Source organism: Nerophis ophidion, linkage group LG09, assembly GCF_033978795.1.
Source record: "Nerophis ophidion isolate RoL-2023_Sa linkage group LG09, RoL_Noph_v1.0, whole genome shotgun sequence".
Taxonomy (NCBI): Eukaryota; Metazoa; Chordata; class Actinopteri; order Syngnathiformes; family Syngnathidae; genus Nerophis; species Nerophis ophidion.
In genome coordinates, this window is record NC_084619.1 from 5,130,642 (window position 1) to 5,418,999 (window position 288,358).

A 288,358-nucleotide genomic window follows, 5' to 3' on the forward strand; every position below is an offset into this window, starting at 1 on the left:
CCCAAGAACACCATACCTACTGTGAAGCATGGGGGTGGAAACATCATGCTTGGGGGCTGTTTTTCTGCTAAGGGGACAGGACGATTGATCCGTGTTAAGGAAAGAATGAATGGGGCCATGTATCCTGAGATTTGGAGCCAAAACCTCCTTCCATCAGTGAGAGCTTTGAATGCTTGACCAAATACTTATTTTCCAAATAAATTCTTTAAAATTCCTACAATGTGAATTCCTGGATTTTTTTTTCCACATTCTGTCTCTCACAGTTGAAGTGTACCTATGATGAAAATGACAGACCTCTGTCATCATTTTAAGTGGGAGAACTTGCACAATCGCTGCCTGACTAAATACTTTTTTGCCCCACTGTAAATGTACAGACATGAATACCTTAAGAGAAAGCGATTGCAGCTATTTAGGATACAACACTTCTCAGACGGGAACATAGACAGTTTTGGATAAGGCAGCCTGGTGGGATACAATATGTTTGTCAACGAGTGTGTTGTGCTTGGAGAAACGACAAGAGAACTTTGGAATGTAGAGATCAGCTGGGGAGTCTACTCAGCGAAATACTTTGTCCATTTGTCGAATGGGGAGACAACGAGAATGCGGGCTCCCGTGGATGAGGGAAGTCTACGGAAAACAGTGAATGCATTTGGACTAGGGATGTCCGATAATGGCTTTTTTGCCAATATCCGATTTTCCGATATTGTCCAACCCTTAATTACCGATATCAACCGATACCGATATATACAGTCGTGGAATTAACACATTATTATGCCAAATTTTGCTGTGATGCCGTGCTGGATGCATTAAACAATGTAACAAGGTTTTCCAAAATAAATCAACTCAAGTTATGGGGATAAAAATGCCAACATGGCACTGCCATATTTATTATTGAAGTCACAAAGTGCATTGTTTTTTTTAACATGCCTTAAAACAGCAGCTTGGAATTTGGGACATGCTCTCCCTAAGAGAGCATGAGGAGGTTGAGGTGGGGTTGGGGGGGGGGTGTATATTGTAGCGTCCCGGAATAGTTAGTGCTGCAAGGGGTTCTGGGTATTTGTTCTGTTGTGTTTATGTTGTGTTATGGTGCGGATGTTCTCCCGGAATGTGTTTGTCATTCTTGTTTGTTGTGGGTTAACAGTGTGGCGCATATTTGTAACAGTGTTAAAGTTGTTTATACGGCCACCTTCAGTGTGACCTGTATGGCTGTTGACCAAGTATGCATTGCATTCACTTGTGTTTGTGAAAAGCTGTAGATATTATGCGATTGCATGTTTCGATGTTATATTTGTGTTGTAAAATATTGGTTGGAAAAATGACCAAAATTCAACGATCAAATCAACGCCAGAACCCAACATTGATGAAATGTCAAAATGCATGTTGTTTCAACGTTGTGTTGTAAAATATTGTTTGGATTAATGACCAAAATTCAATGGTTAAATCAACAGCAGAACCTAATATTGATTAAATATCATCAAAATGCATGTTGATTCAACATTGTATTTGTATTGTAAAATACTGTTTGGAAAAATGACCAAAATTCAACGGTGAAAACAACGCCAGAACCCAACATTGATTAAATGTCAAAAAGCATGTTGTTCCAATGTTGTGTTGTAAAATATTAGTTGGAAAAATTACCAAAATTCAACGGTGAAAACAACGCCAGAACCCAACATTGATTAAATGTCAAAAAGCATGTTGTTTCAACGTTGTATTGTAAAATATAGGTTGGAAAAATGACCAAATGACCAAAAATCAACGCCAGAACCCAACATTGATTAAATGTCAAAAAGCATGTTGTTCCAATGTTGTGTTGTAAAATATTGGTTGGAAAAATGACCAAAATTCAACGGTGAAAACAACGCCAGAACCCAACATTGATTAAATGTCAAAAAGCATGTTGTTTCAACGTTGTATTGTAAAATATAGGTTGGAAAAATGACCAAATGACCAAAAATCAACGCCAGAACCCAACATTGATTAAATGTCAAAAAGCATGTTGTTTCAATGTTGTGTTGTAAAATATTGGTTGGAAAAATGACCAAAATTCAACGGTCGAATCAATGCCAGAGCCCAACATTGATAAAATGTCAAAAAGCATGTTTCAACATTGTATTTGTGTTGTAAAATATTGGTTGAAAAAATTACCAAAATTCAATGGTCAAATCAATGTCAGAAGCAAACATTGATAAAATGTTAAAAAGCATGTTGTTTCAACCTTGTATTTGTGTTGTAAAATGTTGGTTGGAAAAATTACCAAAATTCAATGGACAAATCTATGCCAACATTGATAAAATGTCAAAAATCATGTTGTTTCAACGTTGTATTTGTGCTGTAAAATGTTGGTTGGAAAAATGACCAAAATTCAATTGTCGAATCAACACCAGAAACCAACATTGATTAAATGTCAAAAAGTATGGTTCAACATTGTATTTGTGTTGGAAAATATTAGTTGGAAAAATTACCAACATTTGAAAAGCATGTTGTTTCAGCGTTGTGTTTGTGTTGTAAAATGTTGGTTGGAAAAATGACCAAACTTCAATGGTCAAATCAACGTCAGAACCCAAAATGTATTAAATGTCAAAAAGCATGTTTCAACGTTGTATTTGTGTTGTTAAATATTGGTAGGAAAAATGACCAAAATTCAATGGTCAAATCAACACTAGAACCCAACATTGATTAAATGTCAAAAAGCATGTTGTTTCAACGTTGTGTTGTAAAATGTTGGTTGGAAAAATGACCAGAATTCAACGGTCAAACCAATGTCAGAACCCAAACATTGATTGAATGTCAAAAAGTATGCTGTTTTAACGTATTTGTGTTTTAAAATATTGGTTGCGAAAATGACCAAAATTCAACAGTCAAATCAACACTAGAACCCAACATTGATACAATGACAAAAAGCATGTTTCGATGTTATATTTGTGTTGTAAAATATTGGTTGGAAAAATGACCAAAATTCAACGGTCAAATCAACGCCAGAGCCCAACATTGAATAAACGTCGTCTAAAAGGATGTTGTTTCAACGTTGTGTTGTAAAATATTGTTTGGATTAATGACCAAAATTCAATGGTTAAATCAACATCAGAACCTAACATTGATTAAATATCATCAAAATGCATGTTGTTTCAACATTGTATTTGTGTTGTAAAATACTGTTTGGAAAAATGACCAAAATTCAACGGTGAAATCAACGCCAGAACCCAACATTGATTAAATGTCAAAAAGCATGTTGTTTCAACGTTGTGTTGTAAAATATAGGTTGGAAAAATGACCAAAATTCAATGGTCAAATCAATGCCAGAACCCAACGTTGATTGAATGTCAAAAAATATGCTGTTTTAACGTATTGGTGTTTTAAAATATTGGTTGGAAAAATGATCAAACTTCAATGGTCAAATCAGCGCCACAACCCAAAATGTATTAAATGTCAAAAAGCATGGTTCAACGTTGTATTTGTGTTGTTAAATATTGGTACGAAAAATGACCAAAATTCAATGTTCAAATCAACACTACAACCCAACATTGATTAAATGTCAAAATGTATGCTGTTTTAACGTATTTGTGTTCTAAAATATTGGTTGGAAAAATGACCAAACTTCAATAGTCATATCAATGCCAAAACCCAACATTGATTAAATGTCAAAAAGTATGTTGTTTCAATGTTGTATTTGTGTTCTAAAATATTGGTTGGAAAATGACAAAAATTCAACAGTCAAATCAACGCCAGAATCCAACATTGATACAATGACTAAAAGCATGTTTCGATGTTATATTTGTGTTGTAAAATATAGGTTGGAAAAATGACCAAAATTCAACGGTCAAATCAACGCCAGAGCCCAACATTGATTAAATGTCAAAACGCATGTTGTTTCAACGTTGCTCAACATTAGGACCTAATTCAGGGGTAGGGAACCTATGGCTCTAGAGCCAGATGTGGCTCTTTTGATGACTGCATCTGGCTCTCAGATAAATCTTAGCTGACATTGCTTAACACGATAAGTCATGAATAATTCCGCTAGTCATCACAGTGTTAAAACTTACCATGTTCATTATTTAAGCCACAGTTACCAGGTAGTCAGTCTGGCAACATCACCTCCTTCACAGCCTCGATTATCTGCTTCATGCCTTGCTATGCTGTTCATTTTGTCGTAAGTTTTGTTATTTATGCCACAGTGCAAGTTTTCGTTATTCATGCCACAGTGCAAGTGTTTTTGTTTCATGTTTTTAGTTTGTAGCCTTTATCCTAGTCTTTTGTTTCATAGCCCAGTTTTTGTACTTCCGCCCTCGTGCGTGCTTTTTGTTTACTCCTTTTTAGTGTTAAAATAAAGATGTCTTGAGTTGTATTCAGTGTTGAAAAATATATACATGGCTCTCACGGAAATGCATTTTAAAATATTTGGCTTAAATGGCTCTCTCAGCCAAAAAGGTTCCCGACCTCTGACCTAATTCAGCAAGTTCTCAACATTGTTTTAATGTCTTGTGCTTGCTGCTTTTTCACTCTAATACCAAAGGCACAACAAACAATCCTGCAAAGTGTCCCCCCCCCAGTTATTTGCCAATACAGCACCTTTAATACATGTGATGTATGTTACAGGCGGATTACCTCGTCAAAAAAACCCACTTTCTTAGGTAGAAAATTGCTGAATGTCATTTGTGAATCCAATGCCGGGTAAGAAGTGAGACGAGACTGCAGTGGGAGTGAATACTTTACGCTCCAGTGAGAGCACACAACTTATCTGGACCCCAGATAACAGAGCACATAGTGTTTGTGCAGGCGTCATTAGAAGTCATATTTCAAATCATGCACGTTCTAGTGGACAGTCCATGACTCAGAGAACATACCGCTTTGACTCCTCACAGCTTCCGAGACAAAAGAACTGAACAAAGTGGATCTTATCCAGTCCATCTAGTTTGCTTTAAGAAAACTGCAGACACACTCATGAAGTCACTCTTCCCCCAGACTGCTGACATGCTTAAATAATGATTGTTGCATCTTTTAATGTTGTTAAAACTCTCCTCGTGACTCCTGTACGACTTTGCCGTCACGAGCTGGGAAGGACTATTTATAATGTTTGCAGAAACACTTATGACCGCGTTTAATGTTTTTAATGTAGAGAGATGACATACATCAGGGGTCACCAACCTTTTTGAAACCAAGAGCTACTTCTTGGGTACTGATTAATGCAAAGGGCTACCAGTTCGATACACACTTAAAAAAATGGCCAGAAATAGCCAATTTTCCTCAATTTACCTTTAATAAATAAATCTCCATCCATCCATCATCTACCGCTTATCCGAGGTCGGGTCGCGGGGGAAGCAGCCTAAGCAGGGAAACCCAGACTTCCCTCTCCCCAGCCACTTCGTCTAGCTCTTCCCGGGGGATCCCGAGGCATTTCCAGGCCAGCCGGGAGACATAGTCTTCCCAACGTGTCCTGGGTCTTCCCCGTGGCCTCCTACCGGTTGGACGTGCCCTAAACACCTCCCTAGGGAGGCGTTCGGGTGGCATCCTGACCAGATGCCCGAACCACCTCATCTGGCTCCTCTCCATGTGGAGGAGCAGCGGCTTTACTTTGAGTTCCTCCCGGATGGCAGAGCTTCTCACCCTAAGGGAGAGACCCAAACTCATTTGGGCCGCTTGTACCCGTGATCTTATCCTTTCGGTCATGACCCAAAGCTCATGACCGTAGGTGAGGATGGGAACGTAGATCGACCGGTAAATTGAGAGCTTTGCCTTCCGGCTCAGCTCCTTCTTCACCACAACGGATCGATACAACGTCCGCATTACTGAAGACGCCGCACCGATCCGCCTGTCGATCTCACCATCCACTCTTCCCCCACTCGTGAACAAGACTCCGAGGTACTTGAACTCCTCCACTTGGGTCAGGGTCTCCTCCCCAACCCGGAGATGGCATTCCACCCTTTTCCGGGCAAGAACCACGGACTCGGACTTGGAGGTGCTGATTCTCATTTCGGCCGCTTGTACCCGTGATCTTATCCTTTCAGTCATGACCCAAAGCTCATGACCATAGGTGAGGATGGGAACGTAGATCGACCGGTAAATTGAGAGCTTTGCCTTCCGGCTCAGCTCCTTCTTCACCACAACAGATCGGTACAACGTCCGCATTACTGAAGACGCCGCACCGATCCGCCTGTCGATCTCACGATCCACTCTTCCCTCACTCGTGAACAAGACTCCTAGGTACTTGAACTCCTCCACTTGGGGCAGGGTCTCCTCCCCAAACCGGAGATGGCACTCCACCCTTTTCTGGGTGGAGAACCATGGACTCGGACTTGGAGGTGCTGATTCTCATTCCGGTCGCTTCACAGTCGGCTGCGAACCGATCCAGTGAGAGCTGAAGATCCCGGCCAGATGAAGCCATCAGGACCACATCGTCTGCAAAAAGCAGAGACCTAAACCGGAACCCCTCAATGCCTTGACTGCGCCTAGAAATTCTGTCCACAAAAGTTATGAACAGAATCGGTAATTGTAAGTCTGTGTGGTATAAAACAAGTAAATCAACAAAATATTTGTTGAAATCCTGTTTTTTTTATTTTAAGGTTACAAGGTATATTGAAAATATTGAAGTTGATTCACGGTTATTGAAAAAACATTGCAATTTTCTGAAAAGGCTGCCTTGAATTTAGCCATTTTAGGTGGCAACAATCACAAAAAGTCAACAAAATCCTGGAGGGACTGTGCAATGCCACTGTTGGCAATACAATGTGTGCCTCCCGTACACCAGGAGGCGCTAATGGTCATTTGTTTAACTCCGGGGTCAGCAACCCACGGCTCTTGAGGGCATGTTCACCAATGTGTTACATCACCTTTTCTTTTAACAACACTCAAACGTTTGGGAACTGAGGAAACTAATTGTTGAAGCTTTGAAAGTGCAATTCTTTCCCATTCTTGTTTTATGTAGAGCTTCAGTCCTTCAACAGTCCGGGGTCTCCGCTGTCGTATTTTACGCTTCATAATGCACCACACATTTTCCATGGGAGACAGGTCTGGACTGCAGGCGGGCCAGGAAAGTACCCACACTCTTTTTTTTAACGAAGCCACGCTGTTTCAACACTTATCTTGCTGAAATAAGCAGGGGCGTCCATGATAACGTTGCTTGGATGACAACATATGTTGCTCCAAACCCTGTATGGACCATTCAGCATTAATGGTGCCTTCACAGATGTGTAAGTTACCCATGCCTTGGGCACTAATGCACCCCCATACCATCACAGATGCTGACTTTTGAACTTTGCGCCTATAACAGTCCGGATGGTTATTTTCCTCTTTGTTCCCTTAGGACACCACGTCCTCTGTTTCCAAATATAATTTGAAATGTGGACTCGTCAGACCATAGAACACTTTTCCACTTTGCATCAGTCCATCTTAGGTGATCTCAGGCCCAGCCAAGCCAGCAGCATTTCAGGATATTGTTGATAAATGGGTTTGGCTTTGCATAGCAGAGTTTTAACTTGCACTTACAGATGTAGTGACCAACTGTAGTTACTGACAGTGGTTTTATGAAGTTTTCCTGAGCCTGTGTGGTGATATCCTTTACACACTGATGTCGGGTTTTGATGCAGTACCGCCTGAGGGATCAAAAGTCCATAATATCATCGCTTACGTGCAGTGATTTCTCCAGATTCTCTGAACTTTTTGATGATTTTACAGACCGTAGATGGTAAAATCCCTAAATTCCTTGCAATAGCTCGTTGAGAAATGTTGTTCTAAAACTGTTCAACAATTTGCTTACAAATTGGTGACCCTAAGCCCATCCTTTTTTGTGGATTACTTAGCATTTCATGGAAGCTGCTTTTATACCCAATCATGGCACCCACCTGTTCCCAATTAGCCTGCACAACTGTGTGATGTTCCATATAAGTGTTTGATGAGCACTCAATTTTATCAGTATTTATAGCCACCTTGCCCAACTTGTTTTTCACGTGTTGCTGGCATCAAATTCTAAAGTTAATGATTATTTGCAAAAAAAAAAATGTTTATCAGTTTGAACATCAAATATGTTGTCTTTGTAGCATATTCAACTGAATATGGGTTGAAAATGATTTGCAAATCATTGTATTCTGTTTATATTTACATCTAACACAATTTCCCAACTCATACGGAAACGGGGGTGTATTTTAAGTGTCTTCTTAGAGAAAATTCTGACAATTACACATGTCGGTTTGCATTTTAACATACATTTTTAAAAAATAGACGTTTTTCAGCTTGTATTCTGTTGGAGAACTGGTTTTCATTACATAATAACCGACGTCCCACTGGGTGTGAGTTTTCCTTGCCCTTATGTGGGCCTACCGAGGATGTCGTAGTGGTTTGTGCAGCCCTTTGAGACACTAGTGATTTAGGGCTATATAAGTAAACATTGATTGATTGATTGATAATGCAGTTATCCTAATTTTAGTTTTAAAAGGAAAAACAGTCAGATTAAGGGGTTTAAATATCTTGTAGAAATCTAAATTTGAGCCAAATTATTTGAAAAATACTCATTTGTGGCATGAAAGACCGTTTCCATTCACAGCAATTATTTAATCAAGAATTTGATGTAAAAAAACAAACAAACTCCAAATGAGTGAATCACCTAATCGTTACACGGAAGTAGTAAGTTTCTCAACTACTTCCTGAATGTCAAGTTGCATACAGGGAAAATCCGCAGTCTTCTCTTGGCAGAAACAGTCTGATTCTGCAGCCTGCTCCTCTGACTACGCCGACTCGGTTTTAATCATAAAAAGTGAATGTGGGGATTTGTTTCTACTTTCACATCGAGAACAAAAAGAACAGGGCTCCTGGATTTAATGCAAAGCACTTAAACTTTACTTGAAAGGTAATATACATCTTGGGATAACAGATAAAGATACACTATGCGCAATTGTATTTTTTCTCCACAGTAAGTATTATCTGTAACTTGCATCAATAGGAGTGTGTTATTATCTACAGGTTGTTAGGAAGAGAACAGTGAAAAGAATACATCGTTCTGTCAGTATCTTTACTGTACGGTACACTGTAAAAAAGAAAAAAAAATGTCATCAATATGTAGTAGTCCACATTTTTAACCTTAACAAAAGAGGGGAGGGAAAAGACCCATTTCTTTTTACCATTGTCTTTTTTACCAAGTATTTCAACTGCAAAGCATACACTATAAATAAATGTAAGGGGGACAAACGTCAAAAAGTACAAGCAATAATCCACAATTCCAGCATGGCTGAAAGAATAAGTGGCCTTAAATTTAATACCCTGACTGACTTGGATGTGGCCACAGCTTTTAGAAGTTCCTAAAAATACTGTAGATTCTTTAAGCTGGCATGTCTGAAAGATGGGCACTTTTTTTATTTGAACACTACTTCAGAGGATTAATCAAGTTAAAACTGCCCTTCAATTTTTTTGCATACAATTTTGACAGTGTGAGAAAACACCCTCCAGGGTAGCAAGATTGTTGTTTTTTCCACCAGCTGCAAACCAAACAGAACAAGTAGTCAGCTATTCTAGGGTAGGACTCTGCTGTTAATCTCTTCAACGTTAAAAGGCAATTGTGTTCTCTCGCTCATTCATATGGGACGGCCAAAAATACTTGATTTGGAGCCATCGCGGTTTAAACCGACCTTGTTTGCGGCTAAAAAAAAAAGTGTACATTACTACAGTAATTGACAACTGAAAATGTTATATGTGATGATGTGGGCTTGCAACTGTTTTAAAATCTACAGCCAGTTGAAATAATTTGAGTGTTTCAAACTGAGTACATGTTCTTGGTAGTGGAGCCGCTCTTGCTGGACGTGTCGTCGTGTGACTGGTAACCCAGCATGGCTTTGATGGGGATCTTCAGAAGGTCCTTATATTGTTGCCTGTGGGAGAAACAAAAGCAGTGTAAAAGAAAGTTGGTGGCGCCATCTAGCGGTCACTTTATTTCTATAATTGTTCCGTGTAAAAGGGTTCAAGAAAGGACAACGGCGCACCCTATCGTCATGATGGCGTCCCTGTTTTGACAGTTACTCGTCCAGATGGATATTTTGTCCCCTTTGGGTCTAACGTTGACCACGGCGCCACACACATCCTCGCTTGCCTCATCAAACGACTCGCCGACTAAACACAGGAGCTGCAAAACCCAGAAGACACTTACAAACCCCGTTTCCAAATGAGTTGGAATATTGTGTTAGATGTAAATATAAACAGAATACAATGATTTGCAAATCATTTTCAACCCATATTCAGTTGAATATGCTACAAAGACAACATATTTCATGTTCAAACTGATAGTTTTTTTGTTGTTGCAAATAATCATTTCCTTTAGAATTTGATGCCAGCAACACATGAAAAAGAAGTTGTGAAATGGGGCAATAAATACTGATAAAGTTGAGAAATACTCATCAAACACTTATTTTAAACATCCCACAGGTGTGCAGGCTAATTGGGAACAGGTGGGTGCCATGATTGGGTATAAAAGCAGCTTCCATTGAAATGCTAAGTAATTCACAAACAAGGATGGGGCGAGGGTCACCAATTTGTAAGCAAATTGTCGAACAGTTTTAGAACAACATTTCTCAACGAGCTATTGCAAGGAATTTAGGGATTTTACCATCCACGGTCCATAAAATCATCAAAAAGTTCAGAGAATCTGGAGAAATCACTGCACGTAAGCGATGATATTATGGACCTTTGATCCCTCAGGCGGTACTGCATCAAAAACCGACATCAGTGTGTAAGGATATCACCACATGGGCTCAGGAACACTTTATAAAACCACTGTCAGTAACTACAGTTGGTTGCTACATCTGTAAGTGCAAGTTAAAACTCTGCTATGCAAAGCAAAACCCATTTATCAACAACACCAAGGCTTGTCTGGGCCCGCGATCATCTAAGATGGACTGATGCAAAGTGGAAAAGTTAAAGTACCAATGCGTGTCACACGCACGCACGCACGCACGCACACACGCACACACGCACACACGCACACACACACTAGGTGTGGCAAAATTATTGTCTGCATTTGACCTATCACCCTTGATCACCCCCTGGGACGTGAGGGGAGCAGTGGGCAGCAGCGGTGCCGCGCTCGGGAATCATTTTTGGTGATTTAACCCCCAATTCCGACCCTTAATGCTGAGTGCCAAGCAGGGATGTAATGGGTCCCATTTTATAGTCTTTGGTATGACTCAGCCGGGATTTGAACTCACGACCCACCGATCTCAGGGCGGACACTCTAACCCACTAGGCCACTGAGTAGGTTGAAAAAAGTGGTCTGACGAGTCCACATTTCAAATTATATTTGGAAACTGTGGACGTGGTGTCCTCAGGAACAAAGAGGAAAATAACCACCCGTATTGTTATAGGCGCAAAGTTCAAAAGCCAGCATTTGTGATGGTATGGGGGTGTATTAGTGCCCAAGGCATGGGTAACTTACACATCTGTGAAGGCACCATTAATGCTGAAAGGTCCATACAGGGTTTGGAGCAACATATGTTGTCATCCAAGCAACGTTATCATGGACGCCCCTGCTTATTTCAGCAAGACAATGCCAAGCCACGTGTTACAACAGCGTGGTTTCGTAGTAAAAGAGTGTGGGTACTTTCCTGGCCCGCCTGCAGTCCAGACCTGTCTCCCATCGAAAATGTGTGGTGCATTATGAAGCGTAAAATACGACATTGGAGACCCCGGACTGTTGAACCATTAAAGCTGTACATAAAACAAGAATTAAAAAGAATTTCACTTTCAAAGCTTCAACAATTAGTTTAATCAGTTCCCAAAACGTTTATTGGGTGTATTTTTAAAGAAAAGGTGATTTAACACAGTAGTGATAATGCCCTTTCCCAAATACTTTGGCACGAGTTGCAGCCAAGTTAATTATTATTTGCAAAAAAAAAATAAAGTTTATGAGTTTGAACATCAAATATCTTGTCTTTGTAGTGCATTCAACTGAATATGGGTTGAAAAGGATTTGCAAATCATTGTATTCCGTTTATATTTACATCTAACACAGTTTCCCAACTCATGGAAACGGGGTTTGTACTTACACAATACTAGACAAACATCAGATAAAGCTTCGCTATCCCCGAACTCACCGTTTCCATCCAATAGCGGTCAAGGTCATTGTGCCTCTGCTGTTTGTTGAGGGTCATCAGCCACCGACCCCCCAATTTATTCCTGTCGTCCTCCCACATGGGTTTGATTCCATCCTGGAGCATGATACATTATGAACTGGTTCAGTAAGTTTGACAGGACGACAGTGCATAATAGAAGCTGATGTGAGAGAATAAACAAGAAAAAATTACCTTAAATAAGCAATAATCACAGCCATAACCAAGTTTGCTGGGCTGTTGTATGTGGTTGTATAATCTGGAAGACAAAAACAGAACATTTGCCTTGGATGACAGTCTGGACCTTCCAACACTGGTGAAGTTTATTTATTTTTTACTTGTATATGCAAAGACAACTTGCATTTTCTGTTATCCAAATACAAGTTACATTTGCTGTGCATTTAATACAAATGGCATTTCCCCCCTCAAACTAAGAGTTCATAACAAAGACTGATGCCTTAAATGATAAATGGGTTGTACTTGTATAGCGCTTTTCTACCTTCAAGGTACTCAAAGCGCTTTGACATTACTTCCACATTTACCCATTCACACACACATTCACACACTGATGGAGGGAGCTGCCATGCAAGGCGCCAACCAGCACCCATCAGGAGCAAGGGTGAAGTGTCTTGCTCAGGACACAACGGACGTGACGAGGTTGGTACTAGGTGGGAATTGAACCAGGGACGCTCGGGTTGCGCACGGCCACTCTCCCCACTGCGCCACGCCGTCCCCTTTAAAAGGGGCGGCTTAAAATTAAGCATGCAATGCAAGGGGAAATGCGCTTACTCAGGGGAATTTTGCCTATCATTCACAATCTCTATGTAAAAAAAAACACTGGTTTTTCTTTACTTTTTGCATTCTAACTTAATATTACACCAAGTATGAGGTGGCTAACAATGAAGATAATGGGAGTCATGTAGCCCTTTAAGAAAATACATCTAAAAACCGGCAAAAACACTCCATTTACAGGTCTATTGACATACTTGGCCGGTGAGCTGCAGATTTGCCTCGGAGTTGGTCAAAATTAGTTCTTTTAATAATTTCTACATATAATAAATCATGCCTTTGACTTGTATAGAATGTTGTGGCCATAATTGAGAAGTTGGTCAAATTTGACATGCAACTTAGACATGTAGATGATGAGAAAGACAAGAAAACACTTGTTTGCATCATTTTTTTCCATTTATAAGCGTGAGTATTATGATTAATTCTTCATATAGAACGGGAAAATATGAACGTCCCATCAGTCAGCACCCCAGCGAGAGCAGACACTGTACAGTAAGTAATTGTTTTATTACATTTTTAGTTTGTATATTAGCATTTACCAATAGTGCTACTTGCTGGATCTGCTCATCACTCAGCTTCTAAAACTTGTAGATCATCCACCGGTTATTGTTTATGTTATGAATGTGCCTGTTACTGCATTACGTATAACGTATTACATTGACGTTTATTGGAAGATTTTAACCCACTTTATAGGTGGAATAGACAAAATTCTATTAGCTCCATTTTTGTCTGAGTTTTGCTAGCGTTTGTTTACGAGTTAGACGACAAAAACAAAATTTTGTGTGCTTGTCTCTCATAAGGATTGTGAATGATAGGCAACCCCCCATCCCCCCCAAAATACAGTTTCCCTTTAAGGTTGTCCATCCATCTATCCTTTTTCTACCACTCGTCCCTTTCGGAGTCACAGGGGAGCTGGAGCCTATCTTAGCTGCGTTTGGACGGAAGGCGGTGTACACCCTGGACAAGTCGCCAACATTCACACTCAAATCCACACCCTAGGGCCAAATTAGTGTTGTCAATCATCCAAAATAGTGTTGCCAATCATCCTAACCATAAGGACAAAATACAAAATGGACATTAGGTGAAGTAAGTGGACTCACATTGAAAGCAGTAAGACCCTAATGGTTTCAACTGGAGTGTCCCAGTGTGACTAAGTATTTTGCTGTCATGCCAACTGGAGATGAAGCGACATTTAGCATTGGGAGTAAGTAGGGCTGCACGAACGTAAAGGAGTTGTATAGCACCTTTTTTTTTAAGGAACTCAAAGCGCTTTGACACTATTTCCACATTCACAAACACACACTCACACTGATGGCGGGAGCTGCCATACACGGCGCTAACCAGGACCCATCAGGAGCAAGAGTGAAGTGTCTTGCTCAAACACAATGGACGTGACTAGGATGGTAGAAGTTGGGGATTGAACTAGTAACTCTCAGATTGCCATCCCTCACGATAAATTGACATCAGGGTTTTAATTAGTACGATCAAATATCCGCAAGAAACGGAGGGTTTTTTTCTATCCCCGTCACCACATTTGAGTGACAAACATGTTTGCCACTCAGAATAAAGCCTTGCGTCCTCTGCCTCCAAGTGTTTAAAGAAATATCAAGTTTGAGTGCTCTGTAGTGGAGTCAGTCAGTACACTAATAACACCACTTGCTCCAAAAGAAAAAAATTTTAATAATACCCGGGCCAATATTTAACAAGTCAAACAATAAATGAAAATGAAGTGAAAGTACTTTGCCTGCAACAATAAATTGTTATGTTCATGTGTGTTTTTCGTCCAAGTCTCCCGCATCAAATAGGGTAAAAAAGGTCTCACTCTCTGCATCGCACTCAGCACCTGAGCGCATTTAACAGTAGAATTAACAGTGAGATTTATTTTCAGTCATTCACAATCTTTGCCTCAGTTGGAGAAGGGCAAGACTTCTCGCTTGCATACACGGGAAGAGCATACAGAGAGTAGAGCTGCACGATTAATTGAATTAATCGTGCAGCTCTAACATTGAATTAATGCAATAGATAACCGCGAGGGGTGGAGTTTTTTCCCCTCCACAGTCACCGTCATATAAGTGACAAACATGTTCGCCAACCATAATTGTTGAGCCTCGCGTGAGCCCTCTTTTCATTCATTCACAACCTTTGGCTTCGTAGAAGGACCGCTAGCTTACACACACAGGATTTACAGGTATCGCCTCACAATCGCGACCTATTAGTAAGATGTTCAGTAAAGTAACAAAAATTACGACAAATAAAATATAATTACAAAGCCAAATGTCCCGTTGTAGTAATACTTCAGCTTCAACTTGCATGGGCAATATGAGCCTATCAACATGAATAAACAAGCGAAAATTCCGTAATCACGTGAGGGTAAAAAGACAACAGGATGTAAGTTTTTCAGTTCAATATTTAAGTAACAAGTTTGATGAGTCTGTTTTATTTTTTTGGTTTATTTATTTAGGATAACTAAAAGTTAGTTACCTTCCAATTACAGTACAATGATAAACCATTCTTCAGTAGTGAGGAATAGAAGTTTATAACCTTTTAAATAGTTATTTGTGTTACTATTATGATTACTGTAGTAAATGAATGGATGGACATTATAAAAATTGTATAGTTTTTATCGGTTATTTCGACAGTTTCGGGGCATGATGTAGATTAAAGCTGTGAGTCTGTCTGCATAAAGCCAAAATTAAAAGTTAATTTTTGCATGTAGTTCTAATGTAGTGTTACTTTGAGACAATATGTTGATTGACAGTTTAAAAGTATTCTTTTACTCCTTATTTTCACAGTTGTATGCATTTTTAAATATTTTTATGTATAAAATATAAACATTGGCAATTTTGGAGTGCAAAATCGCAATACATTTTTTTCTCAAAATTGTGCAGCCCTAACAGAAAGCCACTGTCACTTTTTGCCACTTTTATTCCCTTAAAGAAAAAAGTTCATTAAATCATAAACACAGTAATTCAGTGTTTTAAATTATAAACAGTGGTGAACCCTTTAACAATACTATGACAACTCTCGTTAAATCATTACTTAAAATGTTGCCAACACTTAATAGATACAAAATATAAACACCTATTTTTGATAAAATATTTCATTAACTGAACTCAAAAGTTAAATTTTTCTATGTACACAAAAGGCCTATTTCTCTCCAAATATTGACATAACTGTTTAAATCTTTATCACGAGGAGCCAAAATTAGTCCAATTACTCCAATAGTTTGTCTCTAAATAAGCATTCCAATACCCTTGGAAACACCTTAATCCGATTGTGTTGGGTTTTTGAAAAGTCTGACAAACACCTGGCTAATGTGATTGAAAATCAAATATCTCAAGGGGCTGTGTGCGCCGGAGGGACGCTTCTTGTTGCTCATGCACCAGTCTCAACACATGGGATACAACCCGAAAGCAAATACCATTCAATAAAAACAGCAACAATTGTAAGGAAGAAGAGACGGTTTATTTGCTTCACAAATTAAAAGAACAACATTTTGTTTGGATATGTTTCTTTTACTTTTTATTCATAGCTGTATGTAGAAGTGTCTGGTTGTATCTGCTGCTTTAACGTCTTTAATGTCCTCTGTGTTCTTTGATGTTTGATGTTTCCCTCTTACACACATGGAAGAGGGATGTGTACCATGGCTATGAGGTTTTTTTTTTCCCTTGGCCTCAGTCTGCACCTCCTCTCCAGGGCCCAGGCTAAGACCGATTTTTTAATTTTATTTTAATCTTCTTTTTTTTTTTTTTTTCTCCCATTCCCCTACCCCCCCTCTTTGTTTACCTTTATCTCATCTTTTTTGTAAGGGGCGCTGGAAGCCGGCAGACCCGTCAGCGATCCTGTTCTGTCTCCCTGTAATGTTTGTCTAAACTTGAATGGGATTGTGCTGAAAATTTTAATTTTCCTGAAACTCTCCTGACGGAATAAATAAAGTACTATCTAATCTATCTAAACTATCTAATCTAATTTTGAAGCGTATTTATATGAGGAAAAAAAAGAAGCATTTAAGAAATCCGCCTCACGAACGAAATACGAAAGAGAATGAAGTACATACTATATATTACAAGGCCAGTAAAATACACAAACCTCTTCACGCTGCATTTTTGGACTTCAAACTGATTAACAATAACTTTGTATTCGACACAACTGGCAAGACAGTCCAGAGCAATAGCGACCATCAGTGGGGGACGAACAGTCTTTTCCTTCGGACTTAAAACTCCTTCCATCAATCCACAGAGCCTTTACTGCCTTATGAACTACGTGACATTCAAAAGTTATGTTTCCAAGATTCTACGTCAAAAAATTCCTTCAAAAAAACTACAGCCAGTCTTTCTTTTCTGCATCCGCTTCGATACATTCTTGGTATTAGCGTCATGTTTATATTGCAGTCCGAGATCATTTCTTGATGCTGTCTGCTATTTAACATCAGCATAGCCATTAGAGACTTAATATTTCTAATTGGTGTCAATATTACAGCAGACATCACAACAGTGCAAGGCTGCTAACTATGTGACGTCATAGATCAACCGGAAAAGCAATATTTATCCGCGCTAAAAGGAAATAAGCGTACAGGAGGCACACAGAGAGAGCCCATAGACCCTTGGACTTCACATGTGCGTGTGAATATAAAAAAACTGAACTATTTGAGTGCAAGAAAAGGTAGTGACTAAGCCCTTTTCTTTTCACAAGTGCAGCATATTAAAGTGCTGATTAAGCAGCATGATAAGGGTGGGGTCACTATCATCATCACAATTTTTTGTCATGTACTGTGTTCACATATACAGATAATCCCAAACACGCTCAACAGGCTTGGGACATATCCAGAGTAAGCTTCCCATGCAAGAACTGAGATGTTTTCATCTTTCAGGAATTGTGTACAGATCCGTGCAACATGGGGCTATGCATTAGTCATGCTTCAACATGAGGTGATGGTCGATAAATAGCAAAACAATGGGCCTTACGATCGGATCACGGTATTTCTGTACATTTAAAATGCCATCAATAAAATCCCCTGTGTATGTTGTCCACAACATACACAGATGCATCTTTACAATAACCCCATCACATGAGTCATTCCATCCACAATGCTGACATTAGCGGACCACTCACGCACACAATGGTATACATGCTGTCAGCCATCTACACTATGGTCAAAACCAAGATTCATCACTAAAGAGAACGCCTCTCCAAAGTGTCAGGCGCCATCGACTGGAAGCAATTGGCCACTCAAGTCGGTTACAACGATGTACTGCAGACAGGTCAAGACCCTGATAAGACAAGCATGCAGATGAGCTTCCTTGAGATGCTTTCTTACAGTTTTTGCATAAATGATTAAGTTGTGCAAAGCAACTGTAGCAGCAGGTGACAGAGTCGCTGGTCTCAGACCATCCTGGAGGGGAATAAGCTGGATATGGAGGCTAGGGCGAGGCTGGTGTGGTTACACGTGGTGTGTGATTGTAAGGCCAGTTGGATATAGCGCCAAATTCTTTGATATTTCTTTTGAGACGGCTTGTATTTGAGAAATTGACATTAACCGGGAACAGCTCTGGTGTACATTCCTGCAGTCAGTATGCTAATCGCACAGTGGCATTGTGCTATGTAATAGAACATAAGATTTTGGCGTGGTCTTTAACAATCACCTATACAATAATCATGCGGTCTAATCAGCATTTTGATATGCTGCACATATCGAGGCCAATGAAATGTGCTCACTAACACATATTGAGACAGATGTGTCAATATTTGTGAGAGAAAATGCCTTCTGCGCACATAGAACAAGTCTTAAAGCTTTAAGTTCATCACATGAAAAATGGGAGCAAAAATAAGGGTTTCATTTATATTTTTGGGACACTGGAAAAGAGCAACTCAACTCATTTTTATGAAAACAATTGTTTCAGAACAAGAATAAATCAGGTCAACCATATTCCAAAAACAGACTGTGGTCAACCTTGATTGTTCCACGTTACTATAATTTATGCGCCCAGAAACACATTTAGAAATATTACAGTATTATAATTAATTATTTTCAAAAAGTGGTGGAAAATGTGATACTGTTTTTCCAGTTCATGTTGCTATTGTGTGACACAGTGGTTCTCAACCTTTTTTCAGTGATGTAGCCCATGTGAACATTTTTTTATTTCAAGTACCCTCTAATCAGAGCAAATAATTTTTGGTTGACAAAAAAAGAGATAAAGAAGTAAAATACAGCACTATGTCATCAGTTTCGGATTTATTAAATTGTATCACAGTGCAAAATATTTCTCATTAGTAGTGGTCTTTTTTTAACTATTTGGAAAAATATATATAAAAATAACTAAAAACTTGTTGAAAAATAAACAAGTGATTCAATTATAAATGAAGATTTCTACACATAGATGTAATCATCAACTTAAGTGCCCTCTTTGGGGATTGCAATATAGATCGATCTGGATTCATAAACTTAATTCTAAACATTTCTTCACAAAAAATAAATCTTTAACATCAATATTTATGGAACATGTCCACAAAAAATCTAGCTGTCAACAATGAATACTGCATTGTTGCATTTCTTTTCACAGTTTATGAACTTACATTCATATTTTGTTGAAGTATTATTCAATAAATATATTTATAAAGGATTTTTGAACTGTTGGTATTTTTAGAATATTTTTTTTTAATCTCACGTACCCCTTGGCATACCTTCAAGAACCCCCATTTGAGAACCACTGGTGTGACAAGCTGACAAAGAGTGAAAGACAACTCAATTGACACTTATGTGACTCATTCCAACTAATAGGGTGACAAACCCATACAGGGGCAGATGCACTTTCATACGCCAGTGAGGACTATTAATAAAATGACAAAGAATACTTACGCCCAGAAATCTTCCACTGTGTCAAATTTGAAAATGAGACGCAAGTTCTCTGTCCAGGTTTTGCTCTTGTCATTTTTGTAATACCACAGGGCCCATCTGAGAAAGAAAAACAAACCAGTCAGCTTTTGCAGGGTCGCAAGAAACAACTTTTAGATGAATGAAAATTCACATTTATTGACAAAACAATGTCTCGGAACAAAGGGTACAATAATTCACTATTTGGCAGGCTGCCGCTGCCCCCCTGGGCAAAATTGCTTAGTAGGGCTATAGCACAAGAAAACAATGCTCGCAACATGCATTGAATTCGAGGGAAGAGAGAAAAGTGCAGCACCAATGGCAGCCTTTGTTTACAACAGTTGACATTATTCTTCCATCTGTTTGTGGAGAGGCGGGGCCAGCAGGGGAGGGCTTGGGGCAATGTGAGGCCATCGGCTGAACTCCGTGCCCCCTAGCAATCCACCACCCACCCAGCCACCCACTGTCCCACACCTACAACCCATAAACACGGACCGGAATACGCAAAGTGTAATGGAACAGTACCCTCATTTAACTTGCTATTATATTTACATTTGTCAGTTCATCAACAGATGTTTTCCTATACGGATTCCAAAAGAATGAGTAGTGTCAAGAATGTGAACGGTAAATCACATTCAAGGCAGTTAAACTCTGTTATCAGATAGCTGCTATCTAAACTTCAAATATAAATACACTCCCATTATTTCTTATGGGTTGTTTGCTGTTGCTTCAAACTGCAAACAAATTGAAGGTTAACCAGTATCCATTGAGTTTGTTGAACCTTAATTGTCCCACTATATTTTGTGCTTGTATTGACATTTACTTAGTTCCTATACTACACACTTTGTTTACTGCTTAATTATCTCTCAATCCTTTTCAACCAGAGAAAAAAAGCTTCTCAGATCAAACCCACACAAAACATTTATCAATACAGAAAAGACTAATGGTGGGACCACCACTGCAATGTTTAAATAACATCTGTACCATTACGCACAAGTCATCTCATTGCACCGCCCTTTTACATTTTACCAAGACTTCAGTTGCTCCCTTGGCCTTAGTCTTAATTTTGAAACCATGGCATTGACTCTAAATCCGCAGACGGGGACAACCTGGCCAACTGGACAAGCAGAATGGTCCAGAAGTGACCTACCAAGAGAACTGCTTAGCAAAACAAACAATATTATTGAACAGCTCGCCAACACTGCAGAAATAACACGGCAGGACCATACAACAATATTTAGGGCACTATCATTGTCACTGTAATTTTAAAATGGATCCAGGGCATGTCATTAAGAGTCGATCCCATATGAATCATCACACACAAATTTGATGTCAAAATTATATTTTTCATTTTGGCTCCCCTAATGGAAATGTTTAGGATATGACCAGTGGTAGTGTTCACAAGTTTTGGCTTACTGTTGCATTTCAATAGTTAGGTTCCAATGCATGTAAAGTACCAATGCAACTTCTAACACACAGGACATTAGTTTTAAAGAGGTTTTTAACTGGTATCAGGAGAGCTGTAGACTAATTGATACTATGTAACTTTTATAGTATACATCTTTGTCACACTTATTTCAAAATATTCTCTTTAGCTCCCTCCCCGACGTGAACCAACTGTATCTGGTATGGCCAAACAAACACCTTAACAGTTACACAACCAAATCACAAAGCAGCTGTTTCATTCTCACTTGTTTTGCAAGGGGTGTTTGATATATTGTTCTGGGTTGTCGGGCAGTTGCGGTGGTGGTTGCGGCTCTTCAGTTTCGGGTGTTTTCTGTGCAGAGAAAAGATGAACACATTCGTTAACATAAATATGATCAAAAATGGACAGTGTATCATTCACTTTGTAAACTTACAATGAGACAATAGTAATACAATAAGCCATTAGTACCACAGTGGGGATACTTATATTTTACAGCAGCAGCAGCACACAAGGATAAAGTTAAAGTACCAATGATAGTCACACACACACTCGGTGTGGCGAAATTGTTCTCTGCATTTGACCCATCAACCTGGATCACCCCCTGGGAGGTGAGGGGAGCAGTGGGCAGCAGCGGTGACCGCGCCCGGGAATCATTCTTAGTGGTTTAACCCCTAATTCCAACCCTTGATGGTAAAAATAAAAATGGTAATTGGTTGTACTTATATAGTGCTTTTCTACCCCTTTTTAAGGAGCCCAAAGCGCTTTGACAGTATTTCCACATTCACACACTGATGGCGGGAGCTGCCATGCAAGGCGCTAACCAGGTCCCATTAGGAGCAAGGGTGAAGTGTCTTGCCCAAGGACACAACGGACGTGATTAGGATGGTAGAATGTGGGGATTGAACAATTAACCCTCAGATTGCTGGCACGGTGCAAAGTCTTTGGATTGACTAGGCCAGGGTTTGACCTCACAACCTAATGATGTCAGGGTGGACACTATAACCACTAAGCCACTGAGCAGGTTAGGCGGCACTGCCAATTTACACAAAGGACTCACACTTCACTGTTAGCATGACAACCAAACACGTTCTTCTTGATTTGCTTGACCCTTAGTGAGCATCAACGGTCAGGGCGTGTTGGCACAACAGAGGTGTGCTGGACATCAGCAGAAGCAATCACATTAATTTAATGACTTTTCTTTGGGCTCGTTATTACATGCATCACAGTCCTGTGGGGGGGAGCGAGCGTGCCATATGTTTGGATGTCTAGATTGGTATGATCTATTAGTTTTTTTTTAAATGAAGTGAATTATATTTATATAGCGCTTTTCTCTAGTGACTCAAAGCACTTTACATAGTGACACCCAATATCTAAGTTACATTTAAACCAGTGTGGGTGGCACTGGGAGCAGGTGGGTAAAGTGTCTTTCCCAAGGACACAACAGCAGTGACTAGGATGGCGGAAGCGGGAATCGAACCTCAACCGAGCTATACCGCCTCCATCCATCCTTGACCTCCCATAAACATCACATTTTTTTCTTCAGAACCCAACGACAAGTTTATGACAATTACGTTTGTCCAAAGAGGCCAATTAAAGGCCCAAGAGGTTTTTGCAGTTTCAGGGGACGGCGTGGCGCAGTTATAGGGTTCCTGGTTGGATCCCCACTTTCTACCAACCACGTCACGTCCGTTGTGTCCTTGAGCAAGACACTTCACCCTTGCTCCTGATGGTCAAGGTTAGGGCCTTGCATAGCAGCTCCCGCCATCGGTGTGTGAATGGGTGAATGTAGAAATAATGTCAAAGCACTTTGAGTACATTGCAGGTAGAAAAGCGCTATACAAGTATAACCCATATACAGTTTGCCCAGTAGCGCAAAAACCAGTAGTTAACAATATTGAACTTTGAACAATTACACAAAAAAATATAATTACTTAATTCAGGGTTTTAATTAATTTTAATCAATTATTTTCTGTTATATCGCCCAGGAAGAAAAAAACAGTATTTCACGCCCCCTATGACTAATGACTCTAGTTTTCCCAGCTTCTCACGAGCAGTCTGAGACTGTCTTTTTTAGACCACCAGTCCTGCCCACATTAGCAATACCAGGCAGGTAGTTGACCATCAAATGATAACATGGTGGGAGCAGTCTCATGGCCACCAGAGTACTATTCCAGTCATGTAACTAGGGCTGGGCGATATATCGCGGGTTTGTCTCTGTTCGATATTGAAAATGACTAGATCGTGATATTCGAGTATACGTTCTCACGCAGTTGCTTTTAGCTGCGGGCATTACACTACAGGCTCTCCTCGCTCTTTCCTGTCTCTCCTTCTCACAGACAGAAAGCGCACCTTCTACATACGCATACGCATTTGTGGAGAAGAATGGTAGCAGCACGGGTAACGTTTGCTGTGATGCTAGCAGAGCCGTGCGAGTGGTAATACGAGAGAAAGAAGGTGCGACTGAAGGAAGAAGTAATTCCGAAGAAAAACAGCAGGGGATCCATCGTCTGGCGGTGGTTTGGCTTCAAGTGGGAATATGTTGAACAGACATCCGTAACAAGTCAAGCATGCGGCACAAGCGTTGCTACCAAAAGTAGCATTACTGCTAATATGTAGCATCATTTGAAATGGCACCTGCTAGAGAATGGACAGTGTTTACTTCGCATGTCAACATCTCCGTTCTGGGCCACACGCCCACACCATCAAAATGCAGAGGCAAACATTTCCACATCAACACCGTGTGGAAAAAAATAGAATTTAATAACGTCCGCAGTAAACTACCACATAGTGAAGGACAAACACTATTTAATTTCCTATTATGCAGCTGATTTTTAATTGACACTTAAAATGTCTCTGACAATCTTGCACTTTCTGTTTTGGAAATGACAAGAACGTTTGTGCCACTGCTTAATAACGGCTTAATAAATACAGTTTTGGTTAATTCACTTAGTTGTGATTTCCTTCTCTGCATGAAAGTTTAAAAGTAGCATATATTAATGCAGTATGAAGAAGAATGTTTTAATGTAGACACATACAATCATCATACTGCTGTGATTATATGTATCAAGTGTTAATTCAAGTCAAAGGCAAAATATCGAGATATATATCGTGTATCACCATATGGCCTAAAAATATCGAGATAATAAAAAAAGGCCATATTGCCCAGCCCTACTTGTAACATCGCAAACTTGTTTACGTACGCAATACCAATGGGGTATATGGCTATTAAATGATACCCTTATGGGTATCATCTGATGGCTTCTGCCCTGAATGTGGACTTCGATAAAAATTGCTGCACTTTATGTACGTCTACACTTTAAATGAAGCTGCTTTTAATATTGTTGTGTATTTTCAATTTTTTTTTATTTTATTGTGGACATTAATCTAGTGCAGCCCTCTTTTTAATGTTACTGCACATTGTAATTCAAATAAACAAATACAAACAAAATATCCATCCATCCATTTTCTACCGCTTATTCCCTTTTGGGGTCGCGGGGGGCGCTGGCGCCTATCTCAGCTACAATCGGGCGGAAGGCAGGGTACATCCTGGACAAGTCGCCACCTCATCGCAGGGCCAACACAGATAGACAACATTCACACAACAAAATATAATTTGTCAAAAACATTGTGCGAACAGTGCATTGTATTGTTTCCTTAACATTAAAGACAAATGAAATATAGATTAACCTACAATAAATGTTAACTTTACTGACATTGTTTTTAGTCTACAACAGAAAACATTTACTGTGCATCAATTAAAATGTAATCCAAAAAGTTGAACCATTTGATACTCCATCCATCCATTTTCTACCGCTTATTCCCATTGGGGTTGCTGGTGCCTATCTCAGCTGCATACGGGCGGATGGCGGGTTCTGTACATTCGTGACTTAAAGGCCTACTGAAAGCCACTACTAGCGACCACGCAGTCTGGCAGTTTATATATCAATGATGAAATATTAACATTGCAACAATTTCCCGCGGGGTCCTGTTGCGGTATGATGACGCGTATGTTTGACGTCTCGGGTTCTAGCGGACATTTTTTTCCAGCCTGATCCAAGCTATAAGTAGTCTGCTTTAATCACATAATTCCACAGTATTCTGGACATCTGTGTTGCTGAATCTTTTGCAATTTGTTCAAGTAATAATGGAGACGTCAAAGTAGAAAGATGGAGGTGGGAAGCGGTGTATTGCGGCTGCCTTTAGCAACACAAACACAGCCGGTGTTTCCTTGTTTAAAATTCCCAAAGGTGAAGCTTTACTATGGAACAGAGCGGTCAAGCGAACATGGATCCCGACCACATGTATACCGGCAGGTTTCGGCGAAAAAATTGTGGTAATAAGTTACGAGCGGAGCTTGTGTCCTCCTGCAGCTGCTGCGGACTATTACCTCCTCCCACCGGAGACGCTGGCGGTCACCAAACCCCTCCGACTTTCAGGTACCATATAATCTCACTAAAACATTAGTAACACAATAAGCAGATAAGGGATTTTCCAGAATTATCCAAGTAAATGTGTCTAAAAACATCTGAATCGCTCCAACTGTCCTTGCCTTTTTTTCATTTTTTTAAAACTTTTTTCTAGTCCTTCACTCTCATTATCCTCATCCACGAATCTTTCATCCTCGGTCAAATTAATGGGGAAATTGTCGTTTTCTCAGTCCGAATAGCACTTTTTGTTGGAGGCTCCCATTAAAAACAATGTGAATATGTGAGGAGCCGTCACACGTGTGACGTCATCGTCTGCTACTTCCGGTACAGGCAAGGCTTTTTTATTAGCGACCAAAAGTTGCGAACTTTATCGTGGATGTTCTCTACTAAATCCTTTCAGCAAAAATATGGCAATATTGCGAAATGATCAAGTATGACACACAGAATGGACCTGCTATCCCCGTTTAAATAAGAAAATCTAATTTCATTAGGCCTTTAAAGGCCTACTGAAAGCCACTACTACCCACCACGCAGTCTGATAGTTTACATATCAATGATGAAATATTAACATTGCAACACATGCTAATACAGCCTTTTTAGTTTACTAAATAACAATTTTAAATTTCCCGGGAGTTTAGTCTTCAAAACGTCGTGTAATGATGACGTGTACGCAAGATGTCACAGGTTTTTAGGAAGTATGAGCGCTGCACACACACACACAGCTAAAAGTTGTCTGCTTTAACGGCATAATTATACAGTATTTTGGACATCTGTGTTGCTGAATCTTTTGCATTTTTTTCAATTAATATTGGAGAAGTCACAGTAGAAAGATGGAGTTGGGAAGCTTTAGCCTTTAGACACACAAACACACGGTGATTCCTTGTTTAAAATTCCTGGAGGTGAAACTTTCCTATGGATCAGAGCGTGGTCAAGCCAACATTGATCCCTACCAAATGTCAACCAGCAGGTTTCGGTTAGAAAATTGTGGTTAAAAAGTCAGTTCTTACCGGAGAAAAGCTGAGCTTGTGCCGTCCATAGCTGCCGTCAACACACCCGTGGAAGGTGGAGACACCCTTCCGACTATCAGGTACTATTTAACTCACTGAAACACTCGCAACACAATAGAAAGATAAGGGATTTCCCAGAATTATCCTAGTAAATGTGTCCAAAAACATCGGAATCCGTCCCAATGCAATCACGTTATTGTTTTTTTAACTTTTGTTTTTTCTAGTCCGTCGCTATCAATATCCTCAAACACAAATCTTTCATCCTCGCTCAAATTAATGGGGAAATTGTCGTTTTCTCGGTCCGTATAGCACTTTTTGTTGGAGGCTCCCATTAAAAACAATGTGAATATGTGAGGAGCCGTCACACGTGTGACGTCATCGTCTGCTACTTCCGGTACAGGCAAGGCTTTTTTATTAGCGACCAAAAGTTGCGAACTTTATCGTGGATGTTCTTTACTAAATCCTTTCAGCAAATATATGGCAATATCGCAAAATGATCAAGTATGACACATAGAATGGACCTGCTATCCCCGTTTAAATAAGAAAATCTCATTTCATTAGGCCTTTAAAGGCCTACTGAAAGCCACTACTACTCACCACACAGTCTGATAGTTTATATATCAATGATGAAATATTAACATTGCAACACATGCTAATACAGCCTTTTTAGTTTACTAAATTACAATTTTAAATTTCCCGGGAGTTTAGTCTTCAAAACGTTGTGTAATGATGACGTGTACGCAAGACGTCACAGGCTTTTAGGAAGTATGAGCGCTGCACACACACACACAGCTAAAAGTTGTCTGTTTTAACGGCATAATTATACAGTATTTTGGACATCTGTGTTGCTGAATCTTTTGCAATTTGTTCAATTAATATTGGAGAAGTCACAGTAGAAAGATGGAGTTGGGAAGCTTTAGCCACACAAACACACGGTGATTCCTTGTTTAAAATTCCTGGAGGTGAAACTTTCCTATGGATCAGAGCGTGGTCAAGCCAACATTGATCCCTACCAAAAGTCAACCAGCAGGTTTCGGTTAGAAAATTGTGGTTAAAAAGTCAGTTCTTACCGGAGAAAAGCTGAGCTTGTGCCGTCCATAGCTGCCGTCAACACACCCGTGGAAGGTGGAGACACCCTTCCGACTATCAGGTACTATTTAACTCACTGAAACACTCGCAACACAATAGAAAGATAAGGGATTTCCCAGAATTATCCTAGTAAATGTGTCTAAAAACATCGGAATCCGTCCCAATGCAATCACGTTATTGTTTTTTTAACTTTTGTTTTTTCTAGTCCGTCGCTATCAATATCCTCAAACACAAATCTTTCATCCTCACTCAAATTAATGGGGAAATTGTCGTTTTCTCGGTCTGAATAGCACTTTTTGTTGGAGGCTCCCATTAAAAACAATGCGAATATGTGAGGAGCCGTCACACGTGTGACGTCATCGTCTGCTAGTTCCGGTACAGGGAAGGCTTTTTTATTAGCGACCAAAAGTTGCGAACTTTATCGTGGATGTTCTCTACTAAATCCTTTCAGCAAATATATGGCAATATCGCAAAATGATCAAGTATGACACATAGAATGGACCTGCTATCCCCGTTTAAATAAGAAAATCTCATTTCATAAGGCCTTTAAAGGCCTACTGAAAGCCACTACTACCCACCATGCAGTTTGATAGTTTACATATCAATGATGAAATATTAACATTGCAACACATGCTAATACAGCCTTTTTAGTTTACTAAATTACAATTTTAAATTTCCCGGGAGTTTCGTCTTCAAAACGTTGTGTATAGATGACGTGTACGCAAGACGTCACAGGTTTTTAGGAAGTATGAGCGCTGCACACACACACAGCTAAAAGTTGTCTGCCTTAACGGCATAATTATACAGTATTTTGGACATCTGTGTTGCTGAATCTTTTGCAATTTGTTCAATTAATATTGGAGAAGTCACAGTAGAAAGATGGAGTTGGGAAGCTTTAGCCACACAAACACACGGTGATTCCTTGTTTAAAATTCCTGGAGGTGAAACTTTCCTATGGATCAGAGCGTGGTCAAGCCAACATTGATCCCTACCAAAAGTCAACCAGCAGGTTTCGGTTAGAAAATTGTGGTTAAAAAGTCAGTTCTTACCGGAGAAAAGCTGAGCTTGTGCCGTCCATAGCTGCCGTCAACACACCCGTGGAAGGTGGAGACACCCTTCCGACTATCAGGTACTATTTAACTCACTGAAACACTCGCAACACAATAGAAAGATAAGGGATTTCCCAGAATTATCCTAGTAAATGCGTCTAAAACCATCGGAATCCGTCCCAATGCAATCACTTTTTTTTCTTTCTAACCAGTCGCTATCAATATTCTCAAACTCAAATCTTTCATCCTCGCTCAAACTAATGGGGAAATTGTCGTTTTCACGGTTAAAAACAATGTGAATATGTGAGGAGCCATCACACGTGTGACGTCATCGTCTGCTACTTCCGGTACAGGCAAGGCTTTTTTATTGGCGACCAAAAGTTGCGAACTGTATCGTGGATGTTCTCTACTAAATCCTTTCAGCAAAAATATGTCGATATTGCGAAATGATCAAGTATGACACATAGAATGGACCTGCTATCCCCGTTTAAATAAGAAAATCTCATTTCATTAGGCCTTTAAAGGCCTACTGAAAGCCACTACTACCCACCACGCAGTCTGATAGTTTACATATCAATGATGAAATATTAACATTGCAACACATGCTAATACAGCCTTTTTAGTTTACTAAACTACAATTTTAAATTTCCCGGGAGTTTCGTCTTCAAAACGTTGTGTAATGATGACGTGTACGCAAGACGTCACAGGTTTTTAGGAAGTATGAGCGCTGCAAACACACACACAGCTATAAGTAGTCTGCTTTAACGGCATAATTATACAGTATTTTGGACATCTGTGTTGCTGAATCTTTTGCAATTTGTTCAATTAATATTGGAGAAGACACAGTAGAAAGATGGAGTTGGGAAGCTTTAGCAACATAAACACACGGTGATTCCTTGTTTAAAATTCCTGGAGGTGAAACTTTCCTATGGATCAGAGCGTGGTCAAGCCAACATTGATCCCTACCAAAGGTCAACCAGCAGGTTTCGGTTAGAAAATTGTGGTTAAAAAGTCAGTTCTTACCGGAGAGAAGCTGAGCTTGTGCCGTCCATAGCTGCCGTCAACACACCAGTGGAAGGTGGAGACACCCTTCCGACTATCAGGTACTATTTAACTCACTGAAACACTCGCAACACAATAGAAAGATAAGGGATTTCCCAGGATTATCCTAGTAAATGTGTCCAAAACCATCGGAATCCGTCCCAATGCAATCATGTTTTTGTTTTTTTAACTTTTGTTTTTTCTAGTCCTACGCTATCAATATCCTCAAACACAAATCTTTCATCCTTGCTCAAATTAATGGGGAAATTGTAGTTTTCTCAGTCCGAATAGCACTTTTTGTTGGAGGCTCCCATTAAAAACAATGTGAATATGTGAGGAGCCATCACACGTGTGACGTCATCGTCTGCTACTTCCGGTACAGGCAAGGCTTTTTTATTGGCGACCAAAAGTTGCGAACTGTATCGTGGATGTTCTCTACTAAATCCTTTCAGCAAAAATATGTCGATATTGCGAGATGATCAAGTATGACACATAGAATGGACCTGCTATCCCCGTTTAAATAAGAACATCTCATTACAGCAGGCCTTTAATTAGCATGAAGTGTTAGCCGCCTGTGCTAACTGTGGGCGCCTAACACACGTGTCACTCACTTAAATACCGACCAAGGACTAAGCTCACTTTAAACATTTACACACAGAAACGACCGAAGCCATTACGCACGAATTAACTCCATAATCACATTTATTTACTTTTTTGACGAGACGGTCATAAGAGGAGTTTGAATGAACGCCGTCCAGTCCAAAGCGAGCAGTGCGTGCTAAATGCTAACAGACGCTTTTGTGGAGCAAACTGCGACAATTCCCCGCGAATGCTCGATGGCGTTGTGATAACGTGTCACTTGGTGGCGAATGACTCGGATATAATGCGGCTGCGACGGCTTCTTTCAGCTGTAAATGGGGTGGATTTGGGCTTCTCTTACCGGTTCCGATGTCGCCATCTTGACAGCAGGACAGATCTGCCCGATGAGCGATCTGCGCATGCGTCACACCGGCCTCTTACCTACGGGAGCCGACACAGTTCAAGCATGCATGGCACGATTGTGTCACCAGCTTGTCATACTTTTTAAAATAAATATAATAAAAACTCCGTTTCCAGATTTAGTTTATGAAATAGTTCAGGCAATCTACAGAATAAATAAAGCAGGAGGTGTTGTTACATTTATTTTGGTTCCTGCTCATGTAGGAGTTGTGGGGAATGAATTAGCTCAGTGGTTCCCAACCACCGGGCCGCAGCTGGATTGGTACCAAGCCGCAGAATATTTTTTAAAGAATTTTATCATCATTATTATTGTAACCTATTTTTATGGTTTCCCTCTTTGTTATGTTTAGTTCCTGTTATACAGTATATGCCTTGAGCTCTTATTTTGAAGGGAGATAGAACGGAATTGATGTCATCTTGGAGTGGAGCGGAGGTTTTTGAAAGGAACGAAAATAAAGTGGTCCTCGTGTGAAACTGGAGCCTCCGTGTTTGTTATTTTGTAGTGTGATACAGTTTAGGCGACTTATATAAACCCTCGGTCACATTGGTGGCAGCGGTGGGATGTAAGTCCCGCGAAAGAAAGACATCATTTCCGTTCTATCTCCCTTCAAAATAAGAGCTCAAAGCATATACTGTATAACAGGAACTAAACATAACAAAGAGGCAAACCATAAAAATAGGTTACATTATTATTTTTAATTGTATATTTTATTTAATTATTAAATCAACATAAAAACACAAGATACACTTACAATTAGTGCAACAAACCCCCAAAAAACTCCCTTTTTCATGACAAAGAAAAAAAGAACACAAGGACACAGCGGTTGGTAGAAGTTGGGGATCGAACCAGGAACCCTCAAGTTGCTGGCATGGCCACTCTTCCAACCGCTCCACACGATAAGGGGAAAATCCTGCACATGTTTAAACACACACAAAACTTTTGTAGAGACTTAGACTCAAACAAACTTTATTGATCCACAAAGGACATTTTTCAAATACTGTAGTAAAAGTGCTTGTTGAAATGCAAGGTTTGGACTTACTTTTGTAGAAACTTTTCCAGGTTCTGATGCAAATGCTGCCATGGCAACATACCGAACATACTAATATGTTCATGGTTTGTTGCCGTTCCTCAAGGACACAACGGAGGTGACTCGGATGGTAGAAGGTTGGGATTGAACCAGGAACCCTCAGGTTGCTGGCACAGCCACTCTCTCAACCGCGCCACGCTGTCCCTTTTTTGAGGGGGGTCCCACTTTTTTGTCAGTTTTGAAAAAAAAAAGATAAATGTATGCATTATCCTATTATAGCTCACATTTAAATTGTGCTTTGGAAAAAGGTTGTCATAAACGTTACTTAATTCATTCAAAAATATAATAAAAAAAGAAAGAGCCGTATATTCTATGATAATTATGTCAAACTTGGACTTGGGTTGTTTTCCCGAGGTGTGAAGCGAATGGAGTGGAAACGGCGTGAAGGTAGGTACATATTTGTTTTACTCATAACAGGAATAAACAAAAAGCGCAAACAAGGGCGGTATAGCTCGATTGGTAGAGTGGCCGTGCCAGCAACTTGAGGGTTGCAGGTTCGATTCCCGCTTCCGCCATCCTAGTCAATGCCGTTGTGTCCTTGGGCAAGACACTTTACCCACCTGCTCCCAGTGCCACCCACACTGGTTTAAATGTAACTTAGATATTGGGTTTCACTATGTAAAGCGCTTTGAGTCACTAGAGAAAAGCGCTATATAAATATAATTCACTTCACTACAAAAACTGGGCTATGAAACAAAAGACTAGCACAGAGGCTTTAACTATAAACACGAAACAAAAAGACTTGCACAATGGCATGAATAATAAAAACTTACTTGGAAAAAGACAAGGGGCATGGATCAATGGCATGGAAGGCATAGCAGGTGATCCAGGGTGTGAAGGAGGTGATGTTGCCAGGCTGACTAACTGTGGCTTAAATAATGAACATGGTAAGTGCAAACAGGTGTGAGACAAGAAGACAGGGGCGTGACATGAAGACAAGGTGACAACTAATGAGTTGGAATGGTAAGGAAAACAAACCAGGAAGTGCAAAACAGGAACTGAGTTTCCAAAAATCTAAACCAAAAATGACCAAAACAAAACATGATCCATAGGCGTGACAACTTATTATATGTGGTAGGCGGGGTACACCCTGGACAAGTCGCCATCTCATCGCAGAGCAGATATATATATATATATATATATATATATATATATATATATATATATTATTATTATATTATTCTATAGGTAATAAAGCACAATGCATATTTGGAGAGACGAAGCCGACGGACCGACAGCGGGGTAGGACAAACCATGGTCCTACGCAAGATGGCGGCCAGGAGGCGGAGCATGCGGCGGAATGGAGAGGCGGGGCGCGCCTGGAGAGACGCTGCAGCAATCAGAACCAGGTGCGTAACACACACACCTGCTCTCAATCTGTGCATCTCCTCCTGCTGTATAAAAGGGGAGAAGGAGGAGCAATCGGGGCAGAAGGAGTAGGAGACAGTCAGACGATCGATCAGACGAGCGAGAACCACCAAGAGCTACGGAGCGACCAAGACCAGCACGGGAAGACGCGGACGACTAAAAAGGAGGTGGAGCTGAAAGAGCGACCGACCGACACTGCGAGCGACTTTATTGAAAAATAAAGAGTCAAACCTGTGCGAAGCGATGTCCTCCGTCAATGGTCCTGTTTTGTTTCCATGCCAACCCATTAGTTTTCACCTGTCCTCATGTCACGTACCCGATTCACTTGGATTCATGCACCTGTTGTCAATCACCACATGTCACGCGTCACGCCTATGGTTCATGTTTTGTTTTGGTCATGCTATGTTTAGTTTTTTTGGGACATTTAGTTCTGTTTTGCATTTCCTTGTTTGTCTTGTTACCATGCCAACTGATTTAGTTTTCATCTGTCATGTCTGATCAAACTACCCTGACCATCCCCAATCTCATCTGTTCTCAAAGCTAAGCAGTGTCTGGCCTGATTAGTACTTAGATGGGAGACTGCCTAGGAATTCCAGGTGCTTTTGACCTTTGGACTCTAAGTTCCTTTTTTTTTTTTCACTCCATGTTTTGTTACCATGACGACCAATCAGTTCACCTGTCCTGTCTCACACCTGTTTGCACTTATCATGTTCATTATTTAAGCCACAGTTACCAGTTAGTCAGTCTGGCAACATCACCTCATTCACGACCTCAATTATCTGCTTCATGCCTTGCTGTGCTGTTCATTTTGTCTTCGTCAGTTTTTATCATTCATGCCATAGCACAAGAGTTTTGTTTCATGTTTATAGTTTATAGCAGGGGTGCCCACACTTTTTCTGCAGGCGAGCTACTTTTCAATTGACCAACTCGAGGGGATCTACCTCATTTATATATATCATTTTTATTTATTTATTTATGAAAGAGACATTTTTGTAAACAAGTTAAATGTGTTTAATGATAATACAAGCATGTGTAACACATATAGATGTCTTTCTTTCACAAAGACAAGAATATAAGTTGGTGTATTACCTGATTCTGATGACTTGCATTGATTGGAATCAGACAGTAATGATGATAACGCCCACATTTTCAAATGGAGGAGAAAAAAGTTGTCCTTTCTGTACAATACCACATGAAAGTGGTTGGTTTTTGGCATCTAATTCATCCAGCTTCCATACACTTTACAAGAAAAACATTGGCGGCAAATTCCGTAGCTTGCTTGATTGACATTCACGGCACCCGAGGGTCTTGTGAGATGACGCTGGCTGCTGCCAGTTCATTATTATGAAAAAATGACAGAGAGGAAGGCGAGAAACACTTTTTATTTCAACAGACTTTCGCGCCGTCCCTTCCGTCAAAACTCTAAAGGCCGACTGCACATTTCCTATCTTCACAATAAAAGCCCTGCTTCATGCTGCCTGCGCTAACAAAATAAGAGTCTCGGAAAGCTGGCGTGCACAAGTGATGTGCACGCCAGCTTTCTGAGGGATCGCTTGTGCACGCCAGTTTTCCGAGACTCTGTATTTAGTTAGCGCAGGCAGCATGAAGCAGGGCTTTTATTGTGAAGATAAGAAATGTGCAGTCGGCCTTTAGAGTTTTGACGGAAGGTACGGCGCGAGAGTCTGTTGAAATAAAAAGTGTTTCTCGCCTTCCTCTCGGTCATATTTTCATAATAATGATCTTGCAGCAGCCAGCGTCATCTCACAAGACCCTCCGGTACCGTGAATGTCATTTAAGTGACGTCTTGATGAAGATTGATGATCACTCATTTTTAGGTCTTTTTTTTTTTTAAAAGCCTGGCTGGAGATCGACTGACACACCCCCCGCGGTCGACTGGTAGCTCGCGATCGACGTAATGGGCACCCCTGGGTTAGAGCCTTTGTGCTAGTGTTTTGTTTCATAGCCCAAGTTTTGTACCTCCATTGTGAGCGCTTTTTGTTTGTTCCTGTTTTTAGTTTATGAGTAAATAAATTAAACATGTACCTACCTTCACGCCGTTTCCACTCCATTCGCTTCGCGCCTCGGGAAAACAACCCAAGACCAAGTCCAAGCCTGACACCACATCACTCTTTAAAGGCCTACTGAAAGCCACTACTAGCGACCACGCAGTCTGATAGTTTATATATCAATGATGAAATATTAACATTGCAACACATGCCAATACGGCCTTTTTAGTTGACTAAATTACAATTTTAAATTTCCCGCGGAGTTTCTTGTTGAAAACATCGCAGAATGATGACGTGTATGTGTGATGTCTCGAGTTGGAGGTGACATATTAGCCCAGCACCACTTACGGCTAAAAGTCGTCTGTTTTAATCGCATAATTACACAATATTTTGGACTTCTGTGTTGCTGAATCTTTTGCAATTTGTTCAATTAATAATGGAGAAGTCAAAGTAGAAAGATGGAGGTGGGAAGCTTTTAGCCTTTAGCCACACAAACACACGGTGATTCCTTGTTTAAAATTCCCGGAGGTGAAGCTTTACTATGGATCAGAGCGGTCAAGCAAACATGGATCCCGTCCACTTGTCAACTGGCAGGTTTCGGTGAGAAAATTGTGGTAAAAAGTCGCCTCTTACCGGAGATCTGCGTAGCTTGCGCCATCCATGCTGCTGCCAAGACTTCCCTCAGACACTGCCGTCAACACACCCCTCCGACTATCAGGTACTATTTAACTCACTACAACACTAGCAACAGAATATAAAGATAAGGTATTTCCCAGAATTATCCTAGTAAATGTGTCTAAAAACATCTGAATCGCTCCCAATGCAATCGCCTTTTTTTATTTAAATTTTTTTCTAGTCCTTCGCTATCAATATCCTCAGCCACGAATCTTTCATCCTCGCTCAAAATAATGGGGAAATTGTCGTTTTCTCGGTCTGAATAGCTCTTGCTGCTGGAGGCTCACTTTATAAACAATGTGAGGATGTGAGGAGGCCTCACACTGGTGACATCATCGTCTGCTACTTCCGGTACAGGCAAGGCTTTTTTATTAGCGACCAAAAGTTGCAAACTTTATCGTGGATGTTCTCTACTAAATCCTGTCAGCAAAAATATGGCAATATTGCAAAATGATCAAGTATGACACATAGAATGGACCTGCTATCCCCGTTTAAATAAGAAAATCTCATTTCAGTAGGCCTTTAATAAGATGGAACTTTAACATTTGCATGCTACTTCACACGAAGTACAGCGTGTACCAGACACACCCCTGCGACTATCAGGTACTATTTAATTCACTAAAACACTAGCAACAGAATAGAAAGATAAGGTATTTCCCAGAATTATCCTAGTAAATGTGTCTAAAAACATCTGAATCGCTCCCAATGCAATTGCCTTTTTTTATTTAAATTTTTTTCTAGTCCTTCGCTATCAATATCCTCAGCCACGAATCTTTCATCCTCGCTCAAAATAATGGGGAAATTGTCGTTTTCTCGGTCTGAATATCTCTCGCTGCTGGTGGCCATGATTATAAACAATGTGAGGATGTGAGGAGCCCTCACACCGGTGACGTCATCGTCTGCTACTTCCGGTACAGGCAAGGCTTTTTTATTAGCGACCAAAAGTTGCGAACTTTATCGTGGATGTTCTCTACTAAATCCTTTCAGCAAAAATATGGCAATATTGCAAAATGATCAAGTATGACACATAGAATGGACCTGCTATCCCCGTTTAAATAAGAAAATCTCATTTCAGTAGGCCTTTAATAAGATGGAACTTTAACATTTGCATGCTACTTCACACGAAGTACAGCGTGTACCAGACACACCCCTCCGACTATCAGGTACTATTTAATTCACTAAAACACTAGCAACAGAATAGAAAGATAAGGGATTTCCCAGAATTATCCTAGTAAATGTGTCTAAAAACATCTGAATCGCTCCCAATGCAATTGCCTTTTTTTATTTAAATTTTTTTCTAGTCCTTCACTATCAATATCCTCGGCCACGAATCTTTCATCCTCGCTCAAATTAATGGGGAAATTGTCGTTTTCTCGGTCTGAATAGCTCTTGCTGCTGGAGGCTCACATTATAAACAATGTGAGGATGTGAGGAGCCCTCACACCAGTGATGTCATCGTCTGCTACTTCCGGTACAGGCAAGGCTTTTTTGTTAGCGACCAAAAGTCGCAAACTTTATCGTGGATGTTCTCTACTAAATCCTTTCAGCAAAAATATGGCAATATTGCGAAATGATCAAGTATGACACATAGAATGGACCTGCTATCTCCGTTTAAATAAGAAAATCTCATTTCAGTAGGCCTTTAATAAGATGGAACTTTAACATTTGCATGGTACTTCACACAAAGTACAGCGTGTACCAGACACACCCCTCCGACTATCAGGTACTATTACATTCACTAAAACACTAGCAACAGAATAGAAAGATAAGGGATTTCCCAGAATTATCCTAGTAAATGTGTCTAAAAACATCTGAATCGCTCCCAATGCAATTGCCTTTTTTTATTTAAATTTTTTTCTAGTCCTTCGCTATCATTATCCTCGGCCACGAATCTTTCATCCTCGCTCAAAATAATGGGGAAATTGTCGTTTTCTCGGTCTGAATAGCTCTTGCTGCTGGAGGCTCACATTATAAACAATGTGAGGATGTGAGGAGCCCTCACACCGGTGACATCATCGTCTGCGACTTCCGGTACAGGCAAGGCTTTTTTATTAGCGACCAAAAGTTGCAAACTTTATCGGGGATGTTCTCTACTAAATCCTTTCAGCAAAAATATGGCAATATCGCGAAATGATCAAGTATGACACATAGAATGGACCTGCTATTGTGGTGAATTGAATTTTCCTTGTTTTTTCTGTGTTGGTTTGCACGTCATGTTGACTCTGGCTCTCGCCCACAGTCTGGAGTTCAGCTGACGCTGGGCAATCTTGCACACCTGAACTCGATTAAAGGTGGCCTCTTTAGTCTGGGTGCTGATGGCCTGTCAGTGCCGGAACTTAGCGTCCACTGCAAGTTTCAACTCGCATGTGTCTTGGCCTCCTTCACACTAGCAGTCTTTCTAGTCCGTCTTGTGCGCCTCCCAGGTTTGCCTGTTATATCCTAGCCTTGTCTAGCGCCTTTAGTTAGCATTTTGTTTATTTGTTTTACTTCGTTTTTGAAGTAAATTATCCTAGCTTCGTCTAGCGTCCTTATTTTTGTACTTTGTACCCCCTGTATTGTTCCTAGCTTTGTCTAGCGTTTTCTGTTCTATTTTTGGTTGTTTGATATAGTTGTTCTTCATGGTGTGTTTTTGTATTTCCACCATTGCCTTTTGTTTTGGCTACGTCCCACTTCCACCAAAATAAAGGAAGAACTTTACTACAACCAAAATACGTCTCTGCATCCTTGGGATCCACTCTCATATTTCGTAACAGCCATCCCCGTTTAAATAAGAAAAATCTCATTTCAGTAGGCCTTTAAGCCCGTAGTTGCCAGGCAGTCAGTCTGGCGACATCACCCTCTACACACCCTTGTTATTCATGCTGCTCTTGTTCATGCTCTTTTCTCGTTCCGATCGCTTTCTGTTCTATTTTTGGTTGTTTGATATAGTTGTTCTTCATGGTGTGTTTTTGTATTTCCACCATTGCCTTTTGTTTTGGCTACGTCCCACTTCCACCAAAATAAAGGAAGAACTTTACTACAACCAAAATACGTCTCTGCATCCTTGGGATCCACTCTCATATTTCGTAACAGCTATCCCCGTTTCAATAAAATCTCATTTCAGTAGGCCTTTAAGCCCGTAGTTGCCAGGCAGTCAGTCTGGCGACATCACCCTCTACACACCCTTGTTATTCATGCTGCTCTTTTCTCGTTCCGATCGGTTTCTGTTCTATTTTTGGTTGTTTGATATAGTTGTTCTTCATGGTGTGTTTTTGTGTTTCCACCATTGCCTTTTGTTTTGGCTACGTCCCACTTCCACCAAAATAAAGGAAGAACTTTACTACAACCAAAATACGTCTCTGCATCCTTGGGATCCACTCTCATATTTCGTAACAGCCATCCCCGTTTTAAATAAGAAAATCTCATTTCAGTAGGCCTTTAAGCCCGTAGTTGCCAGGCAGTCAGTCTGGCGACATCACCCTCTACACACCCTTGTTATTCATGCTGCTCTTGTTCATGCTCTTTTCTCGTTCCGATCGTTTTCTGTTCTATTTTTGCTTGTTTGATATAGTTGTTCTTCATGGTGTGTTTTTCTATTTCCACCATTGCCTTTTGTTTTGGCTACGTCCCACTTCCACCAAAATAAAGGAAGAACTTTACTACAACCAAAATACGTCTCTGCATCCTTGGGATCCACTCTCATATTTCATAACTGCTATCCCCGTTTTAAATAAGAAAATCTCATTTCAGTAGGCCTTTAAGCCCGTAGTTGCCAGGCAGTCAGTCTGGCGACATCACCCTCCACACACCCTTGTTGTTCATGCTCTTTTCTCGTTCCGATCGCTTTCTGTTCTATTTTTGGTTGTTTTGATATAGTTGTTCTTCATGGTGTGTTTTTGTGTTTCCACCATTGCCTTTTGTTTTGGCTACGTCCCACTTCCACCAAAATAGAGGAAGAACTTTACTACAACCAAAATACGTCTCTGCATCCTTGGGATCCACTCTCATATTTCGTAACAGCTATCCCCGTTTAAATAAGAAAATCTCATTTCAGTAGGCCTTTAAGCCCGTAGTTGCCAGGCAGTCAGTCTGGCGACATCACCCTCTACACACCCTTGTTATTCATGCTGCTCTTTTCTCGTTCCGATCGGTTTCTGTTCTATTTTTGGTTGTTTGATATAGTTGTTCTTCATGGTGTGTTTTTGTGTTTCCACCATTGCCTTTTGTTTTGGCTACGTCCCACTTCCACCAAAATAAAGGAAGAACTTTACTACAACCAAAATACGTCTCTGCATCCTTGGGATCCACTCTCATATTTCGTAACAGCTATCCCCGTTTTAAATAAGAAAATCTCATTTCAGTAGGCCTTTAAGCCCGTAGTTGCCAGGCAGTCAATCTGGCGACATCACCCTCTACACACCCTTGTTATTCATGCTCTTTTCTCGTTCCGATCGCTTTCTGTTCTATTTTTGGTTGTTTTGATATAGTTGTTCTTCATGGTGTGTTTTTGTGTTTCCACCATTGCCTTTTGTTTTGGCTACGTCCCACTTCCACCAAAATAAAGGAAGAACTTTACTACAACCAAAATACGTCTCTGCATCCTTGGGATCCACTCTCATATTTCGTAACAGCTATCCCCGTTCCAATAAGAAAATCTCATTTCAGTAGGCCTTTAAGCCCGTAGTTGCCAGGCAGTCAGTCTGGCGACATCACCCTCTACACACCCTTGTTATTCATGCTGCTTTTTTCTCGTTCCGATCGCTTTCTGTTCTATTTTTGGTTGTTTGATATAGTTGTTCTTCATGGTGTGTTTTTGTGTTTCCACCATTGCCTTTTGTTTTGGCTACGTCCCACTTCCACCAAAATAAATGAAGAACTTTACTACAACCAAAATACGTCTCTGCATCCTTGGGATCCACTCTCATATTTCGTAACAGCTATCCCCGTTTAAATACGAAAATCTCATTTCAGTAGGCCTTTAAGCCCGTAGTTGCCAGGCAGTCAGTCTGGCGACATCACCCTCTACACACCCTTGTTATTCATGCTGCTCTTTTCTCGTTCCGATCGCTTTCTGTTCTATTTTTGGTTGTTTGATATAGTTGTTCTTCATGGTGTGTTTTTGTGTTTCCACCATTGCCTTTTGTTTTGGCTACGTCCCACTTCCACCAAAATAAATGAAGAACTTTACTACAACCAAAATACGTCTCTGCATCCTTGGGATCCACTCTCATATTTCGTAACAGCTATCCCCGTTTCAATAAGAAAATCTCATTTCAGTAGGCCTTTAAGCCCGTAGTTGCCAGGCAGTCAGTCTGGCGACATCACCCTCTACACACCCTTGTTATTCATGCTCTTTTCTCGTTCCGATCGCTTTCTGTTCTATTTTTGGTTGTTTGATATAATTGTTCTTCATGGTGTGTTTTTGTATTTCCACCATTGCCTTTTGTTTTGGCTACGTCCCACTTCCACCAAAATAAAGGAAGAACTTTACTACAAACAAAATACGTCTCTGCATCCTTGGGATCCACTCTCATATTTCGTAACAGCCATCCCCGTTTAAATAAGAAAATCTCATTTCAGTAGGCCTTTAAGCCCGTAGTTGCCAGGCAGTCAGTCTGGCGACATCACCCTCTACACACCCTTGTTATTCATGCTGCTCTTGTTCATGCTCTTTTCTCGTTCCGATCGTTTTCTGTTCTATTTTTGCTTGTTTGATATAGTTGTTCTTCATGGTGTGTTTTTCTATTTCCACCATTGCCTTTTGTTTTGGCTACGTCCCACTTCCACCAAAATAAAGGAAGAACTTTACTACAACCAAAATACGTCTCTGCATCCTTGGGATCCACTCTCATATTTCATAACTGCTATCCCCGTTTTAAATAAGAAAATCTCATTTCAGTAGGCCTTTAAGCCCGTAGTTGCCAGGCAGACAGTCTGGCGACATCACCCTCTACACACCCTTGTTGTTCATGCTCTTTTCTCGTTCCGATCGCTTTCTGTTCTATTTTTGGTTGTTTTGATATAGTTGTTCTTCATGGTGTGTTTTTGTGTTTCCACCATTGCCTTTTGTTTTGGCTACGTCCCACTTCCACCAAAATAAAGGAAGAACTTTACTACAACCAAAATACGTCTTTGCATCCTTGGGATCCACTCTCATATTTCGTAACAGCCATCCCCGTTTTAAATAAGAAAATCTCATTTCAGTAGGCCTTTAAGCCCGTAGTTGCCAGGCAGTCAGTCTGGCGACATCACCCTCTGCACACCCTTGTTATTCATGCTGTTCTTTTCTAGTTCCGATCGCTTTCTGTTCTATTTTTGGTTGTTTTGATATAGTTGTTCTTCATGGTGTGTTTTTCTATTTCCACCATTGCCTTTTGTTTTGGCTACGTCCCACTTTCACCAAAATAAAGGAAGAACTTTACTACAACCAAAATACGTCTCTGCATCCTTGGGATCCACTCTCATATTTCGTAACAGCTATCCCCGTTTTAAATAAGAAAATCTCATTTCAGTAGGCCTTTAAGCCCGTAGTTGCCAGGCAGTCAGTCTGGCGACATCACCCTCTACACACCCTTGTTATTCATGCTGAAGATCCATGCTGCTCTTGTTCATGCTCTTTTCTCGTTCCGATCGCTTTCTGTTCTATTTTTGGTTGTTTTGATATAGTTGTTCTTCATGGTGTGTTTTTGTATTTCAACCATTGCCTTTTGTTTTGGCTACGTCGCACTTCCACCAAAATAAAGGAAGAACTTTACTACAACCAAAATACGTCTCTGCATCCTTGGGATCCACTCTCATATTTCGTAACAGCTATCCCCGTTTCAATAAAATCTCATTTCAGTAGGCCTTTAAGCCCGTAGTTGCCAGGCAGTCAGTCTGGCGACATCACCCTCTACACACCCTTGTTATTCATGCTGCTCTTGTTCATGCTCTTTTCTCGTTCCGATCGCTTTCTGTTCTATTTCTGGTTGTTTGATATAGTTGTTCTTCATGGTGTGTTTTTGTATTTCCACCATTGCCTTTTGTTTTGGCTACGTCCCACTTCCACCAAAATAAAGGAAGAACTTTACTACAACCAAAATACGTCTCTGCATCCTTGGGATCCACTCTCATATTTCATAACAGCTATCCCCGATTAAATAAGAAAATCTAATTTCAGTAGGCCTTTAAGCCCGTAGTTGCCAGGCAGTCAGTCTGGCGACATCACCCTCTAAACACCCTTGTTATTCATGCTGCTCTTGTTCATGCTCTTTTCTCGTTCCGATCGCTTTCTGTTCTATTTTTGGTTGTTTGATATAGTTGTTCTTCATGGTGTGTTTTTGTATTTCCACCATTGCCTTTTGTTTTGGCTACGTCCCACTTCCACCAAAATAAAGGAAGAACTTTACTACAACCAAAATACGTCTCTGCATCCTTGGGATCCACTCTCATATTTCGTAATCCCCGTTCCAATAAGAAAATCTCATTTCAGTAGGCCTTTAAGCCCGTAGTTGCCAGGCAGTCAGTCTGGCGACATCACCCTCTACACACCCTTGTTATTCATGCTGCTCTTGTTCATGCTCTTTTCTCGTTCCGATCGCTTTCTGTTCTATTTTTGGTTGTTTTGATATAGTTGTTCTTCATGGTGTGTTTTTGTGTTTCCACCATTGCCTTTTGGCTACGTCCCACTTCCACCAAAATAAAGGAAGAACTTTACTACAACCAAAATACGTCTCTGCATCCTTGGGATCCACTCTCATATTTCGTAACAGCTATCCCCGTTTAAATAAGAAAATCTCATTTCAGTAGGCCTTTAAGCCCGTAGTTGCCAGGCAGTCAGTCTGGCGACATCACCCTCTACACACCCTTGTTATTCATGCTGCTCTTTTCTCGTTCCGATCGGTTTCTGTTCTATTTTTGGTTGTTTGATATAGTTGTTCTTCATGGTGTGTTTTTGTGTTTCCACCATTGCCTTTTGTTTTGGCTACGTCCCACTTCCACCAAAATAAAGGAAGAACTTTACTACAACCAAAATACGTCTCTGCATCCTTGGGATCCACTCTCATATTTCGTAACAGCTATCCCCGTTTCAATAAAATCTCATTTCAGTAGGCCTTTAAGCCCGTAGTTGCCAGGCAGTCAGTCTGGCGACATCACCCTCTACACACCCTTGTTATTCATGCTGCTCTTTTCTCGTTCCGATCGCTTTCTGTTCTATTTTTGGTTGTTTGATATAGTTGTTCTTCATGGTGTGTTTTTGTATTTCCACCATTGCCTTTTGTTTTGGCTACGTCCCACTTCCACCAAAATAAAGGAAGAACTTTACTACAACCAAAATACGTCTCTGCATCCTTGGGATCCACTCTCATATTTCGTAACAGCTATCCCCGTTTAAATACGAAAATCTCATTTCAGTATGCCTTTAAGCCCGTAGTTGCCAGGCAGTCAGTCTGGCGACATCACCCTCTACACGTTCTATTTTTGTTTTTTTTGATATAGTTGTTCTTCATGGTGTGTTTTTGTGTTTCCACCATTGCCTTTTTGTTTTGGCTACGTCCCACTTCCACCAAAATAAAGGAAGAACTTTACTACAACCAAAATACGTCTCTGCATCCTTGGGATCCACTCTCATATTTCGTAACAGCTATCCCCGTTTAAATACGAAAATCTCATTTCAGTATGCCTTTAAGCCCGTAGTTGCCAGGCAGTCAGTCTGGCGACATCACCCTCTACACGTTCTATTTTTGTTTTTTTTGATATAGTTGTTCTTCATGGTGTGTTTTTGTGTTTCCACCATTGCCTTTTTGTTTTGGCTACGTCCCACTTCCACCAAAATAAAGGAAGAACTTTACTACAACCAAAATACGTCTCTGCATCCTTGGGATCCACTCTCATATTTCGTAACAGCTATCCCCGTTTTAAATACGAAAATCTCATTTCAGTTGGCCTTTAAGCCCGTAGTTGCCAGGCAGTCAGTCTGGCGACATCACCCTCTACACGTTCTATTTTTTTTTTTTTTTATATAGTTGTTCTTCATGGTGTGTTTTTGTGTTTCCACCATTGCCTTTTTGTTTTGGCTACGTCCCACTTCCACCAAAATAAAGGAAGAACTTTACTACAACCAAAATACGTCTCTGCATCCTTGGGATCCACTCTCATATTTCGTAACAGCCATCCCCGTTTAAATAAGAAAATCTCATTTCAGTAGGCCTTTAAGCCCGTAGTTGCCAGGCAGTCAGTCTGGCGACATCACCCTCTACACACCCTTGTTGTTCATGCTCTTTTCTCGTTCCGATCGCTTTCTGTTCTATTTTTGGTTGTTTGATATAGTTGTTCTTCATGGTGTGTTTTTGTATTTCCACCATTGCCTTTTGTTTTGGCTACGTCCCACTTCCACCAAAATAAAGGAAGAACTTTACTACAACCAAAATACGTCTCTGCATCCTTGGGATCCACTCTCATATTTCGTAACAGCTATCCCCAATTAAATAAGAAAATCTCATTTCAGTAGGCCTTTAAGCCCGTAGTTGCCAGGCAGTCAGTCTGGCGACATCACCCTCTACACACCCTTGTCATTCATGCTGCTCTTGTTCATGCTCTTTTCTCGTTCCGATCGCTTTCTGTTCTATTTTTGGTTGTTTGATATAGTTGTTCTTCATGGTGTGTTTTTTTATTTCCACCATTGCCTTTTGTTTTGGCTACGTCCCACTTCCACCAAAATAAAGGAAGAACTTTACTACAACCAAAATACGTCTCTGCATCTTTGGGATCCACTCTCATATTTTGTAACAGCTATCCCCGATTAAATAAGAAAATCTAATTTCAGTAGGCCTTTAAGCCCGTAGTTGCCAGGCAGTCAGTCTGGCGACATCACCCTCTACACACCCTTGTTATTCATGCTGCTCTTGTTCATGCTCTTTTCTCGTTCCGATCGCTTTCTGTTCTATTTTTGGTTGTTTGATATAGTTGTTCTTCATGGTGTGTTTTTGTATTTCCACCATTGCCTTTTGTTTTGGCTACGTCCCACTTCCACCAAAATAAAGGAAGAACTTTACTACAACCAAAATACGTCTCTGCATACTTGGGATCCACTCTCATATTTCGTAACAGCTATCCCCGTTTCAATAAAATCTCATTTCAGTAGGCCTTTAAGCCCGTAGTTGCCAGGCAGTCAGTCTGGCGACATCACCCTCTACACACCCTTGTTATTCATGCTGCTCTTGTTCATGCTCTTTTCTCGTTCCGATCGCTTTCTGTTCTATTTTTGGTTGTTTGATATAGTTGTTCTTCATGGTGTGTTTTTGTGTTTCCACCATTGCCTTTTGGCTACGTCCCACTTCCACCAAAATAAAGGAAGAACTTTACTACAACCAAAATACGTCTCTGCTTCCTTGGGATCCACTCTCATATTTCGTAACTGCTATCCCCGTTTTAAATAAGAAAATCTCATTTCAGTAGGCCTTTAAGCCCGTAGTTGCCAGGCAGTCAGTCTGGCGACATCACCCTCTACACACCCTTGTTATTCATGCTGCTCTTTTCTCGTTCCGATCGGTTTCTGTTCTATTTTTGGTTGTTTGATATAGTTGTTCTTCATGGTGTGTTTTTGTATTTCCACCATTGCCTTTTGTTTTGGCTACGTCCCACTTCCACCAAAATAAAGGAAGAACTTTACTACAACCAAAATACGTCTCTGCATCCTTGGGATCCCCTCTCATATTTCGTAACAGCTATCCCCGTTTAAATAAGAAAATCTAATTTCAGTAGGCCTTTAAGCCCGTAGTTGCCAGGCAGTCAGTCTGGCAACATCACCCTCTACACACCCTTGTAATTCATGCTGAAGATCCATGCTGCTCTTGTTCATGCTCTTTTCTCGTTCCGATCGGTTTCTGTTCTATTTTTGGTTGTTTGATATAGTTGTTCTTCATGGTGTGTTTTTGTATTTCCACCATTGCCTTTTGTTTTGGCTACGTCCCACTTCCACCAAAATAAAGGAAGAACTTTACTACAACCAAAATACGTCTCTGCATCCTTGGGATCCACTCTCATATTTCGTAACAGCTATCCCCGTTTTAAATAAGAAAATCTCATTTCAGTCGGCCCTTAAGCCCGTAGTTGCCAGGCAGTCAGTCTGGCGACATCACCCTCTACACACCCTTGTTGTTCATGCTCTTTTCTCGTTCCGATCGCTTTCTGTTCTATTTTTGCTTGTTTGATATAGTTGTTCTTCATGGTGTGTTTTTGTGTTTCCACCATTGCCTTTTGTTTTGGCTACGTCCCACTTCCACCAAAATAAAGGAAGAACTTTACTACAACCAAAATACGTCTCTGCATCCTTGGGATCCACTCTCATATTTCGTAACTGCTATCCCCGTTTAAATACGAAAATCTCATTTCAGTAGGCCTTTAAGCCCGTAGTTGCCAGGCAGTCAGTCTGGCGACATCACCCTCTACACACCCTTGTTGTTCATGCTCTTTTCTCGTTCCGATCGCTTTCTGTTCTATTTTTGGTTGTTTTGATATAGTTGTTCTTCATGGTGTGTTTTTGTGTTTCCACCATTGCCTTTTGTTTTGGCTACGTCCCACTTCCACCAAAATAAAGGAAGAACTTTACTACAACCAAAATACGTCTCTGCATCCTTGGGATCCACTCTCATATTTCGTAACAGCTATCCCCGTTTTAAATAAGAAAATCTCATTTCAGTAGGCCTTTAAGCCCGTAGTTGCCAGGCAGTCAGTCTGGCGACATCACCCTCTACACACCCTTGTTATTCATGCTCTTTTCTCGTTCCGATCGCTTTGCACCACGGGAAAACAAATCACACCAAAGTCCAAGTCTTGACATTTTGTTTACCAAAAACAAAAGAGGCGTAACAAAATACCAGGAAACCGTATAAATGTGACAAACCCTAAACAGTAAAGTCCAAAATATAAATATGACTTTATTTCACAATCCCGAAAGAGATCAGACATCCGTAAAAGGAATGCAAAATTTAGTCTCTTCTCAAGTCTAAAATGGATAATATTTTTTTTTTTAGCCACGTACAGTAATTCAGTTGCAAAATAAGCAAGAGCATCCATTGTCTACAGACAGTACAGTAAAAACCATATAGTTCACATACATATTTATACAACATTTTAAGTAGTAAAAATGTTTTTTTTTCCCCAGGTTTTGCAATGCTGGTGATAGTTTCAGGTTGATTAAAAAACAAACACTTTATGTACAGTTTTGTCATGTGGGCTGAATACAATAAATCCAAATGTGTTGATAATTGTTGGTTTTCATTCAAAATCCACTGCTTTTAAACATGATTACATTCATTTAGTTGTGATTTTCCTGCTGAGATGACTGTGGAAGACGTTAGATGTGGACCGTGGTTTGCATTTCACCGCGACAATAAAAGGATATCGACAAAAATGATCGCATGTTGGTCACGGCGGCGTTCCAACGGACTGCCGGTGACGCAAATGTTCAATCGTTGTAGTGACTTGTTTTTAAAGAGCACCGTCACATTCGAGCATAGGTTGAGTGTTACTGTAGCACCGAGAGGAAGGTATATCACTGAAAGTGTGACACCTCACTTTCAAGAAAGGTATGTTTTGGATAGAAAGTAAAAAAAACAAAATCCCCTGATTGCTTTCAACAGAACATGTTGTTAATAACTAATGACTGATGGAGTGGTTTTGAGGCTAAACTATGGTCATGTTTGTGTGGGAGTTATAGTGGGGCAAAAAAAGTATTTAGTCAGCCACGGATTGTGCAAGTTCTCCCACTGAAAATGATGACAGAGGTCTGTAATTTTCATCATAGGTACACATATGTCCCGGCAAGAAATCTGCGTTCAAAAGACTCCGGCTTATTAGTGATTCCTAGAGCCCAAAAAAAGTCTGCGGGCTATAGAGCGTTTTCCGTTCGGGCTCCAGTACTCTGGAATGCCCTCCCGGTAACAGTTCGAGATGCTACCTCAGTAGAAGCATTTAAGTCTCACCTTAAAACTCATTTGTATACTCTAGCCTTTAAATAGACTCCCTTTTTAGACCAGTTGATCTGCCGCTTCTTTTCTTTCTCCTATGTCCCCCCCTCCATTGTGGAGGGGGTCCAGTCCGATAACCATGGATGAAGTACTGGCTGTCCAGAGTCGAGACCCATGATCAATCAATCAATGTTTACTTATATAGCCCTAAATCACTAGTGTCTCAAAGGGCTGGCCAAACCACTATGACATCCTCGGTAGGCCCACATAAGGGCAAGGAAAACTCACACCCAGTGGGACGTCGGTGACAATAATGACTATGAGAACCTTGGAGAGGAGGAAAGCAATGGATGTCGAGCGGGTCTAACATGATACTGTGGAAGTTCAATCCATAATGGATCCAACACATCAGCGAGAGTCCCGTTCACAGCGGAGCCAGCAGGAAACCATCCCAATGATGGACCGCTCGTCGGGACCCAGGATGGACCGCTCGCCTGTATCGGTTGGGGACATCTCTACGCTGCTGTCCCGCCTCCGCTTGAGATGGTTTCCTGTGGACGGGACTCTCGCTGCTGTCTTGGATCCGCTTTGAACTGAACTCTCGCGGCTGTGTTGGAGCCACTATGGATTGAACTTTCACAGTATCATGTTGGACCCGCTCGACATCCATTGCTTTCGGTCCCCTAGAGGGGGGGGGGGGTTGCCCACATCTGAGGTCCTCTCCAAGGTTTCTCATAGTCAGCATTGTCACTGGCGTCCCACTGGATGTGAATTCTCCCTGCCCACTGGGTGTGAGTTTTCCTTGCCCTTTTGTGGGTTCTTCCGAGGATGTTGTAGTCGTAATGATTTGTGCAGTCCTTTGAGACATTTGTGATTTGGGGCTATATAAATAAACGTTGATTGATTGACTTCAACTGTGAGAGACAGAATGTGGGGGAAAAAATCCAGGAGTTCACATTGTAGGAATTTTAACGAATTTATTTGTAAATGATGGTGGAAAATAAGTATTTGGTCAACCATTCAAAGCTCTCACTGATGGAAGGAGGTTTTGGCTCAAAATCTCACGATACATGGCCCCATTCATTCTTTCCTTAACACGGATCAATCGTCCTGTCCCCTTAGCAGAAAAACAGCCCCAAAGCATGATGTTTCCACCCCCATGCTTCACAGTAGGTATGGTGTTCTTGGGATGCAACTCAGTATTCTTCTTCCTCCAAACACGACCAGTTGAGTTTATACCAAAAAGTTCTATTTTGGTTTCATCTGACCACATGACATTCTCCCAATCCTCTGCTGTATCATCCATGTATCCATTTTGGTATCAACTCAACTCGTCGTGTTTGGAGGAAGAAGAATACTGAGTTGCATCCCAGGAACACCATACCTACTGTGAAGCATGGGGGTGGAAACATCATGCTTTGGGGCTGTTTTTCTGCTAAGGGGACAGGACGATTGATCCGTGTTAAGGAAAGAATGAATGGGGCCATGTATCGTGAGATTTTGTGCCAAAAGAGCTTTGAATGGTTGACCAAATACTTATTTTCTACCATCATTTACAAATAAATTCTTTAAAATTCCTGGATTTATTTTTTTTCCTCCACACTCTCACAGTTGAAGTGTACCTATGATGAAGATTACAGAACTCTGTCATCATTTTAAGTGGGAGAACTTGCACAATCGGTCACTGACTAAATACTTTTTTGCCCCACTGTATATAAAAACATTTTTGTTGGCATATACTGTATAACACTTTGTGCTTTCTGTAAAAAAAAAAGAAAAAAAAGAGGTCTTACAAGCACCGACAAAATGTACAGTGAGTCCTATGATCTCAACTGAATGACATGATAAAATCCATTTCCAGACATTAATTAAGTGCCCACTAATGAAAAGCACTTAATTGTTGTGATAAATCATAATAAGTAAAATTTCCTTAAACATGCATCATATCTTATACTGTAAAATAAAACTGTGATATATATTTTCTTAAGCAAAATTTTACAAAAAAAAAAAAAAAAAAGTGCTTTTTTTTTTTTAGCAACTTTCCAGAAAACAAAATAAATCATTTCATTACCATCCAATACATTCTGATGTGGAAAGCCATTATGCTACAAAAGTAATTTAGTAAATATATGTATGATAGAGTTTAAAAAAAAAGGGTACAGTGACAATGGCACCAGTGAGAAGAAAACTAAACAAAGAGAATAATTGTGATGTCTGTTATCATAGAACTCTTGCAGTAAACAGGCTTAACACCAGGAATTAAATAGAAATCACTTTGATCAGAAATAAATAATCACATGGTCACATTGGTTTTGTTTTCATCATGAATATATAATACAGGCCAAAGGTTTAAACACCTCATTCAATGCGTTGTCTATATTTTTAAGACTATTTACATTGTAGATTGTCCCTGAAGGCATCAAAACTATGAAGGAACATGTGGACTTATGTACTTCACAAAAAAAATAATAACTGAAAACGCGTTAAAACAGCTTCAAGCACGCCTGTGAAGTGAAAACCATTTCAGGTGACTACCTCTTGGAGATCATCCAGAGAATGCCAAGAGTGTGCAAAGCAATAATCAGAGCAAAGGGTGGCTATTTGGAAGGAACTGCTGCCCCCGAGGTTGGGTCGCGGGGGCCGCAGCCTAAGCAGGGGAGCACAGACTTCCCTCCCTCCCAACCCCAACTTCATCCAACTTTTCCCGGGGGATTCCGATGTGTTCCCAGGCCAGCCGGGAGACATAGTCTTCCCAACGTGTCCTGGGTCTTTCCTACCAGTCGGACGTGCCCTAAACACCTCCCTAAAGAGGCGTTCGGGTGGCATCCTGACCAGATGTCCGAACCACCTCATCTGGCTCCTCTCCATGTGGAGGAGCAGCGGCTTTACTTTGAGTTCCTCCCAGATGACAGAGCTTCTCACCCTATCCAGAAACTCATTTGGTCCGCTTGTACCCGTGATCTTATCCTTTCGGTCATGACCCAAAGCTCATGACCATAGGTGAGGATGGGAACGTAGATCGACCGATAAATTGAGAGCTTTGCCTTCCGGCTCAGCTCCTTCTTCACCACAACGGATGGATACAGCGTCCGCATAACATGTTTTCAGTTATTTCACCTTTTTTTTGTTAAGTACCGTATTTTCCCTAGGAAGCAAAAAAAAACAGACTGCTTGTAACTTCCGTTAGGAATGTCGTACAGACATGAAACAAAAACTGTCACGTAGGTCTAACTTAGACCTACATTTCATAATACTACCTTCTAGGGCAAAAATCAACAGGAAGTTGGAAAAAAAACATTCAAAACTAAATTTTCGCAAAAAATTCAATTTTTGCCTCTTTGAGCTGAAATTTGACCCCCTTAAAATGCTTCGAAACTCACCAAACTTGGCACACACATCAGGACTGGCAGAAATTGCAATCTAATGAAAAAAAAAAAAAAAAACTCAAAATTGCGCTCTTGCGCAATTTTTGATCAAAACATAGCAAAAACTGCTTCGAGGAAGAAAACACGGACAAAACTGCTTGTAACTTCCGGTGGGAATGCCGGAAAGACATGAAACAAAAACTTTTATGTAGGTCTCACTTAGACCTACATTTAGATGATTGACATCCTTCGGCAAAAATCAACAGGAAGTTAAAAATGACCCCTTCAAAATAAAAGTTTGGTAAAAACCCGTCACCTTTTTCAAACGTAAACTCCTCCGAGTGCGTTTGTCGTTTCGGCTTCAAACTCGCACAGGAGAGAGATTGAACCCTTTTGATTAAAACTATCCAACAATGTTTTGATTACTGCTCCGGTTTTGATTTTACGCGCCTTCAAAGAACCCCTGCGCAAAGTTTCCTAAAAAATGTCATTTTTGCCTCTTTGAGCTGTAATTTGACCCCCTTAAAATGCTTCAAAGTGCAAGTTAAAGCTGTACTATGCAAAGCGAAAGCCATTTATCAACAACATCCAGAAACGCCGATCTGTAATTTGACCCCCTTAACATGCTTCAAAACTCACCAAATTTTACACACACATCAAGACTGGTGAAAATTGCCATCTAATAAAAAACCAAACCCGAAAAGTCAAAATTGCGCTCTAGCGCCCCCTAGGGAAAAAAAACAGAGAAAACTGCTTGTAACTTCTGTTAGGAATGTCGTAGAGACATGAAACAAAGACTTCTATGTAGGTCTGACTTAGACCAGGGCGTGGCAGCGGCCAAAGGCGGACCCGACCAACACTGCCTGCAGCTTTAATTTTTATTAAAATCTGTAGATGTTGTAACGTGATTGGGCAGGCAAGCTGTTTATATAACAGGAAAGCGGACGTGAAAACAGGCTGTCCCCACTCATGTCTATTTAAAAGCCGGAGCTGGAGGCCACGCCCCCTCCAGCTCCAGCTGAATTTCGGGAGATTTTCGGGAGAAAATTTCTTACGGGAGGTTTTCGGGAGAGGCGCTGAATTTCGGGAGTCTCCCGGAAAATCCGGGAGGGTTGGCAAGTATGGCTTTAAGTCCCTAGAGAAAAGCGCTATATAAATGTAATTCACTTCACTTCAGTGTTAATTTTGACAGCAAAATTTGATTGAGTTTTAGTCATAGTCTTTTGACTAAAATGTAATTTAGTTTTAGTCATAATTTAGTTACTTAAATTGTTTTAGTTTTAGTCTAGTTTTAGTTGACGAAATATCATAAGATTATAGTCGACGAAAACTACAGTAGATTTAGTCGACTAAAGGGTAATATGTAAACTTTCCCTTCAATTTCTGAAAGTCAAAGCAAAACAGCGGAAAAATCACAGACACAAGTCGTATTTTGATGAAAATCATGTCTCAAATGTAGTATTTCACGAGTAAGCCGTGTAATAAACGGGATAACGTCGAGTGAGTTGTGGAAAATGCTGACCTGTGTGTGGATTTCGGGGTGATTGGACTGGAAAAGTCGCTTTAAGTTTGTTGTGTTTTTCCCCGTAATTCCCGCGCTGCATTTCTTACACTGCGTCTTCTTATCTTTGACGTCAAATAGAAAATTTCCCCATAAGTCCTCTCTCCTCTTCCTCCCCGGCGTTGACATTTTGTCTTCTTCAGTCTCAAACGCAAACTACGTTAACGTGACTTCCTTACCGCGTCGCTCTGATTGGTTCTCTTCCCGACTTCCTATCGAAATGAGTTCCGATTGGATCTCGTCTCCGGCAGACATTTTCGTCTCGTTTTTATTCGTTCACGAATATGTCGATACACCTCGTCATCGTCTTAGCCCACGTAAATAATTTTTTATTTAATTATCGTCTCGTTTTAGTCAGAAAAAAAAAGACGTTAACTATGAGGAAAATTTTTCGTCAACAAAATGAACAATTCATTGAAAGTGCGCCTTATAATCGGGTGCGCCTTATAGTGCGGAAAATACGGTACATAAGTCTACATATCTTCATTCATAGTTTTGATGCCTTTGATAGCTTGGTTGGTAGAGCGGCCGTGCCATCAACTTGAGGGTTGCAGGTTCGAGTCCCGCTTCCGCCATCCTAGTCACTGCCGTTGTGTCCTTGGGCAAGACACTTTACCCACCTGCTCCCAGTGCCACCCACACTGGTTTAAATGTAACTTAGATATTGGGTTTCACGATGTAAAGTCACTAGAGAAAAGCGCTATATAAATATGATTCACTTCACTTAGTTGGCCACATGCGTGGACAGCACCTTTTTAACTCTTAATTCCAAAATTGTGTACACTACTGCAGTGGTCTCCAACCTTTTTGTACTTTTTGTATCCACGGACCGGTCAACGCTCAAATGTAACTTAGATATTGGGTTTCTCTATGTAAAGGGCTTTGAGTCACTAGAGAAAAGCGCTATATAAATATGATTCACTTCACATCACTTAGTTGGCCACATGCGTGGACAGCACCTTTGAACTCTTAATTCCAAAATTGTGTACACGACTGCAGTGGTCCCCAACCTTTTTGTACTTTTTGTACCCGCGGACCGGTCAACGCTTAAATGTAACTTAGATATTGGGTTTCACTATGTAAAGCGCTTTGAGTCGCTAGAGAAAAGCGCTATATAAATATGATTCACTTCACTTCACTTAGTTGGCCACTTGCGTGGACAGCACCTTTTAACTCTTAATTCCAAAATTGTGTACACTACTGCAGTGGTCCCCAACCTTTTTGTACTTTTTGTATCCGCGGACCGGTCAACGCTTAAATGTAACTTAGATATTGGGTTTCTCGATGTAAAGCGCTTTGAGTCACTAGAGAAAAGCGCTATATAAATATGATTCACTTCACTTCACTTAGTTGGCCACATGCGTGGACAGCACCTTTTAACTCTTAATTCCAAAATTGTGTACACGACTGTAGTGGTCCCCAACCTTTTTGTACTTTTTGTACCCGCGGACCGGTCAACGCTCAAATGTAACTTAGATATTGGGTGTCACTATGTTAAGCGCTTTGAGTCACTAGAGAAAAGCGCTATATAAATATGATTCACTTCACATCACTTAGTTGGCCACATGCGTGGACAGCACATTTTATCTCTTAATTCCAAAATTGTGTACACTACTGCAGTGGTCCCCAACCTTTTTGTACTTTTTGTATCCGCGGACCGGTCAACGCTCAAATGTAACTTAGATATTGGGTTTCTCTATGTAAAGCGCTTTGAGTCACTAGAGAAAAGCGCTATATAAATATGATTCACTTCACTTAGTTGGCCACATGCGTGGACAGCCCCTTTTAACTCTTAATTCCAAAATTGTGTACACTACTGCAGTGGTCCCCAACCTTTTTGTACTTTTTGTATCCGCGGACTGGTCAACGCTTAAATGTAACTTAGATATTGGGTTTCTCTATGTCAAGCGCTTTGAGTCACTAGAGAAAAGCGCTATATAAATATGATTCACTTCACTTCACTTAGTTGGCCACATGCGTGGACAGCACCTTTTAACTCTTAATTCCAAAATTGTGTACACTACTGCAGTGGTCCCCAACCTTTTTGTACTTTTTGTGTCCGCGGACCGGTCAACGCTTAAATGTAACTTAGATATTGGGTTTCTCTATGTAAAGCGCTTTGAGTTACTAGAGAAAAGCGCTATATAAATATGATTCACTTCACATCACTTAGTTGGCCACATGCGTGGACAGCACCTTTTAACTCTTAATTCCAAAATTGTGTACACTACTGCAGTGGTCCCCAACCTTTTTGTACTTTTTGTATCCGCGGACCGGTCAACTCTTAAATGTAACTTAGATATTGGGTTTCTCTATGTAAAGCGCTTTGAGTCACTAGAGAAAAGCGCTATATAAATATGATTCACTTCACTTAGTTGGCCACATGCGTGGACAGCACCTTTTTAACTCTTAATCCCAAAATTGTGTACACTACTGCAGTGGTCCCCAACCTTTTTGTACTTTTTGTATCCGCGGACCGGTCAACGCTTAAATGTAACTTAGATATTGGGTTTCTCTATGTAAAGGGCTTTGAGTCACTAGAGAAAAGCGCTATATAAATATGATTCACTTCACATCACTTAGTTGGCCACATGCGTGGACAGCACCTTTGAACTCTTAATTCCAAAATTGTGTACACGACTGCAGTGGTCCCCAACCTTTTTGTACTTTTTGTACCCGCGGACCGGTCAACGCTTAAATGTAACTTAGATATTGGGTTTCTCTATGTAAAGCGCTTTGAGTCACTAGAGAAAAGCGCTATATAAATATGATTCACTTCACTTCACTTAGTTGGCCACAAGCGTGGACAGCACCTTTTAACTCTTAATTCCAAAATTGTGTACACTACTACAGTGGTCTCCAACCTTTTTGTACTTTTTGTATCCACGGACCGGTCAACGCTCAAATGTAACTTAGATATTGGGTTTCTCTATGTAAAGGGCTTTGAGTCACTAGAGAAAAGCGCTATATAAATATGATTCACTTCACATCACTTAGTTGGCCACATGCGTGGACAGCACCTTTTAACTCTTGATTCCAAAATTGTGTACACTACTACAGTGGTCGCCAACCTTTTTGTACTTTTTGTATCCGCGGACCGGTCAACGCTTAAATGTAACTTAGATATTGGGTTTCTCTATGTTAAGTGCTTTGAGTCACTAGAGAAAAGCGCTATATAAATATGATTCACTTCACTTCACTTAGTTGGCCACATGCGTGGACAGCGCCTTTTAACTCTTAATTCCAAAATTGTGTACACTACTGCAGTGGTCCCCAACCTTTTTGTATCCGCGGACCGGTCAACGCTTAAATGTAACTTAGATATTGGGTTTCACTATGTTAAGCGCTTTGAGTCACTAGAAAAAAGCGCTATATAAATATGATTCACTTCACATCACTTAGTTGGCCACATGCGTGGACAGCACCTTTTAACTCTTAATTCCAAAATTGTGTACACTACTGCAGTGGTCCCCAACCTTTTTGTACTTTTTGTATCCGCGGACCGGTCAACGCTTAAATGTAACTTAGATATTGGGTTTCACTATGTAAAGCGCTTTGAGTCGCTAGAGAAAAGCGCTATATAAATATGATTCACTTCACTTCACTTAGTTGGCCACATGCGTGGACAGCACCTTTTAACTCTTAATTCCAAAATTGTGTACACGACTGCAGTGGTCCCCAACCTTTTTGTACTTTTTGTATCCGCGGACCGGTCAACGCTTAAATGTAACTTAGATATTGGGTTTCTCTATGTAAAGCGCTTTGAGTCACTAGAGAAAAGCGCTATATAAATGATTCACTTCACTTCACTTAGTTGGCCACATGCGTGGACAGCACCTTTTAACTCTTAATTCCAAAATTGTGTACACTACTGCAGTGGTCTCCAACCTTTTTGTACTTTTTGTATCCGTGGACCGGTCAACGCTTAAATGTAACTTAGATATTGGGTTTCTCTATGTAAAGCGCTTTGAGTCACTAGAGAAAAGCGCTATATAAATATGATTCACTTCACATCACTTAGTTGGCCACATGCGTGGACAGCACCTTTTAACTCTTAATTCCAAAATTGTGTACACTACTGCAGTGGTCCGCAACCTTTTTGTACTTTTTGTATCCGCGGACCGGTCAACGCTTAAATGTAACTTAGATATTGGGTGTCACTATGTAAAGCGCTTTGAGTCACTAGAGAAAAGCGCTATATAAATATGATTCACTTCACATCACTTAGTTGGCCACATGCGTGGACAGCACCTTTTAACTCTGTGTACACTACTGTAGTGGTCCCCAACCCTTTTTGTACTTTTTTTATCCGCGGACCGGTCAACGCTTAAATGTAACTTAGATATTGGGTGTCACTATGTAAAGCGCTTTGAGTCACTAGAGAAAAGCGCTATATAAATATGATTCACTTCACATCACTTAGTTGGCCACATGCGTGGACAGCACCTTTTAACTCTGTGTACACTACTGCAGTGGTCCCCAACCTTTTTGTACTTTTTGTATCCGCGGACCGGTCAACGCTTAAATGTAACTTAGATATTGGGTTTCTCTATGTAAAGCGCTTTGAGTCACTAGAGAAAAGCGCTATATAAATATAATCCACATTCACAGTGACAATCTACAATGTAAATAGTCCTGAAAATAAAGAAAACGCATTGAATGAGAAGGTGTGTCCAAACATTTGGCCTGTACTGTATATATATATATATATATATATATATATATATATATATATATATATATATATATATATATATATATATATATATATATATATATATATATATATATATATATATATGTATGTATATATATATATATATATATATATATATATACACAAAACCAAATTCTAAAACCTTTAAAAACAGATTTAAAATGCTTCAAAGCACCATCTCTTTTTACAAACAAAACTCACAGTTTAAAAAAAAACAACAACCCTACAAACTCTGGTCTTCCTCGTCTTCTCGTGAGTGACGGACGAAGGAGCACAAAGCGAGCAAACGGAGATAAAAAAGAGCACGATGAGGACCAGGTGGAAAAAAAAAAACCCCAACAAAAACACAAAAGACAAGCGGTCTCAAGTTGATTGAGGTAAGGCATAAATAAGCACAGTGTGTGTGTGTGTGTGTGTGTGTGTGTGTGTGTGTGTGTGTGTGTGTGTGTGTGTGTTAAGTCCAGCTGTTGTAAGGACCCGTCACATGCGTGAGAGCATAAGGGGACACAGTGATGACGCCGTCCCTTGGTAGCGTCCACGTTTGCCGCGTGGGAACATTCATCCTCTTCCACGCTTCCTCTGCCTCCACCCCTGCTCCTTCCTCCAGCTCCCTGCCTCCCGCCTCCTCCATCCTCAACCTCTCCACTTCCTCCTCCCTCTCCCGCTCCCGCTTGGCCATTTTGGCGTCCCACATGGCCATCCCGTGGCCCGGCTCGTTGAGGGACTTGTGCTGGTAGAAGACCAGGGAGATGCGGGTGGGGTGGCTGCGGTCGGGCTTGAGGATGGGCGTGGTGGCGTGCAGCTCCCGCCGCGCGCACTCGATGAGGATGGAGCCGTGCGACGGCGCCACCGCCACGCCGCCGATGTCGTGGTCCAGGAAGTTGTGCTCGCTGTCCGACCACAGCTCTTCCTCCTTCACCTCCTCCGGATCCAGGGGGAGGGAGGCGAAGTCGCGACTCAAGAGCTCGGCGTCCCCCGCCGCCCGGTGGAGTCCGTTGAGCCTGCTGAAGAGGCCCTCAGAGGTAGGTCTAGGGGAGAAGGAGGTGTGGGGGGGAGCACTTCCGCTGGGGGAGGGTCTCCGCAAAGGAGATCGCACCTCGCCGGGCTCAGTTTTAAAAGTACAGGGGTAATTATGTGCAGCTACGCGTTCTGACGGGGATCCGAACGGGCTCCTCTGCTCGCCGGGTGTTGCAGGACACCCATTGATTGCCTCGTTCATTGCCAGAACCGAGCCATTGTGGCCGTACTGGACGCCCGGGTTGGGGGACACTGGCTCCCTCTGTTGGTGATAGTTGCTGGTGCTTTGACTGTAAGTGCTGGGCTGGCACCGTCCAACGCTGGCAGGTCGAGGCGATACTTTGTAAGTGTTGTAAAGGGCGTGTTGCACTGTTTTGAAAGCAGAAATATAGATTTAGTCCTCAAAGTCGAATGCTGCTAAAACAGTTCCATTTGGAATCTAATAGGGTTCTACGATATCCCGGTATTAGTATGGTACCGCGATACTAAATGATCCTATTCGGTACTATACCACCTCTGAAAAAATACCGGTCCACCGTGACATAGCTGGTTTTACCAGAAGATGAGCATGTTTGGTGGCGCACAATCACGGAGTACTTACAAGCAGACACAGATAGATAGTTATATATCCATCCATTTTCTACCGCTTATTCCCTTTCGGGGTCGCGGGGGGCGCTGGCGCCTATCTCAGCTACAATCGGGCGGAAGGCGGGGTACACCCTGGACAAGTCGCCACCTCATCGCAGGGCCAACACAGATAGACAGACAACATTCACACACTAGGGCCAATTTAGTGTTGCCAATCAACCTATCCCCAGGTGCATGTCTTTGGAAGTGGGAGGAAGCCGGAGTACCCGGAGGGAACCCACGCAGTCACGGGGAGAACATGCAAACTCCACACAGAAAGAGCCCAAGCACAGGATCGAACCCAGGATCTTAGTATTGTGAGGCAGATGCACTACCCCCTCTATCACCATGCTGCCCATGTTCCATCCATCAATTTTCTACCACTTATTCCCTTTAGGGTCGCTGGGGGTGTTGGCGCCTATCTCAGCTACAATCGGGCGGAAGGCGGGGTACACCCTGGACAAGTCGCCACCTCATCGCAGGGCCAACACAGATAGACAGACAACATTCACACACTAGGGACCATTTAGTGTTGCCAATCAACCTATCCCCAGGTGCATGTCTTTGGAAGTGGGAGGAAGCCGGAGTACCCGGAGGGAACCCACGCAGTCACGGGGAGAACATGCAAACTCCACACAGAAAGATCCCGAGCCTGGGATTGAACCCAGGACCTTTGTCTTGTGAGGCAGACGCACTACCCACTTTTTCCCACCGTGCTGGCCATGTTCCATCCATCCATTTTCTACCGCTTATTCCCTTTGGGGTTGCTGGTGCCTATCTCAGCTAAAATCGGGCGGAAGGCGCAGTACACCCTGGACAAGTCGCCACCTCATCGCAGGGCCAACACAGATAGACAGACAACATTCACACACTAGGGACCATTTAGTGTTGCCAATCAACCTATCCCCAGGTGCATGTCTTTGGAAGTGGGAGGAAGCCGGAGTACCCGGAGGGAACCCACGCAGTCACGGGGAGAACATGCAAACTCCACACAGAAAGAGCCCAAGCACAGGATCGAACCCAGGATCTTAGTATTGTGAGGCAGATGCACTACCCCCTCTATCACTATGCTGCCCATGTTCCATCCATCAATTTTCTACCACTTATTCCCTTTAGGGTCGCTGGGGGTGTTGGCGCCTATCTCAGCTACAATCGGGCGGGAGGCGGGGTTCACCCTGGACAAGTCGCCACCTCATCGCAGGGCCAACACAGATAGACAGACAACATTCACACACTAGGGACCATTTAGTGTTGCCAATCAACCTATCCCCAGGTGCATGTCTTTGGAAGTGGGAGGAAGCCAGAGTACCCGGAGGGAACCCACGCAGTCACGGGGAGAACATGCAAACTCCACACAGAAAGAGCCCAAGCACAGGATCGAACCCAGGATCTTAGTATTGTGAGGCAGATGCACTACCCCCTCTATCACCATGCTGCCCATGTTCCATCCATCAATTTTCTACCACTTATTCCCTTTAGGGTCGCTGGGGGTGTTGGCGCCTATCTCAGCTACAATCGGGCGGAAGGCGGGGTACACCCTGGACAAGTCGCCACCTCATCGCAGGGCCAACACAGATAGACAGACAACATTCACACACTAGGGACCATTTAGTGTTGCCAATCAACCTATCCCCAGGTGCATGTCTTTGGAAGTGGGAGGAAGCCGGAGTACCCGGAGGGAACCCACGCAGTCACGGGGAGAACATGCAAACTCCACACAGAAAGATCCCGAGCCTGGGATTGAACCCAGGACCTTTGTCTTGTGAGGCAGACGCACTACCCACTTTTTCCCACCGTGCTGGCCATGTTCCATCCATCCATTTTCTACCGCTTATTCCCTTTGGGGTTGCTGGTGCCTATCTCAGCTAAAATCGGGCGGAAGGCGCAGTACACCCTGGACAAGTCGCCACCTCATCGCAGGGCCAACACAGATAGACAGACAACATTCACACACTAGGGACCATTTAGTGTTGCCAATCAACCTATCCCCAGGTGCATGTCTTTGGAAGTGGGAGGAAGCCGGAGTACCCGGAGGGAACCCACGCAGTCACGGGGAGAACATGCAAACTCCACACAGAAAGAGCCCAAGCACAGGATCGAACCCAGGATCTTAGTATTGTGAGGCAGATGCACTACCCCCTCTATCACTATGCTGCCCATGTTCCATCCATCAATTTTCTACCACTTATTCCCTTTAGGGTCGCTGGGGGTGTTGGCGCCTATCTCAGCTACAATCGGGCGGGAGGCGGGGTTCACCCTGGACAAGTCGCCACCTCATCGCAGGGCCAACACAGATAGACAGACAACATTCACACACTAGGGACCATTTAGTGTTGCCAATCAACCTATCCCCAGGTGCATGTCTTTGGAAGTGGGAGGAAGCCAGAGTACCCGGAGGGAACCCACGCAGTCACGGGGAGAACATGCAAACTCCACACAGAAAGAGCCCAAGCACAGGATCGAACCCAGGATCTTAGTATTGTGAGGCAGATGCACTACCCCCTCTATCACCATGCTGCCCATGTTCCATCCATCAATTTTCTACCACTTATTCCCTTTAGGGTCGCTGGGGGTGTTGGCGCCTATCTCAGCTACAATCGGGCGGGAGGCGGGGTACACCCTGGACAAGTCGCCACCTCATCGCAGGGCCAACACAGATAGACAGACAACATTCACACACTAGGGCCAATTTAGTGTTGCCAATCAACCTATCCCCAGGTGCATGTCTTTGGAAGTGGGAGGAAGCCGGAGTACCCGGAGGGAACCCACGCAGTCACGGGGAGAACATGCAAACTCCACACAGAAAGAGCCCAAGCACAGGATCGAACCCAGGATCTTAGTATTGTGAGGCAGATGCACTACCCCCTCTATCACTATGCTGCCCATGTTCCATCCATCAATTTTCTACCACTTATTCCCTTTAGGGTCGCTGGGGGTGTTGGCGCCTATCTCAGCTACAATCGGGCGGGAGGCGGGGTTCACCCTGGACAAGTCGCCACCTCATCGCAGGGCCAACACAGATAGACAGACAACATTCACACACTAGGGACCATTTAGTGTTGCCAATCAACCTATCCCCAGGTGCATGTCTTTGGAAGTGGGAGGAAGCCAGAGTACCCGGAGGGAACCCACGCAGTCACGGGGAGAACATGCAAACTCCACACAGAAAGAGCCCAAGCACAGGATCGAACCCAGGATCTTAGTATTGTGAGGCAGATGCACTACCCCCTCTATCACCATGCTGCCCATGTTCCATCCATCAATTTTCTACCACTTATTCCCTTTAGGGTCGCTGGGGGTGTTGGCGCCTATCTCAGCTACAATCGGGCGGGAGGCGGGGTACACCCTGGACAAGTCGCCACCTCATCGCAGGGCCAACACAGATAGACAGACAACATTCACACACTAGGGCCAATTTAGTGTTGCCAATCAACCTATCCCCAGGTGCATGTCTTTGGAAGTGGGAGGAAGCCGGAGTACCCGGAGGGAACCCACGCAGTCACGGGGAGAACATGCAAACTCCACACAGAAAGATCCTCAGCCTGGATTTGAACCCAGGACTGCAGGACCTTTGTATTGTGAGGCAGACGCACTAACCCCTCTGCCACCGTGAAGCCCTACAGTTATATATATATATATATATATATATATAAATTAGGGGTGGGCAAATTAATGCGTTAATTACGCGTTAACTCATCAATCTATTAACGCCGACAATTATTTTATCGCACATTTGCGTATGTTGTTTACATGCTTTTATTTTGTTAACGCCTTTTCTTAACAAGATGGCGTCGCCCGGAGTGGAGGGGCTCTTGGTAAAGATGGAACATTTGTCAAAAATACCGGACAATTCTGCAAATTTCCTGGCTGGTTTACAGCGTGGTCACTCCGGGATCACTTACGACCGCCAGACAATTCTGAATGTGGATAGATCGGGCCGTTTTGGACTGAATGAGGCGTGCTTGCTAGAGCGGCTAGCTAGCATGGGAATACTTTGCCGGCTACATCCAGCGGCCTGTGAAGCAGCGGAGTATATGTGTTGTCTGTCTATTTATGAATAATGCAGACCAGGAGTGTTGGCTGAGTTCTTAACGTTTACTTTCAGAGCGTGCATATCACAACATACAAGATGCCGTCATGGCGACACAACCTATACCGGGCTACCGCGCATGCTCCTCACTCCTGTTGCATGCTGGGTAGGGTAGTTCTTTTTTTCCCTGGCTCATAACATCACAATATAGTACCATGTATATGATGCCTTCAGTTTATCAAAGCACCAAGCAAACAATCGGAAAATTCCCATCATATCAATTCCTAGATATGGTCATAATTATTTGAAGTGCACTACGCAGAATAAACACAACATTATTAATATTGCTACTACGGATAATTTGATCAAAAATTCCCTAAAACAGCCCACTACCTATAATATAGGTTTTTTAAACATAAGATCCCTGATAAAAAAAATGTTCCTGCTGTTACCTCAGAAATTGCCTGTTCAGATGTTATGATTGTGGCTCAGAGATTTGTATGTAGATTATATTTATTTTCCATAACAAACAGGATAACTTAAATACCCTGGCAGTGGCAATAAGCTTAAATGTTTGTATTGACATTTTTTGAGTTGATTTTCATAAAATATGCTATTTAACTGCTACTGTTTAACAAGGACTGATTTAAATTGTGTTTGCACAACAAATGTTTTGGCGCTTTTGTTCATGTGGGAGAATATTCCAATAAAGGTGCACTACACACTACTTTTGAATTCATTATTGGGCTTTGCGTATACAATGCAGTTAATCGCGATTAATCGGAGAAATAGTGCGATTAACTTCGATTAAAATTTTTAATCGTTGCCCAGCCTTATATATATATATATATATATATATATATATATATATATATATATATATATATATATATATATATATATATATATATATATATGTATGTGTGGGGAAAAATCACAAGACTACTTCATCTCTACAGAACTGTTTCATGAGGGATTCCCTCAATCATCAGGAGATTTTAATGGAAGCATTCACATACCACGGTTTATATAAGGCACATAACGGGTAGGTACAGGCGGGTGTAGGAGCGTACCTACCCGTTCTGTGCCTTATATAAAACAGATTAAAAAAAAAAAAGCTTTTATAATTGTAAAGGACAATTTTTCATCAACTGTTTGCAATAATGTAAATTTGTTTTAACGATTAAACGAACCAAAAATATGACTTATTTTATCTTTGTGAAAACATTGGACACAGTGTGTTGTCAAGCTTATGAGATGCCATGCAAGTGTAAGCCACTGTGACACTATTGTTCTTTTTTATTATTTTTTATAAATGTCTAATGATGTCAGTGAGGGATTTTTAATCACTGCTATGCTGAAATTATAACTAATATTAATACTGTTGTTGATAATATTCATTTTTGTTTCACTACTTTTGGTTTGTTCTGTGTGGTGTTTGTGTCTCCTCTCAATTGCTCTGTTTATTGCAGTTCTGAGTGTTGCTGGGTCAGGTTTGGTTTTGGAATTGGATTGCATTGTTATGGTATTGCTGTGTATTGTTTTGTTGGATTGATTTTTTTAAAATGAGAATCGATTCTGAATCGCACAACGGGAGAATCGCCATTCAAATTCGAATCGATTTTTCCCCACACCCTTAATATATATACATATAAAACTATATATATGTATATATATATATAACTATATATATATATATAACTATATATATAACTATATATATATATATATATATATACACACATATATATATATATATATATATATATATATATATATGTATATACACACATATATATATATATATATATATATATATATATATATATATATATATATATATATATATATATATATCTATCTATCTATCTATCTATCTATCTATCTATCTATCTATCTATCTATATATATATATATATATATATATATATATATATATATATATATATATATATATATATATTCATTTTCTACTGCTTATTCCCTTTGGGGTTGCAGGGGGCGCTGGTGCCTATTTCAGCTACAATCGGGCGGAAGGCGGGGTACACCCTGGACAAGTCGCCACCTCATCGCAGGGCCAACACAGATAGACAGACAACATTCACACTCACATTCACACACTAGGGCCAATTTAGTGTTGCCAATCAGGTGCATGTTTTTGGAAGTGGGAGGAAGCCGGAGTACTCGGAGGGAACCCACGCAGTCACGGGGAGAACATGCAAACTCCACACAGAAAGATCCCGAGCCCGGGATTTAACCCAGGATTACTCAGGACCTTTGTATTGTGAGGCAGACGCACTAACCCCTCCACCACCGTGCTGCCCATATATATATGTATATATATATATATACAATTTTCCCCAGACAGTACCTGCTGTCTGCAACTGCACATTTATAGGGAAACCTTCTTGTGCAGTCGCAGAGACAGCGTGCCAATTTGTATTTTTGTGTGCTTAAAATTTTCTTTAGCTACTTTCCCATTTAGAACTAATAAAGGTTGGCTCTGATTTTACAGAAAATTGTGTGCGTCTGTCCTGGTTGGTTGCTTTGCAATAAAAACACCAACTTCCCTTCTGTCCTGCATCATAATAGTAAACGGGTTATACTTGTATAGCGCTTTTCTGCTTTCAAGGTAATCAAAGCGCTTTGACATTATTTCCACATTCACACATCCATACAAGGCCTTAACCACGACCCATCAGGAGCAAGGGTGAAGTGTCTTGCTTGTTTTGAGGTGCGGCTTATATGGCTCTGTCCTCTGTCTGTTGACTTCAGAGTCTCTCTGCTGTCTGTCCCTACTCTGAACACCCTGAAATGGAAAGTCACAATGCCAACAAACTGCACTTACTACAAGTTAGCAACACCAAGTTCCACTTTTTGTCAACTCTTGTAAAATATCCACTGGTATATGTTACTCTTTTTACCTGTCGGTTTGCTCCCTGTCTCTCCTGCACTTTGACTCCCTGCCTCAAGCCTGTGATGTTCCTGCATGGCATTAACGTATTTACCAGAGACAACATTACAGAAGGTAATCCACAGCAACATTTAACAATAACAAATACAGATATATCAGTTCACATTCTTATCCTAGCAATACCATTTCCCACATTTTTGTGAACTCTTGTAAAATATCCACTGTCATGTTACTATTCTTTTTACCTGTCGGTTTGCTCCCTGTCTCTGCTTCACTTTGACTCCCTGCTTCAAGCCCTTGATGTTCCTGCATGGCATTAACGTATTTACCAAGGATAGTAATGTACACTACAGTATCAACATTTTATATTGAAAAATGTATATCTGTTGTAAAATATCCACTGTCATGTCGCTACTCTTTTTTTTCTTTTACCTGTCGGTTTGCTCCTGTCTCTGCTTCACTTAGACTCCCTGCCTCAAGCCCTTGATGTTCCTGCATAGTATTAACGTATTCACAACAGACAACATTAAATATAGTAAATGTACTGTATCAGATAGTATAAGGTATGTAGAAATAGTAGTATCCCTATAGAATAGTATAAGGGCTTATATATTTATAATATTAAATTAAATGTATCTATAAAAAAATATAATTGACATCCTTCAGCTGTTTGTATATCTTATTATACAAAACCCAAAACCAGTGGCAGCTGTGTAAATCGTAAATAAATAAGAAAATACATTGATTTGCAAATCCTTTTCCACCTACGTTCAATTTAATAGACTACAAAACGTTCAAACTGGAAAACATTGTTATTGTTTTTGCAAATATTAGCTCATTTGGAATTTGATGCCTGCAACATGTTTCAAAAAAGCTGGCACAAGTGGCAAAAAAGACTGAGAACTTTGAGGAATGCTCATCAAACGCTTATTTTGAACGATGATGATAGAGGTGGGTGCCATGATTGGGTATAAAAGCAGCTTCCATACACAAAGAAGGATTGGGGCGAGGGTCACCACTTTGTGAACAAATGCGTGAGCAAATCGTCAAACAGTTTAAGAACAACATTTCTCAACAAGCTATTGCAAGTAATTCAGGGATTTCACCATCTACGATCCGTAATATCATCTAACGGTTTAGAGAATCTGGAGAAATTACTGCACGAAAGCGGTACCGCATCGGTGTGTAAAGGATATCACCACATGGGCTCAGGAACACTTCAGAAAACCCCAGTCAGTAACTACAGTTGGTCGCTACATCTGGAAGTGTCTATTAAATCTCTACTATGCAATGTTTGCAGTAGGCAATCAAACATTTTTTTTAAAGACAGTGTTTGCGTTATTTTTACACCTGTTGAGATTGTTCAAAAGACTCAAAGTATGTAGCTGACTTGTCTTAAGTCACCCTGAATGTTAAAATTCTCTTAAAACAATACCCATGCAGTTAATAAAGGTTTATGATGGTGCAAGTTATTTTTGGGGGAGTCACAATCACTTTTTGGGACCTACTATAAACACAACCAATGACTTGACTTACCACCTTTGGTTGGGGTTTCGCTCTTCACTTTAGCAGGTGTAAGAGGGGTCAACCCAAGCTTTTTCTCCAGTTTCTCAGCTTGAGCTTTGAGACGAGCTTCCTGCCTCATCTTGCGGGCTGATTTGACTGGCTCGGCTAAGAGACGCACCTGAGAAAAGAAAATATGAAATAAGCCAAAGCGGAACATTTTGGACAATTTTACGCGACTGACTGTGTGGTAATATGTTGAGGAATGCCCTCGTCTGTTTCCAGGGCACAAAGCAACATCTATGAAGGCAGGCTGGCATGGGTTTCTGTGGACAAACTTTACTTCCATCAACACTTATGGAGCCGGCAGGTTTATATATCAATGATGAAATATTAACATTGCAACACATGACAATACGGCCGCTTTAGTTGACTAAATTGCAATTTTAAATATCCCGTGTTGAAAACATTCCCCTCCGAATCGCTTTCGCGGCTGGTGGCCATGATTTTAAACAATGTAAGGATGTGAGGAGCTCCACAACCCGCGACGTCACGCGCACATCGTTAAAATTCCCGAAGGTGAAGCTTTACCTCGGAACGGAGCGGTCGAGCGAACATGGATCCCGACCACATGTCAACCGGCAGTTTTCGGTGAGAAAATTGTGGTAGTAAGTCGGCTGTTACCGGAGACATCAGCGAAGCTTCCGTCCCGCTGCAGCTGCGTGACTTCCCTCAGAGACACTAGCGGTCAACACACCCCTCCGACTTTCAGGTACTATTTTATCTCACTAAAACACTAGCAACATAATAGGCAGATAAGGGATTTTACAGGATTATCCTAGTAAATGTGTTTTAAGTTTCCTCATCCACAAATCTTTCATCCTCGCTCAAATTAATGGGTAAAATGTCGCTTTCTCGGTCCGAATTACTCTAGCTGCTGGTGGCCATGATTGTAAACAATGTGAGGATGTGAGGAGCCCTACAACCCGTGACGTCACGCGCACATCGTCTGCTACTTCCGGTACAGGCAAGGCTTTTTTTATTAGCGACCAAAAGTTGCGAACTTTATCCTCGATGTTCTCTAATAAATCCTTTCAGCAACAATATGGCAATATCGCGAAATGATCAAGTATGACAGATAGAATGGACCTGCTATCCCCGTTTGAATAAGAAAATCTCATTTCAGTAGGCATTTAAATAAAGTGTGTTAAGTATGAAAAAATACAAAAAAAAACTCACCTCTCTTGGAAAGGATGACAGAACCTGGAGGGCCCCGGTCCGGATCTTGGCCCACTGTCCTTCAACACGGCCAAACTCATCCCTGTCAGAGACCTTGTAGAGTGGAAGAACGTGGAGCTGCTCATCTTCCGGTATATTCCGAACTGCACGGTTGTCCTCCTTTGTTAAAGTGCAAACCTGAAAGGGAACCACGTCAAGAAGTCCACCCATTCAAAATTCCAACTGACAGAACGAACCCGACCTAGAAGCCGAGGTAACGGGCCTCGCTTACCACAGTGCTGCCGTTGTTCATGTTGTGGTTGTCCTTGTGAGCGTGTGCACAGAAGTCCACGCAGGCCGTGACCCCTGAAAAAGGACGTCCCTCCCTCCAGCCCAGCCGGCAGCCGTCTCCTTCCTCCTCGTGCTCCACCTGACACAGGTGATCACGTTGAGAAACAGTTGGGTTGGGCTCGTAATTAGGAGGTTCATTTGCAAAAGAAAAACCCAATAAAGCAGCAAAATTAATCAGAGTACACAGAACTACAAAAAATGTAATCCAGTATTGGACAAAATCCGTATTTGTGCTTCTGTTGTTAGTTAGCAAGTACTTCCTCCATCAATCCAGCCATTTTTTACTGCTTGTCCCTTTCGGGGGTGCTAGGGGGTTCTGGAGCCTATCTCAGCTGCATTTGGGCCATTTTAGTGTTGCCAATCAAACTTTCCCCAGGTGCATGTCTCTGGAGGTGGGAGGAAGCCGGAGTACCCACGCAGTCACGGGGAGAACATGCAAACTCCACACAGAAAGATTCAAACCCAGAATCATTGTATTGTGAGGCACATGTACTAACCCCTGCTCCACCGTGCTGCCCGCAGGTACTTCCTGCTTAATGGAAATAGCTTGAACACATTATAAATGGACTGCAGGTACCATTTTGATTTGGGGTCGGTTCATTCATATTGATCCGTACTTTTATCCAGATCTGCACCAAAACGGAAGAAGTTTGTCCCACTTGGAGCTCACGAGGTACAACCCTGAAGCGTTCTAACAAGAAACATGACCGACGACCCACAGCAAGCTAATATCTGCAGTGCAGATAAAATATTTGTCTTTGGCATTGGTTCTCTATTCAAATCCATCCATCCATTTTTACTACCGCTTAGCCACCTCATCATTTTATTAGGGGTGGGCGATATCGCAAATTTGGGTATCGATACCGATCCGATCCGATACCGGCCAGTATTGCCCATACCGATACCGGAAGTGTCGTCATCCATTTTCTACCGCTTATTCCCTTTTGGGGTTGCGGGGGGCGCTGGCACCCAACTCAGCTACAATCAGGCGGAAGGCGGAGTACACCCTGGACAAGGGTATACCCTGGACAAGTCACCACCTCATCGCAGGGCCAACACAGATAGACAGACAACATTCACACACTAGGGACCATTTAGTGTTGCCAATCAACCTATCCCCAGGTGCATGTCTTTGGAGGTGGGAGGAAGCCGGAGTACCCGGAGGGAACCCACGCAGTCACGGGGAGAACATGCAAACTCCACACAGAAAGATTCAAACCCATGACCTTTGTATTGTGAGGCACATGTACTAACCCCTGTTCCACCGTGCTGCCCGCAGGTACTTCCTGCTTAATGGAAATAGCTTGAACACATTATAAATGGGGCTTCACGGTGGCAGAGGGGTTAGTGCGTCTGCCTCACAAGACGAAGGTCCTGCAGTCCTGGGTTCAAATCCAGCCTCGGGATCTTCCTGTGTGGAGTTTGCATGTTCTCCCCGTGACTGCGTGGGTTCCCTCCGGGTACTCCGGCTTCCTCCCACTTCCAAAGACATGCACCTGGGGATAGGTTGATTGGCAACACTAAATTGGCCCTAGTGTGTGAATGTTGTCTGTCTATATGTGTTGGCCCTGCGATGAGGTGGCGACTTGTCCAGGGTGTACCCCGCCTTCTGCCCAAATGCAGCTGAGATAGACTCCAGCACCCCCCGCGACCCCGAAAGGGAATAAGCGGTAGAAAATGGATGGATGGGACATTATAAATGGACTGGAGGTACCATTTTGATTTTGGGTCGGTCCATTCACATTGATCCGTACTTTTATCCAGATCTGCACCAAAACGGAACAAGTTAGTCCCACTTGGAGCTCACGAAGCGTTCTGCTCAAATGTTAACTAGAAACATGGCCGACGACCCACAGCAAGCGAATATCTGCAGTGCGGACAAAATATTTGTCTTTGCATTGGTTCTCTATTCAAATCCATCCATCCATCCGTTTTTCTACCGCTTAGCCACCTCATCATTTTATATTCAAAGCGACTTGTGTTACAAAGTGATACATAGTTTGAACAATAAATACATATCAATCAATCAATGTTTATTTATATAGCCCCAAATCACAAATGTCTCAAAGGACTGCACAAATCATTACGACTACAACATCCTCGGAAGAACCCACAAAAGGGCAAGGAAAACTCACACCCAGTGGGCAGGGAGAATTCACATCCAGTGGGACGCCAGTGACAATGCTGACTATGAGAAACCTTGGAGAGGACCTCAGATGTGGGCAACCCCCCCCCTCTAGGGGACCGAAAGCAATGGATGTCGAGCGGGTCTAACATGATACTGTGAAAGTTCAATCCATAGTGGCTCCAACACAGCCGCGAGAGTTCAGTTCAAAGCGGATCCAAGACAGCAGCGAGAGTCCCGTCCACAGGAAACCACCCCAAGCGGAGGCGGATCAGCAGCGTAGAGATGTCCCCAACCGATACATAGGCAAGCGGTCCATCCTGGGTCTCGACTCTGGACAGCCAGTACTTCATCCATGGTCATCGGACCGGACCCCCTCCACAAGGGAGGGGGGGGACAGAGGAGAAAAAGAAAAGAAGCGGCAGATCAACTGGTCTAAAAAGGGGGTCTATTTAAAGGCTAGAGTATACAGATGAGTTTTAAGGTGAGACTTAAATGCTTCTACTGAGGTAGCATCTCGAACTGTTACCGGGAGGGCATTCCAGAGTACTGGAGCTCGAACGGAAAACGCTCTATAGCCCGCAGACTTTTTTGGGGCTTTGGGAATCACTAATAAGCCGGAGTCTTGCCGGGACATATGGTACAATACAATCGGCAAGATAGGATGGAGCTAGACCGTGTAGTATTTTATACGTAAGTAGTAAAACCTTAAAGTCACATCTTAAGTGCACAGGAAGCCAGTGCAGGTGAGCCAGTACAGGTATATATGTATGTATATATGTATATAAAGGTATATACAGTACAGGTATATATGTATGTATATATGTATATAAAGGTATATACAGTACAGGTATATATGTATGTATATATGTATATAAAGGTATATACAGTACAGGTATATATGTATGTATATATGTATATAAAGGTATATACAGTACATGTATATATGTAGGTATATATGTATATAAAGGTATATACAGTACAGGTATATATGTATGTATATATGTATATAAAGGTATATACAGTATAGGTATATATGTATGTATATATGTATATAAAGGTATATACAGTACAGGTATATATGTATGTATATATGTATATAAAGGTATATACAGTACATGTATATATGTAGGTATATATGTATATAAAGGTATATACAGTACAGGTATATATGTATGTATATATGTATATAAAGGTATATACAGTATAGGTATATATGTATGTATATATGTATATAAAGGTATATACAGTACAGGTATATATGTATGTATATATGTATATAAAGGTATATACAGTATAGGTATATATGTATGTATATATGTATATAAAGGTATATACAGTACAGGCGTAATGTGATCAAACTTTCTTGTTCTTGTCAAAAGTCTAGCAGCCGCATTTTGTAATCTTTTATAATGCAGTTTATAGAGGTGTAACGATTCGTTTTGACAACGATTCTATTCGATTAAGAATTTGTGGTTGCCGATACACGATTCAGGGACGATATTATTTTTTTCAAACAATACGATCTGTTAGCTTAACTTATTGTTAATATAACAATCTACAAGGTTAATACAGTTTGCTTCCCTTTCTTCCCCTCCATTTATATATGCTTTCTTTTGTAATTGAACTTATCATCACATACATGAATTGTTGCATTTGAAACAATTGTATTGTTGATAACACGGGACAAGTGGTAGAAAATGGATGGATGGATAATAGAGGTAATTATTCATTACCGATAGTGCTATTTCTAATGGAATTTGTTTTGCTCCCTTTGTAATGTAATAATTGTCATTGTCATTTCTTTGTTAATAATATTTACTTCACTAACTGCTTCTTTGCCATCACTTTTCATATTTGTACATATTGTATTTGCTGATGTTGTTCTGTTTTTGTTATTTGTGGTGTTGTTGTCGTTGTCTCTGTCTTATCGCACTCTCTTGTCCCTGCAATTTCCCCCTGTCTTCTTTTTTCCCCCTCTTTCTATCCCCTCCTGCTGCGCCAAACATTAATCTGTGGAGGTTTCCTTCGTCTGCCCCGGGTTTCTTCAGTACCACACAGTCTCAGGATGCAGGTTTGGCACCGTTTTATTTTCTTTACAACAATCAATGTTTGTTTAGTCTCTTCTCCAGCTTTTCAGCGGTCTGCTCTCTCGTTCGTTTTTTTCCCGGGACTCTGGTGATTAGGGAATCTGCCAGCAGCCCTTGGTTAAAAACATTGTCGTGAAAAACCGAGCAGTGCCCGGCCGATCCAGGAGCTCGTCGACCCGAGGCGTTGGGTACACGTCGAAACGTGACACCTCATTCACCTTGCGGTGATCCACACAGAAGCGTACAGACCCATCTTTCTTCCCCACTAGAACACCACGCACTGTGGGATTCTTCTATTACCCCCAACTCCAGCATGGTTTTTAATTCGTCCCGAACTATTTAGCGTTTGTGCTCGGGGAGCCTGTATGGCCGAGACCGCACCGTAATCCCCGGGCTGGTCTCAATAGGATGTCGGATGAGATCCGTGCGCCCGGGCCACGAGGAGAACACATCCGGGTAGCGCCGCTGAAACCCAGCAACCTCCGCTCTCTGAGCCAAGGTGAGCTGGTCATCACAGGGAAGAGGAGAAGAAGAGGCGGAGCGCGGAATCTCTGGCCCCAACTCCTCCTCCTCGCTCACTACCGTCACCATGGAGACAGGCACCGCCTCTCTCCATGCTTTCAGTAGGTTTACATGGTAAATTTGAAAGCCTCCCCCTCGGTCCGAGCGCCGAACCTCGTAGTCCGCATCATTTACCTGCCGTGTGACCTCAAAAGGTCCTTGCCACTTCGCTAGTAATTTGGAGCTGGAAGTTGGTAGTAGTACAAGTACTTTTTTCTCCCGGTGAAAATTTTGCTGGGCGCGGAGCAAATTTTCGCGTGACAAGTTTTGCTCGCAGATCCATAAAGTATTGTATTTAATTTTTACTGCGGCTTAAACCCTCCTCCCAGCTTTTTTTAATTAGGTCCAATACGCCGCGCAGCTTCCTGCCGTATAATAACTCGAATAACCAAGGCACGTCCTTTATGTGCCTTGGTCTGTCAGAATCTCTTTCGGGATTCCGACTCGGGAGATGACCTGAAACAGTGCTTGTGCTACACTCTTGGCAGAGATGGAGCGCAGGGGCACTGCTTCGGGATAGCGTGTTGCGTAATCCACCAGGACTAACACAAAACGATATCCCCGTGTGCTCGGGTGAAATGGTCCGTTGAGGTCCATCCCAATTCTTTCGAACGGGACCTCCATAAGTGGTAATGGGCGCAAAGGGGCTTTTGGGATAGCCCGCCGGGTTAACCAGCTGACAGTCCGGGCAGGCCGCGTACCAGCGGCGCACGTCTGCCAGGATGCCTGGCCAATAGAAACGGACCATGACCCGATTGAGTGTTTTGTCGTACCCCAAGTGCCAGCGAGGGGATTGCAGTGCCCTGCCTGGAAAACCATTTCCCGGTGGGTTTTTGGCACCAACAACTGGGTGGACTCCTCACCTGTTTGAGTGTCACGGCTCACTCTGTATAATTTATCTCTAATAATCACAAAGTGGGGGAAGTTTCATCGCCGGACTGCTCATGGGGAAAATCCTTTTGTGGGTTGACAACGGAGGGCCGGTGGGGCTTACAGCGAAGCCCCCGCCGGTTCCCGCTATGCAGCGCCAGATGAATCCGCGACGCCAGCGAGTACTGCGCGGATATTCCCCTGTCCTACAGTCCGTGAACGCATCCCCACACATTGTGTCACTAACTGGTTAAACCCCGGCCAATTCGTTTCTAAAATGATCAGCTGCGTAAGGTGCGTGCTTGCGGCAACCTTGACACTATGCTTTTGACCCTCATACCAAATTTCCACTGGCACAATCGGGTACTCGTGCACATCCCCATGAATACACCTGATTCTTCCCCGTGTCGCCTGCCTCAACACCCCGGGTCGAACCAGGTTTTGGTGAATCATGGACCGTTTACGGCCCGAATCCACCATCGCCCGGTATGTACTCCCTTGTATTCTTACCGGGACACAGTATGTCACCCCCGAATCGGGGGCGGGTGCTGGGGCCCCGACAACCCGCATCACCTGCCCCACCTCCATCAAGGAGCACTCCCGGCGAACGTGACCGGGTTGACCGCAACCCCAGCACACCGGCCCGGGTGTCTGAGGCGCCATCTGCGAGGGAAGCCCTCTCTGGACAGCACTGGTACCCTGAAACAGACAAGGAGACAGACTATTATATCCTCGGTCCCCCCCCCCCTTGTTGGATGTGTATGTGTGTGTGCGTGTTGATTGTTCGAGGAGGGGACCTGCTCCGTGCTTCCACGTTCTCCGGCCAGGTGAGGGCGCCGCTCCAATGCCGTCCCGTCCGGTGGCGTGAGTCGTCGGCACGGTGCTGGGATGGGCCTTTCGGCTGTTTTTGTCGTTGCTTCCTCCTGGACCTCTAGGTGGTCTTCGGCCAGTGTCACTGCTGCTTTTACGTCAGCAGGGCGGTGGCACCTCACCCACGCGGCTGTCCTGAGCGGGGAGGCGTCGATGAACTGCGCCAGCAATATTTTTTCCACCACTCCGGGATCTTGCTTGTTCGGCTTGAGCCACCGGGTTGCCGCGTCTCGCATCTGCTGCGCCAGGACGAAGGAGCGGTCCTCTTGGCCCAACTTCAACGCCCGGAACTTCCTTCTGTGATCCTCCGGGCTGCTGCCGACCCGATCCAGGATGGCGTGGCGCAGGTTCGCGTACTGCATCCGGGCGGCTGCCGGGTGACTCCTCACCCACGCGGCTGTCCTGAGCGGGAGGGCGTCGATGAACTGCGCCAGCAATATTTTTTCCACCACTCCGGGATCTTGCTTGTTCGGCTTGAGCCACCGGGTTGCCGCGTCTCGCATCTGCTGCGCCAGGACGAAGGGGCGGTCCTCTTGGCCCAACTTCATCGCCCGGAACTTCCTTCTGTGATTCTCCGGGCTGCTCCCGACCCAATCCAGGATGGCGTGGCGCAGGTTCGCGTACTCCATTTGGGCGGCTGCCGGGTGACTCAACGCCGCCTGCTGCGCCTTCCCTATCAGAAGCGGCAGCAGCTTCACTCCCCACTCTGCCTCCGGCCATCTGCATGAGGTTGATGTGGCCTCGAAAATGTCCAAAAATGTGTGGGGGGGGTCTTCTGCCTCCCCCACTCGCTGCGTGATGGCTGTTGCTCCCGCTCCTACCGTGGCTCTGTCCATTAGCTGCTGGATCAGCTGGGTCTGCTGCCGGCTCGCTGCCGATACCTCGGCCAGCACTTGCCGGAGCGCCTCCAGGGGTGTTGTGGTGGACATTGTCGTGGTCCGTCCCAAGTTGGGCGCCAGTTGTGGAGGTTTCCTTCGTCTGCCCCGGGTTTCTTTGGCCAACAGTACCACACAGTCTCAGGATGCAGGCTTGACACCGTTTTATGTTCTTTACAACAATCAATGTTTGTTTAGTCTCTTCTCCAGCTTTTCAGCGGTCTGCTCTCTCGTTCGTCCCCCCCCCCCCCCCCCCGATGGTCTCCAGCGCTGCTAATAAAGGGAACAGATGATTAGATAACTCGTTCCAGCTGAGGTATCCACTCACCTGTTGGCTGCTTCATGGCCAGCCCCTGCACACACCCCGGCCGCAAGAGACGCGTGAAACACGCCCCTCTCCACAATGTCCATTTATTAAAGTCAAATACAAATAGGGCAACAAGAGACGTATCCCACAAATTTCCTTTGTAAGTTAAATCTCTACAGCAAATATGGGCATCAACGTCAACAATATGATTTGCCTGAGTAGCTGGATGGGACAAAAAAAAAAAAAAAAGACCGATACGATACAATCTGTAACGATGTAGTGAGTTGAAATCAATTCAGTAACTTTTTGGCAAACAAAATTCAACTAGTGTACTGGATACTGAACATCCATCCATCCATTTTCTACTGCTTGTAACATTGTATCCTCTTAATTGAATAAAGTGCAACCAACACTTCAGGTTGAATGAACAAGAGGAAAACCTTTTCTGCTCCTCTTTTCAACATCTTTTCAATAAAGGTACGTAACCAACATTTTAACAGTGGATTTACCCGCTCAATAAAGTTCTGACCCGGTCATAGGGTATACGGTTCTTCGCCCTGGCGTCGCCAACGAAGGAGAGCGTCCCAAGTGTGCGGAAGCATGTGTCACACATGTCTTGTTTTGGGGTTTTTCTGTCTTATGGTTTTAATTTGAAAAGTAACTCTCCTCTCGTTTCAAGTCACTTGCCCTTCCTTTTGTTTGTGTCATCAGTCTGACGTCATCCCTGTTCTCTGATTGTTTCCAGCTGTTCCCTATTACCTTCATGTGTTTTATAAGCTCACTCCTTCCTTTGTTCTGTGCCAGATTGTCTCCTTTATTCGTGCTCTCTAGCGTCCTTGTCCATGCCTTGCCTTGTCTCGTGCTTATGTCCCTTGATCCTGAACCCCTTTGTGAATATTTTGAGTTTTCCTTTCTTCCTCCTCAGCAGAGTGATTTTGATTATTTAGTTATTCAGCCGCAGTGGTAAGTTTCAGTTAAATTTTTTTCATTCATTCCTCAACTTTTTGAGTGCGCTTTGAGACACTAGTGATTTAGGGCTATATAAGTAAACATTGATTGATTGATTGATTGACTATTTTTGTTAAAAACTTTATTAGATTAGGTCAGGGGTGCCCACACTTTTTCTGCAGGCGAGCTACTTTTCAATTGACCAACTCGACGGGATCTACCTCATTTATATATATCATTTATATTTATTTATTTATGAAAGAGACATTTTTGTAAACAAGTTAAATGTGTTTAATGATAATACAAGCATGTGTAACACATATAGATGTCTTTCTTTCACAAAGACAAGAATATAAGTTGGTGTATTACCTGATTCTGATGACTTGCATTGATTGGAATCAGACAGTAATGATGATAACGCCCACATTTTCAAATGGAGGAGAAAAAAAGTTGTCCTTTCTGTACAATACCACATGAAAGTGGTTGCTTTTTGGCATCTAATTCATCCAGCTTCCATACACTTTACAAGAAAAACATTGGCGGCAAATTCCGTAGCTTGCTTGATTGACATTCACGGCACCCGAGGGTCTTGTGAGATGACGCTGGCTGCTGCCAGTTCATTATTATGAAAAAATGACAGAGAGGAAGGCGAAAAACACTTTTTATTTCAACAGACTCTCGCGACGTCCCTTCCGTCAAAACTCTAAAGGCCGACTGCACATTTCCTATCTTCACAATAAAAGCCCTGCTTCATGCTGCCTGCGCTAACTAAATAAGAGTCTCAGAAAGCTGGCGTGCACAAGTGATGTGCACGCCAGTTTTCTGAGGGATCGCTTGTGCACGCCAGTTTTCCGAGACTCTGTATTTAGTTAGCGCAGGCAGCATGAAGCAGGGCTTTTATTGTGAAGATAGGAAATGTGCAGTCGGCCTTTAGAGTTTTGACGGAAGGTACGGCGCGAGAGTCTGTTGAAATAAAAAGTGTTTCTCGCCTTCCTCTCGGTCATATTTTCATAATAATGATCTTGCAGCAGCCAGCGTCATCTCACAAGACCCTCCGGTACCGTGAATGTCATTTAAGTGACGTCTTGGTGAAGATTGATGATCACTCATTTTTAGGTCTATTTTTTTTAAAAGCCTGGCTGGAGATCGACTGTTAATAAATCAAATACTTTTCTTTTTCTAGAATAGATAAAATCAATTGATTTTCTTTTAAAACGATCCTGGATCGATACCTATCTTCCAGATGGTAAACTTGCCGAGCACAGATCGATATACTTGAAATCTAGGAATATAAATCGATCTATCGATCAATCGTTACAGCCCTCGTAGTTTATATCGTTGTGTATTATTTTAGTGTATTTTTTAGGCTGCCACGATCGTTGTGTGATTTCTGCATTTCAGGGAAGTCAGGGTAAACCTACCGTGAGAAACTGCCCACTTCTAGACATACCTGGTTCTGGAAGGCTTCAGGGGCAAGGCTCTTATAGAGCGGTGCAAGGTCAGTGGCGAGACCCTGGAGGTTTTTCTCGATCTTCTCCTCCTAAAAGTCATTTAAAATGATTGATTCGACAGAACTCATCCGTAGTCCAAAGTACAGCGAATCCCTCTCTCACCTCATCCCGGTAGTCGCCAAGCAGGCGGAATTTGCGCGGCACTTTGCTGCGGGCGAACTTACAGCCGTTAAAGTACATACTCCACGAGCAGCCAAAAGAAAATGACGCTCCGCAGGTATCCGGGTCCAACCCCTGGCATGCACATGTACGACTGTGGAGGACAAAAAAAAGAGTGAGATGTCAAAAAAAAAGATTGTGTAACTGGAAGGAAGGTGCGGAAACACTCACTCTTCATTGAGGGCGCAGCGGCGGCTGGTGGGGGAGCCGTATTTAAAGAGGGTCTCTGTGAGCTCCTGGTACAGGTGGTCCGCCACCGGCCGGGGGATTCCCTCCCAGGCCAGGATGAGGATAACCAACACTGCGGTGTCACAGCGGTGCCCTGGCCTTTGCCGGACTAAACACAGCAGCTTCTCTTCCTCGCTGCCTCGTCGGATCACCTGTCAAGTGATTGGAAATGGGCGTTCACTCTTCTACCTTCGAGGGCCTTAAAGGAGAACTGCATTTTCTTCTTTGACATTTTGCCAATAGTTCACAATCATTATGAAAGGCATGACCATTGATGTTTTTGGTTTATTTTTTCATTTTAAATATGAAATAAATGCGATCGAAAGTCTGCTTCCAATGGAGCCTATATGAGCCGCTCAATTCTGTCTTTAGAGCCCGTTAAAAAACATCCAAACACCTCCAATAGGGTTTTATATGCATGCTTTAAAGGGGAACATTATCAGCAGACCTATGTAAGCGTCAATATATACCTTGATGGTGCAGAAAAAAGACCATATGTTTTTTTAACCGATTTCCGAACTCCAAACGGGTGAATTTTGGCGAATTAAACGCCTTTCTGTTTATGGCTCTTTTGCCGATGACGTCAGAATGTGACGTCGCCGAGGTAACACACCCACCATTTTCATTTTCAACACATTACAAACACCGGGTCTCAGCTCTGTTATTTTCCGTTTTTTTTACTATTTTTTGTAACCTTGGAGACATCATGCCTCGTCGGTGTGTTGTCGGAGGTTGTAACAACACTAACAGGGAGGGATTCAAGTTGCACCACTGGCCCCAAGATGAGAAAGTGTCTGCCGCCAGACCCCCATTGAATGTGCCAGAGTGTCTCCACATTTTACCGGCGATGCTAAGACAGACATGGCACAGAGATGTATAGATAACCTGCAGATGCATTTGCAACCATAAAGTCAACGAAATCACAAAGGTGAGTTTTGTTGATGTTGTTGACTTATGTGCTAATCAGACATATTTGGTCGCGGCGTGACTGCCAGCTAATCGATGCTAACATGCTATTTACCGGCGGTGCTAAAGCAGACATGGCACAGAGATGTATGGATAACCTGCAGATGCATTTGCAACGATAAAGTCAACGAAATCACAAAGGTGAGTTTTGTTGATGTTGTTGACTTATGTGTTAATCAGACATATTTGGTCGCGGCGTGACTGCCAGCTAATCGATGTTAACATGCTACGCTAATCGATGCTAACATGCTATTTACCGGCAGTGCTAAGACAGACATGGCACAGAGATGTATGGATAACCTGCAGATGCATTTGCAACTATATTAAGTCCTGATCGTTTGGTCCGCACATTTTACCGGCGATGCTAACGCAGCTATTCGGCCATGCTATGGCTATGAATAGCGTCAATAGCTATTCGCTCAATAGCTTCAGTTTCTTCTTCAATACTTTCATACTCCAACCATCCGTTTCAATACATGCGTAATCTGTTGAATCGCTTAAATCGCTGAAATCCGAGTTTGAATCCGATCTAATGTCGCTATATCTTGCTGTGGTATTCCCATTGTTTGTTTACATTGGCAGCACTGTATGACGTCACAGGGAAATGGCCAGTGTCTTCGCAGAGAGCGAAAAAAAGGCACTATAAAGCTTTTTTTAGGGATATTCCAGAACCGGTAAAATTTTGAAAAAAAATTTGAAAAATATAACAAGCCACTGGGAACTGTTTATTATTGTTTTTAATCCTTTTGAAATTGTGATAATGTTCCCCTTTAAAGGCCTACTGAAAGCCACTACTAGCGACCACGCAGTCTGATAGTTTATATATCAATGATGAAATATTAACATTGCAACACATGCCAATACGGCCAAGTTAGTTTACTAAATTGCAATTTTAAATTTTGCGCCGAAATATCCTGCTGAAACGTCTCGGTATGATGACGCGTGCGCGTGACGTCACGGATTGTCGAGGACATCTTGTTCCAGCATCATTTCCCAGCTATTAAGTCGTCTGTTTTTATCGCCAAATTCCACAGTATTCTGGACATCTGTGTTGCTGAATCTTTTGCAATTTGTTCAATGAACAATGGAGACGTCAAAGAAGAAAGCCGTAGGTGGGAAGCGGTGTATTGCGGCCGGCTTTAGCAACACAAACACAGCCGGTGTTTCATTGTTTACATTCCTGAAAGATGACAGTCAAGCTTTCCTATGGAGCAGAGATGTCAAGCGAACATGGTTGGATTGGACCACACACACAAAGTAGTGAAGTGAAGTGATTTATATTTATATAGCGCTTTTCTCTAGTGACTCAAAGCGCTTTACATAGTGAAACCCAATATCTAAGTTACATTCAAACCAGTGTGGGTGGCACTGGGAGCAGGTGGGTAAAGTGTCTTGCCCAAGGACACAACGACAGTGGCTAGGATGGCGGAAGTGGGAATCGAACCTGCAAGCCTTTACCAACCGAGCTATGTACAGTGTATTGTGCAGCGATGATTTCGAAAGATCGTGTTTCGAAGAGGGTCCCTTGCGAAGGGCAGAGATGGGCATCGCCACCACCCGTCGACTGGTGCTGAAGAAAAGTGCGGGGCCGACCTTCGGGTTGTACAGGTACGACCATATAATCTCACTAAAACACTAGTAACACAATAAGCAGATAAGGGATTTTAGAGAATTATCCTAGTAAATGTATCTAATAACATCTGAATCACTCCCACTGCCCTCTAGTCTTTTTTTTTCTTCTAGTCGTTCACTCTAACTTTCCTCATCCACGAATCTTTCATCCTCGCTCAAATTAATAGGGAAATCGTTCCTTTCTCGGTCCGAATCGCTTTCGCTGCTGGTGGCCATGATTATAAACAATGTGAGGATGTGAGGAGCTCCACAACCCGTGACGTCACGCGCACATCGTCTGCTACTTCCGGTACAGGCAAGGCTTTTTTATTAGCGACCAAAAGTTGCGAACTTTATCGTGGATGTTCTCTACTAAATCCTTTCAGCAAAAATATGGCAATATCGCGAAATGATCAAGTATGACACATAGAATGGACCTGCTATCCCCGTTTAAATAAGAAAATCTCATTTCAGTAGGCCTTTAAGCAGGGGTAATGTTTTATGACTACTTATTAGTACTTGTGAAGTACAAATATCATTTTATCAGAGCAACTGTCGGTACCACTCTCAACGATAAGGACGTTTTGCTGTTGTTATTGTTGCCATCACAATTATCAGTTAAAAACTTCAAAGGTGTAAGTACACACACCAAAAACACTAATAAAAATGCAAATAACGCAAAAAAATACAGGGCAACAAAGGGGATTGTTTGGGGGATGTGGTTTGTTTACATACCCATTTGGCTATCGGACATCCCTGGGAGCTCTTTCCTTCTTTTCCAGTGTAAACAACAACTTCCAACCTCACCGCATTTCCTTTGGCGCCATATCTGTCACACACAAGGCAAGCCTTTAATAAAAAGAGACGCTGTGCACACACACACACACACACACACACACACACACACACATACACCTATATAATGTATATATATATCATACTTGCCAACCTTGAGACCTCCAATTTCGGTAGGTGGGGGGTGGGGCTGGGGGGGCATGTTTTTGGGGCGGGGGCGTGGTTAAGAGGGGAGGAGTATATTTACAGCTGTTGTGTGTGCAGTTGTGCACTGCACTTTCTAAACTATATGTTATTGTCACATATTCATTAATTGATTGATTGATTGATTGATACTTTTATTAGTAGATTGCACAGTACAGTACATATTCCGTACAATTGACCACTAAATGGTAACACCCCAATACGTTTTTCAACTTGTTTAAGTCGGGGTCTACGTAAATCAATTCATGGAACAAATATATACTATCAACATAATACAGTCATCACACAAGTTAATCATCATAGTATGTACATTGAATTATTTACAATCCGGGGGGTGGGATGAGGAGCTTTGGTTGATATCAGTACTTCAGTCATCAACAATTGAGAAATGTGGACATTGAAACAGTGTACGTGACTTAGTAGGATATGTACAGCCAGCAGAGAACATAGTGAGTTCACATAGCATAAGAACAAGTATATACATTAGAAATACATTCGATTATTTACAATCCTGGGAGATTGGATGTGAATGTAGGAGGATTAACAAAGGGTTGAAGTTGCCTGGAGGTGTTGCTGTGCATGTACAGTAGATGGCAGTATTGTCCTGTTTAAGAGTGTCACATGCTGTTTACAGCAGACGAACTGCCTTACGGTAGAGTGGTAGACGTAAAGGTGACTGCTGTTGTTGTGTGTTGTTACCGCGCTGGGAGGACGTTAATGAAACTGCCTAACAAATAAACCCACATAAGAAACCAAGAACTCGCCCTCGATCATTCTACAGCTATAACGTCATTGGGCAAATACGCTCTTTATACACGTCACTCAGGTCCTCGTGGAGCTGGAGGGGGCGTGGCCTCCAGCTCCGCCTGAATTTCGGGAGATTCTCGGGAGAAAATTTGTCCCGGGAGATTTTCAGGAGAGGCGCTGAATTTCGGGAGTCTTCCGGTAAATCCCGGAGTGTTGGCAAGTATGATTGGTATATATATGTATATATATAGTTATATACATGCGCACACACAAACACATTTCATTAGGTATACTTGCACTACTCACTAAATGCGATAAAAAGAGCTGCATAGAAAATGTTATTGATTGATTGATTGATTGATACTTTTATTAGTAGATTGCACAGTTCAGTACATATTCCGTACAATTGACCACTAAATGGTAACACCCCAATACGTTTTTCAACTTGTTTAAGTCGGGGTCCACGTTAATCAATTCATGGTACAAATATATACTATCAACATAATACAGTCATCACACAGGTTAATCATCATAGTATGTACATTGAATTATTTACAATCCGGGGGGTGGGATAGGAGCTTTGGTTGATATCAGTACTTCAGTCATCAACAATTGAGAAATGGACATTGAAACAGTGTAGGTCTTACTTAGTAGGATATGTACAGCCAGCAGAGAACATAGTGAGTTCACATAGCATAAGAACAAGTATATACATTAGAAATACATTCGATTATTTACAATCCGGGGAGATGGGATGTGAATGTAGGAGGATAAGTAAAGGGTTGAAGTTACCTGGAGGTGTTGCTGTGCATGTACAGTAGATGTCAGTATTGTCCTGTTTAAGAGTGTCACATGCTGTTTACAGCAGACGAACTGCCTTACGGTAGAGTGGTAGACGTAAAGGTGACTGCTGTTGTTGTGTGTTGTTACTGCGCTGGGAGGACGTTAATGAAACTGCCTAACAAATAAACCCACATAAGAAACCAAGACCTCGCCCTTGATCATTCTACAGTTATAACGTCATTGGGCAAATACGCTCTTTATACACGTCACTCAGGTCCTTGTGGAGCTGGAGGGGGCGTGGCCTCCAGCTCCGTCTGAATTTCGGGAGATTTTCGGGGGAAAATTTGTCCCGGGAGGTTTTCGGGAGAGGTGCTGAATTTCGGGAGTCTCCCGGAAAATCCCGGAGTGTTGGCAAGTATGATTGATATATATATATATATATATATATATATATATATATAGTTTTAGACATGCGCACACACAAACACATTTCATTAGGTATACTTGCACTACTCACTAAATGCGATAAAAAGAGCTGCATAGAAAATGTTATTGATTGATTGATTGATTGATTGATTGATACTTTTATTAGTAGATTGCACAGTACAGTACATATTCCGTACAATTGACCACTAAATGGTAACACCCCAATAAGTTTTTCAACTTGTTTAAGTCGGGGTCCACGTTAATCAATTCATGGTACAAATATATACTATCAACATAATACAGTCATCACACAAGTTAATCATCATAGTATGTACATTGAATTATTTACATTATTTACAATCCGGGGGGTGGGATGAGGAGCTTTGGTTGATATCAGAACTTCAGTCATCAACAATTGCATCAACAGAGAAATGTGGACATTGAAACAGTGTAGGTCTTATTTAGTAGGATATGTACAGCCAGCAGAGAACATAGTGAGTTCACATAGCATAAGAACAAGTATATACATTAGAAGTACTTTTGAGTTGTTTATAATCCGGGGAGATGGGATGTGAATGGAGGAGGGTATTAGTAAAGTGTTGAAGTTGCCTGGAGGTGTTGTTTTAGAGCGCTTTTGAAGGAATATAGAGATGCACTTACTTTTATACCTGTTGGGAGTGCATTCCACATTGATGTGGCATAGAAAGAGAATGAGTTAAGACCTTTGTTAGATCGGAATCTGGGTTTAACGTGGTTTGTGGAGCTCCCCCTGGTCTTGTGGTTATGGTGGTCATTTACGTTAAGGAAGTAGTTTGACATGTACTTCGGTATCAAGGAGGTGTAGCGGATTTTATAGACCAGGCTCAGTGCAAGTTGTTTTACTCTGTCCTCCACCCTGAGCCAGCCCACTTTGGAGAAGTGGGTTGGATTGAGGTGTGATCTGGGGTTATTTTTACAAAGATATTAATGCTCAGTATTGTGCAGAGAGCTGATGGGTATTGTTATGTTTGGAAATGCAACTTTTTTCTCTTACGGTAGATCCTACAGTATAGTGAATCGGGAAGCTAATGCTGTCATAGTTATATACGCATTACATCTGTTAGATCCTACAGTATAGTGAATCGGGAAGCTAATGCTGTCATAGTTATATACGCATTACATCTGTTAGATCCTACAGTATAGTGAATCGGGAAGCTAATGCTGTCATAGTTATATACGCATTACATCTGTTAGTCCTTTGACCTCTATGCTAAGGAACTGTAACGACTTGGTATCATCCAGAATTAATGTAAAGCATCCTAACAACAGAAGAATAAGCGATTATTACATTTTAACAGAAGTGTAGATAGAACATGTTAAAAGAAAAAGTAAGCAGATATTAACAGTAAATGAACAAGTGGATTAAAAATTAATTATCTACCGCTTGTCCTTAATAAGTTTGACAAAATGACACAATATATTACTGCATGTGTCAGCAGACTAGATTAGGAGTCTTTGTGTGACAATCTGTCACTTTATTTCTGTTAGTTTTTCGTGTTTTTGTATTTACTTCCTGTTCAGTGCTCTTATTTTGTTGTATTTCCTGTTTTATTAACGGAGCACTGTTGTTTTTCTCTTTTCGTTGATTGGCAGCGGTTCACACCTGCTGTCAATCGCACTAGTGTCTATTTATGTTGCACTCGAGCACTCCTCAGCGCTCGATGATCAAATCTATGTTGAGAACGTTTATCCGCACGACTGCTTTATGTTTGCGTTTGTTATTTTCTTATGAGTATTAAATATTCTTACCTTCACTCAACTCTCCAGGATTCTTGCATACTCGGGGACACACAACAGCAGACATGCGAGTTCCCAACAATTTGTCTGTTTACTTACTATTTAAAGGCAAACTTGCAATAAGAAACACATGTTTATGGACCGTAAGGATTTTTTTGTTAAAATAGAGCCAATAACGCAATTATTTTTGGTCCCCTTTATTTAGAAAGGTACCGAAATACATACGGTACCAAAATATTGGTATCAGGACAACACTATACTGTGTACAGTTACACTGATTACGTCACATGTTTACAGTTTCACATTCTAACAAAAAGGAGTAGGAAGAAGCAGAGTTTATTTTATCCTGCCCCTTTTCCGTCTAGAAGTCATTTCTAATACATTTGTTCACTTCCTTTTTCAATCTTTAACACAGCTGAAAATACATGAATACATAAATAAAAATCACTACAGTTCACAGGATCGGAGAGTTAAATTACTAAATAGTTGACATTATTTACTAAATATCTGATAGATTATGTGTCATTCATCAGTAAGGTTCAACCTGTTTATTAGTATTCCTTTTTTTGTACTTAGTTAACACTTTGAGTCTGAATCATTTTAGTACATTATTTGACATCTTTGCTCAACTATTCCATAATTTAATTCCACAAACTGATATACTGAAGGTCTTAAGTCAGGGGTCACCAACGTGGTGCCCGCGGGCAGCAGGTCGCCCGTAAGGACAAGATGAGTCGCCCGCTGGCCTGTTCTAAAAATAGCTCAAATAGCAGCACTTACCAGTGAGCTGCCTCTATTTTTAAAATTGTATTTATTTACTAACAAGCTGGTCTCGCTTTGCTGGACATTTTTAATTCTAAGAGAGACAAAACTTAAATAGAATTTGAAAATCCAAGAAAATATTTTAAAGACTTGGTCTTCACTTGTTTAAATAAATTCTTTTATTTTTTTACTTTGCTTCTTATAACTTTTAGAAAGACAATTTTAGAGAAAAAATACAACCTTAAAAATTATTTTAGGATTTTTAAACACATATACCTTTTTACCTTTTAAATTCCTTCCTCTTCTTTCCTGACAATTTAAATCAATGTTCAAGTATTTTCCGCGGCGTCTTCAGTAATGCGGACGTTGTACCGATCCGTTGTGGTGAAGAAGGAGCTGAGCCGGAAGGCAAAGCTCTCAATTTATTGGTCGATCTACGTTCCCATCCTCACCTATGGTCATGAACTTTGGGTCATGACCGAAAGGATAAGATCACGGGTACAAGCGGCCCAAATGAGTTTGGGTCTCTCCCTTAGAGATAGGGTGAGAAGCTCTGTCATCCGGGAGGAACTCAAAGTAAAGCCGCTGCTCCTCCGGATCGAGAGGAGCCAGATAAGGTAGTTTGGGCATCTGGTCAGGATGCCACCCGAACGCCTCCCTAGGGAGGTGTTTAGGGCACGTCCAACCAGTAGGAGGCCACGGGGAAGACCCAGGACACGTTGGGAAGACTATGTCTCCCGGCTGGCCTGGGAACGCCTCAGGATCCCCCGGGAAGAGCTAGACGAAGTGGCTGGGGAGAGGGAAGTCTGGGTTTCCCTGCTTAGGCTGCTGCCCCCGCGACCCGACCTCGGATAAGCGGAAGATGATGGATGGATGGATGGATGGGTTCAAGTATTTTATTTTTTTTATTGTAAAGAATAATAAACACATTTTAATTTAATTTTTCATTTTAGCTTCTGTTTTTTCGACGAAGAGTATTTGTGAAGTATTTCTTCAAACTTATTATGATTAAAATTAAAAAAAATATATTCTGGCAAATCTAGAAAATCTTTAGAATAAAATTTTAAATTATTTCAAATTCTTTTGAATTTATTTTAAAAGTTTTGTTCTGGAAAATCTAGAAGAAATAATGATTTGTCTTTGTTAGAAATATAGCTTGGTCCAATTTCTTATATATTCTAACAAAATGCAGATTGGATTTTAACCTATTTAAAACATGTCATAGAAATTCTAAAATTAATCTTAAATAGGAGAAATTACTAATGATGTTCCATAAATTATTTTTTATTTTTTTCAAAAAGATTCGAATTAGCTAGTTTGTGTATTAATTTTTTTCAGTTCAATTTTGAATTTTAAAGAGTCAAAATTGAAGATAAACTATGTTTCAAAATTTTATTTTCATTTTTTTCGTGTTTTCTCCTCTTTTAAACCGTTCAATTAAGTGTTTTTTTTCATCATTTATTCTCTACAAAAAACCTTCCGTAAAAGGAAAAAAAAATGTACGACGGAATGACAGACAGAAATACCCATTTTTTTATATATATATTTATATATAGATGTATTTATTAAAGGTAAATTGAGTAAATTGGCTATTTCTGGCAATTTATAACTTATAACTTTCAGAAAGACAATTTTAGAGAAAAAATACGATTTTTAAACACATATACCTTTTTACCTTTTAAATTCCTTCCTCTTCTTTCCTGACAATTTAAATCAATGTTCAAGTATTTTTTTTATTGTAAAGAATAATAAACACATTTTAATTTAATTTTTCATTTTAGCTTCTGTTTTTTCGACAAAGAGTATTTGTGAAATATTTCTTCAAACTTATGAGTAAAATTTAAAAAAAAAATATTCTGGCAAATCTAGAAAATCTGTAGAATAAAATTTAAAATTATTTCCAATTATTTTGAATTTATTTAAAAAATTTAGTTCTGGAAAATATAGAAGAAATAATGATTTGTCTTTGTTAGAAATATAGCTTGGTCCAATTTCTTATATATTCTAACAAAATGCAGATTGGATTTTAACCTATTTAAAACATGTCATCAAAATTCCAAAATGTATCTTAATCAGGAAAAAATACTAATAATGGTCCATGAATTATTTTTATTTTATTTTTTTAAATATTCGAATTAACTAGTTTTTCTCTTCAATTTTTTCAGTTGAATTTTGAATTTTAAAGAGTCGAAATTGAAGATAAACTATGTTTCAAAATGTTATTTTATTTTTTTTCGTGTTTTCTCCTCGGCGGTATAGCTCGGTTGGTAGAGCAGCCGTGCCAGCAACTTGAGGGTTGCAGGTTCGATTCCCGCTTCCGCCATCCTAGTCACTGCCGTTGTGTCCTTGGGCAAGACACTTTACCCACGTGCTCTCAGTGCCACCCACACTGGTTTAAAAAATGTAACTTAGATATTGGGTTTCACTATGTAAAGCGCTTTGAGTCACTAGAGAAAAGCGCTATATAAATATAATTCACATTTGTCTTTGTTATAAATATAGCTTGGTCCAAGTTGTTATGTATTATAACAAAATGCAGATTGGATTTTAACCTATTTAAAACATGTCATCAAAATTCTAAAATTAATCTAAATCAGGAAAAAATCCAAATAATGATCCATGAATTATTTTTATATATTTTTTAAAAAAATTCGAATTAGCTAGTTTTTCTCTTCAATTTTTTCAGTTGAATTTTGAATTTTAAAGAGTCGAAATTGAAGATAAACTATGTTTCAAAATTTTATTTTTATTTTTTTCGTGTTTTCTCCTCATTTAAACTGTTCAATTAAGTGTTTTTTCATCATTTATTCTCTACAAAAAGCCTTCCATGAAAGGAAATAAAATGTTCGACGGAATGACAGACAGAAATACCCATTTTTTTATATATATAGATTTATTTATTAAAGGTAAATTGAGCAAATTGGCTATTTCTGGCAATTTATTAAAGTGTGTATCAAACTGGTAGCCCTTCGCATTAATCAGTACCCAAGAAGTAGCTCTTGGTTTCAAAAAGGTTGGTGACCCCTTTCTTAAGTGTTGAACACATACAAATATTTTGACTAAAAAAAAAATAATCCTAAAATTATAAGTCTACTTTTTTTTGAGAAGGTTATAGTTTGTTTTCTGCATACTTTTAGCTGCTGCATATGCACCATATCAGTGAATTTCAATATGTTTTATTCAATAAATAAAGAATTTCAACAGTCTCGAGGGCGATATATTGTTGTTATTTCAAAAGAAAGCCTCCCACTTGACCTGTCCCGACATGTTGTGTGTTTGTGGTGTGTGTGCAGCGGAGGCAGCAGGTGCACATGTTGAGCCAGCTCAGCAGTGCTTCCTTTTAATGACACACTCCTTGGCTGCAACCCCGCCGCATTCCACCCAGCCTGTGCCTGACGAGCAGACGCTTGGCCTGTTTGGTGCAGAGCACGCCCACACCTATTCTTAGCCACCATACCAACAATAATGACAATAGTAGTAGTAGTAGTAGTAGTAGTAGATGGGAGTTACTCTACCTGTTTTCCATCAGTTCCCTCACAGCAGCAACACTGGGTCCTGCTCCAAGGTGCGTATAGTAAGGGCCTTCCTCTTTTTCAATGATTTGGTCTGTAGGAAACAAATATTCATTATTACAAGTGTCGACATTATGAGTCAGATTTACTCAAATAAGGGGAAAAAAAACAATAATGGTGGAAATGTATGAAAAGCCAATCTTCTACAAGAGACCCGGGCAACTTAAGGCCTGAGGGCCGTAAGCTTTTCAATCTGGCCCTCCGGACATGCCCCAAAATTTTTTGTAGATCTTTAAGATGGAAACTGTAGTGATGTTTTCAAATGACCGTAAGTCTTGAACGATACAACGTATTTCAGTGGTTGGAATCTGCGCTTTTGCATCATATACTAGTATGTCAGACTTAGCCCTGTCTTGGTTTAACTCTTATCTTACTGATAGGGTGCAGTGCGTCTCCCATAACAATGTGACCTCGGACTACGTTAAGGTAACGTGTGGAGTTCCCCAGGGTTCGGTCCTCGGCCCTGCACTCTTCAGCATCTACATGCTGCCGCTAGGTGACATCATACGCAAATACGGTGTTAGCTTTCACTGTTATGCTGATGACACCCAACTCTACATGCCCCTAAAGCTGACCAACACGCCGGATTGTAGTCAGTTGGAGGCGTGTCTTAATGAAATTAAACAATGGATGTCCGCTAACTTTTTGCAACTTAACGCCGAAAAAACGGAAATGCTGATTATCGGTCCTGCTAGACACCGACCTCTATTTAATAATACAACTTTAACATTTGACAACCAAATAATAAAACAAGGTGACTCGGTAAAGAATCTGGGTGTTATCTTCGACCCAACTCTCTCCTTTGGGGCACACATTAAAAGCGTTACTAAAACGGCCTTCTTTCATCTCCGTAATATCGCTAAAATTCGCTCCATTCTGTCCACTAAAGACGCTGAGATCATTATCCATGCGTTTGTTACGTCTCGTCTCGATTACTGTAACGTATTATTTTCGGGTCTCCCCATGTCTAGCATTAAAAGATTACAGTTGGTACAAAATGCGGCTGCTAGACTTTTGACAAGAACAAGAAAGTTTGATCACATTACACCTGTACTGTATATACCTTTATATACATATATACATACATATATACCTATACTGTATATACCTTTATATACATATATACATACATATATACCTATACTGTATATACCTTTATATACATATATACATACATATATACCTATACTGGCTCACCTGCACTGGCTTCCTGTGCACTTAAGATGTGACTTTAAGGTTTTACTACTTACGTATAAAATACTACACGGTCTAGCTCCATCCTATCTTGCCGATTGTATTGTACCATATGTCCCGGCAAGAAATCTGCGTTCAAAGGACTCCGGCTTATTAGTGATTCCCAAAGCCCAAAAAAAGTCTGCAGGCTATAGAGCGTTTTCCGTTCGGGCTCCAGTACTCTGGACTGCCCTCCCGGTAACAGTTCGAGATGCCACCTCAGTAGAAGCATTTAAGTCTCACCTTAAAACTCATTTGTATACTCTAGCCTTTAAATAGACCCCCTTTTTCGACCAGTTGATCTGCCGTTTCTTTTCTTTTTCTCCTATGTCCCACTCTCCCTTGTGGAGGGGGTCCGGTCCGATCCGGTGGCCATGTACTGCTTGCCTGTGTATCGGCTGGGGACATCTCTGCGCTGCTGATCCGCCTCCGCTTGGGATGGTTTCCTGCTGGCTCCGCTGTGAACGGGACTCTCGCTGCTGTGTTGGATCCATTATGGATTGAACTTTCACAGTATCATGTTAGACCCGCTCGACATCCATTGCTTTCCTCCTCTCCAAGGTTCTCATCGTCATCATTGTCACCGATGTCCCACTGGGTGTGAGTTTTCCTTGCCCTTATGTGGGCCTACCGAGGATGTCGTGGTGGTTTGTGCAGCCCTTTGAGACACTAGTGATTTAGGGCTATATAAGTAAACATTGATTGATGATTGATTGATATTTTGTCAATATTCCGTGTTTTATCTTCATAGTTAATATTGTAAATCCTTTATTTTTATTTATTTTTTTCTTTGTCATGAAAAAGGGAGGTTTTTGTGGTTGGTGCACTAATTGAAAGTGTATATTGTGTTTTTTATGTTGATTTGATAAAAAAAATAAAGAAAAAAAAAAAATTTAAATTTTAATTTTTTTAAAATAAAAATGAATAAAAAATTATTCTGCGGCCCGGTACTAATCGGGCCGCGGCCCGGTGGTTGGGGACCACTGCACTACTGAATTGGGGTCTTATGGCCCTTATGTGGACACTTACACTGCCATCGAGGATGTCGTAGTTGTAATGGTTTGTGCAGTCCTTTGAGACATTTGGGATTTAGGGCTATATAAATAAACATTGATTGATTGATTGATTGATCAGGTGGTGTCAGAAAAGTATAACATACAATGGAATTTGGAAAAAAAAAGTGTAAAAATAAGACTTAGCATGTCACTAAACATGAAGTACACGTTTGTTACTTATGGACTAAGTACATCATATCAAAAGGTGATTCTTAGTTTTTATTCTAATTAGAGTCCAATAAGCCCAAATTGAAAAGAGAAATAAAAAAACATGTAAACAAACAGCTTGGGCCTCAAGAGGGGAACTACACTTTTTTGGGGGAATTTTGCCTATCGTTCACAATCATTATGAGAAACATAACGTCTTTTTTTTCTTCAAATGATTTTAAAGATGATAAAAAAAAAGATTGAAAATTGCGGGTAATAAAAGTCACCGTTGTAGCCCTCAAAGCCCACTAAAACAACTTCAAAACCCCCCATCAATATTTTACCTACTCAGTGGCCTAGTTTGTTTACATCAGGGGTGCCCACACTTTTTCTGCGGGCGAGCTACTTTTCAATTGACCAACTCGAGGGGATCTACCTCATTTATATATATCATTTATATTTATTTATTTATGAAAGAGACATTTTTGTAAACAAGTTAAATGTGTTTAATGATAATACAAGCATGTGTAACACATATAGATGTCTTTCTTTCACAAAGACAAGAATATAAGTTGGTGTATTACCTGATTCTGATGACTTGCATTGATTGGAATCAGACAGTAATGATGATAACGCCCACATTTTCAAATGGAGGAGAAAAAAAAGTTGTCCTTTCTGTACAATACCACATGAAAGTGGTTGGTTTTTGGCATCTAATTCATCCAGCTTCCATACACTTTACAAGAAAAACATTGGCGGCAAATTCCGTAGCTTGCTTGATTGACATTCACGGCACCCGAGGGTCTTGTGAGATGACGCTGGCTGCTGCAAGTTCATTATTATGAAAAAATGACAGAGAGGAAGGCGAGAAACACTTTTTATTTCAACAGACTTTCGCGCCGTCCCTTCCGTCAAAACTCTAAAGGCCGACTGCACATTTCCTATCTTCACAATAAAAGCCCTGCTTCATGCTGCCTGCGCTAACAAAATAAGAGTCTCGGAAAGCTGGCGTGCACAAGTGATGTGCACGCCAGCTTTCTGAGGGATCGCTTGTGCACGCCAGTTTTCCGAGACTCTGTATTTAGTTAGCGCAGGCAGCATGAAGCAGGGCTTTTATTGTGAAGATAGGAAATGTGCAGTCGGCCTTTAGAGTTTTGACGGAAGGTACGGCGCGAGAGTCTGTTGAAATAAAAAGTGTTTCTCGCCTTCCTCTCGGTCATATTTTCATAATAATGATCTTGCAGCAGCCAGCGTCATCTCACAAGACCCTCCGGTACCGTGAATGTCATTTAAGTGACGTCTTGGTGAAGATTGATGATCACTCATTTTTAGGTCTATTTTTTTTAAAAGCCTGGCTGGAGATCGACTGACACACCCCCCGCGGTCGACTGGTAGCTCGCGATCGACGTAATGGGCACCCCTGGGTTAGAGTGTCCGCCCTGAGATCGGTAGGTTGTGAGTTAAAACCCCGGCCGAGTCATACCAAAGACTATAAAAATGGGACGCATTGCCTCCCTGCTTGGCACTCAGCATCAAGGGTTGGAAGTGGGGGTTAAATCACCATAAATGATTCCCGGGCGTGGCACCGCTGCTGCCCACTGCTCCCCTCACTTCCCAGGGGGTGAACAAGGGGACCTAGTGTGTGTGTGTGACAATCATTGGTACTTTAACTTTAAATTTAACTTGATATACACAATGCAAGTCTATAAAGAATGTAGTAACAGACACGATCATAACAATATGTACAATATTTACCGTATTTTTATCATTTTAATCATTTCTGGGACTGATCTTTTCCAAAGCAGCAATTAATCTGTGTTCCTACTTGCTGGTACAAAATATCAATCAATCAATCAATCAATGTTTACTTATATAGCCCTAAATCACTAGTGTCTCAAAGGGATGCACAAACCACTACGACATCCTCGGTAGGCCCACATAAGGGCAAGGAAAACTCACACCCAGTGGGACGTCGGTGACAATGATGACTATGAGAACCTTGGAGAGGAGGAAAGCAATGGATGTCGAGCGGGTCTAACATGATACTGTGAGAGTTCAATCCATAATGGATACAACACAGTCGCGAGAGTCCAGTCCAAAGAGGATCCAACACAGCAGCGAGAGTCCCGTTCACAGCGGAGCCAGCAGGAAACCATCCCAAGCGTAGGCGGACCAGCAGCGCAGAGATGTCCCCAGCCGATACACAGGCGAGCAGTACATGGCCACCGGATCGGACCGGACGCCCTCCACAAGGGAGAGTGGGACATAGAAGAAAAATAAAAGGAACGGCAGATCAACTGGTCTAAAAAGGGAGTCTATTTAAAGGCTAGAGTATACAAATGAGTTTTAAGGTGAGACTTAAATGCTTCTACTGAGGTGGCATCGCAGACTGTTACCGGGAGGGCATTCCAGAGTACTGGAGCCCGAACGGAAAATGCTCTATAGCCCGCAGACTTTTTTTGGGCTTTGGGAATCACTAATAAGCCGGAGTCCTTTGAACGCAGATTTATTGCCGGGACATATGGTGCAATACAATCGGCAAGATAAGATGGAGCTAGACCGTGTAGTATTTTATACGTAAGTAGTAAAACCTTAAAGTCACATCTTAAGTGCACAGGAAGCCAGTGCAGGTGAGCCAGTATACGTGTGTGTTGAAGTTTAAAGTTGAAGTACCACTGTTAGTCACACACACACTAAGTGTGGTGAAATTACTCTCTGCATCGACTTATTCCACCCTCTGGGAGGTGAGGAGAGCAGTGAGCAGCATCGGAGGCCACGCTCGGGAATCATTTTCTAATCATGGAAGACTTGTGAACAGACAAAGTTGAACTTGCTTGAGGTCAAATCATGTTTAGTTCCAGCAAAAGAACCGAAGTTTCAGTCTATTATTATTAAGAATTGAATAATAGCTAACGTGATAGCAATGGTGTTATTACTCACCCATGCATTGACAAGAAGGAAGATCAGACAGTTTTTTGGAGGGCGTGTTGAGCAGGTTCTTTGTGGGGGTGTCCAGAAACATCATGGGTGACTCCAGAAAGCTGTTGACACTGTTCTTGGATGGAGTTGACTCCGCCGAGTGGCCCGCATCTGCATCAGTAGACGTAGACAAGACAGTGACGGGTCCCGACCTCTCCAGCTTGTAGTAGCTCTGCTGGCTTGGGGGAGGGGATTGCCGAGTCCCCGAGAGGCCGTTAGCCAGATCGGGGTAGGTAGTCTGGCTGAGGTGGGCAGCGTCGACTAGTCCGGCGTTGGGATCAGCACCGTGCTGCAGCCCTCCGCAGGGCTGAGCTACCTGAGGTAACAAACGCCTTTCCCACTCCTGCGGTGGTCCTCCTGGAGCAGGATTATGGATGTGGAGGGGATGGGGACGATAAGACAATAGTGGGTTCTCCGGGCCTAGGGTGGTCTTTGTGAGAGGACTGTAGTGGTGAGTCTGCGTGGTGTGGTGGATGAGTTGCCTTGCTTTCTCTTGAGCTTCGGCCGTGTATCTCTTCAGGTCGATTTGAGCCTGAGGCAAAAACAGGTTTCTCCTATGGGGAAGACCTGATTTCCCCGGCGGAGGGATCTTCTTTCCTCTGCTTCTGTTTGAAGCATCTCCGTTTGCCAGGCGTTTTGAAAGGGGGGTCCTGCGGTCGATCCCCTCGTGCGGTCCCCCGTTAATCTTTTTCTTCCTAGGCTTTGAAGGAGTAGTTCTCGTTTTCTTTACGGGCGTCTTCTTCTGACTGGGTGATAACTGGGAGTTGTAGTTGTATTTGATGGCTGACACGGGAGTCCCCTTCAGATGAGGACTCTCTGACAGCTGGCCCTGTCTGGACTGGATGATGAAGGCCAAGTCCGCCAGTTGAGCCGCCACCTCCTCCTCGTCTTGGTTTCTCCTCACTTTCTGCCTCTCCCAAAACTGATGCTCACGATCTTCATTGGGTCCTACATTGCTGTACTCTGACTTGATGACACGAGAGGCAAAGCTTTGGTAGATTCTCCTGCAGGCGGCTCCATCGCCGTCCTGTTTTGTGTTAGCGGTTAAGCCCTGGCAACGCTTGATGACATTCCCTTGTCTGGCCACAGGAGGGTGTATCACGGATGTCTGGTGAATCGGCGAGCTGATGACCGACACTTTGTTGTAGCGGATGGTTGCGGATGGTTTGGCTTCTTGCGTGCTTGGGGGAAGTTCACACTTCCTTTCAGTTTTAATGAACACTGGGCTGTGTTGAGGTATAGCTGCCAGTTGAGTTAAGGCCTCGATGGCAATAGCCTGGTCAAAACTAAGATTCCTCTTCTCTGCCAGAGACTGCACGCTTGGTAACAAGTCATTTGAAGGAGGTTCACTCTTGATATTCTGGGGAGTCCTTAGCAAGTCGCTTCTAAAATCCTTTGACTCCTTCTTGATTAATCGAAGATCTGTTGGCTCCGTTTTGATGCATCGAAGTGAAGAAGAATGTGAGCTGAGGAGTTTATCCTCTAGTCCTCTCCTCTGTGTGACAGAGAGACATACCACCGCCGCCAACGTGGACAGAGGGTCTTCACAGACCTCATCCGTCTCACGAAGCTGTGTGGTGGTGGGTTCTTCATCCCGCACCCACGGCTCCTCCAGTTTGATTCTTTTCAGTGGAACTGTGTCATGTCTGGAAGTCTTCGATCCATTCTGAGGCGGTATGGCTGCAATTACGCTCCGTTGAGGCTCTGAGGCAATCATAGCCCTGTGATACTCAGACTTGGGGTCCAAGGGAGACCTGTCGGTCATATTAGCACCATTGTGTTTGGTTTGGTTCTCCAAGGATCCATTGAGAAAATTTACAGAAGGGCGTACATGTTGTTGAAGTGCAATGCCGCTCAGCTGCAGCCCGAGCTCTCGCTGGATAAGTGCGGGCCGTCCGCTGAGGTCCGACGCTGGCTCGTGGTGGAGCGAGTTGGCGATGAGGGTAGTTTTTGTACGTTGTATATGGCCTTCCCCCTCCTCGTCCTCCTCCGCGGCGGTGTGGGTGTCATCCATCGGCGCCTTCCCCTTGCCATTGAACGAGCCGCTTTCTGCAACCACCTAAGACGGAGAAACAAGGAGATGACTCAACGTGCTGTGGTCAGAAGTGTGATTCAGCAAAGCAACAGACCGCCTCTCAGCGTGGCGAAGGGCATCTGCTGCCTCCTCCATCAGGACCGTGGGAAATATTGTGGCATGTGCCAGTGATGCAACGCTGACAACAGAACACTGTGATACAACACATTCAAGGCTGCCACTGGAGCTCGGTTACAGCAGAGCACTGATAACCACAACACATTCAGACTTTAGTGGGTTTCTTCATTGCATCACGGGTAGTGGGTCACTGTTGTTCAAAATGGCATGTGTATACAAGTACATAGGACACAGGACTCCTTCACAGGGCCCACAGCCAAAGCTTTTCATTTAGCCTGCCAAGCATCACCTAAATAGGCTTGATGAGACCATTAAAACTAGGGCTGATCATGTATGCAGTACTCTCACCACCCTGTAGGGGGGAACAGCGAGGAATGTATCACAATGAAGCAGCAGTGGGGTGAGTAGAAAAAGACTATTCATTCAACCCTGAAATATCCAAATAAATCGCAAAAATCTGACTTTTAACAATGACTGGACAACAAAACAAACTTCAATAATGCGGATGCTGTACCGATCCGTTGTGGTGAAGAAGGAGCTGAGCCGGAAGGCAAAGCTCTCAATTTACCGGTCGATCTGCGTTCCCATCCTCACCTATGGTCATGAGCTTTGGGTCATGACCGAAAGGATAAGATCACGGGTACAAGCGGCCGGAATGAGAATCAGCACCTCCAAGTCCGATTCCGTGGTTCTCGCCCGGAAAAGGGTGGAGTGCCATCTCCGGGTTGGGGAGGAGTTCAAGTACCTAGGAGTCTTGTTCACGAGTGGAGGAAGAGTGGATCGTGAGATCGACAGGCGGATCGGTGCGGCGTCTTCAGTAATGCGGACGTTGTACCGATCCGTTGTGGTGAAGAAGGAGCTGAGCCGGAAGGCAAAGCTCTCAATTTACCGGTCGATCTACGTTCCCATCCTCACCTATGGTCATGAGCTTTGGGTCATGACCGAAAGGATAAGATCACGGGTACAAGCGGCCCAAATGAGTTTGGGTCTCTCCCTTAGAGATAGGGTGAGAAGCTCTGCCATCCGGGAGGAACTCAAAGTAAAGCCGCTGCTCCTTCACATGGAGAGGAGCCAGATGAGGTGGTTCGGGCATCTGGTCAGGATGCCACCCGAACGCCTCCCGAGGGAGGTGTTTAGGGCACGTCCAACAGGTAGGAGGCCACGGGGAAGACCCAGGACACGTTGGGAAGACTATGTCTCCCGGCTGGCCTGGGAACGCCTCGGGATCCCCCGGGAAGAGCTAGACGAAGTGGCTGGGGAGAGGGAAGTCTGGGCTTCCCTGCTTAGGCTGCTGCCCCCGCGACCCGACCTCGGATAAGCGGACGAATATGAATGAATGGACAACAAAATATGAATAATCTGCTGCGACGGACACATTGATCCAGACAAGCAGCAACATTGGTAGAAATTCCATCGAGTAAGCTTCCTCACGAAACTTGGTCAAACATTTGTAAGTAGATATTGTACATGAACATTTTTAGGTTTTTTAAATAAATGATAAATGGGTTGTACTTGTATAGCGCTTTTCTACCTTCAAGGTACTCAAAGCGCTTTGACACTACTTCCACATTTACCCATTCACACACACATTCACACACTGATGGAGGGAGCTGCCATGCAAGGCGCCAACCAGCACCCATCAGGAGCAAGGGTGACGTGTCTTGCTCAGGACACAACGGACGTGACGAGGTTGGTACTAAGTGGGGATTGAACCAGAGACCCTCGGGTTGCGCACGGCCACTCTCCCACTGCGCCACGCCGTCCCCTATGTATTGTATTGAGATTGCTAGTATTTTGGCTTTTGTATTTGCGGTCCTGTTGTTTTGTCTAAGAATAACTATGCCGATTATCCATCCATCCATTTCCTACCGCTTATTCCCTTTTGGGGTGGCGGGGGGCGCTGGCGCCTATCTCAGCTACAATCGGGCAGAAGGCGGGGTACACCCTGGACAAGTCGCCACCTCATCACAGGGCCAACACAGATAGACAGACAACATTCACACACTAGGGCCCATTTAGTGTTGCCAATCAACCTATCCCCAGGTGCATGTCTTTGGAAGTGGGAGGAAGCCGGAGTACCCGGAGGGAACCCACGCAGTCACGGGGAGAACATGCAAACTCCACACAGAAAGATCCCGAGCCTGGATTTGAACCCAGGACTGCAGGACCTTCGTATTGTGAGACTATGCCAATTAAACCTAATGTATTTAATGTAGCGTTAAATTTGACCAATAGAGGGCGACGATGCTACACCTTAGGTCAGGGGTCACCAACGCGGTGCCCGCGGGCACCAGGTCGCCCGTAAGGACCAGATGAGTCGCCCGCTGGCCTGTTCTAAAAATAGCTCAAATAGCAGCACTTACCAGTGAGCTGCCTCTATTTTTAAAATTGTATTTATTTACCAGCAAGCTGGTCTCGCTTTGCTCGACATTTTTAATTCTAAGAGAGACAAAACTCAAATAGAATTTGAAAATCCAAGAAAATATTTCAAAGACTTGGTCTTCACTTGTTTAAATAAATTCATTTATTTTTTTACTTTGCTTCTTATAACTTTCAGAAAGACAATTTTAGAAAAAAAATACAACCTTAAAAATTATTTTAGGATTTTTAAACACATATACCTTTTTACCTTTTAAATTCCTTCCTCTTCTTTCCTGACAATTTAAATCAATGTTCAAGTAGTATTTTTTAATTTTTTATTGTAAAGAATAATGAATACATTTTAATTAAATTCTTCATTTTAGCTTCTGTTTTTGCGACAAAGAATATTTTTGAAATATTTCTTCAAATTTATTATGATTAAAATTCAAAAGAAATATTCTGGCAAATCTAGAAAGTTTGTAGAATCAAATTTAAATTTTATTTCAAAGTCTTGTGAATTTCTTTTAAAATTGTTGTTCTGGAAAATCTAGAAGAAATAATGATTTGTCTTTGTTAGAAATATAGCTTGGTCCAATTTGTTATATATAATAACAAAGTGCAGATTGGATTTTAACCTATTTAAAACATGTCATCACAATTCTATAATAATTTCATAATTTTTTTTTTTTTTCAAAAAGATTCGAATTAGCTAGTTTGTCCATTCATTTTTTCTGTTGAATTTTGAATTTTAAAGAGTCGAAATTGAAGATAAACTATGTTTCAAAATTTTATTTTCATTTTTTCGTGTTTTCTCCTCTTTTAAACCGTTCAATTAAGTGTTTTTTTCATCATTTATTCTCTTCAAAAACCTTCCGTAAAAGTAAAAAAAATGTACGACGGAATGACAGACAAAAATACCCATTTTTTTATATATATAGATTTATTTATTAAAGATAAATTGAGCAACTTGGCTATTTCTGGCAATTTATTTAAGTGTGTATCAAACTGGTAGCCCTTCGCATTAATCAGTACCTAAGAAGTAGCTCTTGGTCACCCCTGCCCAGGACACGTTGGGAAGACTATGTCTCCCGGCTGGCCTGGGAACGCCTCGGGATCCCCCGGGAAGAGCTAGACGAAGTGGCTGGGGAGAGGGAAGTCTGGGCTTCCCTGCTTAGGCTGCTGCCCCCGCGACCCGACCTCGGATAAGCGGAAGAAGATGGATGGATGGATGGATGGATATACGGAGGATGAACATTTGCTTGCAGAAGCGAGCACAAAGAAGACGGTGAAACGTTGGAGCAGATGGAAACCCAGAGAGTGAGGTCGGTGCTGCAAATCTGGAACGTTTGAGCCAAGCTATGCCGGATTAATGGAGTTCCCAAATCAACTGAGAACGTCCCCAGCCGGCTTGACCAAACAGACAACTTTACATCGAGTGAGTCACTTTAATATTGTTCATGATACATGCACAGAGGTGGGTAGAGTAGCCAGAAATCGTACTCAAGCAAGAGTACAGTTACTTTAGAGATTTATTACTCAAGTAAAAGTAAGGAGTAGTCACCCAAATATTTACTTGAGTAAAAGTAAAAAGTATGTTGTGAAAAAACTACTCAAGTACTGAGTAACTGATGAGTAACCTGATTACGGCAACAAATAATGCACAAAAACATAAAAATAGCAATGAGCAAATTCAGAGCCAGGATAATCTCTTAAGCAACTAAAATAATAATATATATATATTATATATTAAATTATAAATGATAATTAAATTATATATATTAAATAGTACATTAAAATAAAAAACATTAAGGCACATTGAGCCACAATAACTTAACAGCACCATAGGCTCAGTAGGCATTGATTGATTGATTGATTGATTAAAACTTGTATTAGTAGATTGCACAGTACAGTACATATTCCGTACAATTGACCACTAAATGGTAACACCCCAATAAGTTTTTCAACGTTAATCAATTACTTAATAAATGACCAAGTCGAGGTGATCTACCTCATATATATATATACATACACACACATATCATATATATATATATATATATATATATATATATATATACACACACATCATATATATATATATACATATATATATAGAGTACATACATACATTTATATATAAATATATTTATTTATTTTGCCGTTTTTGTTGACATGTTAAACGTGTTTTAATGAATATACATGCATGTTTAACATATAGATTCCTATCTTTCATGAAGACAAGAATATAAGTTGGTGTATTACCTGATTCTGATGACTTGCATTGATTGGAATCAGACAGTAGTGCTTATAACATCCACATTTTAAAATGGAGGAGAAAAAAAGTCCTCCTTTCTGTCGTAGTTTGCTAGCTTGTTTGCGCTGGCTTTCGGAGACTCTTATTCTGTTAGCGCATGCGCGATGGAGCGGCGCTTTTATTGTGAAGACAGGAACTGTGCGATCAGTCTTTAGGCTTTTGACGGGAAGTACGGTTGAAATAAAAAATGTTTTTTTTCCTTTTCACTTTTGATTGATTGATTGAAACTTTTATTAGTAGATTGCACAGTACAGTACATATTCTGTACAATTGACCACTAAATGGTAACACCCCAATAAGTTTGTCAACTTGTTTAAGTCGGGTTTTACGTATCACGGACATGTGACCGCCTGGCTCTGTTTGATTGGTCCAACGTCACCAGTGACTGCATGTGATTGGTCAAACGCAGGCATGTGTAGATCCTACTTTGAAAAACCAAAACAAACATTAATAGATCGATAAAAAAGTAGCGAGTAGCGACCTGAATGTAAATAAATGGAGCGGAGTAAAAGTAGCGTTTCTTCTATATAAATATACTCAAGTAAAAGTAAAAGTATGTTGCATAAAAACTACTCTTAGAAGTACAAAAGTTACTCAAGTAGATGTAACGGAGTAAATGTAGCGCGTTACTACCCACCTCTGTACATGCAGCATATCACCGTACACTACAGTACATGTGCTATCTGGCTAGCTGTGTAGAAACAAATCATGAAATGTCGGCTAATACTTTACAGATACTGTAATATGACTCTTCATGTTTTTAAATGAGTCCAGATTAGTGTCCCATCACATTGTGTTGGGCATGACAAACTCAAACAGGTTTAGTGTTGACGTAAAAGCTAACTTATCTCTTTCCGTAGCTAGATTGTATGGCTAATACCATAGCACACCGATGTGTTTCTATGCTATAAAAAGAGTTCCTCAGTGTTTGCTTTTACAAAAACGTCGCTACCATGAACTGATTTACATAGACCCCGACTTAAACGAGTTGATAAACTTATTGGGGTGTTACCATTTAGTGGTCAATTGTACGGAATATGTACTGTACTGTGCAATCTACTAATAAAAGTATCAATCTGTCAGAGTTGCCACTGACAGTTTGTGTTTTAATTTCTCCTCTGTGTGTTTAGAATTTCCTGTCCTTAGTTCCTGTCTAGTGCTCTTATTTTGGTTCAGCTTCCTGTTTGTCTCCCTGTGTCCTGTTTTCACTCAGATGCGTCTGATTGGCATCTGGTCACACCTGATGTCAATCAGCCAGCTCCTATTTTACCTGCTTGGTTCCTCCAGTCAGTGCTGGATCTGTGTTTAGTATCTCCTGTCTTTAGTTCCTGTCTAGTGCTCTTATTTTGTCAGCTTCCTGTCTTGTTCCCTGAGTGCTGTGTTCCTCCTCAGCTGCGGCTGATTGGCACCTGGTCACACCTGTTGCCAATCAGCCCGCTCCTATCTGTACCCTCTTCGTCTTGTGTTAGTTGCTGGATTTCCAAAGACATGCACCTGGGGATAGGTTGATTGGCAACACTAAATTGGCCTTAGTGTGTGAATGTTGTCTGTCTATCTGTGTTGGCCCTGCGATGAGGTGGCGACTTGTCCAGGGTGTACCCCGCCTTCCGCCCGATTGTAGATGAGATAGGCGCCAGCGCCCCCCGCAACCCCGAAAGGGAATAAGCGGTAGAAAATGGATGGATGGATGTATTGTATTGCATTGTCGTTGCCACATGTCACTCTTGTCGTGCTACCTGTCGTGTCATTTTGTTACAGCCACAACCTGTCGTGCTGCACTTTGTCCTGGTCGTCGTAGCGGTAAGCTGTTTCTGTTAGCATTAGTTATTTCCCGTTTTTCTGTTTGCTATCCACTAGCTTCTATGCTAAAGCTCCTTTTTGTTTTTCTAGCTCCCAGTGCTAGCTCCCTTAGTTTGTTATTCCGCCCACGTGCGTGCTTTTTGTCTGTTCCTGTTTAGTTTTAATTAAACCATGTCTTCTTATCCAATGCCTGTCTCCATCTCTGCATCATGGGGTTCAACAACAAATACCCGTGACACAATCAATCAATCAAAAAGGTTACAAAACGTAAAAGAAGTATTGTTGATGGTTTTTGAATGCAAGTGGTTTAGAGGTAGAAGTGATTGCTCCCATTAGCCGCATTGCAAGCCACCTGGAACGAGCCAAATTTGATATGTTACAAAGCGAAAAAACTAAACCTTTTGTTCTATTTGTCTCTCATAAGGGTTGTGAATGATTGGCAACATTCCAAAAAAAAAGTGCAGTTCCCCTTTAAAGCTTCCCTATTATTCAAAATGTACTTTTTAATGACGGTCTATCAGTGCTATGTGTCTCTTATGAGCACCATCTACATTATATTGCCAAAAGTATTTGGCCGCCCATCCTAATCACTTGGCACAGAGTACACTAATGGTTGTGATATAAACAATTCTAACACTCTTAGTAATATGCGCCACGCTGTGAAGCCACACCAATTAAGAACGACAAACACATTTCGGGAGAACACCCTCACAGGAACACAACATAAACGCAACACAACAAATACCCAGAATCCTTTGTATTCATGACACTTCCTGACTATTTTATACACCCCGCCCCGGCCACAGGTGTAGAAAATCAAGCACTTAGGCATGGAGACTGTTTCTACAAATATTTGTGAAAGAATTGGACACTATCAGGATGTCATAGAATGCCACCTGTGCAACAAATCCAGTCACGAAATGTCCTCGCTCCTAAACATTGCAAAGTCAACTGTCGGCTTTATTATAAGAAAATGGAAGAGTTTGGGAACAACAGCAACTCAGCCACAAAATGGTAGGAGTGTGAAATTTGGTGGAGGAGGAATTATGTTGTGGGGTTGTTTTTCAGGAGTTGGGCTTGGCCTCTTAGTTCCAGTGAAAGTAACTTTGAATGCTCTAGGATACCAAGAACAAGAAAGTTTGATCACATTACGCCTGTACTGGCTCACCTGCACTGGCTTCCTGTGCACTTAAGATGTGACTTTAAGGTTTTACTACTTACGTATAAAATACTACACGGTCTAGCTCCATCCTATCTTGCCGATTGTATTGTACCATATGTCCCGGCAAGAAATCTGCGTTCAAAGGACTCCGGCTTATTAGTGATTCCTAGAGCCCAAAAAAAGTCTGCGGGCTATAGAGCGTTTTCCGTTCGGGCTCCAGTACTCTGGAATGCCCTCCCGGTAACAGTTCGAGATGCTACCTTAGTAGAAGCATTTAAGTCTCACCTTAAAACTCATTCGTATACTCTAGCCTTTAAATAGACCTCCTTTTTAGACCATTTGATCTGCCGCTTCTTTTCTTCCTCCTATGTCCGATGACCATGGATGAAGTACTGGCTGTCCAGAGTCGAGACCCAGGATGGACCGCTCGTCGGGACCCAGGATGGACCGCTCGCCTGTGTATCGGTTGGGGACATCTCTACGCTGCTGATCCGCCTCCGCTTGGGATGGTTTCCTGTGGACGGGACTCTCGCTGCTGTCTTGGATCCGCTTTGAACTGAACTCTCGCGGCTGTGTTGGAGCCACTATGGATTGAACTTTCACAGTATCATGTTAGACCCGCTCGACATCCATTGCTTTCGGTCCCCTAGAGGGGGGGGGGTTGCCCACATCTGAGGTCCTCTCCAAGGTTTCTCATAGTCAGCATTGTCACTGGCGTCCCACTGGATGTGAATTCTCCCTGCCCACTGGGTGTGAGTTTTCCTTGCCCTTTTGTGGGTTCTTCCGAGGATGTCGTAGTCGTAATGATTTGTGCAGTCCTTTGAGACATTTGTGATTTGGGGCTATATAAATAAACATTGATTGATTGATTGAGTAGAAGCATTTAAGTCTCATCTTAAAACTCATCTGTATACTCTAGCCTTTAAATAGACCTCCTTTTTAGACCAGTTGATCTGCCGCTTCTTTTCTTTCTCCTATGTCCCCCCCTCCCTTGTGGAGGGGGTCCGGTCCGATGACCATGGATGAAGTACTGGCTGTCCAGAGTCGAGACCCAGGATGGACCGCTCGCCTGTGTATGGGTTGGGGACATCTCTACGCTGCTGATCCGCCTCCGCTTGGGATGGTTTCCTGTGGACGGGACTCTCGCTGCTGTCTTGGATCCGCTTTGAACTGAACTCTCGCGGCTGTGTTGGAGCCACTATGGATTGAACTTTCACAGTATCATGTTAGACCCGCTCGACATCATTGCTTTCGGTCCCCTAGAGGGGGGGGGGTTGCCCACATCTGAGGTCCTCTCCAAGGTTTCTCATAGTCAGCATTGTCACTGGCGTCCCACTGGATGTGAATTCTCCCTGCCCACTGGGTGTGAGTTTTCCTTGCCCTTTTGTGGGTTCTTCCGAGGATGTCGTAGTCGTAATGATTTGTGCAGTCCTTTGAGACATTTGTGATTTGGGGCTATATAAATAAACATTGATTGATTGATTGATTGCATGGAGTTGCTGTTATTAATATAACATTAGCACTTTAGCTCACGTTGCTAACATTTGTGTCCTTTCTTCCCCACTTTGTAGCATGGAAGAAACGCCCATCCAACTCTAATCAGTGTTTAACAGACCCATCAAGAACACGCATCAGCCACGCCAGACCCCAACGAACCAACTGACCAGACATGAAACGAGCGCATTCATCACAAATCCCTCATTTTGTCCCAATGCAAACTACAACCTCATCTTAGTTTGGTCTACAAAGGAAGAAAAAAATGCAAAGAGACATCCTGGCCTGGACAACAATAGGTCGGAGTTTAAAGAGAGGAAGAGGTCATTGGAGTGGAAAAGAATGAGTTCCCACGTGTGATTGTTGCTGAGAAAAAAGCATTTAAAAGGAAAAAAAAAGGCTTGAAAAGCAGGACTTAGGACAGGACCCAAAGCTGAGAAAATTAATTTAAGGTTGGATTGTCATCCGATATTCAGTGAGTTCACTACCTGGAGGTCAGATAGGGAGAAAAAAAACCTGAGGCTGAAAGACACGTTTAACAAGGCTCAAAAGAGCACGACGCATACCGCCAGACATCCTCCAATTGTTGCAGCACGACGATAACTGCACCGTAAAAGTACCTTTTTGAACAAAGCAGTAGGTTCCAATAATAATGTTAAGAGTTGCTTTACCCTGCGACTCTTTAGCACCGGCCTCGTGGCACTCGGGAGCTTTTTCAAAAATGTATGAAAATAGGAAAAGATCAATCAATCAATGTTTATTTATATAGCCCCAAATCACAAATGTCTCAAAGGACTGCACAAATCATTACGACTACAACATCCTCGGAAGAACCCACAAAAGGGCAAGGAAAACTCACACCCAGTGGGCAGGGAGAATTCACATCCAGTGGGACGCCAGTGACAATGCTGACTATGAGAAACCTTGGAGAGGACCTCAGATGTGGGCAACCCCCCCCCCCTCTAGGGGACCGAAAGCAATGGATGTCGAGCGGGTCTAACATGATACTGTGAAAGTTCAATCCATAGTGGCTCCAAGACAGCAGTGAGAGTCCCGTCCACAGGAAACCATCTCAAGCGGATCAGCAGCGTAGAGATGTCCCCAACCGATACAGGCGAGCGGTCCATCCTGGGTCCCGACGAGCGGTCCATCCTGGGTCTCGACTCTGGACAGCCAGTACTTCATCCATGGTCATCGGACCGGACCCCCTCCACAAGGGAGGGGGGGACATAGGAGAAAGAAAAGAAGCGGCAGATCAACTGGTCTAAAAAGGAGGTCTATTTAAAGGCTAGAGTATACAGATGAGTTTTAAGATGAGACTTAAATGCTTCTACTGAGGTAGCATCTCGAACTGTTACCGGGAGGGCATTCTAGAGTAAGGAAAAAATAAATTTTTTGTTTTAATATGGTTTCTGTGGAAGGGCAAACATGACACAAACCTTCATGGTTGTTAGAAATCACACTTTTTTATTAGGGCTGCCAATCTTTGGGTGTCCCACGATTCGATTCAATATCGATTCTTGGGGTCGCGGTTCGATTATAAATCGATTTTTTCTTCTTTTTTTTTTTTGTCCTGTCCAGCTTCTCAGGCAAATCATATAGTTGATGTAGATTCCCATATCGGCTGTTCAGATTTACTTTACAAAAGAGAAGTGTAGGATACTTCTCTTTTAGTCTTATTTGAATTTGATTTTATTAAATGTATTTATATTATAATTCGGTGCCGCCGGGCCGGAGCAGGAGGGGATAGAAAGAGAAAAAAAGGAAGACAGAGGGGGAAATTGTGGGGATAAGAGGGGGGATTAGACAGAGAGACACAAACAACAACAGCAAATACAACAATAACAACAACAACAATGGAACAACACCAGCACATACATAATATGTGCAAATATGATCGTAGAAGTGATAGCAAATAAGCAGTTAGTGAAATAAATAATATAGGGGATAGAAAGAGAAAAAAAGGAAGACAGAGGGGGAAATTGTGGGGATAAGAGGGGGGATTAGACAGAGAGACACAAACAACAACAGCAAATACAACAATAACAACAACAACAATGGAACAACACCAGCACATACATAATATGTGCAAATATGATCGTAAAAGTGATAGCAAATAAGCAGTTAGTGAAATGAATAATATAGGGGATAGAAAGAGAAAAAAAGTAAGACAGAGGGGGAAATTGTGGGGATAAGAGGGGGGATTAGACAGAGAGACACAAACAACAACAGCAAATACAACAATAACAACAACAACAATGGAACAACACCAGCACATACATAATATGTGCAAATATGATCGTAGAAGTGATAGCAAATAAGCAGTTAGTGAAATAAATAATATTGGGGATAGAAAGAGAAAAAAAGGAAGACAGAGGGGGAAATTGTGGGGATAAGAGGGGGGATTAGACAGAGAGACACAAACAACAACAGCAAATACAACAATAACAACAACAACAATGGAACAACACCAGCACATACATAATATGTGCAAATATGATCGTAAAAGGGATAGCAAATAAGCAGTTAGTGAAATAAATAATATAGTAATGATAATGAGCATTTTTACACTAAAACTGGAGCAATACAAATACCAATAGAAAAAGCGCTATTGATCATCCACAAAACCAATAGTTTACCTCTATTATCAACAATAAAGTTGTTCAAATGCAACGATACGTATACATAATGATAGCTAGAAAGATAATAAAAATAAAAAAATTAATAAAAATATATAATAATTAAAAAAAAAGGAAAAAAAGAAGAAGGAATACCGAAAGATGAAAGGGAAGAGAGAGAGGCAACCTGTATTAATCTTGTAGATTGTTATAGTAACAATGGTTTAAGCTCTGTCAATATGCCTTGTGTTACCCAGTTTACCCTAGGGCAACAACGTTGATATATGTTTGATGAAACATGATTATGTGCATGAGTGTATGTATGTATATGTACTTGTATATGTACAGTATATGTATGTTTGTTTGTACAGTGAATGTATATGTACAGTATATGTATGTATGTTTGTACTGTGAATGTATATGTACAGTATATGTATGTTTGTTTTGTACAGTGAATGTATATGTACAGTATATGTATGTTTGTTTGTACAGTATCAATCAATCAATCAATCAATGTTTATTTATATAGCCCCAAATCACAAATGTCTCAAAGGACTGCACAAATCATTACGACTACGACATCCTCGGAAGAACCCACAAAAGGGGAAGGAAAACTCACACCCAGTGGGCAGGGAGAATTCACATCCAGTGGGACGCCAGTGACAATGCTGACTATGAGAAACCTTGGAGAGGACCTCAGATGTGGGCAACCCCCCCCCCTCTAGGGGACCGAAAGCAATGGATGTCGAGCGGGTCTAACATGATACTGTGAAAGTTCAATCCATAGTGGCTCCAAGACAGCAGTGAGAGTCCCGTCCACAGGAAACCATCTCATGATAATGTCATTGAGGGATTTTTAATCACTGCTATGCTGAAATTATAACTAAAATTGATACTGTTGTTGATAATATTCATTTTTGTTTCACTACTTTTGGTTTGTTCTGTGTGGTGTTTGTGTCTCCTCTCAATTGCTCTGTTTATTGCAGTTCTGAGTGTTGCTGGCTCAGGTTCGGTTTTGGAATTGGATTGCATTGTTATGGTATTGCTGTGTATTGTTTTGTTGGATTGATAAAAAATAAATTCGATTTTTTTAAAATGAGAACCGATTCTGAATCGCACAAGGTGAGAATCGCGATTCGTATTCGAATCGATTTTTTCCCACACCTTTACTGTTTATATTAAACATGCTTCAGTGATTAAAGACTATTTGCCGAGCGCCGTTTTGTCCGACTAATTTTGTCGACCCTTGAACTCACCGTGGTTTGTTTACATGTACAACTGTCTCCGACTTTCTAAGACCTGTTTTATGCAACTAATTTCTTCTCTTACCAAACTTTAAAGTTTGGGCGTGAATGCACAAATGTAAACTTTGTTGATGTTATTGTCTTGTGCGGAGGGCTAATCAGGCATATTTGGTCACTGCATTACTGCAAGCTAATCGATGCTAACATGCTATTTAGGCTAGCTGTGTGTATATATTGCATCATCAAGACTCGTGTGTAGGTACATTTGAGCTCATTTACTTTCCTTTAAGTCCTCTTAATTTGATTTATATGTGCATGTCTCATCACACATTATTTGTATGTAATATTGGCTTCATTTCTGATAGTTTTGTGCCATGTTGTTCCAGACCACAGCAAACGTTACCCAGCTTGCAAAGATTGTAATAAATCCACTAGAAGAAGACAGCCATCTGTTTCCTTGATACCTTCGGCCATTCTAAGCCAGTAATTTCCAGGAGTTATCTCACCCTCTGAGAAGCTTCCATTTTACTAATGATTTTGAATGTTGTAAAAATGTGTAGAATAAATACTACATTTCAAAATTTCTTTCAACAAATATTTGCGTCAGCCTGTGAAGATAGGAAATGTGCAGTCGGCCTTTAGAGTTTTGACGGAAGGGACGGTGCGAAAGTCTGTTGAAATAAAAAGTGTTTCTGGCCTTCCTCTCGGTCATATTTTCATAATAATGAACTGGCAGCAGCCAGCGTCATCTCACAAGACCCTCCGGTACCGTGAATGTCAATCAAGCAAGCTACGGCAATGTTGAAAGAGCCATATTGGACCAAAAAAATAAAAAATAAAAATTTTTGGCAGGAGCCGCAAAAAATGAAAAGTTTTGTATAAGTGTTAAAATGAAGACAGCACATTATGTAAGTATCTATATTAGCTATAATAGCCTACTATCAAAATGATAGTTTGCCACAAGACAGGAAGCTGACAAAATAAGAGCACTAGACAGGAACTAAAGACAGGAGATACTAAACATGATTTAATTAAATACTAAGACAAAAACAAAACCAAAAGGGTACAAACAAAAAGCGCCCACATGGGCGGAATAACAAACTAAGGGTCTTTAGCATAGAAGCTAGCAAGAAACAAAAAAAAAGGACCTAGCGTGGAAGCTAGCGGGTAGCAAACAGGAAAAACTGGAAATGGCTAATACTAACAGAAACAGCTTACCGCTACGACGACCAGGACAAAATGATAGTAGGCTATTATAGCTAATATAGATACTTACATAATGTGCTGTCTTCCTTATAACACTTATACAAAACTTTTCATTTTTTGCGGCTCCTGACAAAAATTTTTATTTTTTTGGTCCAATATGGCTCTTTCAACATTTTGGGTTGCCTTAAGCCATGGGTGTCAAACTCTGGCCCGCGGGCCAAATTTCACTTGGCCCTTGAGGCAATATCAAATTAACATTAGAGCTGGCCCGCTGCTCTAACACCGCATTCACCGCTAATACTCTTACTTGCAGGAAGCTGACAAAATAAGAGCACTAGACAGGAACTAAAGACAGGAGATACTAAACACGATTTAATTAAATACTAAGACAAAAACAAAACCAAAAGGGTACAAACAAAAAGCGCGCACATGGGCGGAATAACAAACTAAGGGTCTTTAGCATAGAAGCTAGCAAGAAACAAAAAAAAAAAGGCTAGCGTGGAAGCTAGCGGGTAGCAAACAGGAAAAACTGGAAATGGCTAATGCTAACAGAAACAGCTTACCGCTACGACGACCAGGACAAAGTGTAGCATGACAGGTAGGGGCTGTAACAAAATGACACGACAGGTAGCACGACAAGAGTGACATGTGGCAACGACAATACAATGATCCAGCAACTGACACAAGACGAAGAGGGTACAAATGGGAGCGGGCTGATTGGCAACAGGTGTGACCAGGTGCCAATCAGCCGCAGCTGAGGAGGAACACAGCACTCAGGGAACAAGACAGGAAGCTGACAAAATAAGAGCACTTGACAGGAACTAAAGACAGGAGATACTGAACACGATTTAATTAAATACTAAGACAAAAACAAAACCAAAAGGGTACAAACAAAAAGCGCGCACATGGGCGGAATAACAAACTAAGGGTCTTTAGCATAGAAGCTAGCAAGAAACAAAAAAAGGACCTAACGTGGAAGCTAGCGGGTAGCAAACAGGAATAACTGGAAATGGCTAATGCTAACAGAAACAGCTTACTGCTACGACGACCAGGACAAAGCGTAGCATGACAGGTAGGGGCTGTAACAAAATAACACGACAGGTAGCACGACAAGAGTGACATGTGGCAACGACAATACAATGATCCAGCAAATGATACAAGACGAAGAGGGTACAGATAGGAGCGGGCTGATTGGCAACAGGTGCGACCAGGTGCCAATCAGCCGCAGCTGAGGAGGAACACAGCACTCAGGGAACAAGACAGGAAGCTGACAAAATAAGAGCACTTGACAGGAACTAAAGACAGGAGATACTAAACACGATTTAATTAAATACTAAGACAAAAACAAAACCAAAAGGGTACAAACAAAAAGTGCGCACATGGGCGGAATAACAAACTAAGGGTCTTTAGCATAGAAGCTAGCAAGAAACAAAAAAAAAAGGACCTAGCGTGGAAGCTAGCGGGTAGCAAACAGGAAAAACTGGAAATGGCTAATGCTAACAGAAACAGCTTACCGCTACGACGACCAGGACAAAGTGTAGCATGACAGGTAGAAGCTGTAACAAAATAACACGACAGGTAGCACGACAAGAGTGACATGTGGCAACGACAATACAATGATCCAGCAACTGACACAAGACGAAGAGGGTACAGATAGGAGCGGGCTGATTGGCAACAGGTGTGACCAGGTGCCAATCAGCCGCAGCTGAGGAGGAACACAGCACTCAGGGAACAAGACAGGAAGCTGACAAAATAAGAGCACTAGACAGGAACTAAAGACAGGAGATACTGAACACGATTTAATTAAATACTAAGACAAAAACAAAACCAAAAGGGTACAAACAAAAAGCGCGCACATGGGCGGAATAACAAACTAAGGGTCTTTAGCATAGAAGCTAGCAAGAAACAAAAAAAAAGGACCTAGCGTGGAAGCTAGCGGATAGCAAACAGGAAAAACTGGAAATGGCTAATGCTAACAGAAACAGCTTACCGCTACGACGACCAGGACAAAGTGCAGCATGACAGGTAGGGGCTGTAACAAAATAACACGACAGGTAGCACGACAAGAGTGACCTGTGGCAACGACAATACAATGATCCAGCAACTGACACAAGACAAAGAGGGTACAAATGGGAGCGGGCTGATTGGCAACAGGTGTGACCAGGTGCCAATCAGCCGCAGCTGAGGAACACAGCACTCAGGGAACAAGACAGGAAGCTGACAAAATAAGAGCACTAGACAGGAACTAAAGATAGGAGATACTAAACAAATGCAGAGGAAAACTAAAACATAGACAAACTGTCAGGGGAAAGCCTGACATATTGACTTATATTTAATATCAAAATAAAACATAGGTATTATACATTTGTAATTTAAATGTATTTGACAGGGGAACATTCCCAATAATGCTGTTGCTTTATGTGAAACTTATTTATCTTGTGCCATGACAGTCATAAAAGTGTGGATAGTGACCATCAGCTTAATTAGATCTCTTACTATTATGTTCCCTAGGGAGGTGTTTAGGGCACGTCCAACCGGTAGGAGGCCACGGGGAAGACCCAGGACACGTTGGGAAGACTATGTCTCCCGGCTGGCCTGGGAACGCCTCGGGATCCCCCGGGAAGAGCTAGACGAAGTGGCTGCGGAGAGGGAAGTCTGGGTTTCCCTGCTTAGGCTGTTGCCCCCGCGACCCGACCTCGGATAAGCGGAAGAAGATGGATGGATGGATGGATGGACTATTATGTTCAACCGAGATGTCAAAATGTGTTCATTGATCTGTTAATCTTTGTTGGCCCTTGGTGACTAATAACAAGTGCACTTTTCTCGGTAGAAAAAAAAAAAATGAGACCTTTTTGCGCAATATGTTGAAAAATCTTTTTAAAATAAGTAAATGCCAGTGCCATTATCTTGACATCATGATATGTACTCGGAGTTGTATTTCTTAAAACCAACAAAATTTGGACACAATTGAAATTTCACTGTAAGAATGTCATACAGGATTTTTTAAAATTTTTTTTTACTGTTTGTTTCATTTGAATGCATGTCATTTTATCTAAAGTCCAGTCAGGGTTTATTATTATGACACTTATATATTATTATGACACTTAAATATTATTATTATTGTGGGGCGGTATAGCTCGGTTGGTAGAGCAGCCGTGCCAGCAACTTGAGGGTTGCAGGTTCGATTCCCGCTTCCGCCATCCTAGTCACTGCCGTTGTGTCCTTGGGCAAGACACTTTACCCACCTGCTCCCAGTGCCACCCACACTGGTTTAAATGTAACTTAGATATTGGGTTTCACTATGTAAAGCGCTTTGAGTCACTAGAGAAAAGCGCTATATAAATATAATTCAATTCACTTCACTATTAGGAAGTGAAATTCGCCAGTCAAAGTCATCTTTGCCTTGACCTGATCGCTGACCATAAAGCAACCCGAGCCACATTTCAATACACAATCCGTGGCTAAAGTAAAGGAGCATCCATCCATCCATCCATTTCCTACCGCTTATTCCCTTTCGGGGTCGCGGGGGGCGCTGGCGCCTATCTCAGCTACAATCGGGCAGAAGGCGGGGTACACCCTGGACAAGTCGCCACCTCATCGCAGGGCCAACACAGATAGACAGACAACATTCACACACTAGGGCCAATTTAGTGTTGCCAATCAACCTATCCCCAGGTGCATGTCTTTGGAAGTGGGAGGAAGCCGGAGTACCCGGAGGGAACCCACGCAGTCACGGGGAGAACATGCAAACTCCACACAGAAAGATCCCGAGCCTGGATTTGAACCCAGGACTGCAGGACCTTCGTGTTGTGAGGCAGACGCACTAACCCCTCTGCCACCGTGAAGCCCTTTAACAACTATTACTACATAAATTTATAATTTCTATATTCTTACTATGTTTGAGTGCAGTTTCCGATTTTTTACATTTAAACCATTTCAACATATCATTCCTACAATCATAGTATTTCTACATTCAAACTAGAGATGCGCGGTTTGCGGTCTCATCCGCGGAGTCCGCGGGTAAAGGAGCATGTATGGTCAAAATAAATCGAGCGATTCATGCGTTTATACATGAAAAATGCAATCATTTTACGTGATTAATCACATGAGTTAACTTGTTATTTTGATAGCCCAAATATATAAGTGTCATTTCCATGCAGGCAGAATGGGCAGGCAACAGAAAAACAAATAATAAAACCCTAAAATAAATATGACAATTTGTCTGTTAAACTCTGTTATGAAAGTAGTTTATTTTAACATTTATTGAAGTAAAATTCACAAATTTCTGCACACAAGGCTTCACCCTGGGTTGCCACTTTACCTACTTTCCTGTGTGTGTGTGAAAGAGAAAGTGGGCGTGGCTTACTGCTGGTCTGCTTGCACAATGCACTAAATTATTGTTTGCAGACACATTTTTACACCATGAAATTCTAGTTTGTGCACTGTAGTATAAACAGTTTACAGTTTACATTTTTTTAAATGAAAAAACAACATCTTTATTTATGATAATCGGACTCTCAAATAGAGAAAAGAGAAGCTGGAGGCTTAGATCGTCCAGTATCTACCTCGATTACCTCTCGATTCGATTGGATTCTGATATTTGGGGTGACGATTGATTCAGAATCGATTCCTGAGTCAACATGATTCTTGTAAATATTATAATGAAACCTTTTCAAAACAGGTTACAGGTTACATAAGCTCCTCTTGGCTGCTGACGTATGATCAATATGCACAGTGTTGGCATAAAAAAAATATTTTAAAAATTTTATATACAGAATGTATATAACATTTATTACCCCAACTCCAGCCCAGTCTCAGCTTTACAATACATACAAATACAATACTTAAAGGGGAACATTATCACAATTTCAAAAGGGCTAAAAACAATAAAAAAAACAGTTCCCAGTGGCTTGTTGTATTTTTTGAAGTTTTTTTCAAAATTTTACCGGTCTCGGAATATCCCTAAATAAACCTTTAAAGTGCCTTAATATTCGCTATCTTCGAAACCACTATCAATTTCCCTGTGACGTCACACAGTGCTGCCAATGTAAACAAACAACGGCGAATACCACAGCAAGATATAGTGACATTAGCTCGGATTCAAACTCGGATTTCAGCGACTTAAGCGATTCAACAGATTACGCATGTATTGAAACAGATGGTTGGAGTATGAAAGTATTGAAGAAGAAACTGAAGCTATTGAGCGAATAGCTATTGACGCTATTCATAGCCATAGCATGGCCGAATAGCTGCGTTAGCATCGCTGGTAAAATGTGCGGACAAAACGATCAGGACTTTCGCATCTTTTGACACTGGAGCAACTTAAATCTGTCGATTGGTAAGTGTTTGTTTCGCATTAAATGTGGGTGGAAGGAAACGTAATATAGTTGCAAATGCATCTACAGGTTATCCATACATCTCTGTGCCATGTCTGCTTTAGCACCGCCGGTAAATAGCATGTTAGCATCGATTAGCTGGCAGTCAACATCAACAAAACTCACCTTTGTGATTTCGTTGACTATCGTTGCAAATGCATCTGCAGGTTATCCATACATCTCTGTGCCATGTCTGTCTTAGCATCGCCGGTCAAATGTGGAGACACTCTGGCACATTCAATGGGGGTCTGGCGGCAGACACTTTGGCATCTTGGGGCCAGTGGTGCAACTTGAATCCCTCCCTGTTAGTGTTGTTACACCCTCCGACAACACACCGACGAGGCATGATGTCTCCAAGGTTCCAAAAAATAGTAAAAAAAAACGGAAAATAACAGAGCTGAGACCCGGTGTTTGTAATGTGTTGAAAATGAAAATGGTGGGTGTGTTACCTCGGCGACGTCACATTCTGACGTCATTGCTAAAAGACCGATAAACAGAAAGGCGTTTAATTCGCCAAAATTCACCCATTTAGAGTTCGGAAATCGGTTAAAAAATATATGGTCTTTTTTCTGCAACATCAAGGTATATATTGACGCTTACATAAGTCTGCTGATAATGTTCCCCTTTAATAAAAACAATACTAGAAAAAAAAAAGAAAACCAAACAATTATTAAAAAAACAAGAACCGTATCAATAATAACAATGATATCAATAATAAATAAATGGGTTGTACTTGTATAGCGCTTTTCTACCTTCAAGGTACTCAAAGCGCTTTGACACTACTTCCACATTTACCCATTCACACACACATTCACACACTGATGGAGGGAGCTGCCGTGCAAGGCGCCAACCAGCACACATCAGGAGCAAGGGTGAAGTGTCTTGCTCAGGACACAACGGACGTGACGAGGTTGGTACTAGGTGGGATTTGAACCAGGGACGCTCGGGTTGCGCACGGCCACTCTCCCACTGCGCCACGCCGTCCCTAAATAGTTATTAAACTAAAAAAATATTCACATAATAAAACTAAAACATTTTTCCAAAAAATATATATACATATTTCTTAAAATTGATTCTTGAAAATTATTAACTGATTTTGAATCGGAATATTTTGAGCACTCCTTCACTGTAAAAAAAAAAAATCTGTACAATTTACGGTAAAATACCAAATGCTGTGGTTGTCAGGAATTCACTGTAAAAAAAAAACAGGCATGATGTACAGGACATTATGGTATGTTAATGTTGAAGCTGTTCATTTTACAGTTGACAGCTTATTATGAAAAATAATTATATATTGTTAACCTGTTTACAGAAAACAATTAGAGAATGTACTGGCAACTGTGTTTGCCAGGAATTTAATGTGCAACAAATTAAAACTCATATAAGTGTTGTCAATCAGGCTAGAACCCAGGGAGAGAACCCACACAGTTAAGGGGAGAACATCCAAACGCCACACAGAAAGACCCCTAACCCGGGAATCGAACCCAGGACCTTCTCACTGTGAGGCACAAGCATTCACCACTGTATCACCATGCTGCCCTGTCACAAATACTAGAATCTGCCAAATGTCTGTGTTTTAGGGGATGCACATGAGGAGTTTAACTTGAAAGTATTTGTACAACCTTTCACTGGACAACTCCCAACATGTGCCGTCAAGTGATCTAGTTCAAAAACAAAACTGGAAATGCTCTGTATTTGTTAAATATCTGCTTGCAACCAGTGCCAACAAACTCAAACACACATTTGTTTCATTTCGATGCAGTTTACAACGAAGCACATACAGTATAGACATAATAACTGGCTCACCTGCACTGGCTTCCTGTGCACTTAAGATGTGACTTTAAGGTTTTACTACTTACGTATAAAATACTACACGGTCTAGCTCCAGCCTATCTTTCCGATTGTATTGTACCATATGTCCCGGCAAGAAATCTGCGTTCAAAGGACTCCGGCTTATTAGTGATTCCAAAGCCCAAAAAAAGTCTGCGGGCTATAGAGCGTTTTCCGTTCGGGCTCCAGTACTCTGGAATGCCCTCCCGGTAACAGTTCGAGATGCTACCTCAGTAGAAGCATTTAAGTCTCACCTTAAAACTCATCTGTATACTCTAGCCTTTAAATAGACCTCCTTTTTAGACCAGTTGATCTGCCGCTTCTTTTCTTTCTCCTATGTCCCCCCCTCCCTTTGAACTGAACTCTCGCGGCTGTGTTGGAGCCACTATGGATTGAACTCTCACAGTATCATGTTAGATCCACTCAACATCCATTGCTTTCGGTCCCCTAGAGGGGGGGGGGGGGTTGCCCACATCTGAGGTCCTCTCCAAGGTTTCTCATAGTCAGCATTGTCACTGGCGTCCCACTGGATGTGAATTCTCCCTGCCCACTGGGTGTGAGTTTTCCTTGCCCTTTTGTGGGTTCTTCCGAGGATGTTGTAGTCGTAATGATTTGTGCAGTCCTTTGAGACATTTGTGATTTGGGGCTATATAAATAAACATTGATTGTTTGAATCCCTCAATGTCATAAACGACTTGCGACAAAAATACAAGAAAACATGCTGTTAGCCAAAAGTTAACTCGTTGAATGCTTTACATAAACCCCTAAAACGTACTGAATAACAGTGTGGTACGCCAGCTGCACTGAAGCAGACAAACAGGCGATTCAGAGGGTCATAAAGTCGGCACAAAAAAATCTTCGGCTGCCCTCCCTGAAGGACTTACACAACTCCCGTTGCCTCAACAGAGCAAAAAACATTACCAAGGACAGCACACACCCTGGCTTCCACCTGTTCGACAGGCGCTACAGGTGCATCAGAGCCAGAACAAACAGGCTCGGAGACAGCTTCTTTCCCAAAGCTGTCACCATGTTGAGCTCTAACTTATAATAATAATAATAATTCAACCCTATACAATATCATGCCCTAATACCCTAATGGGCAATACTACCCATCCATCCATCCATTTTCTACAGCTTATTCCCTTTCGGGGTCGCGGGGGGCGCTGGCGCCTATCTCAGCTAACTGGGGATAGGTAGATTGGCAACACTAAATTGGCAATACTACCCTTCCAGTGCAATACGTCCGTCACTGATTGTTATTTATTACTTCGGTACTTTTGTCTTGTTTTGTACATTGTACAGTATTTTGTATTTCTATAGTGTTTTGTATATTGTACAGTATTTTGTATTTCTATAGTGTTTTGTATATTGTACAGTATTTTGTATTTCTTTAGTGTTTTGTATATTGTACAGAATTTTGTATTTCTATAGTGTTTTGTATATTGTACAGTATTTTGTATTTCTATAGTGTTTTGTATATTGTACAGAATTTTGTATTTCTATATTGTTTTGTATATTGTACAGTATTTTGATTTCTATAGTGTTTTGTATATTGTACAGTATTTTGTACTTCTATAGTGTTTTGTATATTGTACAGTATTTTGTATTTCTATAGTGTTTTGTATATTGTACAGTATTTTGTACTTCTATAGTGTTTTGTATATTGTACAGTATTTTGTATTTCTATAGTGTTTTGTATATTGTACAGTATTTTGTACTTCTATAGTGTTTTGTATATTGTACAGTATTTTGTATTTCTATAGTGTTTTGTATATTGTACAGTATTTTGTACTTCTATAGTGTTTTGTATATTGTACAGTATTTTGTATTTCTATAGTGTTTTGTATATTGTACAGAATTTTGTATTTCTATAGTGTTTTGTATATTGTACAGTATTTTGTACTTCTATAGTGTTTTGTATATTGTACAGTATTTTGTATTTCTGTAGTGTTTTGTATATTGTACAGTATTTTGTACTTCTATAGTGTTTTGTATATTGTACAGTATTTTGTATTTCTGTAGTGTTTTGTATATTGTACAGTATTTTGTATTTCTATAGTGTTTTGTATATTGTACAAAATGTTGTATTTCTATATTGTTTTGAATATTGTACAAAATGTTGTATTTCTATATTGTTTTGAATATTGTACAGTATTTTGTATTTCTATAGTGTTTTGTATATTGTACAGAATTTTGTATTTCTATAGTGTTTTGTATATTGTACAGAATTTTGTATTTCTATAGTGTTTTGTATATTGTACAGTATTTTGTATTTCTATAGTGTTTTGTATATTGTACAGTATTTTGTATTTCTATAGTGTTTTGTATATTGTACAGTATTTTGTACTTCTATAGTGTTTTGTATATTGTACAGTATTTTGTATTTCTATAGTGTTTTGTATATTGTACAGTATTTTGTACTTCTATAGTGTTTTGTATATTGTACAGTATTTTGTATTTCTATAGTGTTTTGTATATTGTACAGTATTTTGTATTTCTATAGTGTTTTGTATATTGTACAGTATTTTGTACTTCTATAGTGTTTTGTATATTGTACAGTATTTTGTATTTCTATAGTGTTTTGTATATTGTACAGAATTTTGTATTTCTATATTGTTTTGAATATTGTACAGTATTTTGTACTTCTATAGTGTTTTGTATATTGTACAGTATTTTGTATTTCTATAGTGTTTTGTATATTGTACAGTATTTTGTATTTCTATAGTGTTTTGTATATTGTACAGTATTTTGTATTTCTATATTGTTTTGTATATTGTACAGTATTTTGTACTTCTATAGTGTTTTGTATATTGTACAGTATTTTGTATTTCTATAGTGTTTTGTATATTGTACAGAATTTTGTATTTCTATATTGTTTTGAATATTGTACAGTATTTTGTACTTCTATAGTGTTTTGTATATTGTACAGTATTTTGTATTTCTATAGTGTTTTGTATATTGTACAGTATTTTGTATTTCTATAGTGTTTTGTATATTGTACAGAATTTTGTATTTCTATATTGTTTTGAATATTGTACAGTATTTTGTATTTCTATATTGTTTTGTATATTGTACAGTATTTTGATTTCTATAGTGTTTTGTATATTGTACAGTATTTTGTATTTCTATATTGTTTTGTATATTGTACAGTATTTTGTACTTCTATAGTGTTTTGTATATTGTACAGTATTTTGTATTTCTATAGTGTTTTGTATATTGTACAGAATTTTGTATTTCTATATTGTTTTGAATATTGTACAGTATTTTGTACTTCTATAGTGTTTTGTATATTGTACAGTATTTTGTATTTCTATAGTGTTTTGTATATTGTACAGTATTTTGTATTTCTATAGTGTTTTGTATATTGTACAGTATTTTGTATTTCTATAGTGTTTTGTATATTGTACAGAATTTTGTATTTCTATATTGTTTTGTATATTGTACAGTATTTTGATTTCTATAGTGTTTTGTATATTGTACAGTATTTTGTATTTCTATAGTGTTTTGTATATTGTACAGAATTTTGTATTTCTATATTGTTTTGAATATTGTACAGTATTTTGTATTTCTATATTGTTTTGTATATTGTACAGTATTTTGATTTCTATAGTGTTTTGTATATTGTACAGTATTTTGTATTTCTATAGTGTTTTGTATATTGTACAGAATTTTGTATTTCTATATTGTTTTGAATATTGTACAGTATTTTGTACTTCTATAGTGTTTTGTATATTGTACAGAATTTTGTACTTCTATAGTGTTTTGTATATTGTACAGTATTTTGTACTTCTATAGTGTTTTGTATATTGTACAGAATTTTGTATTTCTATATTGTTTTGTATATTGTACAGTATTTTGATTTCTATAGTGTTTTGTATATTGTACAGTATTTTGTATTTCTATAGTGTTTTGTATATTGTACAGAATTTTGTATTTCTATATTGTTTTGTATATTGTACAGTATTTTGATTTCTATAGTGTTTTGTATATTGTACAGTATTTTGTATTTCTATAGTGTTTTGTATATTGTACAGAATTTTGTATTTCTATATTGTTTTGAATATTGTACAGTATTTTGTATTTCTATATTGTTTTGTATATTGTACAGTATTTTGATTTCTATAGTGTTTTGTATATTGTACAGTATTTTGTATTTCTATAGTGTTTTGTATATTGTACAGAATTTTGTATTTCTATATTGTTTTGAATATTGTACAGTATTTTGTACTTCTATAGTGTTTTGTATATTGTACAGTATTTTGTACTTCTATAGTGTTTTGTATATTGTACAGTATTTTGTACTTCTATAGTGTTTTGTATATTGTACAGTATTTTGTATTTCTATAGTGTTTTGTATATTGTACAGAATTTTGTACTTCTATAGTGTTTTGTATATTGTACAGTATTTTGTATTTCTATAGTGTTTTGTATATTGTACAGTATTTTGTATTTCTATATTGTTTTGTATATTGTACAGTATTTTGTACTTCTATAGTGTTTTGTATATTGTACAGTATTTTGTATTTCTATAGTGTTTTGTATATTGTACAGTATTTTGTATTTCTATATTGTTTTGTATATTGTACAGTATTTTGTACTTCTATAGTGTTTTGTACATTGTACAGTATTTTGTACTTCTATAGTGTTTTGTATATTGTACAGTATTTTGTACTTCTATAGTGTTTTGTATATTGTACAGTATTTTGTATTTCTATAGTGTTTTGTATATTGTACAGTATTTTGTACTTCTATAGTGTTTTGTATATTGTACAGTATTTTGTACTTCTATAGTGTTTTGTATATTGTACAGTATTTTGTACTTCTATAGTGTTTTGTATATTGTACAGTATTTTGTACTTCTATATTGTTTTGTATATTGTACAGTATTTTGTACTTCTATAGTGTTTTGTATATTGTACAGTATTTTGTACTTCTATAGTGTTTTGTATATTGTACAGTATTTTGTATTTCTATAGTGTTTTGTATATTGTACAGTATTTTGTACTTCTATAGTGTTTTGTATATTGTACAGTATTTTGTACTTCTATAGTGTTTTGTATATTGTACAGAATTGCTTATTATTTTTATTGGATAGTAGTCTAGTTTATTTCAATTGTTAGTTTTTCCTTTTTACCTCTTATGTCATTTATTTCATCCCATATTTGTTCCCACTACTAAGTTGGAGTCTTTAATCTCGTTATATGCAAATATAAAGACAATAAAGTTAATTCTATTCTATTCTAAAACAATTAAGGTATGCTGTAAATTCTTATGTCCAATCAGCAAAATATTTAATTTAGAGAGCATAATACCGTAAATTTTAGAGTAATTTCATTTGCATGACATTACGATAATTGGAAATGCATTGCACAATTTTTTTATTATTTTCACAGTAAAGTCCTGTGTTTTCTACATTTTATAACCATAGTCATTTAGGTCAGTGGTTCTCAACAAAAAAATTTTAATTCAAGTACCCCCTAATCGGAGCAAAGCATTTTTGATTGGAAAAAAAAGAGATAAAGAAGTAAAATACAGCACTATGTCATCAGTTTCTGATTTATTAAATTGTATAACAGTGCAAAATATTGCTCATTTGTAGTGGTCTTTCTTCAACTATGGGGCGGCATAGCTCGGTTGGTAGAGTGGCCGTGTCAGCAACTTGAGGGTTGCAGGTTCGATTCCCGCTTGTGCCATCCTAGTCACTGCCGTTGTGTCCTTGGGCAAGACACTTTACCCACCTGCTCCCAGTGCCACCCACACTGGTTTAAATGTAACTTAGATATTGGGTTTCACTATGTAAAGCGCTTTGAGTCACTTGAGAAAAGCGCTATATAAATATAATTCACTTCACTATTTGGGGAAAAAAAGTATAAAAATAACTAAAAAGTTGTTGAAAAATAAACAAGTGATTCAATTTTAAATAAAGATTTCTACAAATAGAAGTAATCATCAACTTAAAGTGCCCTCTTTGGGGATTGTAATAGAGATCCATCTGAATTCATGAACTTAATTCTAAACATTTCTTCACAAATATAGAAATATTTTAACATCAATATTTATGGAACATGTCCACAAAAAATCTAGTTGTCAACACTGAATATTGCATTGTTGCATTTCTTTTCATAAAATTCACTTCACTTCACTTCACATCTGGCTCTAGAGCCATAGGTTCCCTACCCCTGCCCTATAATCAATGAGAATAGTTGTATACTAATCTCATAGGCTTTCAACAGATAGTAGGAACTCTGGGGCTGACATTAGAAAATCGTTGAGGAAAGACGGGCAACAGACACAAGGGAGAGTAGTGCTTTGTTCGGGAGGGGAGGGGGGGTCCACGCGTCACAACAAACTGCTTTCAATGACAAAGCACTGCTGGCTGTCTTCCAGCTCTGCCCACGTGTGTCTCTTGTGTACAGGACGTGTATATCATCCTGCTGCAAAGCTAACACCCTCTGGTTTTAATTCAGCTCCATCCATCCATCCATCCATCATCTTCCGCTTATCCGAGGTCGGGTCGCGGGGGCAGCAGCCTAAGCAGGGAAGCCCAGACTTCCCTCTCCCCAGCCACTTCGTCTAGCTCTTCCCGGGGGATCCCGAGGCGTTCCCAGGCCAGCCGGGAGACATAGTCTTCCCAATGTGTCCTGGGTCTTCCCCGTGGCATCCTACCAGCTGGACGTGCCCTAAACACCTCCCTAGGGAGGCGTTCGGGTGGCATCCTGACCAGATGCCCGAACCACTTCATCTGGCTCCTCTCGATGTGAAGGAGCAGCGGCTTTACTTTGAGTTCCTCCCGGATGGCAGAGCTTCTCACCCTATCTCTAAGGGAGAGCCAAAACTCATTTGGGCCGCTTGTACCCGTGATCTTATCCTTTCGGTCATGACCCAAAGCTCATGACCATAGGTGAGGATGGGAACGTAGATCGACCGGTAAATTGAGAGTTTTGCCTTCCGGCTCAGCTCCTTCTTCACCACAACGGATCGATACAATGTCCGCATTACTGAAGACGCCGCACCGATCCGCCTGTCGATCTCACGATCCACTCTTCCCCCACTTGTGAACAAGACTCCTTGGTACTTGAACTCCTCCACTTGGGGCAGGGTCTCCTCCCCAACCCGGGGATGGCACTCCACCCTTTTCCGGGCGAGAACCACGGACTCGGACTTGGAGGTTCTGATTCTCATTTGGGCCGCTTGTACCCGTGATCTTATCCTTTCGGTCATGACCCAAAGCTCATGACCATAGGTGAGGATGGGAACGTAGATCGACCGGTAAATTGAGAGCTTTGCCTTCCGGCTCAGCTCCTTCTTCACCACAACGGATCGGTACAACGTCCGCATTACTGAAGACGCCGCACCGATCCGCCTGTCGATCTCACGATCAACTCTTCCCCCACTCGTGAACAAGACTCCTAGGTACTTGAACTCCTCCACTTGGGGCAGGGTCTCCTCCCCAACCCGGAGATGGCACTCCACCCTTTTCCGGGCGAGAACCATGGACTCGGACTTGGAGGTGCTGATTCTCATTCCGGTCGCTTCACACTCGGCTGCGAACCGATTCAGTGAGAGCTGAAGATCCCGGTCAGATGAAGCCATCAGGACCACATCATCTGCAAAAAGCAGAGACCTAATCCTGCGGTCACCAAACCGGAACCCCTCAACGCCTTGACTGCGCCTAGAAATTCTGTCCATAAAAGTTATGAACAGAATCGGTGACAAAGGACAGCCTTGGTGGAGTCCAACCCTCACTGGAAATGTGTTCGACTTACTGCCGGCAATGCGGACCAAGTTCTGACACTGATCATACAGGGAGCGGACCGCCACAATAAGACAGTCCGATACCCCATACTCTCTGAGCACTCCCCACAGGACTTCCCGAGGGACACGGTCGAATTCAGCTCCTTGCTGCAAAAATCCTCTTATTGTCGGATGCTAAATGCTACACGTACTCATGTGCTCCCGTTTAACCGGGCAAGATCAAACCGCGTCTTTGTGTCCAGTACAGCCGCTGGCAAACATAACTTCTTGTCCTGCCTCGGACTCATCTGCGCGGCTAATGTGGTGGTGGAAGCTTTCAAAGACTGACAAAAGACTCACTGGAGTGGTTCAGACGCACAAACAAACACTTGGAGACCAAACCCTAGCAACCGTTGAACAGACACTCGGATCCTAACAAACCTCTCTGGAAGATGCGTCTCCAGGGGAGGTTCGGAGTTTTCTGCCACAAACTCCCAAACCTAGATCTTTGTTTCTTTTTGTTCTCTTTAAGTTGGATATGAACGGCGGTGGACAGCCTAATAACACTCGCCGCCAGAAAGCGTGCCCTCTCCCCGGCGAAGAGTGAAAGTATCAATCAATCAATGTTTACTTATATAGCCCTAAATCACTAGTGTCTCAAAGGGCAGCACAAACCACTACGACATCCTCGGTAGGCCCACATAAGGGCAAGGAAAACTCACACCCAGTGGGACGTCGGTGACAATGATGACTATGAGAACCTTGGAGAGGAGGAAAGCAATGGATGTCGAGCGGGTCTAACATGATACTGTGAAAGTTCAATCCATAATGGATCCAACACAGTCGCGAGAGTCCAGTCCAAAGAGGATCCAAGACACGGCAGCGAGAGTCCCGTTCACAGCGGAGCCAGCAGGAAACCATCCCAAGCGGAGGCGGACCAGCAGCGCAGAGATGTCCCCAGCCGATACACAGGCGAGCAGTACATGGCCACCGGATCGGACCGGACCCCCTCCACACGGGAGAGTGGGACATAGAAGAAAAAGAAAAGAAACGGCAGATCAACTGGTCTAAAAAGGGAGTCTATTTAAAGGCTAGAGTATACAAATGAGTTTTAAGGTGAGACTTAAATGCTTCTACTGAGGTGGCATCTCGAACTGTTACCGGGAGGGCATTCCAGAGTACTGGAGCCCGAACGGAAAATGCTCTATAGCCCGCAGACTTTTTTTGGGCTTTGGGAATCACTAATAAGCCGGAGTCCTTTGAACGCAGATTTCTTGCCGGGACATATGGTACAATACAATCGGCAAGATAGGATGGAGCTAGACCGTGTAGTATTTTATACGTAAGTAGTAAAACCTTAAAGTCACATCTTAAGTGCACAGGAAGCCAGTGCAGGTGAGCCAGTACAGGTATATATGTATGTATATATGTATATAAAGGTATATACAGTATAGGTATATATGTATGTATATATGTATATAAAGGTATATACAGTATAGGTATATATGTATGTATATATGTATATAAAGGTATATACAGTATAGGTATATATGTATGTATATATGTATATAAAGGTATATACAGTATAGGTATATATGTATGTATATATGTATATAAAGGTATATACAGTATAGGTATATATGTATGTATATATGTATATAAAGGTATATACAGTACAGGCGTAATGTGATCAAACTTTCTTGTTCTTGTCAAAAGTCTAGCAGCCGCATTTTGTACCAACTGTAATCTTTTAATGCTAGACATGGGGTAGTAGTAGTAGTAGTAGTAGTAGTAGTAGTAGTAGTAGTAGTAGTAGTAGTAGTAGTAGTAGTAGTAGTAGTAGTAGTAGTAGTAGTAGTAGTAGTAGTTTGTTTGTGTGCGAGTCTTTCGCTGCGCACGTGACAATTTCCTTCACTCGCTCGTGCGCGTTTCCTGCCGCAGAGAGCAGAAAACAGACAAGAAGTGGCGAAATCTGAGCTCTGTGGCCATTGCAAGAGATTAAAACCTGCAAGAACAAGGGGGGAGGAGAATACTGTTACCATTGGTGCTGCGGCCAAATGATCAGTTAGGATTACAAAGCACGCTGCCTCTCTGCTGAGGCTGGCCAGAAAAAAACAGCAGGTGCGGACGTACGGCTCTTGAAAATACTGGAAAGGGGGCGACAAAGGGGCTCAAAGTAGTACAAAAAGATGTTGCTGGCTGTGGATTCACGTCCTTACAACCCACCTGGAAAAGACAAGCCAAGTCCTCGGTCAGAATAATCCAGAATAAAGCACTCTAGTCTGCTAGATCCTGTGGTGGTACAGTTAAGGGATGAGCCTTAGTCCACTGCAGAAAGACTACAGCCCCTAAGTCACACACTCCAGTGGCCTTTTTTATTTATTTATTTTTTTTTACCTTGTCTGTCCCGGGAGGAAGCCCCTCCGCTTTCGGCAGCATACCCCACCTCTAAAAAGTATTGGTGGCCATCTTGCTTTGCCTCCCTTCCGCTTCAAAAGAAAAGCTACAGTAGCCGAGCACAGGGCGAGCTCCCGGGTGTCATGAGTAGGGTGACTCGGGCCGGCCGTAGCAAAACACTGCTACAGCTGAAGGGCACACACACACACACACACACACACACGTGCACATTGATGTTTGGACACACACGCATATGAGATGCATTTCGCAGGGGCAGACAGGGGCTCATCAGCCAATGGCGTGAGGACCTTAGCGGCTTGTAAATTATCTTCCATGCCGAGACTCTGCTAAACAAAGGATCCCCTATGTGGGCTTTTTACTCCAGCACTGCACGCAGGGATCGGACGCAAGCTGTGGAATGGAGACTGCACACACGCTGGATCTGGCTGGAGGGGGAAACAACTCTGTGACTCGGCGATATTAACCCCTGAGGAACCGCACAGCTGGAACAGATGCGCAGATTAGGCAACTCACTCGTTTTGCTGATTGAGTGTGGAAAGGATCCTCAATCAATTTTAAAAATAGATATGGCGTGGCGCAGTGGGAGAGTGGCCGTGCGCAACCCGAGGGTCACTGGTTCAAATCCCACCTAGAACCAACCTTGTCACGTCCGTTGTGTCCTGAGCAAGACACTTCACCCTTGCTCCTGATGGGTGCTGGTTGGCGCCTTGCATGGCAGCTCCCTCCATCAGTGTGTGAATGGGTAAATGTGGAAGTAGTGTCAAAGCGCTTTGAGTACCTTGAAGGTAGAAAAGCGCTATACAAGTACAACCCATTTATCATTTATATATTTTAACGGGACTGGAAATTTCTGAAAGTCTGAATGCTGTGAACTAGTGCTGTCCCCATACCAATATTTTGGTACCGGTACCAAAATGTATTTTGATACTTTCCGGTACTTATCTGAATAAAGGGAACCCCAAAAAATGTGATTATTATTTATATTTTAACAAAAAACGTATTTCCTTGAATTTCCGCCGGGTGTTTAGTATGCACCTGCCTTGAATTACTGCCGGGTCAAACTGGTTTTGCAAAATATTATTTTTATTAGCGCATGTCTAGAATTCCCGCCGGGTCAAACTCGTTTCGCAAAATAATTAGCGCCGGCTAAGGATTAACACTGAGTCAAACTCCATCCATCCATCCATTTTCTACCGCTTATTCCCTTTCGGGGTCGCGGGGGGCGCTGGCGCCTATCTCAGCTACAATCGGGCGGAAGGCGGGGTACACCCTGGACAAGTCGCCACCTCATCGCAGGGCCAACACAGATAGACAGACAACATTCACACACTAGGGCCAATTTAGTGTTGCCAATCAACCTATCCCCAGGTGCATGTCTTTGGAGGTGGGAGGGGCCTATCCCCAGGTGCATGTCTTTGGAAGTGGGAGGAAGCCGGAGTACCCGGAGGGAACCCACGCATTCACGGGGAGAACATGCAAACTCCACACAGGAAGATCCCGAGCCTGGATTTGAACCCAGGACTGCAGGACCTTCGTATTGTGAGGCAGACGCACTAACCCCTCTGCCACCGTGAAGCCTGGGTCAAACTTGTTTTGCAAAATATTATTTTTATTAGCGCATGTCAATCAATCAATCAATCAATGTTTATTTATATAGCCCCAAATCACAAATGTCTCAAAGGACTGCACAAATCATTACGACTACGACATCCTCGGAAGAACCCACAAAAGGGCAAGGAAAACTCACACCCAGTGGGCAGGGAGAATTCACATCCAGTGGGACGCCAGTGACAATGCTGACTATGAGAAACCTTGGAGAGGACCTCAGATGTGGGCAACCCCCGCCCCTCTAGGGGACCGAAAGCAATGGATGTCGAGCGGGTCTAACATGATACTGTGAAAGTTCAATCCATAGTGGCTCCAACACAGCCGCGAGAGTTCAGTTCAAAGCGGATCCAAGACAGCAGCGAGAGTCCCGTCCACAGGAAACCATCTCAAGCGGAGGCGGATCAGCAGCGTAGAGATGTCCCCAACCGATACAGGCGAGCGGTCCATCCTGGGTCCCGACGAGCGGTCCATCCTGGGTCTCGACTCTGGACAGCCAGTACTTCATCCATGGTCATCGGACCGGACCCCCTCCACAAGGGAGGGGGGGACATAGGAATTCCCGCCGGGTCAAACTCGTTTCGCAAAATAATTAGCGCCGGCTAATGATTAACACTGGGTCCAACTCCATCCATCCATCCATTTTCTACCGCTTATTCCCTTTTGGGGTCGCGGGGGGCGCTGGCGCCTATCTCAGCTACAATCGGGCGGAAGGCGGGGTACACCCTGGACAAGTCGCCACCTCATCGCAGGGCCAACACAGATAGACAGACAACATTCACACACTAGGGCCAATTTAGTGTTGCCAATCAACCTATCCCCAGGTGCATGTCTTTGGAAGTGGGAGGAAGCCGGAGTACCCGGAGGGAACCCACGCAGTCACGGGGAGAACATGCAAACTCCACACAGAAAGATCCCGAGCCTGGATTTGAACCCCGGACTGCAGGAACTTCGTATTTTGAGGCAGACGCACTAACCCCTCTGCCACCGTGAAGCCTGGGTCAAACTTGTTTTGCAAAATATTATTTTTATTAGCGCATGTCAATCAATCAATCAGTCAATGTTTATTTATATAGCCCCAAATCACAAATGTCTCAAAGGACTGCACAAATCATTACGACTACAACATCCTCGGAAGAACCCACAAAAGGGCAAGGAAAACTCACACCCAGTGGGCAGGGAGAATTCACATCCAGTGGGACGCCAGTGACAATGCTGACTATGAGAAACCTTGGAGAGGACCTCAGATGTGGGCAACCCCCCCCTTCTAGGGGACCGAAAGCAATAGATGTCGAGCGGGTCTAACATGATACTGTGAAAGTTCAATCCATAGTGGCTCCAACACAGCCGCGAGAGTTCAGTTCAAAGCGGATCCAAGACAGCAGCGAGAGTCCCGTCCACAGGAAACCATCTCAAGCGGAGGCGGATCAGCAGCGTAGAGATGTCCCCAACCGATACAGGCGAGCGGTCCATCCTGGGTCCCGACGAGCGGTCCATCCTGGGTCTCGACTCTGGACAGCCAGTACTTCATCCATGGTCATCGGACCGGACCCCCTCCACAAGGGAGGGCGGACATAGGAATTCCCGCCGGGTCAAACTCGTTTCGCAAAATAATTAGCGGTTAAGGATTAACACTGGGTCAAACTCGTTTTGCAAAATATTATTTTTATTAGCGCATGTCAATCAATCAATCAATCAATGTTTATTTATATAGCCCCAAATCACAAATGTCTCAAAGGACTGCACAAATCATTACGACTACAACATCCTCGGAAGAACCCACAAAAGGGCAAGAAAAACTCACACCCAGTGGGCAGGGAGAATTCACATCCAGTGGGACGCCAGTGACAATGCTGACTATGAGAAACCTTGGAGAGGACCTCAGATGTGGGCAACCCCCCCCTTCTAGGGGACCGAAAGCAATAGATGTCGAGCGGGTCTAACATGATACTGTGAAAGTTCAATCCATAGTGGCTCCAACACAGCCGCGAGAGTTCAGTTCAAGCGGATCCAAGACAGCAGTCAGAGTCCCGTCCACAGGAAACCATCTCAAGCGGATCAGCAGCGTAGAGATGTCCCCAACCGATACAGGCGAGCGGTCCATCCTGGGTCCCGACGAGCGATCCATCCTGGGTCTTGACTCTGGACAGCCAGTACTTCATCCATGGTCATCGGACCGGACCCCCTCCACAAGGGAGGGGGGGACATAGGAATTCCCGCCGGGTCAAACTCGTTTCGCAAAATATTATTTTTATTAGCGCATGTCTAAAATTTCCGCCGGGTCAAACTCGTTTCGCAAAATAATTAGCACCGGCTAAGGATTAACACTGGGTCAAACTCGTTTTGCAAAATATTATTTTTATTAGCGCATGTCTAATGTTTCCGCCGGGTCAAACTCGTTTCGCAAAACAATTAGCACATGCCTAGACTTTCCGCCGGGTCAAACTCGTTTCGTTTCGCTAAGGATTAACACTGGGTCAAACTCGTTTTGCAAAATATTATTTTTATTAGCGCATGTCTAGAATTCCCGCCGGGTCAAACTCGTTTCGCAAAATAATTAGCGCCGGCTAAGGATTAACACTGGGTCAAACTCGTTTTGCAAAATATTATTTTTATTAGCGCATGTCTAAAATTTCCGACGGGTCAAACTCGTTTCGCAAAATATTATTTTTATTAGCGCATGTCTAAAATTTCCGACGGGTCAAACTCGTTTTGCAAAATATTATTTTTACTAGCGCATGTCTAGAATTCCCGCCGGGTCAAACTCGTTTCGCAAAATAATTAGCGCCGGCTAAGGATTAACACTAAGTCAAACTCGTTTCGCAAAATATTATTTTTATTAGCGCATGTCTAAAATTCCCGCCGGGTCAAACTCGTTTCGCAAAATAATTAGCGCCGGCTAAGGATTAACGCCGGGTCAAACTCGTTTTGCAAAATATTATTTTTATTAGCGCCTGCCTTGAATTACTGCCAGATCAAACTCGTTTCGCAAAATAATTAGCGCCGGCTAAGGATTAACACTGGGTCAAACTCGTTTCGCAAAATATTATTTTTATTAGCGCATGTCTAGAATTCCCGCCGAGTCAAACTCGTTTTGCAAAATATTATTTTTATTAGCGCCTGCCTTGAATTACTGCCGGGTCAAACTCGTTTCGCAAAACAATTAGCGCCGGCTAAGGATTAACATTGGGTCAAACTCGTTTTACAAAATATTATTTTTATTAGCGTATGTCTAAAATTTCCGCCGGGTCAAACTCGTTTCGCAAAACAATTAGCACATGCCTAGACTTTCCACCGGGTCAAACTCGTCACGTCACGAGTGACACTTCCCTCTGTCATCATTTTCAAAATGGAAGAGGCTGATTTCAGTCATTTGGAATCGCATAAAAGGAAGAAGATTAAGAACTATTCAGTAGGATTCAAGGTCCAAGCTATTGAATATGCTAAAAAGAACAGTAAGCAGCTATGTTTTATTGATATACCGTAGCTGCGTGTGTCAAATAACATATACATACTCATTTAAAAAACATCCATACATACCATAAACCTTCATATCTGTATTCTCAGCTGTTGCTTGCCAGTGACAGTCACAACTACGGTACCAAGCTAGCCCAAAGAGGTGCTCTCACCCGTCTTAAACCCAAAAGTGATGTTTTGAAAAAGACTGTAAAGTATCGGGCAATCACTTACTGGAATAGACTTCCACAATATCTGCTATCAATCCCCAGCATAGTGGGCTTTAAGAATAGACTAAAAGGAGAAGTATTACGTAAAGAGATTATTCTAGATTGTACCTAATGTCATGACTGTTTTTATTGACTATTGAATATTTTATTGATTATGGGATAAGCAGCAGAAAATGGATGGATGATACTTTTTCGTCACTTATTGTTCGTCTCTGGTACACTAATGTGTATATTTTAGGCCTTTGATTCTTTGTTTTATTTTTGCAAAAATTTATACAGTATATATATTTAGGGTCCGCCCTGCAATGGCAAAGGACATCCATGTCCTTTGCCATGCAAGGACCCTATTGAATCTGCTGCGTTTTATTATTATTCTTTATTATTCCGCCGCCGTTTCGAGCTGAAATTTGACCCACTTAACATGCTTCAAAACTCACCAAATTTGACACACACATCAGGATCTGCGAAAATTGCCATCTAATGAAAAAACCGACCACTAAAAATCAAAATTGCGCGCTAGCGCCCCCTAGGAAGAAACAAAAAACGGACTGCTTGTAACTTCCATTAGGAATGTCGTAGAGACTTGAAACAAAAACCTATATGAAGGTCTGACTTAGATGAACATTTCCAATAAAAATGTTCTATACCTAAAATCAACAGGAAGTTGGCAAAAACGCCTTCAAAGCAAAATTTTCGCAAAAAATGCTATTTTTGCCTCTTTGAGCTGTAATTTGACCCCCTTAAAATGCTTCAAAACTCACCAAACTTGGCACACACCTCAGGACTGGCAGAAATTGCGATCTAATGAAAATAAAAAATAAGAAAACTCAAAATTGCGCTCTAGCGCAATTTTTGAATAAAACACAGAAAAAACTGCTCCTAGGAAGAGAAAACAGACAAAACTGCTTGTAACTTCCAGTAGGAATGTCGGACAGACATGAAACAAAAACTTCTAGGTAGGTCTGACTTAGAGCTACATTTCGATAATTTACATCCTTCGGCAAAAATCAACAGGAAGTTAAAAATTGCCCCTTCAAAATAAAAGTTTTGTGAAAACCCGTCACCTTTTTCAAATCGACACTTCTCCCAGTGCGTTTGTCGTTTCGGCTTCAAACTCGCACAGGAGAGAGTTTGGACACTTCTGATTAAAAGTATAGATCAAAGTTTTGATTACTGCTCCGGTTTGGATTTTACGCGCCTTCAAAAAACCCCTGCGCAACTTTTCCTAAAAAATGACGTTTTTGACTCTTTGAGCTGTAATTTCACCCACTTAAAATGCTTCAAAGTGCTAGTTAAAGCTCTGTTATGCAGACCGAAAGCCATTTATCAACAACATCCAGAATCGCCGATCTGTAATTTCACCCCCTTAACATGCTTCAAAACTCACCAAATTTTACACACATATCAGGACTGGCAAAAACTGCCATCTAATAAAAAACCAAACCCCAAAAATCTAAATTGCGCTTAGCGCCCCCTAGGAAAAAACCCAGACAAAACTGCATGTAACTTCTGTTAGAAATGTCGTAGAGACATGAAATAAAAACCTCTATGTTGGTTTGACTAAGATCGGGACCCGGGACACGGCGGCGGCGGCCAACGGCGGACCCGACCAACGCTGCTTGCAGCTTTAATTTTATATTGCTATTTTTATCTTTGGTATGAAAATTATTATGTAACAAAAGTATTTTTGGGTTCTTTGTTGTTGCTATTTTTGTATTATGACAATTTATAACGGATCATGTTGTACTGCATTTTAATCTTTTCAATCAATCAATCAATGTTTATTTATATAGCCCCAAATCACAAATGTCTCAAAGGGCTGCACAAACCATTACGACTACAACATCCTCGGAAGAACCCACAAAAGGGCAAGGGAAACTCACACCCAGTGGGCAGGGAGAATTCACATCCAGTGGGACGCCAGTGACAATGATGACTATGAGAAACCTTGGAGAGGACCTCAGATGTGGGCAACCCCCCCCCCCCCCTCTAGGGGACCGAAAGCAATGGATGTCAAGCGGGTCTAACATGATACTGTGAAAGTTCAATCCATAGTGGCTCCAACACAGCCGCGACAGTTCAGTTCAAGCGGATCCAAGACAGCAGCGAGAGTCCCGTCCACAGGAAACCATCTCAAGCGGATCAGCAGCGTAGAGATGTCCCCAACCTGTTTTGTGGTTGTGTGATGTTTTTTGCCTGGACCCCAAGAAGAATAGTCTCCACTGCGGTGTAGACTGATGGGGATCCTTAATAAACTAAAACTAAATATGAGGCATTTAATGACTCCCGCCTCCGGGTGGTAGAGGGCGCTAGTGATCCTTCTTGCGACTACTCGGCTGCAGAAGAAGTGACAACAAGCAGCAAGCGTGAGCAGCGTGTGCCCTGGCGGCAATTCAAGGAAATACGGTATTATTACGGTATTATTACGGTATTATTACGGTATTATTACGGTACATTAAACATATGTTTCTTTTTGCAATGGAAGAACAATTTTGTCCTTAAATAAAATAGTGAAAATACATGACGACTTGTCTTTTAGTAGTAGGTAAACAAACAAAGGCTCCTATTTAGTCTGCTGACATATGCAGTAACATATTGTGTCATTTTTCATTCCATTATTTTGTCAACATTATTAAGGACAAGTGGTAAAAAATGAATTATTCATCTACTTATTCATTTACTGTTCATATCTGCTTACTTTCCCTTTTAACATTTTCTATCTTCACTTCTATTAAAATGTAACAATCACTTGTTGTTTGGATGCTTTACATTAGTTTTGGATGATACCACACATTTAGGTATCGATCCGATACCAAGTACTTACAGCAGGGGTGTCAAACTCAAATTTTAAACTGAACAAAGCCGCGGGCCAAGGTTGAACAAATGAACCTTTTAATAGGGACCCAAACAAGTTTTGCATTGAATATTGACCAACGAGACTTATATAACTTTATAGTAACATGCAAAATCCAGTTTCAAATGATACTAATAATTTGAAAATAGCAATGGCATATCAAATCAAATTTAAATAGAAATTGAATGCCCTGATTTATATCATACATCTTCTATACCAGAGTTACCCGCCATCAGCTGAGAAGTGCAACCAACATTTTGTAGCGCATGCAGAGGTAAATAAAGCTGCTGGATATCGACAATTAATTCTACTCAATGTTACGTTGTTATTGTTTTATCATTTCTTTATTAAGAGTGGTTAATGTCTTTTCACACTTATGTGACAATTACACCAGTGGTTCTCAAATGCGGGTACGCGTACCCCTGGGGGTACTTGAAGGTATGCCAAAGGGTACGTGAGATTTTTTTTTAAATATTCTAAAAATAGCAGCAATTCAAAAATCCTTTATAAATATATTTATTGAATAATACTTCAAAAAATTATGAATGTAAGTTCATAAACTGTGAAAAAAAAAATGCAACAATGCAATATTCAGTGTTGACAGCTAGATTTTTTGTGGACATGTTCCATAAATATTGATGTTAAAGATTTCTTTTTTTGTGAAGAAATGTTTAGAATTAAGTTCATGAATCCAGATTGCTCTCTATTACAATCCCCAAAGAGGGCACTTTAAGTTGATGATTACTTCTATGTGTAGTGTGACATTTCGCTGGCATCGTGGTGATGGGTTCGTTCTCTCAATGATGCAGTCGGATATGGACACAGCGTGAAGGTAAGAAATGATGATTTATTTACACTAAAAAACAGACTGAGAACAGAAAACTTGCACTAGGCATAAAAAGGCAAAACAAAGAGCTAGCATGGGAGCTAGAAAACAAGAAGCATATCGTGGAAGCTAGCAAGTACAAAAGTAGTTTTACCACAGCGTCGTCACCTGTTGCATGGAACAGAAACTAGGAGGGGAGGACGAGTCAACTGAAATTCAGGCTTAAATAAGGAGAGTAATTGCAAACAGGTGTGAGTCTGGAAACAAGAAGCAGGTGAAACTAATGCGTGACTATGGTAACAGAACAAACAGGAACAAAGGAAGTCAAACACTAGCAAGATGTGATACAAAAACGGAACAAAACCAGAATATGACAGCAGATCATGACATGTAGAAATCTTTATTTATAATTGAATCACTTGTTTATTTTTCAACAAGTTTTGATTTATTTTTATATCTTTTTTTCCAAATAGTTCAAGAAAGACCACTACAAATTAGCAATATTTTGCACTGTTATACCATTTAATAAATCAGAAACTGATGACATAGTGCTGTATTTTACTTCTTTATGTCTTTTTTTTAGAATTAAGTTCATGAATCCAGATGGATCTCTATTACAATCCCCAAAGAGGGCACTTTAAGTTGATGATTACTTCTATGTGTAGTGTGACATTTCGCTGGCATCGTGGTGATGGGTTCGTTCTCTCAATGATGCAGTCGGATTTGGACACAGCGTGAAGGTAAGAAATGATGATTTATTTACACTAAAAAACAGACTGAGAACATAAAACTTGCACTAGGCATAAAAAGGCAAAACAAAGAGCTAGCATGGGAGCTAGAAAACAAGAAGCATGTCGTGGAAGCTAGCAAGTACAAAAGTAGTTTTACCACAGCGTCGTCACCTGTTGCATGGAACAGAAACTAGGAGGAGAGGACGAGTCAACTGAAATTCAGGCTTAAATAAGGAGAGTAATTACAAACAAGTGTGAGTCTGGAAACAAGAAGCAGGTGAAACTAACGCGTGACTATGGTAACAGAACAAACAGGAACAAAGGAAGTCAAACACAAGCAAGATGTGATACAAAAACGGAACAAAACCAGAATATGACATGATCCAGGCAGCGGATCATGACATGTAGAAATCTTTATTTATAATTGAATCACTTGTTTATTTTTCAACAAGTTGTGAGTTATTTTTATATCTTTTTTTCCAAATAGTTGAAGAAAGACCACTACAAATGAGCAATATTTTGCACTGTTATACAATTTAATAAATCAGAAACTGATGACATAGTGCTGTATTTTACTTCTTTATGTCTTTTTTTTAGAATTAAGTTAATGAATCCAGATGGATCTCTATTACAATCCCCAAAGAGGGCACTTTAAGTTGATGATTACTTCTATGTGTAGTGCGGCATTTCGCTGGCATCGTGGTGATGGGTTCGTTCTCTCAATGATGCAGTCTGATTTGGACACAGCGTGAAGGTAAGAAATGATGATTTATTTACACTAAAAAACAGACTGAGAACAGAAAACTTGCACTAGGCATAAAAAGGCAAAACAAAGAGCTAGCATGGGAGCTAGAAATCAAGAAGCATATCATGGAAGCTAGCAAGTACAAAAGTAGTTTTACCACAGCGTCGTCACCTGTTGCATGGAACAGAAACTATGAAGGAGAGGACGAGTCAACTGAAATTCAGGCTTAAATAAGGAGAGTAATTACAAACAGGTGTGAGTCCGGAAACAAGAAGCAGGTGAAACTAATGCGTGACTATGGTAACAGAACAAACAGGAACAAAGGTGTTGCGATCCGCTACTTGGATCACCACATATGGTTTATACTTCCAGTTGTTGTATCACTGTTGTTCTACACTCTTACTTCCGGCTTAGTCAGTCCCCATGGTTCCTCATTGAGCCCACCTGCTTATCACGGTTTCTGTACACCTGTCACTTTTTGATTACTCACCTATTTAAGCCCGTCCCTTTTCGTTATTCTTTCTGGGACTCTAATTTGCCTTCGAGCAACATTCACGACTGTCTACTACCTGTATGTATTTTCTCGCTAGCTCTTACGCTAAGCCACTCGATATTCCAGCTTTCATGCTGAATGTTTTTTTTGTTTACTCTTTTGTGTGCTTCGTGCCAAGTATAGTTTTTGTATTTTCTATTCCTAGCTTTCATGCTAGGGCCCTTGGTTTATTTTTGTCTGTTAGCTCCAGTGTTTTTGTTCATAGTCTGTTTTTGTTAAGTGTAATAAATCATTTAAACTTACTGTTGCTGTGTTCATGCCGACCCATCCACAAGGGACCAATTTGGCATCACTATGCCAACCAGTCGTAACAAAAGGAAGTCAAACACAAGCAAGATGTGATACAAAAACGGAACAAAACCGGAATATGACATGATCCAGGCAGCGGATCATGACATGTAGAAATCTTTATTTATAATTGAATCACTTGTTTATTTTTCAACAAGTTGTGAGTTATTTTTATATCTTTTTTTCCAAATAGTACAAGAAAGACCACTACAAATTAGCAATATTTTGTACTGTTATGCAATTGAATAAATCAGAAACTGATGACATAGTGCTGTATTTTACTTCTTTGTCTTTTTTTTAGAATTAAGTTAATGAATCCAGATGGATCTCTATTACAATTCCCAAAGAGGGCACTTTTAGTTGATGATTACTTCTATGTGTAGTGCGGCATTTCGCTGGCATCGTGGTGATGGGTTCGTTCTCTCAATGATGCAGTCGGATTTGGACACAGCGTGAAGGTAAGAAATGATGATTTATTTACACTAAAAAACAGACTGAGAACAGAAAACTTGCACCAGGCATAAAAAGGCAAAACAAAGAGCTAGCATGGGAGCTAAAAATCAAGAAGCATATCATGGAAGCTAGCAAGTACAAAAGTAGTTTTACCACAGCGTCGTCACCTGTTGCATGGAACAGAAACTAGGAAGAGAGGACGAGTCAACTGAAATTCAGGCTTAAATAAGGAGAGTAATTGCAAACAGGTGTGAGTCTGGAAACAAGAAGCAGGTGAAACTAATGCGTGACTATGGTAACAGAACAAACAGGAACAAAGGAAGTCAAACACTAACAAGATGTGATACAAAAACGGAACAAAACCAGAATATGACAGCAGAACATCTTTATTTATAATTGAATCACTTGTTTATTTTTCAACAAGTTGTGATTTATTTTTATATCTTTTTTTCCAAATAGTTCAAGAAAGACCACTACAAATGAGCAATATTTTGCACTGTTATACAATTGAATAAATCAGAAACTGATGACATAGTGCTGTATTTTGCGGTTTAGCTCGGTTGGTAGAGTGGCCGTGCCAGCAACTTGAGGGTTGCAGGTTCGATTCCCGCTTCCGCCATCCTAGTCACTGCCGTTGTGTCCTTGGGCAAGACACTTTACCCACCTGCTCCCAGTGCCACCCACACTGGTTTGTATGTAACTTAAATATTGGGTGTTACTATGTAAAGCGCTTTGAGTCACTAGAGAAAAAGCGCTATATAAATATAATTCACTTCACAAATTCACATCACTTCTTTAGGTCTTTTTTCCAACCAAAAATGCTTTGCTCTGATTAGGGGGTACTTGGATTAAAAAACATGTTCACCGGGGGTACATCACTGAAAAAAGGTTGAAAACCACTGAATTAAAACCATCTAAAAAAGGCAAACACATGACAATCACCTGCATATGTGTAGTCAAGCTGACATTTAATAAAGGGGGCAAAAAGTCATGTTTAAATGCTTTTTGCAGAAGTATTAGGGAACGTGTGTGGTGGCCTTTAGTTGCTCCTAAACAAAACGCTCGCTCTCACATGACTGTGACACTGGCTTCTCCTCAGGAACCACTACTCCTGACTTAAGGCATGTGATCTATGACACAATAATAAAGACGACTTCTGTGTGCCTCTCTATGTCTCGCTACACGCAGCAATCCTCATCCCACGTGGACACTAACGTTTCTTGTAGAAGGTTTTGAGGAACCCAACAGAAAGACAAAGAACACACAGAAAAAAAAAAACATGGGAGTGTGTTTAAAAGCAGCCATGTGGTAGCGAGAATTCAGGGTCACCCCAGGACAATGAGAGGAGCTGGAGCATGTGGGATATGTGAGGCCACCTCAGCTCAGAGGAAAACAATGTGCAACACACATTGAGGAAATCATGGTGAAGAGTCCAGTCTGAGCAGAAGGTTGCATCAGAACTTCAAATATGTATCAGCATGTTATAGCTTAATAATGTGTATGTATGGATATTAAAGGCCTACTGAAAGCCACTACTAGCGACCACGCAGTCTGATAGTTTATATATCAATGATGAAATATTAAAGGGGAACATTATCAGCAGAAAAATGATGGTGCAGAAAAAAGACCATCTATTTTTTTTAACCGATTTCCGAACTCTAAAAGGGTGAATTTTGGCGAATTAAACGCCTTTCTGTTTATCTCGCTGGAGGCGATGACGTCGGAATGTGACGTCGCCGTGGTAACACACCCGCCATTTTCATTTTCAACACATTACAAACACCGGGTCTCAGCTCGGTTATTTTCCGTTTTTTTGACTATTTTTTGGAACCTTGGAGACATCATGCCTCGTGGGTGTGTTGTCGGAGGGTGTAACAACACTAACAGGGAGGGATTCAAGTTGCACCACTGGCCCGAAGATGCCAAAGTGTCTGCCGCCAGACCCCCATTGAATGTGCCAGAGTGTCTCCACATTTTACCGGCCATGCTAAGACAGACATGGCACAGAGATGTATGGATAACCTGCAGATGCATTTGCAACGATAGTCAACGAAATCACAAAGGTGAGTTTTGTTGATTTTTACTGCCAGCTAATCGATGCTAACATGCTAAGACAGACATGGCACAGAGATGTATGGATAACCTGCAGATGCATTTGCAACGATAGTCAACGAAATCACAAAGGTGAGTTTTGTTGATGTTGACTGCCAGCTAATCGATGCTAACATGCTACGCTAATCGATGCTAACATGCTATTTACCGGCGGTGCTAAAGCAGACATGGTACAGAGATGTACGGATAACCTGCAAATGCATTTGCAACGATAGTCAACGAAATCACAAAGGTGAGTTTTGTTGATGTTGACTGCCAGCTAATCGATGCTAACATGCTACGCTAATCGATGCTAACATGCTATTTACCGGCGATGCTAAAGCAGACATGGCACAGAGATGCATGGATAACCTGCAGATGCATTTGCAACGATAGTCAACGAAATCACAAAGGTGAGTTTTGTTGATGTTGACTGCCAGCTAATCGATGCTAACATGCTACGCTAATCGATGCTAACATGCTATTTACCGGCGATGCTAAAGCAGACATGGTACAGAGATGTACGGATAACCTGTAGATGCATTTGCAACGATAGTCAACGAAATCACAAAGGTGAGTTTTGTTGATGTTGACTGCCAGTTAATCGATGCTAACATGCTATTTACCGGCGGTGCTAAAGCAGACATGTTTTTTTTTTTTTTTTTGTTTTTTCCCCTTGGCCTCAGTCTGCACCCCCACTCCAGGGCCCAGGCTAAGACCGATTTTTTCATTTTATTTTATTTTAATCTTCTATTCTTTTCTTCCCCCCCCCCCCCCCTCCCATGTTTACCTGTATGTCATCTTTTTTGTAAGGGGCGCTGGAAGCCGGCAGACCCGTCAGCTATCCTGTTCTGTCTCCCTGTAATGTTTGTCTGATCTTGAATGGGATTGTGCTGAAAATTGTAATTTTCCTGAAGGAACTCTCCTGACGGAATGAATAAAGTACTATCTATCTATCTATCTATGGCACAGAGATGTATGGATAACCTGCAGATGCATTTGCAACTATATTACGTTTCCTTCCACCCACATTTAATGCGAAACAAACACTTACCAATCGACGGATTTAAGTTGCTCCAGTGTCAAAAGATGCAAAAGTCCTGATGGTTTGGTCCGCACATTTTACCGGCGATGCTAACGCAGCTATTCGGCCATGCTATGGCTATGAATAGCGTCAATAGCTATTCGCTCATTAGCTTCAGTTTCTTCTTCAATATTTTCATACTCCAACCATCTGTTTCAATACATGCGTAATCTGTTGAATCGCTGAAATCCGAGTTTGAATCCGAGCTAATGTCGCTATATCTTGCTGTGGTATTCCCATTGTTTGTTTACATTGGCAGCACTGTGTGACGTCACAGGGAAATGGTCAGTGTCTTCGCAGAGAGCGAAAATAAGGCACTTTAAAGCTTTATTTAGGGATATTCCGAGACCGGTAAAATTTGGAAAAAAACTTCAAAAAATACAACAAGCCACTGGGAACTGATTTTTATTGTTTTTAACCCTTTTGAAATTGTGATAATGTTCCCCTTTAACACTGCAACACATGCCAATACGGCCGGTTTAGTTCACTAAATTGTAATTTCAAATTTCACAGGGAAGTATCATGCTAAAATGTTGCGGTATGATGACGCTTGTGCGTGTTACGTCACGCATTGTAGAGGACATTTTGTTCCAGCACTGTTCCCAGCTAAAAGTCGTCTGATATCATCGCATAATTCCACAGTGTTATGGACATCTGTGTTGCTGAATCTTTTGCAATTTGTTCAATTAATAATGGAGACGTCAAAGAAGAAAGCTGTAGGTGGGAAGCGGTGTATTGCGGCCGGCTTTAGCAACACAAACACAGCCGGTGTTTCATTGTTTACATTCCCGAAAGATGACAGTCAATCAATCAATCAATGTTTATTTATATAGCCCTAAATCACAAATGTCTCAAAGGACTGTACAAACCACTACGACTGCGACTAACCCACATAAGGGCAAGGAAAACTCACACCCAGTGGGCAAGGAGAATTCACACCCAGTGGGATGCCAGTGACAATGATGACTATAAGAAACCTTGGACCCCCCCAGTCGAGCTTTACTATGGAACAGAGATCTCAAGCGAACACGGTTGGATTGGACCACACACACAAAGTACAGTGTATTATGCAGCGATCATTTCGAAATATCGTGTTTCGAAGAGGATCCCTTGCGAAGGGCAGAGATGGGCATCACCACCACTTGTCGACTGGTGCTGAAGAAAGGTGCGGGGCCGACCTTCAGGTTGTACATGTACAACCATATAATCTCACTAAAACACTAGTAACACAATAAGCAGATAAGGGATTTTCCAGAATTATCCTAGTAAATGTGTCTAAACACATCTGAATCGCTCGCACTGCCCTCGTCGTTTTTTTTTCTAGTCCTTCACTCTCACTTTCCTCATCCAGAAATCTTTCATCCTCGCTCAAATTAATGGGGAAATCGTCGCTTTCTCGGTCCGAATCGCTCTCGCTGCTGGTGGCCATGATTGTAAACAATGTTCAGATGTGAGGAGCTCCACAACCCGTGACGTCACGCGCACATCGTCTGCTATTTCCGGTACAGGCAAGGCCCTTTTTATTAGTGTGAATGTAGGTCTGCCTGTACTCTCGGCACAGTAATTGGCGGCAGGCATCGCAACTCTCCTTCATACACCTCATACGCACCTGGGGTCTCATGTATTAGGAGTGGCCTGGATTTCCTATTAAAAATAGGCGTACAGTATAGGCCAAAATTTTGGCAGGTACGACCGTATAATCTCACTAAAACACTAGTAACACAATGAGCAGATAAGGGATTTTCCAGAATTATCCTAGTAAATGCGTCTAAACACATCTGAATTGCTCGCACTGCCCTCGTCGTTTTTTTTCTAGTCCTTCACTCTCACTTTCCTCATCCAGAAATCTTTCATCCTCGCTCAAATTAATGGGGAAATCGTCGCTTTCTCGGTCCGAATCGCTCTCACTGCAGGTGGCCATGATTGTAAACAAGGTTCAGATGTGAGGAGCTCCACAACCCGTGACGTCACGCGCACATCGTCTGCTATTTCCGGTACAGGCAAGGCCCTTTTTATTAGTGTGAATGTAGGTCTGCCTGTACTCTCGGCACAGTAATTGGCGGCAGGGATCACAACTCTCCTTCATACACCTCATACGCACCTGGGGTCTCATGTATTAGGAGTGGCCTGGATTTCCTATTAAAAATAGGCGTACAGTATAGGCCAAAATTTTGGAAGGTACGACCGTAAAATCTCACTAAAACACTAGTAACACAATGAGCAGATAAGGGATTTTCCAGAATTATCCTAGTAAATGTGTCTAAACACATCTGAATCGCTCGCACTGCCCTCGTCGTTTTTTTTTCTAGTCCTTCACCCTCACTTTCCTCATCCAGAAATCTTTCATCCTCGCTCAAATTAATGGCCTGGAATTCCTAATAAAAAATAGGCGTACAGTACAGTTTGGACACACCTTCTCATTCATTGCGTTTTCTTTATTTTCGTGACTATTTACATTGTAGATTGTCACTGAAGGCATCAAAACTATGAATGAACACATGTGGAGTTGTAACAAAAAAAGATGAAATAGCTGAAAACATGTTTTATATTCTAGTTCCTTCAAAATAGCCACCCTTTGCTCTGATTGCTGCTTTGCACACTCTTGGCATTCTCTCGATGAGCTTCAAGAGGTCGTCACCTGAAATGGTTTTCACTTCACGGCTGCGCTTGAAGCTCACGAGAGAAGGCCAAGGGTGTGCAAAGCAGCAATCAGAGCAAAGGGTGGCTATTTTGAAGAAACAGGATTACAAAACATGTTTTTCAGTTATTTCACCTAAGTACATAGCTCCACATTAAAGTTAAAGTACCCATGATTGTCACACACACACATTAGGTGTGTCAAAATGATTCTCTGCATTTGACCCACCCCCCTTGATCACCCCCTGGGAGGGGAGGGGAGCAGTGAGCAGCAGCGGTGGCCGCGCCCGGGAATCATTTTTGGTGATTCAACCCCCAATTCCAACCCTTGATGCTGAGTGCCAAGCAGGGAGGTAATGGGTCCCATTTTTATAGGCTTTGGTATGACTTGGCCAGTGTCAAAAGATGCGAAAGTCCTGATGGTTTGGTCCGCACATTTTACCGGCGATGCTAACGCAGCTATTCGGCCATGCTATGGCTATGAATAGCGTCAATAGCTATTCGCTCAATAGCTTCAGTTTCTTCTTCAATATTTTCATACTCCAACCATCTGTTTCAATACATGCGTAATCTGTTGAATCGCTGAAATCCGAGTTTGAATCCGAGCTAATGTCGCTATATCTTGCTGTGGTATTCCCATTGTTTGTTTACATTGGCAGCACTGTGTGACGTCACAGGGAAATGGCCAGTGTCTTCGCAAAGAGCCGAAAATAAGGCACTTTAAAGCTTTATTTAGGGATATTCCGAGACCGGTAAAATTTGGAAAAAAACCTTCAAAAAATACAACAAGCCTCTGGGAACTGATTTTTATTGTTTTTAACCCTTTTGAAATTGTGATAATGTTCCCCTTCAACATTGCAACACATGCCAATACGGCCGGTTTAGTTCACTAAATTGTAATTTTAAATTTCACACGGAAGTATCATGCTAAAATGTTGCGGTATGATGACGCTTGTGCGTGACGTCACGCATTGTAGAAGACATTTTGATCCAGCGCCGTTCCCAGCTATAAGTCGTCTGATATCATCGCATAATTCCACAGTGTTATGGACATCTGTGTTGCTGAATATTTTGCAATTTGTTCAATGAATAATGGAGACGTCAAAGAAGAAAGCTGTAGGCGGGAAGTGGAGTATTGCGGCCGGCTTTAGCAACACAAACAGCGCCGGTGTTTCATTGTTTACATTCCCGAAAGATGACAGTCAATCAATCAATCAATCAATCAATCAATGTTTATTTATATAGCCCTAAATCACAAATGTCTCAAAGGACTGTACAAACCACTACGACTGCGACAAACCCACATAAGGGCAAGGAAAACTCACACCCAGTGGGCAAGGAGAATTCACACCCAGTGGGACGCCAGTGACAATGATGACTATAAGAAACCTTGGAGAGGACCTCAAATGTGGGCAACCCCCCCCCTCTAGGAGACCGAAAGCAATGGATGTCGAGCGGGTCCAACATGATACTGTGAAAGTTCAATCCATAGTGGCTCCAACACAGCCGCGAGAGTTCAGTTCAAAGCGGATCCAAGACAGCAGTCAAGCTTTACTATGGAACAGAGATGTCAAGCGAACACGGTTGGATTGGACCACACACACAAAGTACAGTGTATTATGCACCGATCATTTCGAAAGATCGTGTTTCGAAGAGGATCCCTTGCGAAGGGCAGAGATGGGCATCGCCACCACTTGTCGACTGGTGCTGAAGAAAGGTGCGGGGCCGACCTTCAGGTTGTACATGTACAACCATATAATCTCACTAAAACACTAGTAAAACAATGAGCAGATAAGGCATTTTTCCAGAATTATCCTAGTAAATGTGTCTAAACACATCTGAATCGCTCGCACTGCCCTCGTCGTTTTTTTTCTAGTCCTTCACTCTCACTTTCCTCATCCAGAAATCTTTCATCCTCGCTCAAATTAATGGGGAAATCGTCGCTTTCACTGCTGGTGGCTATGATTGTAAACAAGGTTCAGATGTGAGAAGCTCCACAACCCGTGACGTCACGCGCACATCGTCTGCTACTTCCGGTACAGGCAAGCCTTTTTTATTAGCGACCAAAAGTTGCGAACTTTATCCTCGATGTTTCCTACTAAATCCTTTCAGCAAAAATATGGCAATATCGTGAAATGATCAAGTATGACACATAGAATGGACCTGCTATCCCCGTTTAAATAAAAAAATCTCATTTCAGTAGGCCTTTAAATAGATTCATATTGCAGTGTTTCCTATACATAGGCGCTACCTGATCACCTTTGCTCATAAACTGTCTGTGAATGTAGGTCTGCCTGTACTCTCGGCACAGTAATTGGCGGCAGGCATTGCAACTCTCCTTCATACACCTCATACGCACCTGGGGTCTCATGTATTAGGAGTGGCCTGGATTTCCTATTAAAAATAGGCGTACAGTATAGGCCAAAATTTTGGAAGGTACGACCGTATAATCTCACTAAAACACTAGTAACACAATGAGCAGATAAGGGATTTTCCAGAATTATCCTAGTAAATGTGTCTAAACACATCTGAATCGCTCGCACTGCCCTCGTCGTTTTTTTTTTCTAGTCCTTCACTCTCACTTTCCTCATCCAGAAATCTTTCATCCTCGCTCAAATTAATGGGGAAATCGTCGCTTTCTCGGTCCGAATCGCTCTCGCTGCTGGTGGCCATGATTGTAAACAATGTGAGGATGTGAGGAGCTCCACAACCCGTGACGTCACGCGCACATCGTCTGCTATTTCCGGTACAGGCAAGGCCCTTTTTATTAGTGTGAATGTAGGTCTGCCTGTACTCTCGGCACAGTAATTGGCGGCAGGGATCGCAACTCTCCTTCATACACCTCATACGCACCTGGGGTCTCATGTATTAGGAGTGGCCTGGATTTCCTATTAAAAATAGGTGTACAGTATAGGCCAAAATTTTGGAAGATACGACCGTAAAATCTCACTAAAACACTAGTAACACAATGAGCAGATAAGGGATTTTCCAGAATTATCCTAGTAAATGTGTCTAAACACATCTGAATCGCTCGCACTGCCCTCGTCGTTTTTTTTTCTAGTCCTTCACTCTCACTTTCCTCATCCAGAAATCTTTCATCCTCGCTCAAATTAATGGCCTGGAATTCCTAATAAAAAATAGGCGTACAGTACAGTTTGGACACACCTTCTCATTCATTGCGTTTTCTTTATTTTCGTGACTATTTACATTGTAGATTGTCACTGAAGGCATCAAAACTATGAATGAACACATGTGGAGTTGTAACAAAAAAAGATGAAATAGCTGAAAACATGTTTTATATTCTAGTTCCTTCAAAATAGCCACCCTTTGCTCTGACTGCTGCTTTGCACACTCTTGGCATTCTCTCGATGAGCTTCAAGAGGTCGTCACCTGAAATGGTTTTCACTTCACGGCTGCGCTTGAAGCTCACGAGAGAAGGCCAGGAGTGTGCAAAACAGTAATCAGAGCAAAGGGTGGCTATTTTGAAGAAACAGGATTACAAAACATGTTTTTTAGTTATTTCACCTAAGTCCATAGCTCCACATTAAAGTTAAAGTACCCATGATTGTCACACACACACATTAGGTGTGTCAAAATGATTCTCTGCATTTGACCCATCCCCCTTGATCACCCCCTGGGAGGTGAGGGGAGCAGTGAGCAGCAGCGGTGGCCGCGCCCGGGAATCATTTTTGGTGATTCAACCCCCAAATCCAACCCTTGATGCTGAGTGCCGAGCTGGCAGGTAATGGGTCCCATTTTTATAGGCTTTGGTATGACTTGGCCGGGGTTTGAACTCACGACCCACCGATCTCGGCCTAACCACTAGGCCACTGACATTTATAGTTTTGATGCCTATAATGTAAATAGAGGAAAATCTAATTTAAAACATGTGTATGCTTGTACAGAACTTAAAGCCTATAGTATGTCTGTATGTGGAATTAAATTATGAAATGGATCAACCAAAGAAATCAAACAAAGCACTAATAAGAGACTGTTCAAAATACAAGTTTTCACAAAGTACACAGGACAAATATTATGATGAATATCTTGATCCCTTTTTTTCCTTCTTTTTTTATTCAGACAAAGATTATTTATGTATTTAATATTTGTTTGCTTACTATGGTATATTACCGGTTTTCATTTATTATGTAATTGTTCCCTGTTCTGTTACAGAGAACATGAAATGGGATAAACTTGCTATGACATGAAAAGGGGAAGGATTAAATAAGATCTGATTCTTCCTACTCCTTTTGGGTGTGTTGTAATGAAACAACTGGAATTGTGGGATGCATTACATTGCATGTTCAAAATAAACTGCACCTGATCTGAACTGAAATAGTCATCAAAACAAAGAAAACACATTGAATGAGGTGAAAGTGTGTCCAAACTTCTGGCCTGTACTGCATGCTTGCCAACCTTGAGACCTTCGAATTCGGGAGCTGGGGGCGGGGTTGAGGTGCAGCCAGCAAACCCCTTCTGATTGTGAAATAAGCAGGGGCGTCCATGATAACATTGCTTGGATGACAACATATGTTGCTCCAAAACCTGTATGGACCTTTCAGCATTAATGATGTCTACTCAGATGTGTAAGTTACCCATGCCTTGGGCACTAATGCACCCCCACACCATCACACATGCTGGCTTTTGAACTTTGCGCCTATAACAATCCGGATGGTTCTTTTCCTCTTTGTTCCGGAGGACACCACATCCACAGTTTCCAAATATTATTTGAAATGTGGACTCGTCAGACCACAGAACACTTTTCCACTTTGCATCAGTCCATCTTAGATGAGCTCGGGCCCAGCAAAGCGGGCGGTGTTCCTGGGTGTTGTTGATAAATGGGTTTGGCTTTGCATAATAGAGTTTTAACTTGCACTTACAGATGTAGCGACCAACTGTAGTTACTGACAGTGGTTTTATGAAGTGTTCCTGAGACCATGTGGTGATACCCTTTACACACTGATGTCGGTTTTTGATGCAGTACCGCCTGAGGGATCAAAGGTCCGTAATATCATCGCTTATGTGCAGTGATTTCTCCAGATTCTCTGAACCGTTTGATGATTTTACGGATAGTAGATGGTAAAATCCTTAAATTCCTTGCAATAGCTCGTTGAGAAATGTTGTTCTAAAACTGTTCGACAATTTGCTTACAAATTGGTGACCCTCGCCTTGTGAATTACTTAGCTTTTCAATGGAAGCTGCTTTTATACCCAATCATGGCACCCACCTGTTCCCAATTAGCCTGACACCTGTGGGATGTTCCATATAAGTGTTTGATGAGCATTCCTCAACTTTATCAGTTTTTATTGCCACCTTTCCCAACTTCTTTGTCACGTGTTGCTGGCATCAAATTCTAAAGTTAATGATTATTTGCAAAAAAAAAATTTTTTTTATCAGTTTGAACATCAAATATGTTGTCTTTGTAGCATATTCAACTGAATATGGGTTGAAAAGGATTTGCAAATCATTGTATTCTGTTTATTTTTACATCTAACAGAATTTCCCAACTCATATGGAAACGGGGGTTTGTAATAAATGTTATATATTTCAAAAATGTTACTTTGAGCAAGTTGCAAGCAGCCCCTTTTTTTTTAAAATTGTGGACAGCAAGTGCAGGGAAACAATCTATTTGCACACAAAATATGTAAATACTTCCTTTGGGTTTCAGTTACGGCTTAACGCTGACAGGACAGGTAACTGTCACAGGTCGTCCAACAGGTTAGACAATGCCAGAACACCTATAAACTACACACCAAGATAAACAATAAAACAAGAGTGCAGGAAGATACATTCCTACTACAAGCTGCAGTCACAACCCCAATGGTATTTTCTTCTTCTCAACAGTGAGAACAATCATGACTTAAAGGCCTACTGAAATGAGATTTTCTTATTTAAACGGGGATAGCAGGTCCATTCTATGTGTCATACTTGATCATTTCGTGATATTGCCATATTTTTGCTGAAAGGATTTAGTAGAGAACATCAAGGATAAAGTTTGCAACTTTTGGTCGCTAATAAAAAAGCCTTGCCTGTACCGGAAGTAGCAGACGATGTGCGCGTGATGTCACGGGTTGTCGGGCTCCTCACATCCTCACATTGTTTATAATCATAGCCACCAGCAGCAAGAGCGATTCCGACCGAGAAAGCGACGATTTCCCCATTATTTTGAGCGAGGATGAAAGAGTCGTGGATGAGGAAAGTTAGAGTGACGCACTAGAAAAAAAAGACGAGGGTAGTGAGAGCGATTCAGATGTTATTAGACACATTTACTAGGTTAATTCTGGAAAATCCCTTATCTGAATGTTGTGTTAGTAGTGTTTTATTGAGATTATAAAGTCATACTTGAAAGTCGGAGGGGTGTGTTGACCGCCAGTGTCTCCGATGGAAGCCTTGGAGATGCCAAGAAAGTCGCAGCTGCCTTTTTAACAGCTGCTGCAGGAGGACGCAAGCTCCACAATTTTCTCACCGAAACCTGCCGGTTGACATGTGGTCGGGAAACATGTTCGCCTGACCGCTCTGTTCCATATTAAAGCTTCACAACAAACAAAGAAACACCGGCTGTGTTTTGGTTGCTAAAGGCAGCTGCAATCCACCGCTTTCCACCAACAGCATTCTTCTTTGATGTCTCCATTATTAATTGAACAAATTGCAAAAGATTCAGCAACACAGATGTCCAAAATATTGTGTAATTATGCGATTAAAACAGAGGACTTTTAGCCGTGAGTGGTGCTGGGATAAAATGTACGCTCCAACCAATAATGTCAGAAGCACACGTCAACATAAGCGTCATCATTCCGCGACGTTTTCAACAGGAAACTTTGCGGGAAATTTTAAATTGCAATTTATTAAACTAAAAAGGCCGTATTGGCATGTGTTGCAATGTTAATATTTCATCATTGATATATAAACTATCAGACTGCGTGGTCGCTAGTAGTGGCTTTCAGTAGGCCTTTAATAGCACATCAGGGGATTCAAACTCAAATACAGAGTGGGCCAAAATTTAAAACTGAACAAAGCCGCGGGCCGAGGTTGAACAAATTAACCTTTTAATAGGGACCCAAAAAAATGTTGCATTGAATATTGAACAAGGAAGACTTATATAACTTTATAGTGACAACCAAAATTGAGTTTCAAATAATAATGATAATAATTCGAAAATATCAATGGCATATCCATCCATCCATCCATTTTATACCACTTATTCCCTTTTGGGGTGGCGGGGGGCGCTGGCGCCTATCTCAGCTACAATCGGGCGGAAGGCGGGGTACACCCTGGACAAGTCGCCACCTCATCACAGGGCCAACACAGATAGACAGACAACATTCACACACTAGGGACCAATTTAGTGTTGCCAATCAACCTATCCCCAGGTGCATGTCTTTGGAAGTGGGAGGAAGCCAGAGTACCCAGAGGGAACCCACACAGTCACGGGGAGAACATGCAAACTCCACACAGAAAGATCCCGAGCCTGGATTTGAACCCAGGACTGCAGGACCTTCGTATTGTGAGGCAGACGCACTAACCCCTCTGCCACCGTGAAGCCCCAATTGCATATAAAAAATACAATTTTAATAACAATTGAATGCCTCTTTTCTATTTGCAGCTTTCTGAGGTAAATATCAAAATAAACTTTTTTCCCACAGGCTAATAATACATTTGAAAATAAAATAACAATAATGAATGAATGAATCAAACATTCAGGCCTTTTTATTGCTCAGTTCGCGACACTCTGATCTAATCTGATGTGCCCGAGCCGGATATTGTAGCGTTTCGGAGGAGTTAGTGCTGCAAGGGGTTCTGGGTATTTGTTCTGTTGCGTTACGGTGCGGATGTGTTCGTCATTCTTGTTTGGTGTGGGTTCACAGCGTGGCGCATATTTGTAACCGTGTTAAAGTTGTTTACGCGGCCACGCTCAGTTTGACCTGTATGGCTGTTGACCAAGTATGCCTGCATTCACTTAGGTGTGTGTAGAAGCTACAAATACTACTACAATACTCAGCTACAATCGGGCAGAAGGCGGGGTACACCCTGGACAAGTCGCCACCTCATCGCAGGGCCAACACGGATAGACAGACAACATTCACACACTAGGGCCAATTTAGTGTTGCCGATCAACCTATCCCCAGGTGCATGTCTTTGGAAGCGGGAGGAAGCCGGAGTACCCGGAGGGAACCCACGCATTCACGAGCCAGATATTGTAGGGTTTCGGAGGAGTTAGTGCTGCAAGGGGTTCTGGGTATTTGTTCTGTTGCGTTACGGTGCGGATGTGTTTGTCATTCTTGTTTGGTGTGGGTTCAAAGTGTGGCGCATATTTGTAACCGTGTTAATATTGTTGGAAATAGGGAGAAATTCGGGGGAATGGCTGCCCTGGGAGATTTTGGGGGGGGGGGGGGGGTTGGCCAGTATAAGTATTAGCGGTGAATGCGGTGTATAAACCGGCGGGCCAGCTCTAATGTTAGTTTGATATTGCCACAAGGGCCAAATGAAATTAAAAGGCGGGCCATGTTTGACACCCTTGTAGCAAATGAAAGTGCCAAACTACAACTTTTATCCTGCAGGACGAAACAATCAACACATTCACTTCTTTCCACATTATAGTACAGTTCCAGCCCAGTGGTTCCAAGAGTTGCATTGGCATTACATCGCATCTCCCGCAGCTCCTTCATTTACTTCGTCCCAAAATACCCCTTAACTATAACCAATATTCCACCACACCCTTCATTTTCAGCGTTGTAAGCGTGCCACATGTTTTTCTCTTTAACACGCAGCCGGGCTCTTGTTGGGAAGAAGTAGTCTGGACGTTAATCACCTAAAATGCGAGCGGCTCTACAGCAAACGCCTTCAACTGTGCCTAAACATCTGGGGGCCCGGACCGCTGGAGTCTGGCCCGGCGGGGATGTAGGCGAGCCAAAACAGAACGCTGCCAATACTTCTCATTAATGCTGAAGCTAGTGTCGATGTGCCTCTCAGTGCTGACAACCGCGAGCAAACAGGAAATCACACATTTTAGCCTTCACGGTTAACATTAAGGGAGTAAAAATAATCTGCGTTTTTCTACTTAACACCTGCATTTATCGAAACCAAAACAAGGACTGGTATCAAAGTTTAATACCAATATGAGGATGGTGGATAAGCCCTTTGTGGGGTATCACCCCAATAACAAGCCACTGCACTCCAAAAAACTACAATGATGTGGTAGAACAAGCTATCCATCAATCAATCAATCAATCAATGTTTACTTATATAGCCCTAAATCACTAGTGTCTCAAAGGGCTGCACAAACCACTACGACATCCTCGGTAGGCCCACATAAGGGCAAGGAAAACTCACACCCAGTGGGACGTCGGTGACAATGATGACTATGAGAACCTTGGAGAGGAGGAAAGCAATGCTATTTATATAAAGATATATATATATATACTATTTATATAAACACACACATATATATATATATACTATTTATATAAATATATATATATATATATATATATATATATATATAATATTTATATAAATATATATATACTATTTGTATAAACATATATATATATACTCCATAAACTAAGGTAAAACGGAATCCATCCTATTCGGGTCCAATATCCAACTTAAGAAGGTCAGTGACTTCACTATAAAAGTGGGTGTCATTATTATCAATCAATCAATGTTTACTTATATAGCCCTGAATCACTAGTGTCTCAAAGGGCTGCACAAACCACTACGACATCCTCGGTAGGCCCACATAAGGGCAAGGAAAAACTCACACCCAGTGGGACGTCGGTGACAATGATGACTATGAGAACCTTGGAGAGGAGGAAAGCAATGGATGTCGAGCGGGTCTAACATGATACTGTGAAAGTTCAATCCATAATGGATCCAACACAGTCGCGAGAGTCCAGTCCAAAGCGGATCCGACACAGCAGCGAGAGTCCCGTTCACAGCGGAGCCAGCAGGAAACCATCCCAAGCGGAGGCGGATCAGCAGCGCAGAGATGTCCCCAGCTGAAACACAGGCAAGCAGTACATGGCTATCGGATCGGACCGGACCTCCTCCACAAGGGAGAGTGGGACATAGGAGAAAAAGAAAAGAAACGGCAGATCAACTGGTCTAAAAAGGGAGTCTATTTAAAGGCTAGAGTATACAAATGAGTTTTAAGGTGAGACTTAAATGCTTCTACTGAGGTGGCATCTCGAACTTTTACCGGGAGGGCATTCCAGAGTACTGGAGCCCGAAATGAAAACGCTCTATAGCCCGCAGACTTTTTTTGGGCTTTGGGAATCACTAATAAGCCGGAGTCCTTTGAACGCAGATTTCTTGCCGGGACATATGGTACAATACACCAGGAAGGATGAGATCACCTACCTAGGTTCCATTCTAGAGGCTAATTTTTCCTGTAATAAAATGGCAACCAAGGTAATCAAAAAGGTCAACCAAAGAACGAGATTCCTCTACAGAATCTCCTCTCTGGTCAACAAAAGCACCTTGAGGATTCTAGCGGGAACTCTCATTCAACCCTTCTTCGATTACGCTTGCACCTCCTGGTACCCCAGCCCCTCCAAAACCCTCAAATCTAGACTCCAAACATCCCAGAATAAGATAATCCGGTTACTTTTAGACCTCCACCCCAGATCACACCTCAATCCAACCCACTTCTCCAAAGTGGGCTGGCTCAGGGTGGAGGACAGAGTCAAACAACTTGCACTGAGCCTGGTCTATAAAATCCGCTACACCTCCTTGATACCGAAGTACATGTCAAATTACTTCCTTAACGTAAATGACCACCATAATAACCACAACACCAGGGGGAGCTCCACAAACCACGTTAAACCCAGATTCCGATCTAACAAAGGTCTTAACTCATTCTCTTTCTATGCCACATCAATGTGGAATGCACTCCCAACAGGTATAAAAGTAAGTGCATCTCTATATTCCTTCAAAAGCGCTCTAAAACAACACCTCCAGGCAACTTCAACACTTTACTAATACCCTCCTCCATTCACATCCCATCTCCCCGGATTATAAACAACTCAAAAGTACTTCTAATGTATATACTTGTTCTTATGCTATGTGAACTCACTATGTTCTCTGCTGGCTGTACATATCCTACTAAATAAGACCTACACTGTTTCAATGTCCACATTTCTCTGTTGATGCAATTGTTGATGACTGAAGTTCTGATATCAACCAAAGCTCCTCATCCCACCCCCCGGATTGTAAATAATGTAAATAATTCAATGATGATTAACCTGTGTGATGACTTTTTTATGTTGATAGTATATATTTGTACCATGAATTGATTAACGTGGACCCCGACTTAAACAAGTTGAAAAACTTATTGGGGTGTTACCATTTAGCGGTCAATTGTACGGAATATGTACTGAACTGTGCAATCTACTAATAAAAGTCTCAATCAATCAATCAATCAATGTTGGTAGTCATGTTTTCCCCAATGAACCGCAGCTCCCCAGTTTGGGCAGCACTTATGCAGCCCCAGATCATGATGCTACCACCAAACCAGCAAGCACAGGACATTGATACAACGTTAATTACCGTATTTTTCGGACTATAAGTTGTAGTTTTTTTCATATTTTGGCCAGGTGTGACTTATACTCAGGAGCGACTTATGTGTGAAATTATTAACACACTACCGAAAAATATCAAATAATATTATATAGCTCATTCACGAAGAGACTAGACGTATAAGATTTCATGGGATTTAGCGATTAGGAGTGACAGATTGTTTGGTAAACTTATAACATGTTCTATATGTTATAGTTATTTGAATGACTCTTACCATAATATGTAGGGCTGTGAATCTTTGGGTGTCCCAAGATTCGATTCAATATCAATTCTTGGGGTCACGATTCGATAATATATCGATTTTTTCGATTCGATTCTCGATTCAAAAACGATATTTTTCCGATTCAAAAGGATTCTGTATTCATTCAATACATAGATTTCAGCAGGATCTACCCCAGTCTGCTGACATGCTAGCAGAGTAGTAGATGTACAAAAAAAAAAGCTTTTATAATTGTAAAGGACAATGTTTTATCAACTGATTGCAATGATGTAAATTTGTTTTAACTATTAAACGAACCAAAAATATGACTTATTTTATCTTTGTGAAAACATTGGACACAGTGTGTTGTCAAGCTTATGAGATGCCATGCAAGTGTAAGCCACTGTGACACTATTGTTCTTTTTTTCTAATGATAATGTCAATGAGGGATTTTTAATCACTGCTATGCTGAAATTATAACTAATATTGATACTGTTGTTGATAATATTCATTTTTGTTTCACTACTTTTGGTTTGTTCTGTGTGGTGTTTGTGTCTCCTCTCAATTGCTCTGTTTATTGCAGTTCTGAGTGTTGCTGGGTCAGGTTCGGTTTTGGAACTGGATTGCATTGTTATGGTATTGCTCTGTATTGTTTTGTTGGATTGATTAAAAAAAAAAAAAACGATTGAAAAAAAAATGAGAATCGATTCTGAATCGCACAACGTAAACGATTCAATTAGTTTTCGAATCGATTTTTCCCCACACCCCTAATAATATGTTAGGTTAACATAGCAGGCACCTTCTCAGTTGGTTATTTATGCCTCATATAACGTACACTTATTCAGCCTGTTGTTCACTATTCTTTATTTATTTTAAATTGCCTTTCAAATGTCTATTCTTGGTGTTAAATTTCCCCCAAAAATGCGACTTATACTCCAGTGCGACTTATATATGTTTTTTTTCTTCTTTATTATGCATTTTCGGCAGGTGTGACTTATACTAAAATACGGTATATGTTTTTTAAAACTGACTTGTAAACAACAAAAATAGTTGTATTTGTAAATTGAGACTAACGATGGAGCCGCATTGTTGGTGGGGAAATGACAAAAATTCAGTGGTCAAATGAATATCACAACCTGACTGTCAGGCTTGCTCCTGACAGTTTGTCTATGTTTTAGTTTTTTTTCTCTGCATTTGTCTGTTTCCTGTGTTTAGTATTTCCTGTCTTTTAGTTCCGCTCAAGTGCTCTTAATTTGTCAGCTTCCTGTCTTGTTCCCTGAGTGCTGTGTTCCTTCTCAGTGTGTTTAGTATTTCCTGTCCTTAGTTCCTGTCTAGTGCTCTTATTTTGTCAGCTTCCTGTCTTGTTCCCTGAGTGCTGTGTTCCTCCTCAGTGTGTTTAGTATTTCCTGTCTAGTGCTCTTGTTTTGTCAGCATCCTGTCTTTTTCCCTGAGTGCTGTGTTCCTCCTCGGTGTGTTTAGTATTTCCTGTCTAGTGCTCTTGTTTTGTCAGCATCCTGTCTTGTTCCCTGAGTGCTGTGTTCCTTCTCAGTGTGTTTAGTATTTCCTGTCCTTAGTTCCTGTCTAGTGCTCTTATTTTGTCAGCTTCCTGTCTTGTTCCCTGAGTGCTGTGTTCCTCCTCAGTGTGTTTAGTATTTCCTGTCTAGTGCTCTTGTTTTGTCAGCATCCTGTCTTGTTCCCTGAGTGCTGTGTTCCCCTTCAGCTGTGGCTGATTGGCATCTGGCCACACCTGTTGCCAATCAGCCGGCTCCTATTTGTACCTCCTTTGTCTTGTGTCAGTTGTTGGATCATTGTATTGTTTTGTCGATGTCACGTCTAGTCGCTCTTGTGATGTGTTATCGCTCCTGTCGTGTCGTACGTTGTCTTTGCAGCGTAGCGGTAAGCTATATTCAGTTGATGTTTGTAGCTTACTGTTTTTTGTTGCGTGCTTCCGTTTTATTTTTTATTATACAAGTACGACTTCTGTTTGGGGCTTCACGGCGGCAGAGGGGTTAGTGGGTCTGCCTCACAATACGAAGGTCCTGCAGTCCTGGGTTCAAATCCAGGCTCGGGATCTTTCTGTGTGGAGTTTGCATGTTCTCCCCGTGACTGCGTGGGTTTCCTCCGGGTACTCCTGCTTCCTCCCACTTCCAAAGACATGCACCTGAGGATAGGTTGATTGGCAACACTAAATTGGCCCTAGTGTGTGAATGTTGTCTGTCTATCTGTGTTGGCCCTGTGATGAGGTGGCGACTTGTCCAGGGTGTACCCCGCCTTCCGCCCGATTGTAGCTGAGATAGGCCCCAGCGTCCCCCCGCGACCCCAAAAAGGGAATAAGCGGTAGAAAATGGATGGATGGATGGACTTCTGTTTGCCTGTTTGCTACCCGCTAGCTTCCACGCTAAGCTCCTATTCGTTATTTTCTAGCTCCCAGGCTAGCTCCTTTTGTTTGATTATCCGCCTCGTGCGCGCTTTGTGTTTGTACCCTTTTGGTTTTGTTTTTGTCTTAGTATTTAATTAAATCATGTTTTCACATTCCATGCCTGCCTCCGTCTCTGCATCTTGGGGTTCAACACCAAATAACTCTGACAGTGACATTGAATAAACGTTGTCATAAAGCATGTTGTTTCAACATTGTATTTGTGTTGTTGAATATTGGTTGGGAAACGACCAAATTTCAATGGTTAATTCAACGTCAGAACCCAACGTTGATTAAACGTTGTCAAAAAGCTTGTTGTTCCAAAGTTAGGTTTAAATTGCTTAACGTTAGGACCTAATTCAGAAAATTCTCAACGTTGTTTTGATGTCTTGTGCCTGCTGGGAATATACTCAACTGTCAGCCAGACACAATTGTCTTGGTACTAACTTGTATTTCAAGTTATTTAGACAATAAATCAATAAAAAAGTATACAGTTGTACTGGCTGAGACTCGCTTCCAATTCGAAACACTAAAACTGGACACGTGCAGATCGATACTGAAATATCCATACCGCCGATACCAGATCTTTATGCTTTACTATCGATTGTCAAATTAAAATATCGATACTTACGATACTTTAATTCAGGAGTGTCTAAACCTTTTCCACCAAGTTCCACACACTGAAAAGTCAAAGTAAATGGGGGCCATATTGATACCTTTTTTAATGTAAAAACAGATGTTGTGTCAGATTTGTATTGTAGGTGACTAACTTTATAAATATTAATTATTAGTTAGAGCATTTCAGCTTTTTCGCATTACATACTGATTTTTTTGTGCTTTTTTTATTACATTTTTACTGTTGTTTTTTTTTCCCCAGGTAAGAATAGAATAAAGATAATAATACAATTGTGTAACTGCATGATTTTAGTGTGTCAAAAAATCTGCCTGTCTAAAATATTCATGTTCAGTTACATATTTCACAGTATTTATTATGGTTGTTGCAATTTTTTTATTTAATTCATACATTAATATTTTATTTTTAATTAACTAATTAATCTTTGTTTATATTTAAAGTATTTTTTTCATTTTATTTTAAATGCAGCTAAAAAGAGTTATATATTTAAAGACAAAACTTTGATATAATTACCTAAGAGTTTAAACATGTCAGCTTTTTCTAATTACATTTTGCTTTTTTTCTTACATTTTACTGTTTTTTCTATAGATAAATATTTTATTGTTTGAAAATACACAAAAAATATATATGGCCCTGCGATCAGGTGACGACTTGTCCAGGGTGTACCCTGCCTTCCGCCCGATTGTAGCTGAGATAGGCGCCAGCGCCCCCCCGCTACCCCAAAAGGGAATAAGCGGTAGGAAATTAATGGATGGATGGATGGAAAAAATATATAAAAACAGTAAAATGTAAGAAAAAAAGCAAAATGTAACTAGAAACAGTTGACATGTTTAAACTTATTGATAATTATATCAAAAGTCATCTATCACACGAGTACAACCCATTTATTTATCATTTAACTTTTTAAATGTTAGCAGATACATTAGCTATCGGTATTCGGTATCAGACCGGTATCGCCTATACCAGCTTAAATTTTACTATTGGATCGGGAAAGAAAATCTTTGGTATCGCACATCACGAACTAAAAACCTGCTGCTAACATCGAGAATAAATATGCCCGCTCAGTAGCGACCCCTGGTGTCTGAATACTGCTAAAACAATTTGGCAGTTTTAAGAGCGATTGATTTATTTTTAGTCATTGACTTATCTTCATTTTAGCATTAATAATTATATTGTGGTTTAAAGTTACATTTTTAACAGTATTTATAATGGTTGCTGTATTTTTCAAATTTAATTCATAAATTAGTATTATCCATCCATCCATTTTCTACCGCTTATTCTCTTTGGGATAGCGGGGGGCGCTGGTGCCTATCTCAGCTACAATCGGGCGGAAGGCGGGGTACACCCTGGACAAGTCGCCAAGGGCCTAAATTAGTATTATTTTATTTTTAAGTAAGTAATTAAACTTTGTTTATATTTAAAGTATTTTTTTTCAAATGCCGCTAAAACAGAGTTATATATATTTAAAGACAAAACTTTTTGTGACTTTTGATATATTTACCAATAAGTTTGTCAACTGTTTCTAGTTACATTTTGCTTTTTTTCTTACATTTTACTGTTTTTATATATTTTTTCCATCCATCCATCCATCCATCCATCCATTTCCTACCGCTTATTCCCTTTTGGTGTGGCGGGGGGCGCTGGCGCCTATCTCAGCTACAATCGGGCGGAAGGCAGGGTACACCCTGGACAAGTCGCCACCTCATCGCAGGGCCATATATATTTTTTATTCTGGTTTAAAAATGTTAAAATTGAGAAAATACTTATTCATCCATCCATCCATCCATTTTCTACCGCTTATTCCCTTTTGAGGTCGCGGGGGGCGCTGGCGCCTATCTCAGCTACAATCGGGCGGAAGGCAGCGTACACCCTGGACAAGTCGCCACCTCATCGCAGGGCCATATATATTTTTTATTCTGGTTTAAAAATGTTAAAATTGAGAAAATACTTATTCAAATAAAACATATGTTGGTTTCCCCCCATATAAGAAATCTTTTTCAAAGATTCTGCAACATCAAAAAGATGTTTAATTAAAGAATTGCAAGTTAAATGATAAATGGGTTGTACTTGTATAGCGCTTTTCTACCTTCAAGGTACTCAAAGCGCTTTGACACTACTTCCACATTTACCCATTCACACACACATTCACACACTGATGGAGGGAGCTGCCATGCAAGGCGCCAACCAGCACCCATCAGGAGCAAGGGTGAAGTGTCTTGCTCAGGACACAACGGACATGACGAGGTTGGTACTAGGTGGGGATTGAACCAGGGACGCTCGGGTTGCGCACGGCCACTCTTCCACTGCGCCACGCCGTCCCTGGATACAAAGGATTATGGGTATTTGTTATGTTGCGTTTATGTTGTGTTACTGTGAGGATGTTCTCCCAAAATGTGTTTGTCGTTCTTAATTGGTGTGGCTTCACAGCGTGGCGCATATTACAAAGAGTGTTAAAATTGTTTATATCACAACCATTAGTGTACTCTGTGTCACCCAGTACACCTTGCAGTCGTGTACGTGTTGCCGCAGAAGCCATACACAAGTTGAATATAATTTCTTGTTTTCATGATAAAATACTTATTTCTAGCTTAAAAGTCCTGCTGATTTTCAGATACACAAATCTTAATTTAGGATGTCTTATTAAGTAAAATGATCTGTCCATGCAGCTGGTTAATTTCACTACTTTTTAGTAGTTTTCCCTAAAATCTAGTCTTTTGACAGCTCTTTTTTGCATGTTCACACAATTAGGCGTAAACTGCAAGTGAAAGGAAATCCCCCCCCCCCTTAAAGGTGAGCGTGAGTTCATCAGTTTACGCAAACGAACTGCTTTGACCCAGAGACACACAAAAACACACACACACACACTACACACACTATGCAGGCAAGGCGCCCGGGGGGCCTAATGCCTGCACACAATGAGACAGGAAAAAGGCTCACTTAAGTTTGTGTTAAGTGTACAACATGGTGAGTCAGCACGTGTGCACTTCAAACAAAACATACGAAAGCGTGCAGATGGGGGGGCGAAGAAGGGGTCCGACAGAAAGGTTAACAGGTTAAAGCAGGGGTCGGGAACCTTTTGGGCTGAGAGAGCCATGAAAGCCAAATATTTTAAAATGTATTTCCGTGAGAGCCATATAATATTTTTTAACACTGAATACAACTAAATGTGTGCATTTTTAAGTAAGACCAACATTTTTAGAGTATAATAAGTCTCTTATTCTTTTTAATAACATTGTTATTCTGAAGCTAACCAATAATAAATAAAATGTCAAGTCTGTTGATCATGTTTTTGTTTGGCCATGTGCTGTTTGTCCTTTGGACTCTTTAAGTTCCTGTTTTTTTCCACTCCCTTGTCTGGTTTCCTTGGTTACTCATTTTGTCCACCTGTCTCAGGTGGGACAAAATGCTCGCTCACCTGCTTCCTGAGCACTAATCAGAGGCAGTATTTCAATCAATCAATCAATCAATGTTTACTTATATAGCCCTAAATCACTAGTGTCTCAAAGGGCTGCACAAACCACCACGACATCCTCGGTAGGCCCACATAAGGGCAAGGAAAACTCACACCCAGTGGGACGTCGGTGACAATGATGACTATGAGAACCTTGGAGAGGAGGAAAGCAATGGATGTCGAGCGGGTCTAACATGATACTGTGAAAGTTCAATCCACAATGGATCCAACACAGTCGCGAGAGTCCAGTCCAAAGCGGATCCAACACAGCAGCGAGAGTCCCGTTCACAGCGGAGCCAGCAGGAAACCATCCCAAGCGGAGGCGGACCAGCAGCGCAGAGATGTCTCCAGCCGATACACAGGCGAGCAGTACATGGCCACCGGATCGGACCGGACCCCCTCCACAAGGGAGAGTGGGACATAGGAGAAAAAGAAAAGAAACGGCAGATCAACTGGTCTAAAAAGGGAGTCTATTTAAAGGCTAGAGTATACAAATGAGTTTTAAGGTGAGACTTGCTGTCTCAAAGTCATGGAAAACTATTTGAAATGTTACAATGTACAAATGTGTACAATTATATTACAATTAGAATTGAGGTTAATATCAATCAATCAATCAATCAATGTTTACTTATATAGCCCTAAATCACTAGTGTCTCAAAGGGCTGCACAGACCACCACGACATCCTCGTTAGGCCCACGTAAGGGCAAGGAAAACTCACACCCAGTGGGACGTCGGTGACAATGATGACTATGAGAACCTTGGAGAGGAGGAAAGCAATGGATGTCGAGCGGGTCTAACATGATACTGTGAAAGTTCAATCCACAATGGATCCAACACAGTCGCGAGAGTCCAGTCCAAAGCGGATCCAACACAGCAGCGAGAGTCCCGTTCACAGCGGAGCCAGCAGGAAACCATCCCAAGCGGAGGCGGACCAGCAGCGCAGAGATGTCCCCAGCCGATACACAGGCGAGCAGTACATGGCCACCGGATCGGACCGGACCCCCTCCACAAGGGAGAGTGGGACATAGAAGAAAAAGAAAAGAAGCGGCAGATCAACTGGTCTAAAAAGGGAGTCTATTTAAAGGCTAGAGTTTAAGCTCGCCTTTGCCAGTCAGTCGCCCTGCGCTGACTTGTTTCATGCCTTGCCTTAGTTTCGTGCTTCATGCCATGCCAAGTAAGTTTGGTTTATGTTCTTAGTTTGTTTATGCGTTTGCTTTGTTCTTCAGCCCAGGTTGTGCCTCCGCTGTGAGCGATTTTTGTTTGTATATTTTTTTATCCATCCGTGCATTTTCTACCGCTTATTCCCTTTTGGGGTCGCGGGGGGCGCTGGCGCCTATCTCAGCTACAATCGGGCGGAAGGCGGGGTACACCCTGGACAAGTCGCCACCTCATCGCAGGGCCAACACAGATAGACAGACAACATTCACACACTAGGGCCAATTTAGTGTTGCCAATCAACCTATCCCCAGGTGCATGTCTTTGGAAGTGGGAGGAAGCCGGAGTACCCGGAGGGAACCCACGCATTCGCGGGGAGAACATGCAAACTCCACACAGAAAGATCCCGAGCCTGGATTTGAACCCAGGACTGCAGGACCTTCGTATTGTGAGGCAGACGCACTAACCCCTCTCCCACCGTGAATTTTTTAGTTTAAATTAAATCATGTTTTTACCTAAATGTCATGTCCCGAGTAGTCCGTCTGCCTTCCTGGGAGAACGACCCCCCCCGCCCCCCCATTGTGACATAAAATACTTCGTACCATTAATGCGACTTCTTGAACAGGTGCGGTAGAAAATGGATGGATGGATATAAATGCATGAGAATGTATTATATTTTGCACATTATTTTTAGCACTGTGATTATCAGCGAAACTATTCATATTAGGGCGGCATAGCTCGGTTGGTAGAGTGGCCGTGCCAGCAACTTGAGGGTTGCAGGTTCGATTCCCGCTTGTGCCATCCTAAATGATAAATGATAAATGGGTTGTACTTGTATAGCGCTTTTCTACCTTCAAGGTACTCAAAGCGCTTTGACACTACTTCCACATTTACCCATTCACACACACATTCACACACTGATGGAGGGAGCTGCCATGCAAGGCGCCAACCAGCACCCATCAGGAGCAAGGGTGAAGTGTCTTGCTCAGGACACAACGGACGTGACGAGGTTGGTTCTAGGTGGGATTTGAACCCGTGCCCCTCGGGTTGCGCACGGCCACTCTCCCACTGCGCCACGCCGTCCCTATCCTAGTTACTGCCGTTGTGTCCTTGGGCAAGACACTTTACCCACCTGCTCCCAGTGCCACCCGCACTGGTTTAAATGTAACTTAGATATTGGGTTTCACTATGTAAAGCGCTTTGAGTCACTTGAGAAAAGCGCTATATAAATATAATTCACTTCACTTCACTTATTTATCACGTTAAGCAATGTCAGCTAAGATTTATCTGAGAGCCAGAAGCAGTCATCCAAAGAGCCACATCTGGCTCTAGAGCCATAGGTTGCCTACCCCTGGGTTAAAGTCTGAGGATCCAACAGCGTGCCACAGGTGAGACTGGAGCGGCATATCTCTTAGGTGGCAAGGTAACGGCGTCTTAGTAAGTAAGTGGCACGACTTCGAAGCTTCTCCGGGGTTTAAGCATAACAGAAGAAGAACACTTAAAAAGCATCTATCTAATCATTGTCTATAGATCTGCTAAGACACAGTATTCGCAAATAGGTTTCATCATGGCTGCATGTGTGTCGCCATCATTACATCACTGCGTGCCTTCAAACACGCACACTCAGCACATATATTTGCGCTCTGGCAAAACAAGCGAGAGAAACATCACATCCTCTTCAACTGCATCGGGGCTTACCGACCTAGCAGGGGGGGGCCAATGCACACACGTGCACCTTACAGGCCGATTTCAGTCTGCTTGGCAGGGGCGGGTTGGAAATCAAATAAAAGGTAGCGCGCGTCAAAGGCAGGCCTGTGTAGTGAAATGTGTGGGTTGGCACCACGGAAATGTTGGCAGCTTCACAACCCCCGCACCACTTCCCCTCTACCCTTCTGTCTCACACGACTGATAGTATGTAATGAAGGAGGTAGCAGAAGCGTTCAACCTTCAGCTCGTTGATAAATCGCCTGTACGCAGTTGGAACTGTGCTTTTATTTTGAAAGGAAACACTCCTGTGGCCTTCGTAGCACTACGACAGGGGTGCCCGTTACGCCGATCGAGAGCTACCAGTCGACCGCGGGGGGTGTGTCAGTCGATCTCCAGCCAGGCTTTTAAAAAAAAATAGACCTAAAAATGAGTGATCATCAATCTTCACCAAGACGTCACTTAAATGACATTCACGGTACCGGAGGGTCTTGTGAGATGACGCTGGCTGCTGCAAGATCATTATTATGAAAATATGACCGAGAGGAAGGCGAGAAACACTTTTTATTTCAACAGACTCTCGCGCCGTACCTTCCGTCAAAATTCTAAAGGCCGACTGCACATTTCCTATCTTCACAATAAAAGCCCTGCTTCATGCTAACTAAATACAGAGTCTTGGAAAACTGGCGTGCACAAGCGATCCCTCAGAAAGCTGGCGTGCACATCACTTGTGCACGCCACTCTTATTTTGTTAGCGCAGGCAGCATGAAGCAGGGCTTTTATTGTGAAGATAGGAAATGTGCAGTCGGCCTTTCGAGTTTTGACGGAAGGGACGGCGCGAAAGTCTGTTGAAATAAAAAGTGTTTCTCGCCTTCCTCTCTGTCATTTGTTCATAATAATGAACTGGCAGCAGCCAGCGTCATCTCACAAGACCCTCGGGTGCCGTGAATGTCAATCAAGCAAGCTACGGAATTTGCCGCCGATGTTTTTCTTGTAAAGTGTATGGAAGCTGGATGAATTAGATGCCAAAAACCAACCACTTTCATGTGGTATTGTACAGAAAGGACCACTTTTTTTCTCCTCCATTTGAAAATGTGGGCGTTATCATCATTACTGTCTGATTCCAATCAATGCAAGTCATCAGAATCAGGTAATACACCAACTTATATTCTTGTCTTCGTGAAAGAAAGACATCTATATGTGTTACACATGCTTGTATTATCATTAAACACATTTAACTTGTTTACAAAAATGTCTCTTTCATAAATAAATAAATATAAATGATATATATAAATGAGGTAGATCCCCTCGAGTTGGTCAATTGAAAAGTAGCTCGCCTGCAGAAAAAGTGTGGGCACCCCTGCACTACGACATGGATATACGAACGCAACAGAAAACTTAGAACCTCTCTGGGAGCCATGCTTTTTGGATTTTGTGGAAAAAGTCCAACTTTTATCATGTATCGTTAGACAGGAGATAAATTTTGGCCTTTTTGTGTTTTCTTCTGATGCCACCATAGACAGTACCAGTGAAGACAAAAAGACATAGAACTGGACCATGGACTGCATTGCGATAAACTGTCATATCAGTCATTTTAATTCATCGGCGTGAGAACTCCTTGTGGTATGTACCGTATTTTCTGGACCATAGGGCGCACTGCCGATGAGCAGGTCTATTTAGGGCTTTTTTTATATACAAAAGAAGCGCATTGAAGGAGTTTTATCATGACTTTTTTTTCTAAATTTAAACCCTTTTTTTTTTTTTTTTTTTTTGTCTTGTCCAGCTTCTCAGGCAAATCATATAGTTGATGATTTGTAAGCAAATTGTCGATCAGTTTTAGAACAACATTTCTCAACGAGCTATTGCAAGGAATTTAGGGATTTTACCATCTACGGTCCGTAAAATCATCAAAAGGTTCAGAGAATCTGGAGAAATCACTACACGTAAGCGATGATATTACGGACTTTTGATGCCTCAAGCGGTACTGCATCAAAAACCGACATCCGTGTGTAAAGGATATCACCACATGGGCTCAGGAACACTTCATAAAACCACTGTCAGTAACTACAGTTGGTCGCTACATCTGTAAGTGCAAGTTAAAACTCTACTATGCAAAGCCAAACCCATTTATCAACAATATCCTGAAACGTCGCCGGCTTGGCTGGGCCCGAGCTCACCTAAAATGGACTGATGCAAAGTGAAAAGGTGTTTTTTGATCTGAGAAGTCCACATTTCAAATTATATTTGGAAACAGAGGGCGTGGCGTCCTCCAGAACAAAGAGGAAAGTAACCATTTGGATTATTACAGGCGCAAAGTTCAAAAGCCAGCATCTGTGATGGTATGGGGGTGTATTAGTGCCCAAGGCATGGGTAACTTACACATCTGTGAAAGCACCATTAATGCTGAAAGGTACATACGGTCTTTGGAGCAACACATTTTGTCATCCAAGCAATTTTATCATGGACGCGCCTGCTTATTTCAGCAAGACAAGTGTTTCAACAGCGTGGCTTCGTAAAAAAAGAGTGCGGGTACTTTCCTGGCCCGCCTGCAGTCCAGACCTGTCTCCCACCGAAAATGTGTGGCGCATTATGAAGCGTAAAATACGACAGCCCCAGACTGTCAAACGACTGAAGCTCTACATAAAACAAGAATGGGAAAGAATTCCACTTTCAAAGCTTCAACAATTACTTTCCTCAGTTCCCAAACGTTTATTGAGTGTTGTTAAAAGAAAAGGTAATGTAACATAGTGGTGAACATGCCCTTTCCCAACTACTTTGGCACGTGTTGCAGCCATGAAATTCTAAGTTAGTTATTATTTGCAAAAAAAAATAATGTTTATGAGTTTGAACATCAAATTTCTTGTCTTTGTAGTGCATTCAACTGAATATGGGTTGAAAAGGATTTGCAAATCATTGTATTCCGTTTATATTTACATCTAACACAATTTCCCAACTCATAAGGAAACGTGGTTTGTATATGTATGTTTATATAGTATATATGTATGTATGTATGTAGGTATGTGTGTATTCTTTTGTTTTTGCAAATCTTATTCATAATACTGAAAATACATGGAAAATCCTACAAAAATGTAGTACATCTGGCAGATTTTTTTAAATTACTGAAATGACTATGTCACGTGGGGGTCGCATTTCAATGCGGGATCGTTCCTCCAACGCAAACATAGACACTCCGGACAACAACTAAAAGGTAAGAATGATTTAAATAACAAAAACACTGGTACAAAAACAGACAAAAAGAAACGCGTGGCGAAAGCACAGAAGCTAATGCTAACACTAGCACAGGATCAGGTAACAAGAAATCTAGAATTACCAACGAAACAGTTGCATACCGCAAACAAGGGACCAAGACCGACTGACGGGACAAGGCAGGCTTAAATAAGGAAGTAATTAAAAAAAACAGGTGTGCGTCTGGAACCCTCAGCAGGTGAAATTAATATGTTGCCATGGTGACCAAACTGACTCACAAAAAGGTACACAAACAACAAAGGGAGGCCAAACTAACAGAAAATAACTAAACTAAACATGATCCAGACTACGGATCATGACAGACTAATTACAGAATTAGCTCTATAAAGGCCCTATAAAACGGTAAACTTTGTACTGTCCAGACACTAACAAAAATATTTTGGCATTATTCATATTGGACTCCATATGTCATAGATCATGGCTTGCGGAATGGTGATAAGCATTGTTTTATACGAATAATTGTTTAACCTCATTACCTGGATGCAGGTTACTCAGTTCAAAGTCTTTAACCGTGCTGGTGCATTTCTACCGGTTATCTCCGCTAAGCCTCATTATGACCCTGAGAATACTCCATTGGAGTAGGTAGGCGGGTCAAAGGTCAGCGCCAGACAATGAGGTCACCATGGCAACTGTCAGCGCTGAAGACCTCCACTGCTATGTGTGTGTGCAAAGAGAGGGGGAAGTGGCCTGACAGGAGCGTCTGCCTGGAACAAATCACTTTTGCTTCACATATACGGACGGTCCCTTTTGCAAACAATGCTGGGGTGGGGGGTGGGGGGGGGGGGGGGGGCAACATGAGGGTGTAAAGTTCAACCTGCAGCCATGTAAAAATAATATAGTCCTTCACGTGCACAGCTCTAATGTTGTTTAGTAACGCCGAGGCGGTCACTGAAGGCTGCCAAACACACACTCGGTGTCTCTCCCTGCGGTATCTGAAAGTGTTTTCCTGATACACGTGTTATCTCAGCTCTGGCTAATGCACCGCGGCAATAAAACTGGGCTTGGACCAAGTGGGATTTAAATTAGCTTGCCGGCCGGCGAGCAGGTTTATTTACAGAAATGATACCCAATTTAGGCTGTATAGGAGGCTCAGACCTACCTAAATTATACATTACGGTATGAGTGGTCTTAAAGGCACACTAACATCCATAAACAATGTAATAAAAGCTTTAAAGTCGAATAGTTTAGTCGTGCAAATCAAAAATGACCAAGGATTTCTAGAAAACCCAAAACCAGTGAAGAGAGCACGTTGTGTAATTCATAAAGAAAAACAGAATACATCCATCCATCCATCCATTTTCTACCGCTTATTCCCTTTCGGGGTCGCGGGGGGCGCTGGCGCCTATCTCAGCTACAATCGGGCGGAAGGCGGGGTACACCCTGGACAAGTCGCCAACTTATCGCAGGGCCAACACAGATAGACAGACAACATTCACACACTAGGGCCAATTTAGTGTTGCCAATCAACCTATCCCCAGGTGCATGTCTTTGGAAGTGGGAGGAAGCCGGAGTACCCGGAGGGAACCCACGCAGTCACGGGGAGAACATGCAAACTCCACACAGAAAGATCCTGAGCCTGGATTTGAACCCAGGACTGCAGTACCTTCGTATTGTGAGGCAGACGCACTAACCCCTCTGCCACCGTGAAGCCCAAACAGAATACATCCATCCATTTTCTACCGCTTATTCCCTTTCGGGGTCGCGGGGGGCGCTGGCGCCTATCTCAGCTACAATCGGGCGGAAGGCGGGGTACACCCTGGACAAGTCACCACCTCATCGCAGGGCCAACACAGATAGACAGACAACATTCACACACTAGGGCCAATTTAGTGTTGCCAATCAACCTATCCCCAGGTGCATGTCTTTGGAAGTGGGAGGAAGCCGGAGTACCCGGAGGGAACCCACGCATTCACGGGGAGAACATGCAAACTCCACACAGAAAGATCCTGAGCCTGGATTTGAACCCAGGACTGCAGGACCTTCGTATTGTGAGGCAGACGCACTAACCCCTCTGCCACCGTGAAGCCCAAACAGAATACAATGATTTGCAAATACTTTTCAACTTATATTCAATCAATCAATGTTTACTTATATAGCCCTAAATCACTAGTGTCTCAAAGGGCTGCACAAACCACTACGGTAGGCCCACATAAGGGCAAGGAAAACTCACACCCAGTGGGACGTCGGTGACAATGATGACTATGACCTCCTGGTACCCCAGCACCTCCAAAACCCTCAAATCTAGATTCCAAACATCCCAGAATAAGCTAATCCGGTTACTTTTAGACCTCCACCCCAGATCACACTTCAATCCAACCCACTTCTCCAAAGTAGGCTGGCTCAGGGTGGAGGACAGAGTAAAACAACTTGCACTGAGCCTGGTCTATAAAATCCGTTACACCTCCTTGATACCGAAGTACATGTCAAATTACTTCCTTAACGTAAATGACCGCCATAACCACAACACCAGGGGGAGCTCCACAAACCACGTTACACCCAGATTTCGATCTAACAAAGGTCTTAACTCATTCTCTTTCTATGCCACATCAATGTGGAATGCACTCCCAACAGGTATAAAAGTAAGTGCATCTCTATCCTCCTTCAAAAGCGCTCTAAAACAACACCTCCAGGCAACTTCAACACTTTACTAATACCCTCCTCCATTCACATCCCATCTCCCCGGATTATAAACAACTCAAATGTACTTCTAATGTATATACTTGTTCTTATGCTATGTGAACTCACTATGTTCTCTGCTGGCTGTACATATCCTACTAAATAAGACCTACACTGTTACAATGTCCACATTTCTCTGTTGATGCAATTGTTGATGACTGAAGTTCTGATATCAACCAAAGCTCCTCATCCCACCCCCCGGATTGTAAATAATGTAAATAATTCAATGTATATACTATGATGATTAACTTGTGTGATGACTGTATTATGTTGATAGTATATATTTGTACCATGAATTGATTAACGTGGACCCCGACTTAAACAAGTTGAAAAACTTATTGGGGTGTTACCATTTAGTGGTCAATTGTACGGAATATGTACTGTACTGTGCAATCTACTAATATCAATCAATCTATCAATCAATCAAAGAACCTTGGAGAGGACGAAAGCAATGGATGTCGAGCGGGTCTAACATGATAATTCAATTGAATAGACTGCAAAGACAAGATATGTAATGTTTGAATTGAGAAACTTAATTTTCTTTTGCAAATAATCATTAACTTGGAATTTAATGGCAGCAAAAAAAAAAAGGCCTTTTTACCACTGTAGTAAAAATTTGGGAACTGAGGAGACCAATTTTTGAAGCTTTTCAGTACTCTGGAATGCCCTCCCGGTAACATTTCGAGATGCTACCTCAGTAGAAGCATTTAAGTCTCACCTTAAAACTCATCTGTATACTCTAGCCTTTAAATAGACCTCCTTTTTAGACCAGTTGATCTGCCGCTTCTTTTCTTTTTCTCCTATGTCCCCCCCTCCCTTGTGGAGGGGGGTCCGGTCCGATGACCATGGATGAAGTACTGGCTGTCCAGAGTCGAGACCCAGGATGGACCGCTCGCCTGTGTATCGGTTGGGGACATCTCTACGCTGCTGATCCGCCTCCGCTTGGGATGGTTTCCTCTCGTTGCTGTCTTGGATCCGCTTTGAACTGAACTCTCGCGGCTGTGTTGGAGCCACTATGGATTGAACTTTCACAGTATCATGTTAGACCCGCTCGACATCCATTGCTTTTCGGTCCCCTAGAGGGGGGGGGGGGGGGGGGGGGGTTGCCCACATCTGAGGTCCTCTCCAAGGTTTCTCATAGTCAGCACTGTCACTGGCGTCCCACTGGATGTGAATTCTCCCTGCCCACTGGGTGTGAGTTTTCCTTGCCCTTTTGTGGGTTCTTCCGAGGATGTTGTAGTCGTAATGATTTGTGATTTGGGGCTATATAAATAAACATTGATTGATTGATTGAATGAATTATTTCCAATTCTTGATGTACAGCTTGAGTTGTTCAACAGTCCGGGGTCTCTGTTGTGGTATTTTAGACTTCATAATGCGCCACGCATTTTCAATGGAAGACAGGTCTGGATTACATGCAAGTAAGTCTAGTACCCGCACTCTTTTACTATGAAGCCATGCTGTTGTAACACGTGGTTTGGCATTGATTTGCTGAAATAAGCAGGGGCGTCCATGATAAAGTTGCTTGGATAAGGGGTTGGTGCATGTACCTCACAATAACGAACGTCCTGAGCAGTCCTGGGTTCAATCCCGGGCTCGGGATCTTTCTGTGTGGAGTTTGCATGTTCTCCCCGTGACTGCGTGGGTTCCCTCCGGGCACTCCGGCTTTCCTCCCACTTCCAAAGACATGCACCTGGGATAGGTTGATTGGCAACACTAAATTGGCCCCTAGTGTGTGAATGTTGTCTGTCTATCTGTGTTGGCCCTGCGACGAGGTGGCGACTTGTCCAGGGTGTACCCTGCCTTCCGCCCGATTGTAGCTGAGATATGCTCCAGCAACCCCCGCGTCCCCAAAAAGGGACAAGCGGTAGTAAATGGATGGATGGATGGACGGATGGATGGTATTCTATCCTCTTGTTGTGGGGCGGACTGGCTCGTACATGCACATGCATCTTCAGCTGTAGCCTTTTCTAATACAAAGTAGTTTATAGTTTGAACTTCTATCTCTCAGTACATGGTGGGGAGAAGACGCAGTAAATAAGACCAGCCCACAAAACGGCGCACTATAAAACATAATCTATACACACTTTTGCCCAAAGAACCACCATTTCATTTTATGTAGACCACAAGGAAGTGTTTTAACTGTATTTACCCAAAAAATGTGAAATGTGGACTCGTCAGACCACAGAACACTTTTACACTTTGCATCAGTCCATCTTGGATGATCTCGGGCCCAGAGAAGCCGACGGCGTTTCTGGATGTTGTTGATAAATGGCTTTCGCTTTGCATAGTAGAGCTTTAACTTGCACTTACAGATGTAGCGACAAACTGTATATAGTGACTGTGGTGTTCCTGAGCCCATGTGGTGATATCCTTTAGAGATTGATGTCGGTTTTTGGTACAGTGCCGTCTGAGGGATCAAACGTCACGGTCATTCAATGTTGGTTTTCCGGCCATGCCGCTTACGTGGAGTGATTTCTCCAGATTCTCTGAACCTTTTGATGATATTATGGATCGTAGATGTTGAAATCCCTAAATTCCTTGCAATAGCTGGTTGAGAAATGTTGTTCTAAAACTGTTCGACAATTTGCTTACAAATTGGTGACACTCGCCCCATCCTTGTTTGTGAATTACTTAGCATTTCATGGAAGCTGCTTTTATACCCAATCATGGCACCCACCTGTTCCCAATTAGCCTGCACACCTGTGGGATGTTCCACATAAGTGTTTGATGAGCATTCCTCAACTTTATCAGTATTTATTGCCACCTTTTCCCAACTTCTTTGTCACGTGTTGCTGCCATCAAATTCCAAAGTTAATGATTATTTGCTAAAAAAAATAAATGTTTATCAGTTTGAACATCAAATATGTTGTCTTTGTAAATCATTTTATTCTGTTTATATTTACATCTAACACAATTTCCCAACTCATATGGAAACAGTGTTTGGAGAAAAATAAAAATGATAATATGTCCAGTATAAGGCACCAATGTATATGTTACTTAAAAATGTGCCTTTATGGTTAATAACCCTTTTCACGGTGACAGTTTGACACTGGAACTTACTATTTGTAGTTATATTATTTCCAATGAATGACACAGAAAAAAAAAGGGATCGTCTACTGCAGGGGTCGGGAACCTTTTTGGCTGAGAGAGCCAAGAAGCCAAATATTTTAAAATATATTTCCGTAAGAGCCATATAATATATTTTTTACACTGAACACAACTAATCACGTACATTTTTAAGTAAAACCAACATTTATAGAGTATAATAAGTCTGTTATTTTCTGTAATAACATTGTTATTCTGAAGCTAACTGTGGAGGGGGCGTGGCCTGCGGGCCTGCAGCGAAGCAGGGTGTGCCAGGACTGGCCTAGAAATCAGCGACAGGTGCGTAGATGGCCCACCTGGGCCTTTTTATCTAATCACCTGTCGCTATGTTATAAGCAGCGGCCAGGAGGAGAGACGGGGTTGGGGCTGGAGCCAGAGTGCGAGCGAGAACGAAAGAGAAAAAGACAATTGCTGGAAAGCCACTGAGAGACTTATTGAAAAATAAAACATTATTGTAACCCTGAAACGGGCTCTCATGTCAGTGCTTGGTGGTCCGAAGAACCCCCAGGAGGGCAAGCCCCACACTAACCAATAACAAATAAATAACTTCTTAATGCAACTTCTTGAACAGGTGCGGTAGTAAACGGATGGACGGACTAAAAAAGCATGAGAATGTTTTATGTTTTGAACATTATTTTTAACACTTATTACAAGTGGAATTATTCATTACTTATCGTGTCAAGCAATGTCAGCTCAGATTTATCCGAGAGCCAGATGCAGTCATCAAAAGAGCCACATCTGGCTCTAGAGCCATAGGTTCCCTACCCCTGCTCTACTGTCTTGGGACTTCGCGACATAGCTTGCTAAATTTCCATTTAAAGACATGTGAAATGAAAAAAAAAATGGACTCCCTTTTTAGACCAGTTGATCTGCCGTTTCTCTTCTTTTTCTTCTATGTCCCACTCTCCCTTGTGGAGGGAGTCCGGTCCGATCCGGTGGCCATGTACTGCTCGCCTTTGTATCGGCTGGGGACATCTCTGCGCTGCTGATCAGCCTCCGCTTGGGATGGTTTCCTACTGGCTCCGCTGTGAACGGGACTCTCGCTGCTGTGTTGGTGGACCCGCTTTGGACTGGACTCTCGCGACTGTGTTGGATCCATTATGGATTGATCTTTCACAGTATCATGTTCTCATATGTTCTCTTAGTCATCAGTATCATCAGTATCACAGTATCATGTTCTCATAGTCATCATTGGCACCGACGTCCCACTGGGTGTGAGTTTTCCTTGCCCTTATGTGGGCCTACCGAGGATGTCGTAGTGGTTTGTGCAGCCCTTTGAGACACTAGTGATTTAGGGCTATATAAGTAAACATTGATTGATGATTGATTGATTGATTGAAGTAGTGACTTATTGGTCCGGCGGGATTTGTGCTTCGGATAAAATGATCCAGTTCTGGCTGACTTGGGCTGTCGAAATGTTTTAACAAGCATTTAAGTCTCATCTTAAAACTCATCTGTATACTCTAGCCTTTAAATAGACCTCCTTTTTAGACCAGTTGATCTGCCGCTTCTTTTCTTTCTCCTATGTCCCCCCCTCCCTTGTGGAGGGGGTCCGGTCCGATGACCATGGATGAAGTACTGACTGTCCAGAGTCGAGACCCAGAATGGACCGCTCGTCGGGACCCAGGATGGACCGCTCGCCTGTATCGGTTGGGGACATCTCTACGCTGCTGATCCGCTTGAGATGGTTTCCTGTGGACGGGACTCTCACTGCTGTCTTGGAGCCACTATGGATTGAACTTTCACAGTATCATGTTAGACCCGCTCGTCATCCATTGCTTTCGGTCCCCTAGAGGGGGGGGGGTTGCCCACATCTGAGGTCCTCTCCAAGGTTTCTCATAGTCAGCATTGTCACTGGCGTCCCACTGGATGTGAATTCTCCCTGCCCACTGGGTGTGAGTTTTCCTTGCCCTTTTGTGGGTTCTTCCGAGGATGTTGTAGTTGTAATGATTTGTGCAGTCCTTTGAGACATTTGTGATTTGGGGCTATATAAATAAACATTGATTGATTGATTGATTGATTGATTGAAAATAGGTCATTTCCCCTTTTTGGTTCGAAGCAGATGATGTCCATGTGTGTCAGTTTGCATAAGAAGGTAATGATAGCACCTGTCTCTATTGGTCATCTATCAATAAAAAAGGGTTAAAGTTTTCGGGCTTCTTTGTTCAAATCGACTATATAAAGTCCGAGGGGCTGGGAAAACTATGAAAGGCAGCCATTTAGTGTCGGGTGCATATGTGCCTTCAGGGCCAGGTTCCAGGTTCTTGTCTTGACTGCCCAATATAAGACGAGGCCATGAGGGAGCCATCAAGCTTGAGTGAAACCAGACATCTCTTAAAAAAGGGAAACCTCCATTCTTGACTGAAGCCTAAACCCACGCAAAACCCAGGGACTGTTTTTGTTTGCCATATCGTCCTGGGCATATTTTTGGGGCGTTGAAGCAGCTACGTCGCACGCTGCGCTGAAAAGAGGAAGAGCGGTGGACGTGCCACTACACGAGGCGCTCCACTTGGCCTCTGCCCTTTTTCACAATCCTGTGGAAGAGAGGGTGTGTGAGCTTGATCAGGGAGAGACCGGCCGGCAGCCCATTGCTCGGTAATTGCAGCTTTGCAGGAACAAGACTCTCACCTTGTTGGGCATCCACATCAAACATGAACGAAAGAAAAATACCACAGTGTCATGTTTATTATATTTAAAATGATAATTAAACTCATTTCAACAATTGTGAGAGCTGCCAGTGTGCTGACTTGTTAACAAGCTGCAGGTTTTACTATGCAGGGCATGTGCTGCACGTCTCATAAATACTGCCAAGGATTATCTGTTAACCGTGTTCTGCTTTTTCTTTGGCTTTGTGTGTTTCCTTGAAGTCATTTTGCAACGGTGAGGGGCGATACAATTTTACTTTATTTACCCCTTAAAGGGACAAGCGGTAGAAAATGAATGGATGGATAGTCAAACTCAGGCTGGTATCGATGATTATCTGTTAACCGTGTTTTGCTTTTTCTTTGGATTTGTGTTTTTTTCTTGGAGTCATTTTGCAATAGTGAGGAGCGATACGATTTTACTTTATTTACCCCAAAAGGGACAAGCGGTAGAAAATGTATGGCTGGATAGTCAAATTTAGGCTGGAATAAATGATTTATCTGTTAACCGTGTTTTGCTTCTTCTTTGGCTTTGTGTGTTTCCTTGAAGTCATTTTGCAACGGTGAGGGGCTATACAATTTTACTTTATTTACCCCAAAAGGGACAAGCGGTAGAAAATGGATGAGTGGATAGTCAAATTCAGGCTGGTATCGATGATTATCTGTTGACCGTGTTTTGCTTATTCTTTGGCTTTGTGTGTTTTCTTGAAGTCATTTTGCAATGGTGAGGAGCGATACCAGTTTACTTTATGTACCCCAAAAGGGACAAGCTGTAGAAAATGTATGGATGGATAGTCAAATTTAGGCTGGAATCAATGATTTATCTGTTAACCGTGTTCTGCTTTTTCTTTGGCTTTGTATACTTTCTTGGAGTCATTTTGCAATAGTGAGGAGCAATACCATTTTACTTTATTTACCCCAAAAGGGACAAGCTGTAGAAAATGTATGGCTGGATAGTCAAATTTAGGCTGGAATCAATGATTTATCTGTTAACCGTGTTTTGCTTTTTCTTTGGCTTTGTGTGTTTTCTTGGAGTCATTTTGCGATAGTGAGGAGCGATTCGATTGTACTTTATTGAGCGGTGTTTTATCCTTACATTCAAAAATGTACGGATTCAACATGTTCCACATCGTAATGTGTACACCTGGGGGAAAGTGAATAGGACACATTTGATTTTGGATGCAATTAATGTAATATTTATATTATTTATATTTCCATTTTTACATATATTTTATCATATGTTTTATATATTATATATATTATATTTTTATATATAATATATATATATCCATTCATACATATATACATATATATATATATATATATATATATATATATGTGTGTGTATATATATATATATTGGCCCTAGTGAGTGAATGTGAGTGTGAATGTTGTCTGTCTATCTGTGTTGGCCCTGCGATAAGAAGGCGACTTGTCCAGGGTGTACCCTGCCTTCCGCCCGATTGTAGCTGAGATAGGCGCCAGCGCCCCCCGCGACCCCGAAAGGGAATAAGCGGTAGGAAATGGATGGATGGAGGGATATATATATATACATATATATGTACATATATAGATATATAAAATATAAAACATATGAAATATATATATACACTATATAAATAATATAAATATTAATGTAACATTTATATTATTTATAGTACCATTTTTACATATATTTTACATGTTTTATATTATATATACATATATTATATATAAAATAATAGAATAATAGCAGAAATATTAATGATTAAGACTAAAAAAACGCACAATATAATAATAAAAAAGAGATGATCGCAGAAAAGCCTGATTAAAAAGGTGTGTCTTTAGCCTTACAATCAAAAATGTACGGATTCAACACGTTCCACATCTTAATGTGGACACCCGGGAGAAAGTGAAGAGGAGACATTTTATTTTTGATGCTATAAGATGTCGTCTTGGTGACGTCTACACAACTGTAGATTAAAGCTATGTGTTTTTCAATCAATCAATCAATGTTTATTTATATAGCCCCAAATCACAAATGTCTCAAAGGACTGCACAAATCATTACGACTACAACATCCTCGGAAGAACCCACAAAAGGGCAAGGAAAACTCACACCCAGTGGGCAGGGAGAATTCACATCCAGTGGGACGCCAGTGACAATGCTGACTATGAGAAACCTTGGAGAGGACCTGCGTTTGGTTCTCCTGCGTTCATAAACAAACCATAATTTAAGCATGCATCGTAACTCCGTTTCACAACAGACATGCTGTACATGCCCGCTTTGCCAGAGACGTAGCATCAAAAATAAAAAAGGTGCCTGAAAGATATTTATTGGCATTGACCATTGTATGCATCATAGATCATACCTGACCTTAAAATAATGCTACTTTTGTGGAAAACAAATGCTTTGCAGGTTGTTTAAATAAAGGTGCTTTAAAGAGACACTAAATGTTGTACAAAACCAGTGAAGTTGGCACGTTGTGTAAATCCTAAATAAAAACAAAATACAATGATTTGCAAATCCTTTTTCAACTATTTACAAATGAATAGACTGCAAAGACAAGATACCTAACGTTCAAACTGAAAAAATGTTGTTAGTTTTTGCAAATTTTAGCTCATTTGGAATTTGATGCCTCCAACACGTTTAAAAAAAGCTGGCACAAGTGGCAAAAAAGACCGAGAAAGTTGAGGAATGCTCATCAAACACTTATTTGGAGCATCCCACAGGTGAACAGGCTAATTGGGAACAGGTGGGTGCCGTGATTGGGTATAAAAGCAGCTTCCGTGAAATGCTCAGTCATTCACAAACAAGGATGGGGCGAGGGGTCACCACATTGTGAACAAATGCCTAAGCAAATTGTTGAACAGTTTAAGAACAACATTTCTCAACGGGCTATTACAACGAATTTAGGGGATATCACCATCTACGGTCCGTAATATTCGATGAATCTGGAGAAATCTCTGCAAAAATGTGATGATATTACCAACCTTCGATCCCTCAGGGAGTACTCCATCAAAAAGCGACATCAGTGCGCAAAGGATATCACCACATGGGCTTTACCATGAATTGATTAACGTGGACCCCGACTTAAACAAGTTGAAAAACTTATTCGGGTGATACCATTTAGTGGTCAATTGTACGGATTATGGACTGAACTGTGCATTCTACTAATAAAATAAATAAATAAATGGGTTGTACTTGTATAGCGCTTTTCTACCTTCAAGGTACTCAAAGCGCTTTGAAATTACTTCCACATTTACCCATTCACACACACATTCACACACTGATGGAGGGAGCTGCCATGCAAGGCGCCAACCAGCACCCATCAGGAGCAAGGGTGAAGTGTCTTGCTCAGGACACAACGGACGTGACGAGGTTGGTACTAGGTGGGATTTGAACCAGGGACCCTCGGGTTGCGCACGGCCACTCTTCCACTGCGCCACGCCGTCCCCGTGTAGTATCAATCAATCAATCAATCAAAGGAACACTTCAGAAAACCACTGTCAGTAACTACAGTTTGTCATTACATCTGTAAGTGCAAGTTAAAACTACTATACAAAGCGAAAGCCATTTATCAAAAACACCCAGAAAAGCTGCTGTCTTCCCTGGGCCTGAGATCATCCAAGATGGACTGATGCAAAGTGGAAAAGTATTCTGTGGTCTGACGAGTCCAAATTTTTAATTTTTTTTTTTGTCAACTGTGGACATCGAGTCCTCCGGACCAAAGAGGAAAATAATCATCCGGATTGTTATAGGCGCAAAATTGAAAAGCCAGCATCTGTGATGGTATGGGGGTGCATTAGTGCCCAAGGCATGGGTAACTTACACATCTGTGAAGGCACCATTAATGCTGAATGGTACATACAGGTTTTGGAGCAACATATGTTGTCATCCAAGCAAAATTATCATGGACGCCCCTGCTTATTTCAGCAAGCCACGTGTTACAAGAGTGTGGCTCCATAGTAAAAGACTGGACTGGACTGCCTGTAGTACAGACCAGTCTCCCATTAAAAATGTGTGGCGCAGTATGACAGTTCGAGATGCTACCTCAGTAGAAGCATTTAAGTCTCACCTTAAAACTCATCTGTATACTCTAGCCTTTAAATAGACCTCCTTTTTAGACCAGTTGATCTGCCGCTTCTTTTCTTTCTCCTATGTCCCCCCCTCCCTTGTGGAGGGGGTCCGGTCCGATGACCATGGATGAAGTACTGACTGTCCAGAGTCGAGACCCAGAATGGACCGCTCGTCGGGACCCAGGATGGACCGCTCGCCTGTATCGGTTGGGGACATCTCTACGCTGCTGATCCGCTTGAGATGGTTTCCTGTGGACGGGACTCTCGCTGCTGTCTTGGAGCCACTATGGATTGAACTTTCACAGTATCATGTTAGACCCGCTCGACATCCATTGCTTTCGGTCCCCTAGAGGGGGGGGTTGCCCACATCTGAGGTCCTCTCCAAGGTTTCTCATAGTCAGCATTGTCACTGGCGTCCCACTGGATGTGAATTCTCCCTGCCCACTGGGTGTGAGTTTTCCTTGCCCTTTTGTGGGCCTACCGAGGATGTCGTGGTGGTCTGTGCAGCCCTTTGAGACACTAGTGATTTAGGGCTATATAAGTAAACATTGATTGATTGATTGATTGATTTACGAATTACACAACGTGCCAACTTCACTGGTTTTGGGTTTTCTACTTCATATTGAGTCAACTAAATCTACTCCAATTTGTGGGTTCTTCCGAGGATGTTGTAGTCGTAATGATTTGTGCAGTCCTTTGAGACATTTGTGATTTGGGGCTATATAAATAAACATTGATTGATTGATTGATTGAATTGTAGCCGACTAAAATGTGCAATTTTGTTGGCTAAAACTAAATCAATAAAGAGGAGTAAAACTCGACTAAAACTAAAATACTTTTTCGTCAAAAGACTATGACAAAAACTACAATCAATCAATCAATCATCAATCAATGTTTACTTATATAGCCCTAAATCACTAGTGTCTCAAAGGGCTGCACAAACCACCACGACATCCTCGGTAGGCCCACATAAGGGCAAGGAAAACTCACACCCAGTGGGACGTCGGTGACAATGCTGACTATGAGAACCTTGGAGAGGAGGAAAGCAATGGATGTCGAGCGGGTCTAACATGATACTGTGAAAGTTCAATCCATAATGGATCCAACACAGTCGCGAGAGTCCAGTCCAAAGAGGATCCAAGACACAGCAGCGAGAGTCCCGTTCACAGCGGAGCCAGCAGGAAACCATCCCAAGCGGAGGCGGACCAGCAGCGCAGAGATGTCCCCAGCCGATACACAGGCGAGCAGTACATGGCCACCGGATCGGACCGGACCCCCTCCACACGGGAGAGTGGGACATAGAAGAAAAAGAAAAGAAACGGCAGATCAACTGGTCTAAAAAGGGAGTCTATTTAAAGGCTAGAGTATACAAATGAGTTTTAAGGTGAGACTTAAATGCTTCTACTGAGGTGGCATCTCGAACTGTTACCGGGAGGGCATTCCAGAGTACTGGAGCCCGAACGGAAAATGCTCTATAGCCCGCAGACTTTTTTTGGGCTTTGGGAATCACTAATAAGCCGGAGTCCTTTGAACGCAGATTTCTTGCCGGGACATATGGTACAATACAATCGGCAAGATAGGATGGAGCTAGACCGTGTAGTATTTTATACGTAAGTAGTAAAACCTTAAAGTCACATCTTAAGTGCACAGGAAGCCAGTGCAGGTGAGCCAGTACAGGTATATATGTATGTATATATGTATATAAAGGTATATACAGTATAGGTATATATGTATGTATATATGTATATAAAGGTATATACAGTACAGGCGTAATGTGATCAAACTTTCTTGTTCTTGTCAAAAGTCTAGCAGCCGCATTTTGTACCAACTGTAATCTTTTAATGCTAGACATGGGGAGACCCGAAAATAATACGTTACAGTAGTCGAGGCGAGACGTAACAAACGCATGAAACTGCTGTCAAAATGAACACTGTGACAGTGACATCGGAACAGGACTGTTTCTATTTTCTGTTTTACAAAACAAACAGTGTTCAACCTTAAAGGACCGGTACATGCACAAGTGAGCGCGTGAGAATAAGAGGGAATCTGCAAATGTGTGTGAGCGTGAGTATGCAAACAAACTGAGCACTGCAACTGAGCCTCTGAGCCACACTGACCCACATTTCAGGAACCTTCATAATAATACGGTTGCATATTCTTTTCCCCTTTGTCCCCTACTATACTAAGCAATAGTACTGAGAGGTCTAACTTAAATAAACCTGCAGGTGTTATATAACAATCATTTCTAATCTGCCTATGCTGACTCCGAGGGCACGGTCAATACGCGCACACACACACACACACACACACACACAGCGCCACATAGACCCTCTCTCATAGTTGGAGCCGAACCCTCCCCCCCAGCCACATGGACACCATTGAGCGATGCACATGGGAGATGCGTGGCTGCAAACAATGAAAGAGGACATTTCTGCTGGAAGCAAAACTGCACGCGTCATATTAAAGACAAACACAATGTGATGGGCCTGCTATGTTCCCATAATAAGTTGCACGAATAATGCCATTTTTGGACTATTAGCTACATTAGCAAACAGCTGCTGTGTGACACACTGAACACAAAGCAACATTAAGATTGCACATCGGGGGTGCTATTCCAATGCTTTCATCGGCCATTTGAAACCAACTGATCATAACAAACACAACACAAATACTGGATTATTGAGCTAACTGTTAACAAAAGAGGCCCCATTGTAAATGTCACTATTCTGAAAGGCATGGCAAATATGCATGTTTCTGCTTATAAATAACAGGTCTCACTTAAAGGGGAACATTATCACAATTTCAAAAAGGGTTAAAAACAATAAAAATCAGTTCCCAGTGGCTTGTTGTATTTTTTGAAGTTTTTTTTACAAATTTTTACCGGTCTCGGAATATCCCTAAATAAAGCTTTAAAGTGCCTTATTTTCGGCTCTCTGCGAAGACACTGGCCATTTCCCTGTGACGTCACACAGTGCTGCCAATGTAAACAAACAATGGGAATAGCACAGCAAGATATAGTGACATTAGCTCGGATTCAAACTCGGATTTCAGCGACTTAAGCGATTCAACAGATTACGCATGTATTGAAACAGATGGTTGGAGTATGAAAATATTGAAGAAGAAACTGAAGCTATTGAGCGAATAGCTATTGACGCTATTCATAGCCATAGCATGGCCGAATAGCTGCGTTAGCATCGCCGGTAAAATGTGCGGACCAAACGATCAGGACTTTCGCATCTTTTGACACTGGAGCAACTTAAATCCGTCGATTGGTAAGTGTTTTTTTTCGCATTAAATGTGGGTGGAAGGAAACGTAATATAGTTGCAAATGCATCTGCAGGTTATCCATACATCTCTGTTCCATGTCTGCTTTAGCACCGCCGGTAAATAGCATGTTAGCATCGATTAGCGTAGCATGTTAGCATCAATTAGCTGGCAGTCAAAATCAACAAAACTCACCTTTGTGATTTTGTTGACTATCGTTACAATGCATCTACAGGTTATCCATACATCTCTGTGCCATGTCTGTCTTAGCATCGCCGGTAAAATGTGGAGACACTCTGGCACATTCAATGGGGGTCTGGCGGCAGACACTTTGGCATCTTGGGGCCAGTGGTGCAACTTGAATCCCTCCCTGTTAGTGTTGTTACACCCTCCGACAACACACCGACGAGGCATGATGTCTCCAAGGTTCCAAAAATAGTCGAAAAAACGGGAAAATAACAGAGCTGAGACCCGGTGTTTGTAATGTGTTGAAATGAAAATGGCGGGTGATTTACTTCGGTGATGTCATCGCTAAAAGACCGATAAACAGAAAGGCGTTTAATTTGCCGAAATTCACCCATTTAGAGTTCGGAAATCGGTTAAAAAAATACATATATTGACACTTGCATAGGTCTGGTGATAATGTTCCCCTTTAAGGGTCGGCGCACACAAACAAACACATTGACAAAATGACGACATGTTATTTAAAATGGTCACAAATAGCTCAAACGGTATTTAATCTTGTTTGCGTTTTCATGGTAATTTAGCAGCGATTTGAAGATATGCTTTCAGACATTGTTCATAGATGTCTGCTATTTTAAGATCTTTTATTTAAGTGCCCTTAACCTCATTTCAAGTGATTTTTTTTTAACTCCTCTCCAAGTTGAGTTCTACCTCACTAACACACATTTTTAAAGCTCCAGTATGCATATCACTCAAAATGTCGAATATCTCCTTTTTGTCCTTGTATATATTATTTATTTATTTATTTCAAGTGCATTTGTTGGATGTAGATCAGAAGTTTTGAATGCATTCCCTGCCCCCTTGAATTTAATTGCATTGTTTTCTGTGCAATATAGTTAGATCTGGTGCAATATGGTACATCTCTGTACCATGTCTGCTTTAGCACCGCCGGTAAATAGCATGTTAGCATCGATTAGCGAAGCATGTTAGCATCGATTAGCTGGCAGTCAACATCAACAAAACTCACTTTTGTGATTTCGTTGACTATCGTTGCAAATGCATCTGCAGGTTATCCATACATCTCTGTGCCATGTCTGTCTTAGCATCGCCGGTCAAATGTGGAGACACTCTGGCACATTCAATGGGGGTCTGGCGGCAGACACTTTGGCATCTTCGGGCCAGTGGTGCAACTTGAATCCCTCCCTGTTAGTGTTGTTACACCCTCCGACAACACACCCACGAGGCATGATGTCTCCAAGGTTCCAAAAAATAGTCAAAAAAACGGAAAATAACAGAGCTGAGACCCGGTGTTTGTAATGTGTTGAAAATGAAAATGGTGGGTGTGTTACCTCGGCGACGTCACATTCTGACGTCATCGCCTCCAGAAAGGCGTTTAAATTCGCCAAAATTCACCCATTTAGAGTTTGGAAGTCGGTTAAAAAAATAGATGGTCTTTTTCTGCACCATCAAGGTATATATTGACGCTTACATAGGTCTGCTGATAATGTTCCCCTTTAACCTTCAACAAAAGAAAGGCCGAAATAATCAAAACACATCAGTAGTATGTACAGTTTGTGTGTCATTTTCATTACGTTGAAGTGTTTTTGGTGGTTCTGCAAAAGGCAAAACATATTTGTAGTCAATATTCCCTCTAAATTTTCCATGTGTGAGCAAACGCACAAACTCCCTGAGCATTCAGTGGAGCACATTTGAGGAACATCAGGTGTGGCCACACCAGCGTCACACCTGTCCCACACCTGACAAATATCTAACAATTTAAATGTTTTATTAAAATAATTTTCTGATTTTTCCCTCTTACAATGACAATAACAAAAAAAACATGTTTTTCATGAACTATGTGCTAGTATTGTATATCTGCCTTTAAAAGAAATGTTACCCCTTTCAAAGATTACATTTAGTTCCTGTAACTTTCTGTCTGTAGTATACATCTTTTTATTAGCATTTAAGAAATCTAGTGGCAATATTTCATGAATAATATCCTTAGATTAACATTCTTAATAAATGTCCGTAGAATAAGCACACATCGGATTGAGGAGTCAGAGTGTTACAACCTGGCATTTACACGTTGTGTGGCATTGGGGTTGTCCGACTTTTGTGTGGCCATAAACGCAACGCTGGCTAAGTGCCATGAGTGCTTGTGTTGGTGCAGGTGAGAGAGTGAGCGGCTTCTGTTGAAACGACGGATGACAAAGTTGGTTTAAGCCTGGTTTTTATGGCAGAAAATTACCAGTTTTTAATAAGTGAAGTGAAGTGAATTATATTTATATAGCGCTTTTCTCTAGTGACTCAAAGCGCTTTACATAGTGAAACCCAATATCTAAGTTACATTTAAACCAGTGTGGGTGGCACTGGGAGCAGGTGGGTAAAGTGTCCTTGCCCAAGGACACAACGGTAGTGACTAGGATGGCGGAAGCGGGAATCGAACCTGCAACCCTCAAGTTGCTGGCACGGCCACTCTACCAACCGAGCTATACCGGTTGGATAAAAGGTTTTTTACTCATGTTTTTGGTGTGGTTACAAACAGTTTTGCTCATAAAGTGATTGATGGAAATCCTCTCCGTAAAGTGTCTCGACAGACGATAATTAAACTGTGTTGACAAAGATTGTTTGGGTATTATCTTCGGCCCAACTCTCTCCCTCGAGTCACACATTAAAAGCGTTACTAAAACGGCCTTCTTTCATCTCCGTAATATCGCTAAAATTCGCTCCATTCTGTCCACTAAAGACGCTGAGATCATTATCCATGCGTTTGTTACGTCTCGTCTCGATTACTGTAACGTATTATTTTCGGGTCTCCCCATGTCTAGCATTAAAAGATTACAGTTGGTACAAAATGCGGCTGCTAGACTTTTGACAAGAACAAGAAAGTTTGATCACATTACGCCTGTACTGTATATACCTTTATATACATATATACATACATATATACCTATACTGTATATACCTTTATATACATATATACATACATATATACCTGTACTGTATATACCTTTATATACATATATACATACATATATACGCTATACTGTATATACCTTTATATACATATATACATACATATATACCTATACTGTATATACCTTTATATACATATATACATACATATATACCTATACTGGCTCACCTGCACTGGCTTCCTGTGCACTTAAGATGTGACTTTAAGGTTTTACTACTTACATATAAAATACTACACGGTCTAGCTCCATCCTATCTTGCCGATTGTATTGTACCATATGTCCCGGCAAGAAATCTGCCTTCAAAGGACTCCGGCTTATTAGTGATTCCTAAAGCCCAAAAAAAGTCTGCGGGCTATAGAGCATTTTCCGTTCGGGCTCCAGTACTCTGGAATGCCCTCCCCGGTAACAGTTCGAGATGCTACCTCAGTAGAAGCATTTAAGTCTCACCTTAAAACTCATTTGTATACTCTAGCCTTTAAATAGACTCCCTTTTTAGACCAGTTGATCTGCCGCTCCTTTTCTTTTTCTCCTATGTCCCCCCCTCCCTTGCGGAGGGGGTCCGGTCCGATGACCATGGATGAAGTACTGGCTGTCCAGAGTCGAGACCCAGGATGGACCGCTCGCCTGTGCATCGGTTGGGGACATCTCTACGCTGCTGATCCGCCTCCGCTTGGGATGGTTTCCTGTGGACGGGACTCTCGCTGCTGTCTTGGATCCGCTTTGAACTGAACTCTCGCGGCTGTGGTGGAGCCACTATGGATTGAACTTCCACAGTATCATGTTAGACCCGCTCGACATCCATTGCTTTCTGTCCCCTAGAAGGGTTGCCCACTTCTGAGGTCCTCTCCAAGTTTTCTCATAGTCAGCATTGTCACTGGCGTCCCACTGGATGTGAGTTTTCCTTGCCCTTTTGTGGGTTCTTCCGAGGATGTTGTAGTCGTAATGGTTTGTACAGTCCTTTGAGACATTTGTGATTTAGGGCTATATAAATAAACATTGATTTATTGATTGATTGATTTATTCATCAGGGCCACTCTTGTTGTCACTTGTCACTCATAAAGTTACATTGCAAAATCATACAGAATAAATTGTAATGTGTTTATTTTGTTTAAAGTTCAGATGGGATCTTTGATTTTCTGCGCGGCATTAATTTGTTAATGACGGAGCTTCAAAGTAGAATTTACACATGCCTGCGTTTCACCAATCACATGCAGTCACTGGTGACGTTGGACCAATCAAACAGAGCCAGGCGGTCACATGACCCGACTTAAACATGTTGACAAACTTATTGGGGTGTTACCATTTAGTGGTCAATTGTACGGAATATGTACTGTACTGTGCAATCTACTAATAAAAGTATCAATCAATCAAAAGTGTAAAGGAAAAAAGACACTTTTTATTTCAACCGTACTTCCCGTCAAAAGCCTAAAGACTGATCGCACAGTTCCTGTCTTCACAATAAAAGCGCCGCTCCATCGCGCCTGCGCTAACAAAATAAGAGTCTCCGAAAGCCAGCGCAAACAAGCTAACAAGCTACGGAGTTTGCCGCCAATGTATTTCTTGTAAAGTGTATAAAAATGAATATGGAAGCTGGACAGATAAGATGCCAAAAACCAACGACTTTCATGTAGTATTAGAAAGAAAAGAGGAACTTTTTTCTCCTCCATTTGAAAACGTGGACGTCTGATTCCAATCAATACAAGTCATCAGAATCGGGTAATACACCAACTTATATTCTTGTCTTCATGAAAGATAGGAATCTATATGTTAAACATGCATGTATATTCATTAAAACACCTTCAACATGTCAACAAAAACGGCAAAATAAATAAATTATAAATTATATACTGTATATATAAATGTATGTATATATATATATATATGATACGTGTGTGTATAAATGATTTGTGTGTGTATGTATGATATGTGTGTGTATAAATGATTTGTGTGTGTATGTATGATATGTGTGTGTATAAATGATATGTGTGTGTATGTATGATTTGTGTGTGTATGTATGATATGTGTGTGTATGTATGATATGTGTGTGTATAAATGATTTGTGTGTGTATGTATGATATGTGTGTGTATAAATGATTTGTGTGTTTATTTATGATATGTGTGTGTATAAATGATATGTGTGTGTATAAATGATATGTGTGTGTATAAATGATTTGTGTGTGTATTTATGATATGTGTGTGTATAAATGATTTGTGTGTGTATGTATGATATGTGTGTGTATAAATGATTTGTGTGTGTATGTATGATATGTGTGTGTATAAATGATTTGTGTGTGTATTTATGATATGTGTGTGTATAAATGATATGTGTGTGTATACATGATATGTGTGTGTATAAATGATTTGTGTGTGTATTTATGATATGTGTGTGTATAAATGATATGTGTGTGTATGTATGATATGTGTGTGTATAAATGATATGTGTGTATGTATGATTTGTGTGTGTATGTATGATATGTGTGTGTATAAATGATATGTGTGTGTATAAATGATGTGTGTGTATGTATGATTTGTGTGTGTATGTATGATATGTGTGTGTATGTATGATATGTGTGTGTATAAATGATATGTGTGTGTATAAATGATATGTGTGTATAAATGATATGTGTGTGTATAAATGATATGTGTGTGTATGTATGATTTGTGTGTGTATGTATGATATATGTGTGTATGTATGATATGTGTGTGTATAAATGATTTGTGTGTGTATGTATGATTTGTGTGTGTATGTATGATATGTGTGTGTATGTATGATATGTGTGTGTATAAATGATATGTGTGTGTATGTATGATTTGTGTGTGTATGTATGATAAGTGTGTGTATGTATGATATGTGTGTGTATAAATGATATGTGTGTGTATAAATGATTTGTGTGTGTATTTATGATATGTGTGTGTATAAATGATATGTGTGTGTATGTATGATATGTGTGTGTATAAATGATATGTGTGTGTATAAATGATTTGTGTGTGTATTTATGATATGTGTGTGTATAAATGATTTGTGTGTGTATGTATATGTGTGTGTATAAATGATATGTGTGTGTATAAATGATTTGTGTGTGTATGCATGATATGTGTGTGTATGTATGATTTGTGTGTGTATGTAGGATATGTGTGTGTATGTATGATATGTGTGTGTATAAATGATTTGTGTGTGTACGTATGATATGTGTGTGTATAAATGATATGTGTGTGTATGTATGATATGTGTGTGTATAAATGATTTGTGTGTGTATGTATATGTGTGTGTATAAATGATTTGTGTGTGTATGTATGATATGTGTGTGTATGTATGATATGTGTGTGTATGTATGATATGTGTGTGTATAAATGATATGTGTGTGTATAAATGATTTGTGTGTGTATGTATGATATGTGTGTGTATAAATGATATGTGTGTGTATGTATGATATGTGTGTGTATAAATGATATGTGTGTGTATAAATGATATGTGTGTGTATGTATGATATGTGTGTGTATAAATGATATGTGTGTGTATAAATGATATGTGTGTGTATGTATGATATGTGTGTGTATAAATGATTTGTGTGTGTATGTATGATATGTGTGTGTATAAATGATTTGTGTGTGTATGTATGATATGTGTGTGTATGTATGATTTGTGTGTGTATGTATGATATGTGTGTGTATAAATGATTTGTGTGTGTATGTATGATATGTGCGTGTATAAATGATATGTGTGTGTATAAATGATATGTGTGTGTATAAATGATATGTGTGTGTATAAATGATATATGTGTGTGTATAAATGACATGTGTGTGTATAAATGATATGTGTGTGTATAAATGATATGTGTGTGTATAAATGATATGTGTGTGTATAAATGATATGTGTGTGTATAAATGATATGTGTGTGTATAAATGATATGTGTGTGTATAAATGATATGTGTGTGTATAAATGATATGTGTGTGTATAAATGATATGTGTGTGTATAAATGATATGTGTGTGTATAAATGATATGTGTGTGTATAAATGATATGTGTGTGTATAAATGATATATGTGTGTATGTATATGTATATATGAGGTAGATCACCTCGACTTGGTCATTTACTAAGTAATTGAAAATCTTATTGGGGTGTTACCATTTAGTGGTCAATTGTATGGAATATGTACTGTACTGTGCAATCTACTAATACAAGTTTTAATCAATCAATGAATGCCTACTGAGGCTATGGTGCTGTTAAGTTATTGTGGCTCAATGTGCCATTTTTTAAATTTATTTTAATGTACTATTATTTAATATATATAGTTGCTTAAGAGATATTCCTGGCTCTGAATTTGCTCATTGCTATTTTTATGTTTTTGTGCATTATTCTTTTTATTTTTTTTTAATTTTTTTTTTTTATTAAATCAACACAAAAACACACAAAATACACTTTCCATCAGTGCATCAACCCCCCAAAGAAAACCCCTCCCTCCCCCATTCACACCCAGCCACACCCACTCACACAAAAAAGGGTTATTTCTTTCTGCTACCAAAATGCTGGTTCCCACAACATATATAACACAGTCTGCAAGGGACATAGTCCCTGAAACACACATGATTGTGTGTGTCGCCGGTCCACTAACACTATCATTAATTACTATTTTTTATGTAATTGTTTTATATGATTTTACTTTCTTTTTTATCCAAAAAAAATGTCATTGTTTTCCTTTTTTTTTAATCTCATTTTGTTTTATTAAAAAAAATAAAAAATAACCTTATCTTGTGCATTATTCTTTGCCGTAATCAGGTTCCTCATCAGTTACTCAGTACTTGAGTAGTTTTTTCACAACATACTTTTTACTTTTACTCAAGTAAATATTTGGGTGACTACTCCTTACTTTTACTTGAGTAATAAATGTCTAAACTGTACTCTTACTTGAGTACAATTTCTGGCTACTCTACCCACCTCTGAGTAGAGGACATGACCCAGATTAAGACATGTTTCTGGCGAGTAACAGAGGTCTCATTTGTATGGAAATAAGACCCCTCAATGAGTGAGGCCAAAATAATCATCTTAATGAGCGGTAAGTATGTAATTCTCATAACATTACTCGATGCAGTTGCTGTAATAATCATTCTGACTCCTTTCCAATGTTATTTTGGCTAAAACACACAAGGATTAGCGCTCTTGCTCCATCACACGCACATGAGGAGAATAAAAGGCATCATTTTACATACACAAGTCACATACTGTATACTCATACCAAACTCCGCCCCTTTCTATCCGTCAAAGCTTGACAGAAAGGAGGCGGCGCGTTTCAAGCCATTGTTGGAAATTCTCACAATAACATTAATTGTAGCTGCACGGAATACTTAAGGAGCCTTACCTGGGCAACAGGGAGCGTGAGTGGACTTGTCGGCCTTCTCCTCTTCAGTTCAACGCACTTCCTCATCTTACAGATCTGGTGACCGGTCCTGCGGTTTAAGCAGCAGCTGCATCGGCCGCAGCTGATCTTCCTCAGGCACGGCTCGCACCTCCCGCACCTGCTGCGCTTTCTCCGCTCCTTCCGTTGTTCCTTGCGCCAGGAGGGCGGGTGCACGCCCTCGGGCCCGGAGGGTCCCGACAGAACCGAGGAGTCTCCGTAGCCGAGCTCGGATTCCGTGTCGAAGGAGAAGGAGGAGCGTGTGCTCTCTGAGCTGTAGGACAACACTGAACTGCCGTCCAGAGAGGGCGTCGAGATCTTTGGCGGTGGTTCCAGCTCGGCCGCCGGGTCACAGTCGGATATGCTTGATGATGGCAAAGATGTCTCCACCTCTAATGGTTCCGGGAAAGGCTGCCTATCTTTGGTGTGCGTCTTTGCTTGAGGAGGACTTTGCTGCGGTTCCCAGAAGCTCCTTGATTTAAGGTACCCACTACAGATAATAACAGGTGTACTTCGCACTTGATTGGTCACCTTGGAGGTCTCTGGGACAGCAGACATTATTGGGACTGGAGGCCCAGCACCATGAATGGAAGTTTGCACTTCTGTCTCACCCGGCCTCTGAAGATCCACTGAGGTGCAGGGGATTTTGGTGGAACTTGAGGTAGCTGTGTTTGGGACAATTAGCACCATATCTAGCGACTGTTCCTGTGGTCCTTCAGTGGACTGTGGGGATTCCAGAGGTTGTGAGGCTGGGGTGCTTAGGTGGGATGCGGCTGGATTGGTCAGAACATCGCTAACATCATTAGCCGGCACATCCGCGATGTCCTCCGTCACTTGCTCAGCTTCATCGGATCTTGGAGGTGTTTTCTCAGCAACTTCCTCAAGATGTATCTCCTCCTTTTTCTCGGCGGTTTCAGTCCTATCCCCTCCCAAATCCAAAATATCATTTTTGACAAGGTCCTGTTTTTGAGCCGGTCCTTGCAAAGCCGGGGAGTCAACCCTGGTAGCACCTAGCTCAGAGGAGCTATCTTTGCTTGGTTCCAGTTGAAGGTCACCTTCATCTTCAGCCCCTTCAACGCTTGTCTGGTGGTCTTGCTCGGCTATGTTGGCGTCACAGCCGCACGGCACACAGTCCTCCGGGGTGTCGTTACACGGTGGGGAATCCGCTTTAAGGGGGCTTCCCTCTTTAGCACCTCTGTTGGCAGGGACCTGAAAATCAGTTTTTAGAGAAACTGGAAGATGTTCTTCATCAATACATGGTTCTGGTTTCTGGACATCAGTAGTTGTTTCGTCTATGCTGGTGATCAACTGGTTTCTGCGATGTGATGCGGCTCCTCTTCCTCGACCTCCCCTGGTCTTTTTTGTACCTCTGCATGGTTTGGGAGGCAAGCAGGAATCAGCTGACACCCGTACACCCCGTGGGGACTTCCTGCGCCATAGGGGGTCTTCGAACTCGCCAATGCTCAAGCGCCTAAGCCTTACGGATCCTGTTACATCGAGGGCAGGGTTAACCTGAGCAGGGGACAAGCTTCTTCCACCTAAGACCCGACTACTGGCTCTTCCCCGAGGGCTTCGGCCTGACTGAGCCTTGGTGGTCGACCTGGTCTGGAGACGCTCTGAAGCTCTCCCTCCGGGCTTATTCGATTTGCCAGTTTCTCTTTTGCTGCTCGCTACTCTCTGGCCAGTCTTTCTCCTGGTGGACTTGGTGGTTGCAGGCATGGCTGAGGGTATGGAGTGGGGGATTTGTGACAGCCAGCATGGGAGCCAGGGTTTGCCGTTGAACTTGATGCACAATTGTTCCTACGGATCTACTGTTTCACTCTTGACCTGTCCACTTGGGTGTAGCAGTTGGCGGTGCATGACCTATAAATAGAAAATGAAAAGAAATACAATTTAACCTGTACCTGTTTTTACTGTGTAATAAATGAATTGATATCCATCCATCCATCCATAATCTTCCGCTTATCCGAGGTCGGGTCGCGGGGGCAGCAGCCTAAGCAGGGAAGCCCAGACTTCCCTATCTCCAGCCACTTCGTCTAGCTCTTCCCGGGGGATCCCGAGGCGTTCCCAGGCCAGCCGGGAGACATAGTCTTCCCAACGTGTCCTGGGTCTTCCCCGTGGCCTCCTACCAGCTGGACGTGCCCTAAACACATCCCTAGGGAGGCGTTCGGGTGGCATCCTGACCAGATGCCCGAACCACTTCATCTGGCTCCTCTCGATGTGGAGGAGCAGCGGCTTTACTTTGAGTTTCTCCCGGATGGCAGAGCTTCTCACCCTATCTCTAAGGGAGAGACCCGCCACACGGCGGAGGAAACTCATTTCGGCCGCTTGTACCCGTGATCTTATCCTTTCGGTCATGACCCAAAGCTCATGACCATAGGTGAGGATGGGAACGTAGATCGACCGGTAAATTGAGAGCTTTGCCTTCCGGCTCAGCTCCTTCTTCACCACAACGGATCGGTACAACGTCCGCATTACTGAAGACGCCGCACCGATCCGCCTGTCGATCTCACGATCCACTCTTCCCCCACTCGTGAACAAGACTCCTAGGTACTTGAACTCCTCCACTTGGGGCAGGGTCTCCTCCCCAACCCGGAGATGGCACTCCACCCTTTTCCGGGCGAGAACCATGGACTCGGACTTGGAGGTGCTGATTCTCATTCCGGTCGCTTCACACTCGGCTGCGAACCGATCCAGTGAGAGCTGAAGATCCCGGCCAGATGAAGCCATCAGGACTAAATCATCTGCAAAAAGCAGGGACCTAATCCCGTAGCCACCAAACCGGAACCCCTCAACGCCTTGGCTGCGCCTAGAAATTCTGTCCATAAAAGTTATGAACAGAATCGGTGACAAAGGACAGCCTTGGCGGAGTCCAACCCTCACTGGAAATGTGTTCGACTTACTGCCGGCAATGCGGACCAAGTTCTGACACTGATCATACAGGGAGCGGACCGCCACAATAAGACAGTCCGATACCCCATACTCTCTGAGCACTCCCCACAGGACTTCCCGAGGGACACGGTCGAATGCCTTCTCCAAGTCCACAAAGCACATGTAGACTGGTTGGGCAAACTCCCATGCACCCTCAAGAACCCTGCCCAGAGTATAGAGCTGGTCCACAGTTCCACGACCAGGACGAAAACCACACTGTTCCTCCTGAATCCGAGGTTCGACTATCCGGCGAAGCCTCCTCTCCAGTACACAGTATGAATTGATAACATAAGGCAATTTTGCAGCAACATATCTTATGTGCTGTTTAGCTCAACAATTAAATATTGAACAGTTGGACATAACGATCACATTACATTCACCCCAAACATTATGGTGCATTTTAGATTCTAATTTTCATCTGATAGCCAAATATCCATAACTTTTCTTCAGTGGTGACAGGGTGAAACTCCAAAAAATGTATTATCGTGTAAAAGTCCATTCATTTCAGCAATTCGACTTCAAATGCGAAACTAATATGTGGTATAAACTCATTACATGCAAAGTGAGATATGTCAAGCATGTATTTACTACTTTGATGATCATGGCTTCTTGAGATTTTCAATTTGAGGTTCGCAGCCGAGTGTGAAGCGACCGGAATGAGAATCAGCACCTCCAAGTCCGAGTCCATGGTTCTCGCCCGGAAAAGGGTGGAGTGCCATCTCCGGGTTGGGGAGGAGACCCTGCCCCAAGTGGAGGAGTTCAAGTACCTAGGAGTCTTGTTCACGAGTGAGGGAAGAGTGGATCGTGAGATCGACAGGCGGATCGGTGCGGTGTCTTCAGTAATGCGGACGTTGTATCGATCCGTTGTGGTGAAGAAGGAGCTGAGCCGGAAGGCAAAGCTCTCAATTTACCGGTCGATCTACGTTCCCATCCTCACCTATGGTCATGAGCTTTGGGTCATGACCGAAAGGATAAGATCACGGGTACAAGCGGCCAAAATGAGTTTCCAGGTCTCTCCCTTAGAGATAGGGTGAGAAGCTCTGCCATCCGGGAGGAACTCAAAGTAAAGCCGCTGCTCCTCCACATGGAGAGGAGCCAGATGAGGTGGTTCGGGCATCTGGTCAGGATGCCACCCGAACGCCTCCCTAGGGAGGTGTTTAGGGCACGTCTAACCGGTAGGAGGCCACGGGGAAGACCCAGGACACGTTGGGAAGACTATCCCCGGGAAGAGCTAGACGAAGTGGCTGGGGAGAGGGAAGTCTGGGCTTCCCTGCTTAGGCTGTTGCCCCCGCGACCCGACCTCGGATAAGCGGAAGATGATGGATGGTCCCCGCCTTCCTCCCGATTGTAGCTGAGATAGGCTCCAGCACCCCCCCCCCCCGCCACCCCGAAGGGAATAAGCGGTAGAAAAATGGATGGATGGATCATCAAAATGATATCAAAAGAATGTTCGAAATATCTTGAGTTGCATGTTTTGAGCCTAGGTCAGGGGTGTCAAGCTCATTTTAGATCGGGGGAGTAGATGGTAAAATCACGGCACGATAACTTAAAAATAAAGACAACTCAAAATTGTTTTCTTTGTTTAAAAATGGAACAAGCGCATTCTGAAATTGTACAAATCATAACATTGTTTTTGTTTCTTTTTTTTTACATTTACCTGCTTGTTATAAATACTTCATTGGTCGTTATCTATATTGGAATAAATTATGTGATATTGTTCATCAGTCAACTCATTGGTGCTAATTTTCAATCTTACAAGATGAAAAAAGTATCCATCCATCAATTTTTCTACCGCTTATTCCCTTTTGAGGGTGTGGGGAGCGCTGGTGCCTATCTCAGCTACAATCGGGCGGAAGGCAGGGTACAGCCTGGACAAGTCACCACCTCATCGCAGGGCCAACACAGATAGACGGACAACATTCACACACTAGGGCCAATTAAGTGTTGCCAATCAACCTATCCCCAGGTGCATGTCTTTGGAAGTGGGAGGGGCCTATCCCCAGGTGCATGTCTTTGAAGGTGGGACCCACGCATTCACGGGGAGGGCATGCGAATTCCACACAGAAAGATCCCGAGCCCGGGATTGAACCCAGGACTACTCAGGACCTTCGTATTGTGAGGCAGGCGGACGCACTAAGCCCTCTTCCACCGTGCTGCCCCCAAAAAAGTACCTTATTTCCTTGAATTGCCGCAGGACATATAGTATGCGCCTGACTTGAATTACTGCCGGGTCAAACTTGCTTCGCAAAATAATTAGCGCATGCTTAGTATTACCGCCTGGTCAAACTTGTGACGTCACGAGTAACACTTCCCCTGTCATCATTTTCAAAATGGAGGAGGCTGATTTCAATGCCGGTAATTTGAAATCACAAAGGGAAGAAGATTAAGAGCTATTCAGTAGGATTTAAGGACCAAGCTTACATCACACTCAAATTTTTACTGCATGCCTTTGGTAAGTGCCGGAGTGAGAAGAGGTTTTAAAATAATTAGCGCATGCTCACTTTTACCGCATGCCTTTGGTAAGCGCAGGAGTGAGAAGTGGTTTTAAATTAATTAGCGCCCCGGCGGCAATTCAAGGAAATACGGTATATCAAAATTTAATTACAGTATGTTATCTAAGTAGCTTGGGATGGTTTCCTGCTGGCTCCGCTGTGAACGGGACTCTCGCTGCTGTGTCGGATCCGCTTTGGACTGGACTCTCGCGACTGTGTTGGATCCATTATGGATTGAACTTTCACAGTATCATGTTAGACATCCATTGCTTTCCTCCTCTCCAAGGTTCTCATAGTCATCATTGTCACCGACGTCCCACCGGGTGTGAGTTTTTCCTTGCCCTCATGTGGGCCTACCGAGGATGTCGTAGTGGTTTGTGCAGCCCTTTGAGACACTAGTGATTTAGGGCTATATAAGTAAATAAATGATAAATGGGTTGTACTTGTATAGCGCTTTTCTACCTTTCAAGGTACTCAAAGCGCTTTGACACTACTTCCACATTCACACACACATTCACACACTGATGGAAGGAGCTGCCATGCAAGGCGCCAACCAGCACCCATCAGGAGCAAGGGTGAAGTGTCTTGCTCAGGACACAACGGACGTGACGAGGTTGGTATTAGGTGGGATTTGAACCAGGGACCCTCGGGTTGCAAATGGCCACTCTCCCACTGCGCCACGCCGTCCCTAAGTAAACATTGATTGATTGGTTGATTGAATGTGTGTTTTTGTCAATTTAAATAACATAAATTGGCCCTAGTGTGTGAATGTGAGTGTGAATGTTGTCCGTCTATCTGTGTTGGCCCTGCGATGAGGTGGCGACTTGTCCAGGGTGTACCCCGCCTTCCGCCCGATTGTAGCTGAGATAGGCGCCAGCGCCCCCCGCGACCCCAAAAGGGAATAAGCGGTAGAAAATGGATGGATGGAAATAACATAAAAATAAATAAATAAACAAACACACAAAAAAAGATGCACTTATTATACTCTAAAAATGTTGGTCTCACTTAAAAATGCACACATTTAGTTGTATTGAGTCTTTAAAAAAATATGGTATGGCTCTCACGGAAATACTTTTTAAAATATTTGGCTTGTGTGTCTCTCTCAGCCCAAAAGGTTCCCGACCCCTGGCTTAGGGCAACATATTTCTTGTCTTATGTGACAATTTGGCCACGCCTGACTCACGTCCTCCAACAAGCACAAGTAGACACAATAAATGCGACTATAGGAGCCGAAGAAGTTGCTGAAAAAAAAAACAAACACAAATAGAACCGCTTCCTCCTTGGAGTGAGCGGTTTAAAGGGCAAACCGAGCCCGTCTCTGAGTAGGAAGAAGGGGGTTATTATTACCGCCTCCGTCGCCCTTTAGTCCTATTTCTGCACTTGCCCGCCCGCCTCTTTAAAGCACCGGCTGAGGACATTTCCAAAAACAAACATCCACACGCACGAGAAGCGCACTTTCTCACGGTTTAGCGCGCCCGTGTGCGCGTTTATTTTACGCGTCGGAGGCAGAAATGCTTCACATACCAGAGAGAACTGCTAATAATACTCCTCTCCAGCCAGTATGCGTTCCCCTCCTCGGCAAATTTAGACCGCTGCTGGCAAGTTGGCTCCCACACGGACATGACAGGCGCGCTGGGGGCCACGTCGCTCGCTTCTTCGTCCGCCGCTGCACCGCCTGTCTCTCCCTGGCGCGGCGCAAAAACAACACCCGGAGAAAACAACGTCAATCCCTCTTCCTTCTGTCAAGCCAGCCAGGGTAGCCCCGCTCACCTCGCTCCGCTCTCCCCCTCCGCCAGACGCAACCTTCGGGCTCGGCCGGCAGAGAGCTGGTCGTCGTCGTCTCGCTGAGGGGAGGCTGGAAAAGCAGGCACGGATCTCCGCTCCGGGTGGATCCAGGATCGCCGTCATGCTGCAATCAAGGTGTAAGTGGCTCTTTCCCGCCTTCCCGCTGAAAATATTTACTTTTCTCCAAGTCGTTGTTGAGATGTACTTTTTTCCATAGGAACACTTGCTGTCTCAAAGTCATGGAAAACTATTTGAAATGTTACAATGTACAAATGTGTACAATTATATTACAATTAGAATTGAGGTTAATATCAATCAATCAGGGGCTTCACGGTGGCAGAGGGGTTAGTGCGTCTGCCTCACAATACGAAGGTCCTGCAGTCCTGGGTTCAAATCCAGGCTCGGGATCTTTCTGTGTGGAGTTTGCATGTTCTCCCCGTGAATGCGTGGGTTCCCTCCGGGTACTCCGGCTTCCTCCCACTTCCAAAGACATGCACCTGGGGATAGGTTGATTGGCAACACTAAATTGGCCCTAGTGTGTGAATGTTGTCTGTCTATCTGTGTTGGCCCTGCGATGAGGTGGCGACTTGTCCAGGGTGTACCCCGCCTTCCGCCCGATTGTAGCTGAGATAGGCGCCAGCGCCCCCCGCGACCCCGAAAGGGAATAAGCGGTAGAAAATGGATGGATGGATGGATCAATCAATCAATCAATCAATGTTTACTTATATAGCCCTAAATCACTAGTGCCTCAAAGGGCTGCACAAACCACTACGACATCCTCGGTAGGCCCACATAAGGGCAAGGAAAACTCACACCCAGTGGGACGTCGGTGACAATGATGACTATGAGAACCTTGGAGAGGAGGAAAGCAATGGATGTCGAGCGGGTCTAACATGATACTGTGAAAGTTCAATCCACAATGGATACAACACAGTCGCGAGAGTCCAGTCCAAAGAGGATCCAAGACACAGCAGCGAGAGTCCCGTTCACAGCGGAGCCAGCAGGAAACCATCCCAAGCGTAGGCGGACCAGCAGCGCAGAGATGTCCCCAGCCGATACACAGGCGAGCAGTACATGGCCACCGGATCGGACCGGACCCCCTCCACACGGGAGAGTGGGACATAGGAGAAAAAGAAAAGAAACGGCAGATCAACTGGTCTAAAAAGGGAGTCTATTTAAAGGCTAGAGTATACAAATGAGTTTTAAGGTGAGACTTAAATGCTTCTACTGAGGTGGCATCTCGAACTGTTACCGGGAGGGCATTCCAGAGTACTGGAGCCCGAACGGAAAATGCTCTATAGCCCGCAGACTTTTTTTGGGCTTTGGGAATCACTAATAAGCCAGAGTCCTTTGAAGGCAGATTTCTTGCCGGGACATATGGTACAATACAATCGGCAAGATAAGATGGAGCTAGACCGTGTAGTATTTTATACGTAAGTAGTAAAACCTTAAAGTCACATCTTAAGTGCACAGGAAGCCAGTGCAGGTGAGCCAGTACAGGTATATATGTATGTATATATGTATATAAAGGTATATACAGTATAGGTATATATGTATGTATATATGTATATAAAGGTATATACAGTATAGGTATATATGTATGTATATATGTATATAAAGGTATATACAGTATAGGTATATATGTATGTATATATGTATATAAAGGTATATACAGTACAGGCGTAATGTGATCAAACTTTCTTGTTCTTGTCAAAAGTCTAGCAGCCGCATTTTGTACCAACTGTAATCTTTTAATGCTAGACATGGGGAGACCCGAAAATAATACAAATGTGTACAATTATATTACAATTAGAATTGAGGTTAATATCAACACAACTAAACGCGTGCATTTTTAAGTAAGACCAACATTTCCAGAGCATAACAGGTCTCTTATTCTTTGTAATAACATTGTTATTCTGAAGCTAACTGTGGAGGGGGTGTGGCCTGCGGGCCTGCAGCAAAGCGGGATGTTGCCAGGACAGGCCTCGAAATCAGCGACAGGTGCGTAGACGGCCCACCTGGGCCTTTTTTATCTGATCACCTGTGGTTCTGTTATAAGCAGCAGCCAGGAGGAGAGACAGGTTTGGGGCTGGAGCCAGAGCGCGAGTAGGGACGAAAGAGAAAAAGAAAATTGCTGGAAAGCAACTGAGAGAAAAATAAAATAAAACAATATTGTAACCCTAAAACAGGCTCTTGGTGGTCTGAAGAACCCCCAGGAGGGTAAGCCCCAGACTAACCAATAATAAATAAATTACTTCTTACCATTAACGCAACTTCTTGAACATAAAAATGCATGAGAATGTTTTATATTTTGAACGTTGTTTTTAACACTGTGATTACAAGTGGAATTATTCATTACTTATCCTGTTAAGCAATGTCAGCTAAGATTTATCTGAGAGCCAGATGCAGTCATCAAAAGAGCCACATCTGGCTCTAGAGCTATAGGTTCCCTACCCCTGTTATATATCAACGGCAGCAATATTTTGGATGTGAATGGGTGGGACGCGAACCTGCAACCCTCAGGTTTCTGGCCGGCTGCTCTATCCACTACGCCATGCCGCCCCTAACATTGCAACACATGCCAATGCGGCCGGCAATTTTAAATTTCCCGCGATGTGTCTTGTTGAAAATGTCGCGGAATGATGACGCTTATGTTGACGCGTGCTTCTGACGTTATTGGTTGGAGCGTACATTTTATTCCAGCACCACTCACGGCTAAAAGTCGTCTGCTTTAATCGCATAATTACACAGTATTTTGGACATCTGAGTTGCTGAATCTTTTGCAGTTTGTTCAATTAATAATGGAGACGTCAAAGAAGAATGCTGTTGGTGGAAAGCGGTGGATTGCAGCTGCCTTTAGCAACCAAAACACAGCCGGTGTTTCTTTGTTTGTTGTGAAGCTTTAGCGAACATGTTTCTCTACCACATGTCTACCAGCAAGTTTTTGGATCAATCAATCAATCAATCAATCAATCAATCAATCAATCAATGTTTACTTATATAGCCCTAAATCAGTAGTGTCTCAAAGGGCTGCACAAACCACTACGACATCCTCGGTAGGCCCACATAAGGGCAAGGGCAAGGAAAACTCACACCCAGTGGGACGTCGGTGACAATGATGACGATGAGAACCTTGGAGAGGAGGAAAGCAATGGATGTCGAGCGGGTCTAACATGATACTGTGAAAGTGCAATCCACAATGGATCCAACACAGTCGCGAGAGTCCAGTCCAAAGCGGATCCAACAGAGCAGCGAGAGTCCCGTTCATAGCGGAGCCAGCAGGAAACCATCCCAAGCGGAGGCGGATCAGCGGCGCAGAGATGTCCCCAGCCGATACACAGGCGAGCAGTACATGGCCACCGGATCGGACCGGACCCCCTCCACAAGGGAGAGTGGGACATAGGAGAAAAAGAAAAGAAACGGCAGATCAACTGGTCTAAAAAGGGAGTCTATTTCAATCAATCAATCAATGTTTACTTATATAGCCCTAAATCACTAGTGTCTCAAAGGGCTGCACAAACCACTACGACATCCTCGGGCAAGGAAAACTCACACCCAGTGGGACATCGGTGACAATAATGACTATGAGAACATGATACTGTGATACTGATGATACTGATGACTATGAGAACATATGAGAACATGATACTGTGAAAGATCAATCCACAATGGATCCAACACAGTCGCGAGAGTCCAGTCCAAAGCGGATCCAACACAGCAGCGAGAGTCCCGTTCACAGCGGAGCCAGCAGGAAACCATCCCAAGCGGAGGCGGATCAGCAGCGCAGAGATGTCCCCAGCCGATACACAGGCGAGCAGTACATGGCCACCGGATCGGACCGGACCCCCTCCACAAGGGAGAGTGGGACATAGAAGAAAAAGAAAAGAAACGGCAGATCAACTGGTCTAAAAAGGGAGTCTATTTAAAGGCCAGAGTATACAAATGAGTTTTAAGGTGAGACTTGCTGTCTCAAAGTCATGGAAAACTATTTGAAATGTTACAATGTACAAATGTGTACAATTATATTACAATTAGAATTGAGGTTAATAGCCTCTCGTTTTTCCATTTTCAAAGAGCGACAAGCAAAGATGGAATATTCTAGAAACAGGCGTTGAAAGAAAAGGCTAATCTGATTATAGACAATTTCCTTTCATCAGAGTGGCTGCCTGGTCGCCATTTCGTCATCCATCCATCCATCATCATCTTCCGCTTATCCAAGGTCGGGTCGCGGGGGCAACAGCCTAAGCAGGGAAACCCAGACTTCCCTCTCCCCAGCCACTTCGTCTAGCTCTTCCCGGGGGATCCCGAGGCGTTCCCAGGCCAGCCGGGAGACATAGTCTTCCCAACGTGTCCTGGGTCTTCCCCGTGGCCTCCTACCGGTTGGACGTGCCCTAAACACCTCCCTAGGGAGGCGTTCGGGTGGCAGCGGCTTTACTTTGAGTTCCTCCCGGATGGCAGAGCTTCTCACCCTATCTCTAAGGGAGAGACAAAACTCATTTGGGCCGCTTGTACCCGTGATCTTATCCTTTCGGTCATGACCCAAAGCTCATGACCATAGGTGAGGATGGGAACGTAGATCGACCGGTAAATTGAGAGCTTTGCCTTCCGGCTCAGCTCCTTCTTTACCACAACGGATCGGTACAACGTCCGCATTACTGAAGACGCCGCACCGATCCGCCTGTCGATCTCACGATCCACTCTTCCCTCACTTGTGAACAAGACTCCTAGGTACTTGAACTCCTCCATTTCGTCATATTAAATGATAAATAAATAAATGGGGTTGTACTTGTATAGCGCTTTTCTACCTTCAAGGTACTCAAGCGCTTTGACACTACTTCCACATTTACCCATTCACACACACATTCACACACTGATGGAGGGAGCTGCCATGCAAGGCGCCAACCAGCACCCATCAGGAGCAAGGAGGAGCCAAGAAACTCACAGCTGCTGCAGGAAGACGCAAGCTTCGATCATGTCTCCGGTAAGAGCCGACTTATTATCACAATTTTCTCACCGACACCTGCCAGTTGACATGTGGTAGAGAAACATGTTCGCTTGACCGCTCTGTTCCATATTAAAGCTTCACAACAAACAAAGACACACCGGCTGTGTTTTGGTTGCTAAAGGCAGCTGCAATTCACCGCTTTCCACCAACAGCATTCTTCTTTGACGTCTCCATTATTAATTGAACAAATTGCAAAAGATTCAGCAACACAGATGTCCAGTGTCTTGCTCAGGACACAACGGACGTGACGAGGTTGGTTCTAGGTGGGATTTGAACCAGTGACCCTCGGGTTGCGCACGGCCACTCTCCCACACCTTATTTTCTCGGGAACAAATGTCAGCATGTCCATCTGAATGCCAAACAACATCGCCTGATTTTTTAGAGGCGGAGACTTAATGTATTTTGGGAAATAAAGCTCAGAAGGACGCAAGTGTGAGTCGGCGTTCCTACTTTAGAGCCGAGACCGGGGGTCGGCAATCCGCGGCTCTTTAGCGCTGCCCTAGTGGCTCTCTGGAGCTTTTTCAAAAAGGTATGAAAAATGGAAAAAGATGAGGGGGGAAAAAACATATTACCCAACGCTACTGAGCATCAACGCTAAAGGTTTCCTTGACCAAATGACCATAGCTGATTGGAGAGCTAACTCCCGCAGCTATTAAGTCCATGGCGATTACTTCTGTTTTGTTTGATCAGCCGTTTTACTACCGTGTTACGGACACCGTTTGGAAACAATTAAGGTATTTAAATAAACATTATCAATATTATATATCTATTATGCTCTGGTGCGGCTAGCATATGTAAAATATTTATTTATGCCAAAAATTGGTGGGTGTGGCTTGAATGCCGGTGCGCTCTATAGCCTGGAATTTACGGTATTTTTAGTGTTGTGAATGTCGGCTCAATTGCTCCAAGTGTTGCAATTTAGGTAAAACATATCAGGGACGGTGTGGCGCAGTGGGAGAGTGGCCGTGCGCAACCCAAGGGTCCCTGGTTCAATCCCCACCTAGTACAAACCTCGTCATGTCCGTTGTGTCCTGAGCAAGACACTTCACCCTTGCTCCTGATGGGTGCTGGTTAGCGCCTTGCATGGCAGCTCCCTCCATCAGTGTGTGAATGTGTGTGTGAGTGGGTAAATGTGGAAGTAGTGTCAAAGCGCTTTGAGTACCTTGAAGGTAGAAAAGCGGTATACAAGTACAACCCATTTATTTATTTATTATTTACTGCAGGGGTGCCCTCACTTTTTCTGCAAGAATGGTCAAAAATCCCCAAAAACACACTCCGCAACCTTGTGGACAGCCTTGCAAGAAGGCTTGAAGTTGTAATCGCTGCAAAAGGTGGACCCACATCATATTGAACCCTATGGGTTAGGAATGGGATGCCACTTCAAGTTCATATGGGAGTCAAGGCAGAGTGGCCAAATACTTTTGGCAATATAGTGTATCTCCACTCACTTCTGATGTTCAGTCACTTTTAATGCTTCACTACACATTTTAAAATGAAGCCCTGTCACTATCTGGTCCATTTTGTTTATTTTCGGCAAAAAGGCTGACCTTGCATGGCTTCCTGTGCACTTAAGATGTGACTTTAAGGTTTTACTACTTACGTATAAAATACTACACGGTCTAGCTCCATCCTATCTTGCCGATTGTATTGTACCATATGTCCCGGCAAGAAATCTGCGTTCAAAAGATTCCGGCTTATTAGTGATTCCCAAAGCCCAAAAAAAAGTCTGCGGGCTATAGAGCGTTTTCCGTTCGGGCTCCAGTACTCTGGAATGCCCTCCCGGTAACAGTTCAAGATGCCACCTCAGTAGAAGCATTTAAGTCTCACCTTAAAACTCATTTGTATACTCTAGAACAGGGGTGCCCACACTTTTTCTGCAGGCGAGCTACTTTTCAATTGACCAACTCGAGGGGATCTACCTCATTTATATATATCATTTATATTTATTTATTTATAAAAGAGACATTTTTGTAAACAAGTTAAATGTGTTTAATGATAATACAAGCATGTGTAACACATATAGATGTCTTTCTTTCACAAAGACAAGAATATAAGTTGGTGTATTACCTGATTCTGATGACTTGCATTGATTGGAATCAGACAGTAATGATGATAACGCCCACATTTTCAAATGGAGGAGAACAAAAGTTGTCCTTTCTGTACAATACCACATGAAAGTGGTTGGTTTTTGGCATCTAATTCATCCAGCTTCCATACACTTTACAAGAAAAACATTGGCGGCAAATTCCGTAGCTTGCTTGATTGACATTCACGGCACCCGAGGGTCTTGTGAGATGACGCTGGCTGCTGCAAGATCATTATTATGAAAAAATGACAGAGAGGAAGGCGAGAAACAGTTTTTATTTCAACAGACTTTCGCGCCGTCTCTTCCGTCAAAACTCTAATGGCCGACTGCACATTTCCTATCTTCACAATAAAAGCCCTGCTTCATGCTGCCTGCGCTAACTAAATACAGAGTCTCAGAAAACTGGCGTGCACAAGCGATCCCTCAGAAAGCAGGCGTGCACATCACTTGTGCACGCCAGCTTTCCGAGACTCCTATTTTGTTGTTGAAATTGTCGCTTTCTCGGTCCGAATCGCTCTTTCTGCTGCTGGCCATGATTGTAAACAATGTGAGGCTGTGAGGAGCTCCACAACCCGTGACGTCACGCGCACATCGTCTGCTACTTCCGGTACAGGCAAGGCTTTTTTATTAGCGACCAAAAGTTGCGAACTTTATCGTGGATGTTCTCTACTGAATCCTTTCAGCAAAAAATGTCAATACAGAATAGACTAGAAAGTACTTTATTGATCCCTGGGGGAAATTCAGCAATATCGCAAAATGATCAAGTATGACACATAGAATGGACCCGCTATCCCCGTTTGAATAAGAAAATCTCATTTCAGTACGACTGAAATGAGTTGCTGAAAGGATTTAGTAGAGAACATCCTGCGATGAGATGGCAACTTGTCCAGGGTATACCCCGCCTTCCGCCTGATTGTAGCTGAGATAGCCGCCAGCGCCCCCCGCAACTCCGAAAGGGAATAAGCGATCGAAAATGAATGGATGGATGGATTTAGTAGAGAACATCGACGATAAAGTTTGCAACTTTTGGTCGCTAATAAAAAAGCCTTGCCTGTACCGGAAGTAGCAGACAATGTGCGCGTGACGTCACGGGTTGTAGGGCTCCTCACATCCTCACATTGTTTACAATCATGCCCACCAGCAGCAAGAGCGATTCGGACCGAGAAAGCGACGATTTCCCCATTAATTTGAGCGACGATGAAAGATTCGTGGATGACGAAAGTTAGAGTGAAGCACTGGAAGAAGAAAAAAGGCGAGCGCAGTGGGAGCGATTCAGATGTTATTAGACACATTAACTAGGATAATTCTGGAAAATCCCTTATCTCCTTATTGTGTTAATAGTGTTTGAGTGAGATTATAAAGTCATACCTGAAAGTCGGAGGGCTGCGGTGACCGCCAGTGTCTCTGAGAGAAGCCAATGGAGGAGCCAAGATCACAGCTGCTGCAGGAGGACGCTAACTCCGCACAAGTCTCCGGTAAGAGCCGACTTAATATCACAATATTCTCATCCAAAAACGTACATGTGGTAGAGAAACATGTTCGCTAAATCTTCACAACAAACAAAGAAACACCGGCTGTGTTTCGGTGCTAAAGGCAGCTGCAATCCACCACTTTCCACCAACAGCATTCTTCTTTGACGTCTCCATTATTAATTGAACAAATTGCAAAAGATTCAGCAACACAGATCTCCAAATTACTGTGTAATTATGCGATGAAAAGAGACAACTTTTAGCCGTGATTGGTGCTGGGCAAAAATGTACGCTCCAACCAATAACATCATAAGCACGTGTCAACATAAGCGTCATCATTCCGCGACGTTTTCAACAGGCTACTTCGCGGGAAATTTAAAATCGTAATTTATTAAACTAAAAAGGCCGTATTGGCATGTGTTGCAATGTTAATATTTCATCATTGATATATAAACTATCAGACTGTGTGGTCGCTAGTAGTGGCTTTCAGTAGGCCTTTAAACATTTCAGACAGTGTTAGTATAAAAATGCACTTCCTATTCAATTGTTTGCTTTTTCTTCTGTTTTGCAAGTCACACAGACCGAGCAGACGTGTCTGAATGTTACAAATCCAGTTTGTTAACTTAATGTGGATATTGTTTTAGGTTGTTGTTTGTCGATTTGGATATCCATCCATCCATTTTCTACCGCTTGTCCCATGAGGTTGATTGATTGATTGAAACTTGTTTTAGTAGATTGCACAGTACAGTACATATTCCCTACAATTGACCACTAAATGGTAACACCCCAATAAGTTTTTCAGCTCTCACTGGATCGGTTTGCAGCCGAGTGTGAAGCGACCGGAATGAGAATCAGCACCTCCAAGTCCGAGTCCATGGTTCTCGCCCGGAAAAGGGTGGAATGCCATCTCTGGGTTGGGGAGGAGACCCTGCCCCAAGTGGAGGAGTTCAAGTACCTAGGAGTCTTGTTCACGAGTGAGGGAAGAGTGGATCGTGAGATCGACAGGCGGATCGGTGCGGCGTCTTCAGTAATGCGGACGTTGTGCCGATCCGTTGTGGTGAAGAAGGAGCTGAGCCGGAAGGCAAAGCTCTCAATTTACCGGTCGATCTACGTTCCCATCCTCACCTATGGTCATGAGCTTTGGGTCATGACCGAAAGGATAAGATCACGGGTACAAGCGGCCCAAATGAATTTCCAGGTCTCTCCCTTAGAGATAGGGTGAGAAGCTCTGCCATCCGGGAGGAACTCAAAGTAAAGCCGCTGCTCCTTCACATGGAGAGGAGCCAGATGAGGTGGTTCGGGCATCTGGTCAGGATGCCACCCGAACGCCTCCCTAGGGAGGTGCTTCGGGCACGTCCGGCTGGTAGGAGGCCACGGGGAAGACCCAGGACACGTTGGGAAGACTATGTCTCCCGGCTGGCCTGGGAACGCCTCGGGATCCCCCGGGAAGAGCTAGACGAAGTGGCTGGGGAGAGGGAAGTCTGGGCTTCCCTGCTTAGGCTGCTGCCCCCGCGACCCGACCTCGGATAAGCGGATGAAGATGGATGGATGGAACTTGTTTAAGTCGGGGTTCACGTTAAGGTGGCGACTTGTCCAGGGTGTACTCCGCCTTCGGCCCGAATGCAGCTGAGATAGGTAGATGTGGATAGTTAAGGGGGTTATATGCTGAATACTGGTGCCAGCAATTAATCAGGTCCACAATTCAGAAGGGGTGTGAACAAATTATGTCTTGGGGTTGGGACCGCCCAGCCCTAATACAACAGTAGGATCTAAACTTCCATCCATCCATCCATTTTTCTACCGCTTATTCCCTTTGGGGGCGCTGGTGCCTATCTCAGCTACAATCGGGCGGAAGGCGGGGTACACCCTTGACACTTGTGATATACATCAGTGGTCCCCAACCACCGGGCCGCAGAAGAATTTTTTATTAAAAAAAATATATATATATATATATATATATATTTTTTTTTCTATTTTTATTAAATCAACTTAAAAAACACAATATACACTTACAAATAGTGAACCAACCACAAAAAACTCCCTTTTTCATGACAAAGAAGAAAAAAAAAAAAGAAAAAAAAAGGACATTAACAGCATCATAAATGACTTGTAGCTTGTTACAGGGACAGTGGAGGCTCTCTGCCTTCCAAACCACTGCTGCTCAGAGCCTCCGCTGTCACTGCTCTCGTCAAGTTGTAAAAAAAAAAAAAAAAAAAAAAAGGAACTCCGTAGCACCGAAAGTCCGCGACGATAAACGTGTTTATGACGGATAAGACTACACAAATACACCCATCCTAACAAGTATATGATAAATGTAGACAACTTTTCATTTTCTTTTACTTTCATACTGCAGCAGTGATTGGACGTTTACTGAGGGCTGAGGGGTGTGTGTCTGCTGCGCAGCCTGTGGAATGTTGAATACACGCACAGCGGAGGGAGGGATGAGAGGGAAGCCGACACTACTATATCGTGTGTGTCCCTTTTTCTGCGGATTTTTCCACTAGTGCAGATCATTTTGTCAACTTGTAATGTAGTAATTTTGTGAGTTTATTAAAATTTGCTTTCTCAAATTTTGATTCGAGGGGGAAAGACATTTATTTGTGGTTCCCCTGCATGGTAAGCGGCATGGCCGGAAACCAACATCGATCCCTCGGACGGCACTGTATCAAAAACCGACATCAATCTCTAAAGGATATCACCACATGGGCTCAGGAACACTTTAGAAAACCACTGACCCCATTTTTATGACTTGATGGGGTCCCTGAGACCCCATTTTAGAAATCCCTAGCGCCAACACAGCCGTCAACAGAGGAGAAAAAATGCTTTATTTAAATAAATATATTATTTATAAAGCAAGTTCGAGTATCATTGGCAAATTTGGCGTGCTGCCCGCTTTGGCAAGCATATATGTGTCCTCTTTTTGGGGATTTCAGAATATGGTCAGCCTACTTTAAATGTTTTTAACAAATATATTAACTTAAGGGCTTTTGTACTCTTAATCATCCTCCAAGATTTGATTGATAATTGTACACCATTAAGTGTACAAATGTAAACACTAGCGAGCTCTCGCGCGCGTCTGAGTGACGTCACGTTACGTCACCAACATGCGGCCGTCAACACCGAGACGTCAAGAGCGAAGGGCAGCGTCTTGCTGTCATTAATGAACATTGCGGCGTTGGACCTCATTTTTGTCAGGTTTGTCACTCCAAATACTTAACAAATGACTAGAATAAGGAAGCTTTGGGTCACGTACTTTCACGCGAACGTTCTACGGTCGTCTTGGGGGTGAGGGGGAAATAAAAGAGAGGAGATATGTTTGCTTGTTTTACCGACCTTCCGCGTTCATATCTCGTCTGAATGATGTAATTATCGCCTCTTATATAACCTCCTAAAGTACTTGTTAAGAGATTTAAAAAAATCCACTGAATCTTGTAGTGTCCCGATAAAAATATTTTGCTACCGGTACAAAAATTATTTCGGTACTTTTCTAAATAAAGGGCACTAAAAAAAATGCATTATTGTCTTTATTTTAACAATAAAATATTACGATACATTTAACATATGTTTTTTATTGTATGTTTGTCTTTAAAGGCCTAGTGAAATGAGATTTTCTTATTTAAATGAGGGCCCTGCGATGAGGTGGCGACTTGTCCAGGGTGTACACCGCCTTCCGCCCGATTGTAGCTGAGATAGGCGCCAGTGCCCCCTGCTACTTCCGGTACAGGCAAGGCTTATTTATTAGCGACCAAAAGTTGCGAACTTTATTGTCGATGTTCTCTATTAAATCCATCCATCCATCCATCCATTTTCTACCGCTTATTCCCTTTCGGGGTCGCGGGGGGCGCTGGCGCCTATCTCAGCTACAATCGGGCGGAAGGCGGGGTACACCCTGGACAAGTCGCCACCTCATCGCAGGGCCAACACAGATAGACAGACAACATTCACACTCACATTCACACACTAGGGCCAATTTAATGTTGATCCTTTCAGCAAAAATATGGCAAAACAGAATAGAGTAGAAAGTACTTTATTGATCCCTGGGGGGAATTCAGCAATATCGCGAAATTATCAAGTATGACACATAGAATGGACCTGCTATCCCCGATGAAATAAGAAAATCTCATTTCAGTAGGCCTTTAAATGAACGGGGGATAGCAGGTCCATTCTATGTGTCATACTTGATCATTTCGCGATATTGCCATATTTTTGCTGAAAGGATTTAGTAGAGAACATCCACGATAAAGTTCGCAACTTTTGGTCGCTAATAAAAAAGCCTTGCCTGTACCGGAAGTAGCAGACGATGTGCGCGTGACGTCACGGGTTGCGGAGCTCCTCACATCTTCACATTGTTTACAATCATGGCCAGCAGCAGCTAGAGCGATTCGGAGCGAGAAAGCGACGATTTCCCCATTAATTTGAGCGAGGATGAAAGATTCGTGGATGAGGATAGTGAGAGTGAAGGACTAGAAAGAAAAAAAAAAGACGAGGGCAGCGAGAGCGATTCAGATGTTATTAGACACATTTACTAGGATAATTCTGGAAAATCCCTTATCTGCTTATTGTGTTACTAGTGTTATAGTGACATTATATGGTCGTACCTGAAAGTGAGAAGGGTGTGGCCACGGGTGTGGTGACCGCCAGTGTCTCCGAGGGAAGCCACGTTTCTCAACGAGGCGAAGGCGGCCGATGCTTCCTCCACGTTGGAAGCATCCGACAGTCGGGGGTGGCCGGTGGGAGAAGGCTAGAGAGTCCGCAGCTGCCTCTTCGACAAGTACAGGAGGAACGACGCAAGCTCTCCGCTCATGTCTACGGTAAGAGCCGACTTATTACCACCATTTTCTCACCAAAACCTGCCAGTTGACATGTGGTAGGGAACCATGTTCGCTTGACCGCTCTGTTCCATAGTAAAGCTTCACCGTCATCTTTCGGGAATGTAAACAAGGAAACACCGGCTGTGTTTGTGTTGCTAAAGGCGGCCGCAATACACCGCTTCCCACCTACATCTTTCTTCTTTGACGTCTCCATTATTAATTGAACAAATTGCAAAAGATTCAGCAACACAGATGTCCAGAATACTGTGTAACTATGCGATTAAAGCAGAGGACTTATAAATGGGATCGGTGTTGGATCAAAATGTCCGCTACAACCCGTGACGTCACGCGCACGCGTCATCATACCGCGACATTTTCAACAGGATACTTCGCAAAATTTAAAATTTCAATTTAGTAAACTAAAAAGGCCGTATTGGCATGTGTTGCAATGTTAATATTTCATCATTGATATATAAACTATCAGACTGCGTGGTCGCTAGTAGTGGCTTTCAGTAGGCCTTTAAATAAAATAGTGAACATACAAGACAACTTGTCTTTTAGTAGTAAGTAAACAAACAAACCAATCTATCAATCAATCAATGTTTATTTATACATCCCTAAATCACAAGTGTCTCAAAGGGCTGCACAAGCCACCACGACATCCGCGGTACAGAGCCCACATAAGGGCAAGGAAAAACTCACCCCAGTGGGACGTCCGTGACAATGACTATGAGAAACCTTGGAGAGGACCGCATATGTGGGCAGTATAGTACTGATATGATTCATTATTATCGGGATACTATACTAATACCGGTATACCGTACAAACCTAGAGAATTCACGATTATAATTAAATCAAAACTCTGTATGTTTATTTGTGTTAGACAGTTCTGAATGCAGTGGATGTGGGAACAGCCAGGATGACGTCGGTGGCTGTTGCCTCCACACCTCCAGCCGTGAGCAGCCCTCCAGCCAGCAGGGACTACTACTGGCTCCGCTCCTTTGTAGCAGGAGGTAAAGGACCTTCATGATCCGACACTATCTTTGCAATGCCTCTTTGCTCCAGTTGGAGGTTTCCCCTATAAAATGTACTTCCTGCTTTGGAAATAAGCAGAGCTGACCTTCAGACCTTGTATTATCTGCAGCAAAGATTCTGGAGGAAGTTTGTACAGCTAGCAGCAGCAGTGACATGTTAAAGGCCTACTGAAATGAGATTTTCTTATTTAAACGGGGATAGCAGGTCCATTCTATGTGTCATACTTGATCATTTTGCAATATTGCCATATTTTTGCTGAAAGGATTTAGTGGAGAACATGACATCCAAAATCGCTGCCGTTGTGTCCTTGAGCAGGACACTTCACCCTTGTCCCCGGTGCCGCTCACACTGGTGAATGAATGATGAATGAATGATTGGTGGTGGTCGGAGGGGCCGTGGGCGCAAACTGGCAGCCACGCTTCCGCCAGTCTACCCCAGGGCAGCTGTGGCTACAGATGTAGCTTACCACCACCAGGTGTGAATGAATGATGGGTTCCCACTTCTCTGTGAGCGCTTTGAGTATCTAACAATAGAAAAGCGCGATATAAATCTAATCCATTATTATTATTATTATTGACATCCACAAAAGTTTGCAACTTTCGGTCGCTAACAGAAAAGCCCTGCCTTTACCGGAAGACGTCACATGTTGATGGCTCCTCACATATTCACATTGTTTTTAATGGGAGCCTCCAACAAAAACAGCTATTCGGACCGAGAAAAGGACAATTTCCCCATTAATTTGAGCGAGGATGAAAGATTCTTGTTTGAGAATATTGATAGTGATGAACTACGGAAAAAAAAAAACGCAATTGCATTGGGACAGATTGTAATGTTTTTAGACACATTTACTAGGATCATTCTGGGAGATCCCTTATCTTTCTATTGTGTTGCTAGTGTTTTAGTGAGTTTAACAGTACCTGATAGTCGGAGGTGTGTGTCCACGGGTGTCTTGACGCAGTGTCTCAGGGAAGTCGACGGCAGCTTTATGGACGGGGCAAGCTTTGAAATTAATTGAATTATATTTATATAACGCTTTTTTCTAATGACTCAAAGCACTTTACAAAGTGACACCCAATATCTAAGTTAGATTTAAACCAGTGTGAGTGGCACTGGGAGCAGGTGGGTAAAGTGTCTTGCCCAAGGACACAACAGCAGTGACTAGGATGGCGGAAGAGGGAATCGAACCTGCAACCCTCAGGTTGCTGGCACGGCCACTCTAACAACCGAGCTATACCGCCCCAGCTCAGCTGATCTCCGGTAAGAAGCGACTTTTTACCACAATTTTCTCACCGAAACCTGCTGGTTGACATTCGGTCGGGATCCATGTTGGCTTGACCGCTGTGATCCATAGTAAAGTTTCACCTCCGGGAATTTTAAACAAGGAATCACCGTGTGTTTGTGTGGCTAAAGGCTAAAGCTTCCCAACTCCATCTTTCTACTTTGACTTCTGCAATATTAATTGAACAAATTGCAAAAGATTCAGCAACACAGATCTCCAAAATACTGTGTAATTATGCCGTTAAAGCAGACGACTTTTAGCTGTGTGTGTGTGTGCAGCGCTCATATTTCCTAACAGTCCGTGACGTCACGCGTACACGTCATCATTACGCGACGTTTTCAAGAAGAAACTTCGGGAAATTTAAAATTGCAATTTAGTAAATTAAAAAGGCCGTATTGGCATGTGTTGCAATGTTAATATTTCATCATTGATATATAAACTATCAGACTGTGTGGTGGGTAGTAGTGGCTTTCAGTAGGCCTTTAAGCGTTGATTTGTAGTATTAGGGATACAGGATAACTTTAGTGTTTTGTTGTCACAGGTGTTGCAGGATGTTGTGCAAAGACTACAATCGCTCCTCTGGACAGAGTGAAGATTCTCCTCCAGGCCCAGAATCCTCACTACAAACACCTTGGTAAAGTATATTTAAATATCCATTAGGACTGCATGAGTAATCAACATCAAATCTAGGAGAAGGTTTGAATTAGTGCGATAAATAACAGCAAAAGGCTGAGGTTTTTTTTCTGCCGTCACTGGCATTAGAGTGACAGACATGTTCGCCAATTAGAACTGTGGAGCCTGGTGTTTGTTCGTCTATCTGCACCTGACGGCGTTTATTTTATTTTATTTTTGTATTTTCCTGAGGGAACTCTGCTGACGGAATCAATAAAGTACTATCTATTTGACAGTAGAATAAACTTAACACAGTCAAGCCCGCTTGTCTGTCACTCAAAATCTTTGTCTTGGTGGGCGGAGCACAGGGAGCCAGTTTTACATAGGTTCCTAAATGCAGGTCGGCGGTGAGAACTTATGCAAAATAACAAAAAATAAGAGGAAAAACATGATTACAACGCAAAATGTGCCGTTGTGGTAGGTAGATAGGTCTTTATTGTCATTGCACAAGTACAACAAAACTTGGTTTTCAGCACAAACCCGTTCAAGATTAGACAAACAGTGTACAGGGTTACAGAACAGGAACGCTGATGGGTCACCACAACACCATACTTGCCAACCTTGAGACTTCCGAATTCGGGAAATTGGGGTGGTAGCGGGGGTGTATATTGTAGCGTCCCGGGAGAGTTAGTGCTGCAAGGAGTTCTGGGTATTTGTTCTGTTGTGTTACAGTGCAGATGGTCTCCCAAAATGTGTTTGTCATTCTTGTTTGGTGTGGGTCCACAGTGTGGCGCATATTTGTAACAGTGTTAAAGGTGTTTATACGGCCACCCTCAGTGTGACCTGTATGGCTGTTGACCAAGTACGCGTTGCATTCACTTGTGTGTGTGTAAAAGCCGCATACATTATGTGACTGGGCCGGCACGCTGTTTGTATGGAGGAAAAGCGGACGCGACGACGGGTTGTAGAGGACGCTAAAGGCAGTGCCTTTGAGGCACGCCCCCAGTATTGTTGTCCGGGGGGAAATCGGGAGACATTCGGGAGAATGGTTGCCCCGGGAGATTTTCGGGAGGGGCACTGAAATTCGTGAGTCTCCTGGGAAAATCGGGAGGGTTGGCAAGTATGCACAAGGTGCCCCGTAAAAGATGGGAAAAAGGTCAATGCTGGGGGTGGATGAGTAACAACATACAAGTTGGGAAATTGTGTTAGATGTAAATATAAACAGAATAAAATGATTTGCTAATCATTTTCAACCCATATTCAGTTGAATATGCTACAAAGACAACATATTTCATGTTCAAACTGATAAACATTTATTTTTTTGCAAGTAATCATTAACTTTAGAATTAGATGCCAGCAACACGTGACAAAGAAGTTGGGAAAGGTGGCAATAAATACTGATAAAGTTGAGGAATGCTCATCAAACACTTATTTGGAACATCCCACAGGTGTGCAGGTTAATTGGGAACAGGTGGGTGCCATGATTGGGTAAAAAAGAAGCTTCCATGAAATGCTAAGTAATTCACAAACAAGGATTGGGCGAGGGTCACCACTTTGTAAGCAAATTGTCGAACTGTTTTAGAACATTTCTCAACGAACTATTGCAAGGAATTTAGGGATTTTACTATCTACAGCAGAGGTCCCCAACCACCGGGCCGTGGCCCGATTGGTACCGGGCCGCAGAAGAATTTTTAATTCATTTTTGTTTTAAAAAAAAAAAAATATATATATATATATATTTATATATATATATATATATATATATATATATATATATATATATATATATATATATATATATATATATATATATATATATATATATATTTTTTTTTTTATTAAATCAACTTAAAAAACACAATATACACTTACAATTAGTGCACCAATCACAAAAACCTCCGTTTTTCATGACAAAGAAAAGAAAAAAAAAGGATCCCCCGCGTCCCCCCACCCGGGCCGCGTGACAAATTATTAAGCGTTGACCGGTCCGCGGATACAAAAAGGTATGATATTAGGGACCTTTGATCCCTCAGGCGGTACTGCATCAAAAACTGACATCAGTGTGTAAAGGATATCACCACATGGGCTCCGTAACACTTCATAAAACCACTGTCAGTAACTACAGTTGGTCGTTACATCTGTAAGTGCAAGTTAAAACTCTACTATGCAAAGCCAAACGCATTTACCAACAACACCCAGAAACGCCGCCGGCTTGCCTGGGCCCGAGCTCATCTAAGATGGACTGATGCAAAGTGGAAAAGTGTTCTTTGGTCTGACGAGTCCACATTTCAAATTATATTTGGAAACAGAAGACGTGGTACCCTCAAGAACATAGAGGAAAATAACCTTTTGGATTATTATAGGCGCAAAGTTCAAAAGCCAGCATGTGTGATGGTATGGGGGTGTATTAGTGCCCAAGGCATGGGTAACTTACACATCTGTGAAAGCACCATTAATGCTGAAAGGTCCATACAGGTTTTGGAGCAACATATGTTGTCATCCAAGAAACGTTATCATGGACGCCCCTGCTTATTTCAGCAAGACAATGCTAAGCCACGTGTTACAACAGCGTGGCTTCGTAGTAAAAGAGTGCGGGTACTCTCCTGGCCCGCCTGCAGTCCAGACCTGTCTCCCATGGAAAACGTGTGGCACATTATGAAGCGTAAAATATGACAGCGGAGACCCCGGACTGTTGAAAAACTGAAGCTCTACATAAAACAAGAATGAGAAAGAATTGCACTTTCAAAGCTTCAACAATTAGTTTCCTCAGTTCCCAAATGTTTATTGAGTGTTGGTAAAAGAAAAGGTGATGTAACACAGTGGTGAACATGCCCTTTCCCAACTACTTTGGCACGTGTTGCAGCCATGAAATTCTAAGTTGATTATTATTTGCAAAAAAACAACTAAAGTTTATGAGTTTGAACATCAAATATCTTGTCTTTGTAGTCCATTCAACTGAATTTGGGTTGACAAGGATTTGCAAATCATTGTATTCCGTTTATATTTACATCTAACACAATTTCCCAACTCATATGGAAACGGGGTTTGTACAACATACATCTGGAGACTTGCAACAGAGGGGAGGGTGTGCGGGACTACGGTAGGAGGCTGCAGCTCTTCAGGCGCTGCCCATCCATCCATCACCCCTAAGGGATTTGCGTCGAGAGCGTTGGATGGGGGGTTGGGTATGTGTGTGTAGCATATATTTTTGTTGATGCATGTGTGTGTGTGTGTGTGTGTGTGTGTGTGTGTGTGTGTGTGTGTGTGTGTGTGTGTGTGTGTGTGTGTGTGTGTGTGTGTGTGTGTGTGTGTGTGTGTGTGTGTGTGTGTGTGTGTGTGTGTGTGTGTGTGTTGTAAGCCTGCCACGTGTCTCTGTTCCACGGCCTTGGTGTTCTTGCCAGTCATTCCACAGTCAACAACAACATGTGTGTCCATGAGAGACAAGAAAGGAGTTTGTTGCGTCTTTGCCGCACTGTCTTTTCAGTGCGGTAAATATTGCACCTTCAAATTGGATGGGTAATATACGCCCATCAACACAGACAAACGAACGAAAATGCCAAGATCACGTAATGGCAATAAACAAAAATAGAACGTCCAACCTTGTTTTCGTAATTGGGAAAAAAAAGCACTTTAAGGTGTTCAATTTTTATTTTACATTTTTGCCTAAAGAAATGAGTCCATTTAATATTTTTGTATATTCTGGATAAAAAAGTTATTTATATTCCAATTACAGTGCAATGGTTAATCATTCTACAGTAATGGGAAATACATGTGTATATCATTTTAAATGGTTACTTCCATTATTATTATTTATTATGACTACATTACATTATAAGCATTGTACAGTTTTTATCGATTATTTCTTCAGTTTAAAAGCAAGATGTAGACCAGTGGATTAACAACCCAAATATGTTGAAAGAGCCATATTGGACCAAAAATACATTTATTATATTCTTTGCAAGCCTGGTTGTATTTGCTGTGGTCTGGAACAACATGTCACACAAAAATCTGCAGAATTGCAGCCAATATTACATACTAGGGCTGCAAATCTTTGGGTGTCCCACGATTCGATTCAATATCGATTCTTGGGGTCACGATTCGATTCAAATTCGATTTTTTTCAATTCAACACTATTTTCGATTCAAAAACGATTTTTTTTCCCGATTTTTAAAGGGTTCTCTATTCATTCAATACATAAATTTCAGCAGGATCTACCCCAGTCTGCTGACATGCAAGCAGAATAGTAGATTTTTTTAAAAAGCTTTTATAATTGTAAAGGACAATGTTTTATCAACCGATTGCAATAATGTTAATTTGTTTTAACTGTTAAATGAACCAAAGATATGACTTATTTTATCTTTGTGAAAATATTGGACACAGTGTGTTGTCAAGCTTATGAGATGCAAGTGTAAGCCACTGTGACACTATTGTTCTTTTTTTCTAATGATAATGTCAATGAGGGATTTTTAATCACTGCTATGCTGAAATTATGACTAATATTGATACTGTTGTTGATAATATTCATTTTTGTTTCATTACTTTTGGTTTGTTCTGTGTGGTGTTTGTGTCTTCTCTCAATTGCTCTGTTTATTGCAGTTTTTTTTTATTTATTTATTTTTTTTAAATTGCAGTTCTGAGTGTTGCTGGGTCAGGTTTGGTTTTGGAATTGGATTGCATTGTTATGGTATTGCTGTGTATTGTTTTGTTGGATTGATAAAAAATAAATAAATCGCGATTCATATTCGAATAGATTTTTTCCCACACCCCTATTACATACCGTTAATAGAATCCAAAATTTTTTTATATTTTTTTCCCCCATCTTTTTCCATTTTCATACATTTTTGAAAAAGCTCTAGGAAGCCACTTGATTTAGACAAAAGCTTCAATTCTGTCTGCAGAAAGCCAAATATTTTTAAAGTAAGTTATTGCCTATTCTAACGTGTGGCACCTTGAGACAAGAATATGTTGATTTACACTTTAAAAGTAACACATCTTCCTTAACTTATTTTTGCAGTTTTACTCATTTTTATGTATCGATTATACAAATCAGGAATTGCAATGACAATTAGGTTTTTCCTCAAACTCCTGCAGCCCTAATATTCACCTTGACGAATTCCATGTTTTTTGTCAAATCCTCACTACTGTTTCTTTATACTGTGCAGGAGTGTTTGCCACTCTCAAAGCTGTGCCAAAAAAGGAAGGCTACATTGGCTTGTACAAAGGCAATGGGGCAATGATGGTGAGGATATTCCCCTATGGGGCAATCCAGTTCATGGCCTTTGAAAATTATAAAAAGGTAAAGTACTTCTTCTATTGTACATACAGTCTGTGTGATGTACCTTTTTTGACGACATCTTATTTCTGTATGGGTGAAACTCACATTTGCACTTCCTTACTTGACAGAGGCTAAGTACGCAGCTTTGGCTCAATGGGCACATTCACCGCCTCGTGGCCGGATCCATGGCAGGTAAGTTGTGTCGTCTGCTTCATAAAACGCTTCAATTCATATGAAAACCTGATTCTTAGCTGTCAGAAAAAAAAATCTACAGTATTTGAAGGTTTCTTAGACTACACACAGACGTGGCATCTGTACAGCTGAAGTCAGGCACAGCTCAAGGATTTTTTTTTCTCCTGGGGCTAAGGAGTGGGCTTGACTGATTCATGGGGGGCTAAGAAAATATTAATAGTTCTTTTTTTTTTCAATAAAATCATTAATGATACACAGGACAATGTCCCATATAAAAGTAGTTTTAATTCAATTTGACGAACACACTTAGTACAACACACTTGTACAATAAATATATCTATCCATCCATCCATCCATTTTCTACCGCTTATTCCCTTTTGGGGTCGCGGGGGGCGCTGGCGCCTATCTCAGCTACAATCGGGCGGAAGGCAGGGTACACCCTGGACAAGTCGCCACCTCATCGCAGAATAAATATATCGTAGTCTATATTTTTAGCTAGGTAATTTATGTTTTTTAGTGAAAATGTATTTAAATATGCTTTCAATATATCAATCAATCAATGTTTATTTATATAGCCCTAAATCACAAATGTCTCAAAGGACTGCACAAACCACTACGACTACGACATCCTCGGAAGAACCCACAAAAGGGCAAGGAAAACTCACACCCAGTGACAATGATGACTATGAGAACCTTGGAGAGGACCCCAAAATTGTGTACACCAGTGATTCTCAACCTTTTTTCAGTGAACATTTTTTAATTCAAGTACCCCCTAATCAGAGCAAAGCATTTTTGGTTGAAAACAAGAGATAAAGAAGTAAAATACAGCACTATGTCATCTGTTTCTGATTTATTAAATTGTATATCAGTGCAAAATATTGATCATTTGTAGTAGTCTGTCTTGAACTATTTGGAAAAAAGATATAAAAATAACTAAAAACTTTTTGAAAACTAAACAAGTGATTTAATTCTAAATACAGATTTCTACACATAGAAGTAATCATCTACTTAAAGTGCCCTCTTTGGGGATTGTAACCGAGATCCATCTGCATTTCATGTAAACATTTCTTCACAAAAAAAGAAATCTTTAATATTTTATCAATATTTATGGAACATGTCCACAAAAAAATCTAGCTGTCAACACTGAATATTGCCTTTTTGCATTTCTTTTCACAGTTTATGAACTTACATTCATATTTTGTTGAAGTATTATTCAATAAATATAGTTATAAAGGATTTTTGAATCGTTGCTATTTTTAGAATATTTAAAATAAAATCTCACATACCCTTTGGCATACCTTCAAGTACCCCCAGGGGTACACGTACCTCCATGGTGTACACTACTGAATTGGGATCTTATGTGGACACTTATACTGCCATCTGGTGGTGTTAAAAGAGAATAACATACAATGGAACTGGGGGGAAAAAAGTGTAAAAATAAGAATGAGCATGTCACTAAACCTGAAGTACATGTTTGTGTACTTATGGACTAAGTACATCATATCAAAAGATGATTCTCAGTTTTTATTCTAATTAGGGTCCATAAACCCAAATAGCAAAGAGAAATAAATAAAACAAAGCATGTAAACAAACAGCTTGGGCCTTAAGAAGTTATACCTGCATTATCCTTACCATCCTTACACTTTCTATTCTTTGTAACTGGGCTGTGTGGAACAATTTCCCTTGTGGATCAATACAGTTTTTCTAAGTCTTAAGTTTATTTTTTACACAACTCAATCTCACTCTCTGTCTTCCTCTATTTCTGCTCCCATCCATGGGATCTCCACGATGTCATTAGGGAAGTCCATCTATTATCTGTTCTCCTACTGATATGTCCAGCCCACTTCCACTTACTTAATTTGATAGTTCTCATAATGTCTTGGACTTACGTTTCTTTTCTCACCCATTCATTTGTTTTTCTGTCTTTATATGTGATTCCGAGCATGTTTCTTTCCATGTTGTGTTGTGCTGATGCAATTTTCTTTTCCATTTTATTCGACAATGCCCAGATTTCATCTCCATATGTCATGGTTGATAACACGCATTGATTAAAGACCTTTCTTTTTAGGCTTAAAGGTATTTCTCCTCTCATGATGTTGCTCAGTTTTCCATATTGGCACCAGCCCAATCTGATTCTCCTCCCCATCTCCTGTTCTTGACTCTTTTCTTTCAGGCTAAATCTCTGCCCATGAATTTATTAACGTGGACCCCGACTTAAACAAGTTAAAAAACGTATTCGGGTGTTACCATTTAGTGGTCAAATGTACGGAATATGTACTGAACTGTGCAATCTACTAATAAAAGTATCAATCAATCAATCAATCAATCAATGCCCCTGATAGATATATTAATAAACTTCATCAATTTAATTTCCATTAACAGTCACAGGTCCATGAGGTACCATGGAATGTTACATAACTTTTGTTTTCTTCATATTCATTTTCAATCCACAACATTCGCTGGCATTTGCAAGGTCTTTAAGCATATCTTCCACTTCACTGAATTGCTCTCCCAAGACAACAATGTCATATGCAAACCTCAGATGACTAAATTTGTCTCCGTTGATATCAACTCCTTTATCCTCCCACTCCAGAGAGCGAAATATGCCTTCCAAACAAGCTATAAACAGTTTAGGCGAAATTGTATCGCCTTGTCGGACACCCTTCTTTGTGTGGATTTTCTCGCTTGGTTTGTGCATCGTAACTGTGGTAGTGCAGTTTGTGTAGATGTCCTTGAGTAATTTAATGTACTTATGATGAATTCCTTGATCTTGCAGAGCTTTTAGAACCGACTTCATCTCCACCGAATCAAATGCCTTTTCATAGTCTATGAAGGCCATACAAAGTGGTTTGTTGTATTCTTGGCCTTTTTCTTTGATCTGATTCAATGTATGAATGTGGTCCATGGTAGAAAAAACACTCCTAAACCCTGCTTGTTCTCTGGGTTTGTGGCTATTAAGTGTATTTTCCATTCGATTTGTCAGGATTCTTGTAAACAACTTGTATATGTTTGAAAGAAGGCTAATAGGTCTGTAGTTCTTGAGGTCCCTCTTGTCCCCTTTCTTGAAAAGGATGATCATGTTAGCTTCTTTCCACTTCTCTGGCACTTTCCCCTGATGCAAGCAAGCTGTGTATAGCCTCGCCAGCTCCTTATCAATGACATCCGCCCCCTCTTTAAAGGGGAACATTATCACAATTTCAAAAGGGTTAAAAACAATATAAATCAGTTCCCAGTGGCTTGTTGTATTTTTTGAAGTTTTTTTCAAAATTTTACCGGTCTCGGAATATCCCTAAATAAAGCTTTAAAGTGCCTTATTTTCGCTCTCTGCGAAGACACTGCCCATTTCCCTGTGACGTCACACAGTGCTGCCAATGTAAACAAACAATGGGAATACCACAGCAAGATATAGCGACATTAGCTCGGATTCAAACTCGGATTTCAGCAACTTAAGCGATTCAACAGATTATGCATGTATTTAAACAGCTGGTCGGAGTATGAAAATATTGAAGAAGAAACTGAAGATATTGAGCGAATAGCTATTGACGCTATTCATAGCCATAGCATGGCCGAATAGCTGCGTTAGCATCGCCGGTAAAATGTGCGGACCAAACGATCAGGACTTTCGCATCTTGTGACACTGGAGCAACTTAAATCCGTCGATTGGTAAGTGTTTTTTTCGCATTAAATGTGGGTGGAAGGAAACGTAAAATAGTTGCAAATGCATCTACAGGTTATCCATACATCTCTGTGCCATGTCTACTTTAGCACCGCCGGTAAATAGCATGTTAGCATCGATTAGCGTAGCATGTTAGCATCGATTAGCTGGCAGTCAACATCAACAAAACTCACCTTTGTGATTTTGTTGACTATCGTTGCAAATGCATCTGCAGGTTATCCATACATCTCTGTGCCATGTCTGTCTTAGCATCGCCGGTAAAATGTGGAGAAACTCCAGCACATTCAATGGGGGTCTGGCGGCAGACACTTTGGCATCTTCGGGCCAGTGGTGCAACTTGAATCCCTCCCTGTTAGTGTTGTTACACCCTCCGACAACACACCGTCGAGGCATGATGTCTCCAAGGTTCCAAAAAATAGTCAAAAAAACGGAAAATAACAGAGCTGAGACCCGGTGTTTGTAATGTGTTGAAAATGAAAATGGCGGGTGTGTTACCTTGGCGGGTGTGTTACCTCGGCGACGTCACATTCTGACGTCATCGCTTCCAGCGCGATAAACAGAAAGGCGTTTAATTCGCCAAAATTCACCCATTTAGAGTTCGGAAATCGGTTAAAAAAATAGATGGTCTTTTTTCTGCACCATCAAGGTATATATTGACGCTTATATAGGTCTGGTGGTAATGTTCCCCTTTAATTGTGTCTATTAAAATATTATCTGGTCCAGCTTCTGTACAGTAGCGTCTTAATTGCTTGTTTATGTTTGCATGTGGTCAGGGATGACAGCAGTGATTTGCACCTACCCACTGGATATGGTTCGAGCCAGGCTGGCTTTCCAGGTGACCGGGGAGCATCGCTACACTGGCATTGCTAACGCCTTCCACACCATCTACACGCAGGTAGCTGCCGGTTCTCAACTTGAGGAATGATGATGGTTCATGCCTTTTCCAACTTATTTTCTGTTATGTCAAAGGAGGGTGGATTCTTCGGATTCTACAGGGGACTTACGCCAACCCTCATTGGAATGGCGCCTTATGCAGGTGATAGTTTGCAGATGTAAATGTATCATCAGTGCAGTTTTCCGAGTCATCACGGTGTGTTTGGACTCTGCAGGTGTGTCATTCTTCACCTTTGGGACCCTGAAAAGCCTCGGATTGCAACATTTTCCGGATACGCTGGGCTGTCCCTCCTCCGACAACCCAGATGTGCTCGTTCTCAAAACCCAAGTCAACCTGCTGTGCGGAGGAGTCGCCGGCGCCATCGCTCAGACAATATCGTAAGAGGGAGTATACACACTTTAGCAGATCATGTGACATGCACGTGGCTAAATCTTGTTCATGGTCCCACTAGCTATCCTTTGGACGTGGCACGGCGAAGAATGCAGCTCGGATCCGCGCTTCCCGACTCGGACAAGTGTGTGTAAGTACTGCTGCTTTCTAGCAAGCACCTTCACAATGTGATGGGACTCTCTATGAGAGTTGGAGCAAAATAATCTGCTTTTACAAAAGATAAAGGGAATTGCGGGCTTCACGGTGGCAGAGGGGTTAGTGCGTCTGCCGCACAATACGAAGGTCCTGCAGTCCTTGGTTCAAATCCAGGCTCGGGATCTTTCTGTGTGGAGTTTGCATGTTCTCCCCGTGAATGCGTGGGTTCCCTCCGGGTACTCCGGCTTCCTCCCACTTCCAAAGACATGCACCTGGGGATAGGTTGATTGGCAACACTAAATTGGCCCTAGTGTGTGAATGTGAGTGTGAATGTTGTCCGTCTATCTGTGTTGGCCCTGTGATGAGGTGGCGACTTGTCCAGGGTGTACCCCGCCTTCCGCCCGATTGTAGCTGAGGTAGGCGCCAGCGCCCCCCGCGACCCCGAAAGGGAATAAGCGGTAGAAAATGGATGGATGGATGGAAATGGAATTGCAGCGTAGTAGTATCTCACCAGACATCTTGATTTTTGGAACCTTTTCTTTTTGAGACTTGGATTGATTGAAACTTTTATTAGTAGATTGCACAGTTCAGTACATATTCCGTACAATTGACCACTAAATGGTAACACCTGAATACGTTTTTCAACTTGTTTAAGTCGGGGTCCACGTTAATCAGTTCATGGTAATCAATTCTTACAAAAACACCCTATAATGTTTTCGAGTCAGAAAAGGACTGTTATTATTAGGTTGCACAAAAAATGAAATTAATTCCACAAAAACAACAATGTTTAAAAAAACATCTGGACAGACTGTAGGTCTGGGCTATTTTAAAAAGTAATGCATTATAGTCCAGTTTCAGTTTATTTGGAACATGCATACAACACAGTGTAATGCATCACATATTTCCAGTTTCATTACAGCAGGGGTGTCAAACTCAAATACAGAGTGGGCCAAAATTCTAAACTGAACAAAGCCGCGGGCCAAAGTTGAACAACTTAACCTTTTAATAGGGACCCAAACAAGTTTTGCATTGAATATTGAACAAGCAAGGCTTATATAATTTATATAGTGACATGCAAAATCAAGTTGTGTTGGTAGCGGGGGTGTATATTGTAGCGTCCCAGAAGAGTTAGTGCTGCAAGGGATTCTGGGTATTTGTTCTGTTGTGTTTATGTTGTGTTACGGTGCGGATGTTCTCCCGAAATGTGTTTGTCATTCTTGTTTGGTGTGGGTTCACAGTGTGGTGTAACAGTGTTAAAGTTGTTTATACGGCCACCCTCAGTGTGACCTGTATGGCTGTTGACCAAGTATGCCTTGCATTCACTTGTGTGTGTGTAGAAGCCGCATATATTACGTGACTGGGCCGGCACGCTGTTTGTATGGAGGAAAAGCGGACGTGAAGACAGGTTGTAGAGGATGCTAAAAGCAGTACCTTTAAAGCACGCCCCCAATATTGTTGTCCGGGTGGAAATTCGGGAGAATTGTTGCCTCAGGAGATTTTCGGGGGAGGCACTGAAATTCGGGATTCTCCTGGAAAAATCGGGAGGGTTGGCAAGTATGAGAATTAGCGTTGAATGCGGTGATACAGCGGCACTGCCACTGTATAGTACCGGCGGGCCAGGTCTAATGTTAATTTATTATTGCCTCAAGGGCCAAATGAAATTACACGGCGGGCCAAATCTGGCCTGCGGGCCATAGTTTGACACCCATGCATTACAGCATGTTCGAAAAGTAATAGGAAGAAGCAGACCTTATTTAAATCCTACCCGCTTTCATATCATGGCAGTTTTATGCCATTTATTTTTTCTCTGTGGCAGAACAGTGAACATATGAATAAATAATAATTGATTGTTTGTTTTATGGAGTACAGGAAGTGTTTTAATGTGTCAGCGATTGCTAAGAAATGGAAAAGGATAGTTTTGCCGCTTCTTACTCCTTTTTGCACATGTGAAATTGAAATGATTCGATGTTCCATGTTGTGATTATACCTATGTTTGAAATACAAACCCCGTTTCCATATGAGTTGGGAAATTGTGTTAGATGTAAATATAAACGAAATACAATGATTTGCAAATCCTTTTCAACCCATATTCAGTTGAATATGCTACAAAGACAACATATTTGATGTTCAAACTGATAAACATTTTTGTTTTTTTGCAAATAATCATTAACTTTAGAATTTGATGCCAGCAACACGTGACAAAGAAGTTGGGAAAGGTGGCAATAAATACTGATAAAGTTGAGGAATGCTCATCAAACACTTATTCGGAACATCCCACAGGTGTGCAGGCTAATTGGGAACAGGTGGGTGCCATGCATCTTGTACCAAAATGTGATTGTAGTGTATACTTACAAAGTTAGCTTAAAAAAAATTTGCATGCTCAAAGGTATCATTGGTCAAAATTAGCATAAAAGCTAGCAATGCTAATATTACAATTATATCGATTGGACCAGACTTTGGATCCCGTTGATCTACCATGAATTGATTAACGTGGACCGACTTAAACAAGTTGAAAAACTTTTTCGGTGTTACCATTTAGTGGTCAATTGTACGGAATATGTACTGTACTGTGCAATCTACTAATACAAGTTTCAATCAATCAATCAATCAATACACCAGACAGTCCATATGTAAGCACAGTTTATTAGCATTAAAGCTACAGAGAAAACCTAAAGTGTACTATCTTTAGTGTAGCCTGGAGAGGCCCGCTGATCTGGAATGACATTGACATAAAAAATAACATTCTTTAAAGGGAAACATTATCACCAAACCTATGTAAGCGTCAATATATACCTTGATGTTGCAGAAAAAAGACCATATATTTTTTTAACCGATTTCCGAACTCTAAATGGGTGAATTTTGGCGAATTAAACGCCTTTCTGTTTATCGGTCTCTTAGCGGCGACGTCAGAACGTGACGTCACCGAGGTAACACACCCGCCATATTCATTTTCAACACATTACAAACACCGGGTCTCAGCTCTGTTATTTTCCGTTTTTTCGACTATTTTTTGGAACCTTGGAGACATCATGCCTCGTCGGTGTGTTGTCGGAGGGTGTAACAACACTAACAGGGAGGGATTCAAGTTGCACCACTGGCAAGAAATCTGCCGCCAGACCCCCATTGAACGTGCCAGAGTGTCTGCACATTTTACAGACAGACATGGCACAGAGATGTATGGATAACCTGCAGATGCATTTGCAACGATTAAGTCAACTAAATCACCAAGGTGAGTTTTGTTGATGTTGTTGAGTTATGTGCTAATCAGACATATTTGGTCGCAGCGTGACTGCCAGCTAATCGATGCTAACATGCTATTTACGCTAGCTGTATGTACATTTGAAACTAGATACCCACATTTAATGCGAAACAAACACTTACCAATCGACAGATTTAAGTTGCTCCAGTGTCACAAGATGTGAAAGTCCTGATCGTTTGGTCCGCACTTTTTACCGGCGATGCTAATAAGGCAGCCATGCTATGGGCCACTTCATTAGGGACAACCACGCTATGGCCGAATAGCGTCAATAGCTATTCGCTCAATAGCTTCAGTTTCTTCTTCTTTGTTTTCGCTATCTGCCTCCATACTCCGACCATCTGTTTCAATACATGCCTAATCTGTTGAATCGCTTAAGTCGCTGAAATCTGAGTCTGAATCCGAGCTAATGTCGCTATATCTTGCTGTAGTAACCGCCATGTTGTTTGTATTGGCAGCATTGTATGACGTCACAGGGAAATGGATAGTCGCATCGCAAATAGCGAAAATCAAGAACTTTAAAGCTTTTTTTAGGGATATTCCGGGAGGTGTAACATTTTGAAAAAAACTTTGGAAAATAAAACAAGCCACTGGGAACTGATTTTTGTTGTTTTTAACCCTTTTGAAATTGTGATAATGTTCCCCTTTAAGCATATTTTAAAAAACATTTTAAGCTAAATGTATTCCTACGTCATTCTGAGTATATTTAGCACAGCCCTCATGGCTGAGGATCTCACATTGGTCGCATCATTTTGGTCTTGACTCCTGTACGTATGATGATGAGATCATCGCACATCTTCAAGATGCCACTTTTAGCAAATTTGAATAATGAGATATCGAGACTGATTTGGTGGATTTAGAGGTTCCTTCTCTGTAAATGTCAACCAATGTGAGTGTGAATGTTGTCTGTCTGTGTCGGCCGTGTGATGAGGTGGCGACTTGTTCAGGGTGTACACCGCCTTCCGCCCGAATGCAGCTGATAGGTTCCAGCCCACCCCACGACCCCAAAAGAACTTTTAACCGGTGCGGCAACAAAAATGCGATACAAACAAAAAGTGCCCCATTTACACACACATCACAGGAGAGAAAAGGAAGTCGGTAAAATAAGAGCAAATTGCCACAGCTAATTTACTATGATATAAAAATGTATTTATTGCACTTAAGTTTTTGTTTTTTTTAACAACAAGGATATATTTGACTAAAACTACAGACTGAATCCCGACACAGCGATGTGCTGAGCGTTGTTTCTTGCCTCAAGATACGACGTGTCCGTCTCATCCTTGGGCTGGTTCTGCAAGTCCTCCCATGGATGGATGGATGGATTTCAGGCATTTAATTTAGCTTGGATCTGACTTTTTTTTTTTTTTTGGAGTATAATTTTAGTGGGGAAGGGAACCTTTGACATGTCATAAAGTCTTAATTTCAGAGAGATAAACCATTTTTGGCCCACGTTGACGTCCTAGCCACACCACTTTACTCCCAATCCAATCCACTTTATTTATACAGCACATTTAAACAACAATAACGTTTCCAAAGTGCTGCACAGCCATGTTATAAACAATATTATGCTCCACCTATGACTGAATAAAACAAAAAATAAATAAAAATTAAAGCTGCAAGCAGCGTTGGTCGGGTCCTCCTTTGGCTGCTGCCGCCGCTACTCAAGCCCTGGTCTAAGTCAGATCAACATAGAGGTTTTTATTTCATGTCCCTACGACATTTCTAACAGAAGTTACATGCAGTTTTGTCTGGGTTTTTTCCTAGGGGGCGCTAAGCGCAATTTAGATTTTTGGGGTTTGGTTTTTTATTAGATGGCAGTTTTTGCCAGTCTTGATGTGTGTGCAAAATTTGGTGAGTTTTGAAGCATGTTAAGTGAGACCTACATAGAAGTTTTTGTTTCATGGGGCGGAATAGCTCGGTTGGTAGAGTGGCCGTGCCAGCAACTTGAGAGTTGCAGGTTCGATTCCCGCTTGTGCCATCCTAGTCACTGCTGTTGTGTCCTTGGGCAAGACACTTTACCCACCTGCTCCCAGTGCCACCCACACTGGTTTAAATGTAACGTAGATATTGGGTGTCACTATGTAAAGCGCTTTGAGTCACTTGAGAAAAAGCGCTATATAAATATAATCCACTTCATGTCTTTCCGGCATTCCTACCGGAAGTTACAAGCAGTTTTGTCTGTGTTTTCTTCCTAGAAGCAGTTTTTTCTGTGTTTTATTCAAAAATTGCGCTAGAGCGCAATTTTGAGTTTTTTTTTTTTTTTTTTTTTTCATTAGATCGCAATTTCTGCCAGTCCTGATGTGTGTGCCAAGTTTGGTGAGTTTTGAAGCATTTTAAGGGGGTGAAATTACAGCTCAAAGAGGCAAAAATAGCATTTTTTTGCGAAAATTTTGCTTTGAAGGGGTTTTTGCCAACTTCCTGTTGATTTTAGGTATAGAAGTTTTCTATTGAAAATGTAGGTCTAAGTCAGACCTACATAGAGGTTTTTGTTTCATGTCTCTACGACATTCCTAACGGAAGTTACAAGCAGTCTGTTTTCTGCTTCTTCCTAGGTGGCGCTAGCGCGCTATTTTCATTTTTTGGGTTTGGTCGCCTAATAAGTTGGGAAGGTTTGCCAGACCGACGTGTGTGTCAAATTTGGTGAGTTTTGAAGCATGTTAAGTGAGACCTACATAGAAGTTTTTGTTTCATGTCTTTCCGGCATTCTTACCGGAAGTTACAAGCAGTTTTGTCTGTGTTTTCTTCCTAGAAGCAGTTTTTTCTGTGTTTTATTCAAAAATTGCGCTATAGCGCAATTTTGAGGTTTTTTTTTTTTTTTTTTTTTTTTCTTTCATTAGATCGCAATTTCTGCCAGTCCTGATGTGTGTGCCAAGTTTGGTGAGTTTTGAAGCATTTTAAGGGGGTCAAATTACAGCTCAAAGAGGCAAAAATAGCATTTTTTTGCGAAAATTTTGCTTTGAAGGGGTTTTTGCCAACTTCCTGTTGATTTTAGGTATAGAAGTTTTCTATTGGAAATGTAGGTCTAAGTCAGACCTACATAGAGGTTTTTGTTTCATGTCTCTACGACATTCCTAACGGAAATTACAAGCAGTCTGTTTTTTGTGTCTTCCTAGGGGGCGCTAGCGCGCAATTTTCATTTTTTGGGTTTGGTCGCCTAATAAGTTGGGAAGGTTTGCCAGACCGACATGTGTGTCAAATTTGGTGAGTTTTGAAGCATGTTAAGGGGGTCAAATTAGGGTGCAAAGGAGCGGAATAATAATAAAGAATAATAATAATAATAATAAAACGCAGCAGTTTCAATAGGGTCCTTGGCCCTTTGCAAAGGACTCCACAGGAGTCCTTTGCAAAGGGCCTGGCGGACCCTAATAAAACAATATAAAACCGAATATGATTAAAAACTATTTTAAAGTGTAAAATCAATTAAAACAGTAAAATAAAAATCAAAGCGTATAAAAAACACAGAGGACAGAGGACCACACAACTCACGTAGTGTTAAAAGCCAAAGAATAAAAGTGGGTCTTAAGACGAGACTTAAAACACTCCACTGTGGAAGCAGTTCTAACATGGAGGGGCAGAGTGTTCCAGAGCTTAGAGAAGGCCCTGTCTCCCCTGGTCTTAAGTCTGGTCTTGGGCACCACGAGCTGGAGCTGGCTCTCGGACCTCAGAGCGCGCGCAGGAATGTAAATTTGGATGAGGTCCGAGATATACTGAGGTGCCAGTCCATGTAAAGATTTAAAAACAAACAGCAATGTTTTAAAATCAATTCTAAAATGAACAGGGAGCCAGTGCAAACTCTGAAGAATTGGGGTTTTATGCTGGCCTTTCCTGGCCCCTGTTAAAAGTCCTGCTGCCGTGTTCTGGACTAACTGCAACCGGGAGAGAGCTTTTTGGCTAATGCCAGCATAAAATGCATTGCAGTAGTCCAGGCCACTGGAAATAAAAGCATGCACGACTTGTTCAAAAAGGTTAAAAGATAAAAACGGTTTAACCTTTACTAAAAGACAAAGTTGATAAAAACATGATTTTAAAACGCCATTGACTTGTTTGTCTAGTTTAAAATGTCTGTCTATAGTGACGCCAAGGCTGGTGACTTTGGGACACACATCATTTTGCAATGGTCCCAAGTCAGTGAGGGCCGGACCAAAAACTAAAATTTCCGTTTTTCCCTCATTCATTATTAAAAAAATTCTGGGCTAACCAAGCCTTAACGTCACACAGACAGTTAAGAAGGGGGGTCAGGGGGCCGTGGCTTTTTGAAATCGGCATATAAATTTGGCAGTCATCTGCATAAAAGTGATAAAACACTCCATGTTTCTTAAAAATATCTCCAAGAGCAGGGGTGCCCATTACGTCGATGGCGAGCTACCAGTCGACCGCGGGGGGTGTGTCAGTCGATCTCCAGCCAGGCTTTTAAAAAAAATAGACCTAAAAATGAGTGATCATCAATCTTCACCAAGACGTCACTTAAATGACATTCACGGTACCGGAGGGTCTTGTGAGATGACGCTGGCTGCTGCAAGATCATTATTATGAAAATATGACCGAGAGGAAGGCCAGAAACACTTTTTATTTCAACAGACTCTCGCGCCGTACCTTCCGTCAAAACTCTAAAGGCCGACTGCACATTTCCTATCTTCACAATAAAAGCCCTGCTTCATGCTGCCTGCGCTAACTAAATACAGAGTCTCGGAAAACTGGCGTGCACAAGCGATCCCTCAGAAAGCTGGCGTGCACATCACTTGTGCACGCCAGCTTTCTGAGACTCTTATTTTGTTAGCGCAGGCAGCATGAAGCAGGGCTTTTATTGTGAAGATAGGAAATGTGCAGTCGGCCTTTAGAGTTTTGACGGAAGGGACGGCGCGAGAGTCTGTTGAAATAAAAAGTGTTTCTCGCCTTCCTCTCTGTCATTTTTTCATAATAATGAACTGGCAGCAGCCAGCGTCATCTCACAAGACCCTCGGGTGCCGTGAATGTCAATCAAGCAAGCTACGGAATTTTCCGCCAATGTTTTTCTTGTAAAGTGTATGGAAGCTGGATGAATTAGATGCCAAAAACCAACCACTTTCATGTGGTATTGTACAGAAAGGACAACTTTGTTTCTCCTCCATTTGAAAATGTGGGCGTTATCATCATTACTGTCTGATTCCAATCAATGCGAGTCATCAGAATCAGGTAATACACCAACTTATATTCTTGTCTTTGTGAAAGAAAGACATCTATATGTGTTACACATGCTTGTATTATCATTAAACACATTTAACTTGTTTACAAAAATGTCTCTTTCATAAATAAATAAATATAAATGATATATATAAATGAGGTAGATCCCCTCGAGTTGGTCAATTGAAAAGTAGCTCGCCTGCAGAAAAATGTGGGCACCCCTGTCCAAGAGGGAGGAGATAAAGAGCGAACAGGATGGGGCCTAAAATAGATCCTTGGGGGACACCACAGTAAAGCGGGACAGAAGAGGAGGTGGCGTCCCCCAGCCTGACAGAGAAGGACCTCTCAGACAGGTAAGATCTGAACCAGTCTAACACAGTCCCCCTGACACCCACACAGTCTCTCAGGCGCTCTAAAAGAATTCTACTTGAGTTTGCATGCACCTGCTATTAGATTAGACGCATTTCGAGTTTGAATCGAAAGTGTGTAAAGTGAGAATATTTGACATTATTGTCTTGTCCAGCTCCCTGCGGAAGACCATCTCCTACGTCTACGAGAAGTACGGCGTGAAGAACGGCTTGTACAGAGGCCTGTCCCTCAACTACATCCGCTGCGTGCCCTCTCAGGCTGTGGCCTTCACCACCTACGAGTTCATGAGGCAGGTCCTCCACCTCAACTCGCAGGCTGCCGCGGCCTGAAAGACCCAAAGAACTCCGACGTCTTAAAGCAGACTCCTCTCGGACTCTCTCCACCTTTCAAGGGTGCATCTTCACACCATAATGAAGAAGTGACATCCGCTCATGAATTTATTTACGTTGTTGAAAGCGTCTTCGATGTTTGCATCATGTTTTTTTTTTTTTTTAGAGATTTATACATTTTGAGTGTTGGTGTAACAGCATATTTTGCTGTTTACTATTTACCGTCTGTTTCTGAACAACAGGCCTTCGAAAGATACGTATTTGGCAGGACTTTTGCATATCTATAGAACATTTCACATTTGTTCATGTGTGCTCATAATCAAACAATAACTTGTGATATTTATAAGTCTTACTTGTCATGATTGTTCCATAATCGGATCCTCGGTGAATGTAGATCCGAAGTGACTGATCTGAAAGGAGAAAATTGCATAAACTGTTTACCTTTTTTTTGGGGTTGTTATTTATTGACATAGCAACATGCGGCCACTGGGGGGCAGCATTGATAATTACAGCAATGTTGAACACATTTACACCAATAAACAATTCTCTTGACATACAGTATCTCACTCAACTGGAAGAAGACAGCAATAGCATCATTCCAAAAGACTTGTACTATTATTTGACAGGTACAACAAGGAGGAATAAATATAAAATAAATTAAAGCTGCAAGCAGCGTTGGTCAGGTCCGCTTTTGGCTGCTGCCCCCGAGACCCACGGGCAGATAAGCATTAGAAGACGCCTTGGAGCCACTATTTTGAGAATCTAATGCATTGTGAAAGTAATGCAGTTGTTGTATTGAAGTGAAAACATCAAACTTCCTGTTGATTTTTGCTAAAGTATGTTAATTATTAAAATGTAGGTCTAAGTGAGACCTACATAGTGTTTTTTGTTTCATGTCTCTCTGACATTCCTACCAGAAGTTACAAGCAGTTTTGTCTGTTTTCTTCCTAGGAGCAGTTTGTCCGTGTTGTATTCCTAGGGGGGCGGTAGAGCGCAATTTGGAGTTTTGAGGTTAGGTTTTTTCATCAGATCGCATTTTTTGCCAGACATGATGTGTGTGTCAAGTTTGGTGAGTTTAGAAGCATTTTAAGGGGGTCAAATAACAGCTCAAAGAGGCAAAAATGACATTTTTTAGGAGACTTTGCACAGGGGTATTTTGAAGGCGCGTAAAATCCAAACCTGAGAACTTATCAAAACTCTGTTCTATACTTTTAATCAGAAGGGTCCAATCTCTCTCCTGTGCGAGTTTGAAGCCAAAACAACAAACGCACTCAGAGGAGATAATGTTTGAAGAAAGGTGACCGGTTTTTACAAAACTTTTGTTTTGAAGGGGGGATTGCAAACTTCCTGTTGATTTTTGTTGGGAGTTGTCAATCTATGAAATGTAGGTCTAAGCGAGACCTACATAGAGGTTTTTGTTTCATGTCTCTCCGACATTCTTACCGGAAGTTACAAGCAATTGTGTCTGTGTTTTCTTCCTAGGAGCAGTTTTTTCAGTGTTTTATTCAAAAATAGCGCTAGAGTGCAATTTTGAGTTTTGGGGTTTGGTTTTTTCATTAGATCGCAATATTCGCCAGTCCTTATGTGTGCGCCAAGTTTGGTGACTTTTGAAGCATTTTAAAGGGGTCAAATTACAGCGCAAAGAGGCAAAAATTGCATTCTTTGCGAAAATTTCATTTTGAAGGGGTTTTTGCCAACTTCCTGTAGATTTTTGCTGAAAGAAGTGAGTGTATGAAAATTGGGTCCAAGTCAGACCTACATAGGAGTTTTCGTTTCATGGCGCTATGACATTCCTAACAGAAGTTACATGCAGTTACAATGATTTGCAAATCCTTTTCAACCCATATTCAGTTGATTGCACTACAAAGACAAGATATTTGATGTTCAAACTCATAAACTTTATTTTTTTTTTGCAAATAATAATTAACTTAGAATGTCATGGCTGCAACACGTGCCAAAGTAGTTGGGAAAGGGCATGTTCACCACTGTGTTACATCACCTTTTCTTTTAACAACACTCAATAAACGTTTGGGAACTGAGGAAACTAATTGTTGAAGCTTTGAAAGTGGAATTCTTTCCCATTCTTGTTTTATGTAGAGCTTCAGTCGTTCAACAGTCCGGGGTCTCCAATGTCGTATTTTACGCTTCATAATGCGCCACACATTTTCGATGGGAGACATGTCTGGACTGCAGGCGGACCAGGAAAGTACCCGCACTCTTTTACTACGAAGCCACGCTGTTGTAACACATGGCTTGGCATTGTCTTGCTGAAATAAGCAGGGGCGTCCATGATAACATTGCTTGGATGACAACATATGTTGCTCCAAAACCTGTGTGGACTATTCAGCTAGGGCTGGGCGATATATCGATATATGCGATGTATATTGCAAATATTTGTCTCTGTACGATATAGAAAATGACTATATCGTAATATTCGAGTATACGTTCTCACGCAGTTGTTTTTAGCTGCGGGCATTACACTACAGACTCTTCCCACTCCTTCTCACAGAGTGTAAGCGCAGGTTACACACGTCACATACGTATACGCCCTCGCCCAGCAGAGAGGTAGCAGCCTGGCTAACGTTAGCTGTGTTGCTAGCGGAAAATACGAGAGAAAGAAGGTGCGAATCTGGTAACAAATGAAGAAAGAATTAATTCCCAATAAAAACAGCAGGGGGTCCATCGTCTGGCGGTGGTTTGGCTTCAAACGGGAATATGTCGTCAAGTGTGGGGCACAAGCGTTGCTACCAAAAGTAGCATTACTGCTAACATGTAGCATCATTTCAAAAGTTACCTGCTAATAAGTTTAATAAATACAGTTTTGATAAAATGACTTAGTTGTGATTTCCTTCTCTGCATGAAAGTTTAAAAGTAGCATATATGAATGCAGTATGAAGAAGAATGTTTTAATGTAGACACATAGAATCATCATACTGCTGTGATTATATGTATCAAGTGTTCATTCAAGGCTAAGGCAAAATACCGAGATATATATCGTGTATCGTCGTATGGCCTAAAAATATTGCGATATTAAAAAAAGGCCATATTGCCCAGCCCTACATTCAGCATTAATGGTGCCTTCACAGATGTGTAAGTTACCCATGCCTTGGGCACTAATGCACCCCCATACCATCACACATGCTGGCTTTTGAACTTTGCGCCTATTAGAATCCGGACGTTTATTTTCCTCTTTGTTCCGGAAGACACCACGTCCATAGTTTCTAAATACATTTTGAAATGTGGACTCGTCAGACCACAGAACACTTTTCCACTTTGCATCAGTCTATCATAGATGATCTCGGGCCCAGCCAAGCCGGCGGTGTTTCTGGGTGTTGTTGATAAATGGGTTTTGCTTTCCATAGTAGAGTTTTAACTTGCACTTACAGATGTAGCGACCAACTGTAGTTACTGACAGTGGTTTTATGAAGTGTTCCTGAGCCCGTGTGGTGATATCCTTTACACACTGATGTCTGTTTTTGATGCAGTACCGCCTGAGGGATCAAAGGTCCGTAATATCATCGCTTACGTGCAGTGATTTTTCCAGATTCTCTGAACTTTTTGATGATTTTACGGACCGTAGATGGTAAAATCCCTAAATTCCTTGCAATAGCTCGTTGAGAAATGTTGTTCTAAAACTGTTCGACAATTTCCTTACAAAGTGGTGACCCTCAGCCCATCCTTGTTTGTGAATTACTTAGCATTTCATGGAAGCTGCTTTTATACCCAATCATGGCACCCACCTGTTCCCAATTAGCCTGCACACCTGTGGGATGTTCCATATAAGTTTTTGATGAGCATTCCTCAGTTTTATCAGTATTTACTGCCACCTTTCCCAACTTCTTTTGTCACGTGTTGCTGGCCTCAAATTCTAAAGTTAATGATTATTTGCAAAAAATAAATGTTTATCAGTTTGAACATCAAATATGTTGTCTCTGTAGCATATTCAACTGAATATGGGTTGAAAATGATTTGCAAATCATTGTATTCTGTTTATATTTACATCTAACACAATTTCCCAACTCATATGGAAACGGGGTTTGTATATATATATATTCACACACATATGCAGATGAGGTAGATTCACCCGGTCATTTGAAAAGTAGCTCGCCTGCTGAAAAGGTGTAGCGACCAACTGTAGTTACTGACAGTGGTTTTATGAAGTGTTCCTGAGCCCATGTGGTGATATCCTTTACACACTGATGTCGGTTTTTGATGCACCACCGCCCGAGGGATCAAAGGTCCGTAATATCATCGCCTACATGCAGTGATTTCTCCAGATGCTCTGAAACTTTTGATGACTTGGTAAAATCCCCAAATTCCTTGCAATAGCTCGTTGAGAAATGTTGTTCTAAAACTGTTCGACAATTTGCTTACAAATTGGTGACAATCACTCCACCCTTGTTTGTGAATTACTTAGCATTTCATGGAAGCTGCTTTTATACCCAATCATGGCACCCACCTGTTCCCAATTAGCCTGCACACCTGTGGGATGTTTCAAATAAGTGTTTGATGACCATTCCTCAGTTTTATCAGTATTTGTTGCCACCTTTCCCAACTTCTTTTTTCACGTGTTGCTGGCCTCAAATTCTAAAGTTAATGATTATGTGCCAAAAAAATAAATGTTTATCAGTTTGAACATCAAATATGTTGTCTTTGTAGCATATTCAACTGAATATGGGTTGAAAATGATTTGCAAATCATTGTATTCTGTTTATATTTACATCTAACACAATTTCCCAACTCATATGGAAACGGGGTTTGTATATATATATATTCACACACATATGCAGATGAGGTAGATTCACCCGGTCATTTGAAAAGTAGCTCGCCTGCTGAAAAGGTGTAGCGACCAACTGTAGTTACTGACAGTGGTTTTATGAAGTGTTCCTGAGAACCATGTGGTGATATCCTTTACACACTGATGTCGGTTTTTGATGCACCACCGCCCGAGGGATCAAAGGTCCGTAATATCATCGCTTACGTGCAGTGATTTCTCCAGATTCTCTGAAACTTTTGATGACTTGGTAAAGTCCCTAAATTTCTTGCAATAGCTCGTTGAGAAATGTTGTTCTAAAACTGTTCGACAATTTGCTTACAAAGTGGTGACCCTCGCCCCATCCTTGTTTGTGAATTACTTAGCATTTCATGGAAGCTGCTTTTATACCCAATCATGGCACCCACCTGTTCCCAATTAGCCTGCACACCTGTGAGATGTTCCATATAAGTGTTTGATGAGCATTCCTCAACTTTATCAGTATTTTTTGCCACCTTTCCCAACTTCTTTTTTCACGTGTTGCTGGCCTCAAATTCTAAAGTTAAAGATTATTTGCAAAAAAATAAATGTTTATCAGTTTGAACATGAAATATCTTGTCTTTGTAGCATATTTAACTGAATATGGGTTGAAAATGATTTGCAAATCATTGTATTCTGTTTATATTTACATCTAACACAATTTCCCAACTCATATGAAAACGGGGTTTGTATATATATATTCACACACATATGCGGATGAGGTAGATTCACCTGGTCATTTGAAAAGTAACTCGCCTGCTGAAAAGGTGTAGCGACCAACTGTAGTTACTGACAGTGGTTTTATGAAGTGTTCCTGAGCCCATGTGGTGATATCCTTTACACACTGATGTCGGTTTTTGATGCACCACCGCCCGAGGGATCAAAGGTCCGTAATACCATCGCTTACGTGCAGTGATTTCTCCAGATTCTCTGAAACTTTTGATGACTTGGTAAAATCCCTAAATTCCTTAAAATAGCTTGTTGAGAAATGTTGTTCTAAAACTGTTCGACAATTTGCTTACAAAGTGGTGACCCTCGCCCCATCCTTGTTCGTCAATTACTTAGCTTTTCATGGAAGCTGCTTTTATACCCAATCATGGCACCCACCTGTTCCCAATTAGCCTGCACACCTGTGGGATGCTCCAAATAAGTGTTTGATGAGCATTCCTCAGTTTTATCAGTATTTATTGCCACCTTTCCCAACTTCTTTTTTCACATGTTGCTGGCCTCAAATTCTAAAGTTAATGATTATGTGCCAAAAAAATAAATGTTTATCAGTTTGAACATCAAATATGTTGTCTTTGTAGCATATTCAACTGAATATGGGTCGAAAATGATTTGCAAATCATTGTATTCTGTTTATATTTACACCTAACACAATTTCCCAACTCATATGAAAACGGGGTTTGTATATATATATTCACACACATATGCAGATGAGGTAGATTCACCCGGTCATTTGAAAAGTAGCTCGCCTGCTGAAAAGGTGTAGCGACCAACTGTAGTTACTGACAGTGGTTTTATGAAGTGTTCCTGAGCCCATGTGGTGATATCCTTTACACACTGATGTCGGTTTTTGATGCACCACCGCCCGAGGGATCAAAGGTCCGTAATATCATCGCCTACATGCAGTGATTTCTCCAGATGCTCTGAAACTTTTGATGACTTGGTAAAATCCCCAAATTCCTTGCAATAGCTCGTTGAGAAATGTTGTTCTAAAACTGTTCGACAATTTGCTTACAAATTGGTGACAATCACTCCACCCTTGTTTGTGAATTACTTAGCATTTCATGGAAGCTGCTTTTATACCCAATCATGGCACCCACCTGTTCCCAATTAGCCTGCACACCTGTGGGATTCTCCAAATAAGTGTTTGATGAGCATTCCTCAGTTTTATCAGTATTTACTGCCACCTTTCCCAACTTCTTTTTTCACGTGTTGCTGGCCTCAAATTCTAAAGTTAATGATTACTTGCCTAAAAAATACAAATGTTTATGAGTTTGAACATCAAATATGTTGTCTTTGTAGCATATTCAACTGAATATGGGTTGAAAATGATTTGCAAATCATTGTATTCTGTTTATATTTACATCTAAATACAGTACTTACAGTAACAGACCTAGCAGGCCAGTCTTTACGTCATTGCCTTGCATGGTCATTTAATGTTTCATGTTAAAAAACAAAAACACATTTCCGACCTTACTTGAAAAGCAAGTGATATATTAACATCACTCTTGCTTTTACGGATGTTTCCTATGTCACCGCATGGATGTGTTTGCATTTCCCCGGAGGGAAAAGCCTGTCGTTAAACTACTTTACTACCCTTGTCTCCAGCCCGGCGAAGCAAAAGACACACAAAAAAAGAGTGGTTGTGGCGTGAAGTATTTGCATGCATGCCACATAATGTGCAGCACACCAGCAGGCATTGTGCACCGCTGCATGCACATTTGACTGGGAAATTTTATTCGGTGTGAATTCAACCTAAATCCATAACACTTTGCAAAAAAAAAAAAAAAAAAAAAAAAAAAGGGGAGTGTCACTGCCGATGTCGCGCGCCTCCCACCTTTGCTTTAGGTTACACATTCTTGTGAAAGACAAGTGAGGACATCTGAAAAAGTGAGAAGTACAAGGAAACTGCCACCACACTTTGATGGGTGACAAGCACTACGGAATTCTGGAGAGAGTGTTTCTATTATTATTGTTATTTCTTTTATTTGCAGCCAGCGTCACGACCCCAAAAAATGCCGTCCCAGTACACGGTGACTGTGGCCACAGGCAGCCAGTGGTTTGCAGGGACCGACGACTACATCTACGTCACACTGGTGGGCAGCGAGAGCTGCAGCGAGAGGACCCTGCTGGACAAACCTTTGTACAACGACTTTGAGAGGGGAGCGGTAAGTGACCAGGACAACATGCAAACATTAAAAAAGCCGTCCAGAGTTTAGAGAGAAACACAGAACATTTGAGAAATGCAGGGGCCGCTTGGAAACATTTTGTGCGTCAAAAAAAGTGAAGTGAATTATATTTTACATATTTTTTTTACATTGTGAAACCCAATATCTAAGTTCCATTTAAACCAGTGTGGGTGGTATTGACGGAGATAGATATCTACATAAATCCATATTTTAAAGTTATTTCTTTTGTTTCGGAGTGATATTTGAAATAGCTAGTCTTCTATCTAGTACCCTGTTTAGCTTTTCCCTATCTCCTGACCGCTGGTACACTGTAGACGACCTTGTGATCAGAATGAAGGATAGCTCCAGCTGAGCAAGACAATAGATAAGGGTATTCGCTATGTATTGTTGTCAGATCAACTAGGGCGATGCGAATTGAATGTGTTGGACATAGATGGTCTCCCAAAGCTTTGGATTAAAAATATCAAAATGAGCTACTCTGTCTGGGATTCATTCAAAACCAGCTTATGTGTCATCTAACGAACCTGGGGGGGTGACCGGCAGAAGATCTGGTCAGAACGCAACAGTACCGCGAGCAGGTGGGTGAAGTATCTTGCCCAAGGACACAACGGCAGTGACTAGGATGGCGGAAGCGGGGATCGAACCAGGAACCCTCAAGTTGCTGGCACGGCCACTCTACCAACCGAGCTATACCGCCCCTAAGACACTAAGACACTAAAACCAATACAATGTAGGTCTATATATGCAAAACTATCTAAAAAAACATTGTATATTGTTGATAGATGCCACAAAGCAAATTATGATCGATCCATCCATTTTCTACCGCTTATTCCCTTTTGGGGTCGCGGGGGCGCTGGCGCCTATCTTAGCTACAATCGGGCGGAAGGCAGGGTACACCCTGGACAAGTCGCCACCTCATCGCAGGGCCAACACAGATAGACAGACAACATTCACACTCACATTCACACACTAGGGCCAATTTTTAGTGTTGCCAATCAACCTATCCCCACCTAAACCAGATGTGGCTCTTTTGATGACTGCATTCGGCTCTCAGGTAAATTTGAGCTGACTCTGCTTAACACGATAAATAATGAATAATTCCACTTGTAATCACAGTGTTAAAAATGATGTTCAAAATATAAAACATCCTCGTGCATTTTTAATCCATCCATCCGTTTTCTACCGCACCTCTTCAAGAAGTTGCGTTGATGGTAAGAAGTTATTTATTTATTATTGGTTAGTGTGGGGCTTGCCCTCCTGGGGGTTCTTCAGACCACCAAGAACCGACATGAGAGCCTGTTTCAGGGTTACAGTATTGTTTCATTTTTCAATAAGTCTCTCAGTTGCTTTCCAGCAATTGTCTTTTTCTCTTGCGTTCTTGCTCGCGCTCTGGCTCCAGCACCAACCCCGTCTCTCCTCCTGGCTGCTGCTTATAACATAGCGACAGGTGATTAGGTAACAAGGCCCAGGTGGGCCATCTACGCACCTGTCGCTGATTTCGAGGCCGGTCCTGGCAACACCCCGCTTCGCTGCAGGCCCGCAGGCCACGCCCCCTCCACAGTTAGCTTCAGAATAACAATGTTATTACAAAGAATAAGAGACCTATTATACTCTAGAAAGGTTAGTCTTACTTAAAAATGCACGCGTTTAGTTGTGTTCAGGGTTAAAAAAAATATTTTACGGCTCTTACGGAAATACATTTTAAAATATTTGGCTTTTTGGCTCTCTCAGACAAAAAGGTTGCGATCGGCTGCTCGGATCTGTAAATATTCTGGTTTAATGTTCCATTTTAGTATCACCCTGTTGTTTAACGTCTTTATTTCCTGTTTAGTCTGTCACCACGGTAGCTCATTAGTTCACCTGCCCCTTGTTATCTACGCACACCTGTTTTCTTCTAATCACCTCCCTTATTTAAACTCGCCCCTTTTCGTTATTCATCCTCGGATCCTAATTTGCCTACGTGCAACCGTGACGACTCTCATCATTCTACTGTATGTATTTTCTCACTAGCTCTCATGCTATGCCACTTGTTTATTCCAGTTTTCATACTGATGAATGGTTTTCTCGTTTGTGCTCTAAAGCCTAGTTTTAGTTTCCTAGTGTTTTTATCCTAGCTTTCACGCTAGCGTCTTTTGTTTACCTTCTCTTTACACCAGTGTGTTTGTTCCTAGCCTTTTTATTATTTAATAAATCCATTTATAACTTACCTTGTTGTGTTCATCGCTTCGACGCATCCCTGGAAGAACCACAATGCCACACAAGTGTCACACTAAGGATGTAGTCCGGGAAGCGGATCGCAACACGCAGGAACCTACCCCAGAACGAAGGACATACTCTATTTCAGGGGTGCCCACACTTTTTCTGCAGGCGAGCTACTTTTCAATTGACCAACTCGAGGGGATCTACCTCATTTATATATATCATTTGTATTTATTTATTTATGAAAGAGACATTTTTGTAAACAAGTTAAATGTGTTTAATGATAATACAAGCATGTGTAACACATATAGATGTCTTTCTTTCACAAAGACAAGAATATAAGTTGGTGTATTACCTGATTCTGATGACTTGCATTGATTGGAATCAGACAGTAATGATGATAACGCCCACATTTTCAAATGGAGGAGAAAAAAAGTTGTCCTTTCTGTACAATACCACATGAAAGTGGTTGTTTTTTGGCATCTAATTCATCCAGCTTCCATACACTTTACAAGAAAAACATTGGCGGCAAATTCCGTAGCTTGCTTGATTGACATTCACGGCACCCGAGGGTCTTGTGAGATGACGCTGGCTGCTGCCAGTTCATTATTATGAAAAAATGACAGAGAGGAAGGCCAGAAACACTTTTTATTTCAACAGACTCTCGCGCCGTCCCTTCCGTCAAAACTCTAAAGGCCGACTGCACATTTCCTATCTTCACAATAAAAGCCCTGCTTCATGCTGCTTGCGCTAACAAAATAAGAGTCTCGGAAAGCTGGCGTGCACAAGTGATGTGCACGCCAGCTTTCTGAGGGATCGCTTGTGCACGCCAGTTTTCCGAGACTCTGTATTTAGTTAGCGCAGGCAGCATGAAGCAGGGCTTTTATTGTGAAGATAGGAAATGTGCAGTCGGCCTTTAGAGTTTTGACGGAAGGTACGGCGCGAGAGTCTGTTGAAATAAAAAGTGTTTCTCGCCTTCCTCTCGGTCATATTTTCATAATAATGATCTTGCAGCAGCCAGCGTCATCTCACAAGACCCTCCGGTACCGTGAATGTCATTTAAGTGACGTCTTGGTGAAGATTGATGATCACTCATTTTTAGGTCTATTTTTTTTAAAAGCCTGGCTGGAGATCGACTGACACACCCCCCGCGGTCGACTGGTAGCTCGCCGTCGACGTAATGGGCACCCCTGCTCTATTTAATTTCCTAGTATGCAGCTCATTTTTATTTCACAGTTATTGAAATAATCTTGTGTGACATTATGCACAAAAGTGCACTTTATTTGTTTTTAACTATTGTAGTGGCGGTCTGTACAAAAAGTGCACTTTAATTTAGTGTTGTTTTGATCCGTCATCTTGGTGACATCATGCACAAAAGTGCACTAATAGCTTCTTTTAAAATGTCTCTGACAATCTTGCACTTTCTGTTTTGAAATGACATGAATGTTTGTGCCACTGCTTAATAACTGTTTCATAAATACAGTTTTGCTAAATTGACTTAGGTGTGATTTCCCTCTCTGCATGAAAGTTTAAAAGTAGCATATGTTAATGCAGTATGAAGAAGAATGTTTTAATGCAGACACATAGAATCATCATACTGCTGTGATTATATGTGTCAAGTGTTCATTCAAGGCTGAGGCAAAATATTGCGATAAATATCGTATATCGTGACATGGCCCAAAAATATTGAGACGTTAATAAAAAGCCATATCGCTCAGCCCTAGTTGGAATGTTAAATATCTTGTCTTTGCAGTCTTTTTAGTTGAATTTAGGTTGAAAAGGAGTTGCAAAACATAGTATTCTGTTTTTATTTACAATTTACACCATGGATGTCAAACTCTGGCCCGCCGTGTAATTTAATTTGGCCCTTGAGGGAATATTAGTGTAGCATTAGAGCTGGCCCGCCGGTGTTATACAGTGTTTGTGTCGCTGTAACACCGCATTCACCGCTAATACTCATACTTGCCAACCCTCCTAATTTTCCCGGTAGACTCCCGACGTTCAGTGCCTCAACCATTCTCACGAATTTCTACCGATTTCCACCTGGACAACTATATTAAGGGCGTGCATTTAAGGCACTGCCTTTAGCGTTCTCTACAACCTGTCGTCACGTCCGCTCTTCCTCCATACTAACAGCGTGTCACATAATATTTGTGGCTTTTACACACACACACGCACAAGTGAATGCAAAGCATACTTGGTCAACAGCCATACAGGTCACACTGAGGGTGGCCGTATAAACAATTTTAGCACTGTTACAAATACGCGCCACACTGTGAACCCACACCAAACAAGAATGACAAACACATTTCGGGTGAACATATGCACCGTAACACAACAGAGCAAATACCCAGAACCTCTTGCAGCACTAACTCTTCCGGGAAACTTCCAGCAAACTGACCAATAATTAATGTTTTATTCACGCATTTTCTCTCGCTACTTCAAGGCTTGAATGTTTAGTTCATTCATTATTTGTTATTTTATTTTCACATTTATTATTAGCCCGTGGAAAAAAAACGATATTTACCGGTATAGCTCGGTTGGTAGAGCGGCCGTGCCAGCAATTTGAGGGTTGCAGGTTCAATTCCCGCTTCCGCCATCCCAGTCACTGCCGTTGTGTCCTTGGGCAAGACACTTTACCCACCTGCTCCCAGTGCCACCCACACTGCTTTAAATGTAACTTAGATATTGGGTTTCACTATGTAAAGCGCTTTGAGTCATTAGAGAAAAGCGCTATATAAATATAATTCACTTCACACACCTCAGAAGATTGCAAATAGAAAAAAAAGGCATTTTTATTTACATTTTATTTGATATGCCATTGATATTTTTTTTTATTATTATTATTATTATTTGAAACTAGATTTTGAATGTCACTAAAGTTATATAAGCCTTGCTTGTTCAATATTTAATGCAAAACCTGTTTTTGGGCGCAGTGGGAGAAAGTGGCCGTGCGCAACCCGAGGGTCCCTGGTTCGATCCCCACCTAGTACCAACCTCGTCACGTCCGTTGTGTCCTGAGCAAGACACTTCACCCTTGCTCCTGATGGGTGCTGGTTAGCGCCTTGCATGGCAGCTCCCTCCATCAGTGTGTGAATGTGTGTGTGAATGGGTAAATGTGGAAGTAGTGTCAAAGCGCTTTGAGTACCTTGAAGGTAGAAAAGCGCTATACAAGTACAACCCGTTTATTTATTTATTTATTAAAAAGGTTAATTTGTTCAACCTTTTAAAATGTTGTCCCACTCTGTATTTGAGTTCGACACCCCTGATTTACACAATGTGGCAATTTCACTGGTTTTGGTTGTTTTGGACATTTTAAAAACATTTCACTGTCGTCAGGTGGACTCCTACCTGGTGAGCATGGAGGAGAACCTGGGCGAACAATTTCATTGGTTTTGGTTGTTTTGGTTTTGGTTGTTTTGGACATTTTAAAAACATTTCACTGTCGTCATTGGTTTTGGTTGTTTTGGTTTTGGTTGTTTTGGACATTTTCAAAACATTTCACTGTCGTCATTGGTTTTGGTTGTTTTGGTTTTGGTTGTTTTGGACATTTTCAAAACATTTCACTGTCGTCAGGTGGACTCCTACCTGGTGAGCATGGAGGAGAACCTGGGTGAACAATTTCATTGGTTTTGGTTGTTTTGGTTTTGGTTGTTTTGGACATTTTAAAAACATTTCACTGTCGTCATTGGTTTTGGTTGTTTTGGTTTTGGTTGTTTTGGACATTTTCAAAACATTTCACTGTCGTCAGGTGGACTCCTACCTGGTGAGCATGGAGGAGAACCTGGGTGAACAATTTCATTGGTTTTGGTTGTTTTGGTTTTGGTTGTTTTGGACATTTTAAAAACATTTCACTGTCGTCATTGGTTTTGGTTGTTTTGGTTCTGGTTGTTTTGGACATTTTCAAAACATTTCACTGTCGTCAGGTGGACTCCTACCTGGTGACCATGGAGGAGAACCTGGGTGAACAATTTCATTGGTTTTGGTTGTTTTGGACATTTTAAAAACATTTCACTGTCGTCATTGGTTTTGGTTCTTTTGGACATTTTAAAAACATTTCACTGTCGTCATTGGTTTTGGTTGTTTTGGACATTTTCAAAACATTTCACTGTCGTCAGGTGGACTCCTACCTGGTGAGCATGGAGGAGAACCTGGGTGAACAATTTCATTGGTTTTGGTTGTTTTGGTTTTGGTTGTTTTGGACATTTTAAAAACATTTCACTGTTGTCAGGTGGACTCCTACCTGGTGACCATGGAGGAGAACCTGGGTGAACAATTTCATTGGTTTTGGTTGTTTTGGTTTTGGTTGTTTTGGACATTTTAAAAACATTTCACTGTCGTCATTGGTTTTGGTTGTTTTGGTTTTGGTTGTTTTGGACATTTTAAAAACATTTCACTGTCGTCATTGGTTTTGGTTGTTTTGGTTTTGGTTGTTTTGGACATTTTCAAAACATTTCACTGTCGTCAGGTGGACTCCTACCTGGTGAGCATGGAGGAGAACCTGGGTGAACAATTTCATTGGTTTTGGTTGTTTTGGTTTTGGTGGTTTTGGACATTTTAAAAACATTTCACTGTCGTCATTGGTTTTGGTTGTTTTGGTTTTGGTTGTTTTGGACATTTTCAAAACATTTCACTGTCGTCAGGTGGACTCCTACCTGGTGAGCATGGAGGAGAACCTGGGTGAACAATTTCATTGGTTTTGGTTGTTTTGGTTTTGGTGGTTTTGGACATTTTAAAAACATTTCACTGTCGTCATTGGTTTTGGTTGTTTTGGTTTTGGTTGTTTTGGACATTTTAAAAACATTTCACTGTCGTCATTGGTTTTGGTTGTTTTGGTTTTGGTTGTTTTGGATATTTTAAAAACATTTCACTGTCGTCATTGGTTTTGGTTGTTTTGGTTTTGGTTGTTTTGGACATTTTAAAAACATTTCACTGTCGTCATTGGTTTTGGTTGTTTTGGTTTTGGTTGTTTTGGACATTTTAAAAACATTTCACTGTCGTCATTGGTTTTGGTTGTTTTGGTTTTGGTTGTTTTGGACATTTTAAAAACATTTCACTGTCGTCAGGTGGACTGCTACCTGGTGACCATGGAGGAGAACCTGGGTGAACAATTTCATTGGTTTTGGTTGTTTTGGTTTTGGTTGTTTTGGACATTTTAAAAACATTTCACTGTCGTCATTGGTTTTGGTTGTTTTGGACATTTTAAAAACATTTCACTGTCGTCATTGGTTTTGGTTGTTTTGGTTTTGGTTGTTTTGGACATTTTAAAAACATTTCACTGTCGTCATTGGTTTTGGTTGTTTTGGACATTTTCAAAACATTTCACTGTCGTCAGGTGGACTCCTACCTGGTGAGCATGGAGGAGAACCTGGGTGAACAATTTCATTGGTTTTGGTTGTTTTGGACATTTTAAAAACATTTCACTGTCGTCATTGGTTTTGGTTGTTTTGGTTTTGGTTGTTTTGGACATTTTAAAAACATTTCACTGTCGTCAATGGTTTTGGTTGTTTTGGTTTTGGTTGTTTTGGACATTTTCAAAACATTTCACTGTCGTCAGGTGGACTCCTACCTGGTGAGCATGGAGGAGAACCTGGGTGAACAATTTCATTGGTTTTGGTTGTTTTGGTTTTGGTTGTTTTGGACATTTTAAAAACATTTCACTGTCGTCATTGGTTTTGGTTGTTTTGGTTTTGGTTGTTTTGGACATTTTAAAAACGTTTCACTGTCGTCAGGTGGACTCCTACCTGGTGAGCATGGAGGAGAACCTGGGTGAACAATTTCATTGGTTTTGGTTGTTTTGGACATTTTAAAAACATTTCACTGTCGTCATTGGTTTTGGTTGTTTTGGTTTTGGTTGTTTTGGACATTTTCAAAACATTTCACTGTCGTCAGGTGGACTCCTACCTGGTGAGCATGGAGGAGAACCTGGGTGAACAATTTCATTGGTTTTGGTTGTTTTGGTTTTGGTTGTTTTGGACATTTTAAAAACATTTCACTGTCGTCATTGGTTTTGGTTGTTTTGGTTTTGGTTGTTTTGGACATTTTCAAAACATTTCACTGTCGTCAGGTGGACTCCTACCTGGTGAGCATGGAGGAGAACCTGGGTGAACAATTTCATTGGTTTTGGTTGTTTTGGTTTTGGTTGTTTTGGACATTTTCAAAACATTTCACTGTCGTCAGATGGACTCCTACCTGGTGAGCATGGAGGAGAACCTGGGTGAACAATTTCATTGGTTTTGGTTGTTTTGGACATTTTAAAAACATTTCACTGTCGTCATTGGTTTTGGTTGTTTTGGTTTTGGTTGTTTTGGACATTTTCAAAACATTTCACCGTCGTCAGGTGGACTCCTACCTGGTGAGCATGGAGGAGAACCTGGGTGAACAATTTCATTGGTTTTGGTTGTTTTGGTTTTGGTTGTTTTGGACATTTTAAAAACATTTCACTGTCGTCATTGGTTTTGGTTGTTTTGGTTTTGGTTGTTTTGGACATTTTAAAAACATTTCACTGTCGTCAGGTGGACTCCTACCTGGTGAGCATGGAGGAGAACCTGGGTGAGCTTGTGTTGGTGAAGCTGGAGAAGAGGAAATACTGGGTGCAGGACGACTGGTACTGCAGGTACATCGCCGTGAAGACCCCAGGTGGAGACTATGTGGAGTTCCCGTGTTACCGCTGGCTGGTGGGCGACAAGGAAGTGGTGCTGCGGGATGGACGGGGTAGATGCCAATCACAAAGCTCGGTAACGATCTGAAACATTCTGTCACAAAGTCGTTATTTCTTTTTAGCTCACCTGCCTCAGTGGGACAAGACCAGCCTGGTCAAGCAGCACAGACGAAACGAGCTGGAAATGAGGCAAAAAGCCTACAGGTGGTCTGATTTTCCTACCTCTCATTGGCGGATTGCGCCGTATAACGATTTTTTTTTTACGTGCACTGTAGATGGATGGAGTGGCAGCCAGGCTTTCCTATGAGCATAGATGCAAAAAGACACAAGGATCTGCCACGGGACATCCAGTTTGACAGTGAGAAAGGAGTGGATTTCGTATTGAACTACAGCAAAGCGTACGTATCTTGTTTGTGAGACCAAACCGGTTTGGAGAAGGTGAAAACAATAACCTGAGGAAAGAGCCTGGATCTTATTACTTGTAAAATAGACATGACCTTGTGTGTCTGGATGAGGATCTCTTGGGTTGCTTGTGGATGTTTACAGACAGACAGTCTCTATTTTATCTGGATTTAATCAGCAGAGATGTTTTTGTTTTGTTATCGCATTTTGCAAGAGTGCCCTTGCCAGAACAGGCAGAAATACCGGGTACATACAATAACACAGCTAAAACACAACATCCTGAGACCAGATCTCTCAGTTTTAGTTCAGCTTCTTACTTGGAGTAGCATGTTTAATCAAAAGCCTCTTTGGTTCGGTCTATTCTGAGTTTCCGAAGAGTGTGGTTTATGTCCTGTAGACCAGTGTGATTTGTGGACTTGGGGAAAGCATTCACCCAGGTTCTCAGAGGAATCCTGTGAGGGGCTACGTTGGGAGTATGGCACTGACTGATTCAGGCGGGTTTGTTCCCCGTATGACCCAGAGCTTGGTACACATTTCTGCCATTAAGTTGGATTTGTTTCCACAAAGTTTAGACTCTGCCAGGGCTGCAGTGATTTAGAATTTCTAGGTGAAGCCATGGCGTTGAAAGAATCCGGTTTGTTGGCTGCAGGGTTGTCTAGTGATGTGATTCTGCTGGCTTCATCAAACTGTATCTTTCAGTTCTTACTAGATCGGTTGAAGCAACCGGGATGGGAATCAGTTCCTCCAAGTCTGAGTCGATGGTTCTTGATCACGAAAGGCTGAAGTGCCAGCTCCGGGCCAGGAGTGAGATTCTTCCACAAGTAGAGGAGTTATTACTTTGGGGTTTTGTTCACAAGTGAGGGAAAGATGGATCATGATATCGATTGGTGCGGCCTCTGCAGTGATGTCAACTCTGCATCGGTCCATGAAGAGTGAGCTGAGCCGAAAGGCAAGACTCTCAATTTACCAGTCGATCTATGTTCTTACCCTTATCTATGTTAAAGAATTTTGGTTAGGCACTGAAAGTAGAAGATTTCTGTCTGAAATTAGGTTCCTCATTTCAAAACAGAGTATAGAAACTCTTGGCATCCTTAGGAACTCATGTGTGTCTCCTCGAAACGGAAAGGAGCCAGATTCCCCAAGAAGAGGAGTTATTACTTCGGGGTCTTGTTCACAAGTGAGGGAAATATGGATCATGATATCGATCGGTGCGGCCTCTGCAGGATGTCAACTCTGCATCGGTCCATGAAGAGTGAGCTGAGCCGAAAGTCGATCTATGTTCTTACCCTTATCTGTGTTAAAGAGATTTGGTTAGGCACTGAAAGGAGAAGATTTCTGTCTGAAATGAGGTTCCTCATTTCAAAACAGAGTATAGAAACTCTTGGCATCCTTAGGAACTCATGTGTGTCTCCTCGAAACGGAAAGGAGCCAGATTCCCCAAGTAGAGGAGTTATTACTTTGGGGTCTTGTTCACAAGTGAGGGAAAGATGGATCATGATATCGATTGGTGCGGCCTCTGCAGTGATGTCAACTCTGCATCGGTCCATGAAGAGTGAGCTGAGCCAAAAGTCGATTTATGTTCTTACCCTTATCTATGTTAAAGAGTTTTGGTTAGGCACTGAAAGGAGAAGATTTCTGTCTGAAATGAGGTTCCTCATTTCAAAACAGAGTATAGAAACTTGGCATCCTTAGGAACTCATGTGTGTCTCCTCTAAAATGGAAAGGAGCCAGATTCCACAAGTAGAGGAGTTATTACTTTGGGGTCTTGTTCACAAGTGAGGGAAAGATGGATCATGATATCGATTGGTGCGGCCTCTGCAGTGATGTCAACTCTGCATCGGTCCATGAAGAGTGAGCTGAGCCGAAAGGCAAGGCTCTCAATTTACCAGTCGATCTATGTTCTTACCCTTATCTGTGTTAAAGAGTTTTGGTTAGGCACTGAAAGGAGAAGATTTCTGTCTGAAATGAGGTTCCTCGTTTCAAAACAGAGTATAGAAACTCTTGGCATCCTTAGGAACTCATGTGTGTCTCCTCGAAACGGAAAGGAGCCAGATTCCCCAAGAAGAGGAGTTATTACTTCGGGGTCTTGTTCACAAGTGAGGGAAATATGGATCATGATATCGATCGGTGCGGCCTCTGCAGGATGTCAACTCTGCATCGGTCCATGAAGAGTGAGCTGAGCCGAAAGTCGATCTATGTTCTTACCCTTATCTGTGTTAAAGAGATTTGGTTAGGCACTGAAAGGAGAAGATTTCTGTCTGAAATGAGGTTCCTCATTTCAAAACAGAGTATAGAAACTCTTGGCATCCTTAGGAACTCATGTGTGTCTCCTCGAAACGGAAAGGAGCCAGATTCCCCAAGTAGAGGAGTTATTACTTTGGGGTCTTGTTCACAAGTGAGGGAAAGATGGATCATGATATCGATTGGTGCGGCCTCTGCAGTGATGTCAACTCTGCATCGGTCCATGAAGAGTGAGCTGAGCCAAAAGTCGATTTATGTTCTTACCCTTATCTGTGTTAAAGAGTTTTGGTTAGGCACTGAAAGGAGAAGATTTCTGTCTGAAATGAGGTTCCTCATTTCAAAACAGAGTATAGAAACTCTTGGCATCCTTAGGAACTCATGTGTGTCTCCTCGAAATGGAAAGGAGCCAGATTCCCCAGGTAGAGGAGTTATTACTTTGGGGTCTTGTTCACAAGTGAGGGAAAGATGGATCATGATATCGATTGGTGCGGCCTCTGCAGTGATGTCAACTCTGCATCGGTCCATGAAGAGTGAGCTGAGCCGAAAGGCAAGGCTCTCAATTTACCAGTCGATCTATGTTCTTACCCTTATCTGTGTTAAACAGTTTTGGTTAGGCACTGAAAGGAGAAGATTTCTGTCTGAAATGAGGTTCCTCATTTCAAAACAGAGTATAGAAATTCTTGGCATCCTTAGGAACTCATGTGTGTCTCCTCGAAACGGAAAGGAGCCAGATTCCCCAAGTAGAGGAGTTATTACTTTGGGGTCTTGTTCACAAGTGAGGGAAAGATGGATCATGATATCGATTGGTGCGGCCTCTGCAGGGATGTCAACTCTGCATCGGTCCATGAAGAGTGAGCTGAGCCAAAAGTCGATCTATGTTCTTACCCTTATCTATGTTAAAGAGTTTTGGTTAGGCACTGAAAGGAGAAGATTTCTGTCTGAAATGAGGTTCCTCATTTCAAAACAGAGTATAGAAACTCTTGGCATCCTTAGGAACTCACGTGTGTCTCCTTGAAAATGGAAAGGAGCCAGATTCTTAAAGCATGTGGTCAAAGGGTCCCAGGTCCTTGGGGAGGTTTATAGCACATCCGACCGACAGGGGGCCTCCAGGAAGACCCATAACACATTAGAGAGTCTTAATTGGCCTGGGAAGTCTTGGGCTTCTCTGCAATGAAACCCTGGATAAGCCAAAGTTGAATGGATGGAAAAATTAGACATATTATACTATTTTGCTTGGATGGGGATGTTTTTTTCCAGATACCTTGGCATATACTGACCTACAGTACATTGGATTGGTTGGGTTTAGCATATTTACTGCAAAAATGTATCAAAGTAGACCTGGAAAAGGCATCTGCCTGTGTTCTTAGAATAATCCTGTGAAGGGCTATTTTGGTTAATCAGAGTCAGAATCAGAAATACTTTTTTAATCCCCGGGAGGAAATCTGGGGATAGGGTTATTGAATTTTTACGTGTGGAAAAAAGTTTGGACACCTCGGGTTTTCCAGCGTCCAATCAAGACAACAAACAGACATGTGTTAGCTTTTGATCGACTTGAACTCAACTGACATTCAACATCACTTTCCAGAATCGAGAACCTGTTTGTGAACCACTTCATGCACATGTTCCAGTCGTCCTGGAATGACTTTGCAGATTTTGAGAGGATCTTTCTGAGAATCAAAAACACCATCTCAGGTCAGCCTCAAATCTTTTATTACGCATTCATATCATGGCCTGAAAACAGAGGCGCAAGGAACTTCTTCAGTTCTTATTATTTCAGAAAATGTAACTGCTCAAAAACCCTTTTGTATGTAATTTTAGAGTTATAAAATAATACAATCTGTCACCGTGCACCCCTACTTAAACAAGTTGAAAAACTTATTGGGGTGTTAGCATTTAGTGGTCAATTGTACGGAATATGTACTGAACTGTGCAATCTACTAATAAAAGTATCAATCAATCAATCAGGACACATAGAAAATGTAAATGTAGTCAATTTCAGTTGGATTGTACCATTTCCAGAGGTGCTACCTGAAAATACTCCTCCCAGGGAATTTGTCTGATCATCACGAAATTGTATCCTGTAGACCAGGGGTCACCAACCTTTTTGAAACCAAGAGCTACTTCTTGGGTACTGATTAATGCCAAGGGCTACCAGTTTGATACACACTTCAATAAATGGCCAGAAATAGCCAATTTGCTCAATTTACCTTTAATAAAAAAAATGGGTATTTCTGTCTGTCATTCCGTCATACATTTTTTTTCCTTTTAGGGAAGGTTTTTTGTAGAGAATAAATGATGAAAAATAGAGGAGAAAACCCGAAAAAAAAAAGAAAATTAAATTTTGAAACATAGTTTATCTTTAATTTCGTCTCTTTAAAATTCAAAATTTAACCGAAAAAAATGAAGAGAAAAACTAGCTAATTCAAATCTTTTTGAAAAAATAAATTTATGGAACATCATTTGTAATTTTTCCTGATTAAGATTAATTTTATAATTTTGATGACATGTTTTAAATAGGTTAAAATCCACTTTGAAATAAGATTTAAATTTGATTCCACAGATTTTCTAGATTTACCAGAATAATCTTTTTGAATTTTATAACATAATACGTTTGAAGAAATATTTCACAAATATTCGTCGTTGAAAAAACAGAAGCTAAAATGAAGAATTAAATTAAAATGTATTTATTATTCTTTACACTAAAAAAATACTTGAACATTGATTTAAATTGTCAGGAAAGAAAAGGAATGAATTTAAAAGGTAAAAATACTCAAATCATTTTTAAGGTTGTGTTTTTTCTCTAAAATTGTCTTTCTGAAAGTTATAAGAAGCTAAGTAAAAAAAAAAAAAAAAGAATTTAATTAAACAAGTGAATACCAAGTCTTTAAATTCTATTTGAGTTTTGTCTCTCTTAGAATTAAAAATGTCGAGCAAAGTGAGACCAGCTTGCTAGTAAATAAATAACATTTTAAAAATAGAGGCAGCTCACTGGTAAGTGCTGCTATTTGAGCTATTTTTAGAACAGGCCAGCGGGCGACTCATCTGGTCCTTACGGGCTACCTGGTGCCTGCTGGCACTGCGTTGGTGACCCCTGGTGTGTACCAGACAAATGGTTGTTGATAAATTGCTTAATTTGTGAGTTTTCCCTGTAAGGTGTGGGGGGAGCTTGGCTTTGAAGTTTGCAGAGTGGCCTTAAAAGACGCTCTTCGGAGGGTGAAAAATAAAACACCAAATCCAAAGTGCATGCTAATCATAACAGGACACAAGATAATTAATTAAGTAGCGATGTTGTAAGATGCACAGGTAGTCATCCACTCTGGTTTGAATTTGTTATTTGCTACCAAAATGGAACCATGTGATCTTGACAAACGGCCGGCGATAAATCGAAACATTTGTTAGATATAACTGTCAGGATGTGGGGACAGCTTGGTGATGTAGTTTGCAGATTTGTCTTCAAATATGAAACATGGCGTAGAGCAGGGGTGCCCATTACGTCGATGGCGAGCTACCAGTCGACCGCGGGGGGTGTGTCAGTCGATCTCCAGCCAGGCTTTTAAAAAAAATAGACCTAAAAATGAGTGATCATCAATCTTCACCAAGACGTCACTTAAATGACATTCACGGTACCGGAGGGTCTTGTGAGATGACGCTGGCTGCTGCAAGATCATTATTATGAAAATATGACCGAGAGGAAGGCGAGAAACACTTTTTATTTCAACAGACTCTCGCGCCGTACCTTCCGTCAAAACTCTAAAGGCCGACTGCACATTTCCTATCTTCACAATAAAAGCCCTGCTTCATGCTGCCTGCGCTAACTAAATACAGAGTCTCGGAAAGCTGGCGTGCACAAGTGATGTGCACGCCAGCTTTCTGAGACTCTTATTTTGTTAGCGCAGGCAGCATGAAGCAGGGCTTTTATTGTGAAGATAGGAAATGTGCAGTCGGCCTTTAGAGTTTTGACGGAAGCGAAAGTCTGTTGAAATAAAAAGTGTTTCTCGCCTTCCTCTCTGTCATTTTTTCATAATAATGAACTGGCAGCAGCCAGCGTCATCTCACAAGACCCTCGGGTGCCGTGAATGTCAATCAAGCAAGCTACGGAATTTGCCGCCAATGTTTTTCTTGTAAAGTGTATGGAAGCTGGATGAATTAGATGCCAAAAACCAACCACTTTCATGTGGTATTGTACAGAAAGGACAACTTTTTTTCTCCTCCATTTGAAAATGTGGGCGTTATCATCATTACTGTCTGATTCCAATCAATGCAAGTCATCAGAATCAGGTAATACACCAACTTATATTCTTGTCTTTGTGAAAGAAAGACATCTATATGTGTTACACATGCTTGTATTATCATTAAACACATTTAACTTGTTTACAAAAATGTCTCTTTCATAAATAAATAAATATAAATGATATATATAAATGAGGTAGATCCCCTCGAGTTGGTCAATTGAAAAGTAGCTCGCCTGCAGAAAAAGTGTGGGCACCCCTGGCGTAGAATATCAGCATTACTAAAATGTCTGTTTGATACAGAGTATGTGATGCAACACTGGAAAGAAGACTTCATGTTTGGCTACCAATTCCTGAATGGCTGCAATCCCGTCGTCATTCAAAAATGTAACAAAATTCCTGAGAAGTTTCCCGTCACCAATGAGATGGTTGCTGTCAGCCTGGAGAGAGACTTGACACTGGAACAGGAAGTAGAGGTAAACGCTAATGGTTTTGGCTAGTTTTACACAATAGTGCCTCTCTGGTACGATATTTATTGAATAGTCTATTTACATACATATCAGTCCAATATCACAATGCTATTTTGTTTTTGGCAAAACAGGTCTGAAAAAAATATAGAAACAATTTACATTTGATGGCTGATCAAATACAGTAATGCATTTTTTTATGTTCTTTTTTAATTGTTTTAATATCTCTTTCGACAATACCAACATTTTCAAAGCCCAAACCGAGCAGTAGTGTTCTGGCTTCGTAGTTTGGAGAGATATTAGTGCAAAGATATTTAAGGGAGTCAAGTCAAACAATAGTGTCAGGCGGAAATAAAGGGCTGCTTAGGCTATAGCTTAGGGCTACCAGTTTGATACACACCTAAATAAATTTCCAGAAATAGCCAATTTGCTCAATTTACCTTTAATAAATATATCTATTTACCCCGGCGGCATAGCTCGGTTGGTAGAGCGGGCGTGCCAGCAACTTGAGGGTTGCAGGTTCAATTCCCGCTTCCGCCATCCTAGTCACTGCCGTTGTGTCCTTGGGCAAGACACTTTACTCCCAGTGCCACCCACACTGGTTTAAATGTAACTTAGATATTGGGTTTCACTATGTAAAGCGCTTTGAGTCACTTGAGAAAAGCGCTATATAAATATAATTCACTTCACTATATATCCGGTATATAAAAAAGTGCGTATTTCTGTCTGTCATTACGTCATACAATTTTTTTCCTTTTACGGAAGGTTTTTTGTAGAGAATAAATGATGAAAAAAAACACTTAATTGAACAGTTTAAAAGAGGAGAAGACACGGAGAAAATTCAAATACAATTTCGAAACATAGTTTATCTTCAATTTCGACTCTTTAAAATTCAAAATTCAACCGAAAAAAAATGAGGAGAAAAAGTAGCTAATTCGAATCTTTTTGAAAAAATTTAAAAAAGAATTTATGGAACATCATTAGTATTTTTTCCTGATTAAGATTAATTTTAGAATTTTGATGACAGGTTTTAAATAGGTTAAAATTTGCACTTTGTTAGAATATATAACAAATTTGACCAAGCTATATTTCTAACAAAGACGAATCATTATTTCTTCTAGCTTTTCCAGAACAAAAATTTTAAAAGAAATTCTAAAGACTTTGAAATAAGATTTAAATTTGATTCTACAGAATTTCTAGATTTTCCAGAATAATGTTTTTGAATTTGAATCATAATTTTGAAGAAATATTTCACAAATATTCTTTGTCGAAAAAACAGAAGCTAAAATAAAGAATTAAATAAAAATGTATTTTTTTAATTCTTTGCAATAAAAAAAAAATACATTTACTTGAACATTGATTTAAATTGTCAGGAAAGAAGAGGAAGGAATTTAAAAGGTAAAAAGGTATATGTGTTTAAAAATCCTAAACTCATTTTTAAGGTTGTATTTTTTCTCTAAAATTGTCTTTCGGAAAGTTATAAGAAGCAAAGTAAAAAAAATTAATGAATTTATTTAAACTAGTGAAGACCAAGTCTTTAAAATATTTTCTTGGATTTTCAAATTCTATTTGAGTTTTGTCTCTCTTAGAATTAAAAATGTCGAGCAAAGCGAGACCAGCTTGCTAGTAAATAAATACAATTTAAAAAATAGAGGCAGCTCACTGGTAAGTGCTGCTATTTGAGCTATTTTTAGAACAGGCCAGCGGGCGACTCATCTGGTCCTTACGGGCTACCTGGTGCCCGCGGGCACCGCGTTGGTGACCCCTGGCTTACAGTATTCCTTTACACCGGCCATAAGCTCATTGATTGGCTTCCTAGGTGTGCCTACTTGCCAATGATTGACAGCACGCACGATGTGATTCACCAACAAGTAGGACCTAGGAAATCCCAACAAAAGGAGTCTTGTTCTCCATTCAAAGGCTGTTATATTGATCCCACCCACACACTTCTGATATCCAAATTCCGTGACTGGATGATTTTGTTATCTACTTTTATGGATAAACTAGACCAGGGGTCTTTCATGCCTCCGCCGTGGCTTCCTTTGGCTTTGAAACCGAATGTCAACAAATAATGGTTACTTGATCTATTGTATTTCATTTTATTTAGTTTGTTAGGGTTAGTGTTCATGGGGCTTCACGGTGGCAGAGGGGTTAGTGCGTCTGCCTCACAATACGAAGTTCCTGCAGTCCTGGGTTCAAATCCAGGCTCGGGATCTTTCTGTGTGGAGTTTGCATGTTCTCCCCGTGACTGCGTGGGTTCCCTCCGGGTACTCCGGCTTCCTCCCACTTCCAAAGACATGCACCTGGGGATAGGTTGATTGGCAACACTAAATTGGCCCTAGTGTGTGAATGTTGTCTGTCTATCTGTGTTGGCCCTGCGATGAGGTGGCGACTTGTCCAGGGTGTACCCCGCCTTCCGCCCGATTGTAGCTGAGATAGGCGCCAGCGCCCCTCGCCACCCCAAAAGGGAATAAGCGGTAGAAAAATGGATGAATGGATGGATAGTTTGTTCATTTGAATTTAGCAGTTGTTATTTTGGAGAGTTTTGGGATCTTCCATCTATCCATCCATCCATTTTCTACCGCTTAATCCCTTTTTGGGGTTCTTGTCATAGGAAAATATAAACACATTTGAATATATTGTCCATGGAAATGTATGTCACCGCCTTCTGCTGCCATGTAATTGAATTGTTTTTAGCGGTCAGCTCCTAGCAATGGACCCATCAAAAAAGAGAAAAATTTAATTCACTTACATTTTTATTAATTTGCTGTTTTTATTAGGGATGCACCGAAATGAAAATTTGAATGAAACCGAATAAAATTTGAGCGCTTAGCCAAAGGCCGAATACCAAATACCGGATAATAAATGCAGTTTTTCACAACTTTTTTATATTGCATAAATAGTCTAGAATCAATTTTTAGACATGTTTTTCAAATAAAGTAAATCTTTTTTGAATATTGACATTTTTTAATATTCCAGTAGCCTTTGCTTTTCAAAAAAAAAGCACAGTTTTTCATTTATATTAGGCCTTCAAACAAAACATGCATTCCAAAAAAAAAAATAAAGTGCATTAAAGTGGATAAACCCACAACAAATGAATTATTGTCCTTTTGGCAAAAGTCTGCTTAGCCACAGTAGATATGCTAATAATGTAAACAGAAGGCTCAAGTAAATCTCAATTAAGTGTGTGCTTGTAACCTCATACACTTATACAGGTAGCCTACACAACAGGCTAATAATGTAAACAGAGGCCCCACTAAATCTCAATAAGTGTGTGCTTGTAACCTCATACACTTATACAGGTACACAACATATCCCAGGCCAGAACAGATTTGTCAACAACGGTACTTCAGCTTCAGAATAAAAAGAAGGAAACTAACTATGTGTAAAACAATTTAAATTTAACACTGCACGTTGGTTGATTGCGTCACCGCGTCAAAAAATTGCGTCTTTGCGTCACACGCCACTATCAATCAATCAATCAACGTTTATTTATATAGCCCCAAATCACAAATGTCTCAAAGGACTGCACAAATCATTACGACTACGACATCCTCGGAAGAACCCACAAAAGGGCAAGGAAAACTCACACCCAGTGGGCAGGGAGAATTCACACCCAGTGGGACGCCAGTGACAATGCTGACTATGAGAAACCTTGGAGAGGACCTCAGATGTGGGCAACCCCCCCCCCCCCCCCTCTAGGGGACCGAAATCAATGGATGTCGAGCGGGTCTAACATGATACTGTGAAAGTTCAATCCATAGTGGCTCCAACACAGCCGCAAGAGTTCAGTTCAAAGCGGATCCAAGACAGCAGCGAGAGTCCCGTCCACAGGAAACCATCTCAAGCGGAGGCGGATCAGCAGCGTAGAGATGTCCCCAACCGATACAGGCGAGCAGTCCATCCTGGGTCTTGACGAGCGGTCCATCCTGGGTCTCGACTCTGGACAGCCAGTACTTCATCCATGGTTATCGGACCGGACCCCCTCCACAAGGGAGGGGGGGACATAGGAGAAAGAAAAGAAGCGGCAGATCAACTGGTCTAAAAAGATGGTCTATTAAAGGCTAGAGTATACAGATGAGTTTTAAGGTGAGACTTAAATGCTTCTACTGAGGTAGCATCTCGAACTGTTACCGGGAGGGCATTCCAGAGTACTGGAGCCCGAACGGAAAACGCTCTATAGCCCGCAGACTTTTTTTGGGCTCTAGGAATCACTAATAAGCCGGAGTCCTTTGAACGCAGATTTCTTGCCGGGACATATGGTACAATACAATCGGCAAGATAGGGTGGAGCTAGACCGTGTAGTATTTTATACGTAAGTAGTAAAACCTTAAAGTCACATCTTAAGTGCACAGGAAGCCAGTGCAGGTGAGCCAGTATAGGTATATATGTATGTATATATGTATATAAAGGTATATACAGTACAGGTATATATGTATGTATATATGTATATAAAGGTATATACAGTACAGGCGTAATGTGATCAAACTTTCTTGTGCTTGTCAAAAGTCTAGCAGCCGCATTTTGTACCAACTGTAATCTTTTAATGCTAGACATGGGGAGACCCGAAAATAATACGTTACAGTAGTCGAGACGAGACGTAACAAACGCATGGATAATGATCTCAGCGTCTTCAGTGGACAGAATGGAGCGAATTTTAGCGATATTACGGAGATGAAAGAAGGCCGTTTTAGTAACGCTTTTAATGTGTGACTCAAAGGAGAGAGTTGGGTCGAAGATAATACCCTGATTTTTTACCGAGTCACCTTGTTTTATTATTTGGTTGTCAAATGTTAAAGTTGTATTATTAAATAGAGGTCGGTGTCTAGCAGGACCGATAATCAGCATTTCCGTTTTTTTGGCGTTAAGTTGCAAAAAGTTAGCGGACATCCATTGTTTAATTTCATTAAGACACGCCTCCAACTGACTACAGTCCGGCGTGTTGGTCAGCTTTAGGGGCATGTAGAGTTGGGTGTCATCAGCATAGCAGTGAAAGCTAATACCGTATTTGCGTATGATGTCACCTAGCGGCAGCATGTAGATGCTGAAGAGTGCAGGGCCAAGGACCGAACCCTGGGGAACTCCACACGTTATTCGGCCTTGCTTTGAACTCATTCCACCGAACGCCGAATGTGGCTTTTTTTGCCATATTCGGCCGAATATATTCGGTTACCGATTAATCGGTGCATCCCTAGTTTTTATTGATGGTTGTTGTTTTCAGTTTTTTGTCAAATGAATATACTGTAGTCGTATGTCTTCAGAATCTTGGAATGAGTTGATTGTTGTTTTTTTATTCATGAACAAGGGCAGGAACAGTGTATTTTGTTTCTAAGGTTCAAAATAATTGGATGATTTGCTTTGTTATACCCAGAAATAAATCAAACAAGTGTTTGATTTCATAAGTCCAGTAGCAGACTTGTAAGGAAACTAAAAGTGGTGTCATCGTCATTTTAGGAATCTAACAGAGTTTGTGGCTCTCGGTGGGTTTTATTTGGGGGGAAATGAACTTCGATGGCTCTTTGGTTGCCGACCCCTGCCCTAGACCAGGAGTCGCAACCCGCGGCTCTTTGGTTGCCGACCCCTGCCCTAGACCAGGAGTCGCAACCCGCGGCTCTTTGGTTGCCGACCCCTGCCCTAGACCAGGAGTCGGCAACCCACGGCTCTTTGACCACTCTGATGTGGCTCAGCCGCATACTTGTCGACCGCCCGGAAAAGTCCGATAGACTTCCAAGTTTCAGTGTCCCTATCAGAAATCTCCCGGGTTAACATTTTTCGATTTTCACCCAGACATCAACTTTGAGAACGTGCCGTGATGACAATGCCTCTAACATCCTCTCTACAAGTCATTGCGCCAGGATTTTCACCATCCTATCTGCGTGCCGGCCGGTCACATTTTGGATGCGACCTTTATCTGGACGCATACGCTACTGCGAGGCTTACTTGCTCAACAGCCATACAGGTCACACTGAGGGTTGTGATATAAACAACTTTAACACTCTTACTAATATGCGCCACACTGTGAACCCACACCGAACAAGAATGACAAACACATTTCGGGAGAACATCGTCACTATAACACAGGGGTAGGGAACCTATGGCTCTAGAGCCAGATGTGGCTCTTTTGATGACTGCATCTGGCTCTTAGATAAATCTGAGCTGACATTGCTTAACACGATAAGTAATGAATAATTCCGCTGGTAATCACAGTGTCAAAAATAACGTTCAAAATATAAAACATTCTCATCCATCCATCCGGTTTCTACCGCACCTGTTCAAGAAGTCGCATTAATGGTAAGAAGTGTTTTATTTATTGTTGGTTAGCCTCAGAATAACAATGTTGATAAAAAGAATAAGAAACGTATTATACTCTAAAAATGTTGGTCTTTCTTAAAAATGCACGCATATAGTTGTATTCAGTGTGAAAAATAAATAAATTATATGGCTCTCACGGAAATACTTTTAAAAATATTTGGCTTGTATGGCTCTCTCAGCCAAAAAGGTTCCCGACCCCTGCTATAACACAACAGAACAAATACCCAGAATACCATGTATCCATGACTATTCGGGGCCAGAAATAGCCAAATTGCTCAATTTACCTTTAATAAATATATCTATTTACCCCGGCGGCATAGCTCGGTTGGTAGAGCGGCCATGCCAGCAACTTGAGGGTTGCAGGTTCAATTCCCGCTTCCGCCATCCTAGTCACTGCCGTTGTGTCCTTGGGCAAGACACTTTACCCACCTGCTCCCAGTGCCACCCACACTGGTTTAAATGTAACTTAGATATTGGGTTTCACTATGTAAAGCGCTTTGAGTCACTTGAGAAAAGCGCTATATAAATATAATTCACTTCACTATATATCCGGTATATAAAAAAGTGGGTATTTCTGTCTGTCATTCCGTCATACAATTTTTTTCCTTTTACGGAAGGTTTTTTGTAGAGAATAAATGATGAAAAAAAAACACTTAATTGAACGGTTTAAAAGAGGAGAAGACACGAAGAAAATTTAAATAAAATTTTGAAACATTGTTTATCTTCAATTTCGACTCTTTAAAATTCAAAATTCAACCGAAAAAAATGAAGACAAAAAGTAATTCGACTCTTTTTGAAAAAATAAAAAAAGAATTTATGGAACATCATTAGTGTGAAGTGAAGTGAATTATATTTATATAGCGCTTCTTCTCTAGTGACTCAAAGCGCTTTACATAGTGAAACCCAATATCTAAGTTACATTTAAAGCAGTGTGGGTGGCACTGGGAGCAGGTGGGTAAAGTGTCTTGCCCAAGGACACAACGGCAGTGACTAGGATGGCGGAAGCGGGAATCGAACCAGCAACCCTCAAGTTGCTGGCACGGCCGCTCTACCAACCGAGCTAAACCGCCCCGATGGGTTAGTAATCCATCCGGTTTCTACCGCACCTGTTCAAGAAGTCGCATTAATTATACACCCCCGCCTGCCCACCTCAACCGACGCACGGTGGGGTGGGTTTGGGGGTTGGTGGTAGCTGGGTGTATAATGTAGCCCGGAAGAGTCAGGGATACATGGGATTCTGGGCATTTGTTCTGTCGTGTTTATGTTGTGTTATAGTGCGAATGTTCTCCTGAAATCTTTGTCATTCTTGTTTGGCGTGGGTTCACAGTGTGGCGCATATTAGTAAGAATGCTAAAGTTGTTTAAACGGCCACCCTCAGTGTGACCTGTATTGCTGTTGAATAAGGATGCCTTGCAGTCTCTTAGGTGTGTCTGCAATTGCCTCGTCAAACAATTTTTTGGGCTGGCAAGCTATTTGTACAAGCTGTAGAGGGCGCTAGCGGTAGTAGCAACATTATACGCCCTTATTAGTGTTCTTGGGTGAACACCAGCGTACATTCGAAAGAATAATTACTCTGAAATTTGGGAGACTATCGGGAAAATTGGGAGGGTTGGCAGGTGTCAAGCGGCATTCATTTAAAACTTGCGGTCCGCACTAACATTAAATTTTCATATTAAGGCGCAGGCTGCGTGTCTGAGACCCCTGGTTTATACATAGCATGAGGCAAAAAAAACAACAACTCTGTATGCAGTATTATTTCATTATAAATTTCAAGAGTTATGTGGCTCCCATTGTTTTCTTTACTTTGTGAAACGGGTCAAAACGGCTCTGAGTGGTAAAGGTTGCCAGATCTTGCAATTGTTTCAGTGGAGCCCCCTGCAGACAGAAGAATGTACATTCACCTGATGTTGCCTCCACGTGGTCCCAGGCAGGTAACATCTACATCGTGGACTATGAAGTGCTGGATGGCATCAAACCAAACTGCACGGACCCATGTACCCTGCAGTACCTGGCAGCGCCCTTCTGTCTTCTGTACAAGAACACACGGAACAAGATCCTGCCAATCGCCATTCAGGTAAGATGTCGTCGTCTGGGTTTCACTTTTGTTTGACACCGTCCTCCTTTCCTTCCAGTTGGCTCAGACTCCCGGCGAGGACAACCCCATCTTCCTGCCCACGGACAGTCAGTACGACTGGATGCTGGCGAAGATCTGGGTGCGCTCGGCCGACTTCCAGCACCACCAGACGGTCACGCACTTACTCCGAACGCATCTGATCTCAGAGATGTTTGCCATCGCCATGTTCAGGCAGCTCCCTGCGGTCCACCCTGTGTACAAAGTAATATTCCTTATTGATCGGCTTATCAGGACATTGGCTGATTGATGCGCTGCTTCTACAGCTGCTCATGCCACACGTCCGCTTCACCATCGCCATTAACACCAAGGCCAGAGAACAGCTCATCTGTGAGTGCGGTATCTTTGACAAGGTGAGTAAAGAAGTTCTGTTCAAGTGGAGCCTCATAAACATCAACTTACACTAAGTTGTTAGTCGGCATATTTTTCTAACCGACCAGGAAATGAAACACAATGGTCAATCCCAAATTATTTTGAATGGCTTTTGATGGCTTCATCTGACCGGGATCTTCAGCTCTCACTGGATCGGTTCGCAGCCGAGTGTGAAGCGACCGGAATGAGAATCAGCACCTCCAAGTCCGAGTCCATGGTTCTCGCCCGGAAAAGGGTGGAGTGCCATCTCCGGGTTGGGGAGGAGACCCTGCCCCAAGTGGAGGAGTTCAAGTACCTAGGAGTCTTGTTCACGAGTGAGGGAAGAGTGGATCGTGAGATCGACAGGCGGATCGGTGCGGCGTCTTCAGTAATGCGGACGTTGTACCGATCCGTTGTGGTGAAGAAGGAGCTGAGCCGGAAGGCAAAGCTCTCAATTTACCGGTCAATCTACGTTCCCATCCTCACCTATGGTCATGAGCTTTGGGTCATGACCGAAAGGATAAGATCACGGGTACAAGCGGCCCAAATGAGTTTCCAGGTCTCTCCCTTAGAGATAGGGTGAGAAGCTCTGCCATCCGGGAGGAACTCAAAGTAAAGCCGCTGCTCCTTCACATCGAGAGGAGCCAGATGAGGTGGTTCGGGCATCTGGTCAGGATGCCACCCGAACGCCTCCCTAGGGAGGTGTTTAGGGCACGTCCAACCGGTAGGAGGCCACGGGGAAGACCCAGGACACGTTGGGAAGACTATGTCTCCCGGCTGGCCTGGGAACGCCTCGGGATCCCCCGGGAAGAGCTAGACGAAGTGGCTGGGGAGAGGGAAGTCTGGGTTTCTCTGCTTAGGCTGTTGCCCCCGCGACCCGACCTCGGATAAGCGGAAGAAGATGGATGGATGGATAAACATACTTGCCAACCTTGAGGCCTCTGATTTCGGAAGGTGGGGGTGTGGGCGGGGTGGGGCGGGGGCGTGGTTAAGAGGGGAGAAGTATATAGCTAGAATTCACCAAGTCAAGTATTTCATATATATATATATGAAATATTTGACTTTCAGTGGATTTAGCTATATATATGTATATATATATATATATATATATATATATATACATATTAGGGGTGTGGGGGAAAAAATCGATTCGAAAACGGATCCCGATTCTCACGTTGTGTGATTCAGAATCGATTCTCATTTAAAAAAAAAAATATATATATATATAATTTTTTTTTTTATCAATCCAACCAAACAATACACAGCAATACCATAACAATGCAATCCAATTCCAAAACCAAACCTGACCCAGCAACACTCAGAACTGCAATAAACAGAGCAATTGAGAGGAGACACAAACACCACACAGAACAAACCAAAAGTAGTGAAACAAAAATGAATATTATCAACAACAGTATCAATATTAGTTATAATTTCAGCATAGCAGTGATTAAAAATATCACAGTGGCTTACACTTGCATGGCATCTCATAAGCTTGACAACACACTGTGTCCAATGTTTTCACAAAGATAAAATAAGTCATATTTTTGGTTCCTTTAATAGTTAAAACAAATTTACATTATTGCAATCAGTTGATAAAACATTGTCCTTTACAATTATAAAAGCTTTTTTTTAAAACTCTACTATTCTGCTAGCATGTCAGCAGACTGGGGTAGATCCTGCTGAAATCTATGTATTGAATGAATACAGAATCCTTTTGAATCGGAAAAATATCGTTTTTGGATCGAGAATCGCGTTGAATCGAAAAACATCGATATATAATCAAATCACGACCCCAAGAATCGATATTGAATCGAAACGTGGGACACCCAACGAGTCGCAGCCCTACCCGGTATAGTTGAAAACTTCCGGTCAATAGAAAACATCACTGGACATCATAATGGCAGCTACACTTTTCATCTTAAAGATCTAAACCAGGGGTGCCCATTACGTCGATGGCGAGCTACCAGTCGACCGCGGGGGGTGTGTCAGTCGATCTCCAGCCAGGCTTTTAAAAAAAATAGACCTAAAAATGAGTGATCATCAATCTTCACCAAGACGTCACTTAAATGACATTCACGGTACCGGAGGGTCTTGTGAGATGACGCTGGCTGCTGCAAGATCATTATTATGAAAATATGACCGAGAGGAAGGCGAGAAACACTTTTTATTTCAACAGACTCTCGCGCCGTACCTTCCGTCAAAACTCTAAAGGCCGACTGCACATTTCCTATCTTCACAATAAAAGCCCTGCTTCATGCTGCCTGCGCTAACTAAATACAGAGTCTCGGAAAACTGGCGTGCACAAGCGATCCCTCAGAAAGCTGGCGTGCACAAGTCCGAGACTCTTATTTTGTTAGCGCAGGCAGCATGAAGCAGGGCTTTTATTGTGAAGATAGGAAATGTGCAGTCGGCCTTTAGAGTTTTGACGGCAGGGACGGCGCGAAAGTCTGTTGAAATAAAAAGTGTTTCTCGCCTTCCTCTCTGTCATTTTTTCATAATAATGAACTGGCAGCAGCCAGCGTCATCTCACAAGACCCTCCGGTACCGTGAATGTCAATCAAGCAAGCTACGGAATTTGCCGCCAATGTTTTTCTTGTAAAGTGTATGGAAGCTGGATGAATTAGATGCCAAAAACCAACCACTTTCATGTGGTATTGTACAGAAAGGACAACTTTTTTTCTCCTCCATTTGAAAATGTGGGCGTTATCATCATTACTGTCTGATTCCAATCAATGCAAGTCATCAGAATCAGGTAATACACCAACTTATATTCTTGTCTTTGTGAAAGAAAGACATCTATATGTGTTACACATGCTTGTATTATCATTAAACACATTTAACTTGTTTACAAAAATGTCTCTTTCATAAATAAATAAATATAAATGATATATATAAATGAGGTAGATCCCCTCGAGTTGGTCAATTGAAAAGTAGCTCGCCTGCAGAAAAAGTGTGGGCACCCCTGATCCAAAACAACTATTTGGGAATGTCCGGCGGGCCAGATTGAAAAGCTCAACAGGCCCCCGGGTCTTAATTTTCCCAGGTCTGGTCTAAATAGAGACAGAGTAGCTTTTTGTGCTGAAATAAATAACTAATCCTTGCATCTTGTGAGTCGTGCGTGTTCTTCTCCTGTCGTCAAGGCCAACGCCACAGGTGGAGGAGGTCATGTTCAGCTGGTCCAGAAGGCCATGAAGTCCCTGACTTTCAGGTCTCTCTGCTTCCCGGACATGATCAAAGCTCGTGGAGTGGACAACAAGCAGGAGCTGCCCACTTACTTTTACAGAGACGATGGCTACCAGGTGTGGGAGGCCACCAAAGGGTGAGGACTGCACTCTGATCCTTCCCACACCAGGAGGACTTGACTCCTGTCCCGCCTTTGCTCCGCCAGCTTCGTGTCCGACGTGGTCGCCCTTTACTACGCCAGCGATAAGACGGTGCAAGGAGACGAGGAAATCCAGGCCTTTGTTAAAGATATTTGCAACTTTGGCATGCAGGGCTTCGATTCCTGTGGTAAGAAAGGAGTCATGCAAGCGCAGATGTGAGGAAATATGCTTCCTGTGTGTTGGCGTCTTTCTCAATTTGGTCTGTTGACAAACTGCAGAGTTCCCCAAGTCACTGAAATCACGCGACGAGCTGATCGAGTTCTTGACTGTCATCGTGTTTACTGCTTCAGCCCAGCACGCCGCCGTCAACTTTGGACAAGTACGTAAAAGAACTTAGGAGAGAAACCTTATGTCTGTTCATGACATGCACGTACATGATCCTGGTGGCAAGTGTTGGTTGATTTCAGCACAATTTTAGTTTTTAATTATTTTTTTACAAATATATATATTATACCATTTAATTAGCTAATCATCAAAATAAAAACGACAATTTGATCAATTTTTGCTCAACTTAATTTAAATTAAGATAATTTCAAGTGGTTATTAAAGGCCTACTGAAATGAGATGTTCTTATTTAAACGGGGATAGCAGGTCCATTCTATGTCATACTTAATCATTTCGCGATATTGCCATATTTTTGCTGAAAGGATTTAGTAGAGAACATCGACGATAAAGTTTGCAACTTTTGGTCGCTAATAAAAAAGCCTTGCCTGTACCGGAAGTAGCAGACTATGTGCCCGTGACGTCACGGGTTGTGGGGCTCCTCACATCCTTACATTGTTTATAATCATGGCCACCAGCAGCAAGTGCAATTCAGACCGAGAAAGCATCAAGTTCCCCATTAATTTGAGCGAGGATGAAAGATTCGTGGATGAGGAAAGTTAGAGTGAGGCACTAAAAAAGAAGAAAAAAGAAAAAGGACGGCAGCGGCAGTGGTAGCGTTTCAGATGTAATTAGACACATTTACTAGGATAATTCTGGAAAATCCCTTATCTGCTTATTGTTTTAATAGTGTTTTAGTGAGATTGTAAAGTCATACCTGAAAGTCGGATGGCTGCGGCGAACGCCAGTGTCTCAGAGAGAAGCCAACGGAGGAGCCAAGATCACAGATGCCTTTTTGACAGCTACAGGAGGAGGTCCCATAATCCACTGACTTAATATCACAATTTTCCCATCCAAAAACTTGCTGGTTGACCTAGAGAAAAATGTTCGCTTGACCGCTCTGTGTTAAAGCTTCACAACAAACAAAAAAACAACCGGCTGTGTTTCGGTTGCTAAAGGCAGCTGCAATCCACTGCTTTCCACCAACAGCATTCTTCTTTGATGTCTCCATTATTAATTGAAAAAATTGCAAAAGATTCAGCAACACAGATGTCCAAATTACTGTGTAATTATGCGATGAAAAGAGACGACTTTTAGCTGTGTGTGGTGCTGGGCTAATATGTCCGCTACAACCCGCGTACATGTCATCATTCCGCGACGTTTTCAACAGGAAACTGCGGGAAATTTAAAATTGCAATTTAGTAAACTAAATCGGCCGTATTGGCATGTGTTGCAATGTTAATATTTCATCATTGATATATAAACTATCAGACTGCGTGGTCGCTAGTAGTGGCTTTCAGTAGGCCTTTAATGACATCATTATTATCATTGTCATAAATAATATTGGAAAGCATTAAAAAACATGAATACAACTTTTTTTTATATATCATTTGTAATAGTTCCAACTTTTATTATCATAATAAAAAAGACTATTTGATGAAATATTGTTGAAGTTAACCAACATTTTGATTTACTTATTAATGAAATAACAATTCCGGGTGTTCAATAATAATTTCATCATTATCATAAATATTATTTTTATAAGTTATATTCAAAAACATTACACAATATCACTCAAACTTTTTTTTTTTTTACATCAATTGTAATAATTAAATAGGCTAATCATGAAAAATGTACTACGAATGTATTGATGAAATATTGTTCAAATTAACCACAATTAGGATTAAATACATAGGAGAAAATAGTTTCAAGTGTGTATTAATAATCACATCATTATTTTTATTATCTTTTTTATAAGTCACATTAGAAAGCATTTATACAATTTTTTTATATGATAATTTGCAATAATTACAATTTTAATTAGCATTATAAAAAGGCTACTATTTGATGAAATGTTGTTAAAGTTTACCACAATTTAGATTTATTAATAAAAGTCGCTTACACAGGTGGAATAAATCATTCAAAGTGTTTTTTTATTATTATTATTATAAGTTATATCACAAAACATTACATACCAGCACTGAAACGATTTTTTTGTGTTTCTTTTACAATGATTTGCAATTATTATTATTATATTATTATTATTATTATTAAATTGGCTACTAATGTATTTGATGAAATATTGTTCAAATTAACCACAATTAGGGTTAAATACATAGGAGAAAATAGTTTCAAGTGTGTATTAATAATCACATCATTATTTTTATTATCTTTTTTATAAGTCACATTAGAAAGCATGAATACAATTTTTTACATGATAATTTGTAATATTACAATTTTAATTAGCATTTTAAAAAGGCTACTATTTGATGAAATGTTGTTAAAGTTTACCACAATTTAGATTTATTAATAAAAGTCGCTTACACAGGTGGAATAAATCATTCAAAGTGTTTTTTTATTATTATTATAAGTTATATCACAAAACATTACATACCAGCACTGAAACGTTTTTTTTTGTTTTTCTTTTACAATGATTTGCAATTATTATTATTATATTATTATTAAATTGGCTACTAATGTATTTGATGAAATATTGTTCAAATTAACCACAATTAGGATTAAGTACATATGAGAAAATAGTTTCAAGTGTGTATTAATAATCACATCATTATTTTTATTATCTTTTTTATAAGTCACATTAGAAAGCATGAATACAACTTTTTACATGATAATTTGCAATAATTACAATTTTAATTAGCATTATAAAAAGGTCTACTATTTGATGAAATGTTGTTGAAGTTAACCACAATTTAGATTTATTAATAAAAGTCGCTTATAGAGGTGGAATAAATCATTCAAAGTGTTTTTTATTATTATTATTATAAGTTATATCACAAAACATTACATACCAGCACTGAAACGATTTTTTTGTGTTTCTTTTACAATGATTTGCAATTATTATTATTATATTATTATTATTATTAAATTGGCTACTAATGTATTTGATGAAATATTGTTCAAATTAACCACAATTAGGATTAAATACATAGGAGAAAATAGTTTCAAGTGTGTATTAATAATAATTTTTATAAGTCACATTAGAAAGCATGAATACAATTTTTGTACATGATAATTTGTAATATTACAATTTTAATTAGCATTATAAAAAGGCTACTATTTGATGAAATATTGTTAAAGTTAACCACAATTTAGATTTATTAATAAAAGTCACTTACAGAGGTGGAAAAAATCATTCAAAGTGTTTTTTTTATTATTATTATTATAAGTTATATCACAAAATATTACATACCAGCACTGAAACGTTTTTTTTTGTTTTTCTTTTACAATGATTTGCAATTATTATTATTATTATATTATTATTATTATTAAATTGGCTACTAATGTATTTGATGAAATATTGTTCAAATTAACCACAATTAGAATTAAATACATAGGAGACAATAGTTTCAATTGTGTATTAATAATAATTTTTATAAGTCACATTAGAAAGCATGAATACAATTTTTTTATATGATAATTTGCAATAATTACAATTTTAATTACCATTATAAAAAGGCTACTATTTGATGAAATATTGTTAAAGTTAACCACAATTTAGATTTATTAATAAAAGCCGCTTACAGAGGTGGAACAAATTATTCAAAGTGTTTTATTATTATTATTATAAGTTATATTACAAAACATTACATACCAGCACTGAAACGTTTTTTTTGTTTTTCTTTTACAATGATTTGCAATTACTAAATTGGCTACGAATGTATTTGATGAAATATTGTTCAAATTAACCACAATTAGGATTAAATACATAGAAAAAAATAGTTTCAAGTGTGTATTAATAATCACATCATTATTTTTATTATCTTTTTTATAAGTCACATTAGAAAGCATGAATACAACTTTTTTACATGATAATTTGTAATAATTACAATTTTAATTAGCATAATAAAAAGGCTACTATTTGATGAAATGTTGTTAAAGTTAACCACAATTTAGATTTATTAATAAAAGTCGCTTGCAGAGGTGTAAAAAATCATTCAAAGTGTTTTTTTATTATTATTATTATAAGTTATATTACAAAACATTACATACCAGCACTGAAACATTTTTTTTGTGTTTCTTTTACAATGATTTGCAATTATTATTATTATATTATTATTATTATTATTAAATTGGCTACTAATGTATTTGATGAAATATTGTTAAAGTTAACCACAATTTAGATTTATTAATAAAAGTCGCTTACAGAGGTGGAAAAAATTATTCAAAGTGTTTTTTTATTATTATTATTATATTATTATAATTATTAAATTGGCTACTAATGTATTTGATGAAATATTGTTCAAATTAACCACAATTAGAATTAAATACATAGGAGAAAATAGTTTCAAGTGTGTATTAATAATAATTTTTATAAGTCACATTAGAAAGCATGAATACAATTTTTTTATATGATAATTTGCAATAATAACAATTTTAATTAGCATTATAAAAAGGCTACTATTTGATGAAATATTGTTAAAGTTAACCACAATTTAGATTCATTAATAAAAGTCGCTTACAGAGGTGGAACAAATTATTCAAAGTGTTTTTTTATTATTATAAGTTATATTACAAAACATTACATACCAGCACTGAAACGTTTTTTTTTTGTGTTTCTTTTACAATGATTTGCAATTATTAAATTGGCTATTAATGTATTTGATGAAATATTGTTCAAATTAACCACTATTAGGATTAAATACATAGAAGAAAATAGTTTCAAGTGTGTATTAATAATCACATCATTATTTGTATTATCTTTTTTATAAGTCACATTAGAAAGCATGAATACAATTTTTTTACATGATAATTTGTAATATTACAATTTTAATTAGCATAATAAAAAGGCTACTATTTGATGAAATATTGTTAAAGTTAACCACAATTTAGATTTATTAATAAAAGTCGCTTACAGAGGTGGAAAAAATTATTCAAAGTGTTTTTTTATTATTATTACAAGTTATATTACAAAACATTACATACCAGCACTGAAACGATTTTTTTGTGTTTCTTTTACAATGATTTGCAATTATTATTATTATATTATTATTATTATTAAATTGGCTACTAATGTATTTGATGAAATATTGTTCAAATTAACCACAATTAGGATTAAGTACATATGAGAAAATAGTTTCAAGTGTGTATTAATAATCACATCATTATTTGTATTATCTTTTTTACAAGTCACATTAGAAAGCATGAATACACATTTTTTTACATGATAATTTGCAATAATTACAATTTTAATTAGCATTATAAAAAGGCTACTATTTGATGAAATGTTGTCAAAGTTAACCACAATTTAGATTTATTAATAAAAGCCGCTTACAGAGGTGGAACAAATTATTCAAAGTGTTTTATTATTATTATTATAAGTTATATTACAAAACATTACATACCAGCACTGAAACGTTTTTTTGTGTTTCTTTTACAATGATTTGCAATTATTATTATTATATTATTATTATTATTAAATTGGCTACTAATGTATTTGATGAAATATTGTTCAAATTAACCACAATTAGGATTAAGTACATATGAGAAAATAGTTTCAAGCGTGTATTAATAATCACATCATTATTTGTATTATCTTTTTTATAAGTCACATTAGAAAGCATGAATACAACTTTTTTACATGATAATTTGTAATATTACAATTTTAATTAGCATTATAAAAAGGCTACTATTTGATGAAATGTTGTCAAAGTTAACCACAATTTAGATTTATTAATAAAAGCCGCTTACAGAGGTGGAAAAAAATTATTCAAAGTGTTTTTTTATTATTATTATTATAAGTTATATCACAAAACATTACATACCAGCACTGAAACGTTTTTTTTGTGTTTCTTTTACAATGATTTGCAATTATTATTATTATATTATTATTATTATTATTATTAAATTGGCTACTAATGTATTTGATGAAATATTGTTCAAATTAACCACAATTTAGATTTATTAATGAAGTTTGTTAGCATAGGTGAACATCACTTAAAGTGTTTAATAATAATAATAATAATAATAATAATAATCACATCCTCATCCTGATTATTTTTTATTGTAATCATTATTTTTACAAGTTACATTAGGAGCATTACACAACATCACAACAATTTGTTGACGTGATAATTTGTACTAATCTAATATGCTATTCGTCATAATAAAAATATTTGATTAATGAAATGTGTTTAAATAATAGAAAAATATTTTCAAAATTATTTTCTCCTATTTAAATAATTTCATTATGACGATCAACATATCAGATTAGTACAATTTACTAAACTACACTACTTGAAAGTGTATTTTCTTCTTATACATCAATCTATTTGATTACATTTTCACTTACATTAACATGATATCAATGAAAATATATGCAATTATTACAATAAAATATTTTCTTTTTCATTCAACAACCTCAAAGTGCTCCAGAAAAAGAAACCAACAAAATATGAATATACCGTAAAGTCAAAAAATTAAACGAGCAAGTGTCTCCAAAGGTTTAACTGCTGCTGCAGTGCATCTAATACTTTTCACCAAGTATCACCTCAAATAAAACGTGGCTCTTTGTAGTGATCCACAGTATAATACAGTAGCGTAGTGTGCCTAAGTATTCATAAAAAGAGCAATTATTTAATTTAATATTTTTGTCAACTCAATATCGGAATATAAAACACTGTACTTTAATCAAGTAATTATTATGCGTACCACTACAGAGGACATTTTTTACTAGGATATTAATATTCCGTGAACCTTTTTGGCATGTTGAAGTACGACTGGTGTTCCTGGATCCCTAACGCTCCATCCACCATGAGAAGGCCTCCTCCCCACAAGAAGGGCTTGGCCAACGTGACCCTGATCATCGAAAGCCTGCCTGACCGAGGACGCTCCAGCTGGCACCTGGGGGCCGTCTGGGCCCTCAGTCAGTACCAGGAGAACGAGGTGAGGGGCCAAAAGGTCACTTTAAAGGCCTACTGAAATGAGATGTTCTTATTTAAACGGGGATAGCAGCTCCATTCTATGTGTCATACTTGATCATTTCGCCATATTTTTGCTGAAAGGATTTAGTAGAGAACATCGAGGATAAAGTTTGCAACTTTTGGTGGCTAATAAAAAAGCCTTGCCTGTACCGGAAGTAGCAGACGATGTGCGCGTGACGTCACGGGTTGTAGGGCTCCTCACATCCTCTATAATCATGGCCACCAGCAGCGAGAGCGATTCATTTCCTCATTAATTTGAGCGAGGATGAAAGATTCGTGGATGAGGAAAGTGAGAGTGAAGGACTAGAAAAAAAATAAAAGACGAGGGCAGTGGGAGCGATTCAGATGTTATTAGACACATTTACTAGTGTAGCCGAGTGTCCTGGGCTCGCCTATACAGTGTACTTATATAATAAAATAATAAACGGGAGACATTAGAGCAGGTCCGGGAGCCATCGCTTCTTTAATGTGAACTCCTTTTCACCTCTCTCTCCGCAACCACAGCCCCACGGCAACCCTGAAAGGACAAAACTCCCCCTCCTCCTCCTCACACTCTCTGTTAACTTGGGACACCCTGAACTATTTGTTACACTAGGATAATTCTGGAATATCCCTTATCTGCTTATTGTGTTACTAGTGTTTTAGTGAGATTATATGGTACCTGAAAGTCGGAGGGGTGTGTTGACCGCCAGTGTCTCTGATGGAAGCCATGTTTCTCGACGAGGCAAGGTAGTCGGGCTGAGATTCCCCCCCCCCTCCACGGTGTAAGCACCCCGGCCGTCGGGAGGAGGCAAGAGAGGAAGAACGACGCAAACTCTCTGCTCATGTCTACGACGGCGTGGCGCAGTGGAAAAGTGGCCGTGCCCAACCCGGGGGTCCCTGGTTCAATCCCCACCTCGTACCAACGTCCGTTGTGTCCTGAGCAAGACGCTTCACCCTTGCTCCTGATGGGTGCTGGTTGGCGCCTTGCATGGCAGCTCCCTCCATCAGTGTGTGAATGTGAATGGGTAAATGTGGAAGTAGTGTCAAAGTGCTTTGAGTATCTTGAAGGTAGAAAAGCGCTATACAAGTACAACCCATTTATCATTTATTTACGGTAAGAGCCGACTTATTGCCACCATTTTCTCACCGAAACCTGCCGGTTGACATGTGGTCGGGATCCATTTTCGCTTGACCGCTCTGTTCCATAGTCAAACTTCACCGTCAGCTTTCGGGAATGTAAACAAGGAAACACCGGCTGTGTTTGTGCTACTAAAGGCAGCCACAATACACCGCTTCCCACCTACATCTTTCTTCTTTGACGTCTCCATTATTAATTGAACAAATTGCAAAAGATTCAGCAACACAGATGTCCAGAATATTGTGGAATTATGTGATTAAAGCAGACGATTCATAGCTGGGATCGATACTGGATCGAAATGTCCGCTACAATCCGTGACGTAACACGCACGCGTCGTCACACCGCAACGTTTTCAGCAGGATAATTCACGGGGAAATTTAAAATTGCAATTTAGTAAACTAAAGCGGCCATATTGGCATGTGTTGCAATGTTAATATTTCATCATTGATATATAAACTATCAGACTGCGTGGTCGCTAGTAGTGGCTTTCAGTAGGACTTTATGTGTTTCCTTCTACTTCAACACGTTGTCTTCCCCCGTAGTTGTACTTGGGAATGTTCCCCGATGAGCATTTCATCGAGAAGCCAGTGAGGGAAGCCATGGAGAAGTTCCGGAAGAATCTGGTAGAGATCAGCAGCGCCATCAAGAGGAGGAACGAGGGAAAGAAACTGCCTTATTATAACATGTCACCTGACAAAATCCCCAACAGTGTTGCTGTTTGAGGGCTGCATGGTTTTTATATTTCTACTGTTTTTTTTTTTAATTAAATAAACAAGGCAATAAAATACTAACTTTGTTCTTTGATGTTATTTGCCTGATTTAACTAAAATGTTAAGTTTAATATTCATTTATTCTTGCATTATCGATTCATCCATATAAATGTACTTTTTGTAAAATTAGGACTTTTTTTCTTTCAATCATTCAAACTTTAGCAATAAAGCACTTTTCATACATCAAACAAATACAACAAGTGCTTTACAGACCTAAAACTTGTAGTTATTACTTACCATGTTTCTTTTAATAGTGAAACTTTCCCTCAAAAAGTTTATTTTTCCCAGAATTTTTGCCCAAACAAACAACTTTATTTACTTATCTTAATTCATTCTTAGTTATTTCACTTCAAATTTGACTTCTTTCATTCGTTTTTTTAAATGTTATATTAAAAAAATTGGACTTTTTCGTGTAATAGTGCAGCTTTATTGTAAACTAATGCAACTTTTATTCCATGTAAAAAAGACAAATATAAATACCCGTTCCTCCCCACACATTATAATGAATTATTTCTAATTCATATAAGTTGATTGGCAACACCCTAGTGTGTGAATGTTGTCTGTCTATCTGTGTTGGCCCTGCGATGAGGTGGCGACTTGTCCAGGGTGTAAACCGCCTTCCGTCCGGTTGTAGCTGAGATAGACAAAAAGGGAATAAGCGGTAGAAAATGGATGGAATATCCATCCATTTCCTACCGCTTATTCCCTTAAAAGACTACTAATCAAGAGAATAAAAAAAAAAAACAACTGTCGAAATATTACGTGGAAAAAAGACTTTGTCCCCAGAAATAAATTCATCTAGAGGAGAAAAAAATGCGTTCAAGAGTAAAAAATACTAAAAAATAAATAAAATAAATTAAATTTCTTAATCAGATAGGCACCAGCGCCCCCCGCGAACCCAAAAAGGGAATAAGCGGTAGAAAATGGATGGAATATCCATCCATCCATTTTCTACCGCTTATTCCCTTTGGGGTTGCTGGGGTGCTGGCGCCTATCTGATTAAGAAATTTAATTTATTTTATTTATTTTTTAGTATTTTGTTAAGGGAATAAGCGGTAGAAATGGATGGAAAATCCATCAATCCATCCATTTCTACCGCTTATTCCCTTTGGGGTCGCTGGCGCCTATCTCATTAAGAAATGTAATTTATTTGAATTATTTTTTAGTATTTTGTTATTTTGTTAAGGGAATAAGCGGTAGAAAATGGATGGAATATCCATCCATCCATCCATTTCCTACCGCTTATTCCCTTTGGGGTCGCTGGCACCTATCTCATTAAGATATTTAATTTTTATTTTTTAGTATTTTGTTATTTTGTTGAGGGAATAAGCGGTAGAAATGGATGGAATATCCATCAATCCATCCATTTTCCACCGCTTATTGACTTTGGGGTCGCGGGGGCGCTGGTGCCTATCTCATTAAGAAATTGTATTTATTTATTTTTTAGTATTTTGTTAAGGGAATAAGCGGTAGAAAATGGATGGAAAATCCTTCAATCCATCCATTTTCTACCGCTTATTCCCTTTGGGGTCGCTGGCGCCTATCTCATTAAGAAATGTAATTTATTTGAATTATTTTTTAGTATTTTGTTATTTTGTTAAGGGAATAAGCGGTAGAAAATGGATGGAATATCCATCCATCCGTCCATTTTCTACCGCTTATTCCCTTTGGGGTCGCGGGGGCGCTGGTGCCTATCTCATTAAGAAATTTAATTTATTTATTTTTTAGTATTTTGTTAAGGGAATAAGCGGTAGAAAAATGGATGGAATATCCATCAATCCATCCATTTCCTACCGCTTATTCCCTTTGGGGTCGCTGGCGCCTATCTCATTAAGAAATTTAATTAATTTATTTTTTAATATTTTGTTAAGGGAATAAGCGGTAGAAAAATGGATGGAATATCCATCCATCCGTCCATTTGCTACCGCTATTCCATTTGTGGTCGCTGGCGCCTATCTCATTAAGAAATTTAATTTATTTTAATTATTTTTTAGGATTTTGTTATTTTGTTAAGGGAATAAGCGGTAGAAATGGATGGAAGATCCATCAATCCATCCATTTTCTACCGCTTATTCCCTTTGGGGTCACGAAGGCGCTGGCGCCTATCTCATTAAGAAATGTAATTTATTTTAATAATTTTTTAGTATTTTGTTATTTTGTTAAGGGAATAAGCGGTAGAAAAATGGATGGAATATCCATCCATCCATCCATTTTCTAC

At 41.3% G+C, this 288,358-nt stretch overlaps 4 protein-coding genes and 1 long non-coding RNA gene across 11 annotated transcripts; 2 read left to right on the top strand and 3 right to left on the bottom strand.

Moving 5' to 3' along the window:
• Nucleotides 1–8,806: 8,806 nt before the first annotated feature.
• On the bottom strand, nucleotides 8,807–30,798 carry eif4e1c (eukaryotic translation initiation factor 4E family member 1c). Its single transcript, XM_061910124.1, has 7 exons — nucleotides 30,723–30,798; nucleotides 21,435–21,520; nucleotides 19,729–19,824; nucleotides 12,279–12,342; nucleotides 12,069–12,182; nucleotides 9,966–10,105; nucleotides 8,807–9,854 (listed from the first exon to the last, which is right to left on the bottom strand). Exons 1-7 carry the CDS (start codon nucleotides 30,780–30,782, stop codon nucleotides 9,740–9,742), a joined length of 675 nt encoding a protein of 224 aa, XP_061766108.1. The 5' UTR covers nucleotides 30,783–30,798; the 3' UTR covers nucleotides 8,807–9,739.
• A 16,992-nt stretch (nucleotides 30,799–47,790) lies between these two features.
• Nucleotides 47,791–58,459, bottom strand: LOC133558933 (uncharacterized). 2 transcript variants are annotated; one of them, XR_009808064.1, is made up of 2 exons: nucleotides 55,147–58,459; nucleotides 47,791–54,524 (listed from the first exon to the last, which is right to left on the bottom strand). It is a non-coding gene; the product is annotated as an uncharacterized LOC133558933 (long non-coding RNA). The 2 variants fall into 2 exon arrangements; XR_009808063.1 differs by having other exon boundaries at nucleotides 54,940–58,459.
• Nucleotides 58,460–58,908: 449 nt separating this feature from the next.
• On the bottom strand, nucleotides 58,909–205,041 carry tet1 (tet methylcytosine dioxygenase 1). Of its 3 annotated transcripts, XM_061910126.1 has the most exons (13): nucleotides 204,914–205,041; nucleotides 204,668–204,828; nucleotides 197,685–199,583; nucleotides 97,712–99,809; nucleotides 92,280–92,370; nucleotides 84,007–84,100; nucleotides 80,638–80,846; nucleotides 80,410–80,560; nucleotides 80,247–80,336; nucleotides 70,092–70,229; nucleotides 69,821–69,997; nucleotides 68,615–68,762; nucleotides 58,909–59,876 (listed from the first exon to the last, which is right to left on the bottom strand). In XM_061910126.1, exons 3-13 carry the CDS (start codon nucleotides 199,437–199,439, stop codon nucleotides 58,945–58,947), a joined length of 5,883 nt encoding a protein of 1,960 aa, XP_061766110.1. In that variant the 5' UTR covers nucleotides 199,440–199,583; nucleotides 204,668–204,828; nucleotides 204,914–205,041; the 3' UTR covers nucleotides 58,909–58,944. The 3 variants fall into 3 exon arrangements, with proteins under 3 accessions (XP_061766110.1, XP_061766111.1, XP_061766109.1); XM_061910127.1 differs by lacking the exon at nucleotides 204,668–204,828 and having other exon boundaries at nucleotides 204,914–204,998; XM_061910125.1 differs by having other exon boundaries at nucleotides 204,668–204,995.
• Nucleotides 205,042–216,542: 11,501 nt separating this feature from the next.
• On the top strand, nucleotides 216,543–241,460 carry slc25a16 (solute carrier family 25 member 16). 2 transcript variants are annotated; one of them, XM_061910128.1, is made up of 10 exons: nucleotides 216,543–216,683; nucleotides 219,183–219,312; nucleotides 221,155–221,247; nucleotides 226,388–226,521; nucleotides 226,629–226,692; nucleotides 231,142–231,263; nucleotides 231,338–231,404; nucleotides 231,478–231,640; nucleotides 231,715–231,783; nucleotides 240,728–241,460. In XM_061910128.1, exons 2-10 carry the CDS (start codon nucleotides 219,219–219,221, stop codon nucleotides 240,900–240,902), a joined length of 981 nt encoding a protein of 326 aa, XP_061766112.1. In that variant the 5' UTR covers nucleotides 216,543–216,683; nucleotides 219,183–219,218; the 3' UTR covers nucleotides 240,903–241,460. The 2 variants fall into 2 exon arrangements, with proteins under 2 accessions (XP_061766112.1, XP_061766113.1); XM_061910129.1 differs by having other exon boundaries at nucleotides 216,550–216,683; nucleotides 219,187–219,312.
• Nucleotides 241,461–248,223: 6,763 nt separating this feature from the next.
• alox5a (arachidonate 5-lipoxygenase a) lies at nucleotides 248,224–286,161 on the top strand. Of its 3 annotated transcripts, none has more exons than XM_061910131.1 (15): nucleotides 248,224–248,310; nucleotides 248,415–248,588; nucleotides 257,324–257,522; nucleotides 257,592–257,673; nucleotides 257,745–257,867; nucleotides 261,698–261,804; nucleotides 264,645–264,817; nucleotides 273,048–273,194; nucleotides 273,253–273,456; nucleotides 273,518–273,604; nucleotides 276,746–276,924; nucleotides 276,994–277,115; nucleotides 277,207–277,307; nucleotides 284,042–284,212; nucleotides 285,913–286,161. In XM_061910131.1, the coding sequence occupies exons 2-15, from the start codon at nucleotides 248,436–248,438 to the stop codon at nucleotides 286,090–286,092; spliced, it is 2,028 nt and encodes a 675-aa protein (XP_061766115.1). In that variant the 5' UTR covers nucleotides 248,224–248,310; nucleotides 248,415–248,435; the 3' UTR covers nucleotides 286,093–286,161. The 3 variants fall into 3 exon arrangements, with proteins under 3 accessions (XP_061766115.1, XP_061766116.1, XP_061766114.1); XM_061910132.1 differs by having other exon boundaries at nucleotides 248,300–248,348; XM_061910130.1 differs by lacking the exon at nucleotides 248,224–248,310 and having other exon boundaries at nucleotides 248,317–248,588.
• The last annotated feature ends 2,197 nt before the right edge of the window (nucleotides 286,162–288,358 follow it).

Excerpts from the sequence above, each read along its gene's own strand:
- slc25a16 (XM_061910128.1), top strand. The coding sequence starts at position 219,219 with ATGACGTCGGTGGCTGTTGCCTCCACACCTCCAGCCGTGAGCAGCCCT. Across the intron at positions 219,313-221,154 it reads CCGCTCCTTTGTAGCAGGAG|GTGTTGCAGGATGTTGTGCA; the intron begins GTAAAGGACCTT and ends TTGTTGTCACAG. Across the intron at positions 231,784-240,727 it reads CCCGACTCGGACAAGTGTGT|CTCCCTGCGGAAGACCATCT; the intron begins GTAAGTACTGCT and ends TGTCTTGTCCAG.
- alox5a (XM_061910131.1), top strand. The coding sequence starts at position 248,436 with ATGCCGTCCCAGTACACGGTGACTGTGGCCACAGGCAGCCAGTGGTTT. Across the intron at positions 257,868-261,697 it reads GTATTGAACTACAGCAAAGC|AATCGAGAACCTGTTTGTGA; the intron begins GTACGTATCTTG and ends ATCACTTTCCAG. Across the intron at positions 273,605-276,745 it reads AGTGCGGTATCTTTGACAAG|GCCAACGCCACAGGTGGAGG; the intron begins GTGAGTAAAGAA and ends CCTGTCGTCAAG.
- eif4e1c (XM_061910124.1), bottom strand. The coding sequence starts at position 30,782 with ATGCGCAGATCGCTCATCGGGCAGATCTGTCCTGCTGTCAAGATGGCG. Across the intron at positions 12,343-19,728 it reads ACAGTGGAAGATTTCTGGGC|ATTATACAACCACATACAAC; the intron begins GTAAGTATTCTT and ends TTTGTCTTCCAG. Across the intron at positions 12,183-12,278 it reads GTGATTATTGCTTATTTAAG|GATGGAATCAAACCCATGTG; the intron begins GTAATTTTTTCT and ends ATCATGCTCCAG.
- tet1 (XM_061910126.1), bottom strand. The coding sequence starts at position 199,439 with ATGCCTGCAACCACCAAGTCCACCAGGAGAAAGACTGGCCAGAGAGTA. Across the intron at positions 80,561-80,637 it reads CGCTGCGCCCTCAATGAAGA|TCGTACATGTGCATGCCAGG; the intron begins GTGAGTGTTTCC and ends TGTCCTCCACAG. Across the intron at positions 70,230-80,246 it reads CTGAAGCCTTCCAGAACCAG|GTGGAGCACGAGGAGGAAGG; the intron begins GTATGTCTAGAA and ends CACCTGTGTCAG.